This window comes from Periophthalmus magnuspinnatus, chromosome 16, assembly GCF_009829125.3.
Source record: "Periophthalmus magnuspinnatus isolate fPerMag1 chromosome 16, fPerMag1.2.pri, whole genome shotgun sequence".
NCBI lineage: Eukaryota > Metazoa > Chordata > Actinopteri > Gobiiformes > Gobiidae > Periophthalmus > Periophthalmus magnuspinnatus.
This window is the reverse complement of record NC_047141.1, coordinates 25,361,819-25,619,174: the sequence shown is the minus strand read 5'-3', so window position 1 is coordinate 25,619,174 and position 257,356 is coordinate 25,361,819. Positions and strand designations below refer to the sequence as shown.

At 39.0% G+C, this 257,356-nt stretch overlaps 14 protein-coding genes and 1 long non-coding RNA gene across 19 annotated transcripts; 5 read left to right on the top strand and 10 right to left on the bottom strand.

The window, feature by feature from the left end:
- Window positions 1-19,997: 19,997 nt before the first annotated feature.
- On the bottom strand, window positions 19,998-47,552 carry si:dkey-12j5.1 (uncharacterized). Its single transcript, XM_033981352.2, has 11 exons — window positions 47,372-47,552; window positions 47,126-47,235; window positions 46,703-46,849; window positions 46,258-46,410; window positions 45,887-45,996; window positions 45,347-45,470; window positions 44,480-44,563; window positions 43,514-43,585; window positions 36,863-36,916; window positions 28,727-28,879; window positions 19,998-20,334 (listed from the first exon to the last, which is right to left on the bottom strand). The coding sequence occupies exons 1-11, from the start codon at window positions 47,436-47,438 to the stop codon at window positions 20,173-20,175; spliced, it is 1,236 nt and encodes a 411-aa protein (XP_033837243.1). The 5' UTR covers window positions 47,439-47,552; the 3' UTR covers window positions 19,998-20,172.
- A 314-nt stretch (window positions 47,553-47,866) lies between these two features.
- Window positions 47,867-68,905, top strand: mindy3 (MINDY lysine 48 deubiquitinase 3). Its single transcript, XM_033980302.2, has 16 exons — window positions 47,867-47,986; window positions 48,404-48,722; window positions 48,917-48,996; window positions 49,075-49,135; window positions 49,215-49,427; window positions 49,512-49,563; window positions 49,960-50,074; window positions 50,161-50,234; window positions 50,333-50,412; window positions 50,629-50,699; window positions 50,996-51,076; window positions 59,383-59,455; window positions 62,429-62,501; window positions 64,766-64,853; window positions 66,197-66,268; window positions 67,544-68,905. Exons 2-16 carry the CDS (start codon window positions 48,629-48,631, stop codon window positions 67,691-67,693), a joined length of 1,377 nt encoding a protein of 458 aa, XP_033836193.1. The 5' UTR covers window positions 47,867-47,986; window positions 48,404-48,628; the 3' UTR covers window positions 67,694-68,905.
- A 2,949-nt stretch (window positions 68,906-71,854) lies between these two features.
- itga8 (integrin, alpha 8) lies at window positions 71,855-141,532 on the top strand. Its single transcript, XM_033980304.2, has 30 exons — window positions 71,855-72,459; window positions 72,821-72,951; window positions 76,152-76,252; window positions 77,480-77,603; window positions 81,661-81,722; window positions 82,737-82,782; window positions 86,879-87,004; window positions 87,896-87,940; window positions 90,413-90,456; window positions 92,538-92,594; window positions 93,007-93,059; window positions 93,582-93,787; window positions 97,867-98,061; window positions 111,758-111,803; window positions 112,023-112,130; window positions 115,595-115,650; window positions 116,356-116,513; window positions 117,135-117,266; window positions 117,906-117,973; window positions 118,874-119,021; window positions 120,990-121,082; window positions 124,268-124,347; window positions 126,521-126,601; window positions 127,893-127,998; window positions 132,465-132,623; window positions 136,504-136,620; window positions 137,142-137,255; window positions 138,354-138,455; window positions 139,415-139,537; window positions 139,616-141,532. The coding sequence occupies exons 1-30, from the start codon at window positions 72,266-72,268 to the stop codon at window positions 139,703-139,705; spliced, it is 3,165 nt and encodes a 1,054-aa protein (XP_033836195.1). The 5' UTR covers window positions 71,855-72,265; the 3' UTR covers window positions 139,706-141,532.
- A 685-nt stretch (window positions 141,533-142,217) lies between these two features.
- Window positions 142,218-151,775, bottom strand: LOC117383207 (ataxin-1-like). The gene is made up of 3 exons (XM_033980301.2): window positions 151,219-151,775; window positions 146,549-148,548; window positions 142,218-145,925 (listed from the first exon to the last, which is right to left on the bottom strand). The coding sequence occupies exons 2-3, from the start codon at window positions 148,298-148,300 to the stop codon at window positions 145,452-145,454; spliced, it is 2,226 nt and encodes a 741-aa protein (XP_033836192.1). The 5' UTR covers window positions 148,301-148,548; window positions 151,219-151,775; the 3' UTR covers window positions 142,218-145,451.
- A 3,992-nt stretch (window positions 151,776-155,767) lies between these two features.
- LOC117383209 (protein FAM8A1-like) lies at window positions 155,768-158,616 on the bottom strand. The gene is made up of 5 exons (XM_033980303.2): window positions 158,160-158,616; window positions 157,968-158,088; window positions 157,769-157,892; window positions 157,554-157,693; window positions 155,768-157,466 (listed from the first exon to the last, which is right to left on the bottom strand). The coding sequence occupies exons 1-5, from the start codon at window positions 158,608-158,610 to the stop codon at window positions 157,322-157,324; spliced, it is 981 nt and encodes a 326-aa protein (XP_033836194.2). The 5' UTR covers window positions 158,611-158,616; the 3' UTR covers window positions 155,768-157,321.
- Window positions 158,617-159,268: 652 nt separating this feature from the next.
- On the bottom strand, window positions 159,269-160,154 carry fabp4b (fatty acid binding protein 4b). The gene is made up of 4 exons (XM_033980899.2): window positions 159,986-160,154; window positions 159,712-159,884; window positions 159,541-159,642; window positions 159,269-159,383 (listed from the first exon to the last, which is right to left on the bottom strand). Exons 1-4 carry the CDS (start codon window positions 160,056-160,058, stop codon window positions 159,330-159,332), a joined length of 402 nt encoding a protein of 133 aa, XP_033836790.1. The 5' UTR covers window positions 160,059-160,154; the 3' UTR covers window positions 159,269-159,329.
- A 138-nt stretch (window positions 160,155-160,292) lies between these two features.
- LOC129456969 (uncharacterized) lies at window positions 160,293-168,840 on the top strand. Its single transcript, XR_008649014.1, has 3 exons — window positions 160,293-160,353; window positions 161,933-161,994; window positions 168,448-168,840. It is a non-coding gene; the product is annotated as an uncharacterized LOC129456969 (long non-coding RNA).
- A 773-nt stretch (window positions 168,841-169,613) lies between these two features.
- On the top strand, window positions 169,614-171,239 carry LOC117384016 (hairy/enhancer-of-split related with YRPW motif protein 1-like). Its single transcript, XM_033981275.2, has 5 exons — window positions 169,614-169,772; window positions 169,927-169,999; window positions 170,092-170,175; window positions 170,254-170,335; window positions 170,418-171,239. Exons 1-5 carry the CDS (start codon window positions 169,687-169,689, stop codon window positions 170,981-170,983), a joined length of 891 nt encoding a protein of 296 aa, XP_033837166.1. The 5' UTR covers window positions 169,614-169,686; the 3' UTR covers window positions 170,984-171,239.
- Window positions 171,240-171,943: 704 nt separating this feature from the next.
- stmn2a (stathmin 2a) lies at window positions 171,944-176,845 on the bottom strand. Its single transcript, XM_033981277.2, has 5 exons — window positions 176,639-176,845; window positions 175,252-175,347; window positions 174,974-175,146; window positions 173,546-173,737; window positions 171,944-172,984 (listed from the first exon to the last, which is right to left on the bottom strand). The coding sequence occupies exons 1-5, from the start codon at window positions 176,655-176,657 to the stop codon at window positions 172,925-172,927; spliced, it is 540 nt and encodes a 179-aa protein (XP_033837168.1). The 5' UTR covers window positions 176,658-176,845; the 3' UTR covers window positions 171,944-172,924.
- A 594-nt stretch (window positions 176,846-177,439) lies between these two features.
- Window positions 177,440-180,083, bottom strand: upp1 (uridine phosphorylase 1). Its single transcript, XM_033980955.2, has 7 exons — window positions 179,711-180,083; window positions 178,951-179,062; window positions 178,714-178,872; window positions 178,512-178,626; window positions 178,217-178,426; window positions 177,999-178,145; window positions 177,440-177,912 (listed from the first exon to the last, which is right to left on the bottom strand). Exons 1-7 carry the CDS (start codon window positions 179,749-179,751, stop codon window positions 177,764-177,766), a joined length of 933 nt encoding a protein of 310 aa, XP_033836846.1. The 5' UTR covers window positions 179,752-180,083; the 3' UTR covers window positions 177,440-177,763.
- A 515-nt stretch (window positions 180,084-180,598) lies between these two features.
- On the bottom strand, window positions 180,599-182,747 carry gra (granulito). The gene is made up of 7 exons (XM_033981673.2): window positions 182,670-182,747; window positions 181,991-182,084; window positions 181,855-181,913; window positions 181,486-181,543; window positions 181,297-181,403; window positions 181,169-181,216; window positions 180,599-181,000 (listed from the first exon to the last, which is right to left on the bottom strand). Exons 2-6 carry the CDS (start codon window positions 182,073-182,075, stop codon window positions 181,184-181,186), a joined length of 342 nt encoding a protein of 113 aa, XP_033837564.1. The 5' UTR covers window positions 182,076-182,084; window positions 182,670-182,747; the 3' UTR covers window positions 180,599-181,000; window positions 181,169-181,183.
- Window positions 182,748-183,163: 416 nt separating this feature from the next.
- On the bottom strand, window positions 183,164-187,089 carry rbm12bb (RNA binding motif protein 12Bb). Its single transcript, XM_033980333.2, has 2 exons — window positions 186,957-187,089; window positions 183,164-185,135 (listed from the first exon to the last, which is right to left on the bottom strand). Exon 2 carries the CDS (start codon window positions 185,117-185,119, stop codon window positions 183,332-183,334), a length of 1,788 nt encoding a protein of 595 aa, XP_033836224.1. The 5' UTR covers window positions 185,120-185,135; window positions 186,957-187,089; the 3' UTR covers window positions 183,164-183,331.
- Window positions 187,090-187,463: 374 nt separating this feature from the next.
- setd2 (SET domain containing 2, histone lysine methyltransferase) lies at window positions 187,464-202,663 on the top strand. The gene is made up of 21 exons (XM_055228143.1): window positions 187,464-187,622; window positions 188,704-188,825; window positions 189,743-193,275; window positions 193,358-193,489; window positions 193,595-193,723; window positions 193,802-193,925; window positions 194,007-194,084; window positions 194,157-194,254; window positions 194,348-194,480; window positions 195,437-195,571; window positions 195,649-195,777; window positions 196,074-197,612; window positions 197,689-197,731; window positions 197,800-198,016; window positions 198,097-198,802; window positions 198,884-199,000; window positions 199,110-199,246; window positions 199,348-199,459; window positions 199,598-199,672; window positions 199,765-199,866; window positions 200,600-202,663. Exons 3-21 carry the CDS (start codon window positions 189,836-189,838, stop codon window positions 200,759-200,761), a joined length of 7,608 nt encoding a protein of 2,535 aa, XP_055084118.1. The 5' UTR covers window positions 187,464-187,622; window positions 188,704-188,825; window positions 189,743-189,835; the 3' UTR covers window positions 200,762-202,663.
- A 2,191-nt stretch (window positions 202,664-204,854) lies between these two features.
- On the bottom strand, window positions 204,855-213,906 carry nradd (neurotrophin receptor associated death domain). The gene is made up of 6 exons (XM_033981084.2): window positions 213,519-213,906; window positions 209,727-209,859; window positions 208,742-209,092; window positions 206,861-207,074; window positions 206,210-206,352; window positions 204,855-205,594 (listed from the first exon to the last, which is right to left on the bottom strand). The coding sequence occupies exons 1-6, from the start codon at window positions 213,579-213,581 to the stop codon at window positions 205,284-205,286; spliced, it is 1,215 nt and encodes a 404-aa protein (XP_033836975.1). The 5' UTR covers window positions 213,582-213,906; the 3' UTR covers window positions 204,855-205,283.
- A 4,865-nt stretch (window positions 213,907-218,771) lies between these two features.
- nbeal2 (neurobeachin-like 2) lies at window positions 218,772-256,649 on the bottom strand. Of its 5 annotated transcripts, none has more exons than XM_033980444.2 (55): window positions 256,102-256,649; window positions 250,428-250,516; window positions 249,877-250,041; window positions 248,926-249,007; window positions 247,930-248,042; window positions 247,014-247,096; window positions 246,485-246,570; window positions 245,887-246,190; window positions 245,489-245,595; window positions 245,193-245,273; window positions 242,597-242,680; window positions 242,055-242,153; window positions 241,303-241,958; window positions 241,103-241,235; window positions 240,776-240,895; window positions 240,370-240,694; window positions 240,211-240,293; window positions 239,812-239,904; window positions 239,560-239,731; window positions 239,029-239,162; window positions 238,344-238,503; window positions 238,057-238,159; window positions 237,803-237,953; window positions 237,450-237,605; window positions 237,216-237,375; window positions 236,993-237,081; window positions 236,029-236,712; window positions 235,269-235,453; window positions 234,414-234,570; window positions 233,289-233,432; window positions 231,272-231,595; window positions 230,188-230,337; window positions 229,563-229,720; window positions 229,339-229,463; window positions 229,142-229,259; window positions 228,548-228,705; window positions 228,340-228,473; window positions 228,005-228,112; window positions 227,815-227,910; window positions 227,608-227,732; window positions 227,159-227,299; window positions 226,949-227,079; window positions 226,600-226,709; window positions 226,410-226,527; window positions 226,072-226,169; window positions 225,877-225,990; window positions 225,491-225,577; window positions 225,302-225,411; window positions 224,696-224,868; window positions 224,237-224,331; window positions 223,752-223,868; window positions 222,179-222,340; window positions 221,632-221,780; window positions 220,853-220,988; window positions 218,772-219,790 (listed from the first exon to the last, which is right to left on the bottom strand). In XM_033980444.2, the coding sequence occupies exons 1-55, from the start codon at window positions 256,174-256,176 to the stop codon at window positions 219,689-219,691; spliced, it is 8,412 nt and encodes a 2,803-aa protein (XP_033836335.1). In that variant the 5' UTR covers window positions 256,177-256,649; the 3' UTR covers window positions 218,772-219,688. The 5 variants fall into 5 exon arrangements, with proteins under 5 accessions (XP_033836335.1, XP_033836337.1, XP_033836338.1 ...); XM_033980446.2 differs by having other exon boundaries at window positions 235,269-235,450; XM_033980447.2 differs by lacking the exon at window positions 256,102-256,649 and adding an exon at window positions 252,419-252,562.
- Between the last annotated feature and the right edge of the window lie 707 nt (window positions 256,650-257,356).

Here is a 257,356-nt window from a genome sequence, read left to right as displayed (position 1 = left end):
CACTCACTTTTCTTTGTTCAAAGCCCTTCGGATTAGACCTTGTACAACGTTTGCACAATACTGTACCTATTGCTGTTCATAGACTAGTCACAACTGCAAATCCTTCTCACATTTTGCACGTAGAAGTGTATCACAAAACCCTAGTCACTATTTTCAAACATCAAAATTTGCTCTTCGATTTAGCCTTAGCTGCTCCGTTCCAGACACTAAGAGAAACGGACTTTGATCTATTGCTTTGTACAGTGTTCCTCATTCAGTCCAGTATAAAGGGAAGCTACACCTGCAATTCAAAGACAAGCTGAGGCCGTGTCATCCTCTGTCTCCTCCTGAACCACAAACAGAACAGGGCCTTTTGAAGTACCAGCTTTCATGGCAGGGACAGGACATGTCGTTTCTCATCTCAAATACATCTCAGCTAAGGTGTGTCAAAAACAGAAATGGTAAATACTAATAATACTTGAATATCAGTATGGCATTTGTCTAACATAATGGGCTGTCAAAAAATAGAGGCTGAGATACTTATTGACAACTAGTAACTAGGGATGATCCAGCTTTTTCAGTTCTGATACCAATGCAGATACTTTGGCTTCTGTCGATACCCAATATTATCATCAATATGGGCAGAGACTGAAAATATAATTAATTTTCTTTAAACACAAACAGTGAATAGTAAAAAATGACAAATACATTTTGTAACTATTATTTTCCATTTAAAGAACAGAACAGCTTTGTAAAAAATACATGTTTAATATTATGAGACGGTTTCTGCCAATATTGGCCAGTAACTCATCTTATTACATCGATATCGGCTGAAAAGTTTCAATGTCGGTGCTGATATCCGATACCAGTATCACATCGGTGCATCCCTACTAGTAAAAGCCTTCATGGCAGGGACAGGAGGCTCGGGAACTGCTGATCTTAAATACATAACAAAATATATAGGGTTGTCAAAAACTGATACCCAGACACTTATTGATAATAGAACTAGATCCTAATTTGATCAAGTTGATCCAGACAAAGGACATAATTGGACTGTTTTTCTTAAGTGGCCTGTGGAATCTATATCAAAACTCACTCAAGATAACATGGTAATAATAAATAAAGTATTATCATAAGTTTCTCTTGTCTAATATAAGGAGTGTTTTTTATCATTGAGGTATCAAAATCAAGTATTTCCTTTGTATTGAAATTCAGTTTGACATTTTTGTACTGTGACATTGACAATACTACTAATATACCAGTGTTCCAGACATTTATAGTCACTTTAAATTTATGCATTTTTGTCAATTTTTCACTCACTCTCTGTAGTAGGCAGGTGTGGCTTGCACTGGAAGCCCTGCCTTGGGGTAGACTGACTGTGTGTGGCGGCCAATCTGCGCTTTTCATCCCATCCATCTCACCAACAAGCACTCACACAACACATTCATATAGAAGAGGTTGGTAAAATGTCTTGCACAAGGACATAACAATAATATGCACTGGTTGTCGAAGCTGAGATGCAACTAGAAAAACCTCTGGATTTGTGGCTGAGGACTTAAACCACTGAACATTTGCCAACCCAATCACCATCTTATCGTAGTGATCAACTGTGTGCGCAATAATTTTGAACAGGCACACAAAAACAGCTCATTTCCTTTCCAGACACATGTAAGACCTCATGGGTCTTTAAAGTGTAAATATGCAGTGATTAATATGGGAAACATTAATGCAAAAGTTAGCCTTGTACGCTAGTTCCTTCTGTGGTTCTGGCTAACACACAAATGTTTCTTAAAAATAAAGGAGTAACTATAGACCTTGATGGCCTTTCTCTTCTCTCTGCTCCATGTTGTTAGAGCAGCAAATACAATATGAAGTTTTTACTGTGAGATTTTCTGGTTTGCAGTGAGAATGTCTTATTATATTGTAAAAATGTATAGCCTTGTTTATCTCAATGAAGCATTGATATGACTGAGTGCATTTATTATCAGTAGGTAATATACCGAGTAAAACTGCTGACCTAGAAACATGGAAAGGTTATTATTAATTATAACTAAAGCTCACAAATAAAGGAATAAATCATGCAAATCATTGTCTAGTGAATTTCTTATTAGCATTATCAGGGATGGTGCTTTGTGAAGAATGATTTCCACACACACTTAAACGTAACTACAATTCAAAATCAAAACAAAACACTCAAAAAATAAAATAATTCACTATGTTTTTCATGTTTTGTCCTAAAAGGGGATGAACAAAAGATAGCAACATGGGACAAAAGCGAAAAGGTTTCAGGAATGTTTCAACTTCATACATTTGAAGTACATGACTTTTTACCCATCACTGTAGATTGTAAAAACAGCAGGTTGACCATTGCCATCTGTCAGAAAAGAACACCATTGTATAGAATGTGCTTATAAAGGGGCTAACTTACAGACTGCTTAGGCATTGATACAGGAACATTTAATATATATTATATACAGGAATATGTGGAATATATTTTAATAGTGCAACTAATGCAATTTAATAATCTGATGACGAACTTTTATACTCACACCTACACCTGTTTTAATGTTTAAATGGACCCATGAAAAGTTCAGTCTGGGTGCTCTCATTGGGCTCTCCCTGTATAAATAAAGGCAAGGAAAGTTTATTTGTATAGCACAATTTGTACACAAAGTGCTTTATAGAATAAGAAAAAACATTAAAATCAAATCAAGTCAAAAGATAAATAATCACAAACAATCATCATAAAATTAACATTAAAGGAGAAAAGTGCAGCATAAAAGCCTTTCAGTCATGCAGAGCTAAAAAAAAAAATGTTTTGAGCCTGGATTTAAACATTGTCAAAGTAGAGGCCTGACTCACATCCAGGTTTTGGCTGCATAAAACTGAAACACTAATTCCCCACGTTTAGTCCTGACTCTGGACACCAGCAGGAGGCCGGTTCCTGTCCTCAGAATGTGAGATGCTTCATATGGCACTGACATATCAGAGATGTACTTTGGTGCTAGGCCATGAAGAGACTTGTTCACAAGCAGAGCTGCTTTAAAGTCTATTCTCTGAGCCACAGGAGCCAGTGAAGAGACCTGAGCACAGGTTTTATGTGCTCGTACTTCCTGGTTCTAGTCAGGACTCGAGCAGCAGTGTTCTGAATGTACTTTAGCTGTCTTAATGCTCGTTTGGAGAGGCCAGTGAACAAGCCGTTACAGTAGTCTAACTACTGGAGACAAATGCATGGATAAGTCTCTCGAAGCCTGGTTTTGACAGTATATTTTGATTTTTGCAATGTTTTTTAGATGCTAAAAAGCTGCAGATGTTATTGATTTGATGTGGCTGTTAAAGTTTAAGTCTGAGTCCATCATTACCCCTAAATTTCTAGCCTGATTTGAAGGTTTTAGAGAGAGAGACGAGGTGACTGCTGACACCTTCTCTATGTTTCTGTGGGCCAAAGATGATGACTTCAGTCTTGCCTGAGTTTAGCTGAAGAAAGTTGTTTTGCATCCAAACACTGATCTGTTGGATGCAGTGGCAGAGTGAATTCACTGCTCCATATTCACCTGCTGCCAGTGACACATAGATCTGAGTGCCATCTGCATAGTTGTGGTACACATTATTGCTGCATATTAACTGACCTAATGGCAGCATGTAGAGATTGAACAACAGGGGTTCCAGGTTTGACCCCTGGGGCACCCCACAGGTCAGGGACCTGGGTCATTTTATCTGAGACACATTTTCCAATTTCAACAGAGGACTCCCTGTCTTCTAGATAAGACTTAAATCAGTTTAGTGCCATACCAGAGATGCCCATCCAGTCTTCTAGTCTCTGTAAGAGGATCCATGATCCACAGTGTCAAGGCAGCACTCAGATCTAACAGGATCGAGACTAAGACTTTTCCTGCATCAATGTTCAGGCAGATGTCATTTGTCACTTTGATAAGAGCAGTCTCAGTGCTATGGTCTATGCCCCTTTCTGCTTATCTTTAACCATTTTTACCTTCATTGGAGAAATGGTGTCCAGAACATTGAAAACACTCGAAGTCACAGAGTTCAACAAATCATCACCATTAGAACATGAGGCATTTTCAAAGTGTATCATTTCCGTGAACAGTGCACCTGTTTTATAATTTATGTGTCTCCGTCAAACAACTGCAGGACCAGCCACTGGTTTGGGAATAACAGACAGGTCAAAGAAGACACAGAAATTATCAGACAGAGCAACATCCACCACACTGACATTTGAAATATTTACTCCTTTTGTAATGAGCAGGTCCAGAGTGTGTCCTCTGTTGTGGGTGGGCTCGCTGACATGCTGAGTCTGACCAAAGGTTTCAAGGACAGAACTTGAGCTCTGTAGCGTTTCTGTCAAGTACATTATCCACATGTACATAAAATTCACCTGAAATGACTAAACCATCAAAGTCTGTGCATACGACTGGAAGCATCACAGTAAAATCATCAATAAAACTTAGACAGCGCTGGGGAGGTTTGGATATGACTACATAGAGTATGGAGGGGGATTGTTTTAGCTCTATTTTAAAGTAAAACATACCCAAAATGAAAACACCCCAAATGACAATCTGTGAGTAACTATCTCTATAAACAAATTTACAAACACCTCCATCCTTTTTGTTTGCTCATGTTTCAGAATCTGATTTGAAGTTGGGTGGAGTTGATTTCACTAGAACTGCATTACCTGTGGTTTTGTCTAGTCATGTTTAGGGCAAAAACTTAAAGCCTAATAAACATACATAAAATAAATAAAATAAGGAAGCAAAAAAAAAATATATATGAAAACATTTGGTGTAATAATAGGGATGTAAGATTAATCGTGATATGACAGTGTCAGTATAATAGTAAATTCTACAGGAGGTGCTCGGCTGAATTCCATGTCTGTGCTGCAGATGACGACACAGATGGCACTGCTGCTTCATTCAGTGTAGCCAACAAGAACGAATTCATAATAAATACATTATACATTTTAATCCTTCATTTTAAAAGGGACTGTAGAGTGCCCAAGATTATGTGATGTAACGTAGTAAAGTAACCTTTGTCTAACTTCAGTACAGATACATTATACAAGCAGCTTTGAGGATCAAAATGGGACCACTGTGGGCTGTCTGCATCTAATTTTTTTAATTTTTTTTATTGTCCACAAACCTGGAGGTTACACTGGTGGACTGTTTTTATGCTAGTTGTTGTTAGCAGTGCAAAGACAGCAAAAATATACTTTGGCTTCTGTAACACTACAAAGGGTCTATAATATGCTATTCTGATTTATGTTATAATGTTGTTTCCTTATCAAAAACATACTTGGAGTTGTGTTTTGTTTCATTCACACATGTTTAACACACACATCCTGCACATTTAGGTTCTTCTCTCAAACAGAAAACACTTTGTTCCACCTTGTGATGTCATGGGGTAATACTGAAAGTGCTCCACTGTGTTTTTAAACTCCACACACCTTCACTAGAATCATTTAGATAATTTCAAAATGGAATTGCCAAACTCTATTGAACGAAAGATAAAACGTAGCTGTTAGCTACCAACATTTTGAGCTTTGGAGACGTAGGACTAATGTGTGAATGAAACAAAACACAACTCCAGGTATGTTTTTGAGGAGGTAACAACATTATAACATGGCTTAAATCTCACCAGAGTCAAATTTGCATGATATAGGACCATTAAAATGAACTGGCTCTGTTTTTTTTATGTTTTAAGACTGTAAAATCAGCTACAGTGCCTTTAATATGCTAGTAGTGAAAGGGCATATATGCATTTCTAGAATACCATGAGCCTATCACAATCAATAGGCTCTTTTATTTGAGTTGAATACTATGACATTATTGTACCGTGAGATTTACTTATATTGTCACATCCCTCCAAAATAAATAGCCACATTGCATTATTATAATGTGCAGCGTGCGATGACTGAGGGCACTGAACTTTTAAAACCAAAGCATTGATCACTGTAGCGGACACCTCTCAGGGAGCAGCACACAGACACAGCCAGATGGTCTGCGGACTCCCACTACCCACAATGCTTTGAGAGATTGGATTGATTTGCCCTCTATGATATCAGTGAACACAACCCAGTCACGACAGGGGGGTAGCCACGGCGACCGATACAGACAGAATCACAAAAAAGAGAAATGACGCAACCTTCCAATGCTGGGAAATATGAACCCGAAGATGCCCTATAATTAGAAGCAGTTCTCCCAGCTCGTGCTCCCCGCGACCCCTCATCTGATATGTGCGTGTATCTGTGGATATGGGAGAAAACCCGAGACACAGAATCCCTATCAGGCTCCACAGGACAGGAGATCAAACAGACTGTGTGAAATATAGAGCAGCAATAATTAGCAGCTGTTACGGCATCAAACCTCTCTATCTGGGCACACAGGCTCACGTGCACATCAATGCGCGCTCTCACCCACACCACTGCACCCCTCACCCACAATATAATTTACAGATAGGCTACTCACTTCACTGTGCTGCAACTTCTCCAGTGCAGATAATCAGAGCGCTGATGGAGAAAGAGGCCAACCCACGCTGTTTTCATGTCATTATGCACAGGCCTTGTTATACTACAAGTCTGAGGGGGGTGCGGCGGAGACCAGCCTATTATTTTATTAGGCAGTTATCGCAGTAATTGGACCAGGTGGAGCCGCAGGTAGAAAAAAAAAGAAAAAAAGAAAGGTTATGCAAATTGTATTGTTACCAGGAAATAATGAGAAAAGTACATTTGTCACCATGAAAAAATACTTTGCATACTGTGTTAGTATCAGTGTTTGGGAAAACAACTCCACTCAAAGTCAGTGGTGGAAGAACTACTAAGTTTTGTTATTTAAGTAAAAGTACAGATATCAGACCAAACTAATACTCAAGTAAAAGTATCACCTGAATAAATCTACTTAGGTAAAAGTATTAAAGTACTAGTTTAAAAATGTATTTAAAGAGTAAAAAGTAAAAGTATTCCGCGCAGATTTTGAGATCTAATAAAGCTTCAAATGTAGTGATTTTGATACAGATTTGTGCTGATGCTTGTTCAAGAGAAACAATTGAATTGATTTTTTTTTTTCTTGCTGTTTGTATTTGTTCTGGTTTTGTTTTTTGCTCAAACTACGAACTTGTTACAAGTAAACCCCTCAGCCTTTTGATCAGGTCTCAAACAATAATAAAAAATACTTTTACTTTTCAGTTCAGTTGAAAAAGTAGGTATCCACTTAAAACGTGTACTTAATTACAGTATATTTACTTTGTTAAGTATCTCCATTGCACAAAATAAAAAATGAACAAATTTGGGCATTTCAAAATAATTAACACACATTTTTTTAATAGCTGCACCACATTTTATGTATGTGTGTATATACATATATATATATATATATATATATATATATATATATATATATATATATATATATATATATATATATATATATATATATATATATATATATATATATATATATATATATATATATATATATATATATATATATATATATATATATATATATATATATATATATATAAACACATACAAGATATTGACCTTATTCCACCCCGCCCACTTTTGCCTCTGAATGATACTGAACTACACTTTCTTTGTGGTTGCAGTGGGAATCCCATTCATTTCAACTGAGAATTTGAGAAAAGTTTTGCCGATAAAATCTAATATAATGTAGGCTGATTTTTTTGTAAAATTTTATGTTCATGTGACCAACACTTCAACACTGCACCGATTCTGTGGGAGGCTTTAAGACAGCTTTACAGCCCCTATAGAACTTATTTGTGGTCAAGACCATGACAATGGAGGTGCCCACGTCCACCTCCGGAATAAGGAGCTAGTCTCTAGCTAGGAGCTTATGTAGTTCAACATTAACATTGTATATACAGTGTACAAGAGATGAAATTATTTCATCCTCTCACAAGATAAAACTTTGAAACCATCATGTTGTCTCTCTGATTTCTGACTTGTGATTGACAGGAGGGATAACAAATCAATATTCAATAATTGTTTGTGCTTTGTACGACAGAAGACCCAGCTGTATTCAGGAGGCACTGTTGAAACTGGAAAATATGTCTCAGATAAAATGTCTGTGACCTGTGGGGTGCTCCAGGGGTCAAACCGGGGACCCCTGTTGTTCAGTCTCTACATGCTGGCCACATTAGGCCAGTTAAGGCCAGTTAATATGCAGCAATAATGTGTCCTACCACAACTATGCAGATGACACACAGACCTATGTTTCACTGGCAACAGCTGAATATGGACCAGTGGATTCACTCTGCCACTGCATCCAACAGATCAGTGTGTGGATGCAAAACAACTAAGCAACTAAGTAATTATTTTTGGCCCACAGAAACATAGAGAACATGTCAGCAGTCACCTCCAGTCTCTCTCTCTAAAATCTTCAAATCAGGCTAGAAATCTAGGGGTAATAATGGGCTCAGAAATCAATAACATCTGCAGCTTTTTAGCATCTAAAAAACATTCCAAAAATCAAAGATATACTGTCAAAACCAAACTTGGCGAGACTTACCTATGCATTCATCTCCAATAGGTTAGACTACTGTAACAACCTGCTTACTGGCCTCTCCAAACGAGCGTTAAGATAACTGCAGTACATCCAGAACCCTACTGCTTGGGTCCTGCCTAGAACCAGGAAGTACGAGCACATAAATCCTGTGCTCGGGTCTCTGCACTGGCTCCTGTGGCTCAGAGAATAGACTTTAAAGGAGCTCTGCTTGTGAACAAGTCTCTCCATGGCCTAACACCAAAGTACATCTCTGACATGTTAGTGCCATATGAAGCATCTCACACTCTGAGGACTTCAGGGACCGGCCTCCTGCTGGTGTCCAGAGTCAGGACTAAACATGGGGAACCAGAGTTTAAGTTTTATGCAGCTAAAACCCGGAAGAGTCTTACTGAAGATGTGAGACAGGCCTCTACTTTGACAATGTTGAAATCCAGGCTCAAAACAGTATAGCTGTGCATATGACTGAAAGGCTTTTATGCTGCACTTTTCTCCTTTAATATTAATTTTGTAATTTTTTATGTTTTGATTTGTTGTATTGTGATTTTAATGTATTTTTTATTCTGTAAAACACTTTGAATTACCTTGTGTACAAATTGTGCTATACAAATAAACTCGCCTTGCCTTGCCTCACCACTGGCTCGTCTGGCAACTTATTCAGCCAAAAAGTTCTTAATAAATGTAACTCCTCATCTCCTCACAGCTGGACAGGCGTAACACAGCGATCGCATTACAAGTCCATTTAGTCATTCATATATAAATAGAGTCCTGAGAGCGCCCCCACTGTATAACTGCTTTGTATGTGCATCCCCAGAGCACAGTATAGTTTTGATTTATGTCTAGGAATACGCTCCTTCCTCTCGTCAATCTCTTCAGTGAATTAATGAGGTATAAAAAACCAAAGCTGGCTCCCTCTCTCTCACAAGCGCACAGATATTGGCAGTAGATTTGATTGTTCCACTGTTTGGGGGGTAGTTGAGACTGCAGCCCCTCACGGCTACTTGGAGAAAGCCATTGACCCAAATTGCTGCGCTGCGTAAATTAGACACTTGGAAGTTTTCTTTTTGGCGATGCAGTGGTCGGCTGTGTGTTTGATTCAACCAGGTCAGGGAAGTTATGTTTCTCTCCCCCGGGCACTGAATATAAAAACACTTTATACACTTAGTCCTGTGAATTCGTCTTATTGAGCGCTGCCATCATTTACACATAGACAGAGTGTATTACAGCACACTCTAGTCTCCCTACATTGTGCTTCACGGTAATGTTATTTCACACGAAACCCTCTTCGCCATACCTTTCTTTCTGGGTGACATTCATTAAAAGTTTGCTTGAGCCGTGGCAATGTGACATACAGGAGCTACCAGCCAGTTCCACTCCAATTTCCATCTTTTCACAGCGTTTTTGCAGCAGTAAGGGGAAGTAGTAACATTTACAGTCTGAGGAATACTCTTAACGGCTCTCTGAAAACCACACAGCGACAGGTAAAGCTCAAACTAGTCATATAGATCGAGATCAAAATGATGTACTGTAGTTTAATCTCTAACGTAACAATAATTCAACCTGGAGAGACTCACAGAGACACAAAGAGAAAAGTATTACTAAGCTTTATTGGATGAGTTATCTTTGCTGCTCAGACCCATAGTGGAATAAGGGAGTGTGACATGACCCATAGCGTTTGGCTCCAGTTAAATGAAGCTCATCGAGGTTAGCAGTTACAGGGCGAATTTGAAGTCGAGTTCCTTGAAATTCCAACCTCGAATATCATGTCAACCAGGCCAATCCGGAGCGAGGCTATTGAAGATAACGTCCCTCCCACCCACACCACTGGTTTGGCAGGAAGCGGGCGCAACTTGTTGCTAATGCTAGCTGGAGTGACCTGGGGAAAGAAGACGCCTGATTTGACTGTTATTAATGTTCATATCTTGATTTACTGAAAAAAATGAAATAAAAAAACAGATCATATAGAGCGGGTTAATACGAATATTTAAAGACAAAAATGACAAGCCTGACAGCAGCAGTTACAGCGAGAGGGGCGACAGTTTTTCAATAGAAAGTGAATTGGAGCCAAAGTCGATGGAGCTGGTAGTGCGCCCATGTTCATTCCAAATTCGGAATGTGGTGGATAGCAGGTTAGCATGTTCATTTATATAAACAGTCTATGCTCAGACACCGACAGAAGTCATTGCGATGAAGGACGTGGCCGTTTAGGAGATGTCTTTTTCCCCAGGCCTCGACACTGGAGGTGGTTGAGGTGAGGCTGAGGATATTTATACATGAATGACTAAATAGACTTGTAATGTGATCACTGTGTTACGCCTGTCCAGCTGTGAGAGGATTAGAAGCCAAAGAGGTGCTGGGGAGGAGGTGGGGCATGGCACAAACTGAAGCGGCCATGCATCTGCAAATAAGTATTTATATTGGGCAGACTGAGAGCTGATTGGAAGAGGAGGAGGTGCGGTGAGCAGCGGGGCGGAGTAATTGCAATAAGGTGATGAAGGCTGAGGAGCATGTAAGCTCTGGAGGCTGAATTTATGCTAGTTCCATTATGACTCGCCACCAATACTTTGCTAATCTGCCTCATCCTTGTATCCGTGGAGCCAAGTTACACAATATAGAATTAAACTTGTATGTGTTGGCTGCTAAAATAAAAACCTTGAAAATATGTACTCAAGGTTGCCTCTCGACAGATCTGACCTGTAACTTGGCCCGGTTTCCAAGGAGTGCAATGGGTTTAATGCCATACTGTGGAATATCACAGGCTAAACAATGACATCTCCATGGAGACAAGCAGATGGCAAACCCTCAGATATAAAAGCTACCCAGAAGCAAACACACACTTAAGTTGTGTTAGCCCTTATCTGATAAATACTTTTAACTGCACTCCAAAAAACACATATTGAGAGCTCTAAAAGTCATACCAGGCCAAAGTCTGCTTTAATTAAGTACTTTGCTTATTAAACCACTAAGGAGTGTTCTCATTTGCACCCACACGACTTCAAAACTGAAATTAAACTTGGACTAAACCAAAATTAGAACAGGACTAACCAAGACTACATCAAGACCACAAAGAGCTCAGGACCAAACGGGAGGAATGCATCAAAATATGTCTCTACATTGTATAAGACAGCATCAATACTCAACACTAATCAAAATTGTATGCTTAGTGCACTACCTTGAAGCTTAACCATTGCAGATGAAATAATGTTGTGTTTCCATGGGCACTTTCACTTGCATTTTATATCTTTCAATAAATATAAAAAAGAATATATCACATATTGCTTCCAGGTTTTGATGGGATTTTTTTTCATGATTAATGTGCACAGAACTTTTTAAAATATCTTGGAAAATATTAAGAGCACTATAGAACTTGTTGGGTAGGGGTTCTGTGTCATGGAGCTGTTATCACTTAACCTAGAAAGTTCCACAGTATGGCATTAAATGTATTGCATGTGTTTTCAATTACTAAAAATACCTTGAAAAACATGTATTCTTACTGTTAACAGGGTTGCCTCTCCACAGAGTTGATCCATAACTTGGCCTAGTGGCGCCACACGCTTGTCTGAAGATGAAGATATATAAGTGTAAGGCCATACTGTGGAGCATTCCAAACAAAGCAAAAACATTTCCATGGAGTGCAAATCTATCAGCCACAAAAGCTTAAAGGGCCCATATTACACTATTTTCTGATATAAATAAAATTATATATCAAAAACATACCTGGAGTTTTGTTTCATTCACAGATGTTTAACTTACAAACCCTGCGTATTTAGGCTAAGTTCTTCTCTCAAACAGAAAACAACTTGTGATGTCATTTGGTAATACAAAAGTGCTCCACTGTGTTTTCAAACTCCAAACACCTTCACTAGAATTATTTGGATGATTTCAGCCATGGAATTGCCAATCTTTACTGAACTAAAGGTAAAAGCTAGCTGAAAACTACCACTGCATGACATCATAAAGTGGAACAGAGCATTTTGAGATAAAAACAGAGTAATAATGAAGGGTTACTCAAACGTGTGAATGAAACAACACAACTCCAAGGATGTTTTTGAAAAGCTAACAACATTATAGCATGGCTTAAGGCTCAAAAGTGTCCATTTTGTGTAGTATAGACCTTTAAATAAAGAGGTGAAATGTTGATCACATGACTGCCAGTAGTCATACCGATTGCTGTATCAAGCCTGAAATAAAAACAACATTTGTGTCTGTATTGTCAGTGACTAATTTAAAGCATTGCATGTAATTTTAATGTGCTGATACATAACTTTATGAACTTTTGCAGCCTTTGAACAGAGCAGATAAAAGTGCAGTTCAAAGCATGATCTGTCACCACTGATGCAGCAGGAGAGGCAGGCACTGCGGCAGGTGGAATGTGGAGTTTGGTGGCTCGGGGCTGTTTAGAGCGATCACATCAAACACATATAACACTGGTGCATAGGACACACACCTCGAAATACATGGTTTACCACGCACTTCAAAGACTTAGGAAAATAGCATTATTCTCATTGGATTATAACAGGTAGTGGGGGCGATGATGCTTTTAAGGTGAGACACTACAGGTGGCATCAACTTAAAAGGTGACTGCGTTTTGTGGAGGAAAAACACATTTGAGGTGCAACTCTGGCACCATCTACTTAAAGCAACACCATGTAATGTTAAAACTATACTTTGGAACATTCTCCATGCAGATAAGTTTTATGCCATTCTGTGGAATATTATAGGCAAAGGAATAACATTTCCATGGAAACATGTATGAAGAGGCCCTCCACCAGGTCAAATAAGAGTCAGGTTTGTAGGGATAGGGACCCCACTCACAGATACACGTTTTTCAGTGCAATTAAAGCATCCAAAATGAAAAAAAACACACTTTAGATATGTATTTTTGGGCTTTTTTGTATTTTTTCTATTCTTCTGGTGTTCTTGTTCTTGCACAGTAACACTGGAATGTTTCCAGTGGGACAAATAAACCCTCTCTTATCTTTTTTTATATTGTTTTAATTGCCTTACTTTAGTTATCTAGTTCTTCATATTGTTAGTTTGTGCCCTAATATTTAAACAGAGTTGGAAAATTGGTGCTTGTGTAAGTGGTAAACAGCACTATGAAGCGAGCTCATTGGGTTTCAAAATGAACATAAATTTTTGTTTCACTTTTTATATTTGTAGCGCTACAATTTACACATTTTCATTATTTTAGTTCAAAAGCAATATGTGATATAACAAGAGCATATCTCATAAATGACCTCTGAATGCAGCTGTAATGTTTTTTACCCGCAGTCTCTAACCTTAGACTTTTGCCCAAGGACACGCGCTGCTAGTATCAACCCACCTGCCTGTACACTGGGGCGTAATGGGCTATAATTTAGGAGGGTTTAATGGTTAAGATGTGACGCTCGGTTGTAAGACAGCATGGCTAATGTTATCTCCGAGAGACAGATGTTCCTCCCAAAGATTACAACACACACACGCACACATACATACACACACATACACACAGACCATCATAAACCCTGTGTGCACATGTAGAGATGCCTGATCACATTCAATCCTCAGACAATAGCACCGCCGGGAGGGTCCAAAATAGCTGTATCGACTGACTATGCAGATCAATGACAAACACAACATCCCTCCGAGTTAATTATGAAAAATGATTTTGCTGCAAACACAATACAGCAAAAAACATTGTATTTTTGTCCAACAGATGTTTGATTTTTAGACCTCGTGACGGACTCCTTCTTGCTGTATTGATTGAAAGAATGCGTACATTGTTTTAAAATCATGGCCTTTAAAAACTCTATTACCTTTTAAAAATCCAATAATGTCCCGCTTTTCTTTGGCTATTAACCCTTAGCGTCATCCATCACCCATATCTTTCCCCTATATCTAACCACAGACTTTAATCCCAAGCAGTAAATGGTAGTGGGATAGCTTATAAAGGTCACTTAGTTTATGGCTTTTAACTGAAGCTGTCAGGATCAACCCTTGGGTCAGATAACATCACTCCTCTTTTGTGATCAATTCATCCGCAGCCATGCACGGACACGAGCAGACAGAATGCAGATGAGCAGATGAGAGCACGCGCCTCTTATCCGACCACGAAAGACAATCGATTCTGGGTCAATTTTCCTCACCTTCTTCAGGTAACATCAGCATTTATCCGTATGAATATCTATTGAGGCTTTAAAAGCGGTTTGAGGTGGAAATTAACTTTTTTTTAAGAGCTACACGATGTTGGAAAAAAAGATCTAATAGCCGATTTTTCTGACAAGCATTGCGATAGTGATTAGATATTCGATTCATGTTTTAATAGTATTCTGTTCAAAGTGCTCATTTTAATCTGCAGGAGCATTAACATTTCAGAGAGGACTGAAATATGAGCTACTAAACTAATACAAGCCCGAGTTTTTGAGAACATGTTTGTAGAGGTCAAAACTAGGGAGTTGGCAACTTTCACACAAAATAAGACAAGAGCATTGTTATTTGCAGAGGACGTACTTAAGCAATTGCATCTTACAGTCCTACATTTCATCTTTTTTACTTTTTAAAGGTCCTATATTACACAAACTTGACTCTTGTGAGCTTTTAGGCATGTTATAATGCTGTTACCTTATCAAAAACATACCCAGAGATGTGTTTTGCATGTTTCAGAAATCCTTTATTCCTTCTCCAATGCTCAAAATGCTCTGTTCCACCTTGTGATGTCATGAAGTGATAGTTTTCACATTAACAACTACCTTTTACCTTTAGTTCAGTAGAGATTTGCAATTCCAGGTCTGAAATTATCCAAATGATTCTAGTGAAGGTGTATGGAGTTTAAAAACACAGTGGACCACTTCCTGTATTACCACATGACGTCACAAAGTGGAACAGAGTGTTTTCTGTTTGAGAGAACAACATTATAACATAGATCAGCAAAATAGCATAATATGGGATGATTGGTTGGTTATTGGTGCAGCAAAACAACTGGGTCTATTGGAGAGGTGAGTTCTGAAAAGCCTATGTCCTTGTCTCAAAATACTCTTTACAAAATAAAAAGCAGCATCTTATTTAATTCCTATGTTTAAATCTTACAGAAAAAAACACTGATGTAAAACTGTGTGTTCATACATTGATTTCTTGTGCTTTGACCTTACAACTGATTCAAATCTCCCGCCTCTGATAGAGTCCTTTACAAAAGTCAAATGTGTGTACAGTGTAAGTGTGTGTCCAACTCTCCAGAGCCATGGCTTCCTCCTGTTTCCATTTAACAGCTTTAAACCTCCAGATCCTAATAATTTCCCTCTAATCCCTTCAGAGGGGCTCCCTGTTTAACTCTCTAATTAAGTCAACAATACACACGCTACCACACACACACAGCTCTGTTCTATCTGATGCTCGCAGTGGCGGTGACTGCAGAGATGCCGTGTCTATATATGGAGTCTATATGAGCTTTTGTGTGGGAGCATTTCAATAATTAAAGTTCCATCGGGCCGTTGTTATGACGACACATGGATTTTTCTGATGTTAATCCAGGATTATTCTCCTCTCTGCTCATCTCATTAACGACGATTATTAAAAACACATAGGAGCGCTGGTGTGCATGCACGTTCTCTTACTAATTATGGAGGCGTTTCCCTGGAGATGGACACGAGCAGCGAACAGTACAGAGATATCTTCTGACACAGGTGACGCAAATTACGAAAGTCTATTATTAAAGACACATACTTTTACACAGTGTTTGTTGAATATGAAACAACTAAGACAAACTCAAGTCTTTTTCAAAACTTACTGTGTAAAAGTAGATGAATGGAGAGGCATATTTTGCTTCTATGGGGTATTAACTGCTAACACATAATATCTTCAGGACACCATGTTATCTTTTATTGTTTTGAAAATGATATATATGATGATATTGATATATTGAAAACAAAATATCGACATGTTCGCCATAGGTTTCACTTTTGTTTTTAATGTTCTGTCTCCTTTTGCTTTCCATGCTAAGTCACTCCCACTTCAGAGCGCTATCGCATTACTACCAGCGTGCATCCCGCTAATGAAACTGCTGCATATAGTATCAGGTTTGTCAAGTTGTTGTGTACAGTTTTATGTCATTCTTTTGTATATTTATGGAGAATTGTCGTGTGGGAAAATGGATGATGTAGGTTTGTGGGCTGAGCATTGCACAGAATAGAATTATAGAATTATAGCTAACCGTAAGGAGGGATTGAATAGGGCTGAGGAAATATCGCTAAATTATGACATTTAAAATCTCTTCGGGCATGTTTTTGATGAGGAAACAATGTTATAACCTGGTAGAAAGCTAAAACTATCCATTTTGCATAATGCCCCCTCTTTAAAATCAATTGACAATATATTTTATATGAGATTCTGAGATAGAAAACTACTACTCCTTCTAAGGCTGCAAGATCAACCACAAATACACGGACATAAATAAAAAGCAAATAAACTGAACAAACAAATGATCCCACCCCAATGGGCCTTGTTATGAATAAATCCTTCTAACCCTGTAGTTTAGAGCTCTCCAAAAACCTTCTTGTATTTGTCTGGCAGTTCATAATTCTGTTGATAATTTGAGTGTGCTCTCAAGCTTGAGAGCAAAAATAAATCTAATCGCAATTAGAGATTTTTCCCAAAAGAGGCCAACAAACCATTATGTTTGCTGGCCATGGAACTTTTGTGGTGCAAAATACTTCTTTCTATTGGTCAGTGCTATTATAGCTACTTTTAAAAGTTATATATTATGCAAAATTGGCTCTTGTGAGCTTTAAGCCATATTATAATGTTGTTACCTTCTCAAAAACATACCTGGAGTTGTGTTTCGTTTCATTCACACATTAGTAATCCTTTAGTATTAGTCTGTCTACATCCCCAAAGCTCAAAATGCTCTATTCCATCTTGTGCTGTTATGAGCCAGTAGTTTTCAAGTTAACATCTACCTTTTACCTTTTGTTCAGTAGAGACTGTCAATTCTTGGGCTGAAATTATCCAAATGATTCTAATGAAGGTGTATGGGGTTTAAAAAACACAGTGGCACACTTCCTGTATTACCAAATGACATCACAAGGTGGAACAGAGTGTTCTCTGTTTGAGAGAAGAACTAAATATGCAGCGTTAGCGTGTTAAACATGTGTGAATGAAACACAACTCCAGGCAGTTTTGTGATGAGGAAACAACATTGTAACATAAGTCAGAATAGTGTAAAACTTTAAAAGTCACTTGTGACAGCATGTTTAGAAATGCATGCTGTGAAATTACATTTGGTGAAGGTTAAGGTACAATTTATTCATCCTTTGCATTTGACCCTTGTAAAAGAAAAAAAAAATTAAGTTACGTAGCTTTTAAAGAGGACTAACCATGTTATAACAGTTTCCCCTGGTCATCATGAGTAATTTTGTATTGTAATGCAATTGAAGCTTGAGTTCTCAGAAAATGAGTTTTCACCTCCCCCCTCCCACCTTTCTAGACTTACTATAACTCCGGGTCATCCATGTAGGGTTCAAAAACGTCACATAACCACACATAACTAACAATAAAAACACATGAATGAAAATCTGTTGCTTTCTGTGTAATGCCGCTATGAGGGGGCGGGGCTTCTTTGTTCTGCAGCTTTGAACAGACAGTCAATGAACCTGTTTCTATTATTAAGCCTTTTTTTGGATCAATATCATGGTTTACAATGAACTAAATGTGAAATATTGTTCACAATATGCTATAGTTAAACACTAAACACCTGACAAAATGACTCTTAATAGCCGTTCTAAGCTAATTACAGGAGTATAAAAACCTCTCAGATGGTGCGTATCCTGCTTGTACCTGAAAGTGCCCTTGTCTCCAAACTCTCGGGCAGCTCACACTCTCCCGCGGCGCTCTCTTGCTCGCCCTCTCTAACGTACGGGTGAGAGAGAGATCACCTAAGGCCCGCGTGTCCACTCTGCCCTGCGCACCGCGGGTCAGCTCAGAATAACCACTCCGCACATCCCTGCAGCCATTCATCACAAAGCACAGTGTTACAACTAAACAACACACAAACAACACAGAGAAATACACACAAAAACACGCAAACACCGCAGCCCTGTTTAATTACAAAGCCAAATGCTGCATGACAGGAGCGCCCCAGGTACGCAATCCTCAAGGTCTCCTCTCCTGCACTATTATCATACTCTTGAGCTACACAGACATGAATATTTGTGTTGGTCGGGTGGAAGCCAGGCCACAACAATACCACATTATGTTAGGTTTGAATTAAGCATCCGCATCCTCTGACAGGTTGTGGCTAGATCTCTTATCAGGACCACAAGGGTATTCGACAAGCTGTGCTGTTTTTAGCCGGTGCAGGTAAAATGAGCTGAGCGGCAGATAGGAGTGTAAATAGATCTTGATTCAATTCTGTACAAGTGAAAAACAAGATTATGACTTGTAATAACACAGCATATTTTGTGGTACTTCATGTTAGTAGAGTTCGCCCCAGTAATGCAGCTACAGAAGTTATCATAAAGTTGTATTTGAAAAGGCATTTAATGTATAATCTATACAGACAAAAGCAAAAGTACTGTGGTATTTGCTGTGATGACTGAATTAATCGCAAATGTGTTTTATTTTTATTATTTTGTGAAAGGATTTTTTACATTTTACATTCTATTCAATCGTAAAATCAAAAGTAGACTAGGTTTTGCTTTGTGAATTTCATGGACAACTGGGGGTCTTTCCTTTGTGGTCACTATCAAGGTGACCTATCTACCTGGAGTTTAGCATTAAATATGTCAGGAAATAAATACTGCATAGATAAGTGTTTTATTGCCTCGAATAACACGCATTCTTCTCTCCACAGAACGGATTTGTAACTTGGCCAAGTCTTGTCTCCGTGGAAATAGAAAGAACAATTTAATGCGATATTGTGAAAAATTGAAGAAGTGCACCTTTAAGGACTTGCCTTTTCAGCTGTGAATACTTGACTTTTTTCTGTTGACATTTAGGAATTTGTCTGTTGACCTGGCTGCTTTCAAAATACCATAGGGCTGTAAAAGCATTGGCCCATTATTGCCATGTACCATTATTCTAACATACACCATTTCTGCACCATTGACGACAGCATTTTTCTATGACTTCACTGGCCTCTTGTCCTTCTTCTTGAAAGGCTGTGAGCAACTAGCAAAAGCACAAATGTATGTTCGTTATACACCTGTCAATTCCTTGCTTTTGGCACTATTGTTGTAGCGTATAAAGACTTCAGTAGCAAAAGGCATATTTTTTTAAGTTTTAGAGCAGCACATTAAACCTGGATCTCATTCAGTTGTAATAAAAAGAATGTACTGTTGGCACAGGGGAACATTAAAAATAGGTAAGAGGTTAACGGGATTGAGAGTTTTGCTTTGGCTGGTGCGAAGAAATAAAGCTCTAAAACTAATTTCTGTCATCAACATCTGTCAGGCAGATTATAGCCAGCATTACACGAGTATGCACTTAGTTCTGCAAAAGCATTAAACAAACCACAGCTACAGAGTTGACTTGAGCTTTTAATGCCACTTCTTGCATCCAAATTTCAGCTTTGACAAATGGGTGTGAAAGGATAAATGTAGGAAAAGGCACTTGATGAGGCACATACACAGAACGATTTACACTACAAGAGGAGAAGTAATCACGGATCAAAACAGGAGGGGTGTGGTCAGTGTTCCATGGGGGCGTCTGTGTCCTCTTCATCATCGCTGCATGGATCGAAGTCTTCCTCTGGCACCTCCTCCTCCTCCATCTCTCCTCCCAGCTCTCCTAACAGTTGTTCCACATGCTCCAACATGGGCTGGTCATCACAACGCAGTTTGTTGTACAGCTGGAGGAAAAAAAATAGCAAAAAAATGGATGTAGATGTCGTAGATATATTTAAAAAATGTACTATAATGCAATTGTTTATTTGGAGATGTGCAAAATAAGCATATCAAGCAATTTGTGTTTAATTAAAAAGTACTTAAAAGGATGCAAAGAGTAGATTAAAAACTAAAAAAAAAAGAACAGAATCCTCCAGTGTGACCTTCCAAACAAAAACATAAAGTGATATTTCTGCACTTATGTTGTTGATTGTACAGTCAAATCAAGTTTTGTACAATATTTGAATCTCAACCCAACTACTAATGAAATATTGGGTTTTTTGAGTTCTGCATTGAAGATCAAAACATTGGCAACATGTCCAAAACATCCATAGAGATGCACTGGCAAAAAAGTAAATAAAAGTACTGGAGCCACCCGATGAAGCTGCTGGGTCACTGTGTAGATACATTTCCCACTATAGAATACTTCTGAATGAATGGTAAGTTTAACATTTAGGATCTTAAAATTTCTAGGCTAAGTGAAAACTCTTGGAGATGTGACGAAAATGTTCATCTCTATATAGCTACCCCTTGGTGGATAGAAAATTCACTACATTGTGCCAAACTTTTAAATCGTTTCTTTTTTATATAGCGCTTTTTCACCTTCAAGGCATTCAAAAAGCTTTACATCAAGGAACCACTCACCCATTCAAACACCAGTGTACACAGACACACAGGGCGAGGTGAGTTAAGTGTCTTGCCCAAGGACACAATGACAGTATTCATTTGTGAGAGCTGGAATTGTACCACTCTACCAATGATGTTTATGTCGAGAGCGTGATTTGAACAGTCAATCTTCAGTGGACAATACTAACTGAGCTACTGTCACCGCCGCTAAACACTTTTTTCCCAGTTGACAGAATTCAAATTTTCTTTTACTATAAATCATACCTGGAGGACTGAGGGATTACATAATATTACGTTATGTCTTTCCTCGTAAAAAGGTACATGCTTTAATAATGTTTGACACATAAGTATACCATTTATGATTCATAGCTGACTGAAAATTTTCAAAGCCTTCAATAGCCTCTTGTTCTTCCCTACAGCTGTGCACAACCAGCAGAGGCAAAAACCTGTGCTCCCGAATGCCAATGTTACAGTCAATTTCTTGCTTTGAACTTCACTAAATAGAACAGTAGAGTTTAATTTAAAAATCTGTGGAGCACATTAAGCCAGAATCTGGTTCAAATGTAATAAGAGAAAATCTATAACTGGCACTCACACACTCAAAGATTTTGGATTGACAGTAGATACAAAACAGACACGGACAATTAACAGTTGTAGAAATCCCTGGTTTTGTCGATATCTGAAAAGGTGAAAGTACTGAGATCAGTGGTGCTTTGAGATTGCGAGTCTTTTAGTGCTGGTTAGGTCCTAAAAATGGCAGCTGCGTTATGTCAGCAAGACTTGCAAAATGCTAGTAAACAGTTTTTGTCGTTCATTTAGCAAATCAGCACATTTAATACAACATTTGGCTGCACAGGAGACAGAAGAGTACTTATCTTCCTCTCCCTGCTCCCACATGCACGCGCACATGCTCATAAGGCAACATATCCTGCAGCACGCATGGCTCTGTAGCTCCATGTGCATGCACAGTGCTATAATCAGTGTTGTTATCTCAGTGAAATATGCTCTGAAAGTGTAAGATAAAAAAGTCTGTTCTCGAAGCCGCCTGCAGATTTATCTCTGTAAAATACTCTGGCTCTATGTAATTACCCAGCGCAAAGTGGAGGCGCGTGATAAAACTACTTTCACAACCACTAAGGACAGCAGCAACAACACTTTCTGCACGCACGAGTGCGCTCTAAGGAACCGATACAGCAATTTATGGCTGTTTATATTTAGTCTTTTATTTCCAGATACAAACACCAGGGGTAAAAAGAGTACGCAGGGAACATGGACAATGATCCAAGAATTCCTCTCCAAAGAGTTAAAGACTCAGCAGTCACAGAGCCCTGATACAGGCAGCTGAGAGCTATCACTCTGAGTAAAAGTGTGATGAGAATGTGCGCCTGCTGAACTCTCCGATTAGTCTGAGCCACGGCAGGAGCGGCAGAAGCAACAGAAGCGACAGGAGCGACAGGAGCCTCAGGAGTGACGTGCTCCCCAGAGAGCTCATTTGGACTGACCTCAGAGCTCTGTGGCCGGAGCTCTGTGGTCGGAGCTCTGTGGCCATAGTTCTGAGGCCAGTGCATCGCTTAAGTGAAGGCTGCTCAGAGCTGAAGAGACAGAGCACGACACAGGACCTGTCCTGTCAGAGCAGAGCTGACCCCCTCGGCAGAGTGACCGCACCATACATGCTTCAAAAACAAACACATACTTATTCTTATTCTGCCAGTGTCACAGGCAAATGCCTGCAGATGTTTATCCAGTTTTCAGAATAAAGTTTACTGTTCACAATGTTATTGGTTCAATACACAAAGTAATTGCACACCGAAGCCTAAAGGTAAAGAGTAGGAGAGTTTTATAAGAAATGCATTAGAAAAAAATCATCTGAACTTCTTCCGTTAAACTGTATCAGATTGTGCTGAAAAGATGTATTAAGGCTGTTGTATTTATTAGTGTGGTGTGGATCAATGGAGCAGGATGAGGCGTGATTATTCATAGCGATGCTTTCAGCTAAACAAATGGGAGCTATTCTTTACACATTCTACACCCAGCTGCTGATCTCAGCACAGCCATCACAAAAAACAGGCATTTCTCATTTAGTGCAGGCAGTGTTTGGCTCCTCACTTTCACGCCCCACAGAGCCACCCCCCTTCCCCCCTCCCCCCTCTCCCAAGAGGAGGGGGCAATCACACGACTTCTTCATGGTCCACTCAGCTCTGCCCCAGCTCCAGTTATGGGCTGAGGCACATGACCACTGTCACAACCACTCCATATGTTTAACACATCATACACTGCACTGGCATGTACCTCTGAGAGACATGATTTAAAGGTGAAGCGTGTAAATAAACTATAAACTTTTGACCCTTTATTTGAGATTCTGCTGCTCTAGGGACTGCCACCAACTCAACCCCGAAACTCAAAACTTCTGAGTCCAGAGTTTTCAGCGTTTAGTGGCACGGTGCCATATACATCATGACGGCATTCACTGCACAGAAACTTTTATAGAGTTAGTCTGGCTTCAAGATAATGAGAGTAGCCACTTCAGTCCTTTGTGCCAAAATTGAATAGGCTTTTAGAGTTTAATGCAAACAGGAATTTTATTTGCTTCCATTGAGTTTGAATGGGGCTCACTTTATGGTCTTCTTAGTGCAAGGATGGTAGCAATAAGCAATAAAATCAAACGGCAAAATTAGATAGGGTTTTATTTTTTTCTATATTTAGCAAGCACATTCATATAGTACAGATTATAAAGAATGATCCTTTGTCCACTATATAATAAACAGTAATGGGCTATAATGCGGCCTTCACATAAAAATTGATCCATTTCCCTGCGGAGTCTTTTCTGAGAACTCACAGAGCAGAATAAAGACAGGCTGATTATGCACTGAGGCCTAATCATTTCATCATTGTTCACCTTCTGTTCCACATCTGTGCTAAACTTCCCCTTTCATTTCAACTCTCCATCCGATTTCTTAAAGCTTCAATTTACAGGGCTCATCTCCTGCTTATTTCCCTCTCATTCACTCCATCTTTGGCTGTATTTTTCTCTTGCACTTGTACACTTGCACCAAATGACCTTGCTGTCTGAGTGATAGATACCGCTTCAAACTTTAAACCAGTACACGATTGCGACACGTAGGCAGCGTGCAGAATGGGACCAAAGTTGTGCTTCAAACTTGTGTTCACTCTTTCCTCCTCTGTGCTGTGCTCTCTGGCTCACTACAAAATACTTCTGCAGGGCATGGGGCATTTCAGAGTTGATTAAACAAGCTGCTTTCTGCCTCTTAACCCTTGTCCAACACAGTCCAACAGAGAGGCAGTCTACAGCGGCTCAAGCAGAGATTAGGGGTTTCACAGAGTGGTTATGGGATGTCAGTAAAAGCATGTAGGCTTATTCACATTTTCATTTTAGGACTGATCTTAACTGTAAATTTAATACTCTACGTGTTTATTCATTGGTAAAATCGCTGAACCTAATTTTTACTGTCTTTAAAGCGTGAAAAACAGTGGATAACTAGTTAATTTTAAACGATTTGCAGTGGTTCAGAGATATTCCTCACTTATGCATTTTGAAAATCCTAATTATACAGCGCACATTCAGTGAGTTTATAAGCTCATTTCACAGCACTCTGAGACCAGTGCAGTGTTTTGTCACGGCTGTAAAGCTACCAACAGCTAGCATGCTAATGTACACTTCCTGATTTTTGGACAATAAAACACTAAACACATTTAGATGCAGACATTACACAGTAGATTTATTTTGACCTCAAGAGCTGCTTATACAATATATCTGTACTGGAACAAGGCTCATTTTGCACAAATCTGTGGGTGTATAGTGAAGTTGATGAAAAGAGTTAGAATTTCTTGGTACATTATATTCTACTGTATATCGAAACTAAAATGTTAAAACAGAGAGGTGACTATTACAAAATATTTTCTTTATAAAAGTCAAGTAGATATAAATACAAACCATTGCAATAACATTCTGAATTAATCTGGGTCATTTTACATTCTCCTTCCTTTTCAGACATTTTTTACGCTAATTAGACCATCAGTTAAGTTGTCAGTGGCTGTATAAAGCGTGCAGACGGCGCATTGGCACCTGCACACACACTTTACCAGCCCTCCAGTTACAGCTATTAAAATTACATGACTGGCACACCTCAGACCACCTCTGTGCTTAGGTTTTGCTCATGGGACGCCCTTTAAGCCACATCAAATAGTAAAGATTTTGACCTCCGCTTGCCCTGGCTGTCCGCACACACCCTCCATGCAAACGCAGCACATCCGCTCACACTCGCCCCCTATCTGGCCCAGACTCAAATTCCATTTCACGTCCGGTTTACTATTGATTTTACCCTTGCTACTATTCACCATCTCCAGCACGCACAAACGGACACACACACACACACACGGAGCGCACATCCAATCTGCCTCCTTCCTCCTCACCTTGCTTTTCATTCTACCACTTTCGCTCGCCCTCCTGTTCCCCCTTTCTCCATTTCTCTCTCTCTTCCTCTGCACCTCTCAACCCATCCATTCCACCAGATTCCACCACTTGATACCGAGTTTGCAAATATCGACCGCAGTGCCAATGAATAATGAAGATTTCTTTCTCAGAATAATTAGATATGCAAGTTGGCACCGAAGCAGCAATTAAATATGTGTGCGTTCAACATAAGGTGCACCTACACTCGCCCGCATGTTTTCTCTCACCATCCATCGGTAGCACTAGCGCACTCTCTCGCACAGTTATTTAGCACAGTCATAAAGTATGCAGAGAAGTGGACTGGCGCCAAAACAAGCTGCTGGGGCTTTGAGGCCTCATTTCCATGTTGGAGCTCGTTTTAACTAGCAGACTGACTCATTGTTAATTATTAACACTCACAGCAAGGCTCAGAAACAAAGCCTGTGATATAAACAAGGGTAAGGCCCATCTTCAAAATGAATGCAAGTAAAGTTATTTAGCGTGGAAGAATGTTTGAATCTAAACAATAACTGCTCCTCAAGGAGATGTTTACGCTCCATGTTGTAGGCATCTTTTCAAGATCTCAGTGAATCTACCCTTTAACTTTCCTCTGTGTTTTGACTCACTCCACAAAGAAGCAGCAATGTTGTTTACTTGTCATGCCCCGAAAGCCTCTTCTAACCTTTTCAATTATTCTATACCCGTAAAAGTACTTGAACGCAACTTGTTATTTTCATTGTTGCATGCAGAGAAACTTCACTAGACAACCAAGGTGAAGTGAAACACACTGATTAGTTTAACTAGTGCTGGGATTGGCAACACTTACAGTTCTGCGTAAAGATACAGCCCCCATTTGCAGACACTGTATGCAGAGGTTCAGGAGCAGAAGTCTCTGTAGTACTTCATGGATTTCATAAGCAATACAAAGCCTCTTTGGGTGTTAAAGGTTAATGTCTCCTGTGGGTGTTAAAGTTTGTTGACCCCTGAACTAGTGTAATTTTCTTTAGTATTCCAACTTATGTAATATAGAATTCATCCTCTTCCCACAGTAACATGTGTAGTCCTGACTATAGTCCTGTTTTAAATGTGTGAAAGATCCATTGCTTTAACTGTCCTGTGTGTGTGTACCACTCATTTGTGCTGCTGAATCTCGACCAGTTCATTGTTGTAAACAGGAATGGGTTAAAAGTTACTAAAATAACACAATCTAACCAAAATGTGTCAAAGTGTAGTGCAGTTTAAGACTAAAAACCCACCTCTTCTCCCTGGCATCTGGTTCTGTCTAGGCAGGATATCATAGTGTTTTATTGTTTTATTGTTCTTTACTCATGTGTCACATTTTATGTATATCCATTTTGTTTGTTGTCATTTATGTGAGGCACTTTGAGCAGCATAAGTTGTATTTTAAATGTGCTACATAAATAAAATTGCATTTAACTGAAACTGTATATTGTAATACTAAGTTGATGTTTAAGTATCAGACAAATGTAATTGGATTGTAAAAATTATATCATTAAAACATACGTTTGTTCCATTCAAATGTTTAACTGGCTTTTACATCATTTATTTATTAATTTTGTAAGATATACCATTATTCAAACAGTGCAAATTATCGAGACGTCCATGTATTCCCCACCTCTATTTCAATTTGCCCTTTATAGTCCTTAAACTTGCCCCCTGATCAACCCTCTCTGGTTACACTATCCTGGCGCTCACTGACTGCCTACAATGAAGTACACCCATGCTGTTAGACTAATATATCATATTACTCATCTCAGTCTTAATAATCCTCTTTAACGCCTTATAAAATACTCTTTCATTTTAAAAGGAAACTGTACTGTACGAGCCTTTCACTATGAATTGAACCACTGAACTGACTTTTTCATCTTGTCATTCATTGATGTACTGCATATATATTTTCTGCTTTAATCCATTTTTCGACGTAGCCAGCATCTTACATCTCTATGCATACGGTGTCCTTAATACCCTCTTGCTTTTTTTCCCCCCTCTCTCTTTCTCTCTCTCGGCAGCTCAAAGCTCACTGTGCCCTCAGCTGTGTGGACATCCCCATTGGAGGCTGCTGCTGCTTAGACAGGCCTGTCACTACACTCGCTGGCCAGAGAGACATACATCAATACATTGGCCCTACTCATCTATGGAGGAGGCAACACAACAGGGGCGGGTGAGGAGGGGAGAGGGGTGGCTGACAAGGAGAGGGAAAGCACGAGGAAGGTACAGGCCTGGCATCGCTCAGTCTGCGGTGTCTGATTTACAAGCCTATTGGATTTTAGACCAACATGAATCACAGCTCAATAGCGGCATTTCTCTCTGACGGAGTGACGGAGCGAACGAGACGCATCACTCCTGCAGTACTGGTGCACAAGGGGGAGGAGACGGGAGGAGGAGAGGAGGGGGGGGGGGCATGTATGTAAAGCAATAGAGATTTCCTAGGCTACAATGGGACCACTTATGTTACTTTTCGATAGCTGTACAGTGCGGAGTGTGATAGGCCTCGCATAAAAGTGACAAGAAATCTGACTTAAATATATTACTCACAATATGATGAAGTTGAGATGGAGGAAAGAAAGGTTTTTGTACCCGACTCTGGTTGTACCCTATTTTTTCATGTAATAAAGTAAAATGTGTCTTGCCCCAGTACAGATTTCTTATAAAGCAGCTCTTAGGGTCAAAATGAGATCAGGGTGTGCTGGCTGCATCTAATAAAGCAATTTTTTTTTGCTTTGTTTCTTGTTTTTTAAAGCATCCATGAAACGATAATACTGGTGCACTGTTGTGAAAGTTGTGAAAAGCCCTTACGACCCATCTTAGGAAAATGACAAATTACTTTGGACCACAAAAAGCAGTTTAACTATTTCTGTTTTTAAGACAGCACGATACTTTTATTATAGTTTGCCTGTGAAAATTAGAGCATCACTTTTTCAAATTTTATTAAACAAATTTTAAAAGTCAATATTCAGTCTCACTCTGAAACTGCCCAAAAAAATCCACAAATACTAATCAAAGTGCATATGTGGATTAGCTGGTTCTGATTTTCTGATCTTCTGAATAAAAAAATAGCCAAGGCTAAAATCGGCTTTCAGTGATAAGTTTAAAGGGGTTAAGCGCTTTTCAAAAAATACCAGCTGAATTCTGTTTGAGAGACTGTTTTCCTTAGAGTTAATACTAAATTGGACATTTTTGGTTTCACTAACTTAACAGTAATGAACAATAAAAGTATTTTGTAAATGCAACATGTTTGTACTCTGTCATGTTTTCGTTACCTTCTTAGCATTGGTCAGGTACGATCGAGCGGCCTCCTCCAGTGCCTTCCCCTCCTCTCTCTCCTCTTCCGTTGCTTCTCTGGCCTCTCTTTGCAGGAGCTCTTTTGCCCTCTGCAGCTGGAGGTAGCAGACCCATCCAGACAGATACCACACCTGAGGAGGCACAGAGAAAGAGACACAGGTTTGGGAGGGGCCCAGACAGAAATAAAGTCATTCTGGGTGATTTAACACTTCTTCTGTGTAAGTATACTGTGTTTGGTTCATGTTTTAGGCTTATCTCAATATACAACATGTCACCTCATTATAATGTGATCAAGTATTTTACTGGGATAATATTACAAAGTTCCCTCTTCATGAAGAAACGTACCTATTGTTCTAGTTTTGTTTAACTCGCCCATGTTTGTATGTAATCTTTTAATCTGTGCTAAAAATACGTTGTTGTTCCTACGTCCACCTACAGTTCATCGCCTCCTACTCCAGAAAGCTAAATTCTGTTTTTCAAAAGAACCAGTGGAGGATGTTCAAAAAGATGTTTTAACAGTCAGACAATGTTACTACTGTATAACCACTTACAGGTGCAAGTTAGCATTTTCTGCTATAACCTGGTACAATGCATTTTTCCTTTTGCTCAATGTTTAGGGTACGCTGTCCCTCTATAAATACAAAACATACCATACCATACTTCTCAGATGCAACACTTAACCATAAGCAAAAAGTTAGGTTCTTTTAGCTGTTATGCATCACAAAAAAGCTTCACAAAAATGGAATACACAAGGAACAGCAAAAGTGGATACGCTGGTGACACAACTGCAATTTCATAATCTAGTAAAAAAAACTTTTATACACACACACACACACACACACACACACCCACACACACACACACACACACACCCCCACACACACACACACACACGCGCCTGCACCTTGTCTACTTGTTTGTTTTGTTTGGTTTTCTGCTGGCATTGTATTTTAAACAGGGTGCCTATGAAAAGGGTTGGGTTCCCAGGAATAAAGAAAGAAGCTCAAGTTTCAGTCATTTCTAATAATCATCAATGATCAGCTTGGGCCATTTTAATGTTTTTGTTTTTAATAAGACAAACTGAATTAAAAAAAACCTAAAAAATCAAAATGATGTCCAGTTGACATATTTTCCGTATTTTTTTCACACTTTTTTTCATAGTTTGGATGGGTGTGTGACTTATACTCAGGTGCAACTTATATGTGAAATTATTAAAATACATATTTTCACATCTTCATTATTGTCACACTGACAACTGTGCGAGGACACTCTACTGTTGTGTACAAGTATGACAGCCACACGGAAGCGGTGCTTCATCTACTTCCGGAGCAGGTGGAGCTGTTGTTCAGAAGTGACACCGAGAATGAAGAATTCAGTGGATTTAGTGATTTGGACTGAGATCAAGAGTAAACCTTTTAGCTTGTTTTTATGCTTTAATTGTCTGATCAACTGTTAATATCTTGCGTTAACAAACCAGACACGTGTTCAGTTCTGTCTATGCTTCATGTAGCTGAGTAAATATAAATGTGTTATGTTAGCGTGCTGTACTGATATTCAGCCTGTTGTTCTCTATTGTATTATTATTATTATTATTATTATTATTATTATTATTATTATTATTATAATAATTATTATATATTGCCTTTAAAGATAAAGTCTGTTCTTGGTCTCAGATTTTGTAAAATAAATTTCCAGAAAAAAATGCGACTTATACGTTTTTTCCTTCATTATTATGCATTTTTTTGGCTGGTGCGACTTAAACTCCGGAGCAGCTTATACTCCACAAAATCTCTATCCAGGTTTAGATGTGATGTTAAATTGTTAAATTGTATGAGGCATTGCTTTCATAACTAGATAAGGAGATTGGAAGGTAAACCTCCAGAGGCCACAAAAAACAGTAAAAAAAGCTCATCCCTATTACATTAAGTAAACTGTGACAAGAGGGACAGATTTATAACACTCAAAAAGTCTGTCTCCTGCAAATCCTATGACAAATGTTTTCTACACCAAGAACAGGGACGAACCCACACACGCACACAGCCCATACATCACTCATATAATGACTGTCAGCAAAAGATATAGTGGAGTCATTTTCAAATCTGTCAAGGAGATCCCATTTGTATATAGGCCCTTACAGTGAATTCAAAACAAAGACATCCACAGTACAGACGCCAATTTATTTTTATTTTAAGTGTTCATTACTTATTCAAAATTATCAGCTAAACATATGAAAAATCCCCTTTGGCAAATATGTAGTTAGTATTGTAAATTCCCTCTCCGCTGTGTTGATAAAAAGGGGGAAAGAAAAGATATATTTTATGTTTTTTGTATTTAATTTATTGATTCTTTTCCCAAGATGTCATTTCCTCATTTTACACCAGTACATATTTTTCACTACCTCCCTGCTCCAAAACAAATAGGACATAAAAATCTAAATAAATGCGTAGGTCCCATGTGAGGATTTGTGGTCTAACTCTCTCGCTCTCTTTTACTCCTCTTTCCCAATTCTTTCTCTCCCTTTACCTCATTTTTCACAGAGGTATGTCACCATGGAAACATCAAGAGCGCCAAGCCACCCCTGCTCCAAAACAAGTCATAACCAGGACATTAAAAGTTGTAGTGATGAGATGTCGACTCCCTTTTGTTTTTATGATACAGGCTAATAAAATGAACTTATAGGCGGAAATTAAAATCATTGTTAGAAGTTCTTTTAGCTGTAGGTTTGTTTATTCTACAGTGCTTCTTCACATGTTGGTGTTTAGGACTTCAAGTGTGATACAAAATGACCAAATGTGATGTTAGAGTATTATATGTTTAGTATTGCGATAACATTATTGCAATATTGGGATATACTTATCAGCACAGTAAAGCGCTCATATTACTTTATTTTCTGATCTATGTTATTATGTCGTTTCCTCATCACAAACAGACCTGGAGTTATGTTTTGTTGCATTCACACATGTTTAACACACAAACCCTGTGTATTTAGGCTGAGGTAACAACATTATAACATGGCTTCAAGCTCACAAGAGTCTATTTTGTGTAATATAGGACCTTTAAATTTGTTTATTTGCCAGTCTAAAGGTATTGTTCCCACCTGAACACACATCACATAAAGTTAGGACAATACAATCATACAAACTATGATTAAAATCTGACTATTTTTACAATTTAATTTGCCACAAAATGTTAATATCTCTCAGAGTGGTGATCTAAAGCGTTATTTCCATCTGATCTGCTTCCTGCAATGTGAGTATAGCATTTTCCTATCACAATATTGATAATTATGGAATATATTGTACAACCATTTTTACTTACATTTTTATTGATATTTTGAAAGGACCAAGAGGAATCCTTTAGTGGGGAGTGCGGATCAAGAATAGCAGCCAAATCGATAGTCTCTTGAACTACAACATTTCTGCCTGGTATGACTGGATACATCTTTATTATAAGAGTTAAATTGTTTAAAGAGGTATCATCTTGGACTCTAAAATGGCAGTGTACGTGCGGAGAGAGGATCCGATTAGCCATAGCCTCCTTTCACAATGGCTAATCTTTCTTTCTTCTTTATTTGTCAGGGACCATGTACACCTTCATTAATCTTACAAAAGAAAAGATGATTTGTACAAGATTTAGCTACTGCTACTTTCCCTCTGCAGTCCAGATGAACACACATTAAAAACACACATTTCATTACAATTACATTATAAAACGAGTTCATCAGCAACATTAGTAGTAAAATACAATAAAATATACTTGAACAAATCATGGTGGTCAAAACCATATTAATTAGATTTTCATTCCTGAAAATGATCCAAATTCAATCAGACTTTGTAACAGACTTAATCAAAGAAGTCCAGAATTACATAATACAACTTTTGGCTGGTGTTATCACTGCACTGACACTACATGTCATTTTGTGTTGTTACATGCTATAACACAATGTATTCATTCAAAGTGCATCAAGATTCTGATCATAATAATAAAATGTCTCACTTTAGCAAAGGGACTTGTTAGAATCAGCCTCAAAGGCACACAGTGATAGTCATCCCTCTTCTGTAAGTTGTTTGAAAACTAAAATACACTAGACACAAACAACACTCCACTTGTGGAATAACAAAAGAGTTGAATAGACAATAAATGGCACAAGATGAAGAATATAAGATCGGTTGTTCTTTCTTTTCAGTATTTCCACTGTAAATCTTTTTAGTGTGCTGTGATTTACATATTTACGGCTATATTTGGGCTCACAAAAGAAACAAAAAGTTGTGATTGCATTTTAGGGATGATATGGATTTTTCCAGCAAATACTGTAATCCAATATTTGTCTTTCTGCCTCAGACTTATAGCCCAGAAATTGCAGTTAAGCTGTAGGCAAGTTCAAGTTCAAATGAACTTTACACTTAACAAATTCACTACATGTAATTATCTGTAAAATAATATTGTATATTAGTTGTAGTAGTTTTATGTTGATTGTTTCAATATACAGAAACTATTTCAACTATTGCCCTACTATTTTTATTTGAACTCACACATATTGGCCTTACCATTTAATTAGCTCTGGTAAATCGACCATCGCTAGCTTATTTCAAGTTATTGGCAACAAATATCTCTCAAATTGTATAAGGCATGTTTAGCTAGTCTACCACTCCATCTTAAAAGAAGATCCAACTATAAGTGAACTTGGAGGTGTGAGACTAATCTAGGGCCAGAGATCGCCCACCCACCCACTGTTCTTCCAGCACCGAGATAGGAATATTAGCTTTATTCATTATTCATGGAGGGCAGAGGCAGTGGAGCCAGCACCTCTGCCAAATCAACCATTTAGCTAACAAACACATCAAGGCATGCCACACTGAATACTGGATTGGCGCTCAGCATGCCGAGTGGGAGGCCACCCCCTGCAGCTATACTTATCAGAACAACAGCAGCCCCGGATAAATGGAGTTTCCACATGATCGCAATACTCTTTCTATCACTTCAACGTTTCCTAGTGGAGCGAGGAGGAAATATATTCGCATACTGTATATTTAAAGATATTTCTGACACTCAAATAAAGCCAATTACATTCAAATTTTGACAGGTTGTCTCTTGAAAGCCTCCAGAACAAAGGAGAGTACTGTTTTGTAGCTGCATGTATGATTCCGCGCATATGGAACAAGCACTAAAACCTGAGGAAAGTGGTTAATTAAGAACTTCAGACAAACACTGCCCTTGGACAACCTCAGACAGGAGGAGACAATAAAACAGACTAGAGCAGTGTGTCAATCAAAACACAGCCACTCTTGTTATTTCAAAGCGAACTCACATCTTACTTCCCATATGGCACAGCTCGAGCAGGAACAAAAGCACCATGAATCAACTGAATACCTTTGAAACTAGATTTGCAGGGAAATAGCACAGTTGTTTGTGCCAAGATAACACTGTATGTGAAGGCTCCTTTAAGAGACGCTCACACGCAAAAGACAGAAGGCGGAGGTAGGAACCAACTTTTTATCTTCCAAACTTAAAACAAAAATAAAAAATAAGGTACTTGGGACAGAGTGAGGGAGAGAAAGAAATAAAAACAGTAATAAAAGTATAAAATGTCCGTTTTGGAATTGTGACAACGCTAATGTGGTATAAATGAAATATGCCCTGACCACCAGAGTTGCTGACTGTGTGCATATGTGATTGGCTGTAGGCCTGCTAAAACGAAGTGGCGCAGCTGTGTATCTCTGGAGCTAGTTTAAAAGTTCAGCCCCCCGATGACTGCTCTCAATCTGTCAGCTGAGGGGGTGAGGGGGTGAGGGGGTGAGGGGGTGGTGAGCCGAAGGGGAGTGAGGCAGAGGGGGAGAGAGACTGAGCCGGAGGGAAGTGGGATGGGGACACTGACATTCACTGCAAAGAAGGATTGTCACAAAAAAATCATAATAATAGTGTAATGATCTAATATTTTGTGTTTAGTTCAGGGGCGACACCTTTTGTTGTTCTTCAGTTACATTAACAACAAGTTGATATGAAGGTTTTATTCATCAGTTACTGGTCTGTTTTGGAGGCTGGCTCTCGTAAGTTGAGACTGATGTTGTTGTAGTTTTGTTTCAGTATGGGTTATAGCCTACAGTAGCCATTGTGTTCAGAAAAAAAAAAACAACCAGAAGAAATTTGGCGTTTTCTTACACCGGAGCACAACAATAATCAAAAATACTCATTTAAACAGGTGTCAAGGTTGCCGTTACGATATTGCTGATGATAACTACCATGTTTGTAATCGTGAAGGAAGAGATTGTAGACCAGGTAGAGAGTTGAAAGAAGTTTATCTGATCAGATGAATGAAATTACAGACAGCAGGCATCATGGTTTCAATGTTAAAAGTGCACCAAGCCTTACTTCCTGAATTGGCATGGATAAAACGCTTTATAAATAGATGCAGATAGCACACATCGGTCTGCTGCTTTTACAATATATAGCGGGGCAAAACCAATTTTACTTTAATACATGAATAAAATAGTACAGTCTCTTTAATATTACCATGTGGTTTTATGCTAGTTCTAATACAAGTCTAGAACATTCAAAACCATAAGGAAAAGACCCAGATTTGGTCTGTCAATGTGATTTTTTTCAGTATACTTCAAATGAGTATCTAATCTCGATACAAGTTTTAGTATCAGTTAGTATCTGGGTATTGTTTTCCGCATGACCAGATTTTAGAACAATGACCATTAAAAATAGGTAGTATGATCATGTTAAATTGATATAAATGTCTATTACCTTTAAAATTACATTATATTGATTGTACAAGACAGCTGCAGTACTCTCAAAACACTGCTGCTCCGGTTCTGACTAGAACCAGGACATATGAGCATATAAGTCCTGTGCTCAAGTCTCTGCACTGGCCCCTGTGGCTCAGAGAATAGACTTTAAAGCTGTTCTGTTTGTGAACGAGTCTCTACATGGCCTAGCACCACAGTACATCTCCGACATGTTAGTGCCATATGAACCATCTCACACTCTGAGGACTTCAGGGACTGGCCTCCTGCTATTGTCCAGAGTCAGGACTAAGTGTTTCAGTTTTATGCAGCCACCACCTGGAACAGTCTTCCTGAAGATGTGAGACAGGCCTCTACTTGAACAATGTTTACATCCAGGCTCAAAACAGCTCTGTTTAGCTGTGCATATGACTGAAAGGTTTTTATTCTGCACTCTTCTCTTTTAATGTTAATTTCATGATGATTATTTATGTTTTGATTTGTTTGTATTGTGAGTTCAATGTCTGCCTTCTTCTGTAAAGCACTTTGTATACCACAATTCATACACAAAGTAATTCAAATAAACGTGCCTTACTTATAAATATGGGATTATGGTGCTCACTCTGCCTGTCCCCCTTTTAGTATCCAAGTCAGGCATTAGGTAATTAGATATAGCTTTTTCTTGTATTAAAATATGTATTAAAATAGATCACTAAAAAATTAAAAGTGCTATGATGACACTACAGAACATCTCCACTACAGGATCACACAAAGACACAAAACCCCACAGTTTAAAGCCTCTGAGAAGCATCATGTTATCACTCACTGTACGTGTGAACAGTGACGGGAGGCTACAGCTCACATTCACAAATTGATGGAACAATTCTTCAGGGCACTCAATAGTGGCAACAAAGAGCACACTGCTAAATATTTAAGGGTACCATATTTGATAAAGTCAATTTTTATGAGCTTTTAATCATGTTATAAGTGTTCAGTGAACCAGTTTTTTATGGTCCTACATTTGAGGCTAAAGTGGTCTGAAAATTCCTGTTTTCACCAACCCTCCGCCCACTTCTTTGGATTTACTATAATTATATTAAAAAAAATCTGACTCCGAGTTGTACATGTAGTGTTTGAAAATGTCATATACCCATTTTTCAACATCACAAACACAAAAATGGGCATCAGCTGCTACAATCAAAAGCCATGATGATTTGCAGTCTTGAACAGTAAGTTCAACAGGATCTTTTTCTACTATTAAGCTGTTTTAGACCAGTGTTGCAGATTTACAATGAGGAAAATCTAAATAATGATCTACTTATGTTATAGCTAAATACTAAATGCAAAAAGCATCTCTTCTTCAATCAAAAATGTAATATCACTCACCTGGACAACCTCGTCGTCCTCCTCCAGAAGACCTTCTAGCACATCCACAGCCGTCTGAAAACACAATATAAGTTTATGTTATTATTGTCATTTATTTCAGTGTTGACATAGGCAGATGTGTCAGCTCAGGGGCCCGATAAGAGTCTATGAGGCTTTTGTCCAATCAACAGCACCATCGATACCAACAAGGCAGCAGACACAGGCGTCAATAAGCACACTCGCCAGCGCTTATCGCAGAGTCAATAGTCACTTGCACCGCTCGGCTCCACAGCCCTTTTAATCCATTTAGTTACATTAACACTCAATAGATTCTTAGTATCAGCAGCCATCCAAAGGCAGAGGATAAACCTAAATGTCAGACTGACCCGTTCACAACGCTCTGATTTCCTCAGAGCTGCAGCACAGAGGAGCTTTGAGTCTCAGTGGAGTTTAATGTTTGGTGACCTTTGCTTTGGCGTCACTGTCTGGGTCAGTTTCTGTGGGAAGTTTCTATTACAGAAAACAGCCCTGGACTAAAGTGGCTGTGTGTTTGTTTTGGAGCGTGTGCGTGTGGATCCTGTGGTCGTGGTGTGTGCGTTGGTGAGTCAGGCCTCAGGTGATGATATATTGATTTTTGTCAACTTCAGGTTGGAGGCGACTGTTAGCCAATCACCCGTGGAGAAGGGCAAGAATAAAAGACATGCACACGCCTGTGAGTGGACTTTAACACCAGAGCAAAGGCAGCACAGGCCAGCGAGCACAACAAGCCCCCTCTCCTCTTGTTAAAGCAGTCTTATTAGTTGGAGAGCCTCCTGTTTTTTCTCTTTGAGCTCCTCTTCTCTTTTCATTAGGCAGGTGTGGTTTTAGCAGCACAGAAGTCTGTGCAGGAAGGACTGGAGAAGCTCGGGTTAATTGAGAGCATCTTATTAATGTTTGTAGAGTCAGAGTCAGCTGACTGATCAAACCAATTATAAAGTGCAGATGCAAGCTCCTTAATGAAACAGTGAGTGACTAAAATGCACAAACAAAAACACTTGAAATCAGCCTTTGATAAATGGTTCGAGTCTGGCCTGGGTATTATCTACTTGACTTTCACTGCATCACCCCAGTGTGACGCGCACAGTAAATCGAGCTAAGCCACTCGATAGAAGAGATAAGAGCCAAGATCTGTGTGGATATTAAACAATTGATACAACGGGCACTTTCCGAGCTACAGAAATAGAACAAGAGATTTCTGGGAGCTAAGATAAGTGAACGCTGATAAGCATTATATCATCTGCAGCCGCACTTTCTCCTAACGACACTGGTCAACCTAGGGGCAAGTGATTAAAGATGCAGAGATTTCTTAAGCTGCTTCACGCTCTAAACAACAACAAGATTAATATTCTCATGTAAACGTGTAGAAAATAAGTGGTACGGCGAAGGAAAAGCTGGGTTAAAAAGTACTTGTGTAAACAATGCAAATGCAGTCCATGAACAATAATGTATATGACACTTTGCAGCCTGTCCTCTTTTTTAACCTGTTTAAGGAAAACACTGCATCCTGCAGAGGAGCTCATTTATAACCGCCATTGTCCATGTGTGTGCGTGTGTGCGCGCGCACGTGTATGTGTCTGTGCGTGTGTGTGCAGCTGCTGTGTGCGTGTGTGCGTAATCTTCAGGCAATTTTGTTTAACAGAATCATTTTGCCAGCGCGCACAGTGGAGACAGGAGAAAGACAAATCACTGTACAAGGGAGGGCAGCTCGTATCTGTAACACACAGAAGCCTGAACACGCTCACATACACAAACCAGGACATCTGCACTTAAGTAAATAAATCCAACGTGTCAGCTCCAACCGTACGTCCAAGCGGCACCAGAGAGGAGCCTTTAAGCTGAATTTAGAGACAGAAAAATGCAGTGGAGGCAAACCAGAGCGACACAGGCTCATAGATCAACTGTCCATCCAGAGGAAAAGAGAGACCAGAAATCTTAAAGTGTCAGGAGAGGTCGCCTGTCTGTCAACTCAAGCTGATGAAGGTCATGTTTACAGTAGAGCCGGGCCGTATCATATCGATAATGATATATTGATATATATGATTTGCATGTCAAATACAACTATGGCTAACAGCTAGAGCAGCTTAAACTCTGATTGTGGAGGCTCTGCAGATGCTCAAAAAACACAAATGGCAGAGAAAAGATCCTTGGAGTGGAAAGAGGACCTAAAACTACATTAAACACTCTAAAATGTTAGTACTAATAGGGTAAATGCTATGGACACTACTGTGTTTTCTGTATGTTATCTCATACATCTTGCCAAAGGACTACAGTAAAACATTTGCTTTGTACCTTATACCAATACTTTTCATTAACGTGCACTGTCCCTGTTCAAATAAACAAACACACACATAAATAAATAAGTATACATACAAAGTAATTGTCTAGGGTTCATATTAATGTCAACAGTGAAGTGTGGAAAGAGTAGGAAGAACACTTTGATGTATTTAGTAACAGAATACTGAACACCTGCATTAAATGTACTTTGTATTGTATTCTGTTACATGGTCCAATCAGACTACTGTGTTCTGAATACTTAAAAATAACTTCATCTTTGTTTGACCGTTTGTTATCCACTTCCTATCACTAATTGGAGAAGAAAAAAAAATCCCACGTGCACTCACCACAGCAGCAGAGCACCGTTTTCTATTTTTCTTAATAATACTGTGTACTTTGAAGATTAAATTGTGTGAACAAGTAATGCAATGTATTCCACTGATTTTGGGCAAGTAGCTGTATATGTGATAGTATTCTTATATGTATATATAAATAGAGAAATATATAGTAGTATATATAGTACTAGTAGAGTCCATGTGATGATCTACTAATTTGGAATCATGAGAGGAAATACTGTCCCCTCACACTCCTTGTATTGGCCTCCTCTGTCCTGCTCTAATGGAATGATAGGTGGATTCAACCAATGGCAGTGATTTGTCAACTTTAAGGAGCTTGTAATACCTCAAAAGGCAATATTAAGTTACTCCGAGTACATGAATAGTGATATAATAAAAACTGTGACTTGGGCTCAGAAAATCTTTTGTCATACCCTCCTCCCCAGCACTATATTATAAGACTGAGCATTATCCATCTCTCCAAACAAGACTACTTATGTATGATTAGTTTGTGCTTATTCTTGGTTAATCTGAAACAAAGCATAATTAAATCAAGGGTGCAGCAAAAGCAACACTTATCTATTTCTGTTTCACTGACTGTTTTAATTATCTGTTCTTTGTCAATTTCCACCACAAAGTCTGGAACATACTCAAGTGGTACTCGTTAGAACAATCAAACAAGAGGGAAAAACAATTGTGTTATTTTCCGAGAAGCGAAGCATTTGTTGAGTACGGTAATGCTGATGAGATGATTACTAAGAATAATGCATGAGTTACAGCTTTCAAAGTAAAAGCAAGTACTCAGCCCTTCACCAAGACACTGGTGCTATAATCTTAGTAGGGTCGTCAAAATAAAAAATACTAAATTAATCAATTCTAACACTAGTATTGACACTTGATTCTCATTTGAAAAAGTATCCAGACTGAAAACAAAATCACATAAAGAGGGTGAAATTGGACCTTCACCCAGGCCTTTCTGTGTGTTCTTCCCATGTCTGAGTGGGTTTCCATCGGGCACTCTGGTTTCCCCTATCAACCCTGAACACAGGTAAAAATCCTCCAGCTAAGGTAGTCCTAACCAAGCCTTGCAAAAAGTTCAGTGGGTCTGCCTCGTGGTGCTCACTGCTCCTGAGAAGATGCCCCAGCGGCATTGAAGGCTGGGTCAAATGCAGAGGACAAATTTCCCTATGGGGACGATTAAGCATATCGTAACCTTAAATCTTAATAGACTTGATGCAGATTCTGATACCAAAATAATAAAAAAACATAATTTAGACAATAGAATGTCATTTTCAACATTAGTACTTACCTGTGTAATCCCTCATTCTTCCAGGTAGGTTCTATAGTGGTCCATGAGCATATACTAGTCTATGTGGTCTTATACTTTAGAATGATCTTGAGCTGTATCAGGCTCAAGATCATTCTAAAGCAGGAAAGGTTCACTCCTGTCCTGTGAATGTGACTTTTTAGTATATTTTTAGTATGTACTTTTGACAGCCCTGCTGTGGTATCAGAGCATCTTCTGTCTTTTGTGATTGAATAAGATTTTTATTGCGCCAAATCTGGTAGCCTCAAAATGATCAAGATCTACTAAAAACAACTTGTTCTTTTATTGAGCTGTTGGGCTGAAGTATCTAAGAATGTCCTGTCCTTGGTGGAGGAAGATCATCTTTCACCAATGCCTAAGAATTTTCTCCTTAGTCAATACTAGTACTAGTCAGAGAAAAACATGACATTCTTCACAGGTATCATTATGCTTTTAAAAGAACACATTCAAAAGTTGTTTTTACTGGAAGAAAGAGCAACCATTAAATGCAATTAAAATTATCTTACTAAATCCAAGAAACATTTTGAGTGAAAAATAAGAAATCTGTGACACTTTAATCAAATAATTTAATTAATTTTCTGAACACTGCCTCTTAAACACCCTAGAAAAGTTGTTCCTAATTAAGGTTTTACTATCTTATATTAGCGCCATTGTTACAACAGATGTGCATTGTCTTCATGTTAAAAAAGGTTCTAAAATAAAAGGTACCAAGAAGAACAAAGAAAAACAGCTGCCAAAGGAACAGGTGAAAACTCAAAGAGGGAAATGTCATTAATTAAAGGTGCACTGTGTCATTTTTCTGGTGTGGGATTCACCACCTGATTGTCTCCATAGAGATGTTATTACTTTGCCTGTAATGTTCCACGTTATAGCATTAAACATACCATACATTGTTTTCAGTTCCAGAATTTTTTACTGCTAAAAAAAAATCTGCTACTTGTCACCATGGAGATAGTGAAGTTAATGTAATGTAAAAAAGTTAATAGCAATCCCAAACTGTGGAACATTCTAGGCAAAGCAATGATACCTCAAGGGAGACAAGCAGGTGGCAGACCCTCCATTAAAAAGGTTACAGGATAAACCTTTAATAGACATAATAAAATTGCATTAGAACAGAACACATTACTGTGCTATTAAATAAAACTACTTTATATGCATCTATTCATTTCTTACATTAAGGTTCCCAGGGCAATATAGCCATCCAACATGTAAAGCTCTCCTAGGATATGTGTGGTTAACGACACCAACGGCGCGATGAAGACAAACGATGTGTCAGAAAGTGTAGCCAGGGAAGTTGTCATTTTACTGCTCCACCTGACAGCACATACACACACTGCATACACAAAAACACAATGTCCACTGAGCTGTTTGCAGAGAGGCAAAAGAGGGGACACTGCTCTCATTTCCTGTCCGTAATAACCATAAAGAGCTTGACAAGACTGACTACAAATGAATCACTCAGATGTTGGCTAGCAGTAATCGCGGAAAATGACTTGGCGCATTAATGACTGTTAGGAGTTTTAGTGCCGAACAGAAGACGGCGAGACACTAAATTCAAGACCATTAATAGTGAGAAATTGATGTGCGATTTTGAAGACGAGTGAAGACAGAATAGAACGGCCATCTTTCTCTCCCTGCACCTATTTTTATTCCATTTCGTCTGCTCATCCCGCCTCCCGTCCCTAGTGTGCCCGCTTTACCCTGTCGCCTCTTTGTAAATACCACTCTTCAATTATTGACACTGGATTGTGGCAAGTATAAAGACCAGCCAGGGCCACCTCACCACCTTCAGAGCTATTCTGAAGAAAAAGGAAGAAAAGAAGGAGCCATGGACAAACACATACAAATGCCATGGCGACCTCCCACTAGGAAAGAACCAGACTGTTAAGAATGACATCATCAAAGTGGTCCATAAACACAAACAGCAGAAACACGGACTTTGAACCTCTTAATGAACTGAAGACATTGGAGGATGTACATTATCTTTCCAGTAAAATGGAATATTTTAGTAGTTTCAGTTTCAAGTCTGGATGACAATTATACAATTGCAATTATATTTTTTGTGCAATTTTAAACTTGAAAATTGATTTATACCATACACATGCGTATGTAAATCTTGCAAGATAATGACTATCACTCAAAATATAATGTATTTGAGCTGATAGAGAAAACATTGAGCTTCATTAGTTTTTATTTCATTGTAAACAGACCAAGTAATTACAGAGATATTAATAATTAGGACATCTACATTTTGACAGTTAAAAAGCATTTTCTACCTCAGTTTTAAACTTTGGGAAATTAGGAACTAGGTGATCTGCCAAAAAATGTGTCTCACGCTCTTCTTAGAGCCAAATCACAATTTTGATTATATCACGATTCATGTAGTTACTATCTATATATTGACTTTAAGAGTTAACTGAAGCTCTGTTGCTGCTGAAAGCTCACACTACACTGTGATTGGCTAAATCCACCTGTCACTAAGTCAGAGCGGGATAAAGGCTGACCAATAAGAGGAATAAATGGAGAAAAGTGTTTGTGTTTGTGCAGAGAGAGCATGGAGTGGCATTAGAATGATAATCATGCTACACTAACATGAAATAAACATATCGTCAGAGGAAATGCACTCAGTTTTCATCTCTATATGCTCAACTGTAGTGTCACGTGGACCCAACGAATATGCACACAGAAGATGTTTACCTCGTATTCTTCCGCCTCGATGAGCAGTTTGGCCGTGGTGATGCGAGACTCGTAGGGAGGGATCTCAATATTCTGCGGGGAGAGGACAACAACATTGGAGCCTGAATGTGTACACAAACATCCTCAAACAGGGTTCCTCCTTTGTCTAGTGATAACAGCATCTAATTTCAAGCTACAAAATGTGCTCTAGCGATGTGGCTGTTAATCATAGAGGAAGTGTCAGGGCCCTGGATTCAGATCAAGCTGCGCAGAAAGATAAGAGTCATACCAGCGGCAGCAGTGGGAATTCTCTGCGCTATCATCACCCATCCAAAATCTTTGTGTAATCCCAATACCATTTATTCACCGAAACCTCATCCTCACCTTGACAAAAAGCAATTTATGTCAAATTCTTTCTGTTAGCATCTTTCTTGTCCTTTAGAAACTTTGCAGGGTTTCAAAATGTACAACTCCTGTGCATGTAGATGTCAAATGCCTATCATTTAAAGGAGAAATGCTATGTAAAATTGGGTTTTATAAGGTTTAAACCATTCTGTAATGGCATTCCATCATCATAAGGTACTATTTTGTATTGTATAATGTGTGATTCATTTCTATTTGTGTAACCCTGTATTGTCCTCCATTTGAAACTTGAGTGTTCAGAAAATGTTAACTTTTTACCTCCCCTATTCCTGTCCATTGCTCTGTACTTACTTGCAATTAATCCAAAAACCTGCTTCTCTTAATAAGAAGTTTAGATCAATATATCAATAACAGATTCCAATGGACAAAATGTAAAATAATTATCTACTTATGTTATATCTCCCAAAAAGCATAATAGGCCTTCTTGAAATGTGTTCATATTTTACAATGCCTCGCTTCTTTGTGTTATATATAATGTTGTTTTACTTGTTGCAACCTACATAACAAAAATCTATCTGTCTGCATATATTTTCAAACTTTGGGAGAGAACGAGACAGAGCATACCTGTAAATCCTCTTCTAAGCCTGATGCTGCTTTCTGAGAAGGTAACCATCCAGCCACACTTTTTAACAAGTACTCTTTGCCTTCCTGAAAAAACACAATACAAACATTTAAGCAGATATATTGCATGCAGCCTTATACAACATTTGCACATTTCTCTTCCATTTTCTTTTAGTTTCTTCTGACAGCTGCAAACCTACATGCAGAATCTCCAGGCATTCAAATGTTGAGGTATTTTTGAACATGCACCAAACTGGAGTCAGGCTGCCCCCTAGAGTACTGACATTATTATTCCTTTTTTTCCTTCTGCAAAGCATTGGAAAAATGTGCTATAGGATGCAACATTACAGCCATGTCTTATGTATCCATGTAATGCAGTTTGTTACTGAATTAATGAATAACACTTACATTTTAAGAGGACTTAATGAATAATTTGAACATAGCTATAAACCACATTCCTTCAGTAAAATATAAAATTATAGCATTCAGCAGCACAGTGCAAAGAATGTGGATTCTCATGTAGATACAATTTTTGCCATAAACATGGAAATACAACATGTGGGCAAATGTATCACGGAAAAGTGACAAATTTTACAAAATAGTACATAGACAATAAATAGAAAAAACAATCAAATGCAACAATATTTCCATTATTAGTCAGTGCATCACACCATAACTGGCTGCACATGACCTTTACTACACATATGACCTAAAAGATTAACCCAGTAATTGACTTCCTTTCAGGCAATCTCTCTGTGTGTGCATGTTAATGTAAGGGCTCATCTGTTAATAAAGTTCATACAATCCAATTTGCTCAGAATAATTAAGTTGGCAGAATCCAGCGCTAATGTGGAGGAAGTGTGTCCTGACCTGGTTTCTCTCATTGCTGAACAGGTAACTCGCCATGAGCTGCAGAGCCTCTGGGTTGTCATGGTGATAGTGTAAAGCTCGCTCAATGAACTCCTTACATTTGACCGCTGCACCCTCCTCCATGCTGGAATGAATAAAACTATTTACAACTAAGCCTGTCACGATAACATATTATGAAGTGTGATATAAAGCTATAAAATTATCGCAAATAAACAACTTTATGCCACTAACACAATAACAATAACCTATAAAAGTGTAATATGAGAAATCATGGAGACAAGCAGAAGGCAGTAATTAAATGCCTCAGTGAAACACTTGAATAATTAACATAACTATAGCTAGAATAATTACTTTACTCCCTATTATTGAATGTTAACATGATGCAAAAATGTTTCCCACTTGTGCATAAAAAGGTACTTGCAATCATTTTTTAAATCTAAAAACATTTTTTCTCTCAATGAGTGAACATAAGTCAAGTCATAATAATTATTCTGATATGCAACAGATGTCATGACGTAGCAAGGAGTCAAAGTAAAGTACCAAAGGTCTGTCAGGTAAATTTCGGCGATGGAGCAGTACGCCACACTGACATCTCTCTCTGTGGGCAGGTCTGTGTCCTCCTCTGGAAAGGCTGAAGCTCCAAGGGGTCCCTAGCAACAGCAACACAAATCTGATTACATTGAATTTATTTATGGTAAAAGAGCAACAGACATATGTGAAATAAAACTACTTCTTAACTTTTCTACTTAATTCTAATGTAATATAGAACTCATAGATCAGAACAAAACTCTACTTGAACAGTTTTATATGCGTTTCAACATTGCCCCCTAGTGATGACATTGAGGTGTTACATGAGATTGTAAAAAAAAATATATTCATATTAGAGGGAAAAAATATGCATATGAACCTACTGTTGTCTGTGCTTGCTTTTCCAGTGCAGAAAGCAGAATTTGTATTCCTTTTAGATAGAAGTCCACAGCCTCTTGTCCCGTGTGTATTTGTCCCAAAGACATGTACTTCCTGTGACCAACATCAGGGCTCAACTCCACTGCTCTTTGAAAGACCTGGATGTTAGTCAAGGTTTCCAATTTCTAGATGATGAAAATTACACTGCTAATTTTAACAGTTTAATGTTTTAATGTTAGCATTATTATGCAACAATTAATTCAAGAAATCAATCAACCAACTAGAAAAGCAATTGATTTATCACAATATTTTCAAACAATATAAGGCCTTAACTTTGCATAATACATTGCAGATATGATACAGAAATTAATTGATCAATGATAAAAAATAATTAGAGCATACATTGAAGACCTATACTTGATAACATCCAACAGACACACTAAAAGATACTTCCTTAGCTTTCAGTATATCCCCCATTTCCGAGTGGATATGTCCAAGCATGTCCAGAGCTTGGAGATTGGTGGCTTCCAGGTCCAGAGCCCGTTGACAAAATAGGGAGGCCATTTCAAAGTCAAAGCTGTCCATGTATTCCTCTGTCTGAAGAAAACAAACACACATTATGGTCAACAGTTAACAACTTTAGACTAATGTGTTTAAAATGTATATAATGCAAGGGCATGGAGTTGTATTATGACACAGACATCGTCACTTTAGTTGTATTGCAATATTTAATGAAAGCTCCAATCTGTTGAGTTTAAGAAAAACTACTCTAGCATTATATCACACACTTCTGAAATTTGAGTCCATCCAATCCAGTCATTTAGGTCAAAGGGATCATTCAAACATATGACCACAACAACAAGTGTGTATTACCTTCTCCAAAAGTTGTTGCACAGAGTACTTCTCAGCTGTCTTCCTCTTGGCTTTCACATGCATCCTTACTTTCATCCTTTCTTGAGGTGACAACCCAACTATTGCTGGATCTGTGTTGACAAGGAAACATTACACATTTGACACTGTAAAATGTCTCAAACGATCAACTAATAAATTGAAACATTAGGTTATGTCTGTCACTGTTAAAACTTGAACACGGCGTTTAATGAAAATTTCAGGAATTACCCCTGTTTGGCCGATTCTCTTTCTTCTTTGGCTTGTTTTTCTTCTTGCCTTTTGCCTGCCCTCCCATAGTGATGGATGGGAATTATTTGAATACAATATTTCACTATTTACAATGTATAATTACAGTTCCAAACACCAACACGCGTGGAAATACACGATCCCAACTGCGCATGCTCAGAGACGAATGGCATAGCGGCTTCTACGGATAGCATGCACGGACATAAGGGCTGTACGGTTTTGTTTTTAAAAGCCTCAGAGTGGTTTGCTGCTCTTTATTTGTGTGAAATTAAAATATGCTTGATTATAAAATTTCAATATTACATCAGTGTCAGTGTTTTTGTGAAATACATGAATTGTACTCCAGCGCTTCTTTCTGTGGGCGGGCTCTTTGATGGACACAAGCAGCCGCCAATGAGAGGGCAGAAAAAAGAGCTACCCCCGTGACGTATCTGGAACATTCTAGATTTTAACCAATGAGCGAGTACGTCACGTTGTACGCACCGTTTTTTGTAAATCTGATGTAAATAAACGAATGACAGAGACGCTGATGATAGTGAAATTGTTACAAAATACCGATCAAATCAATAGTAATTTGAAGAAAAAAGCTCCTAGCAGGTAATTATGGTGTTCCAATTTCTAACTAGCTTACAAGATAGCATGTACGAGCGTATTAGCATCTTCCGAGGAGCGTGAATAAAAGGTAAATGAATCAAAGAATGCAATGAATCATTAGCTGCTAGTTATGCTAAAGCTAGCTAAGTGCTGGCATAGGGAACTACTGTACAACCTAAAACGTTTTTACTACGATTCTGTTGCGCCTTATAAGATTAACGCATAGACAAAGGCTAAGCCATCTTTTGTGTAGAGATCGTATCGTGCAACACACTATTCAAGGCTGTTTATGAGCTACAACAACAAATTTGAACAAATTTGTTATTAATCCTTGTCTTAAGGTTGATGTTTGGAGTATTTTATTTGATAGTGAGTTTCCGCTTGACATGACAGTTAAACTATGTTAATGTTCTGTTCTAGTTACTGGCTATATTGATGTCCAGCCTTGCCGCCAGTTTATCGCCAACTCCTACTATCAGACTGAATCGTCCCACGCTGAAAGCTCGTGGCCAATGCCGCAGGATCGGTTCGCCGAGAGAAGTGGTCGGTCCCCCCCGATAGTCCCTGCAGGTCTCCTCAGAGCTCTGCTGTCCGCACGTGGCGTTCACTCTGAATCATCTGTGGACCTGTCACTGGTGAAAGACCATGTCTGAGGTGAATAAAGAAGTGGTGGATTTGGTTTGGGGGAAACCCTCCAATGGAGTAGTGTCTGCATCCATCTTTCGGAGATGGACTCAAGGTACGTATACGTGAAACATTATTATAATTTTTTACAACTGACTGTAAGGTGGCTGAAAATGTTTGTAAATATTCAGCAGCTGTCCAATAATTGTCATTGTTAACAAATTACTAATGTTTAACATAATAAATAGGCAACATTTTTATAAATTGTTTCAGAGATATCTGTGTGTGTTTCTTATGTTGTCACCACAGGATTTGTTTTCAGTGAGCATGAGCCCACAGCGCTGGAGCAGTTTGAAGGAGGTCCATGTGCTGTTATTGCACCTGTTCAGGTCTGATATTCTATTATTTATCTACATATCATTTAAATTTGAACAATTAATTAAGTAATGCATGTGTATTTGTTGCAGGCATTCCTCCTAAAGAACATTCTATTCAACAGTGAATGTCCCAGTTGGAGACAAATGTCTGGTAAATAGTTTGAAAAGCTTCCAAAATATTAACCTGGATTTTGACAAAACTGTGTAGATTATTATTTTTCACTTTTTAGAGGAAGAACAGAAAACCGCACTGTGTTCAACGCTAACAGAGATCTTGGAATCTGCTTGCTCCAGTCCCTCCACAGGCTACTGCTTAGTGACATGGGCCAAGGGACAGAGCCCGCATGCTAGCAGCACGCACACAAACACACAAGAACAAACCCAGCCAAACTCACAGGATGTACCAGAGCCAGAGAGCAGCCAGCCAGCACAAGAACAGCCCTGTGAGTCTTACATGTGCCATATTCAAACCCCACTGTGGGTGTTACTGTCAGCGATTCTAAACTGTCTGTATTCTCTCCCCGAAGCTGGTTTGGCTGTTGAAGAATTTGGCTTTGAAAGATTTCACAGTGTGCTCCAGTAAGTTTTACCCATGTATGAGGTTTTACCATTACTGTTATGATTTACCTTTTTTCATAAAGGACAGTCTATGACAATCCTATTATAAATATATATTTGTGAGTAAGTAGATGCTGACTTTGCTCAACACAAATGTAAGTCTTAGCTTTCCAACTGTGTGTCACACAAACAAAATGAATGCAACTGCGTCTGCCAGAGGAGTATTGAACTTTCATTGCGCAGAATACTAACTGTCAGCAAAAAGCTACTGCTGACTCACAGTGAATATACACCATGGCAATAAATAAAGACAGTTTCACAACAATGGAAACAACAAGAGGAATATTTTATAGATCTTAAATCACTTCCATGTATTTAAGAAAATGTTTTGAATTCTTTTCTATTTTGGTTTTGCAGTAAACGATCTATCATGTCAGTAGCTGATCTCAGAGAGGAGGTGCTGTCTCTTTACCACACCTGGAGGGGGTGCTGTGGAGTTTTGCTTTTCCTTTACTCTGTGATTTTCACCAAGGTAGTGTCAGTTCTGTGAAGTGGTAGAAGTATACTGTATTTTGCAATGATTTTTTCTTTTTTTTTTCCTGCCATATTTTGTGGCAGGGAATAGAGAATATACGGAATGAAATCCAGGACACACTGGAGCCTCTAATAGACCCTGTGCATGGCCATGGCAGGTATACAGTATTCTTTACCTATTTATTTGAGAGACACTTGCTAGAAAAACAAAGAAGATCATAAACTTGTTGTACCTTCTCTATTTCTATTTTTGTAGCCAAAGCCTGGTTAACCTTCTAGTTACTGGCCATGCTGTTTCGAATGTGTGGGATGGAGACAGGGAATGTTCTGGCATGAGTAAGAATAAAATGACATTGCACACCACGTTTGCTTTTAAATGGTGTACAAAACAGAGACTGGATCACAAATCTCACAGATCTCCATTTTGAGGCATTAAATCTCTAATATCCACCAGATACTATAAATCCTACATGCTGCTTAGTCACACAAATCAATGCCATTTGTGTATAATTGTGCAGTGCGTGTTACTTCAAGTCCTTTTTCTCTTTGCAGAACTACATGGAATACATAAGCAGGCAATGGTTGGTTTCTTAACCCTCATGGAATCTCTTCGCTATTGCAAGGTAAAGCTTTATCTTATATTAGCTTTTTTAGTAACAGTTTGGATGTCTTTTATACATGAAAAAGTCACCCAAAATATGCAATACATGCAAAAGTGAGTTCTCATGTGAAAATGTTTGGTTCTGGGATTTACAATAAATAAAATTTCCCATTTATTCTAACGACATATTCTGACATATGCAGTCACTTGCATCCTATAAATAAAATAATAAAACATGGAATGATTAAATACATATTTTACAAGTGATTTGGTGTTGTATGAACATTCAGTCACTTTAAACCCAATTCATTATTGTAGGTTGGGGCATTCCTCAAATCGCCAAAATACCCTATTTGGATCCTTGGCAGTGAAACTCACCTCTCAGTGTTCTTCACTAAGGTAAGTGCAGCCCAGTCATCCAAAAGCATATTTCAAACATTGGGACCTTGTGTGGAACATAAGCCAGACTTCCCTGCCGGTTAGGAAAACCAAAATATGGAATGTGCTTAAAAGATTTAATATAGAGCAGGTCAGATACCAATGTGTGGGGAAAAGGGGAGGGGGGGGGGGGCGCAAGTGTTAGATAGTCATATATGGTTAGTCTGAAATCTGGCTTTAGAAATGTTCATTTATTTGCAAGAAATCACTCACTTTATACTTGTAAAAAGCTTAGCTATTGTTTTTTCTTGGTTGTTTAATCTGTAAACTTGTATAAACATTCATGTTGGCTTTAATGTAAACAGATTCAGAATGACTTCCATATATACATTATACTCATTGGCTCAAATGGATTCTATATTTGTTTCTTTTGGCTAACAAATCCCAGAAAAAGAATGAGAAACAACACAGGAAATAGAGCTAATTCTCTAACAACAAGATCATGGCAAAACGCCTGATAACATAACGTCCAATTTACTAACTATTTTCCGTCAGCAATTTGTTTTGCTATGTTATATGTGTAATATATACGGCACCAACTTAACAGGGTCAAATCAGTGTGACCCTGGATGTTTACGGTTAGTATTAGTGTCACTGAATACATTTTCCTGGTCACCAAATAATGTCTTGGTACTTGGAAAATACCCATATCTTCATTCAGCAAACCAACATGCAAATGCAATTATGCACACAGAAACATATGGGACAACCCTGAGCTAGAATGCATACCATGAGGTCAACTCCACTCCAGGAGACACTTTGAAGTATGAGTCATCAGATGGCTGTGCTTGTGTCAGTCGGTGCTTGCTCTCCAGTTTGCATTCAAACAAGCCTGTTTATCATCTCAGAAGTTTACCGTAATTTAATCCATTACTTCGGCTGATATAGTGAGAGTAAATCGATTCTCCCTGCTGTTGTTAAAATGGCACTGAAGAGGCCAAAAAATCCCCAGCAATCATCTTCATTATAAAGCAATGCCCTTAATATGCCATTGATTAAAGCTCGGTTACACGCGTAACTGTGTGCTAGGCGCGTGGATCATATGTTGACCCTCTGATGAACGTCGTCATGTGCGCTGATGACTCCCTCCTCCCCCTTCCTCTGGCAGCGGTGACATGTTCACATATACATAGATACATAGTTTAACTCTTACAAGTGCATTCCTCAGAACAGGGAACCTAATCCTGATTAGCATTAGTTTTGTATGTGTGTCTTCAGGTGGATGACTTCCTGTAGGGAATGTGAGTCCGTAGTTCCCATCTGGTTCCATTTGTGCCGCAGCAGAGTGGGAACTGTCTGTGTTACACACATCCACACATTTAGCCATGCATATGCTCCACACTATAGCCACTAATGGCCTCCACCTCTTTGAAACATGGTATATAACACGATGGCATCTACTCACAGGCTTCACTCAGCCACCTCTTGTCCTTGAAAGGAGCAGCTATTTTGAAACATACTAAGGGAAAAAAAAAAGATTTCCCATGCTCCAACACCAAAATACACATTACCTGGTTATACAGCTTTTAGGCCTGATATCGAGCCACAAAAGCAGCAAACCTGATCCCGTCCTCTGATGTATCTGGGGACTGGTGTGTGTATTCTATTCCCTCGAGTCCCCAGAGATGTGTGACCACTGCTTTTAGACCATCACTATAATAGTATTAGTGTTTTTTATCTAATCTACTCACACAGAGGCTATTCCTTTTTCTCTGACTGCCCCCAAACACACAGCAGTGATAATGTGTGTATTTGAGTGTGGAGGTTGGCGTGCAATGAATTTAAAGTTTCTGAGGAGTCAAAGAAAAGGGCAGATGTCGAATGGTTGTTTGTTGTATCTGGTGATAAGCAAAATTAAAATATAAAAAAAAACTTATTAAAAGCTGATTAAAAATAATAAATTAAACTAAGAACAAAATGAAAGTGTTCAAGACAAGTCATATTTTTGCACTTTAATGGATAGTTTTAGAGTCATTTTACAGACACGTTTTAGCACAATTGATGGTTGCTAGTATATCTGAGTATTATCATCGGGATCATCAAAAAATATACCTATATTAGAGGTGTATATAGGTATTTTCTGTCAATATTACCCACTCCTAGGTCTATCTGGGGTTTATAGACTTGGTCAAGTCAGATATTTCCAGTGCTACCCTATTCGGTGCTTATAGGCCCCCATGGGAGTGTAAAGGGGGCAGAGAAAATGAAGGATGCATTAGTGCAGTGTGGTGGTCAGTCTGGAAAAGAATCACAGAGCCTCCTCCTTTTGTAGTTCTGCTGAGTGATGAGGTTAGCAGGCTGCTTGTCAAACTCTCTGGGGATCATTGTGTGAGTTTTTTGTGTGCAAATGTCTGCTGTTGTGTGAACTGTTGTGTAGTCGTGGTGTGGGCCAGATTTAGAGAGGGGAGCACCTGTGGCACACCCAGCCCATGAAGACACCCGCTCATGTCTGGGCACTTAGAAATGGCCTTCACTGTCTGCTATAGGTCAGACACTTTCAAGCACTCTTGGCTTCAGCTGTGTTAATTATTAAGACCCAGAATTACAGTTAGACCATATGGCTGGAGTTGAATCATAAACTGTATATATAAATGGACATAGCTAACCTCCACGTGTTCATAGGCGTGCTTCTGGCTCCATCGGCTCCAATTCACTTTACACTGAATAACTGCTGCTTCTCTCTGTCACTACTGCAGTAAGCATCATCATTTTGATCTTAAAATGTTTGCATTAACCCACTCTACATGATCCTGGTATTTTTATTTTGTCTGTACAGCAAGACATGCACATTAATACCAGACAAATCACACGCCTTCTTTCCCCGAGGTTGTTCCCGCTAGCGTTAGCAACAGGCTTGATTGACAGCGTTGCTAAGCACCCACTCCCTGCTAAACCAGCGGTATGGGCAGGAAGGGGTGTTACCTTCAACAGCCTCACTCCGGATTGGCTCTTTGGTTGCGATTATACTTGAGGTCGGAATTCCAAATATGGAACTTGGCTCCAAATTCACCTCTATAGCTGCTAGCCTCGATGAGTTTCATTTTACTGGAGCCGAACCCCATGGGTGATGTCACACTCCCTTATTTCACTTCTTTATACAGTCTATGAGTTGAACTCATCATGAAAGTATGTACGATAGGGCTGTTATGGCAAATTCATTGTAACTTATTGATTGTATCCACAAAATGATTAACAATAATTATAATTTTAGTAGTAGAATAGATTTCATTAGATGATTTCAGAGTCTTTCATGAGGCAAAAGCATGACTTTTCATGAAAACATTCTTGTATTCTCAGCATATTTTACATAAACCTGTAAAAATCTCTAGGGAGCAATACAATTTGACTCATCGCAAAAAGACATTAATTGTGTATTATGTGACTAGTAAAATAATCATACATTAACTATTACAATGACAGCTATATTAAAAAGCAACATAATTGTATATATTTAGGCTTTTTATATGCTCCACATTATCTAGATTGGGGTACTGTTGCGGCAATTTAGCGTAAAATAACTGTAGTGAGCCTGTCAAGATAACAGAAAAAGTACTTTCTGCCATCTGGGTCTTGTTGATTGTGAGATTAAAGTGCCTATTTTTGCCAAAGCTAATAATCTATTTCTGCTGAGTAACTATTCAAGATAGTTCCCACAATGTAATGGTAGACTAAATGAGGCATTCAAGCAAGTGGGAGCTAATTTAACCATACTTACAGTCTAAAACTCAACTTGATGTAAATTGCTCTGTAACCACGACAAGTTTAATAATGACTAGAATAGGTTATAAAAATGTTCTCACAGTCAAAGTGTGTGTGCCGCTTACCCACACAATATTACAAAGGGTTGTACATCAAGTCATTAATAACTTTTGACAGGTAGGACTAAAGAGCATTGTAATCTTGTGAAAACCTGCCCATGTTTCTGTGTTCGTGCTACATTGTTGTGGTGGTCCCTGGTGTGTTGTTCCCCCATTAGCACACTGTACAAGTATCCTCTGGTGTCATGTCTCCCTTTTTGTAGAGACACTGCCTTTCTGATCTGTGACAGTCTCATCAATCATTACTTCGTTGTAAGTCATCCCTGGAACATATCAGATATAATGGAAAAAGCACCGATACAAGTTCAGCTATTGTTCAGTGTCGTCATAAAGGATGCAGGGTACTTTAGGTGAACCAATCAAGCAAGAATATACACGTACACATGTAAATTGATTCCTTCAAGTGCCTATTCTATGACCACCTGACTTTTGTAGTTTTTAACCATGTTATAACATTTTATTTTCAGCATGTCTGAACTGGACTTTGATCCACACACTGTTCAGTAATCCAACATATTTAATCATTCTCCATCTCTAAATTTGACGATGGCTCCCATTGTTCAAAGTGCATTATGTCACTTTTCTGGTGGAGGGTCCACCACCTGTTTCTCTGCATGGAGATGTTATTGCTTTGCCTGGAATGTTCCATAGTAGGGCATTAAGTTTGTATGTTCATCATGGTGATAAGCAGGTGACTCCACCAGGCCAAACAACAGATCAGATCTGTGGAGATCCCACTCACTGCAATAATTACGTCTTTATTAATAAAGACATTTTTGAGCAACAAAAACAGTTGTAATAATTGATTGTGGAAATTTCCAGGCAAAGCAATTGCATGTCCATAGAGACAAGGAGGTGGCTGACCCTCCAGTATGTTACATAGTGCTCCTTTATTTTAACCATTGATTTAGCTTCATTGAAATTACTCTACTTTTCAATGTGTTGCTAGATGCAGTCCATGTACTAGTCTTTTCATGACATTTTTTTTTTTTTACAACAGGAAAGGCGAGTTGTCCAAAATAGTTAAAAAGTGCATAATAGACCTTTTAAATGAAATTACTTTTGAGTGTTATGTTGTTATGTTCAAGGGATGTCATTACTTGGTAGGTACAAGACAGGACACACAGGCCCAAGACCTCTGCTTTGTCGCCCCGAAAACTGATCTCCGCATACGCACTCTATGGCCACTCTGAAGCTCTCAGCTCAAACAAAAGTCCTTTGGAACAACCAGAAAGGGTAACTCTAGTAAAGCATGTCTATCTGTCCTGTAGCTTTTCTTTGCTAATGTGGGGACTGGACCAAAAGATAAAAGAATGAATGGAGAAGCTAGTATTGACGATAAAGTTGAGGGAGGGAGCAGGGGAAGTACTCCAAAAATAAAGAAAGCATTTAGAGAAGGTTCAAAGGAAGAAGCTGGGAGGAAATCTGTGGAGCAGGAAAAGGACATTGTTGTTCTTGTACTACAATAATGATGAAGGAAAAAAAACTTGGGATACTCAATATGGTTCTATGGTGCAAGAAAAGTTTAGTTTCGTAACAAAAAAACTGCTTACTGTTTGAAACTTAAGCACTTAAAATTGTTGGCTCCTAAACTAAGACATGCTTCAATGTTTTTCAAAATGGGTGAATTCAAGATTGCGTATTTGTTTAATTTATTCGAACTGTGTGTGTCCTGGTGTGTTATTTTTACCATGTTGTTGTACTGGGAGGAAGGGAGGTGGGGGGTTCAATGATGTGTGCACAAAACTTGGACTACGGAGATTGCAATGTGCTCGTGAAGAAATAAAAACATGGCATAAATACAATCATCATTTAGTGCTGGATTTAACCAATCACAGTGAAAGGTGAACTAATATTTGCATCATGATATGATCCCTGTGACGATATGCTATTTTAGTGATTCTGATTCAGTATCTTTGGGCATAGACTTGCATTAAACAGAAAAGCAGATACTTTCCCCACCCACTCTTCCTACTGATCAGCCTCTGGTGGATTTAACCAATCAGTGACATGTGAGAAGATGCATCTAGTCATAGTTACCTCTATAATATCTGAATGTTATTTTAAAAACCTTTTGTTGTAGAATAAATTGTAGTAGCCCGATAGTTGAAAAGAAGAGGCATGATATGATGAAGTTTATTTACCATCAATACAGGACCCAGCAACCCGGAGACATGAACCTTCAAGACATTGTGATAGTGTTGTTCATTCCAGTCTAGTGCAGTCTAGTCTGACTATGTTTCCATTGTGATGACACGTTTGATGACGTAGGCCAAGATAGAAAAAAAAGGAGCTGAGCTGAAAGTGTTCCTAAAACAGTAATCACTACCTAGCCCTCTCAGAAAATCATGATATATTTTCCTTTATTTCCCACCCTTGTGCAAGTCAATGCAAAGAACCCTAAATTACACAGACATTCCCTGTTCTTGACACAAACTCACAAAAACACTTCAGGTTAAAGAGCGGACACACACACCTCCCCTGTGGAGCGGCCCGGCCCCATGACATGTTTTCCAACTCCGCAGCATCTTCCTCAGGCCTCTAATAAAACACAGATGAAAGGCAGACGGGCAGACCTGTCATCACACCCACCAACAACATGCCGGCATTATGTCAAAATCTGGATCTTCTGTGACGCACTATTCTCTCTATTCTTCGCTCTGCACTCATTAGGCCTGTATTAGAGCGCATGGGCTGCAGCTAATCATATGTTTTGTTCATGTGTGCCTGTTGAGGACCATTTACCAGTCTGCCGCTTTGTTGACATCCTGGAACCAGGTGATTTACACAGAACAAGTTCATTTTGCACATTGTAAACCACGGGGTTGCGGTCGAAGTGCACCTCTGGAATTTGAACCCATATATGCGGACTTCATCTGGCAGCTCAAGATCAATTAGCCTATCCGTCAGTGTAAGAGAAACACATTGTCTTCGCTTGGACTGAAGACAGCTCGTTTTTCAAAGTGTTTAGCTTATGTTAAATCTCAATTTCGTGTCATTTGTCAACATTGTGACTCCTATGAGACACTTTTAACACTTAACTCCTCCTGAGACAATACAGTGACCCTTGTCCACCCCTATAAGTGCAACATTGCCCTGTCAAACCACTGACAAATTTCCATGCTAATTTATGAAGCTGTAGTGTTAACATATCCAGTGATGCAGAGTGCGTTCTTTCGTCTCTGTTTTTCTTTGCATATGAAGAGGCAGCAGCTGGGAGTCATCTCTGTCTTCTCATAGTTAGCCCCCAGTACAGTAATAAGCATGAAACCCAAGCAGTCCGTGTGGATCTGCAGGCTCAAGCTTTAATAAAGTCTAGCTAAAGGAGATGAGCAGGCTTCACTGGCTCTCCAAAAACAGGCCGTGTTTGTCCAGCACTTGGTTGTCATAAATACAGGTTCCCCTCCCTCACTTTTATGGAGGAGCAGTGTGAACCTTTTGACTGGCTAAACAATTTGACCAGACAAGGCTCTGAACTCAAATTGTTAGTAATGTCTCAATTTCATTTGATAAATATACAGATGGTTACATTTTTTCTGGACCTAATATGAAGCTCTAGGCACTATATTGTTACTACCATATTGTAATCCTTTCAAACCCATATCTCTATCAGATTTTTTTTTTTTTAATAATGAGCCATGTTCTTTTATACATACCATCTATTTTTCAGCACTTTGTGTTGTGAATAAAAATGCTATTATATAAATAAAAATAAAAATATTTTGGACTGTGGACTGGACGTCATTTGACAAATTACATAGGCTCACTTTAAACAAATGTATTTTACCTATGACATATGTACCTAGTTACAGTGTGTTCCCTCAGCTGTTTTAGATGCCCCACTTTCTCATGCCTCAGAGTCTTTGAGATGTGTCTGCAATTTATTAATCTTGCTTCTATTCAAATAGTTCATGATTGTACCATTGCCATATATTAGTAATATTCCTTCTGTTTTAATTTACATTTTCACTATTCAAACCTTTTGGCTTTGCATTTCTGCAATGCTTGATTAAATTGCTTTGCCCAGCCCAGACGTTTATTATAATCTGATGAGTGATTAAATAAACATATGAAAACAGCTTTTTTGGGATTTCTGGTCAGCCTGCCTGTCGCATTGCATTTACAGTAAAGACATGGGCTCTGCAGCGGGCTATTGGTCCAGTCAGGCCTGTTTCGCTGTGTAATCAAAAAGCATCAGAAGGCATCAACATAATTTATGTACATATGTCATCATTGCTCTTTCTAAAATTTCCCCACAAACACTGTACAACTCTTTATGAGTCACACCAACTGAATTTCCTGATTGCATGTTTTGAATAAAAACAAACTGTCAACTTTATCAGCCGATCAGTTAATAACACTAAGGATTGTGGTGATTGCTATGGCCTCATGTTGCATATGCACAAAGCTATGAGCTGATAAAAACACAGCAATATCTTTTGTTTGCAGGAGATGTCCCTGGTGGGTCCTGAGTCACCTTCTGAACAAGCAAGGAGGGTCTTCCAGTCATTCGATCCTGAAGGTAATAAAAGTGTTTCATGTACTGTATTTACCGCATGGCGTAAATCCAATTATTATTACTCTTTCATTCACGCTTTTATAGGCCATTATGGTTTATTTGCCTATTAATGCAGCGGCTATACTAAACATGCTACACAGATGTGGTATAATTAATCCAAATATTTCTCTAGCACAAAATTTTAAATGGTTCTTTTCAGGAACCAAGCCCTGTTTCAGTCCACTCATCCTGACTGTTGTTGTTTTGCTTGGTGAGATCAGATCCTTAAACAGCTGAATCAACTATCCCTCTCTTTTCTCCTTTCTCCATTGTTTTCACATTTTTTCTTGTCACTTGAAGGTGACTGGGGTAAAGGTAAAGGGGAAGTGCACAAAACGTGACACAATGACAACAGGGACGAAACTGAGGGTCCGCTGTGAGGGTCAAAAGATGTTTGTGTAGTTACAGAAAGTAGGTCAATGTTTGGCTCCTGATAATACTACAGTTCCAGACAGTTTAAATGTGTTACGAATTAGAATTCTAAATTGAAAATCAAAATATGAAAACTGTCTGGTTTGTTGGCGAGATAATACTAGGTTATGTAACTCCAATACTATTTACTTAAATTTTACTGGAATTGGTAGTTTTCAGATTCTTGAATGTGATGATGTCATACTCCCAGATGGGGGGAAAGAGCCAGTTTTTACTATTGATTACATTGTCCTTTGTCATGAAATATCCAAGAACTCAATCTATTCTGACAAAAATCACAATATTAATTTTATCTACCCCACATTGTATTAAATATTATTGGCCTATTAAATGTTGTGATGTCATCTGTAACCCAGCAATACAATACAATACAGCTGTAGAGATGTCACTTTATCCAATATTAATTATAACATTTATCGTGAGAAGAAAGACTACATTTTACTGATTATTCCTGATTCTTGACACTATGACCAAACAACAGTTAAATAATTTCCCTTCATTCACATTGACTAATAGATCACCACTCTGCTTAAACAGTATTAACATAACTCTATATGTTGTATAGTCAAATAATAAAATTCAAAGAGGCTGTATACTCTTTCCCAAGGACTCTCTTTACACTGGAGTAGCCACCTTAAATCATCCTAATTGAATAATCTGATTCCCATGAACCATCTCTCCATTCAAACTACATTTCCCATTATATCTGATTGTAGAGTTATGATGATGTTAGACTGTATTAAAATGTATAAATGTCTTGTTAACCAGACTTTGTTTCTTTTTAATTATTTTATCATAGTCTTTAGTTGTATTAGGGTTTGCGTTTACAAGCCTCATGCTTGACCTGAAGTGAACATTGATTGAATTAACCCAGATTAGCTTCACTTGAACCATGACATCAAGAGTTTGAGGAGTTTGTTGGACTTGGATGATACTTGGACTCGGTTTGTCCCCACAAACAACATTATTCATTCTATGGCTCCAATACAAGAATGCATATTTGCTTACATTACAATGTGTTCAAGAAATGTCCATCTGTTATTTTTGTCAATTGGTCCAAAATAAGTTATTTTAGGTTACAACCATGACATCCCTTATGGACAGAGCAAAAATGTGTGCGTTGTTATTCACTTTTTGTCATTTGTTAGTCAACATGTTGCGAATCTGTTCCAAGCCATATGGTCCTCCTCCTCACACACGTCTGGTATTTATTGTATGCTTATTCCCGGAGCATGTATTGACACACAGTGGAGTACACTAGCTCACACTGTGTTGTCTAAAAGCATCGTAAATCTGTTGGAGTTGCACATGAACTCAGCACTAGCCACAGTGTTGTGGATTCAGGGCGCCAGACGCTCACAAGTGGATCCTCTCTCTCCTCCGTCTACACACATCTTTCATATCTGCTTACTGTCACTGTTTTGTCTGTGCTGTATTCCCTTTTCTACAGTCTCTGTCACTTGTAACTATGGATAGCCTCTGCAGTGGGGTATTTGATACTGTGAAACCAAAGTACATGTACTTTAAGTTCATTAATTCAGGGTATTCCCAAAGTCTTAGAAAAGTAGGTTAAAGTTGCCTTATCTGAAATTTCAACCGTGAAATCAGGAAGATGGTATTTAAGCTTGTCCAACTAGTTCCTAGCTCTCACAAACCCAGGGTTGATCACCAATGACCAGGCAATATTACCTATGTTTATGTTAATTATGTTGGTTCTTCAGAATTTACAGTTGATAAAATGTTTTATTATTATTAGCTGCTGTCACCACGCACTGATGTGATTTTGTCACAAATTGGAGCTTTTACACAATGAATGGCGAAGTTTGACCTAGTGAATCCTGCTGAGGCAAAACACTGAACCCACTTGAGCACATTGCCTTCATTGATGGCTACAGGAATGGCATCTGGTGTAATAGATGGAGATATTTAATGCTGCAAAAATCTGCAGAAGGAAAACACAATTTGCCAGTGCCTTCAAATTATTCAAAATGTACAAATCGAGGCTGTCAAGATTCATGATTACTGGACAGGTATTAAAAATGTTTTTTTTATTTAGGTATTTAAAAGTAGTTTCTTGTTATGTTGTTTAATTCAGTTTGGCAAGAAATTGATTGTTTGTCATTCAGAATACATTAAACATGCCCTCAGTTTTACCTGTAATTGTTGGCGGTCCATGTAACGTTAGCCTGTTGCATCATGAGCACATTTAGCCAACAGCCCACACAAAGACAAGTGCAAATGAAAGTGAAACAATATGTGCTGCAACAGACACATGGGTCCTGTTTGGTTTCCACACATTTCGGTGTTTAAAACCCCTCTCGTTCAGGTAAAGCCATCATCATGCCAAAGGAATGTAGGTCAGAAGAGACAGGACAAGGTGCATGTGTTAGTCTAGTGTCCAGATGAGCAGAGTCCCAGGACAGAGACACATTAAATCCCCCAGATGTTATGTGGATGTGGGTGAAGGCTGTGGTTTATGTTCTGTGCTCTCTCTGCCTTTTCCAGATAATGGTTTCATCCCTGAATCTCTCCTGGAGGATGTGATGAAAGCCCTCGACCTGGTCTCTGAGCCAGAGTAGTAAGTTTACTTTTTGTGTGTATTTTTAAGGGTTTGCAAAATGACAAGATAATACTGAAGTATGGAATGATCAAATATATGCTCTATAAAACTAAAGGTACACTATGAAACTTTTCTGCTTGTATCCATGGAGATATTGCTTTGTCAGAAGGTTTCACGATATGGCATTAAACATCTCTATCTTGAATTGAATTGTTGTTTGTTTAATTTTTCTACTGTGCAAAAATGGCTTGTTTCTTTGGAAATTAATAGCGGAACCAAGCTCTGCTGAGGAAAGTTACATAATGTACCTTTAAAAACATATGCAAAAAGCTCTCAACCTGCTGTGTCATCACCTAAAATATTAGTTATATGTATGCTGTTTTGTAGTTAATTTTCCAATGCATCCACATTTGTGTCCAAATTGAACCTGAACCAGGACATTTAACAGGCACATTTTAGCACATTTTGATGAATTGCCACAAATCTCATGTGATTATTGTTATCATGATCACAAAAAATAAGATATTTTTGGCAACATCATTTGCCCCTACAAACATTGTGTATTTGTATGTTTTAGAATGTGTGTGTGTGTGTGTGTGTGTGTGTGTGTGTGTGTGTGTGTGTGTGGCACCTGTAGCACGTTTCAAGTTCTAGCTCCTAAGTCACGGCCAGGCCAGGTCACCAGCCCCTTGCTCGTATTTCACTACCAAGCTGCTATAAAGTAAGACCACTATAAAAGCCCAGGAAGAAACTAAGAACCCAGAAAGCGAGTCTGAAACATGGGCTTAGGGCGAGATCATTAACAGCAGGAAGAAAGAGCGGGAGAGGGCGGAAATCTCTTTAAAGTGCCACTTCACACAGGAGCACTTTCCCATTGGAGGAACGCTGAAGCCTCCAAGTGCGAGGGACCAGACTACAGAACCCCAGATGGTCAATGCATCACAACAGAGAGGGACAGTCCCACCGCAAACAGTTTAATATAATGCCACACAACATGAACTTAACAGCTTTCAGTGTGAGAAAAAAAATGAATGGAATGGTAGGTAGGTCAAAACTGTGTTTAGGGATAGTGCATGGCAGAGCTGCAAGATAAATCACAATGAAAACCAAAAAAAAGTTGATTTATCAAATCCCCACATCTACAATTCCTTAGGCAATAGAACATTCTCTTTGAACAACAAAAAACGTGTTCCTTGGATCTTATTATTTCAGAATCCAAATAACTTGTATTAATCCCCACAGGTAAATCCTTTCAGACATACAGCCGACCAGCAGAAGAAATAAAATAAATCAAAATAAAGTTAAGATCATTTTAATGTCAGTAACGTAAAGACAATAAGTACAAGAAGTCCTTACCAACTAAACCCCCAGGAAAAACTTGTGTTCTAACTCAAGTTGCATATCAAATCACAACTGCAATATGTGTCTTAAAAATGGAAATTCTGTGTTTTTCAAAATGGAAGACTTTCTATATTCTATTTATTTTTTTATCTTTTCATAGCATTTATTATTATCAAGCCATAATGGGTTTGTGTTATAAAGGACTACAGACAAACATCAGCTGACTAAACCAGACCAAAGCTCATGTCCACTCCATTATTGAATACAGTCATATGCAGTCACATTGGGCCTGCAGCATGGACAAACCAAGATAACTCATTTCTAACTAAGGATACACATGTTTTTGCTGTGTATGCCACAAAAGCCCTGGATCTGGTTTGGTAAAGTGAATAAGCTGAGAGGTGGTCACACATTCACCTCTCGGTCTTGGCATGAACCAGACAGCTCTCCACAGCACCTTAAAAGGACAATCTGATCTGCCTATTTTTTATCAGAGAAATAATAACGAAACTGATCCAACACATAGGAATGTCTGACAGAGGTATATTTAGTTGAACCACAGTATTTTAAGATATGCACACACTGGTGATGATGATATATTGTAATCTTAAAATAGTTCTGTAAGGCCAAAACATTTTTCTGGTATTATTTATTAATTTATTTTTACACTAATGTTAAACCATAAACCAACTGTCTGGGATAGCCGTAGGCAGTTGTTTCCACATAGTTCTCATCTAACAAGGTGTCTGATTTAACAAAACAGTGTCTTTGGTAGTTTCTTTCATCTGGTTCCCTTCCAACACTTTTTGTTATAAATAATTGTTCTCTGTTCTTTTACATTAAAGTTTATGTGCACCTACCCCATTTTATGTTATGTTTATAATACAGAAGACTTGTGTGCGTCCTACTTAATGAAATTTATGCTATCTGTATCTTTTCAGCGTCAATTTGGTGAAGACGAAGTTGGATCCAGAGAGTTTGGGTGTAATTCTTCTTGGGCCATTTCTGCTGGAGTTCTTCCCTGATCAGGTCTGTGTTAAAATGACACCATCTTTGTCACACACCACAATCATAACCGACACCTGGGGTTAAATGTGCACTAACAACAGTTTTCAGAGTCTATGAGAAGCACTCTTTTTGTAAATCTTTTTTTTTTTTTTTTACACCAAAACACATTCCTGTGGTGTCTCATGTGAAATCTACGAGTGTGAGATCACTGTTTTTTATGATGATCTTTGTCAGGAAGCATAGACAGAATAGTAAGACACTTTTTATGAGACGGTGCATACATGGAGAAAAGGAGGGAGATGGTATGTATGGAAAGAGACAGAGATAGATTTTTTAAATTCTCAACAGACCTTTTACTGTGTCTGTGAAAACGTTTCGCCATTACATTTCATGTACACTTTGTGCTATTTACAGAATAAAAAAAATAAAAATAAACTGAAGTATTTGCATATATTTACACATTTTATACAAAAAGCAATGGTCAAAACATTAGCTACCCAAGCCCGTCCTAAATCCTCAGCGTTCCTCATAGCCCTGGACATCACAGTTGACAGAGAGAGACGGGAGAGATGAAAAGTGAGAGAGAGAAATATGGACATGGATATACATACACACAAAGGGGGAGAGAGAGGGGAGAGAGGGAGGGATACAGACATGGAAAGGAAGAGAGAGATAGAGAAGGGGGGGGATCTGTGTTAAAGTGATCAGGGCTTTAGGGACAATGCCTTGAGCCTCAAAGAAATTATACTACCATTAGCCCATTGGACACACACAGCACATACACACACAAAGGGAAGGGGCGAGGGCTTGGGTTTCACATAAAGGTGCATAAACTTAGACTGGCCACGCTCTCAGACAACACACTGTTAGCATTAGCACCTCGCAGCCAAACCTACGGGAAGTGTTTAAGCTCAGTGACATGTGAATAAAGAACAATTTGAACAATTTCTGATTTTCAATAGTATAGTTCATTTGTAAATATTCTCTACCTAGAAACCTTCAGCCGGTATTTTACCTTTGGGTGTATCTGTTAATCATCTGACTAGACTAATTGGAAAAAACGATCCCTGACTAGCTGACTATGAAAATAATCGTTAGCAGCCTTAAAATGTTATATTCTAACTTTGCATATCTTCAAAACTAGAATTTCAATATTATGCTGTAGATGGTATATTGCCCATGCTCACACAAATCCTGTCACATACTTTACAATTTCACAGAAGATTTAACCTGAAGCTTTGGTCATGGGCAGAGACCTCCTGCAGGTTTCCATGTTCTTTTTGTGTTGGTCTTACCTCCATCTCTGTAAGAAAAACCTGTTCCAAAGTCTTTCAACAACATGCATGTTTTTCACTCTGTTTCAGGATTCAGGAATCCCAGACTCATTTCCCGTCTACCACTACAATGGGCTCAAACAGTCCAACCACAACGAGAGGGTAAGGACCACAGATTTTCACATTTTTCACTGTAACTAATGTTGGCTTTTTGGGTTATCCCTGTGTTTGGTCCCAATATTTCCAGTCTGCTCCTGCCATCACTCATGCACAGGCGCACACATGCTCCTCCAGAATAAACAGTAGCTATTACAAGCCTAATAGCTCGTCCATCCATCCAAAAAGCCTGGCTTAGCCTCCTGTTTCTGCAGTGTTTCAGATCAGGGGCCGGTGTCAGCAGCTCCACAGTGATGAATGGCCTTGTACAGGTCATTAGGAGAGTCCAGTGTGATGGAGAAATGTCACATGGGCAGTTAAAATTCAGGCAGCACAAAGCAGAACTTAATAACTTAATTTTCAATTAAAAAGATTCTGGTAGATTCTTGAAGGTCATTAAACTCTATCCAGTGGCCCGCAGGTCCTATATGCATTCTGGGAACATTTTGACGTTTTGTAAACACAGACATGTTAGCCTGTCTGAAAATACCCTCAAGTCTTTGTTAGCATGAACTTTGTCTATACAAAATGCCAGCAGAGGGTGCTAGAACTGCATCTGCTGGTGTATTGAAAAGTTGCATTGGTTTAAGGTTAGGCTTTATTGTTCCCATGGGGAAATTTGTCTTCTGCATTAGACCCATCCTTCCTTCCTGGGGCAACCTGTCAGGAGCAGTGGGTGCTGCAGTGTAGTGCCTGGGGACCCATCTCCAGATGTTGAGTTGGACTTGGCCAGGACTACCTTAGCTGAAGGATTTTGTGCATGTTTTGGGTTGATGGGGAAACCCACCCAAACACAAGGAAAAACATGCAAACTCCACACAGAAACCCATGGGTGGCCCAGGAGTCAAATCCGAACCTTAGATTAGATGCATTCATAGTATTGTACATCAAAAATGCAAAATATAGGCTCTTCAAATAAGTTGCCACCAGCTGGAATTAGGCTTAAATTAGTTGATCATTTTAAAATAGTCATTTGATAAGTTGTTACAGGTCTGAGCGCCTCCAGGTGCCAAGTGGAAAACATGTAGAGTGCCTATAAGGTCATGATGGCATTTCCATTCTCATAGTTTGTAATGGGAAAAGCAGAAGCACACGTTTAGCTGGTATGTGTTTGTGAGCGTCCGCTCCATGCCCCCTCCAGGCCCCTCACAGGATGGGACGGAAAACATATTAATAGAGTTGAAGCCTGTCAAAGCCTGCGGAAAGTGCAGAAGTTTTTGTATTTGTTTAACATACAAACTGTGCATTAACAACCACATACTGTATACTCCTCTGGCTCAGGTGGAATACGTGGAGGGGACTGCTGTGGTGCTAGGGTTCGAGGACCCCATGGTTCGGACGGATGACACGCCGGTGAAGCGCTGCCTACAAACCAAGTGGCCCTACATCGAGCTGCTGTGGACCACCGACCGATCCCCCTCCCTCAACTGAACTGGCACTGACTCTGGGCACAGTGACTGCAAAGGTCCAGCACATGGCAAAGACTGAAGCTCACAAATGTTAATGAAGACACAACTGTACACGAGACATTCATGGACAAAGCTCCTGCACTCACACATTCCACTGAAAATCTCACTTTTGCCATTCCACTGTCACTTCATCTGTCAAAGGATGTTAATGGACCAGGCATATATTTACTGTTCATAGGTTGTATTTATGTTGCGTTCAACATGCTTAAGAGGTGATCATTTCAAACTGAGGTTGGGCAGCTAATAATTCTATGGTAACATTTTCAATTTAAGTCTCGAAATGCAAACATCTTGACATGGTTCATGGTTCAATTCTCTGTAATTACTGGATCACATGAAACAACAACTGACACTATATGTAACATCTGTGTTAAAGGGAAATATTGTTCTATTAAATAAGTCTGAATTTTGACAGAGCAAACAAATATAAGAGGTGGACCCAATAGCTTATACTCTAACTAGATTCAACATTTGCGGATATCTTTCAAAATCTGGGAATCACCCAAAAAGAAATGAGGCAACATGTGAACAACTGTGAACCCTGCCTATTTTCAAAACAGGTGCATCGTGTAACTTTTCCAGTTGGGTGCGGCCAACCTGCTCCATGGAGAAACTGTTGCTTAGATTTGCCTGGAATATTCCATAGTATGACATTACATTTATGCATCTCGCTTTTAATAAATTACAGGTGTTTTGTGGCTGGAAATACCTTGAAAAAACATGCATTCTCACTGTGAAAGGGCTCGCCTCTCCACAGATCTGACCTGTAATTTGTCCTGGTGGTGTCTTCATGGCGATAGATAAGTTTAATGTCATACTGTGGAACATTCCAGCCAAAGCATTAACAGGAAAAGTTACATAATCCACCTTTTAAGTGATGGTATTATGAAGTAAGAGGTTTGTGCATGCCATGGATTTCAGATAATACACATGACTCATTTAGCTACAGCACTGTTCAAGGGAAAACTTACCAAAGCCTTTCACATTTGGGGCCGTCATAAAGTGATGCGTTTACAGCGTTCGGGACCAGCCCACACGCACTCCGTTGGACATTCTACAGTGTTCCTCAGCCAGATGGAAAGGTGCAAGTCCATACCACCCGGATGCTGGCTGAGTAGTTATGTATTTATTATCACTGAGAAGGCTCTGTAATAAATACTTTTTGGTTTGACTGATGTGCGTTGTTGGTCGTTTTGTGCCCTAGTTTTGAGCTCCTCCCTGCCCTGTGCTTCTTAAATATCACATCTTTTGACACTTCGGGTTTCGGGAAGTCTAAGGTCTGTCTGGGGCAAGTCCATTCTAAATCACCAGTGATGGCCCAGTGTCGCCAAATTACAGATACTAAATCTTGAAGATGTATTTACTCTGGGTAACTCAAAACTACACAAATAGATGGAATGTTAAAACACAACAGTGCATACAAACAACATGAACTGAATGTGACTTGAGATTTTTGCATTAAACATTAAAGCCTATTTTAAAATATGAAAGCAGCAAATAGAAAGATAAAAGCAAAAAAGGGCTGAGTGACAATTTAGCAACATGATTAAAAGGGGCACTATGTAACTTTTACACTGGGGAGCTCGCTTTCCCCACGGAGATGGTATTGCTTGCCTGGAATGTCCCGCAATGCGATGTTAAACCTCTCTACATAGGTGGCACCACTAGGCCATGTTACAGGTCAGATCGGTGGTGAGGCAAGCCCTCTTACAGTAAGAAGGCTTGTTTTTCAAGATATTTTTAAGTAAGTATATATTTAATGCCATAATGTGGAACATTAGGCATATTGATAACATCTTCATGGAGGCAAGAATGCTACCCTCTGGTTCACTGTTATATCCTGAAAATGACTTTTGAATGGTTGACTTTGATTTAAAAGCACTCCACATTGTTTAAATATTTAGCACTGATTCCTCTGCCTTAGCCTGTCTGTATCCATACTATAGACGTATTGTAGTATTGGCAGGGGAGTGTGTGTTTAATGGATTCCTCTAATGGATCAAGGATGTGAGCCTAATCTGGCATAATAGTGCGCGGCATAGTCTCATTATGAGTTTGTAAAAGGGATGGAGGCTGCACTGTGTAAAACCAGCCCTGTGTTGTGTCTTACAGTGGTGTGTGCTTTAATCAATGCGGAAAGACCTGCTGTAAATCTGCAGATCTGAAAACACTGGATGACTTACAAGCGCGTAACCTGAACAGTATGCGACTTAATGTGTGTATTTGGAGGAAACTTGATATCTGTGTGATTTAGGACAGTGAGAAAAATGATTATGAGCAACAATTACACGCTATAATATCCATACATACCAACACAAGAACAGCCATTTAGAGATTCAGTACAGCTATGCCCAGTGCATTGTTTATAAAGCTGACAGGGTAAGAGTATGCTGTCTATTCTCAAACTTGATATTTGATCAAAATTGTATTAGGCCCAAATTGCATCTGCCAAAAGTAGGTTCCAGGTCCCAAAATGATTAGCTCAAATCACTGTATGTGACATCAGGCAGTTCAGACAGTCCAGTGGAGACTTTGGGGTCTATAATGGCTCTTGATACACCCCTGTATACTTGTGCCATCTATGTTATCATGTTTTGATTATGAATGGATCAGTTTTCTCTCTTTAAAGCTTTAGGTATGTGCTTATTTCCATTTCCACTTTTTGCTTGTGTGTTACAAAAAGGGCCCCGTACCAAAGCTTACACTGGGACCCATCACCACTGCTCTTTACTTTGGCCACTATTGGCCAAAGTTAATAGCAAATCTTTATCAACAACCCTCCTCCAGCATACCCAACTATTCTAAGGCAAACACATCCCGGCCGGGGATAGTGGAGGGGCTGTCTACTACTGCCCTTGGCCTGGACAGACTGATAGCTGTAGACAGATGACTTTTGACAATGCATGTGAGTAATATAACATTTTAATACATAATTGTCTCTGGTCCTGGACTCCTGGTTTGGTCCTGGTTTGACCTTGGTTTTGTCATTGACTATTGTGGATTTTCATCATAGACTGTATCTGTTCTTTGGATTTAGGTGAAGTTGATTGAAGAAAAACAGACCAGTTTTACTTGAACATTTTATACTGAGTTCAAGAAGCAATAAAGAATGGGATGGCATTCAAAAAGGTATTTTGTATGAATGGAAAGATGAGTGAAGGACAGAGGAGGGAAATCTTTTTTCCTTTTGGCAAGTCTGGGCTGCTTCATGACATTATTAATTCTTTTGACACAAAGCATAACCCAGATAACCAAAAGTGAAAAAAGTCTGCTGTTTTATTCGTCACAAATGAAAAACGTAAATCTTGCTGTATTAATTTACAGTGGATTTAATACAGAGTTTGACGGATCTAAGGCTTCGGTGTCCAAAAATGTCTGAAAAACAATGGTCCAAGTCCAAGTCATCCAATATGAACAGGGGTAAAATTGTTTTGCCACTGAATAATAACACATGTATTCTTGTTATTTGCAGTAAATAGCACATTCTTCTTGCATGATAATCTTTACTTGGCTAAATGTGCCAAGATAACAGAAACAACCAATCTAATATATTATGGAGCCAACCTGGAACACATCACGTGACAAATTCAGTCTCAAAACGAGGGAAACTCATCATCTACTATCAGGGAGTCGAAAACGTGCGCGCAGAGTTGCAGTTTCCCCGGGCCCGCGTTCAAAAATGTGAATTTAGTAGCCTCTCGTGACCCGCCTGTCACGCCTTCATCACGTATGAGATTATTTTCAACATAAACGACGTGTGTTACCTCTGAAGTTTCGGGGGAAATCACCTGGTGGTGAGTGAAACGCTAAACTGGGCCAAAGTGCTACTAGCTTCAGAGATGTTTTCCTCTCGGCCGACATAATAATTAGTGACAAAATTACACGCAATTATTCACGAGGGAGGGAACGAGGCAGTGGTTTAATAACAGAGGAAGGAACTGGCCAGTCGTACACCTGAAGATTTAGAGAGTGATATTGTAAATTATGCATAAGTAAATTAGTCTATTTATTAATCTAATGCCGAACCGTGCGTAAAAGTCAAATTATTGCATCTCCCCTGATTAAAATGTGTTAAACAAATGCATTGATTGTCATATTCCTGCTTAACGATGGTAATCTATTCTATTTTAATTTCATATGTTTGGGATCGTGCCAAAAAAAGTTCCAGAAACTCTGTCGTCTGTGCCATAAAAGGAGCTGTGACGCGCCAGGCTCATTGCGCGCTCAGATGTGGTTTGTGCCTGCTTGTGTGCGTGTGTGTGCGTGTGTGAGAGAGAGGGGGGTAAAGTTTTGTGTAGAGGGCGGGGGCGAGGCTGTGTAGTGTAGTCTGGCTCTGGACAGACCTGGTGCTGCGACCGGTTCAAGGAGGCTGTCAAAAGTAGCCTACGGTTCAGGGGAGAGCTCGGGGTAAGCGCACCAGTAACGCACGGCTTGGGACAGAACTACCTCACCTGCGCGGAGGAGGAGGACCCACTCTCATCCATTACTACTTCTTCTACTTCTCCCATTGGAAATAGTCTGCAGAAAGCTGGGGATGGAGTGCACGCGGGACTTTATTTCCTCCGCTAGGATGTTTATTCTCGGATTGATAGCAGTGCTTTCTCCGGCGCCAAACGCAGTGTGGAGTTTTAACCTTTACGCACAGCATCCAAGCGTTTATAAGGGACCTGATGGAAGTTATTTTGGTTATTCTGTGGACTTCTATCAAGCTACTACGGACAGCAACACGTGAGTACCAATTTATAGCTTAATATTATTACAACCCTGGCTTCCCATTCAAACTTCTACCTACCCAAAACGCATTTGAATACGCACATGCATTTCTCATGTTGTAGCCTACTTATAAGTCTCCATCATTTTCTATTAAGTTATTCCACTGCTTGGGGCATATCCTGGCATGGGGCAAAGAAAGCATGGACCACTCGGACAGCACACAGAACTAATCATTATTAAAACAGAAGGAAACTGATCTGAATGACTTAGCCACAATGTGCGCACATGTTACGGATGGCCTGTATATGAGAATGTATGGCTAGCATTGCATACTACTTCTGCATGCTCTTTTCTTTTTCTTTCCCCCCCCAATTAGGGTAAGCGTGCTGGTGGGGGCTCCCAAGGCAAACACATCCCAGCCGGGGATAGTGGAGGCAGGGGCTGTCTACTACTGCCCTTGGCCTGGACAGACTGACAGCTGCAGACAGATACCATTTGACAATGCAAGTGAGTAGTATAACATTTAATTAACTTTTTTTTTTTTTTACCACCTTTTAACTGACTCTACGGATACTTCGCTCTTGCCATTATTTAAGCCTGATTTTGTCCTATTATAGACTTGGTTTGGTTCTTTTCTAGTCCTGGTTTAGCTCCAGGTTTAGTCCCTGTTCAATCCCAATTTTGATTTGGTTTGTGTGCAAGAATGAGCAGTGATTTGCATATTCAATCGTCATGGATTATGTACCCTGGATGCCCTTCCTTGTGCATCTCTCTTCATATCTAGGCTTGGGACTAGCACAATTGGTACTCTGGTCTCTTGTCATCCCTTCTGCTTCTTATTTTGGCCAACCTTTGTTCTTTAATCACCTGGATGTAATAGATTAGCAATAAATAACAGATTTGAGAGTTATTTGAGTGCTTTATTGGAAAAACAGTCATAAAATGTTATTGGTTTACGCTCGGTTTTGGTCTATAAACTCTAAAGATGGATCATGCCCAAAATGTCTGTCTGGTATGTTCAAGTATATATGTTAATACAAGTATAATGTAAAGTTGGCAAATGCAATGATTGAGATAAAACATATGGGGCTCTTTAACTTCATCTCATAAAAAGGTGCTTAGTTGTGTTGATTACGCCTGTCTATTTATTATCATCAGTGTCTCTCACGCACTCCTTTCCATGTAAGTGTGCGCATGAGAGAGGGGAGGAGAGAGGGAAAGAGAGGGGGAGAGAGAGAGATGGGATGCAGTGAGAGTAACAAAGAGTGAGAGAGAGGGAGCAAGAGAGAGAGGACAGAAGGAGAGGGAGCAGGGAGACAATGGTGAAACCAGAAGGGGGGTAACTGTATGCACATGGGAATTTAGTCCCCTTTAGATGAAAAAAGGGGTGAGGCCTGCTTTTTATTAGATGCTGAAAAATGCATCTGTGTCTCTTGTTCTTTCTTTCTTCTCTGTCTTTCCAGTTTTTGTCATTCACTGTATGCTTTTAAGATGAAGACTTTCTCTCTACCACAGTTCATAGTGTACGTTGTCATGTTGTTTTTTGTTTGTTGCGAGTTGACAGAAGTGTCTTAGTTCTGTGAAGGGAAGTTTTCTGCCAAGGAAACATATTGGCAACATATTGTCAGTAAACATCAATAAATCATATATGTGTAGCATAGTAGCAACAGGTTTCAGATGTTGAATTTGCTTTGGGAGCAGAATCTGGTGACAACAGTAGCCAGTAAGTATTTAAAACACGTAAGTCAAGATGTTTAGTATTCCCATATTTTCTTTGGAGATGTTTCTTAAAGTTGAAGCGACAAATCATCTGCCTTCTGTGTGCAATTTGCTTATTGATTTGCTGGCTTTTTTTTTTTTTTTTTTACATCAGATTCCCTTTCAGATGATGATCTATTAAGACTTTTGTGCTGTGTTGAAATAAAAAGTTGCATTGCTTTTTGGTGGAGGTCTGCCAACTGTTTGTGTCCAAGGGGATGTTATTGTGTTGTCTTTACTTTGCACAGTATGGCATTAAACTTATCTATCTCCATAGAGACAAGCAGGTCAGATCTATGGAGAGATGAGCACAGTCAATTTAAGAACACAGGTTTTTCAAGGCATTAAAAAACACATGATTTAAAAAGGGAAATAGGTATTTTTTTATGTGCTACTGGATAACAGGTGGTGGACCCTTAACCAGAACAGTTATATAGTTTACCTTTGATATTGGATCCATAGCAACAAGGTAAAAGTAGTGTCAAAATGTATCCCTAACTTTGACCAATTTCGATTTAGATTTTTACTAATAGTCTTGATGAGAAGTGCTTGGACTAAATTGGCAGTTTTAGTGGACCAAGGACTAAACACTAAATATTGTGAATGGAATACACGGGTAGGTGCTGGATGATTGATGATAGCGGCCACACTAGTTTTGTCTACAGTTTCACAGACCCATTAAAACAGGTAGATTCATTCATTGTTGTAAAAAATGTGCAGGACTGGTGACCATCTGTGCGTACTGTATGTAGTGCCTCCGCTGCATGTGTCAGCTTCACGTGGGTCCAATTATGTGAGCTCGTGTACCTGAGGGGTCCATGGCTACAGTGACGTTACGCAGAAGCCATGCCGCTCTGAGCTGCTGGGGGTGGGGGGAGGGGTTTGAACGGTCACACCTCCAGAAAAGATAGATTTCACATGGATCATTAGGAAAAAAAATTGGGGGTTTGTGTTGAAAATACTGACTTAATGAATTTCAATAAGTAAGAGGTGCTTGTCTACCTCTAATGGGGTTACTTGCATTCACTCCCATGCAAGTATATACTTCATGCACCATTGTACTCAGATGCTGGAGTGAGGCAGGTGAAGTGTGTTGCTCAAAAAAACAACAGCAAATTTCATAGTAAGTAGAAGGGACTGAACCAGCAACTCCCAGGTTAGAGGGGAACTAATTTCTGGTTTGTTGTCTGTTGTTTTTTTTGTAATTTTATACACTGGGGAGAGTTTACACCAGACACCCTTCCTCTTACATCTGCTACATTTATCTATACATTATCCAAGAACCAAAAATACATACAGAGAACTTGAATATCTTTTGTTTTTAATGAGAGTCTGCTTCTTACTTTCGACTACTTTGGCCAGCTTCCCGACACTCCTAAATAATTATATTAGAATCCTCCATAAACATGTCCAAACTCTATAATGCAAAAGTTTATTACTACAAGTCGAACAGGAAGTGAGTGCATTTGTGCAAATTAAGTGTTTATTGGTGTAAGCTCTGTGAAGCAATAACATCGTCCGTCTAAGATTTAAAGACACTGGAAAATCTCTCCAACAGAGGGAAGACACATTGAAATGGGCCAAACGTGACACTTTATTGTGGAGTGTTTGTGAATCTGGCCGTCATGTGTGCATTAGATGCTGGAAAGGTTTAGGGCTGCAGGCTCTTTCAGGTTTAGTGTTGCTCTGTTTTATGAGAAAGTTCCAAAACTCGTATCCCCAACGAATGCCTGTCTCTGGGGGGCATATGTTGTTTTGATGTTTGTTGCACACAGACCTCTTTAAAGATGCTTTTTGCTATGCCTTATCGGGGACAAATGTTTTCCATCTAAACAGCTCTGTCTCTGCTCCAGGCCACAGTCAATATCAGCTTTTATAGGCTCTATTATGAAATGTCTTTTGCTCTGGTCTGGTTTTATTGTGTTGGTTTCCGTTCTGTGTGTCTGCAGATAACCGGATGATAAAGGTAAACGGCACTCGGGAGCCACTGGAATTCAAGTCGCATCAGTGGTTTGGAGCTTCGGTCAGAACGCACAGAGCGAAAGTAGTGGTGAGTACATCCAAGTATCACGTTACAGTTATTCCAGGTCACGAGTTTCATTTTATTACTTTTCAAATACCTTCAAGTTGTCTTCAAGACTTAACTCATTCTGAAAGTTTGCAGCATCATTGTTAAATCCACCTGTCACTCAATTGCAGCATGACAGAGGTGGGGCAAAAGGAGGACTTGCATGCCTTTGTTTGACCCGGGAGCTATCATTGTGACTGGTTGGCTATTAAAATAAATGAAATCAGATATTGATAATCACTAATCATTAACTGAACTTCAAACTGAAAATCTTTTTTTGACATATTGAGGACAAGTATTCTAACCAGTGAGCCAATGTATGTACTATCTGGCAAAACTGAAAAAAACAACTATTTATTCTGGACTGGGACTAGCAATTCTGTCCTTTTATGGCTGGGTTCTTTAGCGTATTAACAACATCAATTCAATTAATATATTGATTTGGCATAGGCTAGATCTGGTTTATTTTTATTTCTACCTTAGTCTCATGGGTTTCATGCAAATAATTGCTTCCTGTTTTTGAAGGTTTTTGTGAGGGGCTTTACCCATTCAAAAGATCATTTTGATTACCATAGCTTGAAATCCTTGAATGGCTTTGCATGTTTTCATAGATCAAAGTTGAGATAAAAAAAAGCATTGTTTTCATTCTTGCCCTTTTAAACATGCAACCAGCTATTGCCTGGCTGTTTAAAGGTTCTATATTACACAAAAATGACTCTTGTGAGCTTCAAGCCATGTTATAATATTACCTCATCAAAAACAGACCTGGAGTTGTGTTTTGTTTCATTCACACATGTTTGAGTAATACTTTATTATTAGTCTGTCCACATCGCCAAAGTTCAACATGCTCTGTTCCACCAAGTGATATCATGAAGAGTTTAGGTAGTTTTCAAGTTAACAGCTACCATTTATCTTTAGTTCAGTGGGGATTGTAAATTCCAGGGCAGAAATCAACCAAATGATTCTAGTGAAGGCGTATGAAGTTTAAAAACACAGTGGAGCACTTCCTGTATTACCACGTGTTTTCAGTTTGAGAGAAGAACTCAGCCTAAATGTGCAGGGTTTGTGCGTCGAACATGGGTGAATGAAACAAAACACAACTCCAGGTATGCATTACAACACAGATCAGAAAACAGCGTAATATGGGCCCTTTAACACTGCTCTAGTGATAAATATATACTAAATACACTGTTTGTTGTCTGTGTCTAGGCATGTGCCCCTCTGTACCACTGGCGCACGGTGAAACTGAGCGGGGAGCAGGACCCGGTGGGGACCTGTTATGTGGCGGTCCAGAACTTCAGCGCCTACGCGGAGTACTCTCCCTGCAGAACCAGTCAGTCTACGTCTGCCTCGTCTTAAATTCACTGCCCCCTTTCCTCTCTGTCCTCAGCTGCAAATACCATCTCTGAGCCTGAATTATGCAATACACCTACCTAAGCCCCAAATCCTATTTCAACTAAAGTGTAGTCATAATAAAAGTCACATGTGGTTAGAATCAATAATAACTCATAGATTTGTTAATTCTTTGATTCTACAGCTCAAAAAGAAAATGTACCTTGTTGAAAATAAAAACTATACACGTAAAATAGTGATAGAGAATAGAATAGTAATGTTCAGTGGTGGAAGAAGTACTCAGTTTTGTTATCTACGTAAAAGTACAAATACCAGAGTAAAAAAATACAAAAGTAAACGTCACATGAAAAAAATTTACTATTTCGTACAGATTTTGAGGTCATATAAGGCTTCAAATGTAGTGGTGGATAAAGATTTGTGCTGAATTTTGCTAAATTGATCATTGTTTTTTGTTTGTATGTTAAAACAGTAAAAAGAAATACAGTAACAAAAAATGCTTTTACTTTTCCGTCCTGTTCAAAAATGTAATGGATTAGAAAGTACGCATACCTGCTCTCAAATGTAGTAAAGTAAGTATCCACTTTAAAATGTACTTAGGTAAAGTACAGATATCTAAAATTAATTCTTAAGTGCAGTACTTTACTTTACTTTACTTTGTTTCTTTCCACCACTGTTATTGTTGTATATTGTAGACCCATATCTCATTTATTAAACACTAATTATTATCAGAATCAGAATCAGAATCAGAATCAGAAGACTTTTATTGCCATAGTCTGTGAACACAGTTCACAAACTAGGAACTTGATACGGTGAAAAAGTGCAACATAAACACACTGAATAAATACAAATACAAATAAGAGCATGCACAAAGTTAAAAAGATATGCTTAAAAAAATCAAATGAAATACTTAAAGGGAAAAAATATGTACAATAGCAGCATCAGAACAACAGTGCAAAGTGGCTTATTAAAGTGACCGGTGTTATAAAGTGTCCAGTTTAGTGCAGATATTATAGAGTGTTCATGAGACAAACAGCAGAGGGGAAGAAACTGTTCTTATGGCGAGAGGTTCTGGTCCCAATGGACCGTAGCCTCCTGCCAGAGGGAAGTGGCTCAAATAGTCGTAATTATTGTAAACATATTACTTTTGACATTATTTTGGGTTAGAGTTGGCTTCAAGTACATGTCTTCTGAATGTACATTATTCATTATTTCCTCATGCAGTTCCCATCTCTTCTCCTTCTGCACTTGTGACTCCAATATAGTCCACTTTGTTACCCAATTAAGTCATTTGCAACAGGGCTTGTGAATTTACATTTACACATTTACTTTTATCAACAACCAATCTGTTATCAAAACTGTAAACTGGACTTAAATTGAAAAAGTTTAATTCAAAAACACACATTAATTTCAGTTACTGTTACTACCTCTATAACTGTTTCCAAATATATTATTTCTCCACATACCGTTCAGTGCGTTTTTATTACACATAACGTCTTTTTTATTCAGAATGAGTTTGAAAGAGTCGACAAAATAATTTACCTTCCCTCCATACTGTTTATAGGGAACTAGATTTTATAAGCCAAGATCATAAACTGTTAGAATATTTTATTTTAGCTGGCGTTTGTTTTGCATTTCACTGCCCGGTGTATTCCGTTGCTATGGTGGCTGTGGGATAATTTGTCAGTCTGACACTTTATCTCTCCGCCTCTATGGTCCTCTTCATGTTGTCATCAGTTCTCTAAAGAGGACCCCTTTTCTCTCTCAGATTTGTATCTTTCTCTCACTTTTTCCTCGACCCCTCTCACCCCTTCCACTGATACGGGGATTCCTCAAAAAGTGCGATAAGTGAGTGTTATCAAGCTGCACATCATAAACGGCACTTCAAAAGACAGGGAATTATCATTTAAACTATGGTCTACTTTGTGCCAAAAATTCCCCTACTGTTCAAATACTCTCACTCCAGACATTATAAAAGTGTTTATGTCAGGGCAGACTAATCAAGACAAGAGTAATTGAGTTGTAAACGAGATTGTTCTCAAGGGGATAGGCCGGCTGCCACGGCAACACGTTTTGGACTGCAATATAAACTATATAGCTGCAGTTATTAGATTAAGTAATATCTTTATAGCTATAATGTGACAGTTTATGACACTGATAAAGCTGCACTATGTGACTTTTCTTGTGAGAGTCGCTCATCTACTTGTCTCCATGGAGATGTTTTTTGCTTTGTTTGTATGTTTCACAGCATTTATTCAATCACAGGTGTAACAAATACACTGAAAAACATTTATTCAGACTGTGAGTGGGCTTGCCTCAGCGCAGATCTGACTTAGAAGTTTGCCTATTGGTGTAACGCTTATCTTCATGGAGAGAGATTAAGCTTGATGGCATACTGTGGAACATTCTAAGCAAAGTTTAATAACATTTCAATGGAACATGGCAGATCCTCCACCAGAGAAGTTGCATAGATCACCTATAATTTTAAAAAAAACAAAAATCTGACTTGCGCAAACAGCAGCTACACAATAAATATTAATCCATCCAAATTGCACGTCTTTTATTATGAAAATCTTGGTAAAAACCTACTGAGAATACATGCTTTAGCTCCTAACTGTGTTTATCTATGCATATATAGAGTCACACATCATTAAGCCTCACCTCGGGCTGGCTCTCAGACACCAGAGACCAGTCCATTGTTTGCAAAGAGCTGTGCAGTCAGATGAAGTCACTTAAACATTTGGTGTAAAGCTTGTTTTGTTAGGTGTCAAAGACAATTTGGATATTAAACTTAATACGAAACACACTTTTAGTTTTAGAGATCATTAGGAACATTTTAATCCTACTTTTGAACTGCTTTTCATTACACGTTTATGGTTTTTACTGGAAATCACATGTTACAAATATTTAACGTCACAGTCTTGATTGGTGAATGACTCTGGTTTGTGATTGGTCAGTTACTGAGGCAGCAGTGGCATCAGTCATCAGCTATGGCACTGTTTACCCCTGCACGCTTGACACTTGCCCCAAACAGAGGCTTGCATTTTTGTGGTTACATCACAGCAAATCAATCATAGAAAACTGCTAGCGATACAGCGTTTAAGATAATGCAGTTTAAATGTATAAAAATAAAATATTTAGTTCTTAATAATCGCGTGTCTGTCCAGTCAGTCTCTCCTACATTATGTTTGAATGCAGGTGGATGTGGAACAGGCCATAGAGCATCAAACCATCGTCCTTATTTGGGACAGTCCAACCACAGCCCTTGAATATTCTCACATCATTCAAATCAAAATAAGTGACTTCTTTTACCTTAGATGAATAAGAATTTGGTGTTTCACTTATAGAAATTTGCATAATTTTTCACTCCTCTGCAATTTATTCTTTTTTTTTTTTTACTTGCAAGCTGCCTTGTTTGTTTAGACACAAACGGATCATGCTTTTCTCTGACTGGTTAATCCACCTGTCAGTCACACCCATTGGACATTAGCTAGACTAGGGGTGTCAAACACAATTTTACAGAGGGCCACAAATTGGCAATTCAGCAAATTGGCTGTCCTCAAAGAGCCAGATGTAAAATAGATGTAACTACTTTTTGAACTTGTTAATTAACTGTTTCTGTATTTATTACTTATTCAAGTTTCAACTATTGCATATTCATTTGCATAGGTGTAAAAATATGGCTGTGTAATGACATATCTCTTGATAAAATGACATGTTAAGACCATCATACCTTTTAATTTACCATGTCGAGGGCCACATAAAATGATGTGGAGGGTCACATTTGGCCCACGGGCCTTGAGTTTGACACATGTGAGCCAGAGAAATCACAGTTCCAGACCCAAACGTGTTGTAAAGTATTTTAAAAGCGAGTGGCTTTAACTGGCCAGGCAAAATAACTGCTGTACAAGACTTTATTTAAATTAAAAAAATATATATCAATAATAATAAAATGAATGATAATAGATGAGGTTTTTGTTGTACTTACTGAAATCGTTTTGTGTATCAATAAAAGCTGTGATTTTTTTGTGTTTCTACAGATGACCCAGATCCAGAGGGACAAGGCTTCTGCCAGGCCGGCTTCAGTGTGGACTTCACAAAGGTAAACATGAAACAAACTCTTTGACAAATCCCTATTCCTGCAGGACCACGGCACACATGTCCCCTCTTAAGTGCACACACAATCCTCCCTTTTGAGATTTATGGACCACCTCGAGATGACAGAGTTTGTCCCCTGAGACCCCTCCCCTTCTGACGTGAACCATCGTCTGAAAACACAATAGAGCAAAGACACATCCACGTAAACGCATTCTTTTACTGTATGCTTGCTCTCACCTTTGACCTCTGATCCCCGCATCCAACTTTACCCTCATGTGCAGGAAACACTCCCTCTCCTCAGGATGTAACAAACAAAAGTGTATACGCACTTTGAACAAGATCAGTGCATGAAATGACAAGTATTCCAACGTCAAAATGATAAGTTGTGTATCTATGTACACTTACCTCACTTTTAATTTTTGTGCTGTCTTGTTTTTTTTGAAGGAGACGTTATTTTTTCTGTTAGCTGTAAACTAGAACATACATAGATCAGTTAGTTAATTGTAAACCTCAATCTTGATCTTAATTTGACTAATAATAAAAAGATACTCATTAACCACCTGTTATAAGCTGCAAAACAGATCGCTATAGTAGTACTTCACTGAAACCAGCAGCAGATTTTCATTTACATCTGTTTATTTTTGAAAACATTTAAAACCTTATAGCGCAGAGAAGGCAGCGGAGACAGGGAGTAGGTGAAATTGGATTTTTTTTCTGGCCAATCATGCCCCAATTACATAACAAAGCAGGATTACTCAAATGCTAAAATACTATTTCTCAGATTTCCACCTGATGACATCACAGGGTGGATCAAAGTGTTTTGAATTCTGGAGAGGGAGACCGCTAAATACAGGATTTCTGAAGCATGGATGAATTTACACTGGATGTTTTGATTAGGAATAGGAGACACATAATGAGATTGGAAGAAACGTGAATTTACCATGATATAGGACCTTTAAGCATTAAGTATTAAATGTACATTAATAACTTTAACTTGTTTTTTGGGGTTTTTTTTCAGGAAGGAACGCTGGTAGTGGGAGGACCTGGGAGCTTTTACTGGCAAGGTAATGATGCTATATTAAACCCACATATTTTAAGCATGTCACTGTGATTTCACTGCTGGAAAATGTTCAAATATGAGATACATTTAGCAGCACGACTTACCAGTTCAAAGCATGATAAAGTTGTGGGAGAAGTTAAGCTTAAGAGGCCCCCAACTTTGGTCCTGACTTCATACTTTTTGCCGTGTGTAACAGTGAAGCAGGAAGCTAGTGTTTGGGCTCGGTAATGAACTGATCAGGAGGTAATGGAGTGGAGAGGAACTGCCCCTCTGCCCCTGTACGATAGAGCACAGAGGGGCATGGAAAGAAAGCACCAAACCTTCGGAAAGTTGCTGAAAAAGTGGCACTTATAAATAGGTAAAGACAACACAAAGGACAATGCAAACAGCTTGAACTGATTGAGATTTGAAAGCAGGTTAGCCAAGCCAGGGATCAAAAGTTGAAGGGGTACGTTTGAGATAAAGAGTATAAGATGGATGTGCTGCTTGATAAAACTGCACTGAGGTTGGCTGGTTTGCTGCGTGTACTGGGCCAGACTAAGCGTTTGAGTGACTTAATGAATGTATGCATAGCGAGGATTCAGCTGGTGAAGACAAGTATTTTGACTCCCCCATTTTTGGTGTGAGGGTAGACTAGTGCGGTTTAAAGCAACAATCGCTCCAACAGCTGGGTTAGCTTGGAAACAGTTTTCAATGAAGATATTTGCTCCATGTTTGAAATTTCTGTTAATCTTAGCCAGCTCATTAGTTGAAAGAGGGATTAGGAGATATGTAAGGTTGTGTGGGTGCTATTAGGGCTGCAAGTGGCTAGATAGTATGCTCTGGAGGGACACTCTGTTGTGTTTGGTCATTTGAGCTGATAATGTTTAGAAACTGTGGTCAGGAAATGGGTTTTGGTTAAGTTTATGGTTAGGAAAATGGTTAAGGTTAGGGTTGGCATCACTTCCGTCCCTACTTTTAATACTAACCCTACAGCATTTATCACAATCAAACTGAAATTACATTTGAATGGTCATTTTATTAGCAGATTCCCGATGGTGCAATTACTTGAGATAATATAAGGCCTCCTGCAAAGATCTAAATATCTCATCTCAGAGGGATCATAACTTTATAAAACTGTCTAATCTTGTATTAACTGAATTAATACAAAAGTTCATAAAATGTAATTCTTGTATTAGTTTAACAGTTTATATTTCTGTCATTTCTCCAATGTTTGAACTGGATCACAAATGTAATCGTTTATGAAATGTTGCTGGAACATCATGATTTTATTTTCCAAAATTGTTCAAACCTATTTAATCATGTCTTCATGCCTTATTTGTTTAATTACAATTTAGCCTATTGGCAGATTGTAGACTCAAAACTTCAAACCAGACCAAAGAAGATTACATTTAAAGATGGCTAAAATGATGCTGAAAATCCAAAATCCAGATGTTACTGAACCTGCTATTTCAATTCTGTCCGATGTTTGTTACAGCTCTCACAATGCCCATATTGTCCTGATGTAAAAGTAGAAGTTCAAAAACAAAGGCCCAGGACAAAGCTTATTTGACTTTGAACATAATGATGCTTGTTTGTCAGGCTGTGTTTCTTAAGGCTCTGAAGATCAAGAGCGTACGTACATCCTAAAGTAATAATAGAGATCCTGTTGCTTTTATGTCCTCATGCTGAAGTTTTGCCAAGTAACTTCACCAACCAGACTGACTAAAAGTATATATGTCTGACTGGGCTGCCAATTCCTAATTCATTCTAATCTCCCAGGGATTGGTGAAATCGCTCCTTTATTGGCCAGTTAATGGGAAGAGTATCCTTCAAACTTTTATTTAAAGTAGGCGTGCAACAATATTCAGTATAATATAGATTAATTTGATAGGACCATCACAATACGTTTTATACTTTTGCAGATATATAAGAAAACAGCAGCATATGTTTGAACAGAGGTAGTGTAACTGAATAAAAGGTATGTTGATTGATAATACCATAAGAATAATAGAGGAATCATTTGTTTTTGTTATTCTTTGTCAAATTTGTAGCGTTATCGAGGTACATATCGAACTGTGAAAAACTCTATTTTATGAGAAAGCTATGATAAAAATACAGTTGTTCAACAAATGACAATAGGCCTTCAACAAATAATTGATAATAGCTAGCCATAGGACATTTGACAGCATGCGAACCCTTTGGTTGTGATAACATTTACAGCGATGTACCATAAAGGGGCCTAATACCTCACTGGGTACTGCAATTATCCAACCCTTTCATGAAGTTGTTTTGGATCAAAATTGTGATTTAAAATGCCAAAGATACAGCATAATGATGCATGAGTGTCATAGATTACAAACATATACGTAGAAATAAAAGAAAAGTTAAAATCTGTCAACTGGACAAAAAGTTGTAGGAGTGAAGACGTTTCTCTGCTCATCCAAGCCGTTCTTCAGTTCTGGTCAGATCACTGGTGAACACTGCTTTATATTTATCTGAAGGGAGGAGCTAGATACACTGGAACTGAACCAGAATCATAGATCATACCTGGACAACTGAGGGATTACACAAACAACCATATAGAAAACAAAAGCACAATGTCCCAATTAAATGTCGCATGTTACTTATCAAGCATTTTCTTGTCCTAACCACTAAATTGAATACAGTCCTTGCGTCATGTTTTTATTTACATTTTGCACAATACCTCATCTCTTTCACATGTTTAGAAGAGTAGGGTGCCCCAGACAGTCTAATGCACACTGGGTCTCCATGCCCCCTGTTAAAACACTTCCCTGAAAGTTTTAAAGGCACTTCAGGCTGGACTTTACAAGCTCTAGTACACAAAAATTATCTGTGGGAATCTTGTTGAGAAATCCCCTATATCTTGTTATCGCGCAGTGAAAAATACATTTTAATTAGCCTCAGCTTTGAGCGATGCATCCGCGGCAACACTCTGGGACAGTGGGTCTCATTTATCAGAAACAGCCTTCGTATGGTGATCTATTATTGCAGAGATAACTCACGACTCGGAGTTGGAGACAAGAGCAGAGTTTGGGGCAGGGTTGAGGGGGGATGAGGGAGGGTTGAGGGGGGTTAAGAGGGAGCGTTTCCCTCCCTGTCAGTCCACACATGCGCTTGCACATAAAGGGGAATTTATCGAAGGTTGAGGCAGTTTGCTGATAAAATCATTTGTTTGTTTGACCCCCCGTTCAACAGCAGAGGATTACTGTTGTTTGTGTGTCAGCGTGAGGGCGCAGCTGTAATTCACAAACCTCTCCGCAAAGGACACGGATATTTTCTTTGGAGTATTTTTCCAGTTATTCCACTGGTAACGATGTGTTTTAGCTGTCCTCTGGGAGAAATTGGATGCACTGCTGGGCACTTGCGTGTTGAACCGGTCAAGATATGCCTAGGTCCTATGGTTACTGCTCGGCCTATAGGGTTCAGTACAGTTAAAAGGTACTAATGTGGTACCAAATAAAAGAAAACAAAGTTTAAGTGCTTCAGAGACATTTTTTTTGGAAAACTGGTACTGACAAACCATTTCTGTTGGCAAGCTGGCCTTTTGAATCCTAGGAGAACACCAAATAACTTGTCTATCAATGGTAAAAGCAACAGTTTTCTTCAAAGAAATCTCAAAGTATTCAACTGAATTTATAAACATATATATTATTCTGTAATTCTAGATAATACTTAGTACAGGAATACAGTAACTAACATAAAAATGTTTCATGCATGTACCCAGCCCTACATATAAGATAGGCTATCAGGAGGTTTGATTCAAGTATATTTTGTCTTATTAAATGTAAAAAAAAAAAGATTTTTGAAATTAAATTCCTGAACATAAACTTTCATTGAAAACACTTAAAAACAAAGATTGGCTGTAGACCTCTTATTCAAAAAGCCCCTGACAATTAGAGATGACTGAATCTCTATTAATTGAACAGCCCTAAGTTATATGTTAATGATAATACACAAATACACTATCTGAGGAATTATTTGGAGTTATTGCGGAGTTATTTCTTTATAATTGTCTTGGGAAACTGTGTTCAAGAAGCAGCCATTGTCCATGTCCTGATGTGTCTTGCTCATGTTGGTTTGTTTGGTCTGGTGCTCAGGTCAGGTGATGACAGCCGGGATAGCAGAGATACTGAACGGTTACTCGCTGAAGGCAGTGCTCAGACGGGTGCCAGGAGAGAAGACCACTCGAGCTGTGGAGGAAAGCCATGACGACAGCTATCTGGGTAATCTGCGTCACAAAATAAACTAGTGACTATGTGAAAAACTGTGGAAAATCAGTTAGGCCTATTTAAAAAGCAGTATTACTAACAAAGAGTGGGCATTAATGTGACCATATTTGAGTAAATACATGCAGATTTTAATGTAAAACAACTAGAAGCATAAAAACAAGTTAACAGTCCAATCTCAAAATTTAGACATAGACAGACTTATATTGAAGTAAACTCAGAGATTGAAGTACATTTTTGTCACTTCTGTGTTTACTTTTTGGTCACTTAAAATGGGACGAGCAGGTAAATTCAACTAACTTTATATACATTAAAAAGACTCAAAATATTTATTAATTAATTAAAATTGGCTGTTTCAAATTTGAGAATCTCTTTGTATCTTAAACCTATACATTTATATTGAAGACAAAACCTGTTATGTTTATGTTTGTTTATTAAATATGGGACAGAGTACATTAATCAACATCAAGTACATGTGCAGTGAATATAAAATATATTCACATTCACAGGAGTGGTTTTCTTGTTTCCAGTTGAGAACTACAGGCGTACGGTATAGTATGATGTCATCTTAAACACAATAAAATTAACGATGTTCTCTGAAATACGCTTTATGATCACCTATTTTCCACACTTAAACATACAATCAAAGTCTATTTTTATTGCAGCTTATTCTTATTTTACGCATGGCCCTATTTTACCCTATTTTTAGTATGAAATTCATTGTTTTATGTATGTGCCGTATTGCCGAAGCTAATTCCTAGTTTGTGAATTTGGAAATGGAAATACAACTGTTTCTGATTCTGATTTACTAAAGATTTTGCGCATTGTTTATGTACCATTATTACAGTTGACCCAGAGCCTTACATAACGATCTTCTTTCACCTTTAGGTTACTCTGTGGCAGTGGGAGAGTTCACAGGAGACTCGATACAAGGTGAGAAGACATAAGCACCGTTCCCCAATCTTTGAACGAGACGGGGTGAGGACAGAGGGTGCACATCTGGGGTGCCGAGTTTAGACATAGGCCTACACATCGTAATGAAAACCATCTTTGTGGGGTGGGGTCGTGACCTTAAAGGGACAGCACATCAGGAGCGACTGATAAAGGAAGTTCCTGTCCTGCTTTTTCAATGATAATGATTAGTAGCAGGCTCCTTTGGCTTCTCTAGGTCTAGTCAAGTCTGTAGACATGAAATATGAGGTGGTAAAAGCAAATCTGCAACATAAAACATCACATGCAGGTGGACAAGAGTGGTATTGAGTTTGCCTTCGATTGGAGAAACTTCCTATGATGCAAACAGGTCAAAATTACATATATAAAATACAGATTATTGCATTTGTGTCGGTTATATTTTATGTACGCTGGTGATTTTCCAGTTTAGTCTGGTGTGTTTTGATTCCAATTTCTGAGTGCTTTCGGGCTGAGCTCTGAAGTCCAATGAAAAGCATGTGTGACAAGCCATCAGTTTTCAGGACCACAAATGAAACACATAAGCACTTTTAACAAAACACTGTTCTTCTATTTAAAATACAGAATACCAAAACAAAATGTGTTCCCACCACAGTCACGCTGCCCGCACTTTCAACCAGCTTTATGACTTCCTCGTCAAGCTTAAGTCATTGTTTCTCATTTTACTCTCTTACATTTATTTAATTTGACTCAAGTCCACATCTTACAAAGGTTTTGTTAAGTTTAAGACTAGATTTGAAAGCAATTAATGGAATAATCACAACTAATTGTTTTAAATTCTAGTCAATTACTTTAGTATTTTTTTTATATATGGATACTATACAGAATCCAAAACATGCAATGCACTGAGGGAATTCATGTTTTGGAGGAAAAACCTCTGTGAGTATTGAGTTTGGGGTGACAGTGGCTCAGTGGTTAGAGTGTTGGTCCCCCAACCCGAGTCCTTCTCGGGTTGGGGGAAGTTCTGTCGTTGTGTCCTTAGGCAAGACACTTAACCCTAGTATGAAAGTGGTGTGTGCGCGAATGATAGGTGGTGGTTGGAGGGGCCAATGGTGCAGATTGGCAGCCTCACTTCCGTCAGTCTGCCCCAGGGCAGTTGTGGCTACAATAGTAGCTTACCATCACCAAGTGTGGAAATAAATGAATAATGACTATAGTGTAGCGCTTTGAGAGGCTTTTAAAAGCGCATAACAAGTGTAAGCCATTATTATTATTATTATTATTATTATTATTATTAAGTTGGAGCAGCAGTGGCTCAGTGGTTAGAGCAGTGGTCCCTTGATCCCGTTTGGACCAAGTTCTGTTATTGTGCCCTTAATTAAGACACTTCATCCACCTTTCCTAGAACGAAAGTGGTGTGAGTGTTGGTGGTGGTCGGAGGGGCCGATGGCGCAGATTGACTGTTTCGCTTGGCTCAGTTTGCTTCAGGGCAGCTGTGGCTACAGGTAACTGACCACTACCAAGGGCCTGAGAGGCTTTAACAAGCCTGTAAGTATAAGGCAGTATATTATTATTTTTATACTCTATTGCATGTCCTCCATCACTTTAGCTTTAACTGGGCCAAAACAGTAACAGGGTTGATCCCAGTCAAATGGGGAAGGAACAAATAATCACCAGATGACTTGATTAGCAGAATAATCATTAGTTGCAGCCCCACTGAAGATGTTTAGCTCTCATTCAAGAGCTTTTGACAATTCTTTGGACTGGGCGGGTCTGGGAGCTGAATTTATACAGCAAAGAAGGGAGGGGATGTTAGAACTGAAACGATCTTGTCAAGTTAATTCCCGTTTCGAGGTTTTGGGAACTACTTTATGAAACCTTTGTTATTATGGTACATACACGCTTGGATGACTGAGGGATTACACCAGCCACCTACCTCTTACTGTAACACTCACAGCTTTTCCTTGCTAATTCCTCCTTAATTGCATCTTTACGAGTTACCCTAGACCTACACTCAGACAAACCCAACAAAGGCCCTTGCCCCCAATGTCAGATAGTCTTAAACAGCAATTTAAGAGCTTACACATGCCACTTGATGAGTTGTGTTGTGGTGCGAAGCTTGTTGTGGTCTTGTTCCTCAAAGCTTGAAGAACAGGCTGTAACTGTGATTAAAGTTTGGGTTATGAGGCATTATTTGTGGTGAGAGCACTGGTTAGACTCTGTGCAGGGAGAAGAGAGGGTTGACTCTGTATTCTTCTCTCTGGGTGGGACCTTTAGATCCTCATCCTAAATGTTCTCAGCTCTGCACTCATCAATCAGTCCCATGTTGAGATGATCACTCCATGCGTTGTCACATAGCGCTGCTCGGAGCTGACAGGGTGGGCTCGGGCTCTCCAGTGGGATTCAGTTTGTTGCAATGCCCTGTTTTGGCATGTTTTATCTCAAATGTTCCCATGCATACATACGGTGTGAACTTGCTCTTTTTGGTGTTTTCAGAGTTGATTGCTGGAGTCCCAAGAGGAGCGCAGAATTTTGGATATGTGAGTATGAATAGCGTGCATTTTAATCAAACATGATTTAAATTGTAATAATAATCTGAACAAACAAACCAACAATATCACGGTGGACTAAAGAACAGCAATACATTTACGGTTTGTTTTATCAAGCTGCAGGGAGTCACACCAGTGCAATCATGTAGTTTATAGAAGTGAATGGCATCAGATGCAAAACTATGCAAAAATTACCCCTAATAACATATAAAACAACACTATACTCAGATAAGCTTTGTAAACATTAATTTGTAATCATCTGTGTGATAATATTGATATGATTATATATTAACATACAATAAATCATAAAAAAGCATGAAACATTTGACAGTTAGGTGAACTAAAATTAAATATATTAGTTGAATTATTGTCCAAAAATGCAGGTGTTTTTAGACCACTTACAGCTTTCTAAATAGATTAAAATTGCAATTTGTTTTAATTGACTTCAGGGAATTACACTATTAAAATATAGTTTTATGAGATTGTTCCATACATAAAGGTTATAAATGCACAGAGTAGAGGTTGACAATTTGTACTATCATCATTGTCAAATATAATTGAGCACTGCCAAAAAGTTAAAGTGAAAAAAACACAATTATAGCTCTGTGATATCTAAGTAGTATCCTAAGTACTGGTAGATGTTGCGGCGCTATCCTAAAAAAACATGAAGTGACCCCAAACACTTGTCCAAATACGTTGCAAAGCCTTATACCTGGAGGTGGCTACAGTTCGAGCTCCTGTGTGTGCTGTGGTTTATCTGTGCTGTTCTCTTCTTGGGAACATGTCCCCAGGGCAAGCAGTGTCAATCCACTTAACTGACACACAGCTTCCGCTGCATGTGGAGGCCACTGACCCCCCCTGACCCCCTCTACCCCTTCCCACACACAATGACCCCTAACACCCTCTCACCACTGGGTCTGCAACATCACACATATATTTCATAATGTGGACTAGCGCTGCAAGTCTCATCACAATTTAATAATAAATGTAATTTGAATGATCACAACTGGCAAAGCACAAAGGCTACAGTTATTTTGATGAATATATATTGATAAATTATATCATCTTCTCTGCAAACAAGAAGAAACCCTGTCTCCATGAGGTCTTATTATGTATGAACCTGCTAACCCGGCCGTTTATCTTAAACCTCGACTTCTGAAATTCACAGTGGTCCTCAAACTTTACACACCAAGTACCACCTTCCAATTACCACCAAATCTAATCCAGACTGTATCAGGACTAAAGTTTAACTAAACCATGGTTCTGTTTCATTAAACCTAAATGAAACAAAACCATAGGTGTATCACAATTTGTCTAACACTGGTTTAGAAGTTGATTTTAACTCTTGTTTTTATTGTCCCTCTGAACAAGTTTTGAATGTGCACAATGAACTAAATATGGACCTTAAAACATAAAATACAAATCTAATCCTATACTTTTCCAAAAAAAAAAAAATCCAAATCAGTGTTTATCTGTGATTGTTCAGCTATAATGTGGACTGCTACATATTACCATATACTGCATACATAACATACAGTTAGTCTGGACTGTCCTGCCAAGTCTGATTAGGTTTTGTCTGTGACCCACCTGATAACTCCAAGTGCAGAAAAGTTAACATTTAAGCAAGTGATTTAATATTCGTGTTTACACATCTTCAAGCATCTGTGTTCGTAAGTCTATCCCTATTTAGTACTTCTTTGAGACATCTGTGAACAGGTCAGCGTATGTGTGTGTGCGTGCGTTAGTATGTAGCCCACGGCTGTCTCCATGTGGTTGTTATTTTAGGTCTTATGAAGGAATTCTCAGCCTTCCCCCTCCCTCTCTCCATCTCCCCCCAAGACCTGGGTTAGGATGGGGGGATGAGGGGAAAACGTTAAAAGACCCACAGTGGATGCCGATGGGGGAGGCTATTGAAATATAAGGAGTTTCAGTTGGATAAAATTTTGTATGTGGTTTGGTAGATTTTTCGTGCATACTTTGGGCGTCTGTTTGTCAGATTTCTAAGTCTTGTAAATGAACTGAATCAACTTCTGCGCTGTGAACGATCTGAAGTCTGTATCTGCTTGTTGTAGGTGGCCATGATTAACTCTACCAACATGACCTTCCTCATGAACTTCTCTGGGGAACAGGTACGTAATTAAACATATTTAGACTGAAGGACTGGTAGCAGGCCAGGCTGCAGCCATGTTCTCTATGAATGACTTTGTTCTGGCGTGAGAAAAATGAGTTCAGGTGAATTTTAATAAACACATTTTAGCATCATTTAAAGCTACACTCAATAGTCTATGATTATGATGATTTTGGAAATATTTTGAGATATAATTCTTAACAGTACATTTTATTGTGTACACATTAAGTAACCTTGATTGTATTTCAATCAATCTAATCTATTCAACTTCAGCTTCATTAAAAAAAGGGTAGAATATCTAACTAAAAAGAAATAACACAAAAGAACACAGATTTCAAAGGGCACGTTTACTGGTAATGAGCTGTTTCACTGCAAGAACATCCTGTGTATGATAATGTTTTGCTTTTTTTTAGATGGCATCTTATTTTGGTTATTCGGTGGCTGTCACTGATCTCAATGCAGATGGGTGAGTCTCACACTTACCTTTTGTAAATACACTTGTTCACTTATGAAAGGGGAATGCTTTATGAATGTGAGACAGTGTGCCTGGCGGAAAAGAGCTGACAGCAAATGGACACTGATGGTATGGCATTAAAAAGCCTTTATCTAATTAAGGCTATTTCATTTTTTAAAAGCACTGCTCCTTCTGATATGATTATGAGGTTTTGTTGTTTTTTTTTTTTTATCATTTCATGGTCTATCCTTTGAAAATACCAGTTTTTGTACATTATTTACCTTTTATTTATTGTTTGTCCCTCCAATTCCAATAACTTAAAAACATAAACATTAATCCAGACTGTGTTTAGGACTTTCTCCAAATACTTTTCTCCTCTTGAGTTATTTCTTAGATCACTACTTTGTACATCTACTTGCGGAATGTAATCTTAAAGTAACAGCTTTCTTACTTGAATACACATTTTTTACTACTCTACACACCTCTGCACACGCCTAGTGTTTTATTTTGAGCGTTCTCTTTGTTTTTCCTCAGGATGGATGATGTGTTAGTGGGAGCGCCCCTGTACATGGAGAGAGAGATGGAGAGTAAGCCCAGAGAGGTGGGTCGAGTCTACCTGTATCTGCAGCTGGGCCCTCTCACATTCACCAGCCCTGTCACTCTCACCGGGACCTACACCTTTGGACGCTTCGGTACAGCCATAGCACCCATGGAAGACGTCAACCAGGATGGATACAATGGTAAGAAACAAGTTATCCAAAAGGGTTTAGTCACAGGACATATGATAAGCTGTGTGCTAGGGCTGCTTGATTATGGAAACGGTCCTAACTATAGGTGAAATCATTTGTTTACGTACTGATGAATGTTTATCTTTGGAAATATAACCTAGTAATTTATTTATATGTTTTTTTTTTTATTTCATTGTAGAAATAATTGTAATCATCATTAAAATTGAGGTAAATTGCACAGCCTTACTCTGCACTGCCCTTGACGTTGTGAGATTGATTCTTGGCTTGGTCTCTCCGTACTTTCCAGACTCATTTTACGCTGCTTAGGGTCTAAATGATGGTGAACTTTGTAACGTTTCTGGTTGATGGTCTGCCACCTGCTTCTCTCCATGGAGATGTTTTTGTTTTGCCTGGAATGTTCTAAAGTATGGCATTAAACTTATCTACATCTATAGCAACAAACAGGGGGCACCTCCAAGTCAAGTTACGGGTCAGATCTCTGGGGACCAGAGAGGTGACCTGTCTCCTAGTAAAAATCCATGTTCATCAGTGTGTTTATTTAACAATAAAAGCATTGATAGTTGATTAAATGCAAGATGGGGAAGTTTAATTGCAGGTTCATAGAGATAAGCAGGTGGTGTAACCTCCATCAGGGAAGTTACATAGTACATCTTTAAACATGCAGACAAAGAAATCCCTAATTATGATCCATTGGCAAATTAGTTAAAACGATTACAGATGAGAACTAGCTCCGTGTGAATGGCTGTGGCCACATGGTTAGTGTTTTGAGCCGACGAGAGACTAATCTTTGGTCGTGTTTCCTGCGATGTCGGCGGCTGTTTTGTCTTGGGCTGAGGAAATCCTATCAGATGCTCTGCCGCTGAAAAACGCTAACTCTCTTCAGCCAATCAGGAAGTGCTGCGATGAAAGCTCTGTCTGTGTGAACTCTTCTTTCTCTCGTGATCACCGGGTTTAAGGCCACATGTGCTCTGTGCTGTGAGTTATTTTTAACTAACCAGATGTGGGCCAAGATAAAATCATCTGGAAGCCTGTCCTGCAGCCTGACTTCATTCCACTGTTTGTATTATCCTCAATTGATTGGAAGAATGGACACGCACATATGTCGACAAACTGCATCCTGCCAGCCAAATGCTCCAGTTCAAAATAAATGACTACTTTAGGTCAGCGCACATCTGGTGATCTTTTGACCAATCGATTTATTATTTTTTAATGGACTGTGTGTGTGTTGCGTCTCACCTCGTTAAAGGCTTTAATCGTATAATCAATAACCAATGGATCAATAGGGAAGCTCTTTAAGGACAAAAGCATTAATCATCTCAATTTGAAGCTGTCAGAAAAGTGGCATGTCTCTTGGGAATGGCTAAGTATAAGCAAACCACAAAAACAAGCAAATGCAAAGGCTGAGTTTTTAAACTAAAGCTGTGATCCAAGACAGGGGTTTTTCAAATTAACTGTGCAAACATCCAGAGGCCTATATAAAAGTTAAAGAGCATTTAATAATTTAACTCTATAAAACAGTTCAAATGTATTTTAATATTATTTTTACATTAGTTTAAGTTTATTTCCCAGGTCTATGAAACAAAATCTACTGAAATAAATGTCTTAAGATATTTCAGAATACATCATGCCTCACTCTGTCCCATTATCGCAGCAATATTTTTTAGCATTCAAATAAGGGCTTGTTATTTAATAGAATTTTTATGAATCACTTTTGTAGGGTTTGGCTATGTATGTATATATATATATATATATATATATATATATATATATATATATATATATATATATATATATTTATAGCTTAAACAAATGCTTCTTTAACAGTGCATTACATCACCATTGTGCCATTTTGCTTTGACTTTTCAGCCATTTTTTTAAGTATCTCTTTGTCTGCCTGGTCTTTGAGTCCAGGAACAGTCGCTGACAGACACAGCTCTATGTGATGACACCATACTGTTCTCATCTGTGTCATCACCTCCATCTCAAAAATATCCTCAAAGCAAAAGTCCATTTCCTCTACTCCATGGTCTTATTGACGGTCAAACATCCTGTCACTCAAGATGATTTAAATTGACACGTGGCTCTTTTTGGTTTTAAATTTTAATTAGCTCCTCTAATGCGCCTTGTCTTGTGAGTGGAACAGTTGTTGTAGGTCTGCAAAATTAACTGCAAAAATTTGAATAAGCGCTGTGAAATTAATCAAGTTATAAACAAATAAAGAAATATTCCTTCTATAATATCAATTTGCTTATCGTTTCTTAATTGAGAGGTCTATAGTCAATCCAGTTGCTGTAACCACGTGTGTAGAGTTTAGACTGTGGAGAAGGCAGTTTGACATTTTTTTGTGTAAAATTGAAATCATTAAAAGTTTGTCTTGTTTCTGTTTATTAAATGAATATTAAAAGCCAAAATACTTATTTTTAATAGAACAGATTATAAGATTGATTTGATTGATACTCAGATTAATTGTTTTCGCCCAGCTCTAATTTAAATAGTTGTACTTGATAAATGCATCAAATGAGCTAACCCTGTTTAAACCAAATCTAATCACAATGGCAAGACTTGTCAGAAAAGTTACAATAAATCCACAGTGGATGAGCCCAAGTGCTGGTCCTGGTTAGTCACAGTGGGTGATCCTGTACACTTGCAATGCGTAGGTTGTTGTTCCCCATGACTTTCACATTATTTGAAGATGTTTTTTACCTCTACATCCCCACACATAAGTGGGTCTAGCTCATCGGCTCTTGTATACACTTGCAGAGACACATGGTTGCATTTATCCTCTCTCTACCCCACAATCTGCTTCATGTGGAACCAGTTGTTTGGGCCCAAAGAGACGGGGTCCCAGGACAAACAGGATGTCTAGAGGTGTTTGTAGAGATACAATCCTGAAGCACAAAAACGTGATGTAGCGCAGTGTGGTGCTTGGATATGAGATCGTAAACAGCTAAATAAATATGCTCATTGTGTGATGGGAGTGCGTCGCTTCATATAGTGACAGGTGATTATAGATGTATTTCACTGTAGTTGTGTTGTCCGTGACTCATTGTGCGTGTGGGTACTGTTTACGTGGACATTAACCAAAGGAGTTTTTCCAGAGTCAAGTGTTGAGAGCTGCTTTGGACAACTGGTCTCATTATTGCAATCATTTTGTATCAGGAAATGTGAGTGGAATAGAGAATAGTAATAGGAGGTTGTAGGTTCATTCCCGAAGAACACAAACTATTTACCTGTGATCCAAAACGTTTATGTGTTTAGATGGAGACTTGGTTAATCAAAAGTTACATGGTGGGAGGATATTAATGTGTAGCTTTGTCTTATAGTCATTGTCCAGGTGCTCATCACAGACACAAAAACATAGATTGTATAAAATTCCATATTTGGAATTATGACCCTGAGTATCCTAGCAACCAAAGAGCCAATCCAGAGTGAGGCTGTTGATGGTAACGCCCCTTTCTGACCACACCGCTGGTTTTAGCTGGGGACAGGTGCTTAGTGATCTCAGGGACAGAAGGCACCTGATTTGTCTGTTACTAATGTTCTCGATCTTGATTCACGGACATAATAGCAAAATAAAAATACCAGGATCATGTAGAGCAGGTTAATACAAACATTTTATGACCAAAATGACGAGCCACAGTTGCGGAGAAAGGGGTAACAATTTTTTAATAGAAAGTGTCGATGGCGCTGGAAGCACGCCCATGCTCACTTCCTATTTGGAATGCAGAGGTTGGTAGATTAGCTATGTCCATTTATATATACTGTCTTTTTTTTTTTTTTTTTTTTTTTAATTTTTTTTTTTTTTCAACTTGTCTGTGGTATCCAATGGTTACTTTCAATATTTAGAAGTTAAACAGCAAATGAACACATATACTGACAGCAACAAAAATGATTTACAAAACAAATGAAACAGATGACGCACCAAAACGTTGATCCCTGGAGTAGTTTTAAATAAAGGTCAAGCTCTTTCCCATCTTGTGTGACTGCTGCTGCCTGTTGCTTCCTCTGCTCCTGCCTCTACGGGACCTTAACTGTCTGATGTCCAAACAATCTTCCTCTCTTTTCTCCAGACGTGGCGGTGGGATGTCCCTTTGGCGGAGATGACCGAGGAGGACGAGTTTTTATTTTCAACGGGAACAAAGATGCCGCATCTCAAGGTCTGACGATGAGCCAAGAGCTGAAGTCCAGGGTGCACAACGGAGGCCTACCTGGGTTTGGGTTCACGCTACGAGGAGGACAGGATCTGGACAAGAATCAGTATCCTGGTAAATACAGATATAACAACTCCTGTTACTATGCTCAGTTCTATCACATATTTCACATGAGACAAATAGAGTCATCGTGCTCAAGTACAAAAACAGACAAACAATAAAACAACTAAAATGCAGAAAATTAAACCCATGTTGAGATCTCTGATACTGATACTCCTACGTATTGGTTTTCAGGAACAAACAAGGGGGGTAATACTCTGTTGAGTATGGGTTAGGCTGAACAAATTTAAACTTTTTACCGCTGTTGACAAAGAACATCTCATATAACTTTTAAGTTACAGTCTGGAATAGTCTACTAGTCTGAAATGTGATTTGCCACTGGCTTTTCATACAGATGTTGTTGCTTTTCCTAGAATATAGCACAGTATGGCATTAAACTACCATGGATTTAAAGTATAGTAGTGCTAAAACACCTGGAATAAACCTGCATTTTACAATGAACAGCATCACCTCCAGATAAAATAAATAGCGTCTTGACTAAGCATTAAAGCAAAATCCACCTTTTAGAGCTTTTAACCATGTTATAGTTGTTTCCCCTCACCATTTACTCATCCGAAGTTGTATTTGGACTGATTTGTGCACGTTCGAGCAATCTTTAATTATTTTCAAAACGCCACATTGCCGCTGAATCCCTGTTTTCACCACCACCAGCATATGTGCACTGCTTTATACTTACTTCTTTCTTCAATTTTATTTTCTTTATTGGTGATATGCACAGGATTCAGCAACACTGTGTAGTCATTTTGGTACAAATGTAAAAAATCCACTGCTTGCTAGCTTGATCTGAGGCACCTCCAATGCAGGTGCTGATTCTTGATGATGATGATGTTTACACTGACGTCAGCTTGGAATGAGCACCTCAGTTTTCTAACGTGGTACTCAGCGGACTTAATATTGGGATTTAACATGTGCAAATCATAACATAATGATCCACAGGTGTCATAGATTATAGCTATAGAGCAGACATAAGCATAATAGGATCTACATGGACACAGGCAGTTGTTGGGCCCTCCACAAGTTACATAGTGCACCTATAAGCTCAGTTTGATGTGTCGTTTGAAGGAAAGTCTCTAACTACCAATTGGCACGATGATAGTAGGCACTCAAAGCCAAAGTATCCATTTTAATGTCATCACTGAAAAAGCTGGATCGCTGCATGTCTAGTTCAAAATGCTTAAAATTTAAAGACTAATAAACAAATGTTCAAATCAGCTACTTTGCGCATTCCTGCACTCCCCCACTATACAACACATCTTATTACCGTCTCAAAACATTTCTCGAAGCCACCCTTTGTCTGTTAAAGTCATCAAGAAGAAAGCGTGTAGGAATGAGCGCCAATGTACCGACGCTTTGTCCATTCTCTTGAGATTTATATTACTCAAGAAATGGCTAAATAATAGATTATCCTTCTGTTCACAGTCTGCCAGATACCCGAGCCCAAACCATATCCTCAGACAAAGCAAACCTTCAATCTAATTACATGCAGTGAGTCTATGCGTTACACCACCTACTGACTTTTCCACGCACCTCTGACTTCTGATTTTACAAAATATTACCCCGACATGCTCTCAGCTCACCGTCCAGAAGAGATTTTTAATATGTGTGAAACAGTGTATACCCAGGAGAATTCCCATCTAAAAAGTCCATTGGAAAACTAGAAGGCATGCGAAACCACTTTTACAACCTCTTTTTTCCATAGCACGCAGTCACCATCTATTACATGGGCTTTGTTTCTGTATTGAGGAGATAAATTAGATGTTTTAACGAATTATTTCCCTTTGGCCCCACTCCCGTTGTGCAAACATGACAGAAAAACACAGGTTAACATATGGGGTTTTCGAAGAGCAGAAGTGGAAAAAGTGGTTTTATATTGAAGAAAATGATCTGCTATTTTAACTTAACATGCTTGAGAAGAATTCCAAGATTTTTCATTCAGCGTTTTTTGTCAGCGGTTGCCAAAACAAACCAGTTGCATGGTGATTAGGTAGATTAGAGAGCCAAATTACTGCGACTGGAGTGAGCAATGGGGGTTAAGTGTCTTACCCAGGGACACACAACAATGGTATGTACTTGGGTGGGAATTGAACCAGCTACTCTCTGGTTTATTGGTGAATGTTTTACCTTTTAAATGGCTGTTACCACCTCTTGAGTATAATTGGAAGTATTTCTCAACAATACTTTTATACTTTTGTACTACTTCATCTCCAAAAGAATTTTAAAAAAAGAAAAAATCTGAAGAAAAATATTGTATAACATTTCTAAACTTACTAAAATGGCATCTAGTGTTTGTGTTACTATTCATGAACTATTAATGAGAACTATTAATAATAATAATAATAATGTTACTTTTAATTAATTAAAACTGGATTACTCACTATATTTTAATGTGTATAGGAACCAGGGGGTACCTAGTTTGAACCCTGTCTGAGCACATATAATAGTTGTATTTCTGTTTCTGACACTTTACCATCATTACTCACTTCAATCACAGTAATAATAACAGACTAGTTGTGTTAGGAAGGGCATCTGATGTAAAAATGTGCCAAACGGCCATGCCACTAGTCCCTTAAAAAGTACCGTAAGTGAGAAGTTAAAAGCACAAAAAAGCTGTAACTTCAATTTAAACAACACTATTAAAACTACTTTACAAAGAAACAAAATTAGGAAGTTTGAAACATGGTCTTTTTCAATTTCCTTAGAAAGTCTTTAAAATGAATAAAAGTAGAAACAGAACCCAGTTAATTACCAAAGTAGATGTCACAACTTCCTACCACTGTCCAATGGAAATCCTTTAATAGCTTGGTCACATTATAGACTGTAGTAGTAGTAGTAGTAGTAGTAGAGGAGTGGTTACAGGTTGTTGAGAGTTATATTTGGGTTTTTGTTGAGGAAGTGAAAACTGGAGGGTGGCACAGGGGTACGCACAGTGCCTTTAAACCCACACAGCGCGCAGGTCGTCTGTCATTAAACAGCGCGGCGTGGCGGAAGTGTGACACAAGCGTCTGGTGTGTCATTACTGAGGTAGTAAAGTCACACGGTTCAAAGGGAGCAGCGCAGTTTGATCAGCCCCATGAAAGAGCTCTCGTCTGGGGTCTGCTACTGCCGCCATATGCCCCTGTCAACAGTCAATGTCATTACTGCAACACCACACACTTAAATGCCAAACCAGCTCCTGTTCTTAATGAGAGTATCACATTGGATCAGGGCTGGTAGGGTTTCCTATTGTGAGTCCTAATAGTCTAGCAAACATATTAAATGATTTATCAAGTCATACTTTTTGTTTCTTATGTGTTAGGAATATATAAGAGTAACCATTCTCTTAAAAATGTTAGTTAAGATACAAGGAATAAGTGATTGAGGCAATTTTTTGGACCAAATCTGCATTTAGAAGTCAAGTCTATCGTTTTGGTTAAATGTAAACAAGTTTATTATAGTTTCCGGTGTCACACTACTTGCGTAAAGATATAGTTAATGTGACCTTTTTTGTTGTTTACCATGAAATTCACAGTTATAACACTAATTAACACTGCAAAAACTACATTTCATATCCTGCATAGCACAACTAATGTTCAATTTGAGTGGAAAGCTGAGGTCAAATCTGAGTTGTAAGAGGTTCACGTTGCCAAAGGGTGAATTAAGGGCCCAACCAAAAGGTCAAAGGTCGAGGTGGCACTGTTTTAACCGTCAATCACATGGTCTGGCAGTGAACTTCGCAGACAGAGAGGTGCGTCCACGGCTGGGGTCAGGACGTGTGTGGTGTGTTGTTAATGTGTTCATTTGGGTTTCGAAAAAGGTGTTGCGTAGTTTTATTAGTCTCATTGAAGTATATTAATGAGAAACTTAACACTATGTAACACTATGTAATATTACAGAGTTCATCACCGGCCTGTCTCCATGGATTTTTAAGCTGAAATGTTACACAGTATGGCTTGTCTATCTACACTGTCACAAAGAGTTGATATCACCAGGATCTATGGAGAGATGCCCCCCTTGTTTTGTAATAAACACTTGTAATTCAATAAGATAAAATATGTTTAATGCCATGCTGTGAAACATTTCAGGTAATGCATGTGGCAGATCCCCCACCAGAAATGTTACACAGTGCACCTTTAAAATGGTTTCAGGTGTTGTGCCTGCTCTTGTTGTCAAAAGACGTCTCCATTGTCCAAGAAATTATAACTTTGTGGCTTAAAGTCCTGCTCATTTCAAAATACAACTTTACATACATAATTTATTCTGTCAGTTTGGCTGTTTTCTCCAAAAAGACGTTGGAAACAATATCTAAATGTTTCCCCAGCTTTGACTTAAGGCTGATATGTGGTTTGGCAATAGAAGTCAGATTTATTGCTCAGTGTAATGTTTTGTTTCAAAGTAGGACCTAAATTATGGGGCAAGACAAACTCTATTAGCTGAGCCTGTATACGGCTGCCACTTAGAGTAACGTAAACATTGTCCCAAATAGTTTACATTATAGTCTGCTTAAACCAATTTGTATAAAGACATGCCATAGTAAAGTTTGATTCATAGTACCTCTTAAAATTCTGGACAATTTTCTAAAATATATGTATGCATAATGTAGCATATTTGTAACTGCAGGGAAAACTGACAAAAAATGAACAGGCCTTGTGCTGTTTTTTTATTATTATTATTATCATTATTTCAACCTGTTAACAGTAATCTGATTATATATTCACAATTTGCTAAGACAAGTTTAAAGTACAGCACAAAAGTAAAAGGAGTGTACCATTACAAGTGCCGAAATATGACTTTATATTGTTGTTTATACATTTTTTTTATTGATCCTTTATTTAATAAAACTACATTTTTTTCTTTTAATCATTTTTTGTATTATTTCCATCATACTTAATATTCTAATTTTGCTAAACAACTATTATTCTGTAGATGAGTATATCGCCCACCTCACATTTGCAGTCTCTTCAAAACACATCAAAAGTTTAAATTAAGTTGTCTTTTCTTTCTTTTTCAAAAATCAACACTCTTTTCCATCAAGCGCCATTGAACTTTGAACTTTAGTCATTGAGGCGAGTCCCCAAACAGACAGTTGGGAGCGTGAGGCCAGTGACACTTTGACAGTCTGTCTAAACTGTGTGTAGAGTCTATGCTTTTACTGCAAACGCACACAGGTAGAGCAGATCAGTTACCAGCTTTTGTATTAACGTGACCATTTAAGGCAGTGTCATGGTTTGATATCTGTGGGTTGGGTTTAAGTGGTGTCATAACTTTCTAATGAGACCATAGTTTACAAATGAGACTGAATGCAAGTGAGGATTTTATCGAAGAATTAGCTGTTTTGAACTGGTTTACTGTTACTGTACTAGATTGATGAAGCTCAACAGCCCTCCCACTTCGAAGTCCACTCTGCAAATTTCCCACTCACTTTCCACATAGACTTTTTCAAATATTAAGACAGTTTAAAGTCGCAATGCAGGAAAACCAGCTATGCTATAACTAATATCCATAATGCTGTTGTTTTCGGTCCAAAACATATACTTAAAACTCAAAATTCTGCAAAATATATCAACAAGGTAGCGATTTATAAAGTTTAAAATTGTAGACCATTTGTTACTACATAGCTGACGAGCCCCAAGTGAGCTTTTAAACTTTTTTTTTTTTTTGGAAAGTCTATAAAAATGTATAAGCACATCGCCGTTTAGCTCCATTCACATGAAACAAAAGGAGCCACAAACTCACTATACAACGTGGTATCATTCACTTGACAGTTATCAATTGACACACAGTTAAGTTAACATTATCCAAATTAAACATTATATAAATATACATTACATGTTATATTGGCAGTCTATCTATTTTGCTACTTTACTTACTTATTTTATTTTTTCGTTCATTTTCTATTAGATTTTTCCTAGTGATTTTTAATATTTGTTCCTGTTACTATTGTCTTACATGACATCAAATTCTCCCACATAAACCGATTGAGAAGTGCCTGTCAGTCTTTTGGTTTGTGGCTCTACAGCTCAATATGTCTGAGCACATTTGTACTGACCTCAAATCAACAGTGGCAGGCGGGTTTTTCCTGTGTGTAAGGAAATCAGATTGACATAAGAGGAAAACGTAGTGAATGTTATTTGAATTAGCCTCTGCTCTCATTCACACACCCTCTCAGACCTGCCAAAATGGTACTTTAGTAAGAGAGTTATACCATAAGAATGGAAGTACTGTGAAATGTAGATGATGTTGAATAACTGTTTAGTTTAAATGCAGCATTAGTGTTAATATCATCTGACATATTTCAAAATAAATAGTAAAAACATTCAAATTACTTGGGATGAACTGATCCTGGCATCAGGTATTGGCTCCGATCCAGGAAATTTGGTGAATTTATGCACTGGTTACAGAATATCGATTCAATCCATGTTGGGCCTATGAATTGATGTAGTAAGATTATTTACTACTATTTAATGTTGTCTCCTAAAGTAAATTTGAAGTTTTATCCATTCAGAACTGTTCTGTTGTCACTTGAAATATTAATAATATTTACAAAACATCTTTGGTAAAGGTTCGTTCTGTCTTCAGTTTTAAACTCGAGTCTTTTTGTCAAACAGGAGCAGTTGTTTACCTGCTTTACATGTTTCGGTGACTTCCTGTAGGGAAGTAGGGGAAACTTACGCCCCATATTGTCTGACACCTTCTCCGGAGCTGTTAATTTCTTTATTTGTTTTTATGGATCCCCATTAGTTGCTATCGTGGCTTTTTAAAACTAGTGGGGTCATTTGTAAAAATAGAGAAAAGCAAAGGGCCAAGGCAGCTGCCCTGAGAGACTCCACACTCTAATCCTCCAGTTGTAGAAAAACTGCCTTTAAGATACACAGATTCAGATCTGTTAGTTAGGTAACTCTCCACCCATTTAATTGCACAATTTTATAAACTATATGCAGATAGCTTTTTAACAGTAAATCATGACCAATAACATCAAAAGCTGCACTGAAATCGAGAAAAACAGCACCAACATAGTTTTTAGCATCAATTTGACACAACCACTCATCCGTCATTTGTGTTACAGCAGATAAGGTAGGCATCCTAACTATCGGAATTAAGATTAATTAAGATTTGAGAAAATTATATCTTTTTTTCTATGATAAGAATAGGCAATATGCATATTCATCTACTATCAGCACCACAAAAAGCCATCTTATTATTTTTGGGTAAGAGTATTACTTTGTCTATTTTCTCAGGCTTGGAAATTAGCCTCTCTTTCAGGCTCAAATTAAAAACTTGACAGGCTCAGCAATATAGTCTGGCATAAAATAAATTAGTTTTCCATTAAGTGCAACCCAAAGTGGCTGTTGTTTTTTCTACAGAGTGTAATGACATTCATCACTTTTATTGAATTACTACACTCATTGATATCACATTTGGAATTACTGAGCTGCCCATTAATTGTATTTGTATTTGCCAAATAGTTTTTACTTTATTAATGAAAAAGGTATTAAAATAATTGGCAATTTCAACAGGTTTAGGTAAAAAATGCCCCATTGATTTCAATAATTGCAGGGTCAATATCTTGTGATGAAGAATATTATTAAATACCTGTCTTTTCCATCCTGCTTTTTCTTGTAGGTTTACATAATATACATTTTTCATCTGCTTGTTCATTTTGGTAACAGTATTTCTGAGTTTTTGGTAATTTTCACCAAGTTTAAATCACCAGCAGTTTGCTTTAATCCATTAACTTTTTTTTTAAATCTTTATCAAGCCATGGTACCACTTTCTTTTTGACAGTATTTTTCTTTTACGCTGCATGTTTATCATCCACAGTTTGAAGCATTTCAGTAAACACATTTAGTGCAGTTGGTGTATATGATCTTTACAGTAAAATTCAAGGTCCTGTCTTAGCTATTTTCACTTTTCTAGTAAAAGCAATTATATTATGGTCACTAATATCAGTTATCTCTGACAGAGCCATAACCTGGGAAAAAAAAAATGTATTAATTAAATGAGGTCTTTATTCAATGTGTCCAGCCCCAACTCCAAAATGAGCTTTACAAAACTTGAAAGTTGTCTTTATCTTGCTGCATTAGCGTATTAAACATTTTCTTTTGTTGTAACAAATGTTCACTTACTTGTGGCTATGAAACATAATCCTCATCTTGCTTTGTGTCAAATTTAGACTTACTCGGCGAGTTAAAAACAGCACTGACCACATCACACTAGAAATATTAACAGCACTGACCACATCACACTGGAGACGTATCTCGTGTGTGATAACGACACAACACACTCACCAACAGTATCTATAATGGGCAATAGAAAAAGAGGCAGAAAACAAACAAAACACATTAAAAAAGAAGAAAAAGAACACACACAATACCAAAAACCTGAGAGCCATAAGGAAACATAACATCAATTCACCGGTCAAACCACACACGAAACTCAGACAGTTATTAGTGAAACCAAAGGACAAAAGACAACCAGAACACAAATGCAACGTAATATATGAGATACCATATCACTCATACACCAAAACTTATGTATGGGAAACAGGAAGACCACAGTCCAAAGACAAACAAGAGCAATAAAAGGACAATCAAAAATCAGCCATATCTGACCACTGCAAGAGACAACACGAAGTCCAAGGAACATAAATCGTGACAAGGGAGTGTTCATCTTATCACACACGGGATGCAGTTCTGGAAAAGGCGTCAGTAGGGGCGTAAGCTTCCAGTACTGTCTGGCAAAACCAAGTAAAGCAGCCTACAATACACATCACTAGAGCATCACGTGACGTTTCTGAGGAAAGCAACAGGAAGTAGCCAAAATGTGTAAAGCAGGTGAACAAATGCTCCTGTCTGACAAAAAGAATCACAATTTAAAACATAACTTTGGTTTGACTTAATGGTAACTGTATTAAGAGAAGAAATGATTTTTTCACTCTCTGCCCTTGCATTGATTCCATGAGTCTCGCAAATATTAGAACTGAAAGAGCTGGAGCTGTAAAAACATTAGTCAGTCATTAAACAAAACAAAATACAGAGGAAAAAATGCTCCTAATACTTTGTCACTCAACATACTTTCGAAATCTATACATAGGCAATATATTATTTAGTGTAAATACTGAATTGAAGAAAAAATATTGTTACTTCAACATAATGCTACATATAACTCATTACTACCAGCCTACCATCCATTGCCAATTATATACAGTCCATGCATTTTGCTCTTAACCTCAATCTGGCCCTCCCTTTGCGAATACACATTTGGCATCTACAGCGAACCCAAGTGTGAAACGCAAACCACTGTATCGGACACACACTGAGACGCCAAAAAGTAGGTTACATTTTTGACTCCTAAACTTGGAGCGAATCAGGAATTTCAGACCAGGAGCGAGGTATTCCCACTGCGCCTGTCTCTGTGCTGCCAGAAACACACCTTGCCATTGATTATCTTTACAGACTGCAGTTTACAAGCCAAGTATACAACTCCCTCCCTCTCTTTCTCCCCAGTTTTTTCCTTTGGCCCTCCCTCCATTAACCCAATCTTCCTCACTTCTGTTTTCCCATCTTTCTTACCTCTCTAACAGCACCACAAAAGCCACATCTTTAGGGGTATTCCAGTCATATGCTGTCCTATATAGCCACATCCACTTCACAGCACTGCGACATACAGGGGACGGGGGGCTAAATGTTTAATGTTGTGGTTTGGGGGGGACTCCACGACGCTGTGGCCAAGGCAGAAACAGATGTTGTAGTCTCAGTTTCAATTAGTCTCCTTCTTTTTAAGTACGCCGAAGAGGAAAAGACGCACAAAGATTCAAATAGATTAGTCTGGCAGGTTATAGCTGCTTAAACAAGTCAGCATTTAACCACTATGTTTTAAATTGTAATCATCACATGCTATCCTAAACATAGTTAGAACTGGTTGCAAACATGAAATTCTAGACATTTGTGTTTTAATTTCAGATGGAGGGCCGTGGTCTATGCGTGGGTTTCAACTTCCTGTTTATAGGTGATATTTTGGGGACGTTTTACCATTCAAAACATAGATCATTTTATTTTGAAATGTTAATGGTGCATTCTGGAGCTTTTCTGAATGGAGGTTCCCTATCTGCCTATCTGTCTCCGTTTCTCAAAAATCTCTTGGAAAACATGTATTCTTACTGTGAGCGAGGTTGCTTCTCCACAGATCTGACCTGGATTTTGCCCTGTTGGCGTCTACACGTTTACTACTATACTGTGGAACATTCCAGGCATTGCAATTACATCTGCATGGAAACAAGTAGGTTTTCATGAAAGGTCCACCAGAAGATTTGCATAGTGCAGCTTTATTTGCCATGGCAACAGTGTGACTGATGTTGAACCTTATCATTTTTTGTTAGAGGTTGGGTTGACACACGTCCAAAATCAATAGCTCTCCAGGTGGTACGCCAAGTCCAGAGCAGGTTTGGAGTTTGTTTAATTTAGACTTTATTGTATTTACATTTCTCTGCTCCTTTTAGTTAGTCCTTGTTTACACTTTGTTCATTTTTGCTGAAGACATTGAACTTGATGCTTTCTGTTTGATGTGACTACGCCCATTCATTACACAGATATTAACCGTAAAACCAGGTCAAAACATCTGTCATTTTACTATTAAAATGCTACCCATTGCTTCAGTATTAAATGACTGTATCTTTAGAGTTTTATGATGTCACATAAATACAACCTATAGACATTAAAAGGCCTGTCGATGTAGCACAGTGTTGGAGCATCTGGTAGTGATGCCTTGTATTCATTAAGCGACTCGCTCCAGTTTCACATTGTTTTAATCAATGCCTGTGTGTTTGTCTCTGTGTCTATGCGCACACACATAGAATTGGTATGTGTCCCCCCCCAACCGCAACTATTAAATGCCCCAGCTCTATTTAAAAACTTACAGGACCAGTTAAAAGAGCACATTCATCACAAAAACAGGAAAACAAAACAAAAAAATCTCATTTAGAAGAAAAGGTCTGTTGCTGTTTACTATTAAGAGTTGTTGGGAAATGGATGTGATTGGAGTATTGAGAAATTTACTAATGGCAATGGAATGTGGCGTTCCCATCATGCGCCACACCGCATTTGCATTCAGCCGTACGGTGAATCAATACAAGGGGCGAGAAAAGTGGAAAAAGAGAAGAGGCACTGCATAACTTTTTTGGACAAGACACGCAGGAAGTTATGGAAGCCCGTTTCCGCCATGAAAAAAAAAATAAAAGCCCCACAGAAAGTCGAAATTACGAGTTTTAAACTCGTAATTATGAGTTTAAAACTCGTAATTATGAGTTTAAAACTCGTAATTATGAGTTTAAAACTCGTAATTACGAGTTTAAAACTCGTAATTTCGACTTTTAAAACTACTAATTATGAGTTTAAAACTCGTAATTATGAGTTTTAAAACTACTAATTATGAGTTTAAAACTCGTAATTAGAACTTTTAAAGTCTTAATTGAGCTTGTAGCACACTGCAACTGAGTGTACAGAGCAGAGGAGACAGGAGGAGGACTGTTATGTTTATCACCTACATACTTTTAAAAAATGAATAAATTAAGCTCCAGTAAAGTTTCTGGCGTCTTGAACAAATCAGTGGGCCCTGAGTGCTGTTCTGACCACTCATGAGCTGTGCTCTGTGTCTGTGAGCGCTCGTTTTCCTGGTCTGAGCAGAGTGCCAGCTGGTCACAACCCCGCTGGTTTATTGAGGAAATTATTAAAATACCAAATTCATTTAATCAAAATTGATAAGGTTCACTTTTTGTAAATGTTACATTCCCAAAATTACGAGTTATAAACTCATAATTCATACTTTTAAAAGTCCTAATTACGAGTTTTAAACTCATAATTAGTAGTTTTAAAAGTCCTAATTACGAGTTTTAAACTCGTAATTATGAGTTTTAAACTCATAATTACGAGTTTTAAACTCATAATTACGAGTTTTAAACTCATAATTACGAGTTTTAAACTCATAATTACGAGTTTAAAACTCGTAATTTCGACTTTCTGTGGGGCTTTTATTTTTTTTTTCATGGCGGAAACGGGCTTCCATAGGAAGTGAACCCTTTGTCAGGAAAAATTACGTAGCTCACATTTAATTAACTTCTGTAAAACTCGTGCATATGGTTTTCATGTTTTCCATTTCCTTTATATTGTACAGTTTAATGTCAGAATGAGTAACAGTTGCACACATTGGTAACACATTGGTTGGGATGTCCCAGCATTATATTTTAGTGTTATGATTATTGTGAAAAAGAACAGGACAATTTTTGGATAATTGAGACCAGGACGAAACAGCAGCGGCATCCTTCATCTTCTTTGATTCATATGCTTGTGATCAGATTTATGAAACTTTGTTAATGATACGTTAAGTTGATAAAGAACTATATAAAAAGCAGGATTAGGTCTATTTCTTTTTAGGAGTAAAATGCATTGTAGCGTTCTGATGTAACGAAACACACCAAATTTCTTCTGGTTGTTTATTTTCTGAACACAAGGGCCACTGTAGGCTGTAACTGCCAAAACAAGACCAAAATTACAGCAGTCTCAAGTCACTAGAGTCAGACCAAAACAGACCAGCAACTGATGAATAAAATCTTCACATCAACTTGTCGGCATAGCAACCAAGTGTCACATTCAAAAGCAGTCACATTAAAAACAATCATAGACAGTATATATAAATGGATATAGCTAACCTGCTAGTTCAAGTGATCATGGCGTGCGCTTCCGGCTCCATGGACTCTAGCTCCAGTTCACTTTACATTAGAAAACTGTGGTCCCTCTCTCGGTAGCTGCTTCTGTCAGGCTTGTCATTTTGGTCTGAAACTGTTCGTATTAACCCGCTCTACATGATCCTGGTATTTTTATTTCACTATTATGTCTGTAAATCAAGATATGAACACTAATAACAGACAAATCATGCACCTTAGCGTTAGTAACTGGTTTGATTGACAGTGTTGCTAAGCGCCCGCCCCCTGCTAAACCTGCAATGGCGTTAACTTCAACAGCCTCGCTCCAGATTGGCCCTTTGGTTGCTATGATACTCGCGGTCGAAATTCCAGGAACTCGGGTCCAAATTCGCCCGTATAACTCCTGGCCTTGATCAGCTTCATTTCACTGAAGCCGAACGCTATGGGTGACATCATGCTCCCATAGTCCACGTCTTTATACAGTCTATGACAACAACGCATAAACAGATACGAGAACAACAAAAGATGTCAACTCTGAGGTAAACACGAAATATCAAATCATTACAGTATTGTTTTGGAGTGACTTGGTTTGAATTTCCTCCTGGGTCAGTCAACTTTATATCCATCCATCTAGATTGCTTCAAGATATATGTTTTATTCATGTAGAATTTGCCCATAGTATGATCTGAATAATCTTGCAGGTTGGCGTTTTGGTGTTGCAAGATATACACAATCTCTTCCCGTTCCTATTAAACACACCCTGAGGTTTAATATAGTTATAATGCAGTTGGATTTATCTTAACACGTGCTATGTGTGGGAAAGGATATATTCAAGAGACCAATGAGATAACTGTGTCCCTGTGAACGTATATTAAGAAGTCTGTGTTTGATGAGGGCTGAGGCTGGAGACCTTGAAATCAGTCCCATCTGTCTCTGTCTTTGAAGCTCCAGAGAACTCACAGTCCCTTTGTCTCTCTCATTTCACACCATTTAATTTCGCCTTTTATCTCCTTCCAGATCTTATTGTGGGGGCGTTTGGTGCAGGTGAAGTGTCTGTGTACAGGTAAGAGACAGCTCAAGTACTATCAACTTCTCCAGATATAACTTGTAATCATGTTGCTCAAAAATATGCTTTTGCTTCAGTCCAAGATGTGACACTGGTGTGATCTTTATAAAACAGTTCCTTTTATACTGTCACTGTGTTTGTGTGTTTTAAAATAGGCCAAGAATTCGTAGCAAAGTTGCATTGAATTGAAAAGTTATGTTATGTATGTGTCTACAGAGCTCAAGCTGTGATCTCGGTGGAGGCTCACATGATCCTGACTCCAAGAATCCTGAACCCTGAAGACAGACAGTGTCACCTGCCTCGCACAAATGTTATGGTCACATGGTAAGACGATAATATATATATTCTAATACATTACATTCTAAATAAGACAACTTTTCAATATATCTTCACTGATATGAAGAACAACCAGCAAGAGTCTCCTCCTGTTTCATTATATCCTACATAATTGCTTTTGTCTATTAGGAACATGACACTAAAAGTAAAAGTTGACAATTCCTCCCAGCTCCAACCAGTGCAGATTGTTCTTGTGTCTATGTGCAAGACACTTCCCCCACCTTGCCTATGTATGAATGCTGTTTCTGAGTGAGTGATTAGTGGTGGTCGGAGAGTAGTGACGCAGATTGGCGACCATTTATCTGTCAGTTAGCCCCAGAGCAGATATGTTTACAAAAAGCTTACCATCATAGAGTATGGAATGAATGAATGAATATTTTTATATGACATTTTCATCAGTAAAAAGAAAGATGTCCATCATTATAAATACATCTGTGTGTATGGAAAGTAAGTGAGTAATGGCCCAGGTCATCTGAGGCACTCCATAATACACAATATAAACTCAAGTCATTATTTATGACTGAAGAGAAGAGAAATAATGATGAATATTGATATCTGAAAACAACATCGGCATCCAAAAAGTTATGTATTCCATGTTTTCTTTACTACCACAAGAAAATGGGGTAGGGGTCAATGGAACTAAAGCTATTGCCTGAGAACAAGATGTACTTTGATACATACTGTGTTTTTATTCGTACCGTGTTGGTCAATCGCAACCACTGTGCACTAGTTTTTCCCTATTTTCTTACATTCTTCGTTTTAAAGCATACTATGTATTCTCTTACACTATAAAGTGCTGTTAAACCTAGTGTTTGGCAGAACATTTGAAAAACAACATAGCTGCAGAAGTTCATGTAAGGAAACTCGTCAATTTTATGCAGATTCATAAAAAACTGCAGTAAAAGCCCCTTCAAAAATACATATTGTAAATTACACATTCCCTAAGACTTGTGACCTGTATTTTACCTTCTCTCCAGAGACTACCGTTATTCATGGTAGCAGCTCAGAGTGTAAGTTCTCTTATATCCTTCAAATCCAGATCCATTTAGATTAAATTAATTTGAAACTGCATAATGCTATTTAGATTATATTATTGTTCCAGTGGGAGGGTTTTTGGTTTTGACCGGTCTGGAGTTTGAGTCTTGTTAAGGGGGGGGAAGGCTACGGTCCCCTGTAGCTCTACCACAGATCATTCTAGCTGTTGAATTATTGGATCTGTATGTCTTTAGAGCTGCTTGGACAGGAGAAGTGTGAACGGCAAGTCGCCATCATGCCATCTGCATATGTAGTTGAGAGCGGCAGTTGGCGGTACTTCGCAATTTAATACAATTGGTTCAGATTGGTTCAGATTGACAGGCGCTGCTAAATTGTGTAAACCGCATTTGAGTTTTTTAAATAAACCCTGTACTTGACCCTATATATGAAATTGGATATTGTACCACATGCAGTTATAGGACAAGGTTGTTTAAAAAGCTTGAATGTTTTTGGAAACGTAAAGTCGCACAGTTGTTTGACAGAATGGCAAACATTTCAATGATATAATTAATTTTAAAACATCTTATTTTTGCATATTTATTAACAGTATAGTTTATAGAGCGGATATATGAGATTTGGACCTATGCAGTTGTAAGTCAAGGTTGTTTAAACGTCTTAAACTTAAAGCTGCTCTATAAAGAGGTTTGACAAGAAACTAAAACTTAAATATTAACTGTACTCCAGGGTGCAAAACTGAGACATTTGTTAAATCGTTTTTTGGAGGAAATATATGAAATGAGATATTATTACACAGCTGAAATTAAAACACATCCAAGGTTTTTTAAAGTCCAAAATCAACACTTACAGTTGCAAAGGTGTAAAAAAGTTTAATGACTAGTTTTAAATTGAATTCTATGGAGACTCCGGGGCTAAAAACTGAGACTTAGCTATACAAGTTTAATGGAACAGTTTGAGCTATTTCACACAGTTTTAATCAATTTTATCCAAGGTTAAAGTTGTGTAAATTTTAATATTTTTGGACACTGTTAAGTTGCAAAGTAGAATGACAAGAAAGTTTAAATGACATGCTGAGTCGACCCCCTGGAAACAAAAGGGAGACTTATTTATGCATGTTTGGTTTGCCAAGAGGGTAGACGGCCGTGTGTTGGGTGTTAAAACACAGATGCATTCTGGGGTAAATTACATATAGTAATCACTAGCTTGAACCAAGGCTCTTGTGAGTAAAATGGTAATTTCCGTGCTGCATACTGTTAAGTCTGACGTACAGTGCTCATTATGGACACTTATACCACACATACGTATTAAAGACACATGAAACCACCTGCATGGGTCAAAATGACTTAAGGGAATAGTTTTAAACATTTTATCACACAGACAGTTAGAAGCCCATCTGTATCGCACACTTTGTTATAACCATCTTACAATTATTTTGTCATCTAATAATTCCCTTAATTGTTAACAAACAGCCATCTACAACATCTGCGTTTGCACTTCTGGGAATTAGTCCAAGCAAACAAAAATAAAATTGAGGTCTTCCACTTTTATGGAGCACTGGGTCTGCAGGCTTCCTTAAATTAGTCGATATTGAGTGCTCAGGGTTGGATGTGTGGGAGTCACTTTCCTGTACGTGATTTTAGTTGCGATAAAGACGCACAAGTGTTCATAATGAGCACATAAGTGGAGGAAATGCGGAAAGGTTTCTCAGTCTCCCATGTCTGTGTGCATGGTCGAGCCCCAAGAGATGCTCCATTCTGGGGTAAAGAAATGGACCATGCCTCGCTAACACATACTGGTTTTAGATTTATTGTTTTTATTTGATTTGATTTGATTACAGAATACACACTCATTTAGACATCCAAACAGCTCAACGTGTTTATGTTGAGTTTTCCAGTTGTTCATGCCAATTATTCAACTATTTGTAACTTTGAAATGTCAAACCTTTTGTCTATTAAAATAGCACTATAACATTTGATAAGATGTTAAAACTAGCTTTCTAAATCTTTAAAAATGTGTAAAAATTATAACAAATTTGGTCTAGTGTATAAATTCATTCAAATACTTAAGCTGACCATTTTAATCATGGAGGACAGAAATCTCAGCCATTTAATTTTGAACATTTGCTTTACAATAAACTGCACCAAATAAATAATGATGCATTTTACCAACTATACAATTAAATCAATCATTTGACCACAATTTCAAACAGAATCTACATCCATATTGATGCCAGCTGACAATCCATGGTTTTCAAAGTGATGAAAAATCAGATTTTCCATAGCAATTAACAGTTCAAAACAACAAAGTTCTCAAAATGTTGCTTTTCACATCAAGTCGTAAGCCGTGCATTATGGCATCTCTTGCTATATTTATTTTTTCATCTCTATGGTAACACACAGTAATAATAACATGTCTTTCTCTGTTCTTTCCCCTCCTCCACGTCCGTATTTCCTTTGCAGTCTGAAGGTGGACGTGTGCGCGGCCGTGAGCGGAGTGGGCATCCCCAGATCAGTGGGTAAGCAGCTGTGAGCAGTGAGACAAACTGCAGTCAGTGGGTGGGATGGAGTCTGAGCCAGTACTAGTGTTTGGCTCATTACACAGACCTGCTGCTGAGAGACTGTAGTTCAGCCAACGCCATCAAAGAGCACCAGGAGCAACAATAAGAGGAACAATACAGACTTTAGTCATTTATTTATGTAGTAACATAGTGATACAGGTGCTAGGTGGAGTTATCCATAGTTTAAGGCAAGACTGTCAAAATAAAACCCAGAATATGTTGATAGACACAAACTGTGTTGATCTTCATTTGAACAAGTGAAAAAGGGTTCTCATTTGGACCTTTCTTGAATAGTTTTAGAATGGTCTTGGTCTTTTTCAGAGCTAGTATAAGACAAAAACTCATTACTAAAGAAGAAATTTTGATCTTGTTGTAAACATTTGATTGCTAGAAAAGGCTTTTTTTTATTATCATTGTCGAACACAACTGGAACTGAGTATCACCAGTTTCCTTAGAATTAAATTGGAGTTTGAGATATAAGGCTGGAACTACATTTCCACATAACCAATATCAAAACCAGGATTCAAAAACCCGAAGCTAAACCTGGATTCAACCATGACTGAGCCAAAACTAGAACAGGATCAAACCAAGTGTGTCTGTGTGCCGTGTCTACATAGTATTGATGCGGTACAGTTTGATTGTACAGTGTTTATTTGTGTTCAGACCTGAAGGCCGAGCTGCACCTGGATTGGCTGAAAGGCAGCAGAGGCGGAGTCAAACGAGTCCTCTTCACGGACACTCAGCAGCCACAGCGCACGGGCATCTTAACCCTGGGCCAACGCACACCACAAGCCTGCATCGCCTACACTATATATCTGAGGGTAAGTTAAGCGTACGCTGCTGTAGAGTTGGATGATATTTGAAAATATATAATTGTCTTGATTTATGTGATCCTTATTAGATTTGTGACATACTTTAAAATGAAAATTAAGATTCAGTTCATGCACCACATTTTTCACATTTAAAGGTGTGCAAGATAACTTCTCTGGTAGGAGTGGGAGTATCTGCCACCTGTTTTCTTGGAGAATATATTGCTTTTCCTTGAATTATCCATAGTAAACTTGTCTTGCATTTAGGTGTTTTTATTTTTTACTGTGAGCAGGGTTGGCTCTCTGCAGATCTGACCTGTAACTTGGTTTGGATTTATTGCAATTAACATCTTTATGGAGACGAGCAAGTGGCAGTCCCTCCACCAGAGAATTTACGCAATGCAACTTTAAATATGTTCAAAAGCACAAAACAACAATATTCACTGATAAACTGATAGAAAAATGATGCAAATTCCAAAATGCAACACAATTCTAATGTTTGTAGAGTCGTAAACAATGTAAAAAATACCCAATAGAGTCTTCATTATTTACCAATTGCTAACTTTTAAATCATTCAACAACACACATTATGATTTGCTTGATAAATAAGACTTGTTTTCAATGTTTTTACAGGAAGAGGATGAATTCAGGGACAAGCTGACCCCCATAGCTCTGGCTTTGAACTACAGTTTGGCTCCTTCTGTCCAAAGCAAAGAACTGCCCCCTGTCCTCAATCACTACAGCAGCACCTTCCTGCAAGAGCATGTATGTTAAACACATCTGGGCAATCCTCAAGTTTACTTTTTGGAGACAAATTTGTTTTACATAGGGATTTTAGCGTCTCATATGGATTTTGTCGGGTATTTGCCAAGTAAGTTTGAAAATAAACAATTGGTCAAAGCTGGAACTGTGAGCCTTACTGAAACATGGGCCCTTGAGAAAACACTAGAGCAGCTATGATCTTTTTCTACATAGAGGGGTGGGCAATGTTGACTCAAATAATCTCAATATCCTCATGATAATTATAATTAAATCATGTTTTTGCAATCCATCAGAAATGTGCCAAAAATTTGTTTACAATATACTCAACATAAAATAATAGTAGTTTCTTTAATAATAGTTCTGATAGATCAAGACTATGGAGGAAGGATCCAATAGTGTTTTATTCAAGGATTTGTGTATGTATTTTTATGGAAACCCTACTCTAACCACATGTAAACATTTGTCGACTGCTTGTAGATTCACTCCTCTATGATCAAAAAGCCATAGCAATACATGTGAATAAGACTTTATATAAAAACTTGCATATATGTCAACTATAACGGACTGTATGCATGTTGGGTACCTGTAGTCAATCTTTCCTTACAGTCTTTCCCGTATTGACCCCTCTCTTTTATCTGGCAGGCCTACATTCTCCTGGACTGTGGTGACGACAACATCTGTATCCCGGAGCTGCAGATCTCCGCGACGATGTAAGCTCTGACACAGCCACGCCCTTTGACCTCAACCTGTAAACACTCTCCGCGTCACAAACCAAAACACAACCAGAAACGCCATCTGCCATTTGTCACTCTATATACCATACGCCTGTACTGCTGCTGTGTGCGAATCCGCCTTTTCTATAATGTTCCCAGCTGTAACGTAACGCCATAGAAACATTATGTAAACATCCTGTCACCTCGAACGCAATGGTATACATCTCCAGACACAAGCACGAGAATGAGGGGTAAATAGTAGGGGTCAGGGCAAAGTCACCTCTCATAGAAGTGCAATAATGAGAAGATGTAGTGCTCAGTGTTACACTTAAGACAAATGCCTTTCTTTATTGTCTTTTAGCTCTTTATTTTGTATCTTTTTTCTCTTTATATAAACCAGATGAGCCAAATGAGAGCAATCAGATGCTCCTTTTCATAGGTGCCCTGTTGAAAAAATACAAAAAAACTAAACAAAACAACTAACTACATGAGTCCACTTAACACATTAAACATTAAACACACATTAACAGGTGCAGGTGTCACTATAATTGTCTGTTACCACATTATTTCAATATTACATTATCTTGCACTGAACTTAAACTTGAGAGACAATACTGTTTTTAGTATAAGATTTGTGATGACGCTGTAGAATATCACATACATTTAGCCTCATGTTGCACCAAGGAAACCTACGCTTCATCATCTGGTCCTAGGTTTGATTTCCAAGTAGGGCTGAGAAATATGGCTATAAAAATCTAATTTTGATATGATCCTGTCACAATATGCTGTTTTGATATGACGGTCATATTGTTTCTGTTTAGGGCAGCTCTATAATCACACTGTTTACTTCCTATATGTCACACTATTTTACACATTATTGTTTTGTCATGCTCACAGGGATCACTCAGAGTTGGTAATTGGAGATGACAACCTTCTCACGCTAATCGTAAACGCAGCTAACCTTGGGGAAGGAGCCTATGAGACCGAGCTGCATGTCCTTCTACCTCCTGAGGCAGACTACATCGGAGTGGAGCGACGTGTGGAGGTCGGTACTCACTCAAACACGCAGAGCTTCACAAGTGTCTGAAATCAATTATACATGTTAAAAGTAAAGCTCAAAAGGATGTATAGAGGAAATGGATTTACAGGCTTATCAAGAAATGATCTAATGGACTTAGGTATAATTTCACCACTTGAGTGACGCCTTCGCCTCCTCGGGATACAAAGCAGGAAGTAACCCTCAGTAATTATGATCAAAGTAAGAAGTGGGTAGTGTAGACAAAATGCATAAAAGGAAGAGTATCACTGCTGTAAAATAATATTATTCAAATGAAAATAAAAACATGGGATATGAAATGGGGACAGTGAAAAAGTATTTGCCAAAAATAGGTAGGTGAATTGAGAACCAAATTTCATGTAGAATAATGATTTGGATGTCTGACTTAACTTAATGTCATCTGAGAAAAATTCTGACATGCCTAAATGACATTGTTTTCTATAGAATATGCAATAAATATTACAACAACTAAATTAGATCTGACAGTAATACAGTCCAGTTAGATCATTCTGGTCACACTTTATAATAACTACACTTTAATTAGCGCATGAACAAAGACTTATTCACACTGAAGAAATTGTTTATTAAAGCAGGCCTATTATGCAAAATCAACTTTTTAGACCTTTTATCCATGTTATAGTTCCCCTTACCTTTTACTCACTCGAAGTTCTATTTGGAGTGATTCGTGTAAGTTAGAGCAATCTTTAATCGCTTATTTTCATGATGCCATATTAAGGTTAAGGTACACTTTATTGTCCCCGTGCAGAAATTTGTGCTCTGCATGTGACCGTACCACCAGGGCATGTCAGGAGCCATGGGCACGTAGTCCCGTGCCCTTGGACCCACCTGATGTTGTTGCTAGTCTTGGTCCAGACTTCCTTAGCTGGAGGATATGACCTATGGTTCATGTTTTGGATTGATGGGTGTGTTTCCTCCGGGCACTCCCGAGCGACCTTGAGATTGAACCCGGAACCTTCTTGCCTTCTTGCCACCATTGCCAATTAATCCCTGTTTTCACCACCAGCGGCATATGCCCACTGCTCTGTACTTACTTCACTCACCAATTTTATTTTCTTAATCAGTGATACATGCAGGATTTGGCAGCGTTGCATAGTCATTTCGCTACAGATGAAAAACATCTTCTACTTACTTGCATGATCTACAGCTATCCATTGGATGTACCAACTCTTTGTCTCTCTTTGTCTTGTTTCTTTTATTAAATAATTTTAGATGAATATTACAATAGATTATAGATTATAGCAACAGAGCAGACACAAGCACAGTAGCTTAATAACTACTTTATTAATACTCTAACCCCTGAACTAAGTAGTTACCAGGTCTGCTGTTTTATTTTTTATTAAAAGTAAAAAAAAATGTAACTGCATTCTTTTGTTCAGAATAATATTATTCTTGTAAAAGTAGAGAGTTGTATAAATACTAATCTTGAAACAACAATTTATGCCAAAAATGAAAAGAATAACTTAGAAACTGCCATTGAATTCTGACCATAGCTTCCAGTACGACATCACATCCTGTTTTGTCTTTGGAGCGTGTACATCATGAGTGATTAAGGCGATGCTATCAACAGAATATGCTCCACTGGCAACTACCCAAAAGCTCCTATTATGACTTACAAGCTGCATTAGTGACACGGGAATGGATAGGGTCAAGTGTGTGTCTGATCATGTGTGTGTGTGTCTATGTGTGTGTGTACATGCATGTTGTGTGCGCTAATGAGTGTGTAATAGGCCTGTTTGATTGATGAGGTTGTTACTGTCAGAGCATTCATCATACCCCCCTTCTCCCCCCTCTATGCCTCCCCCCTGCCTTCCCCCTTTGATGGTGGGTCCTCTCTTGTTCTTGGCTTTTCTTTCTCATCTCATGCTGCTTCCTATTTGTCACATGCCCTTTTTCATTCATTCATTTGTTCATTCAGTGTCACCCTCTCTCCTCCAGGCGCTGTCTCAGTTGAATTGTGAGTACAAGATGGTCAATGAGTCCAGAATGGTCGTGTGTGACATGGGCAACCCGATGGTGGCTGGAACACAGGTGAGATTTTAAGATAATTTATTCTGAAAAATGTCAACTTTCCCCCATCTATTCTAGATTCAATAATAATAATGCATTGGATTTATATAACACCTTTCAAGACATCCAATGCACTTTATTTTGCAGTACTCATTCATGGCATCCTTGGGGTGCACTGACAGACACAAGCCAATCTGCGCCAATCACTCACACATAAACATAGAAAAATTAAGAGGCAGAGCTTCCCAGTTCTGCAGTTTTGAGCAGGAAGTCAATGGTCCCATTTCTTTTACTAACATAGACTATATAAAGAAGTGGACTAAGGGAGTGTGACGTCAAACCATAGTGTTCAGCTCCAGCCAAATGAAGCTCGTTGAGGCTGAACAGTTATATGGGCAAATTTGGAGCTGAATTCCATATTTGGAATGCTGATCGGAAGTATCATACCAACCAAAAAGCCAATCCGGAGAGAGGCTGTTGAAGGTAACACCTCTTCCCGCCTGCACCACTGGTTCAGCACTTAGCAACGCTGTCAATCAAGCTTGTTGCTAACACTTGTGGGAGCGACCTTGGTAAAAGAAGGCGTCTCATTTGTCTGTTATTAATGTTCATATCTTGATTTACTGAGAAAATAGCTAAATAAAAACATCAGAATTATGTGGAGCGGGTTAATACAAACATTTTAAGACCAAAAACAGCACATAGCAGACAGCAGCAGTTACGTAGAGGGTGAAAGTGAACTGGAGTTGATGGAGCCGGAAGCGTGCCCATGCTCATTTCATATTTGGAACACAGTGACTTGTTAGCTATGTCCATTTATATATACAGTCTATAATTACTAAACTATTTTAAATCAAGTTTGCATTTTATAATTTGAAAAAATGTAAACTGGAAATGTACTTATGCTGCAGTTTAATACTAGTACAAGTAAAAGAAAGCTTAATACCGGTACATCTTCTTTAAGTAGGGTGGTAGGCCCAACAGATCTGAGTGTTATCACCTTGACACACAAAAACCCAAGTGTGCATTGTCATTATTAGTTCTTACCTCCCCAAACACTACGTAACAAGTGTGCCACATATGTTTTACCACAAGACAGTTTTCTGTATTTGTAGTTTAAAAGTGCCAAGGCCAAAGGAGTGGTGTTTTAGACTTGGGGGTGACACATGGCATTCTGATAAATCAATTATGTGGTCATGTTTCAGGGTTTGGGGGAGGGGGTATAAAGCGGAGAGGAGCAGGGTGCACCTCAGCCGTCCAGATGTTTCCCATATTTAACTCTCCTTTGCCCCGCTGGACGCTCAGGAATCCATGAGCTTATGCAGAACATGCCTCCTTAGACCTCATGCTGACTGTTTTATATTGAGCTGCTAAATGATTCTCATCACTGGAGTTCACGGTGGAGCCCTTTGACACAGTTCCTTAGAAAGCAGAGCGAGAGTCTATACTGTGAATGGTGAATTTTAAGTTCACTGAGGTATTTTTAGTTGGTACTTGGTAACAACAGGATAGTAATAGTAGTATTAATAGTACTAACAGTAGCAGCAGCAACAGTAAAATTGATACTCAAATACGGTAATCAGTGCTAAAATTGCTATTAAACCTAGATACTCATTTGAAGTAGTAGACATACTAAGTACTCAGTATGGACTGTTACCTTGAGATAGCAATATCAGATTATATGAACAACCCTAATGGATAGTATAGATTAAATGTAGTTACTAAATCTCTTTCTATGCATAACAAATGTTAAATGTTAAAAGTGTGTGATCTACAACCCAAATAGCTACCGGTATTCAATATAAAACGATACATAGTACAGACTGTAATCTTTTCTGAAGTCTAAATGACAAATATTTCATTTGTTGTAATAAATTGTTTTATATAATTCTAAACTATTCCACCGTGGTTACAGCTATTCTGCAAAGTCCTGCATGTAATTAATGGGTACAAAGCAAAAAGAACAGATTTTGTGGTCACTCCGCTTGACAAAGTCCATTGAAATGTGTGAAACTATTTATGAGTGTCTGTGTCCTCCTTGACAATGCCCTTTAAGGCTTGTACTATACTTAACTCAAACCATGATCTGGGGTGAGTTAAGGGTTTGTACAAGTCTTATTGCATTCCAACATTGACTGCATTTCTCTATTTGTTATTACCAACTTCATATAGCTGTAATTATGACTGGTATTTTTTATTTGGTTATGTTACGTTTGTCATATCGCCTTTATTGTTCTAGAATATCTCAAAATCACCTTGCTTGTTAGTACAAATTTATCTCTATAGTTTGTAGTGTTGTACCTAAAGACATATCTACAGCCAGATATGTGATGTACAAGACGTTTTCAAAACCACGCCTACTGGTTTTACTTTAAAAATATGAAATTTAGATAATGATAAAGGGATAAGTACCAAAAAAAAGTATTATTCTTGTATACATACTGTTAGCCAGGTATTGTTTAAGTACTGGTACAAAAACTGTAACAGTACCCAGCCCTACAGATATGTTTTAGCAAATATAGTTACCTCATGATCAGGCTGTACTGGCCACTTTAAGATGATTGAAACTTGTGTATTTGTGCATGATTTTCCTCAACCATGATGCATTACTTCCTTGGATCAGTCTTTTGAAATCCTCTGTCCAATGTCCCTATTTGACAGTGATGCGTTCCTCTCTAAATAACTTGTTTTTGATCATTCTAATGTATCCTCTTGATGACATCTACAGCCCCATCACTCTCTCTCACTCCCTCAGAGCACCCTCCTAAACTTACAACATGCTGTCATATCCTCCTTTGACCATCCGTCTGACCTATTAGCTACATATAACCACACAAGGGCATAAGCAAGCTTCATTGTTTTGCGGAAATGATGATGAAGAACCAAAAACGCCCCATGTGTTTTGGGTTATACTGGAGGACAGGGGGATTTAAACTGAAGAGAGACGAGAAACTTAACTGTAGCTTTTAAGAGTACATCTGTCTGGACTTTGTCAGGTTTGATATTGCTGTTGACCCTTCTCAAACACGGTCCTCAGCTCATAACTGAACCTGCAGTTTACGTGACGCGTTTACTGACTCATAGTGAACTCTTTTTAAGACCGCACGGCTTTGAAGAACAGATGCATCTCCTCTACCCCCTGTCATCTTTTTACCGTCACTCCTTTTGCGTTTAACCCTTTCTTCTGTCTTTCTTTTTGTGCGCAGCTTTCTGTTGGTTTGAGGTTTTCCGTCCAAAGGCTGGAAGATGCAGGACCCACAATCAGCTTTGACCTCCAGATCCACAGGTGAACTGCCAGCACATACATACATCCATGGATTAGGACCGTTGCTATGTCAATTAGTAATTTCAACCAAAATATTAGTCCTTTTAATGACCAACAGTCCTTGAAATGGCACCATATAACAGGAAGCTGAAACTCATGATAGTCATTGGACGTGTTGAGGTTCTATAATATAATGAGTCATTGTTGCACTGTCTGATGGGAAGCAAGATCGATTTTTTTCTGTACTCATGGGTTTCACATCGCTTTATCCTGTTATGGACACCAACCACTCAAAAGATAGTAATATTTTGCTTTGTTTGTTAGTGGCTATAGCAACAGTCCTAATTTTTTATCACTTGAAAGTTGAAACCCATGGATTGATTTCACGGTACTTTCAAACGGTTACGGTATATTTATTGAGCTAGAAAATGAGTCCACTGCTGTACGTGGACACATCTCCAGATCTTGAAGTATAGGCCTGGTCAGGACCTCCTTAAGCTGGAGGATTGTGCATGTTTTTGGTTGATGGGGAAACCAGAGCGCCCAGAGGAAACCCACCCAGATACAGAGAGAGACATGCAAGCTCCACACAGAAAGGCCCCAAATTACCCAAGAGTCAACTCCACGACCGTTTTGATCATCATATATATAAGAAATATCTACAAATGATTATCTTTATCATTTCTATTAAGGATTAGATCCTGGATATCACTATACACTATCAGAAAATGCACAATATCAAAATTCCTTCTCCTGTTTCTCAACTAAAAACAATGTAAGTCTACAGAATGTTGTGCTGTCATCTGAAAGTCACCAATACATTACATACAAAAATCCCCCGCATGGAGTCCCTCACAAAGAACTAGTTGTAGTCCATGTAAATATGTTCAGCATTTCCCAACGCTGTCTGTGTCTGTGATGTGATGCAGCTAACCGCGTAGACAGGACCAGGCAAATGGCCCAGGGGAAGTTCACAACCAGTACCAGCTCCGCACAACATGTCTATTGTTTTTCTGTTCTTGTATTGATCGTGGTACACAAAATCATAAGACTAAGACCCAACTGTTACCAATGCCAGGGTTTTTCTCACTAAATGCGGTGATTTACTATGGGAACAACAAGGATGGATAGCATTAGGAGTGAGTACATCAGAGGGTTATCTCAGAGTTCTTGTCAGAGGCCAGATTAATGTACTGATAACAGGATGCTGAGGTTAGAGCTGCCAGACACGAGGCCTACAGGGCGAATAAAGAAGAGATTTATGATTAGAGTGAAAGAGTGAATATATTTAGCTGGTATGCTGCTGACTATTGAAAAAGTAAAGGGAAATAAGATGAAAAGCGCCCTTAACCTTACATAACCTGGGCCTATCTGTGAGGAGTGTATCTAGAGCTGCTTCCTCCAGTTTTACCTTCATCAACCTAGAAAACACTGACAATATCCTAAAACATCCAGCCTCCACAAAAGTAGTCTTGATCAAGAACCGAATGGTCTCCGAGCACCACTGCCCCGACAGGTTTTCCCTAGTGACTTTGAAAGATGGGTCAAGTGCAGAGGACAGGCAATAAGCTTCAAACTATATTTGACAGTTGATTCATAGCTGGTAAATCTGTCTTGTTCTTAACACAGCTAGGCCCGATAAATACTATATCAACTTATCGTTCAATACAAGACAGATTAAACAAAAATTTGGTGGGTCAATATTTATCCTGGATATATTTTTCTTTGCCCTAGTGGGAAAAGTTTTGTTATTTTTCTGTTCTAAAATGAGATTTGAGCTGAAGAACATTGAATTGTGAACTTCTATTACTCCTTATAGATACAAACTAACTACTTAAGTGTTGTGTTCTGTTATTTATTTATTACAGCTCATATTTTTAACCATATAGTACATTTAAATTTGTCGAGTGATCATTTTGCTTTATGGTTTGGTTTCAACATTGTCGTTTATTGTCTATTCTTCCTTCGGTCATATATCGCACTTGAAAATTAGTTATCGTGACAGGCCTAAACACAGCAACTGAATAGATGTGTAACTCGAGGGCTCGTGTCAAGTTTGGATACATTTTTCAATCATTTTCATAGGTCCTTGCTTTACAGAATACGATTCCTAATATCACACCATAATAAATGTCTAATTGTTGTGACTATGCGACTATAAGTTGAAATTTAACCTTTTTTTTTTCCTTTGCAGCTCCAACAAAGATAACTCTGACAGTAACAGCGTGACTCTGGATCTTTCCATTGTTGCCAAAGCACAGCTGGATTTACGTGGGTAAGGCAGACTTGTTTGCATCTCAAAGTGTTGCGTCTTTTCAGTCAGACAGTGACAAATTCTCCTTTGGCGTGACAGCTTACCAACGATATGATCTGGTTTCACTCTAACGTTTTCAGGGTCCGCTGGATAGTACCGATGCTTTTATATTGTTTGAACTGGTGGATGGTGTTTATACGCAGAGGGAGAACAGCAGAGTAACATATTTTTCAGAATAAACTAATCATTTAGGATAGCTGTCAGCGTATGACATGGTCGCAGATGCGCCCACGCTCTCAGTCACTTCAAAGATACGGAGCATGTGGGCATGTTTGGGTGTGGTTAACTGAGAGTATAAACACAGCATGACCTAAGAAGAGAGAGATGAAGACCTTTGACAAAATAACTAAACCAGGTTATAGCAATATTGTGTAAAGGTGAGTTTGCATATTTTTATTCTGGCCTCTGGTTGTGAATTTTGCTAGTGCAGATTTTAATAATTTAGAGGTATATAAGTAGTAACAGTAATAGTAGAAGTGAAAGGTCTAGTCCAGAGATGATTACCTTAGCGCTGTGCAAGTAATCTAATTTTTGAAGTAGACTTGCCTTGAACCAATATTCACTCTCAAGTTAAAGGCACGCAAACCCACAGGTCATAAAGGACAGTATAGGATCACAGATATGAAGATATGTGTGAAAATGAAGGAGACATGGCCTGCCCAAACACGCCAGGACATACCACATATATGAGTTTAAGAAATACCAGTACAAAATTATGCAACAGTTATACAATCTGACTGTCAGGGATTAATGACTAGTGACTTTGAAAATCCTGCACAGATCTGAAAGAAAACATTGATAATATTGTCATCCTTCATAGCTAAGCACTGAAAACACTCGTTGCAATGTCATGTGGTTATACAAGAAGTGCTCCATTGTGTTTTTAAACTCCACACGCCTTCACTAGAATCATTTTGATCATTTCAGCTCTGAACTTGCCACTCTACTGAAGTAAAGATAAAAGGTAGCTATTAACTTGAAAACTACCGCTACATGACATCACAAGGTGGATCAACATATTTAGAGCTTTGGAGATGTAGACAGACTAATTATAAAGTGTTACTCAAATATGTGTGAATGAAACAAAACTCTACTCCAGGTATCATTTTTTGATAGTAACAACATTCTAACATGACATAAAGCTCACAAGAAGTTGTTTTTGTGTAATATACATATATAGCTTTTAACTTAAACATGTCAGAATAAATATCCCTAGACACATTTCGCTGTGACACCTCTCTCGTCTCTGCAGGGTGTCTCATCCCTCTCAAGTGGTACTGCCATTCCCCCGCTGGGAGCCCAAGAAGAAACCGGTGAAAGAAGATGACGTGGGCCCACAAGTTACACATATCTATGAGGTAAATGTTAATATCACACAGACACCTCCCTTTTTACACTGAAAAGTTTAATGAAATACCCATATGGAGTGAATTTAGACAGATTATTTAAACATATTGTCTGAAGGGAGGAAACTTACTGGTTCAAAATGATGTTGAAGGCAAGAAAGTCCAGAAGCAACTGGTTGAAAAATGACCTTTTTATGAGATATGTTTGATAGAAAGAATGTCATAATAGTAACAAATTACTACAGGTGCATTGTATAATTGGTCACCTGGAATGTTCCACCATATGGCATTAAATCTCTTCATGAAGACTTGCAGGTGAAGCCAACAAGTTAGATCTGTGGAGATCTAACTCTCACTCTCTGGGAGAATGCATGTTGTTTTTCCAATAAAACCACCTGTAATTTACTAAATGCAAGATGAGTTTAAAGCCATACTGTGGAGCATTCCAGGCAAATCAGTAACATCACTATTAAACAGTAGTCAGATGTATAGTTTCTACTTCTACTGACAAGATGAAAGAGGCCCAGAATTAGAAGTGGAAGTTGTAAATCAAAATGTTTTCTTCAGCCGTTCTTCACAGACTTGCTCCAGTAGCTCCATAAAGACGAGAGCTCTGACTGATCAAAGGTCTCCAGCTAAGGACTAATTGCTGTAGTAAAAGTAGGAACGAGAGGAGAGGAAACTGGAAGAAAAAGGTGGGAAGCCAAGAGAGGAGGGAACTTAACTGGACCCTGTGTAATGAGTTATAACTGCAGCAAGGTCAAGCAGAGGTACAGTCAAATAGATAGGACGAAGGATACAGCAGACAGGCTGGCGACAATAGGGGCTGTAAGTGTGTATGGGTAGTATGCTTAGAATTACGGTGCAGTTAGGCTTGTACTCACAAAAATGTGGGGCTTAACTGGGATTTAACTTGTAACTAAACAAAATCTGGGCTAAAACCAGGACTAAACCTGACTCAAACCAGGATCCGAACAATTTAAGTGCTTCTCAAAACTAATTTTATTGATCCACCATTCATCTATCCACATTTTTTGGACACCATAGCTCAAAAATACAATATGAAGACAGTACCTATAATTTAGAATCACTTTTGAGCTGGTGTTCCCTCATCATTAATTTACTAATGATTTATGCCTGTTTGAGCAGTCCTGTATTGCAAGGCAAGGCAAATTGATTTGTATAGCACAATTTGAACACAAAGTAATTCAAAGTGCTTTACAGAATAAGAAAGACATCAACAGAATAAAAAAGGCATTAGACATTATTGTTGCATTTGAGGCTTGAGTGCTCTGAAAATTTCTGTTTTCACCTACCCCATATCTCCACCCATTGTTTTGTACTTGCTTACTTACATACTTATTCACAAAATTCAGTCTCATACATAGGGTTCAAATATGCCATAACTTCTTTTCACAGTTATGAACAGGCAAGGCATGTCAACTCTACAGTTTTGAACAGGAAGTGAATGGATCTATTATTAAGCTGTTTTAGATCAATATGGCTACTTACAGTGAACAAAATGTAAAATAATGATCTACACATGTTGTCGATTAAGTAGTAAATGCCCCAATAACACTTAATATGTCCTCTTCAAGGTCAACGCGGGGTACAGTCAAATAGATAGGAGGGCAGACGGGTTGGCGACAGTTTACAATAGGCGTCATAAGTGTGCATGTGATTTCTTGTGCTTTTAAAGGACTACTGGCTCATTGGACCAGAGTGCAGTGGTGTCTGGCCTGTCCTCCAGCTGATAATGATTTTCATTTGCAGAACTTTTTCCAGTTGGCAGCTGCTTCTAGTTAGAGCGGACGCTGTTTTTGCACTCACAGAATTCCTGCCCCTCGGCACTTCAGTCCTGTTTTAACGCTAATGACCATGTCTATAAGTGCAGCGTGTAACAGACAGTGAGAACCCGCAAAGAGGATTTATTGAATTGATGGTTCATTTAGGCCCATCTTTCTTTTATCCCCTCTGATGAGCAGGTGAAGGAGGAGGTTTAGATCGTCTCTTGTTTCAATCCTCAGTGGAAGACGACTGCATTAGGATCAGTTTAACCCCATCGCAGGTGGGTCACTAAAAACAGCGCCAATAAAGACAAAGAGAAAATCAAAACTGACATTCTCACCATGTTTTGTCTCCATTAATTTCTTTATTGAAGTGAGGAAGTGTGTAAGATGGTGTTAGCTGGAGAGAAAATAGAAGTAATAAATATTAGTGATTAAGCTGCACTGTTCTGGTTTGTGTATAGCTGTGTTCGCATGGTATTCATCACATTATGGGGACTGAAATCTAAATACAAAGTTACTTCATAGGGACCATTTACCAGAAAATGGTAAATGGTCACATTTTTATTTAGCACATTTTCACCTTCAAGGCACTGAAATCGCTTTACATCAAGGAATCACTCACCCATTCAGACACGCACACACATTCATACAGTGTCTCTGTACACTGAGGACAGGATGGGTTTAGTGTCTTGCCCAAGGACATGACAACAGTATTCATTTGTGAGAGCTGGAATTGAACCACCAACCTGTGGGTCAGTGGATCTGACCTCTCTACCAATGTTTTTTTTTATTTATTTTTTTTTATGTTGAGAGCAGAATTTGGACCGCCACATTTCGGATCAGCGAACAAACACTACCAACCGAGCTACCGTTGCCCTCAGTTTCTCATATTATTTCAGTAATATGGTTTAGTGTTGCTGTGTTGATAGTTTAATAAAGATACTGTTTTAGGTTATAGTTAAGGTTAAGGTTAGGCAAAAAGTAATTCTGGTTAAGGTTACTGTCCATGCTTTGTAGGAAAACCTCACTGACTTGCATTCATTTCCTATAGACTGATCTCATTTTGTATGTGCAAGGAAATGCAATGCAACAACAACTGAAGGAAGAAAAGAAAAACAAATACATTAACACGCCATCACCATTTGTTTTAGTAAATTTGGCAGTTTTGTATTGTTACATATATATTTCTGTATGTTTATATTGCCAGTGGCGGAGTTAGCGATCTGGGGGCTGTAGGTGAATTCAAGTTTTTAACTTCAGTGTAGTTTTCCCCATTGTTTTGAGGTGCACACTTCTCTCTTTATCTTAACTAGTGTTGACTGAAAACTTGAATTTAGGGTCTTATTTGAAGTTTAGAGAACCAGGGCTGATTTGGTAAAATGAGTAACCTAATAATTTTTAAATGTTCAAATCAGGGTCAGGGTGTTTTTCTCTCTTTTCAGCAGACAGATCAAAATTTGAAAATCAAGTTAAATTTGGTGCACTTAATAAAGAATGTAGACGTAGAAGTAGCTCTGCAATAGAACAAGGAACACTAGGCTGTATAAGAGGGTGCTCCTCCTATATATGAAATAAGTGGTTATTATGTTTTCACCCTAAACTGGAGAAGGAGATTTTGTGCACATTTGAGCACATAAGACCTTGTTACAGATGCACATGGGTAAATTTCATAGGCATCAAATCATGGGTTTCAAGTGGTGGCAACTGTCATCTGTGGTCATAGTAACTAACCAATTCAAATCAAAATATTGTATCTTTCAAGTGGGGAAAGATCCTCATTGGGTTCTCTCAAGTCTTTATAAATCAGGAATCATGAATACACCCAAAAGCAGTTTGAACTTGCACTAAACTTTTTAAATGTGCTTTTGCATTTGTTCCTCCATTTCCTCCTTCATTTACACAGAGGAGTCTCAGTAGGACTGTGTGTGTGTGTCTGCCCTGCTCTGCTTATGCACAGAGAAAGAGAGAATATCAACGAGTACACACTGACCAAGAAATTATTTATAAGTGTCTTAAGTGATGGTTTCAGTCTAGACTTATTTTTTACATGGGACTACTTTTCTGTGTGTAAGGTTTGGCAGCTCATCCTCTCCCTGTCTCCCGATCCAGTTATTACGTAGGTTCAGACCATTAATATGCACAAACGATGATATTTTGTCTGCGCAGGTCATTTAATATACGAATACGAACATGGGTATTTATACGCATTCAATTCATTTGCTCTGCACTGCACTGCAGAGACACTTTTGCCTACCTCACCACACAGGCATCCTCATGTGTCTCCAAAGAGCAAGAAACAGTTTAGTTGGAAGAGTTATATCGTTTGATGCCTGCACATTTTGTAAACATCTTTGAAACTGCTCCAGGAGCAACAGCGCCCCCTCCCACTCAGTGTGCACCCTTGGACTAGTGCATTAATGTGAAAGGGGGGAATGCTTTGTCAGAGAAAATTGATTTGACAATTAGATACTATTTTGATGGCGTTTTCTTATTTAGAAGTAAAGTTCTTTCATTTATTGTGATACTGAGGGAATATCAAATGAGTCGGAGGCCTGGGCAAGTGGCCCTAAAGGACATTTGGTTGGTGGCCCCTTCTCATATTTAATCAGCTCATTGTGTCTGTATATTGTATGTATCAAACCAATGTGTAACTGATTTATTTTTTGTCTCTGTTTTTCTTTTGTGCAGCTGCATAACTGGGGTCCCAGCAGTATTCAGGAGGCTGAGCTGCAGGTTGGCTGGCCAGCCCGTTTCCGCGATGAGAACCTGTTATATGCTATGGAGATTCAAACTGACGGACCAATTAGCTGCCGGACAAATACCAGCCTCAACCCCCTCGGCCTCCAGGTAAAAACATATCTACCAACTCATTTGAACAGACCTGCTTTCACAACACTATCTTTAGCATTGTAAGGCTGCAGTTTAGATAATGTGACCAATCATTTTTCACATCATTAAGACATCTGACCACTAATCTAACCTTCACTCTTGCCAAAACCTCTGATTGAAAGATATTTATTACCTTACCCCTGGTTTATCCATTAGCGGCTCATTGATTGTTCCAACTGCTGCCCAGGCCTTTGCCAGTTGGTTTTAGAGTCAGAATAAGAACAAGCCTAATAGCGAACATTATATACTGTAGTTTCCAGAGAGCATTTAAGAAGAAAACATGGAAAAAAAGAGGACGCAATTATGTCCTAAGTGAGATGTAATGACTAAGGAGTAAGTTAAAGGTCAGCTTTAAATGGTTTCAATCTTTATTTAAAATTTTTACGTGTGGCGATCCTAGTTGCTCATTTACAGGGCCTTAACAGCTGAGTTACATTAATAAAGTTTAAAAATAACCAGTGTTGGGCATCTTCAAAAATGTAATTAGTTATAGTTACAAGTTACTTCTCCCAAAAAGTAACTGAGTTAGTAACTCAGTTACTTTTTGGGAGAAGTAACTAGTTACTAAGCAAAGTAACTATGCCATTACTTATTATGTTAACAGATGTGAATCTTTAACATTTATTTCACTTTAAGAGATTGCGATTATATTGCATTTGTTTACAAGTAAATTATAGAATGTATCAAAAATAAATAAATATATATATATATATATATATATATATATATATATATATATATATATATATATAACTGTATATATATATATAAAGTATTTTCTTCATTGAAATTAATTAAAAGTGCTTTCGGTATAATACTGAAAAAATTTATCGCAATGTATTGCAAAACTAAGGCATTCAAATGTAAACCAGGTAAAAAATTAAAAAACTTTAAGCCTTCTCTGGCCACACACTGTAATTCTCTGTCCAGTATTCAAATATTAATCACTCTTATTTCAACATAAACTGAACTTTATCCAACTCTTGAACATTCATTAAAAGATTCACACAATCCCTTCTAACACTTATCTATTCCTTTATTTATCGATCTATCCATCCTAACGATTGAACCAGTGGTTGTATCTTAGAAGCAGAAGTCTTTCAAACCTCTGATCTGAGACACATCCTCCCAGGCTCATTCTCCCAGGCCACGTGAAGGATAGTTCTACAGTAATAAATGAAGACTTTTACTAAACAAATGGCAAGTTTGTACGTATCTTTAGACATGAGATAAACACCCTGAGAGGCTCTAATCACTGTGTGTAAAAACAGCACATATGAAGTGACCATGAAAAGCACACGTGACAAAGTCTAAATGTGACTGTGACAAACACTACATGGTGTAAAGTTAAAGATTTCACATCCATCCACATCAGTCAGCGCCTGAGGGTTATAGACAATTTGAATGTCCATGTCTCACAGACGTCCACCATCTTGGATTAATCATGTGACAGATGTGATATGTCATGTAATCCTATGGAGACATCGAATGCTGTCACATTTTCATTTATTAAACTTTTTTTAAAAAGCACAACCTAAAATCTGGGCACAAAGAAATACAAAGGAACAGAGAGTGTGACAGGGCCCCACAGGATGAACTGTTCACACTCTACAGGCTCCAGACTCATGATCTGAGCTGGGTACACAGGTGCACTCAAGATTTTTATTTGGGTGCACCAGAACCTGCCACTTATTTAAACTGCATTACCAATAAGGGCTTAAATAAATAACATGGTTAGTTACTTTTACCCGAATATACAATTCATACTTAATACCACACACATATTAAAGAAAAAGCTGACACATATTTTCAATAGAAAATTGTTTATTAAATAAACGTAGAAAAATGTAAAAAAATATATATATATTTTAAAAATATTGACTTTTTTTCATTAAGTAAAATTAAAACAATAATTGTTGATGATTGAATGAATAGAATGATTGAATGATTAGATATTACAAAATATTAGCAAAATAAATTATAAAAAAATAATAATTTGGATTTAAATGCTTATTGTGGTGACAGCATAAAAAGCTGTCTAAAGGTCTAAACAGAATGGACCTGGTTGTTCATGGCCTGGTTATTCGGGGCCCGGTTGTACAGGACCTGGTTGCTGTGGGCCTAGTTGCTGTTGGCCTGGTTGTTGGGGGCCAGGTTGAGCAGGATCTGGTTGATGGGGGCCAGGTCGGACAGGACCTGGTTGCTGTTCGCCTGGTTGCTGTGGGCCTGGTTGTTGGGAGCCAGGTTGTACAGGACCTGGGTGTTGGGGGCCAGTTTGCTGTGGGCCTGGTTGTTGTTGGCCTGGGTGTTGGGGGCCAGGTTATACAGGACCTGGTTATTGGGGGCCCGGTTGTACAGGACCTGGTTATTGGGGGCCCGGTTGTACAGGATTATTTAGCATAGTTCAACTAACTTAAATTAAACAGCTTAATCTTAAAAGATCAATTTTAAGATTTTTTTACTTAACTTGTTTCAAGATATTCCATCGCGATCCATCTTATTTAGATATGTACTTGTTTTAAGGTATTTTATCATCAAGTCATTTAACCTGCATCTGAACATCTCAGAAAGATCACAACAACCCTATAATTGCTTATACTATTAGCATTAATTCCAAGGGACTTTTTACCTCAGTGGTTGTTCATCTGTAAATACAAAGTAGTCAACAGACCAATAGACATCTACACTCTATACACCTGGATTTATCAAATATTTATACAAACACACTTAAAAAGTAGATACAAATATCTTAAGTCTCTTTATGGCAGACCTCTTTAAACATTTTCATACAATAATACATCAGTAAGATTTCTGGAGCATACGTCTTGGTGTTGAACATCAGAGTGGTATGAGGTAAAATCACAGTTTCACAATAAAGAGGAATATTTGTAAAAATTTCAGCATCTGCCCAGAAAGCTGGTTACGTTTGTTATCACTTGAGGAGAAAGTGGTAACAGTGATGGGGCTTGTGCCTTGGATCTACAGGGGAACAAGAGAAAACTTGTGTACCTGAATTTATAGAGTCCAATTCAATATCTCCAGACAAAATAAGGTGGTTCAACACATTTAAGCTCATAGAGTGTGACACCCTCAAGCATGACGTGCATTATATCCTGCAGGGTTTGCTGTATGAGATGAGAAGCAGAAAAATGTTCAAGTTTGCTCCTTCTACTAAGTCCATTAGTAATCATGAGGACACTTTTAAGAAAATCTTTGCTGGGCTTCTCTTAACTTCAAATACCCTTGAACCACCGCGTTTAACTCGACACAGTCTTTGTGATATGACGACCTCTTTTGGAACAAGTGAATCAAAAGTTCTCTGATAGTTTGTTCTTGCATGTCGGCTGTGGACAAGGCGACAAAAGGATGTAGGAAGTCCTCAAATGCTGCAAGTGCCTCAGTCTAGAGATGCTCAATGTTGTACAATGGCTCATGTCGTTCAAAAACAGTTCTCTTCCTCTGCCGCAGGTTTTCCAGAAGGATGAACTGAAACTTTGAACTTTAGTAACAATGTTGTTCAGGTTCGCCTGTGTTAAGATACAAAAAGACATTTGTATGTAGCACAAATTTCAAAGATTCACAATAAAACAGACAGACAGGTAGAGGTTTTACCTGAGAGATGCCACATCTTTCACAGACATCAACAGTAAACCACCAGCACGTCCAGTTAAAGCCTGTAAAAACAAGAGCTGCAAGATGGTCAAGTATCCAGCCCCCCTCCCCAGTTAAACTAAAAATAGTAAATCTACAAGTATAACAAATGTAAGAATTACTCATGCATCAGTAATGATATGTGTATAATCATTTGATCCTAAAGAAATCCATATTTTGCCTCTAGATCTCCACTGCTCAGGACACACCTGAACTTCTGGGATTTCTGAGGAACACCAGCGCCCCCCACCACCGCGGCAAACGGGCCATCTCCACAACTCACAGTTACACTGGCAAAACTCTGGTATGTTTTTTATCATTTACCAGTTGTTCTCAAACTTTTCACATCAAGTAGCACCTAAGAATATGGTGGAACAGGGATGAGAAAGGAAACATTTAAGAGACCAAGCAGCAAAACACCTTCACTCTAAAACTTTGGTCCAGTTGACAGAATTGAATTTCTTTTTTGCTATCGATCATAGTTGGACAACTGAGGGATTACACAGGCAATAGGGACAATTGTCACTCCCTTTTGAGCAAGAACTAACTTAACTTAACTTAATAGTGCACATCCGTTCATAACATTGTATTCTCATAAGAAATATCTAATAGGTCAATTCACAAATGATGAACCTGATCATTTCTATTAGTGACTAGACCCAAGAACCCTCTGCATTACAACACTGAATTTTAATAGGATTCATTTTAGCTGCCCCCTGTCTGTATTGAATATTATTGGCCAGTGAATGTTGTGATGTCATCTGAAACCCTGCCAAATGCTTAAGTGTATTCTCTATATCCATTTCTGTCCCCTATTTTCTTCAGAACTGCACAAACATCTCCTGCCTGAGGATCCAGTGTGTGGTGGGGAGACTGGACAGAGGACAGAGCGCGGTGGTCAAAGTCCGCTCCCGAATGTGGGCAGACACATTTCTACAGGTCAGTGCCAGACTGTGTTTAATTACATACAAATTATTCTCTAAAAAGGAATATTAGCTAAATGACTATGAGTATTTATATTGTTTTGGGTGTTTGTACTAGTTCACAATTTACAGTTAGTCAGTTTTGTAAGTCAAAAATTGCACCTAAAACATAATGAAGATTGTATTCCATTGGTGGATAATGTGCTAAAAATGCAAACAAATCGATATTAAAATAAATCAAATTGCCATAATTTAAAAACAAAATCTTGAAATAGTAGTAGGAGGGATAAAATATTTAGGCAGTCTTTTAACTTTGAGGGTTGACAGTTCAATCCCCACTATGCATATGATTATTGATGTACTTGGGCAAGACACTTCATCCATCATCATCCGTTTGTCTGGTGGTGTGTGACTGATCGGTGGTGGTTCGGAAAAGCCACATTTTCAGTATTAAGTCCCAGTACACTAAGGGGTGAGTGAATAATGGCTCACTATAGCCATTTGGAAAGCTTATAAAGTACGATATGAATCCATCTTTCCTTTAAATGCTTGGGTGGGTTAAAATAAGACTTACTTCTTCCCACTCCATTTCAAGTATCAATCTTTCATTTGTATGAGTCAATCTTAGATTCAAATAGTACTGACTGCACTAATCCCTGTACCACTTTCTGTTTGTTCTGCTGTAACATCGAAATAAAGATTTATCACTTAAATTAAAATCGAATTATTGGTTATGGTAATGGTCCAAAAAAAACTAGCCTATTTGAAACAATTAATATTCTAAATTCAAGTAATTTTAACCATGTATCCCTGTTATGCAGTGAAATATTTTAGAACAAAATAAAGTTCTGAAATAAATCCACAGCAAAGGAAGGGGTCTGTTGTCTTAAATGACTTGGATGACAAATGTTACACAAATGTTATCTCTGGCCTTTGTCTGCTGTGTGTTTCTTTAGGGCTTCATACTTTTTACATTTGAATAGTAGATCACTCATTCACTTAACTAGTTTCCAGTCTCAAATGAAAATCTTGGCCCGTGTATGCACTCAATTACTCTTTGTAAATAACATGTGTTTTCAATGCAGCATTTAACCACCAACTGTTGTGTTTACAGCGACATAATGACCCCTACATTCTCAACTCCACCGTGTCCTTCTTGGTCACTGCTATGCCGTACCGCGTCCAGCCCACGTCTCTACCTCAGCACTCTACCTCGGTAAGATCACAGAGATAAATCAATGAATATGTGAATAAATAATCAAAAACTAGATAGGTAAAAGTGACAACAGACTGATCCAATATGGCCGCCGTCCTGTTCATCATAGGGCAGCGCTCCAATTCAACCTTAGGATCTGAATTTCATGAGCTGACTCCAGAATTAGCCTGTTGCCACTCTTAATGGGGTCCAATTTGTGGTTGCGTTGTTGAATTGGTATGCATCTGGCATTTGCTAGGGTTGTCGATCCTATACCCCCATGTGAGACTTTCCATCGATGTTCAAGGGGTCAAAAATACAGTTGTTTCTTTGGGGGGATAATAAGAAGAAGAAGAAACTGATCAGGAACAATGCCACTTAGTCTGTTACTGGCTCAGGCCAAGTCTGCCTGCCACAAGTGTAGTTTGGGTAGTGCTGTCACATTTTTATTCAATTTTGTTATACTAAACAGAAGGCCTGATATTCAGTATAAATGTTGATACCACAATGATAATCAAAAACACTGTTGTTTAGACATTTTCCACACAGAATAATTATGGTTAGAGTAAAGCTGAAGACTGTTCTAAAGCTATTCAGGAAAGATCCAATGTTGTCCTCTTAATGATTTTATTTCTGTATAAATACTTGTTCAGTTGAGTGTCTAGTTCCAATACTATTTATAGTATCAGTTAATGTCTGGGTATAGGTTGCGTTCACTTGATGTTTCAACGTTCTAATAAGCCCATGGTTTAAAACTTGAGATGGAGAACAGTAAAATTTTCTGAAATTGAGTGCAAAAGGTATACGTTTTCATAGATACCAATGGATCGTTTATCCGAATTAGACAAAAACTGATACAAAGACTATGATTTTGTCAGTTTAAAAAAAAATCTGAACCTTCTAACTTTGAACCTGAACCTAACAACTTTGAACTTTTGGCTTCATCAAACTTTGTGTTATTCTTTTTTCTTTGTGTCTAGATGGGTACTCATGTATTATGGGGCACTCCAGATGTGTCCTTTGCGGTTCCACTTTGGGTTATCATCCTTGCCATTTTGTTGGGGCTGCTAGTGTTTGCAATGCTAACGTTGGCAATGTGGAAGGTAAGACTCCTGCTGTATATAAATATCGTCCTTTTAATTCTTATACAAAACTTTTTAAACATCTTTTTACATCTGTAGTGTGGTTTCTTTGACCGAGCGCGACCACCAGCCAATGACGATGTTTCCGACCAGGAGCAGCTCACCTCTGATCACACGGGGGATGCCTAAGACTTTACTTCTCAAATACAGACAATAATTTGGGAAGAAAACGTGCACCTTCTGTGAAACTTAAATCTGTTGACGCTAATCAGCAGGTGTTTGGGTTTGCGTGAAGTCCTCTAACAATCGGAGGGCTGTTGCACCAATGAACAAAGTCTGGACATGGAGCTCCATTTGATAATCTGTCTATTCTGACGAAGCAGCCGAACTGAACCGGATACAAAGGGCTGTTGTGGGGGCAAACCATTACAGCTAAAATGGTTTTGCGTATGGAGCCGTTAGACGCAATAAAACTTCAGGTCAAGGCTAGAGGGGGGCGATATTGACAAAAATGAATATCCCAATAATTTTTGCTTTATCTATAACAATATTGAGATTATATTTGCATCAGGAATGTGTTTAATGTTAATGTTTTGGTTGAGGTTCAAGTATTGCACAAAATGGGAATGGACCCTAAAATGAAGTACTGAAATATCACAAACCCTTTTTGAAGATTATACGAGATGCTTCTCTTAATCTTTTTTTTTTTCATTGGGGCTACAACGATTTCTTGGAATATTCATTGCATTTTGATAATTGTAATTGTTATTTGAACTATACAGACTTTAAAACAAAATGCCATAAGACCTTTCATAACAAAGACAGCAGCATTATTAAGTCAAAATTTCAAATAATAAACAATTTTCCAGATTCTTTTTTGTAATAGACAAGGCAAGACAAAGCAAGTTTATTTATATAGCACAAGTCATACATAAAGTAATTCAAAGTGCTTTACAGAATAAGAACGACATTAAAATCACAATACAAATAAATCAAAACACAAATCACAAATAATCATCATAAAATTTGCATTAAAAGGGAAGAGTGCAGAATAAAAACCTTATATGGACAGCTAAACAGAACCATACACCTATTTGTAAATATTTTATATATAGAAGCATCCAGTGTTTATCTATCAACCTTTATTTGGTTAAAATGTAGTTAAAAATCTCAATGCACTATAGAAATAAACAAACTGAATCTAATCTAAAAACTTGTCGCTGACTTGTCGTCGACTACTAAAACAATTGTTAGTAGCATCCCTGTTAAAAATAGATTCTGGATATTCTAGTTTTCCATTTATCCAGAACAACACTTGCGATGTTCCATTTCGTTATATCTCCCACCTCTAATCAAGGCACATGGGACTGTAGTGAGTATGCAGGCTCTGTATATATGTATGTGTGGCTCTTGTGTTCCCTTGTATTGAATTGGGCGTCTTCTTGATCTAATTTGTCCTCATTGTCTCACCACAGCGGATCTATACACCAAACACAGAAGCAGCCACATAGTAAACATAAAGGGCACACCGCTGATGTATATTTATGAATGTATGTGCAATATTGTTGATACTGAAGCTTGTTTACACTGGCATAATTTTATTGTTGTTTTCTTTGTCTCTGTATATAAGTGGTATTTTATTAGTGTAAATGAAAAACAATGGTCTTGAATTGAGCACCACCATGTAACGTTTGAAAGCAAAAAAGTAAATTATTGTTTTAAGAGAATGAATGAGTTTTATCTGCTAAAATGTTTTGTCCAATGCAATTCCTGCCTTGCCTCTTTTACAAATGTCTATGTTTAATCGCCACGGCAGCCAGGATTCTAGACATAAATGTTTCATATCAAAAGCACAACTTAATATGAGGCGTTCTGTGGGACAATGTGGATTTTATCAGTGTGTTGGACTGATTGTAACCAGAGCTGAAATGAATTTGAAGGAAACTCTTTTATGCTTGAGTCATAGTTGTGTTTTATATCTTGTGTGAACTTTATCAGAATAAAGTGGTGTTGGAGAACTCTTGTCTAGCACACATACTTTTATTTACACTAATATTTTTTTCCCCATGTAGTTTTTTCAATCATCTACTGGGGAGATTAGCCCCCTCTTGTGGCGAAAATTATGACATACACGTGTGTTATTGAAGGAGAAACAGTGGCCTCTTGTGGCGTGTAAGTGCTACTACAACTACAGCATTTGAGTTATATTTGGTACTGAGCCTTGAAACAACAACTACAACGATGATTCGGAATAATCATGAGTAGTTGACTTAAAATAATTTTATTTTAATTTTGATAAGGGTATTTTTTATCTGAAGCAAAAAAAAAAAAAAAAAAAAAAAAAATCAAACAAAATGATAAACAACATCACTAATAAACTAATAAAAATATTCTACATCTAGAACCAAATCATCACACCACTATATATCACCTTTCATTTGGTTAAGAATGTAATTAAAAATCTTAATGTACAACAGAAATCATTGTTTTAATTAAAAAAATAATAATAATAATAATCAATCGAAAATAAATAAATACATAAATAAAAATATTGCTGACAAGTTGTTTTGTTTAGTTTTTTTGTTTTTAATTATGCTTGTTAGAGGATGGGTGAATACTACCTCTGCAACTGTAGTAAGCTTTTGTGTGTGTACTTCTAAAGATACTTTGTTGTGTGTAACAAACAACAGATAATTACAACTTTCTTTATATTCTTTATTTTAATATATTTGATCAAAACCAAACATCTGAAGTAAAGATTTAACAGTTTCTGACTAGGAAACCTCGACACCATCAACATATGTGAACATCATTGATACTTACAACATACTGTACGTTACATGGTAAAACATACATGTATGCTAAGCTTCAGATTTATCAGATAAACAGATCTCAATTACAAATCCCCTGATGGGTAGAGCTGGTGAAAGAAAACATTTGAGTGAAGCCGTAGTTTGTCAAAGAAACATTGATAACAATTCACTTTGATGATCTGTACAAACATTATAATGGAAGACTTTGGCTATTTACAATTAGTCGTGCTGTACAATAAACAATAAACTCCATTACCCACAATTCAAAGTGCAATTCCAACACTCACTTCCTTTAGAGTGGCCACCTCAGAACAACGCTTTTAAAAGTCTAGATATAACTGAATTACTTTTACAGCTTTCAACCACTGTGTTTCCAATAGTTTGTAATGAACTGCTCCTATTCTGGTGTGTGCAAAACCTTCACTTCAAACAATTTTTCCTTACCTAGGATTGGGCCATATGACAAAGAATTTAGATTTTTTTTTTTTTTTTTACATTTTTTGAAACCTATTTTTATATTGCCTTGCAAGAAAAGCGTGTTTCTTCTCCTGAAAGTTCACACTTCGTTATGATTGGTTAAATCCACCTGTCACTCAACAAATTGGTAAATGTGTCAATTTCACCAAAATAGTATATTTTTGCATCAGGTCATTATTAGATTTTTATCGTCATAGCGCCCAGCCCGGTTATGAAAAGGGATAATATGTAACTTTTCCAATGGAGTGTCAGCCACCGTCATGCCTTTATATAGATGTCCTTTGAATATCTCAAAGAATTACATTAAACTTCTCCAAGGAGATAAGCAGTGATGCCATTAGGTCAAGTTACAATCAGATCTGTGGAGAGGCAAGCCTGCTTATTGTAACAATGCATGTTTTTTATATATTAGCAATAAAAATTGTAATCGAACGACTGAAAGATAGGCAGGATCTTTAATGCCAGACTGTTGAGCATCCCAGGCAAAGCAGGTGGTGGACCCCACATCAGAAAAGTTACATAGTGCCCCTTTAACACATTTCAACTTTTCAAACAAACTTAACTACGACATAGAAAAACACGTGTTGATGAGGCATTGGTTTTACATTGTAACAACAACCTAAGAGCTAAGAGGAGAACAGTCACGGGGCAGTGTTTAGCCTGAGCAGTCCCACACAAACAGGAAACAGTCGGGTTCACAATAAAACACATTTGAGAGAAAGGGATTGTGGGTAATATCTGAGCTAATAATATCTTTACATTGTGTGGTTTTAAATGGACATTTTCCCAAGAGACATTCATGATATAGTGAGATCAATACACACAGAAGTGCAGAGTTGATTTCTGGATTGTGATGGAATGATTGAAGAAGTCACTGTCACATAAACAGTACATAGGCTACATAAAGGTTAGAATATCTATACAAAGTAATGCTATACACTTTAAACAATCAATTCACTGTACAATATCAACACACGCTGGCTAGTTAGCTCTACAAATTTCCATTTTTTCTTTCAAAACTAGCTCTAACCTTCATCAAAAATAAAAAATTGTTTGCCCAATATGTTTACATTCCCTGTCCTGGTTTATAATGCTTGTAAATGGACCCGCAGGAGGACGTAGTTAGTGGTAAAGTGAATTTAAACAGTCTTAAGAGCTGAGGAGACGGGACATCGCTGCCATTTTTATTTTGACTCTCTACCACCAACGACAAAGTGCTGCTGCTCAGAATACGCACACACAAATGCACACACAAATGCACACACTATTCCTGAGTATGAACTGTAGAAGATTTTTGGCGCTACCCTACTTGTAATTTAAAAAAAGTGAAAGAGTTAGCTGATTAAACAGGCATGAACTTGAGAAAAGCATGCCCCTGTTGAGGATATGAGTGTGGATATGAAGGTAGTTTAAAAAGTCTAAAACCCGGAGTGATTGTTATTGTAAAAAACATTATTAAGGCTATAGTCTGTAAATAAAGAAACAAAATGACAACATGATCATCTCACACACTTCAGGAATTAACAGAGACTTGCCTATGAAGCCAATCTAATGCAGTACGATCAGACCAGCTAATACAATATTTTTTTTACTCTGTCTAGTTTTGGCTACCGTGCATGCAACTGAATTACACCTGCCTGGGCCAAAAAGGGGGCGAAATAAAGTTAATTTGTCCTTGGCTAGCAAACTGAACAATTTCATAAGAACTGATCTTGCTTTTGTTTCTTACATTCATACCTCTTGATTTGTGGTATTACTTGGAGGACGCTACTAGAGGTTAACCGATATGTTGTTTTGTTTTTGGAGCCAATATTATGGCTGATTATGGTGTTTCTCCTCAAACAGTGTGAAATGATTATAATCCCAGTAATTTAAAGTGCACTAGAAAAGTAGGCCTATTAAGACAAATAAGTCACAGCATAGTAATGATTTTTAGGCATTCGCTACAGCCCTGTCTCACTACCTGTGTTGTCAAATTTAGCACAGCGCCCTCTTTTGATGGATTGAAAGAAAACACTGCCATAAAAAAAAAATCCTTCATGTATTTCTTTTAGACAGGCTGGCCAAGCAGGCAAGAGATTTTAGGTTGATAGTCGACAGAAAGGGGTAACTAACAGACCCATAATTCAAACTAAACATAATTGTAAATATCGATAAATTGGTCTATCTCTAGAAGCTACATCCTCTGATCTGTCGAACTGCGAACAACAACATATAACACTCACACGTACATTACACAGCATAGACCAGCTGCTCCCATAGAATGACAAGAAATGAAAAATTCTAAATGAGTCAGCAGTCTCCAAACTCCACTCTTCATAAGCCAAATAAACATGAACTAAGAGTATGTTTTCTGCATTGGTCAGCTGGTTTGTAAGGTTTGAACCACAACACCACTTGAATAACAATATAAAACTATTAACATAGCTTCTCCAGAGCGCAAGATCCACTCAGACATTCACTCCGCTTCCATTTCCCATTGATTGCACTGATCTCGAATATAATATTTCTCTATTAGAGTCGCACCAGTATACTTCACCACTGATATTTGATTTTTAAGAAAGAAAAATGTGTTCTGTATGTCTTTTCACATACAGTTTATATTACAGTAGTCTAAAAAGTAAATGAAAAAAGCAAAAACTTCATCAGCGTTCACTTCCCGTATTGGAGTGTCCCTCGATGCTGATTTTGACATCATGGGGAATGAAGGAGGGTTTGGGCAGAGAAGGGGGTGGTCCATCCTCCCCTTTTTCAGTCTGGTCCCGTTCAGGAGCTGACCAACGTCTTTTTCGGACAATCGGTCTCTGTGGGGTCCCATTTGTGTCATTTTGAACCACTTCCTCCCTTAGATCATGTCCAGGACTGTTCCTTGTTGTAAGGTCAGTGTTTGGGCAGGATACAGGGAGGTCCATGCTCTTGAGTTTTGCACCCAAAATGGGTCCGTCTTCTGGGAGTGTCCCGTTCCTGAGTCCGCGGAGGGTGAGAGACACACACACGTCGCCCACACACAGTTTAGCACAGGACAGTTCAAACAGCTGAGTGGTCCGGTCCGGGCAGCATGAAGACCATCCCTGTCCAAATACAAAGAAGGGGTATTCCACCAGGACCTCCACACACACCTGGAGAACAGACAGAGGGCAAAAGTCAAAATGTATACAATGGAGGTCATCAGAACAAATCATTTTCTTACAATGTAAACTCTGGAGTGGACAATGGATGGTTAGTCAAAGAGCTGACAGACAACACTAAAAATAGGCAATTTCTACAAACCTGGCAAGCAAGTTTAATTTTTGCAATTTGTGAGTTCATAAACTCTTATGCAGAACTCATTTCAGAGTGCTAGACATATCAGTCTGGCATAAACCAGGTTAAAATGCTACCACCGGGCAGACAAATGTAATAAAATAAAGATCGCAGGATATTGTTTTGCCTAGAATATTTCTGATTGTGGCAATAAAGTTATTTATTTTGTATTTATTCAGTTACTGTTGTTTTTCTTGCTAAAAAGCTACTTTGAAATCATGTAATCTTACTGTCTGACCTCTAACTTGGCCAGGTAGCAGCAAAGTTATATAGTGCACCTTTAATTAATATCTGGGTTGTTTTTATCAGCACAAAATAAAAAGTGGGACTGAGGGACCAATGGTCCTAAATGTGTGCACAGAGTGGAAAATAAATCCAGAATGGCATGGTCAGCAGAATAGTTAATCATCCTTTAAACTGGTGTAGCAAAATGAGTTACCTGTGCTTTGAGCTCGCCCACTGAAAACTGTATGACCACAGCGTTGGGCGTTTGTCCACTGTCGATGCGCTCCACAGTACTGGAGTCGATCTTGAGCTCACTACTGATCTCGGCGCTTTGAATGAAGTCTTCTGTCTTCAAGTCCTCTACTCTCTTCAGCTCCCCGTCCGCCAGCTGAATGATGGAACCCCTCATGAAGAAGGGAGGGAGGGGCACGGGTGAGGAGGGGGAGGAGATGGAGGGAGAGGCCTGGATGGACACAGGTGCAGGAGAAGGTGTGGGTGAGGGGGTGGGGTTAGCGGGTGGAGCTGGCAGCGCAGGAGCTTGGGTCACAGCGGGCCCAGCTTGGCTCCCATCTGGTGCTAGTGCTTCACACTTGGACAGCGCCGTGGCCAGATAGGCGTGGGGCATGGCGGTGGATATCTGCGGGGTAGTGGTGGCTGTCAGGGCAGTTACAGCACGACTAACCTCCATCTCTGTACTGTTATTGGAGCCACTGACTGGAATGAGGAGGGACTGCCCGCTCGGGATCACCACATGTTGGGGCAGGCCTGTGTGGTAGCTTACGGCATGCTGGTTACCACTGGTGATGTAGCCGATGATGGGCGGTTGTGTGTTGGAGTAAATGTTAGCCGGTATCTCCTCATGGGGGAGGGTAGTTTGGATAACAGCGTGCGGAGTGACAGATTTTACCACCTCTGAGGATGGGAGGGGAGTGAAAGAGGAAGTCCTGGCCACTGGTTTTCCTAAACAAATTCCACCCTTGTCAGTCTGGACTATTGAGATCTTGTTTGGTTCGTGATCAGCGGCATGGTTAGGTTGAGCGACCAGCACTAAGGAAGTCTGCAATCCTGATGAGTTTTGGCCATAATCCGTGGGCAAGAGGATGTGTCTGGCTTCATAGCTCTGAACAGGCTGGTGGTTTATTGGCTGACTAGTAGCTTTGGAGTGCTTAACCACTTCTATCTCCCCATTCAGCATCGCCTTTCCGTCTAGCTTCTTCCCATCTGTATATTGGACAACAAGCTGAGAGGGGGCAAGGGTGAGAGTTTGGGGCAGAACAGCGGTGTGCGGGTGGAGTTGGAGATGCGTTGTGGGTGAAGTGACTGTGTTGCCACTCACAGTTAGTGGGGCGCGGTTGTCCAGATGGATGTACTGACTGGGGACTTGTGGGCTACTGGACAACGTCACAGGCGTAAGCTCCGTCGGGGAGAGACCCATCTGAAATGGGTGCTCTGCTTTGGTGTTTGAAGAGATGATTGCGGTCGTGTAGCCATCCAAGTGAGGACGCTGCTGCTGTCCCACCGAGCTGTTTGGCACTGTGTTAGCATTGGTAGTGATAATATGTGAGGAGATGTAGCCAGCGTACGGCCCAGAGCTGATAAACTGGACATTGGGTGCTAGTTGGGCTAATTGGATCGCCCCAGCCTGTTGTGGGAGGGCGGCGGGGTAAACTGTAGGTAAAGAGGCTAACGGGACTGCAGCCAGAGCAGTGGTGGAGATTGAAGAGGATGGAGAGGCTGAGGAGGCAGATGACACAACACATTTGGGGCTTTCTGCGTCTCTGGATTTGCAGCGTTCACTCGCGACACTGGCCAGCCATGCTAGGTTCTCGGTGTGCAAACTCTCGGCGACCACTGTGGCTGCTGGGGGTGCCGTTGTAGCCATGACAACGGGACGCTGCTCCAGGGCCAGGATCTCACGCTTCTTTGGTGGCAGGCATCCATTACTCCGCTCCTGGTTGGATTTCATTTTTGCCAAAGAAGTTGAAGAAGTTTAAGGTGAGCTCTTTTGACAATATAGCGTTCTCTTCACTCACTTGTTTTATGCACAGGCCAGTTTCTTTGTAGAAGAGAGTAAGTTTAGTGTGCACACTGATGGACAGGCACAGCTCTACAACTCAAAACAATGTAGGGACTCCAGCTCACAAGATGAGCTCTGGTCTCTTCATGGGGAATCATCTCTGGACAAAGTGTCTCCTTCACAAAGACAACCAGAATCTGAAACACAGCAAACAGAATTGTTGTTGTAACAACTGTATTAAATAAATAATTTGACATAGTTCTACCAAAAGGAGGAAACATTTCATTTATAAAACTATTCCAAACATTTATTATAAAAGTCAAAGTAATTCATTGTTTATCCACTAGATGGTATCCTGTGTCACTTTTGTCACATCACTCAAGTGCTACCTATTTTTTGCCAAAAATATACAGCCAGAAGAGAGGGCCATACAAACTTTTAAATTAAGTATAACTAAATGTTTAACAGAGGTTACAGACCACCCCGGTCTATTAGAAAAACTAAATAAACAGCTAACACACACATTTTGTTGTTGTAATTTTTGCTCTAATGACAGAGGTGGTAAAAAACTACTATTACTATTATTTTATGACCATATATATTCAACTGTGTCTTAAAAAGATGATGTAATTAAAGATACATCTGCATACACTTAACTCTACATATATCTTAAAGAAATTATGAAATGTGTTGAATAACATCTTGACAGTGTTGCTGTAAGTGTCTGAGTGATACATGCTTATCTCCAGGTCACTGGGTCTTGTAGCTCATTAGCCAAAAGCACCACACATCTCACATGCATTCATTCTTCTCCATCTACAATTTATTCAATGCAACAATCATTTTGGACAAGTCTAAATTAACATAATTTGGTGGAGGTTCCCTGTGGCTGCAGTTACAGACATAAAGGTCCATAAAGGTCCATGAGGAAAACACAACGGTCGATATTTGGTCAGTTCATCAAATGCCTCGTAAGAGATCGTTTAGTCAAGGTCACTGTATTAACTTAACACGGGTCTATTTTTGCTCTCATTTAATTAAAACAAAAACAATGAGCTGGGCACTGAACAGGTGCACGGAAATAATAACCACGGTTGATTTATGATTTAAGGTCTTTTTTGTATCAGATTTATCTTGCACATTTTTGATTCTACTGCTGTTGTACTCTGCTATTGCATAACTGAAATTTCCTCATAGTGGGACAAATGAAGATTCTCTTATTATGTTATCCTGTTCCCTATAAACTGAAACATAAGGCAGTATATAAGGAGGTGGCTGTAGGACTGAATGCGAAATGACAGATGGAGGATTTGAGGAAAAAGAGGAATGAGAATTGATCAACAACAATAGAGAACTGCTTCTCCTGACCCACATATAGCAGAGCCTGCAGCATCGGAGCGCCATAGCCCCCTCCACACAGCACCGAGAGATCCCCCGTTCAGCAACACAGCCCTGGCTACGCTGTGCACCAACCCCACCTCAACCATATATTGTGTCTACACTGTAATGACATCACTTCTTACAACCTGGGTGCGCAGTTCAAGTGATTCTAGTAGCAGCAGCAAGCGTTCAAATGCTACATAACAAATGCTCTAGAGCTGTCTTTTCCTCATTTGACCTGGACAAACCCACTGACATAATGTACAATGACCTCATAATCATGCCTTAGCCCTTTAAAACTAACATAATATTAGATAGAAGCAACTAGAGCACTATGTTGATGAAGGAAGGGTAATGATAAGATTTAGAGGCATGCCACAACCCCCCATGCATCCGCTCACTGGCTGTATATTGTCACCTCTGAGACCCATCATGCAGTGGAGGAGACAGGCTACTCTCTGTTCACAACGATGCTTTTCAACAGCCAATGATAGAGCCAGGCTCACATGTGTTCCTCTTTCATACTCCCACACACACAAAAAATGCACAGAAATAGGTCTATGTCTACAGCTAATGTGTATCTCGGACGATGGTGTCATTCAGGTGCGGTAACCCCAGTTATAAGCAGCCTGTTCTATTAGCTCATCATATTAACTAATTTATTTCATTACTAGTAGTCGGCCATGGCAATAACTCCACTGCAGCTATAAAACATTACCTAAGCAACCAAATGATTACTGGTTAAGCCACATAGTCTTGTGGTTAGGTTACTATGCAAACACTTTATACAAACAGTCTACTTCAGGCTGTTGTCATTGGTGTTAAAACAATCTGCTCCAGTCAAGGCGATATTCTAGATACAGTGCACAGCATATGGCTAAATTTAGAAAACAAAAACTTCATTATCAATCTGAGGCACTGAACAGTAGGGGAGGTAGGGTGAAATAGTCTATGCATGCGTACATTTATTCTACCCTGCATATGGGCATAGTCTAACCTCAATCCTATGACAAACATCGCAGCGTAACGCACACAGCAAATCAATACAGTACATGGCTGTTTCTATCACCCTTGAGAGCCGTTTCACTGGCCTTTCCTCAGTACAACATTGGTGCGTGTCCCTTTAAGAGGCGGACCAACCGTGTAGCAGACCCAAGCAGACAGTAAGAGCAGGCAGCGGGTTAAAGCTGTTCTTTACAATGACTCCTGAGTTCTGCATCATGTATCAATCCCAAAGTACGTCTTCAAATGTGCCTCTGGTTCAAACACCTCACGCACAAAGCTTGAGTGTTGCAGTTAAATTCCTTGCACCTACGTCTCTCCTGAAAGATGCTGTGACTATTGCCTCCGGGGGCTACGGAATGACACTAAGAGAGTGGAGAGAGAGTGTAGTAGCGGGGCAGAAAATACTACTATGCCACAAATCAAGCACAAAAGATAGGACCCCTTCCTCCCCTCCTCCAGTAGCAGAACTAAGAATAGCTCACCAGTTTCTCCACAGCCACTGCTTGTAGTGCATGTCCAAGGATTCTTCTTGCCTCCCGGAGCGTGCATGAGTGCGTAATGTGTATGTGTTGAACGTGTCTCCTCTCACTCTCTTCCTGGATCTGTCTCCTCTTTGTGCTGCTGCTTTACAGTCCAGTCCTCTTCTGGTTGTTGTTGCCAATGCACCTTAGCCTTCTTGTTGTAGGTTTTCTGCTTTTCTGCAATGGGTATGCAATGGTGAAGAAGGTCCCCCACTTGCTGTAGCTCCAAGTCCTGCGAGAAAGAGAGAGAGAGACTGCTCCAATGTGTGTTATGCAAGGCCACCAGACCGCCAGCTTCTTCTCTGCCTGGCTACTTTGCTTCGCTCTGCCTCTCTCCCTCCCTCCCCTCTCCTTTCTCTCTCTGTACTCCACTGACAGCTCCTCCCCCAGCCAGCCTCATCAGCCGCATCAGGTATTCATTCAAAAAAACACACTCCACTTGGCTCAGTGCCCAGACTACGCTCACACAGAGAAAGAGAGAGCGAGAGAGAAAGAGAGAGGAAAAGAGGGGGAGGGCGCAACAGACGAAGGAGGGAGAGCAGCCAAATCTGTAGAGGGTTTGCTCGGAAAGGCTGCATGTTGTGGATATCTGAATAGGTTATTTACGCTTTAAGCATTATATACAGAAACACTTAAATCACATACCATGGATTATATCATAACATCAAAGCTGTTCTAATGTACATTCATTTTCATACAGTTTACCACAAGAGGCAGATCTCCTCCTAATCTGCCCATACAAGCTGCTGGCTGCTCCACTATTACCAGCATAGCCTCTCAAATAGTGTGTGTGGGGTTTTTTTTCCTTTTTAACTAACTGGAATTTTTCTGATAAGCATCGCTGAAATGTGACCTGAGGAACTAATACAAGAATTCCCTGAATTTCAGAGCATGTTTGTAGAGGTCTTAAGTTCAGGTACAACAGGAATGACAATAAAAAGATCTTTTGTTCTTTGCTGACGACATTCTATTAACTAAATAATTGCAGCCTTGCCACTTTGATTATTGTACCAACTCAAATTGCGATTTCAAGGTCTTAAGGCCTCACATCGCTCCTTTAGAGATACCTCAATAATTAATGATAAACAACTCCGCCCTCACTCTAGGCACTTATGATGGCACAGTACTTATGACCAAGCAAGTGTCACATTTTAGCTGGCTTGCATTTCTGATGGAAAGCTATTTTCAAATGATAAAACATAATTTCGTAGTCACTGTCATTTTATTCTATTAAACCAGTTTTATGGATTAAGTTTATAGTATTAGATTATCCTCCACAATTAGATTATCCTCCAGCAAAGTACTCCCGATCAGCTCAAGTTCTGGAAAAGGGTCTCCGTGTGCTGAACTGTGGTCACCCAATGTTCTTGACAGGTTGACCCACATGTAGCAAAGTCAAATGTAGAGAAGACATTATTACAGGGACAATAAAATAGGCTTTACTGTACCCTTACGTAGTCCTATGGATGATGTTTCTCGTATCCTTTTCTCAAATAAAGCTATCTCATACTTCATGGAGTTGTTGCAAGCAGCAGAAATGAAAAATGTCTGAAAAAACAGCAGAATGTGGGTGTCAACACAGAAGAAAATGAGGTTTCTCAAACCTGAATGGGCTCACTGTAATATTGAGATGTGTAATAATGCTACCTCAGAACATAATAATAAAATAAAGTGTGTGAACAACATTGAAATAGAAACAGTGATTGTTAGATATCTCTATTTCTGTCAATACCAAATGTGACTAAATGTGTCTGAATGTGTTATCATGTGCTGGCTTATACTTTTTGACGTGAACAAACTGAACTTTACTACGTGGTATTGTGGTGAATTGTGACTGAAACTGTAATTTTAGGTTAGCAGACATATGGAAATAGGTTTATTGATTCAGAATATGGCTTTGCATGGTTATTGTTTTATTTTCTTCATCAAGCACAACCCAAATGTAACTGTCAATTCTTCTCTGATTCACGAATAGCCTATAAAATGTTCTATTTACCTTATTGCAGAAAAGTCCCTCTGTGGAAGGTGTAGTTGTGCGCTTTGCAGTTCTGAGTAACAGAGAGCTATGTCCAGACATGTTATAAACACATGGTCCATGGAGGCATAGGCGGGACCAGGAGAAACGAGGAAGACAGCCGCTACTACATGCAATAACTACAACTATTACTCAGAAGAACACGTGACCTTCTTCTTTTGACTCACAGGGTTATTATGTTCACTGGCTGCATGGATTGCTACAAACGAGCTTAGGCTATAATTTAAAAAAGCTAAACTAAATGTGAACTCCTTACATTGGTTACGCATTACATGGCAGAACATTTGAGGCAAGTTTAACTCTGGAGAACGCAGCAAACTTTCTCTTATGCAGCTATGCACGTTCGCGTTCACGTGGAGGCTACAGCGACGTGCGCGCTCCAGACGCTGCGTGGGGAGAATGGGAAAGCGCTTGCTGCCATGGCAACAGGGCAGCTCCACAGTCTCTGGTCCCCATTAAGAAAGATGGTTGGCAACATCATGGGTCTCCAAACTGTGGAGGAGCATCACATTAAAAGGACCTATTGAAAGCCATTGAATCCAGCAGCTAATTAAATTGAGCTAATCTCTCAGACAGGTGAGACACTCCTGTTTGGCCTTTGTTTCGATATGATTTACATGCTCTCAGCTGCACTGATCACAACAGGCAGCACACAATGGACACTAACAGATACAAAACCACTGATTTGTCATTTGATTTTAATAGTCAATGTTGGTCATTATAGTTGAAAGACCCATTGACTAGGCCTATAGGTGAAATGAACATGCTACTGACTTGTTTTGAAGATGTTAAGATGTAAGCAGGCAGCAGTGTTTATTCTCTGAGGAACTGAGTCTATAACATGCAAATGAGAATGCATCTATTAAGATATTTTTAGACATATGTAGTTCAGGATTACATTTAATGATCATTTTGAAAAAAATAAAATAAAACTTTTATTTTGAAATGTTTATGTTGTTTACTGTGAATACCAGCTAGACCTTGAAAACTGTGACCAAAAAATCACAGCAGAGCAAAACTGATTTCAGCTGTAGAGCCAATAGCCTGTTCATTCATCTGAAAATAGCAGACTCCTGCTTACGCACATCACCAGAACAGAGTTTAGGCAACCAAAGGATTGGTGGGAGTGATTTGTGGAGGAGGGATGCAGCCACCAAAGAAAGTACAAGGGAAAACACAAAAAACAAATGAAGATGATGATGTCACAATTGAATGAAGCATAGGCCTAATAACAGAAATAACAGACAGCCATGGTTGTAGCCTTAATATTTATTTCACAGCTCAAAAGTAACTGTCCCACTGCCTAACTTAATGGAGTGGGTCAAATTATTTACAATCAGTGTTAAATTATTTTAAAATGACCTCAGTGACCTCTGCTCAACTATCAACTGCAGTGCAATTTTCATGAAAGACATTGGGGGGCAGTATTCAGGCTTTTTAGTTATGTCACTTTAAATAGGCCGTATAATAACTTTTGCTCTTATATATTTAAATGTTGTTCTGGCCCACGTAGATAATTATACCTTAAGTCATGCAGTTTCTTTTTATAGAAACGGTTACAGCTGATTTTGCTCAAAAGTTTGCACACTGTGTCTTCACCAACGGAGTTCTTCATTCAGGCAGAGCCCAGCAGCCTGTAATTACTTGAGAGGAATATCAACAGGCAAAGTCACACTGGGAGGTGAAGGGCAAGCACAGAGCTCTGCACTTATAAACACTGTCTGCAGCTGATGCTAAGGACTTAATAATTTACACAGATCTTGGTGTCCAGACAGGTTCTGCTCAGACTGTCAATAGAAGTGTGTCTTTAATTGTGCTTTTTACAAGGTTAGAATTATGGCAGTGGTGGATGAAGTACTCAAGTAAGTAAAAGTATAGATACAGAGGTAAAATGTTAACTAAGTAAAAGTATCACATGAAAAAAATCTACTTAAGTGAAAGTATTTAAGTACCAATTAAAAAATGTTGTTTATTTGTTAAAGTGTTAATTCAAGTGATGTTGATTACAAAATTATACATATTTTTGGGCAACAGTAGAAATACGAATCAATGTCTTAATTTTTCTCATGGATTTTGTTTTTTGTGGATTTTTTTTCATGGATTTATTTTTGTTTGCTCAAAGCTGAAACTTCAACTTTAGTCGGGATGTTACCACAAACATGGTAAAAATAACCTCTCAAATCATATGAAAAATAATTTTTACTTTTCAGTCCAGTTCAAAAATGTAGTGGAGTAGAAAGTACAGATACCTGTTCTCAATATAGTGAAGTAAAAGTAAAAAGTATCCACTGTAAAATCTGCATAAGTAAAGTACAGATACCTAAAAAGTCTATTTAAGTACAGTACTTTACTACCTGTACTTTATTACTGAAATAAAGTCTAGAATATGTTTGTTCCTAGGCCACTGTGGTTTTACTCTCTGGCAAAAGTTACTTGCCAGGGAGGATTCATTTTATTTGTTTGTTTTTGTTTTTTCAAAATTAGGTTAGTAGCAAATACATTATATTACAAATACAAATATATTTTCATAACATACATTTAATCGGGGATCAAATCTATAATGTGACTTGCACTGTTAAATAAATCTTTTGACCATTCATATTTCTTATCTTTATTACTATGCACTCAAGGCTAAGCAAAAAATAAACTGACCAAAGTGGATAAAAAGCATTATAAATTTAAATCTACCACCATTTGGCTATATAAGAGTCAACATGAATGTATTCCTCATCACAACAGTCAAGTAGCTCCATCAGACTTCAAATATGACTACATGGTGCATTAGTTCAGTGATGGAGGGGTATACAGCAGCAGAGGGGTCCTGGCTCTATAATCTGAAGCACCATCTGTGATTGTCAGCTGAAACTGCCATTTAGTGGACCAGCCTCAGCCACTCTTGTCAACACTTGCCAGATATTGGACACAGTCAACTGCAGGTGTGAAAATCTCGGCATCTCATAAATATAGTCAAGTTTTCCAGGCACCAAATCACCAAACAGCACTAAACAGCACAGAGCCCCCAGATTGAACACAAACACAGAATTGAATATGAAATGATGTGAGCTGATTTCAAAGGCCACCCCGGTACAAAACTAATGCTGGTGTAGTAAAATTAGACCTAGGTATGACATGCATGAGGCTGTTAACTGATGAAAATTTGTGTACTTCCAGGTCCAATGGAATTCCAGTCTTTAATGCAATTTTGACAGAATTTGATCAGGTACAATGTTGTTTATCTGTGTTCTTTGGTTTTCCTCTAGAGGTGAACTTCATATGTAATTTATTTAACTACTTTTACGGTTATTAATCTAAGACTGAACTATCAATTTTGTCGGAAAGCTAGAAACACCCAACTGATAATGATAAATTGTGCCTTATTCATGTATTTTACTATCCCAATTTATGTCTATGGAAATCAGAACATTTGGACTCAAAAGAATAAAGACATGCTTTGTATAAAGAAAAACTGCAGCTTACACCACCAGTAGGTTCAAAATAAAATGTGCCACGATTTTCCACAGAAATAAAAACCCCTGCAAAGGACAAAAATTAAATTATGAAATTATATTAGTTATTTTAATTAAACTTTGGATGTGAGTATTCAAAGTATCATTGATGTTACATTTAGAAAATGAATACTGATCACAGGAATACACTTGAGTAACAACGTTTTAGTGAAATAGTCCGTTTCCAGCATAGTCTGTTAACAGAAATTTAGTCACTTTTAATACAGACAAATTATATCATAGTGAAACTGAATGCAATTAGAAACACTGATACATTCATCTTTAGTGGTAAATAAATTAATAGGTTTTAACAACGCATACTGTACACTGTAATTTGAAAGTATCATCCATGCACAAACACCGTCCAAGTTCAATCAAGTCAAAGTTTTAAAAATGCAAAGAACTTTTACCAAACTTTAAATAAACCCTGTTTTATATAACAAAGTACTGTTTGTAAAGCACTTTTAAATAATAACACTTATTGCCTGCACAGCTGTCGCAGAAACATCTTTGGTTAGTGCCGTCATCTTACTCTGGAGCGCTTAACAACAATCGTACCAGCAACCATGTCATAGACTGTCCTGTTGTGCTGAAAGAACAGTAGAGTTATGAAGGCTGGGAAAAAGAAGGCAATCGAAAAGTTTTTGTTCAAAGCTCGAACTGTTGATCTGAAAAACAAAGCCAAAGCAAACAGACTTAAGAATGATCATTCAAATGTACAAAACTGAATGCAATAAAGAGATAAATGAACTCACGCTGAAAAGGACACATTGGTCGCAGGTACAACAAACACTCTGTTGGGTTGAACCAGGACTGAAGAGTCACATGTTACAACCCTGAGTCCAACAAGAAACTTCCCTGGAGTGGCTCCCCCGGCTCCCCATATGCACACAATCTGTGGAGACAATGAATAAATGAAACAAATGAACATGTCTATTATTTGTTCAGTTGCCTTCACAGTGGAACCTACCTCATAAAAGCAAACTAATATACGGTAAACAAGTGCAACCAGCATCATTTTCTGTAGCTCCTCCATGGATGTGTCTTCATCTATTTCTTCTACTATAAAATGCATGGCAAACTTGGACACATCCCTGAAACCGTAATAAATGTTTGAGATTAAATTGGTATAGACTTGGACGGTATGGTCCAATAAGTCAAATACTCACTTTATTCCACTTAAGTGCATAATACTAATAATTATTGTAGCTTTGATGAAAAACAAAATGAAGAAATCCACCATTTCAGCAAATAGTCTTTGCAAAGGTGATGGAATACTGTATTCTCGGCCTGTAAGGAGAAATAACGCCTCATTTTAGACTCATGCTATTGGTGTGAGACTATGTGAGCGTGTGATCTACCTGGTCTCTGCACGTTCGCCTCCTCATGCGGCCGCTGCGTCGGCGCTGCAGCCCCGGGAGCAGCTTCACCTGCGCGGCTGGTGGAGGACGGGGCCCCCGGGCTGTAAGGTGACAGAGCTAGTCCAGGCCCGGTGTGCCAGGTGTGGGTGTTCAGATCCATGTGTGGCATGGACATACTGTTGGGTAATTGCATAGAGTAAGGATACATGGCTGTCGCTGCCAGCCAGCTCTGCCAGTGCACATATCCGGAGTAGTACTGCCACATCCACGCCTGAAGTCTCTCGCAGTATTCCGTGGTAGAGCAGCTGTCAGCGGGATCACTCTTGTTTTCCGCATTGCTTTGGCCGCCTATTCTCCTCAAAACTTCATCTATGAGAGGCTTAACAGTTTTAGAGAAGGGCTCGTCTTTTCCCTTGTCGACACCCATGTTTGTGTTTTCCTCATCCGCCATATTGGATGATGGCGGCAGTCCCTCTGTCATGTACGTATGACGTCATTACGGTGCAGCCACAGTTCATTGATCAGATTAAACCGATTCAAGATCACTGCAACTTTGGCACAGAGTTCATGTGTGCAAGTTATGCATTTAAATATTCCTACAAATTACTTTATGACGACGCTTGCAACATTCATCCACTAGAGGGAGGCAAAGCTACAGTAAAGCCTATAGTGGCAAGTCTTTTAGCATCATGGATTAGTACACCTGCCAAACATGAACTTTTCTACCGAGGCTGCATTTTATTGAAGCAATGAATCTTGGCAACACTGTAGAAGAACTCGTGTTAGCTCATACACCTGTTTAACTGGCGTACGGATATAATGGCACCATGCTGTGATCCTCTCATTAAGTCCTACTCAACCCAATTAAATGAAATTATGTTCACTTGCTTCACCTCCATGTCCGAAACAAAGGGTCTGGCACAAATGGGGTCACTGGCCTAACCCCTTGCAGGGATTTGCCCTAATGCACTCAGCCACCCCTCGTCATAAGGCTACCACTATACCAGTTAGAACAAAGGAGCTTTGAGCCACCATCTGTAATCTTTAACAAAGTCGTTCAAAGTTCCAGACTGATACTTTACCCCAGCATTAAAAGACGGCCACTCCAATTATACAAGATTTAGTTTTATTGAAGACAAGCATTCTGTAGCAAGACATCTGGAGTTCAATTTATGCCTCCTTTTCATATGTTCTTACTGCAACAATGTCGTCCATGGTGCATTTCTGCAGAGGAAAAAAAAAAGGAATCAGACGTGCAAAGCAAAACTGGGTCCAACGTTAAACATTCAAAGCAATGATGGATGCAACTGCTGCAACAGGTGAAATAACTTGGCCCCAACATTAACACAACTATAACGAAGTTTGTCCAATTAAAACTTACAGCCACTAGTTTTCCATCTTGAATCTCACGTTCAAGTATTGTAGTTTTTCCGTCCCATGTCTGTTTTTGCACGAGTTTGCCGTTCTCAAAGGTGAAGGTGGTCTACAGAGTAAAACAGATTATTGCATTCATATTCAGCACATAAGGTGGATTAAGAGTCTTAAAACTCGCCTTTGTCTTTCGGTCGTCTGCTGTGGTTTCATCAAACTCCTCATTGAGTTTGAAGGAGATTTCCGTGGTTTTGAAAGTACTTTGTGCCTTCATAGAGATGACCCCATCAGTCACACTAAACACAAGGTTAGGCTTGGCCATGTTACCCATTTGACGAGTTGCAAAGCCCACACCTGCACAGTTACAGCACAAATGAACAGACTCAAGTGTATCTTTTAGCAATCATACATCATTTAGCATATTTAAAATAAAATAAAAATTATAAGGAACCTACCGATTGCCTTCATGTATTCATCAAAGTTGTCGCTGGCAGTGAGCTTCCAGGTTCCAACAAACTGTTCAACCATGGTGGGGAGTTTTATGAGTTTGCAGTAGGCCTACAAAGAAACAAGATGGTATCCTCACTCGGCAACAAGACAGGGAACAGAATGCAGCAAAAGTCCTTATTTGAGGCCAGTTTAAACACGTGTTTAATTCTGACCGACCAATCAAGAGCGAGATTCCGGCGTTTCAATGGAGATCAGACAATGAGTGGGCGTCTCCTTCAATTAGGCGTCTATGGATGTCACGGATGATGGATGTGTGTGTCAGTGGAGGCGATGGAGCAGAGAACCAGCATGAATAGACCCCGAATCAAATTAGGTATGTGCACTAAAACCAACAGAAAGTGAAAATAAAGTATATTGGTTAGGACTGGCTCGGTAGAATTGCACACAAACACTATGCTGCAATAGGCTTATGTGTGCATGTGGAAATGTTTCACCACAATGCAGAAAAACACGTAACGTAACATTCTTAGACGTGCATAGTATTTAGGTCAGTAAGACAAAACAAAACAGGTCTACAACTGTAATGCTTGTGTGCACCGTAAGATGGCGCTATAAAATTACCAATAAGATGCATGAATCCTGCAATTTACTACTGCTACGAAGCCATTGATTCTAGGAATAACCTAATTTTTCTTCATAAAACCACATCGTTTCAAATCGAGTGTGGTTTGATAAAATGAGTGCTAAGAGTTAGTAGTAAAATTATGTGAGTGGTCAAGGAGTTTGCACACATTTTGGCCAATAGGATGACTACCACATGTGGTTGCACTGCCATTTAGGCCTTGCAGTTGTTCAATGTGTTTCTAAGGAAATGTGGGTATAATTTTTCCCTATTTTTTGGAAGCAGTCAGCCCAGGTACAGCCAGCTGACAAATGTGTGTTATTCAGTTATTTAGTGTAATTAACAGTGATGGAATAGGCCTCCTACATTATAACTGTGTCAACTCACTAACCTTTACTCCCAGCTAGGAATTTATATCCTTGGACTGTTTTAAGGGCTTTGAATAGACTTCTTACAAACTCTGTATTTCTTTCTAGACTTACCCAACTGCTGAACATCACTGACAAAACTGGCAATTAGGGTAAGTTCTGGTGATATATATTTCAAAAAGCTGTCCTAGTATTAGTATAGTAAGTGTTTCAAGTGTCCCTCTACTTTGACCCATAATCAAGTTATAGCCCTATGTGAAAGCAGTTGGACGCATATATCATGAAATGCTCCTATCCCAACCCACTAAGCCGATTAGTTGTTGTTCTGTCGCCCGGTGCTGCTCTGCCCACATGCAGATGCCATGGGACGGGCCTCAGAGCCCCTCTAATGAACATGAACTCTCCGTGGCAGCTCCAGAGAAGACTTTTCCTCATGGTTTTCATCAACACTTCAGCCTCCATTGATGGGAGAATAGTGGCCATGCACAAAAGCTGTATATACTGTACAAACACGGGGCCGAGCGGCTGCACACTGACTCATTCTTCGGTGTGTGTGAGAACGGAGGGGGACCTCTTTCAGCTCCTTTGTGCCGGTGTCTGTCAACAGTGTAGTTGGAGGCAGATCCCATTGTAGCGGCCAGTGTTTCGTATTGACACAGGGCCCCGCTCAGCTTGTTCCCAGGGTCCAACCTGAGCACTCATGAATAATGGAGAGAGGATGCTCAGGCCAAGAGGGAGTTTGCAAGTTTTTGGCTCCTTAAAATGCATACTGTTTGTAAACCAGCAGGTAGAAAATGGAGGCTGTTAAGTGAGATCACTGCTGCATCGCTTATATCTTGACATTGCAATATCACTGTTTAAACCTGAGCACTTATTACTTAATGTTGTTGAATTACTGGAAGTATAGCAAACTTGTTGCAATAGATATTATGAAAACGCTTTCTTTTCGCTTTCTTCATCAGGTACCTTTAATTTGTTCAAGATTGGAACTGACACAAGGACTACTTCCTCATACCTAGATTAGGTAAATAACTTAATGCATCAACTTCAAATACCTAAAAAACATAGAAAATGCATTTATTGAACGTTTATTGACACTGATCGAATTGACTGACATATTGACCTCTTTCAAGGCTTTCTGGATGCTTCCACTGTATTTATTTATTTTTGTCAAGCAAGATTATCTGCAGTTTGCGCTTAATATGTAATAAATCTTTAACAGGAAATGTGGGTGGTTTGTGTTAATAAGAAAGAAATCTGTTGAAACCAGTACGATTATTTAAAAAGATAGTCTTTCAATTTAGATAAACCAAAACATGCCAAAATATTCAAAACAAGATAACTAATTCTGCAGTGTGGAGTCACACTATCTGTGGGTTCACACACCACATCAACTAAACTAGAATCTTAACTAAAACCAGGGCTAGGCCAGTACTAACTAGAGCACTGGCCTGGTGGAAACATCTACAAGATATCATTCTTCCCCACTGCAATAACTGTCCTTAATACCAACAAGCAGCACTGTTTTGTTTAGAGCGTCTGGTTTTATATCGTTTGTTTTATTGCATGTGATTGCCTGGAGGGATGGGGTTGTTTGCCTGAATAAGTCTTGTTGAAGACAAATTTACCTTTTATCCTGAATAAGACAAATAAAAGTCGATTCTGCTCTATTAAACCAGGACTAGAACAGGACCAAACCAGATCTATATGAGGACTGAATTGAACTCAAACCAGCACAAGTATAAACGCACCCTTTCTCAAAAAGCATTTACTATAAACTATATGAAAACGCTAGTTCAAACCAACAGGGGGCAACATTAAGATTATTCCTCTGAATAGATTTCAAACATCTGCTGTACGGCTCTGCTCACATGCCCTAAGTGCCCTGCCCTCTCTGATGCTGCATGGTGGGACGCTCTGGAGGCTTGTTCTCCTCTGCTACCCCTGCTCTGTGTGTGTGGCAGGGGTCAGAGAGGTGCCTCCCGCTTGTGTGTGTTGAGCTTTTTCATGCTTTCTGCTTTGATGTTCTCTCTTATCCCTTCATCCCACATGCTCCCTGAGCCCAAGGCGCCTGGTCTGCAGCAGCACCCCGATGGCAGTACAAGAGGGGCCCGCACAGAGACTCATTCAGTCCACATACAGAGGGGAGAGGTAGAGGCAGTGCCCGTGGGCTAGAACTACCACCAGACGGGGGTGCTATACTGTATACCATCCTCCGCGTGGCTTTTATGCTTTCTCTGATCCTGAACAGTGGGCTGGATCTTGTGTGAAAAACAACTGCCTCTGTGCTTTGAGTGTGGCCTCTGTCTCGACCCCTTACAACATGGGAAAGTGCCCCTCTCAGCTGGTAGTTATATAAAGCTCTCCGAAGTCATGAGAATCTGCAATAATTTGTTTGACTTAAGTTCTCCAAAGTCTTTATCCATGTATTCTCTATGGGCCAAAATCATCATGTCTTTGTTATAGAGACAATTAGGGTGTGTGCTTGTTCTTTGTGGCAGGAGGTGACTGTCATGCTACATTAGTCTTTAAGTGAAAACATGTAAGAAAACATATGTATTTGTGAAGGTTTAATCTCTAACACACTTTCTAACCATACCACACTGCACCTGCTGAGCCCAGACAAGGCAGCAGTCACAGAGGCACAGATGAGGAGTGCTTTATACATGACAACACACCATCTGATCACATGACCTCCCTTTAATATTTAATGACATAAACTAATGGACAAGGTCACAAGGACTATATCTGAGCCATACTGTCCAATTATTAAAGGAGCTCTGTAGGATTCTGGAGGGGATTCGGCCACACGTCTGTCTCCATAGAGGTAGATATTTTTTTGCCATACTAAGGAAAATTCTAGGCAAAGCCATAACATCTCTTTGGAAACAAGCAGGTGACAGATCTTATACTAGAAAAGTTACATATCACACGTTTAATGACCTGTAGCTTCTTTACATATGCATATAATATGAAATATAAATATTTTGTATAAATGAACAGCTCGAACTGTGTTTGTGAGGTAGTTGTGTGGGGTAGTATAAAGGGCCAGTGCTAAGCGGCCTCTGCAGATCACTGGCAGTTTGACTGCACTGGAGAGTAATGGGGCTGGCAGGGCGGAATCAATTACTGGCCACAACAGATTTTCCCACAGGTCGGAGCTTGGGAACGCAGTACTTTACTTTAGCGCAGACAGCTGGCACAGAGCAGCCCCTGAGAGGAGCTGGGAGAGCTCAAAGTTTTTGATAAACTTATAAAACAACATCCAACAGTCTGGCTGAAATTATCACTGTGTGCTGCATTATCTCCCCTACAATGTGAGCAGGTGCTCGGAGACACTGCTGAACTATTACCTATATTTGCATTCAACTTCTAGTGAAAATGGATGACTTATTAGAAAAAGCCATATAATTTACCACTTGAATATACAAATGATGTGGTTTCCTGTAGCAACACAATGTGTGGCATTACCAGTGCCTCTCGCTGTGGTCCTTGTGGACATTACGTGCTGCAGTCTCCTGTGGAGCTATTTAGGAGCTGGTCTTGTGATCTGCCTTCCTTCCATTGTGGCCCTGTACAAGTTAACTGGTAATGGGCTGTGTGGTGGTAAACCATTCGAACAATACTATTGTTTGTGCTGTGGGTAAAAAGAGCTCGCCCTGTTGTTGCACTGTTGTGTTTACTTAAAGGGGTGCAAGTCATTGTCATCTCTTCTGTGCAGTTTGCTCCATCAAAGTCTTTCATCATCCACAATCAAGACCCATAAATACTACCTGCTCGGTGCAAAGAACTGTGGCTCAAAGATTTGCTGTTCTTTATCAATTTCCAGAATGAAACAGGGAAGTAAACATATCCTCCTGGCTATACCTATCCGAGAGCTCACATGAATGCCAACAAAGACAGGAAAGTACTGAATGAGCGGGTGTATTATGGTCAGACAGTGTGAATGAGACACTGGTCTGGTCCCTACCCAATATAGCGCCTGGGTGCTGACTGAGGCTGCAAGGAACAAGCAGGAAGCTGTGGTCCATAGGATAACATTGTTGTATGGAAGCCGCCAGGGAGACATTTCCTTACGGCTATTTGAGACCAGCTTAATGGGTGGCCCTCTTTTGTTGCATAATGTCATTTGGTGTTGTGTTTGTGTAAACCATTTTTTTAAGAATGCTTGAAGTGGACCGCATATTGAACACATCTATTACTTTACTTTGGTGCACTGAAAGATAACATGGTATAACATATCAGCATGGGGTGCACACAGGATGCAAGAACGGCTGTGAGCATTGCTACTGCAGACAGCCCCAACGGTTGACATAGTAAATCAATCCTGATGGGAGGGGGGCTGCACAGAGGAGGTGGAGGGCAAGGAGGGGGTCTGATGGGCTCTAGTGGGACTGTCAGACACACTCATGTACTCAGGCGGCCGCAGAGAGACGGTGCACGGGCGGGAGAACACTGGACGGGCAGCGCTCACACGGAGATTGAGTTACCACAGAATTAGATCGAGGCTGTGGGAAACGGCACCTCCGACACACTCTGCAGCGCGCGCACACACACACGCACACACATGCACACAGCCCAATGCACACTCCACTGAGAACACAAAGAGTCACCAGGGGAAACCTCAGGGAAGATTGAGGAAGGCAGCTGGGCACACGCCAGGTTCAAACAAATACTTGCTTATACCTCTCAGCTTTCTGCACTACAGACTGGTGCCGGGTGAGCCTCCTGGTCAACAAGCACTCTACAACAACTGAATTCAATGGGAAGAGGCTTAAGTGAAGAAGGTTTGTGGAAAAACAGTTCTTTGTAATTTTGTGGAAAAAGAAAACATACAAATTATTATAATATCAGAACATTTTGGAATACTGCATTCATTTTTGGCAGTATAACATTATTAGTTTTTAGGTGCACAGGCTCAGTTGGTGGTTCAGATCTAGTTCCACCCAATCATCATTACATCCTTGGGTCAGACACTGCACCTTGCTCATAGGCATGTGGTGTGTGAGTGTGTTCAATGGTGATTTAAGACGCCATTAGCACAGACGGGCAGCCATGTCTCGTGCGATCAGTCCTGGGGCAGCTGTCCACCCAGCACCACAGTTTGAGACCCACCATACAAATGTGTGTACTGCATACCATAGTCTTTTTTGCCCTGTCATAATAAATAATGGAAAGTCACTCCTGATACGGTTATGAAAATATGTACTAAAAGTGCACTATGTAACTTTTTAGTGATGGAGATGTTATTTCTTTGCCTGGTATGTTTCACAGTATGGCATCATACTTATGTAAGTTTTTTTTGTTATTGCTAAAAACATGCATGCATGGAAATAGATAAATTAATGCAAATTATATTCTAGGCAGAAGAAATAACATCTCCATGGTAACAAACCTCCAAAGAAGTCACATAGTGCTCCGTTAATAATGTGCAGGAACAATATGGCAGATTTCCAAATTACTTGAGTGCCAGATTATCACTTTAATCCAGTAATCTGTATCTCAAACTTTCACGGTTCCAGCCTGAGAAGAAGTACCCATCCCAAAGACTTGTCTTGATTATGAACAGCCTGTGTCTCATCACTGGGGTTTGGAACTGTGGAAAGCCTAGAATGTGTGGCGGAAATGCATGAAATCGCTAAAGATGGTCGTGATTTTGAGTGAGAGCGTGTGTTGACAGGGCCAAAGGGAGGTTATGTATGTGTCAGGGATGGTGTCAAAGTTCATAGTGCCTGTATCCACTCCACCACAGACTGGGGCTTGCATGTTGTATCTGTCACCAGTGCTACTTTGACATTCTGGGAACAGCGTTTTGGCCTGCAGTTGCTCTCTCTCCCAGTGCATCACATTAACAGCTGACCTCAGGGACAGAGGACACAGACAGCTGCGCATAGACAGGGCACTGGTATGGGCAACACTCTCACTGACGGCCTAAGGAGACATGCAACAGGAAGTAACAAGAGGGGTCCTGTTCCCAAGTGGTTTGTGCCAGAAAACGAGAGACCACCCTCTAAAACTGTATCAATTCAGAAGGGAAATTACTTGGTCACAGTTGCTCAAAAGTACAATAATTGCAATATTAATAGTACAGTTAAAGGGAAAGGGAATAATAAAATATAAAATAGGCTGATTGAATAGAGCTGAATGGACACATATACAAGATTTATGGCTATATGCATCTAAATGAGGTTGCACTGTATTGTTTATATTTCCAAACAATACACAGTCGCATGTGGTCAGTTTTCCTATTAAGTTCACATATGTTCACCAAAATTAGTTCCCTTTGCTATGATTATTATGAAATTGTAAACAGGAAAACTGCTTTCTGTACCTATTGTGAATAGAAATTGCATTGCATTGTACGTACTTTTGAATTTGGACATAATCCTGCATTGTGGGGCATATGGTTTTAGCATCTGTTGTATCTTCTTTGCAAAAATACCAGTATGTAATACAAGTAAATAGTAAATATAGTAACTGGGTCAGTGACATTGGCATTTTAATGTGCAGAAACCACAACATTCCTATTTATTAATATAGAAACCTTTATATTGTTTAAATGTATTTGTTTAAATCACTTTTACTGTACCAATATGCATTTGGAAAAAATAAAACAAATTAGAAATATTATATGTTTAAAGTATTGAAATTTGGTGAGAATACATGAAAAATGTCGCTTGGTAAAACAAAATGTGTCACTTGGTAAAACAGACATGTGCATTTTGTATGTAACTTTACGCATTTAACTCTAACCAAATATCTGCATTTATTTGACAATTTCATTTATATTATTTAACTAACTATATATGGTACTATATTAAAATAAAACATTAAAAAAGCATTTTAAATGTAATATAATCACATAAATAAAGGTGAAACACTGATATTTGTGTGAAATGTATCAGAAAAAGTTTTTTTTGCATAAAAAAAATAGAAGAACTTTTAACTTTTAAATTTTTTATGGAAAAAAATGATATCAGAGTTGAGTTATTGCTGTATCAGGGCAAAATATGAAATTCTTCAAAGCTTAAAGAAAAATTGTAAGCTTTGTAATGGCCTCGTGTTTACTTGTAGATCTCAGTTTATGTTTTGCATCATTTTCAATAATATATCTTGTTTTAAATTTTATTTTAAAAATTTAAATATGTCAGTTTCACCAAATTACATTTTAAGATGTCCCTGGCATTAAATGCAGAAAAAAAATTATTATTATTTTTTTCATCAAAGTTGTTTATAAGGGGCATATACTAAATAATAAAATATACACTGAAATATATCAGAAAACCGACACATTTTGAGCATTTGAAAATTGCTTAATGTCACTGACCCAAATACACACATTGATAACTCCTGCTTGACTGTATAATCTAGGCTGTTTTTTGAACTTTACAAGGCCACTTTGTCTTGTCTGTGTTTATAAGTTATTCAACTGGGTTTGTAAGTAAAACATTTCTACTCTTCTCTCCCATCTCCCCAGGATGAATGGATCCATGGGAAGCGGCCCTGGTGCCAGTCAGTTGACCGGTTTGTCCCGTGCAAAAAGGGGGTTTCCAAGGAGCACCTGGCAACTCTGAGCGCTGCGTGTTGGGCCTCCCGGCTGATCCGTGCTGTTGTGGAGTCTCACAGCTGACAGCCACAACGAACAACGCACTCTGCTAATAGGCCATGTGTCCCTGAGAGCTGAGCACCAGGGGAGAGCTAGAGCCACAATGGGACCTGCTGCACATGAACTGGGCTCACAGCAGGACATGGGGAGAGGGGCCTGGAGAGTACCAGTCTGACACAAACCAGAAGAAAGTTATATATACTCGAGACAGTGTGGGTACTGATACTGCTATAATTATAATGCCTTTTATTGTGCCTTTTACTATTTCCAAAGGAGATTAGTCATTCAGTCCTCAGTGATGGTAAACTGTATTATAACCACAGCTGCCCTAAACTGACAAAAGTGAGGCTGCCAATCATCAGCCCGTCCGACTACCACCAGTCACTCACTCACACACCACATTCATACAAAGGCAAGGCGGGTGAAGTGTCTTGCCCAAGGACACAATAACATATGCACTGGTCCGTACTGAGATTAAGCTGCAGACTCTTAGGTTCCAAGATCAGACAAGATAATGTATTCTCAATGTGTTTATTTATGCATTTATTTAGGCCTACATACTGGTAATTCATTCAAAATACACAAAATGCATACACTGTGTTTGCCTTTCCCCACTTTTCCATCTTGTCAGGGATTATTGTAAAGTTTACTGAGTTGGTTAAAAAATAAAGGTCTAAAATGAATGGTTGTGTGTCTTTGTAACCCTTCTACTACTGCTTTTCTGTACTAATACACAACTCATTTTGCCACAGAGCTTACCTACTAAGCCATCAGTATCACTAGTGCCCTACTCACTACATATTATCTAATTTGTAGCACACATTTTTCACATTTCCATGTCACTTTTTTCTTTACACTGAGCCATTAACCGCTCTATCTCTCACCAGTTTTAACACAGACGTCACTCATTTGCCCCCTTGATTGGAGCAGGCCTAAACCATGGTCCAAACCTCCCGGATCCCCGCCCCCGCCACGCCCCCTCGCGCACAGAGGAGTGAAGTGAAACAAATCTGGGTTTAAACTGATGCTTCGAGACCCTGCGCTCTCACTGCGCTCCGGGACGCACGCACTTCTCCAAGACGCTCTTTTTACGCGGGTTTGGAAAGCAACATGAAGCGAAGCCACAATTACAGCTCCTCGGACAGTGACCTGGATGATAATGTGGAGGTGGAGAAGGACAGTGGCGATGACATTTGGTGGGTACTTTTTAAAGTGTATTTTTTTTAATTATTATTATTATTTTCTACCTTTAGGCTCTTTTTGCTCTTCGTAAACCTATTTTAGACTTCTTTTTTTGTGAATGTCTCAAATAAAAAACTAAGCTAATTGCATTTCATTTTATGGCTTTAGTCACTTGGATTCGCATGACTCCGTGTCACCAACCACCACCACGCAGGTTCAGGCCAGAAAAAGACGCAGAGGGGTAAGGCAACCTGTCTTTGTCTGTGAAGTTTCCATGTACTGTAAATGTGTTAATTATATGTTTAAAATAAAAGGGTGTCTTTCTCTTTTCAGATTATTGAGAAAAGACGACGTGACCGAATCAATAACAGCCTGTCAGAACTGAGAAGACTGGTGCCAAGTGCCTTTGAGAAACAGGTAAATGAAACATGGCCTAATGTACAATAGAGAAATTGTGCATAGAAAAGGTGACCAAAACTGGGTCCTTTATTTTAGGGTTCTGCTAAACTGGAAAAAGCTGAAATCCTGCAGATGACTGTTGACCATCTGAAGATGCTTCATGCCTCTGGTGGCAAAGGTAATTACTGATGTATAAACTGAATATGATAATATTATATCTTAAGATCAGTGTTTGTCACTAAAGACTGTTTCTGTGGCAGGTTACTTTGAGGCGTACACTCTGGCTAAAGACTACCACAGTCTGGGCTTCAGGGAGTGCTTGGCAGAGACAGCACGTTACCTGAGCATCATGGAGGGACGGGACAGCGCAGACCCTCTGAGAATACGGCTGGTGTCCCACCTCAGTAACTACGTCTCACAGAGAGAGGTGCACTCTGGACTTGAACACTTGGCCTGGGGCCCTTACGGCTCAGCCCATTCACATCAGCTCCTGCTGCAGGGCAGGACTCTGGCCCCCAGGAGCAACAGCAGCTCGCCTTCCTCCACCGCTTCCTCGCCTTCTTCATCCTCTGAAGCATCCCCAGTGTCCAGTCTGACAGTCCTGTCCCACACAGACTCTCTGAGGGTACCTCCAAATGGGGTCCTGCCACTTGCCCTCACTGTCCCGGGTTCCAAGCTCACTCCACCTCTGCTGTCATCGCTTTCCTCCCTCACGTTCCCTCTGTCCATTGGGGCTTTGCCTTTGGTGGCTCCGGCCTCTCTGAGCTCCAGCTCCACTCTGTCTAAGCCGTACCGGCCGTGGGGCACGGAGATTGGGGCCTTCTGAATTGATCCATGGACTGAAGGTACCAGAGCCACAACCACACACAAGAAAACACAGGATCTATGAACTGTTCTTTTGTGACGTGTGAATGGTTGATAAAAGATAAAAGTGTATTTTATTTTGTGTTGTGACAGAATGAAGAAGTAAACATGCCCATAATAAGTAGAAGTGCTGATGAGATTTGTGTAGATCAAGTAGTTTTGCCTTCTACATTTGTCGTGCATACTTGCAAACTTGTTTCAATGAACATCTAGTTTGAAAGAAATGCTCTGACAGGGTGATGCCAATAATTCAAATGTATTTTTGTACCAATAAACACAAAACTGCTCAATGTAAATGTGGGATACTGTGTGTGCGTTTACCTACAACACTAGATATCAGGTCTTGTGACGGTGCTCTCTGATAGGACTTCATATTCACATGAAGGCTGAACAAAGGGTAATAAGAACCTGTCGAAATGTAGAATTTATGGGCTCGAATGCCACCCCCTGACGATGTGCCAGGTAGGTAACTGAATCGGACTACATTGTTGCCCTTTTGAATACTCAGGAAATCATTAAGAGCTAGAGGAAATCCTTTACAATGTTGGCCTGACCTCAGCAGATTGGGTTGTTCTGAAATAAAGACAATAGTGTGAACAGGATGGAGACACAGGACTAAAAAAACAAAAACAAAAAAAAGCCTCAACTCAATGTGTGAGTTTTTTTTTTGCTGTTTTGTTTTGTTTGTTTTTTTAATCTAATGTTATTCCAATGGTATTATACAAGAAGGACAACAGATGTGTTTTGTGTCTTATTTAAATTAATGATTGTGTTTGTGGTCAATGTTATGAATGCGAAGCAATGTTATTAGTTGACAAATAGCGCCATCTGCTGGATAAAGAATGGTCTTGCTCATTTGTTCAGACTGACATGAACCCACGTCATTGATCACAATAGAAGAATGAAAATCAGGAGACCTTGCTTGTCAAGATGTTTACATAACTTGTCGTTTTATTAGCTGTTACATTTTCCCTTTAAGCACAGAAAGTAACCCAAATTTGCATGCCAGATTTACAGAACCAATTGCTTTTTTCCATCAAAGCTTTAACAGAGCCAGTTTATGAAGGGGGAAATACAAGCAGCAGTGTGTTCATACCAGTGAATTTAAAAAGAGACTAGTTCAGAATGCCTCTATCCCTTTGTAAGCCCCTGACTGGAGCAGACACAAATACAGGTGCGCCATGGATAATTAACATTCAGAAAGCCAGACCAGACATAATTATTTTCACTAATACCAATACCAAGGTTGGAGCAAAAAGCACATTCCATTGTCCAAGACTATTCAGAGTACTTTAGTGTGGCATAACAATCCATCAATGACCTCTCAAATACAGTGTAGCCTATTTTACAAAATTATTGAGCAAAATGACAAAGGACGGTGAAAAAAAAACAGGTGTACAAAGAGCTGCTCCCTTTGGGCAGAAACATTCTTGATTCTACTAAAGCACCTCAAGGTCTATCTATAGAGAAAGTGGACACGTTTAAATGTGTTTGGCATTTTTGTTTCCATGTAAGTGTGGGGATATGGATGAGACAGTGAGAAAAGTCTGTTATCTACAGTTCACCAACCATCGTTTTTCACAAAAAACACATGATCATACATAATCATGACATAACACAGTCAGTCTAGCGCCAATGCACCCATCAAAGGCCTTTCAATAAATGAAATAAATATCCACAAAGTAAAAAATACTGTGTTGTACATTTAATGCACTTCACTCAGATATGAATAAATCAGTCAAGATAAATACTCAATAATACTCTCTACTCTAATTGGTTGTATTTATTGTTACTGTAGTTGTATCCATAAATAAGACTGAAAGTGTTTGTACTAGTGATGCTGTGTGGAGGAGGTGATGTTCAGGACTCAGGGAGATGGAGTTTCACTGTAGAAGCACTGGGCTCATGCTGTCAGCTCCTCCCGAATCTCTTTGTTCCTGCGCACCTCCGCGGCATGTCTTTCCTACAAAAAACAAGTCAAGAACGTGAATGTAGGGCTGCAGCTAACAAATGTTTAGTAGTCCATTAATAGCAAGTCTTGATTTTTTTTATTTTATTTTATGATTTTTTTATGATCGTTGATGATTTATTGATGATTCAGTTGTACATTAAAACTTTAAATTAAAAACATTATCAAACAAATAAAGGTTGAAACAAGGCAACTGAAGGCATCTAGATATAAAATATTTAGAAGTATGCTGAGAGAAATTTATAATGATTTTTTGACATTTTGATTTGATGAATGCCACTGTCTTTGTTTTAAAAAGATCTTTATGTTTCAGATTCTGTATAGTGCAGATAGCAATTACAATTATTGACTAGTCACAAAGAGGTCATTAATCGTTGCAGCCCTAGGTGAACATGAAGACGTTTAAATGAGTGTCTGGCATTTTTATTTCTATGTAAGTTGACCATTCACCAAAAATATGATTATTATTTTTCCATCAACTGCTGTTCCACAACGTGAATGTATTGTGATTGTGTTCCTCTTATTATCTATCCAAGATCAGCACTTTGTCTGTACCTTCTCCTGTAGACGCTCCATCATGGCGGCCAGGTGGGCTTCGCGGTTCTCCCTGATCTGGTCCATCTTCATCATTAGCTTCTCCTCGGCCATCCGGCTGAAGTTACTGTTCTCCTCCATGGCCTTGAGCAGCACGTCCCGCTCGTGCTCCCTCTTCTCAGCCAAGACCCTCAGCACGTGAGCCTCCTGGGACTAGAAGGCAAGGCAAATAAATAATGATATTTCATCATCAGTCAATTCAATTCAATTCATTTTATTTTTGTAACGCCCAAAATTACAACAACAGTTGTCTCGAAGGGCGTTCATGTTTTGGTTGATGGGGGAAACCGGAGTACCCGGAGGAAACCCATCCAGACACGGGGAGAAACATGCAAAAAAACATGCAAAACTCCACACAGAAAGGCCTGGGCGACCTGGGGATCGAACCAAACCTTCTTGCTGTGAGGCATGAGTGTTTCCACTCAGCCACCGTGCTGCCTACACACAAAAACAAACAGGAAAATCAAACAACAGGAAAAATCAGACAAAACAAGAAAAATAGTCAGTGGGACATTTGGTTCTGGAAGTAGAAATGCCATTTTCCCCATAGACTTCATGAAAAAGATAAAGGCTAATCACCTATTAATATTTATTTTAGAATTATTAGTATCTTAAGCTTCAATTAATATGCTGTAAATGAAATGGACTGCTTTATGAAGTTAAAACAGATTTAGCTGCCAACAAGCTTTCAAACTCATAATATCTAATTAATTTACTTAAAAGTTTATAGGAGAAAAGATTGAAAATGTTATTTCTGCTGCTCTATTCCAGCAGTTGTTTGTTTGCTAAATAAGCTGTAAACTGGTTTGATCAGCACTGTGAGACACTTTCATATTTCCTATGATTTTAAGTCTGTATTTGTTATTTTGTGACTTGTATGTATGTTTGCATGGAAGCCAACTCTAGCTGCAAAGCATTTCTACCTGCGGGTAAAAATAAAGTTATCTACCTACCTGCCAACCAGAAGTTACGTCCACTGATAAGCCTCACTGACATACAAAACTTTCTTTATTAAGGAAAAAGACCACTCCAAAACTACTAAATTACACTATGGTGTTGAAAATATTGTCTCTGTGGAAAAATCTATTTTTAGCATTTGACCCATCCTTCAATGTCAGGAGCAGTGGGCCACTGCAGTGCAGCTTCTGTTTTTTAATTCAAAAGGGTGAAGACTCCCTTGAAACACTCTTGAATCTTAACAAGGAGTAGGAGCCATTAAAATACAGTCTCTGAGACATTTATAACACTGCAAAGTCCTTATAACCAAAATAAAAATAGTAATTCTAAATGTATTAAAGGACTAGCTAACAGCGGCTCTTTTCTCACACCTGCCTGGAACTTTTGCACTGTTTTGTACCTCGTTAACTTGTACTATTTGGAGCATCTCACCTTCCTCCGCTCCTCTGCTGCCTCGAGCTTCTTCTCGATGTCCTCCAGTGAGATGTCCCGCTTGGGTGGAGAGGGCAGACCGGGGGACACCTCTGACACCGGAGATAAGGGCTTAAGAATCACCTCAAAAGCCTGTCCAGATGCTCGCTTGTCTATGGGTTTCACCTCCATGTCTGTAAATGACACAGTGACACCACCCCAAAAATCAATGTCCAATCAATTAAATCAATTGATAATTTGTAAAAAAAAAGGAACAGGCAAACATTATGGATCAATACCTTCAAATTCGCAAATGAGGTTCTTGCGAGATTCTGGGTAAAAACAGGAGCAGATGAGGGAGAAGACAGACAACTCCTTCATCTTTTCTTTGTAGGCTGCAAAGAAAACAACACAACATCACATATGGAAGAGTTTTTGAAAATGTGACACGTGGGCTGATGAATACGGCTTTACTCTCACAATAATCTCTGCGTTTAAGTCAAGGAAATTAAGTCAATAAACCAATTAACATCAGCTATCCGTCAATATTCTTTAGGAACCGAAGGAAACTGTTGCTGAATAATTAATATGGTGAATAAAACAGGTTTCATCAAGCTAAAAGAGCTTGCAGTTCTTGAATGACTGAGAAATTGCTCCTTATTCATGCTTAGGTAGCAGGTGGGTGGGGTGTTCTAGAAACTTGCCCAAAGTACTTTTTAAACAAGGCACTACCCATTTGGAGTCAAAGAATATAATCCAACGTAATCATTTTTATTTGTGTTATAGGATACATGTATTTATCTTTCGACATGTTTCCCAATTGTGCATATGCTAATAAATATTTTGAGTTCTCAGCACTATTGTTGCAGAAAGCCCCTTGCAGTGATACCTCCCACCTTGTCATGCACCTGTTTCTTTTGCAATTGCCCATCCAAAGCTGCATTTAAATACAACGCAGGAAAACTTTATTATTTTTATTATTATGACCACTCATTAAAAGGTATCATTTGCTTGGATTGCAAACTGACCCTCCATCCACAATGATACAGGACGCTCATCCCAAGGCCTAAAATAGCCTGTTGTAAATCATGACAGACAGTCTATAAACAATAAGATTATTTCGTATTTAAAAGCATCCAGGTTTGTGAGAAATCTGTTAAGACTGTAGCAGTTTTATGGCAGGGTGGATGATAAAACGCCCCTCGCCAGCATAAGGGCTAAACGCTCTCATCCTCGCGTCTTGGGTGGGGTCCGTCTGCATTATGCTGCATGTCAGACCGCTGTAGCATCAACTGCAGGTGTAAATAAAGAAACCTCCACCAAAACCAACAGCGTACCCAAACTAAAACACGTAATAAGAGTAAAACAAACTATAGATGACCCAAATTATTCAATGAAAGAAATAAAAGAAAGCACACATGGGTTGGTAACGCACTGGCTAATTATATAGACTGAGACTTCATTCCAAAGCGCATAAAGACGCACCAAAAACGTGATTTCAATTGACTAAAGGTGATGACAGGAATTTCAACTGTAGATGTTTTAGAATAAGGAATAAAGCTACACTTTTGGACATGGCACACCACAGACATCAGGCCGAAAAGATGAAATAATAACCTATGTTCCCGTGCGCAATGCTACGCCTACGCACTGGTAAATAATTGGATTAAAATAATGAAGGTTTACCTGCTGCTGTTTTGGCCATGCTGGATGGTATTTCTCCGCAGAGGATTGTGGAGCTGTATTCGGGTGAACAGGGATGTTGCTTAAGGCACTGAGTCAGCGAACACAGCGAGTCCAGATCAGATGGATGGTAGGAGGTAAGAGCGCGTGCACACGGACACTCCTCTTACGCGCAGGCGCAGTTCAGCTCTATGCGACCAGCAGTGGGCCAGTGTACGGCGATATTCTCATCCCACAGTTAGATTATTTCTGGGAACAGACTGCAGAGTTTCAATAAATCAGCACCATTACTTCAGGACCGGTCAAGAGGCACTTTAGCGTCATCAATGACTCATGGAGAATGAGTTAGGCTTTAACTCATACAGTAAATACACACAGCAAATACTAGACTATTACTGTAGGTATGTTGCAAAACTGATTTCTGGTGTTATCAAATTATTACAATTTCATGTTAGTAATCTGTGATGTGAGTACCGGTAATCTGATTTCTTTTTGATAGCTCATAACTGTGCAAGTTTTGACAAGGGAGTTTATAATGAAAATGCATTGATCAGCTGATTTATTTTGTGCACATAAACACACATACAAATCTGATCTGATTATAGGGTTGTCTGACTATTCTAGTTGTCTGATTTTTCCTGACCATGTGTGTACCTACTGTGGCATTAGGCTGTTATAGTCAGGCAAATTATATTAACGGGCAGAGACACTTAACATTTGTGTTAAGTGTGTCTGTGTCTAAAATTTGTGTTTTGTCTCATAACATTTTACAATACATTTATAGAAGCAAAAGTGACAAAATGACAATGTTTACAGTCCTTTATTTTTGTTTTATATTTTATGGTTAACTAATTGTCTGTGACAGGACAAGTCTTATATAACAACCTGAGAGTTTAATAAATGAATAATAATGTATTATAATAATGCATCATCATCATGCAAGCAGAAATATAATTATATATTACATATTTTATTTTGAGGAGCAATAATAATTATATTAAAAACCTCTGTAATATAGCCATAGGATTAAGACCACAGTGTGAAAGGAAAGGCAGAAGAAAAACATATTTAAACACCACAGTTCTTTTTATCTATAATATATTTGAATATACTATTTGCACTTTGCTGTTAACTGTCCTTCTTGTGGGTGAGGTGTTTCTTGATGTAGTGGCCGACCAGGATCTGCGGCCGCTGTTGGTAATTGTTAAGGATGTCATGAGAGCTCGTGAGTTGATCTCCTTTGAGACGGTCCAGGAATGTGACACACACCACAGCAGCTAGACAGCACAAATATATTAATATAAATAACACTGCAACAACATTTGATGTTATGTAGGAATGAATGGAGGACTTGATTTCTTACCACGCAGGCCACTCATCTTGCACATAGCAGCAAAAACAGATGACTCCATTTCAATGTTGCACACTCCAGCTTTTTGGGCGTTATGGAGATATTCTTGTTTATCTTCCTCAGTGTACGAGCAGAAAGCACCATCCAGACGGGCTTGACCTAAGCAAAGCCAATGTTTTCTGTAAATAACACAATAGCTTCTCATATGGCATCACAATGAGTGAATTTACCTTCATAAAAGTCCATGGTACACATGGTGTTTCCCAACTGTGTGTCAAACTGGTTTAACTCTTTGCTGCACTCCAGCAACTCCTGGGCCAGCCCTGGATCAAGATCTGTGTTACGCATTACAGTCTTACCAAGTATCACCTGCTCAAACTTTGGCAGAAAATTTGCATCAACCGACTGTTTGGTGACAACAACAGTGCCTGGTTCAAGGCCTAAAAAACAGACAACAAAAGAGGAGCAAATATAGAATGGCAGAATTTGTATTTTTGCTTATATTGTGCTTATAAATGTACCTACCTATTCCACCTGAGGTCCCAATGCGGAAAATTGTAACATCAGTGCAGCGTGCATGATGGAGTAGCTTTATTAGCTCATGTAACATTATGGAGATGGAGGGAATCCCCATCCCATGCTGGAAAACAAACAGGTTACCCTTTTTGGTGTGTGTTGTAAAAATAGAACAGATAATAACAAACATATTTTCGAATTATTAGCTTACACTAACTGAAAGTACAGGCCCAATCTTGTACATAGCATAACGGTCAGTTCCAGCACAGATATTTGGATATTCTGCTTTGGGGTCCTCCATCCCAAGTACACTGGCAATGTATTCAATGAAAGATTTCATTCTCCATGGGCTGCCACCGACACAAACAAACTTAAATGCACACAAAATATTAATGTATATACATTTACAGTAAATTGGAGAAAACACAAGGCAAAAACACGCTCTTACTTTAACATCGCCAAACATAGCAGGGAGGTCATGGGTTTCAGTTCCAAGACTGAAGTGATAGAGAACATCATCTTTCAATCCATCCAGGTGAGGATTGTGCACAAGTATGGGCCTATGAAAAGAAAGAAATGTACAAGTTAACCTCTGGACATAATAACACTGTAAAACACCTGCTGCCGGCTTTATATTGTTTTATTATGTTACAAAATGTATAATTTTATTGCAATATTATATGGAAATAAAACTGTAGGAGTAAGTGGAGGGTGGTCTGCACAAATGCTTAACAAAAATCTATATATTGAATTTGGGGTTGGTCAATAGACATAGGAACAGGAACAGTACATGCCTTTAGTAATTATGAATTCTTAGGACCATTGCCATAGTGATTTAAAGCTAAATGTTATCCTATACCTGTATCTTTTGAATGGGAAAATTTACTTAAAATGTACAGGAAATAAAAATAGGAAGCTATGAATTCATGAATATGCTAATAAAAGATATTATACCTCCACAATATAAGCCCTAAGGTATCATATTCAATAATATCATAACTACTTCACAGAGAGTACAATACATTTAGTTATTAATTATAATGTCTTAGCGGCGTTTTCATATGGCAAAGTCTTAAATCAGACACTGTTTATAAAGGGTGAATAAAAAGTAACTGAAATCTATCCACTGACAAGCCTATAAATAAACATATATCCTAAATATAAAGAAGAAAAAAACGAGAATTCGGTACGTGACCGGAAATTCTTACGTAGTAAATGACGCTGGTCGCTGTCCGTCTCTTGAATCCATCTTCTTGAAAATAATCAACAAATTAAACAGATAAAAATTATCTCAGAGATATAAAATCAATCAATGACGGTTAGTCGACGGTGGAACCACTAGGTTATCCTGAATGAATAGACGAGGAAGTGGATAGGTGGATATTGTTCCACAAATTTCCTGGATCAAACAGAGCAAGTTGTCTTTACGGAGCTACAGCCCACCCCAAAACACTTAGACTGACTAAAGTAAATAAAACAAAATGTCTCTGCGAAGAATGACCTCTATTGCCTTCGCTACTGCAATTAATTTCGCCTAGTGAGCACGAAGCACCTCCCACTACCGTGACGTCAGCACCCCTCGGGCATGCGGTTCCCTGCAATCCCACCTTTGCCCCGCCCCCTCCCAGTGCAGAACTGATACAAACCATTATAAAATCCACTGTGCAGTAGTGGTAGTATTAACTAGTATTAAGGTATGGGCAAAATATTTGTTTTTATTCAGTATGTTTGATTTTTATTTGGATGTAGGCTAACTCAGACCATCAATATATATAATATAAAACTAAATCGCCTCTTCCAGTCACACTATGAGGCAAGAGAGTTTTTGCAACCAGATGACTGTGGCAAACCTAAATGACTGTTTTACTTCTAATAGAATTACAATTACTTAGCCAGGCAGTTTTAGCAGATAAGGGGCATATTATGTTAAATTGAATGTATTGATAGATAAGCCCTTGACTTTTTCATTCCTCACAGTCCTCATTTTAGATGATGGTGATAAAGCCATGAGAAAGCAGCAGAATTTGCTGTACATATAAAACAATGGTGAATTTAAAAACATGTGAGAATGAAGACCAAACAAAATGTGAGCACTTGTTTGTGAGCACTTTGTTTATCTTGCAACTTTGCAGATAATCACATCATTACCTTTTCTTCAAACTTAAGTTCTTCCCAGTAATTACAGAGGTCTTCTCAGCGATGTGTTATCCTCATTCTTTGGAATATAAGCTGCATGGTACATCCTTGTTGATTGTAGAAACACACAGCACACACATCAAAAAAATAAACAAAAGGTTCAACACAGTTTTTTTATATAAAACAAAACAAAAAAACTCGTGACTCTTGCTTTTGTACTTCTTCAAACGTGCTTTAGATAAATAAAAACAAACATGCACATTTTACATAAAGAGACATTAGAATAGGGTGGGGGAGGAAGGAAGGCAAAAAGGGTGATCCACAGGGTCACATCTTTGATATGGGTGAAGTATTTTCAGTTCCTGAAAAACAACAAGTTCAATATAATTTTGTAGTACACAAAATCACATTAAATGTGTTTCTCAAATCAAGCTTAATTCATCGAAATTAAAATCATCTGATTGTCAGGCCTAGAAATACAAAAAATAAAAATAAAATAAATTTAAATCAGAAAATCAAACAACTCACACCTGTTCAAAATTCAATCACATTTTTCTCCACAGGTGCTCCGGGTCTCTCTGGTAAAACAATATACAGACAGTATATATTGCATAAACATACACCTTATAAAGCTTTGTTTACCATGTTGAAAACTTACTGCATTTGACAAGACAATAGGGTGCTTGGGTAAGAACTCTGGTCTCTTTCTAGACTCAGGACAACTTGCCAGACTGATTAAAAAGTCCCTTGAGTAAGTAATCCGTTCTGGTATAAGAAGAACACAACCAGATGAGAAAAAGATTCCTTATCAAAGGATACACATTGCTTTTATAACTTCCTTCCATACCTTCTTTCTTTTCATGAAGGCTAAGAATCTTTTTGAACTGCTCAATGCCAATGTAGGGCTGTAAATAGCATTACTTTTAGGTTAGATGATCAACAGAGCTCGGGACTGTGTCATAAAATTGTCAGTTAGCATAATGTTAAACATATTCAGATTTATAGATAATTACTAAACTTAGCATTCATCCAAAACTGTTTTGACATTGTACTAAATTTATTTACCATCAGTGACCCAGTAGCTAATGTATCTCAATGGACATTTTTCACTATGGCTTCAAAGGTTTTTGTCATTAAGTTGTTTTTAGACAGTCATTTCACAGCTCTATTGGCATTCTTATCAATGGGTATACATTGTGTTGTTGAAGATTTTTACCTCTTGACTTGCCACCTCAATCATTGCTTGTGCAAAAGGGACAGAGTTGATTGTAGGCTCTGCAAAGATGATGAACAAACATTAGGTAGGTAGGTTTATATTCTGGTGTTGTCCTAATACTAATACTAATACTCACCAATATTAACATGAAAGCACTGGCGACGGGGCCTTGCAGGTTCTAGATGCTTTTTCCAAATTCTTCTTCTTATTGAAATCTCCATTCTGTAGGTCTACATTTTGTACATTCAATAAACTGAGCATTTAAAAGATGCATGAATCCATGGAAATTACAGTTAAAACCAAAGTTCAGAGCACACTCCAAATAGATGGAACAGTGGAACGTTATAGCCAAAGCAACAACATTTCCATGGAAACAAGCAGGAGACCCTCCACAAGACGAAAAGTATGGTTTGTTGCAATGCAAGCACGCCCACAGTAAGTTTCTTCAGTGCAATAAACTTAAATCAAATTTCAAAAATGGTCCTGAACGATTCTCATCTCGTCAAGTTTTTGGCTAAAAAGTTACGTACTGTGGCTTTAACTAGCTAGTAAAACCGTGAAGCATCAGTAAACCCAGATTTTCAGGTAACTAGAGAGGTGTGTGTACGTTATTTTCCTTTTATTGTACAATCGATATGCTTTTAGTGTTGATATAAACTAAAATCTCAGTGCTCCAGCATTTAACAGTAATGTTATGTTTCAAATTCCAGCAAAGTTACGCACAACTCATATTTTAGCTTTACATTCACTCTTAAGATGGAAAACGTCCAAATAAAATTGTTTTAAGTAAGTTAGAAATCTGTAGGTAATTTCACCTGTTGTACAAACTTTGTCGGCGTGGTTTTCAGTGAAGCCTGCCCTCTGTTGTAATGTCAGCGGAAAAATCAAACTACTTCCGGTTGGTAACTCAAATAAAACGTAGGGAAAAACGTTATTGGAAGTGACGTTCAAATCCCAACAAAATGCAGAACCGAAAAGATCCATAATTGTACGAAAATATTAATGTATTTTTATCACAATAAACTCTATTAACATTAACTTTTACTCTGTATTTCCTTTTATTTTAATTTAATCATCTTTATTTGTACTAAGGATATTCTTTCATTGATAATCTATAATGTATCTCGGTTTGAGAAGTTGAATATTTTAAATAAAAAAACATAAAACCTTGTTCGTCTTGTAAACTGAAATTTTCTTTTACATTTTTTCTTTAAAAAAAATACTGTAATAATTGTAGCAAATAAGTTGCTTCATATCTACTGTTTCTTTATGTAGCCTAATGAAGTAAAAAATAAATAAAAAAGACATTACTTTCAGAAGATTTAATTTTTTCCTTCCTTATTTCAAGACAATTTCACAAAATCACCTATTTTACAAAAGAAAAGCATCTTCCATAAGTACATTTATGGCACACAGATTTACATATGCAAAGAGCAACACTTTTTGTGTTTTCCAGATGACAAAAATACATGTGTTTTTATAGAAATACAAGTTGAATTTTTCTTTGGCCAATTGGTCTACCAGTAAGATCATCAATGGCTGTCAGAGCCTCCTGCCGGGACTCAAACACCACAGTTGCAGTGCCTTTTGAAGCCCCATTCTTCTCATACTGCAGTGAAACAGACCCAGGGATTATTTTATAGCCATAGCAAAAGTCATAAACATCTTCTACTTTTATGTTAAATGGTAGGTTGATAAGCTTTATACAGGTAGGACCATCATGACCGGAGAGCCTGGCCCCACCACGTGTACTCTCTCTGCCTTCACTATGTGAGCCTCGTGTTAAGTCCCTAGAGACACGAGGTCGCTCCTCTCTAAGTGGTCTTTTTGGAAGAAACTCCATGTCTGGAACAAAGGAACCTTCAAAGTTCCTCTCCGGATAGCGATCTTCTCTGAAAGACTTTGGGTTAATCAAGTCCTGCATTTCAGACTGTGAAACTCCCCGTAAGCGTACCTCCGACCCCAGAAACCTTCGTCCATTGAGTGAGAGGGCCTCCATAGCCTCCTCTTCTGTCTTAAATGAAACTATAGCCTCACCAAGGCCATTTCCTTTATGATCTCGCCGGAGGATAACATCTTCTTCAGCCACATCAAATCCAATAAAGAAATCCATAACCTCAACTTTCCTCACATCAAATGGTAGGGACCTTATATGGATGCTGTTTTTGTCACTGGTAGGATTGAGCTTCTGATCTTCCAGAAGCCTGATCATTTTTTCTCTTGAGATTGGACGAATACTAATATTTCGATTCGCCATTGTTCGGTTGTCTCGATCCAAAGCATCACGGTAATCCTGTAGACTTTTAAAAAGCACAAATGCACGTCTTGTTCTTGATCCACTGCCATTCAGTAAGTAGAGAATCTGATCACTTCCAAGTCTGATTCTAGAGAAAAACTTCATGATGTCATGTTTTTCTGCTGAAAAGGACAGATTGTCCAAAAGAACACAGTATTCACCACTTGAAGGTGAAGAGCCACGGACTAAAGGGGACCTTGATCTTCCATGGTATTGTGAATCCTCCTGACTGCGAGGTGGCGGTTGCTGCTGCCTCTGAGACATACCAGACAGAGATGCACCCAGTGGTATTTCCCCAGAAACCTGTTGCCATTCTTTTAGTGTATAGATCTCAACAAATCTTGTACCAATGTATTGCTTGTGTCTCTTTAGCCCATGGTTTGCATCTTCCTTTGATGCAAATGCTACAAGGCCATTCCCATTGTTTTGTCCACGATTGTTCTGCATAAGAACCACTTTTTCTACAGCCAAACCCTCAAAGAACTTTAACACATCTTTCTCAGTGACAGAGAAGGGCATCCCGCGCAGCATCAGTTGTCTTTCCTTTTCAAAGCCCGAAGCCCTTCTGTGCTGTATCGGTGGAGAATAGCCCAATCTGCCTGAAGGCCTTCCATGATCTGCTGAACGCCTGGGGCCCCTCATTTCTTCCATCTTCATATGTCTTGGTTTGTCATTTAGCATTTTTCTTTGGTCCATGCCCAAATTCATAGAACTTCTTTCCAGTACATTTTGCATTTCTGTTTTACTGCTCAGCAGCAATTTAACAGGTGAGCCTTTGATATAATTACCGGATTTAGTCATGGCAATTCTTGCATCCTCGTCGGAACCAAAAATGATGAATGCTTCATCTAACTCGCCTCCAACTATATGCACTCCCCCATCTGGAATTCTAAGGCCACTGAAGAACTTGCGAATGTCCTGAGAACCAGCTGCTATTGACAGTCCCTGTAAACGGATGACGACTGCCATGCTGACCAAGAAACACCTGTAGACAAAAGGGTACAGAAAACCATTAATGCCAACAATTCTTCTCCAACACTAAGTGAAGAATAAAGTTCCAAATATCGATGATCCATTGGTTTTCAAATTCTAGAATGTGATTAGTCATTCTCCCAAATGCACAACAGCCATTTTTTCCATCATTTTCCATTTCTATACATCAAGAAACATCCAATAGGGCAGCCTGAGCATTATTAGTGACCAGGCCCTTGAACTCACCATATTGAAGCAAAAATCTGCACAACATTAACAATTTTTCCTTTCTCATTTCCATTCAATGTTTAAGGCCCATCAAAATGTATGCTGATGCAGTATAATTTAACAACTTCAAAAAGGTTCACTCTAAAAGAAAAAAAATCCATTCCAAATGCTCATATGACAAGTATAAATTCAGACCACCAAACATTTGCAGTTAGGGTTTTCTATACAAGACCTTCAATTCTCTGAAGTAAAATTTCAAGCATCAGAGTTTATAAACCAATTTCAACACAAGGCCTTCCCGGTCTCCCAAATAACATACACTAAATAACTTAAATTACAGGTTTGATGGCCACAAGACAGACAATCTAAAACAACACGCTCATCTCCACTAATGTCTGTTGCACAATAATATGAACTCTGGTCAGCGCGCATTATAAAACCTTGTTTAGGACAAATGAATTCTTCCCATGTAGTAAGGATGAAATAAGTTTCCATCAGTATTTATTATGATGATCCCCATCTGTTCCAAGAACATCATCCCAAGTCCAAAAACATAAATGATGAGGTAGTCTTGACCAAGCCTAGCTCGAGATCTGGGAAAAGCTTTCCATGAGCTGCACTGTGGAGACTGCTCCAAAGAGGTTGCCTCAGTGGCACTGATGATGATGGTTTGTTTATTTTAAGCCTTGGTCTAAGAAAATTGTATATACTTGTCCAAGAAAGGGGAAAAATGCATGCGTACACTTAAAATGTATCACATGTACAAAATGACTCAAGTCTCTTTGCTTGAAAGGGAGTGGGATGAAGTAAGCGTTGGTCAAGGGCAGAGGACAAATCCCCCCACGGACACAATAAATAGCACCTTATTCTCAATAACAATAACAATAACCATATAGTGTGACAAATACTACAATCATGTGCAAGAATTGCTTACAGGGGCTTCTCAAAATTTAATTTCCACTACCAACAAATTCCAAATATTCCCACCCATTCCATGTGCGTGCGGCTCTGCAGTATAGATCCTCACAAATGTGTTACTTAAAAACATATGAAAAGCTCTATAACAGAATATTATTATTTCTAGAATTGACAGAGAGCAGATCAATGAAGGTTCTATTCAAAGAAATACAACTCAAATAGGGCTTTATTTTTGGAATGAGGGTAGTGTCTCCATTAAGTAATTTGTTTAAAATGGTATTTTTCCGATTTCTTGCAGAAGTTGTCTTGTAGAAAAGTATGTTTGGCATACGTCCTCTTGAAGTGTAGACGTTTTCCAAAAAAATAAAAACAAAATGACACCCGCTCAAAAATAACTTCCATTGTTCGAAGATTCGTTTACCAAAGATCGATCCAAACAGACCACATGGCGTTGAAAAGGCGCCAGTGTCTTACCACCCAGAACCGCGAACACAGCCTAATCCGAACATAGCCGATAAATACGATCTTAAATTCTCAAACGAGTAGAACAAACTGACGCGTCATTGTTGGCACACAGGCCTCAAAGCAGCTAACACTGGCTAGCGACATGATAGTAGGTCTACATGAAAAAGAGGAACACATTTAAACTTGCTAAATGAAAATCTTCTTCTCAGACAACTCCACTTACTAGAAGCCCAACACACGAGTCCAACCAACGTATGTGCGAGTACAAATAAGTTAAAAAAAAAACAACCTAAAAATCGCTTGAGAATCAGGAGGAATGGAAAATGGCAAAAGCAGAGACAGTGCTTCTTCTGCGCGGGGACGTGGTGTGTGCGCTTTCGCCCCCTTGAGGTGTAGAGTATGAATCACAACTGAGAAAAGCTTTTCAAGGAAACAAGTACGGTTTTGTGCGCAGTTTTTAACTCAGCGCATGCCAACAGATAAATTGGTGGTCAATATTATTTTAATGCAGAGAAATAATATCTAAAACAAACTATATAGAGCGTCACGTGATTATTGGCATGGTGCTTTCAGGTACCAACATAAACCTTGTATTGAACGCACTCGTTGGTTGTTATGCTGTAAACACCTACTCTGTAAATTAAAACAGCGTTTTACATAAATCATAATTAAGAAAATAACAAACTGTTAGATTTCTATGGTTGAGCTATGTTGCCCACGGTGGCTCCACACTGATCCGCGCTGGAGCTGGGGCGCAGCGGAGAGCCGAGCACCATTTCCTACTGCACGGATGGATTTGACGTCCGCTTACATCGTTGCCTGATGTTTTCACTTGGTTATCGCTGAACTCGAGGATGGAAAGATCCAGAAAGCACGAGTATTTGATGAAGTAAGTAGTCGTTTGTGTCATGTCATTGTCCAATAGTCTGTTACTCAAATATATGACAGGACAAATGCTGAACCATAAGGTTTGTGAAGCCGGGTGCTGAGAATCGGCTAGCCTGGCCACATGAATAATGTTAGCTCTAAAAATAGACAGTTGAGTGCATACATATCATAGGACAGGCTTTAGCAATCTTTTGGGTCTAGGATATGCATTTATTTTATGTGGATAACTAAGCAGAATCTAGCAATGCTAAGCTAGCTGCTGCTGTGCAGTGAGTGGGAAAGCAATGCTGGGTTAGCCATCCGGGCTAATGCTAATCCAGCCTCTCGGTTCGCTGCACTCATGATAAAAACATCAAATCCAATGTACATCTGTTGTGTACACGAGCAAAATTTTCGTAGGAGTCAGAATTTGACATTATTTGTTTCACTGCAGTATATTAACCAGACATGTATACAGCTCGTAGCTTTGAGCTAAGGCCTTTAAAGATGGCACTCCAGTGCTTTTGTAAACGATCAAAGCTTGTGTGCAGCGTAGTTATCTAACATTATGTTTGTTCACTGTATTGTCAATCCTAATGATAATAAGTAATTACTTGCAGGTATGCGTTATGACCACAGCACGTACGAATCCAAAATAATTTAAAGACCTTAGCCAATTTACCAAAACAACGAGTTTTGAGGCCATGTTTTGGCTGCATTCACACACTGGCCATTTTGGTCACCCTCACGAAGACTGGATTGCAGACAAATAATGGTAAAGTTTATTGGATTATTTTATGTGTGTACAAGTCATGTAATGCGTGACATGCGCCTGTCACATCCAGAATTCCAGAGCAAGTGTTATTATAAGCCTGAGTAAAAGTGATATTTTGTATTGCTACTGGTGCAACACATCTAACGTAACCACTACCACACGCCTGATAACACTGAGCGGGAAAGGCGGTTCCAGAGAACGGACCTAAATCTGCTAATATATTGTATTGTGTCTGTTCATTTTGCACACATTATGTAATTATACCGTTTGATGGTGGATGATTGATGATTCTAGCCCTGGTTCATGAGCCTGTCCTCTTTCTGATCAGGTGTGGCGTCACTTCGGAGGCCCAGTTTCTCTGAGTTGCACTATTCATGGCCTCCAGACCCTCCAGGGCTTCCAATCCTTGACTTGTTTCTCCATGGACACACTGCTCAAGTCAGAAATCAGGTATTTGTTCTCAAATCATTTTGAGGATGAACATTTTTGTTTTCCAATATTGCTATCTTTCATATATTTGATAGTTATGCACCATAATTCTATATGCCAAATTTAAATGTGCCCAAACTTCAGAGTGAATTTTGACAAAGTGCTCAATATTTAAAGCTGATAAAGCATGTGTTTCAACACATGAATTTACTCCATGTTCTAAACTTGGCTTCTATTTGTTAAATTTAGTTTCTGCTTTTACTGCTTCTAGTTTGGGTGTCCTTGAGGAGATGGGGAACTGAAATAAGTTGTGCTGCAGATGGACAATGTTTCGTCATTATTTGTGTGAATTATTTTCCTCTCTAACAAAAAATATTCATGCCGCATTTGTTTGTTTGGCTTGTTTTCAGTTCAAACTTTTGAATATCATTTGCATGTTATGCTAAAATGCACATAATGCTGTCGTAATTCTGTTACTTTTACTTTAAGTCCGCCTATTTACCCTTTTTACGGTACTTTTGTTTGCATAGTTTCTTAATGGTATGGCATCTGCACTGCAATACTTTTCTGTTTAATTCAACAGGAAATACATTATATTTAAAATTGATGAACTAGTTGGGGTTGTGGAATGTAATTATAATTAACTGGATATTCAGTATATAATTTGACAAAATGCCAATTGTCAAATCTTACATTAGTGTAGCACATGTTAGATTGATTGATTTATTTTTTTTTCTTTTCCCTTTCCTTCTCTTCTTATGGTTCTTTGATGTTCTATAATGAAAACACAGAGAAGAGGGAAGTGGTGCCCCAGTAAGTCAAATAAACATAGTGTACGTACGTTTGTTGTTTTTGCGTTTTTTAAGTCAGTGGGTGTAACTCTTATGTTAGTTTTCTGAAGTGCAACTGTATTAGAGCTGTTTTTTGTCCCATTCTAGGTTAAGGTGGAGGGTCTCTCCAAGGCAGCCTTAATCAAAAGCCTGTCTCCTAGAGTCCTGTTGTCCAACCGTCTGTTGCCTAAAGGAACCAAGATGAAGGTCAACCTGGAAGATCAGAGTCGTCAGAAAGTGTCCTTCAGTTTCTCGCAGACCAAGAAGCCCCTGCAGAGTCTTTTCTTCATTTCATCCAGCCCTGAAAAGTCTGGAGCGGACCCTGCTGCTCCATCACACTCAGGTTCAGGGAAAGGACATCATGCAGAGTCTAAAACTGAGCACAGGTCTCCTTCAACTGTGCAAAAAACAAGAACAAATGCCTTGAGTCAACCTGCAATTTCCCCAACTAAACTTAAAACAGACTTGTCAAAGACTCATTTTAAGAAGCATATCCTTAATGCCTCTGTGACTGATGAACTACCATCATCTGTAGAAGGTGACTCACAAAGTAATGTCAGACCTTCATCTCCTCAGACTGCAGAGACTCACAATGTAGCACCAGAGTCAAGAATTACCGCTATCCTCCAGACACTTGCTGCCGCCTCAGGAAAAGATGGCGTTAGTCATACTCGCACAGAGTCAAACAGTAAGGGACATAAAAGCACATCTAGGACTCATTCAGACTGTGCCCCTCCTGGATTTGATTCGGATGGAGAATCAGGCCAGTCTTCCACTCGTAAATCATCTGACTCCAAAAGCCAATCAAGCTCAAGCAGTAGGCGAAAAGATGAAAAGAAGCATTCTTCTAGTTCCCACTCCGAGGAGAAAGAAAAAAGTTCCTCTAAGCGCTCAGAGACATACGAACGATCTTCTAGTCACTCTAAATCTGACCGGGACTCAAGATACACCTCGTCGCGTTCATCTCGATCAGATCGCAAGAGGTCAAGGTCGCGGTCACGCTCTCGATCTCGCGGGTCTCGCACAAGTTCCTCTCACTCCAGGCTCGACAGGTCCCGAGGTGAGAGAAGCTCACGCTCTGACAGGTCACATTATCATGAGTCTGATAGGAGGTCTTACAGGAGTTCTCCACGCAGAGAAAGGAGGCGCTCTCGCTCCCGTACTGACAGAAATCGGGATAGTTCGGAGTCTGAGGAGGATCGCAGGAAAGCTAGAACACGAACAGGTGAATCCAGTCGGTCGTCAGCCTATTCAAGTTCTCACAAAGAGTCTAGATCTTCGTCTCATGTGAAGTCCACCTCTAAATCAGCAGATTCTTCTGAGTTTGATAAATCTTATCAGTCATCAAAATCGGAAAGATCATCAAGACGCCTGTCAGACACAGATTCTCAGCACAGGGGCTCTTCTGTTACTGACCATCATAAATCTAACACTGGTCACAAGTCAGAGACCAGTAGTAAATTGAGTTCACCCAGAGCATACACACATTCTCATTCATCAGAGAAACATCAGAAAAGTGACTCTGAAAGAGAGAAATCGCACACATCTGACAAGCGCTCGCGGTCAGATGAATACTCCAAAAATTCACATAAAACAAATAAGACAGACTCCAGACATTCAAACTCTTCTGTATCTTCTCATCATGAAGACACCTATAGGACACAGGATAGAAAATCAAATGACACATTTCACACCCCACAAAAAGCACTATTTGTCTCCACTGTAGAATCAGGTCCAGAAAATGAAGAAAGATATGAGCAAATGAGCCACAAAATCAAAAAGACAAGTTCAAGGGAAACAAATGACTCCAAATTGACAGAGCATGAAAAGGGAGAAGAAATAAGAAATGCATCATTAGATGTAAATGATAACTTGAATAAAGCTGATACTTTTGTGGAAACAAATAAGAAAGCCCAAAGTGGTCAGACAGCAATGCCAAACCAAATACTCGCATCATGTGAAAGTAATGATGTGATGTACAATAGAGATTCAGTTGACCATTCACCAGAATCATTATTCAAATCATCCAGTGTCCCACGTGAGGTCCAAAACTCAATAAATGAGGAAACCCAGAAAGCAGAAATGGTTGACCCAAGTAGAACTTCATTGACAAGTAACTACCCTGACAATGTGTCTCAAAACCCTAACTTAATGTTTTTAGACTCTCAAAACCACATAGATAAAGATCTTGGGGATGCTGGTAAAAAGAGCAGCATTGCTTACAGAAAGTCTCGGTGGGATATTGTTGGGCAGAATGCAGAAGATCATTCCAACACAATTCACATTTCAGAGACAAAACCAGACAAAGCTGATGTGAAAATGGACACTTCAAAATATGGTGGCAAACCAGACACTGAAATAAAAGAAAACATGCATGCAGGAACACATTTTATAACAAAGGACTGGGTGCTTGAATCGGACAGAGCCTGCATGTCTGATAGCTGTAAACACCAAAGTGCATTGACTGAGGCCAGTTTTGACACAAACGCAAGTGAACAAGCAACAAAGAAGCCTTTTTCAAATGATGAAAACACAATAGTGAATGCCAGCAAGAGCAGACATCCACAGTTGAATTTACTGATGGGACAGAGTGGGGCCAGTGACAGTGATAACTCTGAGTATGACTCTGATTGTGGCGAGGCGATTAAGCGCCTTCACTCTGTGGTAGTGGTGATGCCAAAACATTCCCTTCCCACAACTGAAGACAACACAGGGCAAAATAGTGCAGGGCAAAATAGTGATAGTTCTGAAAAAATGATCAATTCCCATCAAATTCAGGGGCATGATCCAGCCCATAATGCAGTGTGCCAGTCCCAAAGTAATATGATTGATAGCACCAGTCACTCTGAGAGCTCTCAGTTGAATATAAGTGTACACATGCCAGCAATAGAAAATAGCAGTCTTGTCAGTTGTTTGGGTCAGCAAGTACACCAACAGTATATTAGTAGTGGAAATGAAATTCCCTTTTCACAATACAAACAAGATAATTTATCCAGCGTAAATAGATTTAGTGATAAGAATGGATACAATCTTCTTTGGACCTACACTCAAGCTGAGCAACCCAGTAGTTCTTGTCCACAGCCTGACAGCAGCCATGGGACACAGTTGATTGATGGGAGATTGACAGAAACTCTGTCCTATTCACAAATGCAAAGCAATGACCCGGTTACTGATCCTTCCACTGTACAAATTCGTCAGGACTCAAATGAAATTCACCCGGACTCTCTCACTAATGACCACGGTGTCTACAGTGGAGAAAAGACAGCAGCTGAATCCAGTGGGTCTATTCTTTGTCAAGGTTTTGTACAAGGTCATGAAATAAGCAGTAACAGCAAAGGTCCAGCAGCAACAGAGCCCACCAAAGAAGATACTTTTAAGTCACTTAGATCCAGGGGTCCACCAAAGAAAAGGCGTCCTGAGTTGGAGTCAGACTCAGACAATGAGGCTGAAGCGGGACCCACAAGTAAAAAGGAGCGTCGTGGAGACACTTTAAAGGATATACCAGTCAAAACTGAGGTGCAGCTTCCAATGCTCAAGTTACGGGTCTTTCAAGATGCTGCAAAGTGGAAAGACCTGGCAAAGTCTAAGAAGATGCCACCATATTTCGACTTGATAGAAGAAAACCTCTATCTTACTGAGAGGTCAGTCAATATTCAATAAGTTCATCATCTTGGGTAATCTGTACAAAAAATTACATAAAAATGTCTTTTAATATATTTGCAGAAAGAAAAGCAAGTCCCATAGAGATATCAAACGGATGCAGTGTGAGTGTCCGATGTTGTCCAGAGAGGAGCGGTCAAAGGGGGTGATGGCGTGTGGAGAGGACTGCTTAAATCGTCTTCTCATGATTGAATGGTATTTTAACTTCTATGTTAGACTGAATACATGCCTAGTTCATGCAAATGGTGATATATTTTAAATTTTATATTAATATTCTCAAAATTTCAAATTTCTTTTCAGTTCGTCTCGGTGCCTAAATGGAGCCTACTGCTCTAATCGTCGTTTTCAGATGAAACAACATGCAGATTTTGAGGTCATTCTTACTGAGGACAAAGGCTGGGGTCTAAGAGCTGCTAGAGACATGCCGGCGTAAGTTTTTGATTAAAATGTTTAATTATTAAATAAATCATGCACCATAAGTTAAATAAATTGTGTTAATTGTTCCAGAAATACCTTTGTCTTGGAGTACTGTGGGGAGGTGTTGGACCATAAGGAGTTTAAGGCCAGAGTGAAGGAGTATGCCCGCATGAAGAACATCCACTACTACTTTATGTCTTTGAAGAATAATGAGGTTGGCCTGGACATAATATGTATTTATAAAGGTTTTATAATCTGTTTAAACCTTTAATATAATTTAATATGGTGTTTCTAGATTATTGATGCTACACTGAAGGGTAATTGTTCCCGCTTCATGAATCACAGCTGCGAACCTAACTGCGAAACACAAAAGGTACAGTGTTAAAAATATTAAAATAATTATAATATCCCATTTCTTTAAAAAAATGTTTTATTATAAATACAGTGGACAGTGAACGGACAGCTTCGTGTTGGTTTCTTCACCACTAAAGCAGTTACAGAAGGCACAGAGCTGACCTTTGATTATCAGTTCCAGAGATATGGGTACACACAAAATATTTTATACCATGCTGAAATTAATAAATAAGGAAATGTCTGTTAATTTAGGAATTTGTCTGGGTTTTTGTTTTTTTTCAGCAAAGAAGCACAGAAATGCTACTGTGGAGCCCCCAGCTGCAGAGGTTTCCTCGGAGGGGAAAACCGTGTGAGTGTTCGAGCTGCTGGAGGCAGGATGAAGAAAGATCGCAACCGGAAAAGTGCTCTCACTACGGTCAGTTATGCAATTACTTACTTTGGTTTTCAAACTCATTGCTTGGAATTGGAATGGCAAGAATTTGACAAGCAATAAAGATAATGGGCACATTTCACATGTCACATCTTCTTATACTGGTTTAATAACTATACAATAACAACGTAACATGGGAGTTCACTATGCTATTTTATACTGAGGATGCATCATGTAGCATTCTATTGTGTCAACTGGTTAAAGTTTTAGAGTGAAGACGTTTCGATCGCTGGTGGACACTGCCTTACATCTATTTGAAGGGAGGAGCTAATTACACTGAACTGTGTGTCGTTCCAAAAGGGTCGTTCTCCTCCGTATACAGTCGTCAAGGTGTATTTTGCCACAGTTGAAAGAAAAGACCACCGTATATAAGCAAAGCGAGCATGTGCGTGCATATTCATGGGGCTCTTTCCACTTGAAGAGCGTTGACATAGAAAGAAATTTGGCGATCAGCTGATGGACTCTCACATGGCTCATGGTGCATCTTTGGGGTGAATGATGCGTGGTGTATGTGAACAAGGCTGACACAAATGTAAAGTAAACACTCTAGTGCAGACTGGGGTTGGTTCACAGAGTGCACTAATGTGTAAAAAGCAGAAACTTTCAACAAACAGGTGCGCTAGGTGGTTTTCAACTAGGTCAGTTGAAGTACATGAAGTGTGAACTGTCTCTGAGTCATATTTGGCCTAATCATTCAATCATTTGTTTACCTTTTGTTGATGTAGGTCTGAGGATGGGGTTATAAATAGGTGATAAATAATGTCTAAGCCCCCCCATTCCTGTTGAAAGATGGATTGACTTTCTTCCAAAACTTGCCCTTTAACTTCCCTCTCAAACCACATCTTTAATTCTGAAAAAATAAGAAAAATCATACACATATTTTAAAATGAGAATCACCCTTTTCTATATATAGTAAAGATCTGGTTTCCTGTATATTCCAGGTTGATGAGGAGTTGGAAGCATTACTGGACAATGGAGAAGGCCTGTATGATGAAAAGCAGGTGGTGGCTCTGTGCAGGCTGATGGTCCGAGTGGAAACTATGGAGCAGAAACTCCTCTGTCTGAAACTGATCCAGGTACTGTGCAGTCTGACAGCAACAGTGACTAAAGACTGGTTTATCTCAGTCTAATGCAGTAGATGCTTGTTTTACAGGACACACAGAACCCATCGTGCCTCAAACAGTTCCTGGATCACCATGGCCTGTCTCTGCTCTGGATCTTTATGGTGGAACTGTCTGAAGCAAAGGGCAACAGTGCCAACAACATCAAACTGCAGTTGGAGGTAAGTCATTTGTGTTAACTTTACCTCAAGACAATTAAAAATAAAAAATGACAGCACAATATACAATATAAATTATTACTTAAAAATGTTTTTTGTTGTATGACATCTAATATGTTTATTCACCTGTATTTACTTACTGTTTTATGTAAAATACCCAGTAAAGTTTGATAGGTTTGGTTTATTAATGATTATGAATCATTTGATGTTCAGTTTTAAAATGTATAGAAAATGTGTATTTATTTACAAACTTTCTTAAACAGCGTTTGATTTTATAACATTATTTTATATTTTTGCAGATTTTGAAGACTTTGGCTGTGCTGCCAATTTCAACTAAGAACATGTTGGAGGAGAGTAAAGTGTTGACCCTGATTCAGCGCTGGGCACAGACCTGCCCTCAGCCCGCAGAGAACGACGGCTACTCCAGCGAGAACACGTCCCGAGCTCAAACTCCACTCAACACTCCGGACTGCTCCAACTCAAGAGCAGGGCCCGAAATGGACCATGATTCTGCCAAACCATCTGTGTTTCGTCGCCTTAAAATCATCAGCGAAAATAGTTTAGATAGTGCCATGTCTGATGCCAGTAAAGCATCGGATGGGAAAGAGGATGATGAGGATGATGAAGATGATGATGATGAATCTTCACGCGCAGGACTGCCCGTGGTACAAGAGACCAAACGTGAACCAGAGGCAGAAACTGAGGACCCAGTGAAAGAACCTGAGAACTCCATCAAAAAGGAGGAGGAGGAAGAGTCAAATGAGAAGAGCCTAGATATTCAAGATGAGTCCAAATCCAGTAATGACCAAGACGACACTGAAATGATGGTGGAGACAGAGGAGGTCAAAGAGGACACAAGTGAGACTCTGATGGAGGAAAGTGGTGACGTAAAAGAGCCACAGGAAAAGGAAGAGGGTGAAAATGAACTAATAGCTCAAGTTTTTAAAGAGGAGCCTGAGCAGGTGACAGGGCAAGACACTGTCAGTGGTGAAGAAATCAAGAATCAGGTGTCGGAGGGAGATGAACCTGCCCCAGCTGCACCTGCCCCGCCTGAAGCTGTCCTAGCTGCACCTGTGCTAGCTGATGCTGTCCCAGTTGATTCTGATTCGGCCCTAACCGATTCAGCCCCAACTGATTCCGCCTCAACTGATTCCGCCTCAACTGATTCGGCCCCAACCGATTCCGCCTCAATTGATTCCGCCCCAACCGATTCCGCCCCAACCGATTCCGCCCCAACCGATTCCGCCTCAACTGATTTGGCCCCAACCGATTCTGCCTCAATTGATTCGGCCCCAATTGAGCCTGTCCTAGGTGATTATTTCCCGACTGAATCTACCCAAACTGATTCTGCCTTTTCTCAACCTGCTCAAGCTGAATCTACCCCCAATGCACCTGTTCTCACTCCATCTACCCCTACTGAACCTGCCCCACTTTCACCTCCCCCGAATGAGCCTGCCCAAACTGATTCTACTCCAACTGAGCCTATCCCAGCGATATCTGAACCTGCAACCTCCGAGCCTGCTTCAGAACCAATGGAGGTTCAGGTGGAGACACAGGTGGAGGTAGAAGATTCTGAGAAGGCAAATACTGATCAAACTAGTGGTCAGCAAAATGACTGTTCTGCTGCTGCTGATGTGGTGGTGAGCTCTGAAGTTCCTGAGGTGAGCGTCCCTTCAGCGGCTGCCTCAGTGGAGCCCTCTGTTGTTGGGACCCCCTCACAGGATGATGATGAGGGTCTCTCTGATGTAGAGAGTGAGAGGAGCCAGGAGCCTCAACTCAGCTCAATGGATATCAGCGGCATGGCGGCCCGACTTCTGGAGAGCTGGAAAGATCTGAAGGTTTGTTCAAATGGGTCAGGCCACAAAAATATCTACATAATATTTTTTTTTTTTCTTAAAATGTTATTGTTTACAGGAGGTTTACAGAATACCTAAAAAGAGCCAAGTGGAAAAAGAAGGTAAGACAAATGTATGTACATAATTTTAGAATATTAATTTCAGGCATTAAACAGTATTTTCTTAACAGATCGCAGTCGGGATCGAGACACTGCTCGTCCGGCTTCAGGGAGCAGAGAGAGGGAGAGAGAGAGGGAGCGAGACAAGGAGCGTGACAGGGAAAGAGAGTATGAGCGGGACCGTGAAAGAGAGAGAGACAGAACGCCCCGCAGCAGTGAAAGACGCAGGCGGCGCTCTCTCTCTCCTCCCTCGTCCTATGAACGCACCAGCCGCCGCACTGACGAGAGGTGAGGAATAATGTCCACTCAGCACTGGCCACATTCAGCACAGCAGCTCGTGCTATTGTATAATTTTCATATCTTTTCAGGTTCGACAATGTCAACAGCAAGACTCCAAGGAGCGTTGGAGGAAAGGAGAGAAACAAGCTGTCGACGGAGGAGCGCAGGAAACTCTTTGAGCAGGAAGTGGCTCAGCGTGAGGCTCAGAAGCAACAGCAGCTTCAGCAGCAACAACAGCAGCAGTTGCAGAGTCTGGGCTATGACCCGGCCCTGGCTTATGCCTCCACCTCCGGCTTTATCACATATCCCTCTGGATATCCTGTCCAGGCCTTTGTAGATCCAACCAATCCCAATGCAGGCAAAGTTCTGCTCCCCACCCCTCCAGTGGATGGAGCTCTAACCTATGAACAGACCCCTCCTCTGGGACTGTCCTCTCCGTCCTCCACTCCTCAGGCTGCTCCAGTGTCTAATATTCCACAGCAGATCAGCACAGAGCCCCTCCCCCCTGGGACCTCTCAACCATATACCCAGCCCACCGTAGCTCCTCCAGACATTGGGGTGGCTGTGCTCTCTGTGCCGGCCCCGGCGGCCCCTCCAGTGCAGGGCCAGAGCTACACCACTCTCTGGGACCCCACGACACAGCAGACAGTCACAGTGCAAACTGCAGCTCAACAGTACACCACTGCACCAGCTCAGCCTCAGCCACAAACCGCTATATACTACCAGGGCCAGCCCTGTCCTACCATCTACAGCATCCCCACTGCCTACCCACAAGGCAGTGCTCCCGTCATACAGGTGTGGTCCTTTGACATATTACATTTAGCCTTTAAGTGATGTACCAGTCATCAATATTAAAAATCATTTACTTTTATAAAGGCTTATGCTGATCCTGCCGGCAACTATCTGCACAGTCAGCCTGTCTATCCCGGCCAGCAGGGGGTGGTAGTGCAGCAAGGAGGCACTGTTACTACTATTGTTACCTCTCAAACTCAGGTAATGCACATGACTTTATGTCTGTCATAAGTCTGTATTATTCATTCAAAGTTTGAAAAGTGTATACCTCAGCACTGTCTATGTTTAACCCTTCCTTTTTGCTCATCAGGAGCTGATTGTACCAAACAACATCGTAGACCTGCCTCCACCCTCTCCCCCCAAACCCAAAACTATTGTTCTACCTCCAAACTGGAAAGTAGCTCGGGATCCAGAGGGCAAAATATACTACTACCATATTGTCACAAGGTTCGCTAGTTTTTATAGAATTAAACCTTATTTTTATCAAATCTTAAATCTTGCCTAATTAATGCAAATAACATTAACTGACCTTTTGTTTTTCATTTTAGGCAAACACAGTGGGATCCTCCAACCTGGGATGGGACTACTGATGCCACTACCATGGAGCACGAGTCTGAAATGGACTTGGGGACTCCCACCTATGATGAAAATCCCTCCAAGGTCTGCTGTTACTAGTTACTAATTATAAATTAAACATTTTACCTTTTTTTTTTTTCTTTAAGGATATATTCCCTCTAAATGTCACCAGCTGCATTTTCTTATTTTACTTTCAGTTTACATATGTTCTTCCTTTTCCAGTTTTCAACAAAGACAGCTGAAGCCGACACATCCAGTGAATTGGCGAAAAAGAGTAAAGAGTCATTCCGTAAAGAGGTGAGCTGTGCTTTTTTTGTTATAAAATGTTTACAAGAGTCTCAAGTGCATCCTGCTTTTGTGTAATACACTGTGTGTATTGTGCTCATTAGATGTCCCAGTTCATTGTACACTGTCTAAATCCTTATCGGAAGCCTGACTGCAAACTGGGACGCATAATCAACACTGAAGACTTCAAACACCTGGCGAGAAAAGTGAGTGTTCTCTGTATGAAGGATTGGATGAGGCAAACACACTCATGTCCTTTTAATAGACATGTCCTTGGGCAAAGATGGTGTGTGGGAAGAGTGACATACCAGAACAGTGAAGACATGCTCCCAATTAACTGACCTTGTGAGCTTAATGTATACACTTTATTGGATAAATGATAGGACACAAGTTGCTAAAAGGAAATGAGCCAAACTGTAACTACATAGGGCTGGGCCGTATGGTGAAAAAAAATCTAATTGGGATCTGATCCATGCAAGAATTTGCTACTTTGATATCATAACATCACCTTCTTCGTTATGGGACAATAATATTTATTAAGGTATAGCAGAAGATTGAGTCATTAATATATTGTTTTTAGTCATCATATCTATCATGCCTATCATGCCGCAAATAATGACAAGGCTAAATTCTATTCTATTTCAATCCATGTACCTGTAGACCTACTTAATGTAGGCTACTTTTGCCCTCATAGTTGCTGTGTTTCCCTAAATCTAAATCTGCACAGCAATGTAGGGCATAGCCAAGGACAATAGATCTCATACTCATTGTGGAAATTTCCCATCCCTACTGTGAATTAGGCAAAAAAAATGGTACTATGATAATTCTGCCTTGTTGCTCACTCCTACCGTTATGTCTGTGCAATGTCCTGGGGTTGATGGCTGATGCGGTAATGCCATAAAACACTTGATGTAATTGTGTTCTTTTATCTCTTTATAGCTAACTCACGGGGTAATGAACAAGGAGCTAAAAGCATGCAAGAATCCTGAGGACCTCGAGTGTAACGAGAATGTGAAGCACAAGACCAAGGAGTATATAAAGAAGTATATGCAGAGATTTGGCTCTGTCTATCGGCCCAAGGAGGACACAGAGGTGTACTAGTGAGAAGAGCCTCAAACTCCAAACTATATGAGCCAGAACCCGCTAACTATTTTATTGTCACCGAGTATTGCACTGCTGCTGTCAAGCTCTTTGGGTTTTCAAAGACTGAACAGGACTCTTAGGTGGAGGAGCAGCAAATGCAATGGGTGACACTGACAGGTGCTACATAGACTTTCAAAGACTGTTTTAACTTTTGTTTTCATTTATGGCTCTTAAAATGGAGGATCATCTCTATTCCATTTTAACCCTATTGAGCCCAAAATGAGGATGACTCCGACCCATGTGTTTTGGGCTTTAGTCCTATAGGTTAACCCAGGGGTGTTGGAATGTGGGAGGTAAAGGGTACTTCTTTACCCAGGCTCCAGTGCACGAAGGGGCCATCAAAAGCATGTAATGTGCATTTAACTATTGCTATAACACCAGTATATTTTATACTAAAGGCCCAGACTTTGTGCTACACCCCTCGGTTAATCCTTTTCCATTGGAGCAATCTTAGATCTCCTGGCTCTTTCTCTGGTGCTGCTTTTATCTGGGCCTTGGAGGTCCAGACTTCCACAGGTGAACCCCTGCCTTCTTATCCACTCCTGTGGTGGAGTAATCCTTGTTTTATGAATGCATTATGTACTAGGAAAAAAATATATATTTTACAGAAGTTAAAATTAATTAAATTGATTTTTTTTATTTGAGTTGGGTAGATTTTGATAAGCCACCTGCCAATAGCATAAGTAATGTTTTATTTTTTTTATTTTAAATTCAGAGATATTTGTTCTTATCTTAAAGGTACACTATGCAACTTTTCTGGTGGGAGTTCGCCACCTGCTTATCTCCATGGAGATATTATTGAATTGCCTATTGTACGGCATTAAACATAAATCTATCTTGCATTTATTCAATTACAGGTACATTTATTGCTAAAAAGAAGGCAGTCAAAAACATTCTTACTGTGATTTGCTTGTCATACAATTTTAATGCCATTCTTTGAAACATTACAGGCAATGCGATGACATCTCTATGGAGACACTCTAAGGTTACATACTGCACCTTTTAAGCAGAATATGACTTGCTCCATTGGCATTTTCTTTTCATACCCTGTCAAAATGCACTCCATTCAAGATGGATTGGATGGTCATTGGTCATTTGTTCAGGTGGAGTTTTCCAGGCGTCTCACTCCAAATATCTTCATGGGGTCAAATTTTACGTGTGTAGGGATCAGTTGTCCACCAGTGTGTCTTTTATCTGTTTGTAAAATAACAGTTACTTTACGTGCCGTCACATCATTTGACACATTTTCTTTCTTCCAATTACTACGTAGATTCCTCTTGTAACATAGACAGGTTTAGGGTGTGATCTAAGCAATGCAGTTTTAACAATTTGTGAACATCCTGTGTATTCTGTATACTTTCAGTTTTTATAAGAACTAGGTTGAGGTTAAAGACTGGTTATCAACATAAATTATACTTAGATCAATTCAAACTTTATTGTTCTCAGTTCAACACCATTAAGTCACTGCAGTTAATGAAAAAATGCATTAATGTTTTTCCAACATGTACATTTGTTATGTGAATATATTGAAAAATAAGTTTTGGAAATGATAAAAAGTAGCAGTCACTTTGTAAGGACTATCATTCATGGTTAATATTGTAAATAGTGATCATGTAAAGTTACCAAAGCTGTACACGAGAGGGCGCTCTTCTCACCAGCTCAGCTCCTGATGCAGTCCACTCACTGAACCCCACAGGCTCACAGCTCTTTGTTTTATTTCAGCTACAATGGGGGAAATTTTTTATGTTGTTTTGTTAATTTCTTTTGTACAAAATGTTTCATCTGATTCTACTGTAATTATTGCGTAAGCACATTGTCATACTGCGTGTACAAACATTTTAAAGATAATAAACCTTTTGTAAACATATTCTTTGATAAATTATTGTGAACATGTGTAACTGTATAAGTGTAATATGATTAACGAAATGTACCCACCCAACCCCGTTATAGAACATTTCTTTCCTGTAAGCATTAAGCAGATGTTTGTAGTTATCAGTTGCATTTTACCTGAGTAGCTTCCATTACTCAAGCTGTACTTGAGTAATGGAATATTGGTTTGACACAGTAGGTCATGTGATTTGTGAAAAATAGTAAAACAAAAATTCAAATCTGTCAACTGGACCAAAAGTTGGAGTGAAGACGTTTGGCTGCTCATCCAAGCCGCTTCTTCAGTTCTGGTCAGATCGCTGGTAGACACTGCCTTATATCTATATCTATTTGAGCTTTATGTTGATAATATTACGCTAAAAGATTTGAACAAATTCTTCCACCTTGCATAATAGGCAAAATTAACATTTTTTTTCTGATTTCAAAAATATTTATTATTTGGAATTGGTCTACACTCATTTGCACATTTACTTTTGTCCCCTGAATCAAACTGACTTGATCCAAACAATCATAATCTATTATAGGTGTTTGGCCAATAGATCTACAGTGCTAATAAAACTTTTGCCTACTCTTGAGTATTAATTTGGTCGACATGTATGTAAAGTATACTTCTAGGGTACTTAGGCCCTTTTGAATAGTGGCTGGCTCCTCTTACCTAAGTGGCCTACATTTTTGTCTAGATGTATTTTACCATCTCTGCTAATGACTGCGCACATGGCACAGTCCACACAGCACATATGGAGTGCTGAACCAGATGTTCCCAAATCAAAGTGATGTACTGCGTTCATTAGGGCTGTTGTGTGAAGAGGCGCTGCTCTTCCTCCTCCCCCCTCCTCTGTACCCCTCCCCCCTCTGCGCGCGCATTCCTCAGCCCCATGCTCTGTGCGATCCAAACCGCAATTTAAGCAGTCCCGTCTGGAGAGTGTGACTGCATCCAGCGCTCCTTGCCCCGGGCTGTGCAAAGCGCCTGCTCCCACTTAAAATCCACAGGCACAAAGATCATCAACAGATCCGAGACGATGGGCAATAGTCCCCAAAAGTAGGACTACATAATGTGACCCAAGATTGGAATACAATATTGAAAGTACCTTACTAAACGGACAGCAACACAACTTTATTCTTAAATTCTGATGCCGTTTTCTATCAAGTTTAGCTTTTATGTTTTCCTTATTAGACTCTTGACAGAATCAACTTGCACACCCTTTTTGCAGTAAATGTGGGATTACATTTACTGTATGAGGATTCTATATAAAGATTATTACTATTTAAGACACAGTAAATCTTTAAAAAACAAACAGCTTTCGAAACAACAAAATGGTACATATACTGGATCATCTTTTGCTTTTGTTGTATTTATTAGATACAAAAATAGGTGTAAATACATGAGCTGTGTGTTAAATGTGACAGACAAATAGTGTTTACTTATTTGTGCACGCACACATCAGGGACAAAACAAGTCACATTCATATTTAATACTTTTTTTTTTTTTACAAAGAGCTATTCATATGTTTATCAGGCACCAATGTGGATGATTTGAATGACTGAAATCTATAGAAAACATGCAAAAGGTGCACTATGTAACTTTTCAATGCTGAGATGTTATTGCTTTGTCTGGAATGTTGTGGCATTAAACATATCTATCTACATTTATACAAACAGATGACTGTAGAAGCGAGTCCATTTACCGTACATCCTTTTCTGAGCATTTTGAGCAATTTAAAAACATTATTAAATAAATACTAGATACATGTTTAATGTCATGTGGAACAGTCCAAGAAAAGCAATAACATCTCCATGGAGACACGCAGGTGTCGTCGTCCCCCAACCATAAAAGTTACACTGTGAACTTTTAAAATCTTTGCTTGACTGTGTTTCACTCAAATAGTTTGGCAGTTTGTTCAAAAGCAAAGACAGTAACGTTGAACAAAGTTAAAGAGGGTTTGGAAAATAAAACTGTTCCATAGTGGTTTGGGTTGTGGCTCATTAAAGAAGGCACACGACAGGCATGGACTGAAACCGATCACTGTTAAAATCACATATAAACTAATGAATTCGAATCACACTCAAATTGTCTCTGTTCCTTCAGTGTTATTGGCACAGAGCATGCTCCACTGCTGACTTGTACACGATCCTCAGAGCTGTTTTTAAACGAGACCAGTGAATGTTGTATAGTTCAGGCAGTGTTTCTTTAAACTGTATTTCCTTTACAGTTTGTCTAAAGATGTTGTCTTTTAGCGACAGGTATAGTGCCTCCTGTCAGTGCAGTTCAGTCTCTTCTCGCTCTCTTTCTGTGAGATTAGACCAGTGTTTCTCAAACTGTGGCACATGTACAACTGGTCGTACACGTGGGCTTCCTCTGGTGGCACGCGGGTCCTCTGCAGTTTGAGTATTGATTTCATTTAGAAACTAATCTATTAAAGCTTTTCTCCTCCTTTGGGTTAATCATTTAGAACTACTATATCCACAGCCTAGTCTTTTGGTTTAGCCCTAATTCAGACCTGACAAAGTCCAGGTTTAGATCTGGTGGTACTTGGAGGGCCAAATATGATCTTAGGTGGTACTTGGTGTGAAAAGTTTGAGGACCACCACCACGTTAGACCACTGACACTCCCTGCGAAGGCGTCATCAGTGCAGTCACCACATCCGCTCTTTCAATTCGGGCCAAAGCCGAGCTCAGGAGACCCAGGGTGGAGCCCTCCTTCTGGGACCAGTTGGAGAGGAGCGTGTGGGCGGGGGCTTCTCCTCGTCCAAACAGCTCCAGTTGGTCACTCTCGTACCCCAGGGCCACCCCCAGCTCCCTCCAGCCTGGCCCTCCCTCCTGCAGCAGGCTCTCTAGCTCCTCCTGTCTGTGCGGAGGTAGGTTCACGTACAGCCGGTTGTCCAGTTTGCTGTCCCTCTTTGTGCCTATTTGAAAAAAGAAAATGTTAAGAAATTGCCATTTTATAAAACAAAAGCCATGGGTTTCAAAGTAATGAAAAATAAGCACTACTGCTATTAGTGATTCAAAACAACTTCTTTTGAATGGTCAAAAATCCTCAAAATGGCACCAACAACAGGAAGCTGAAGTTATTTTCTATCTGTATTTTAATATAACTTTTGTTTTGTCTCTCTTGTCTGTGAAAGCGGAAAATAACGTTTGCTTGCTTGAACCCTTAAAGGTACAGTAAGTAACTTTTCTATGGGATGGTTTGACAGCTGCTTGTCTCCAAAGAGATGTTTTGTTTTAAACTTATCTGGCTCATGGGGCCAAGCAGGTCACATCACCAGGCCAAGTTACTGATCTGTGGAGAGGCAAGCCCGCTAGTTTGAATGCTTGTTTTTCAAGGTAGCTCTTACCCATTAAAATTGAATAAGTGCAAGCTAGATCTGTTTAATGCAATATTTTAAAACATTCCAGGCAAGGCATTAATGTCTCAATGACGACAGGTAGCTGCACCCCACCAGAAAAGTTACAAAGTGCACCTTTAGCACATAACCCGCTTGTGTCCTATACCGTTCCATTCATTTACTTTGTCTCACCTTTGCTGGGCAGGTTGTCCATGATGCTGTGTGAATCCAGAAACACTCCACTGTCACTCTGGAGCTTCTCTGCCTCGGTGGATGTCCCCATTTCTGCAGCACGGGCTTTGGTCAGCGCCTTCTTCTGCTTACATGTCCTCCAGCTATGCACACAGAAAGAGAGTTAGAAAGAGGTAATTACTTGGATGCAAGAGCTCTAAAGATGCAAAACATGATAACAAAAAAGAGCAATAATTAATACCTAGACTAGATTAATACCTAAACTGGACCAGAACTAAACCAGGACAAGCCCAGGACCAAAACAAATCTCTATTAGGACTCAAACAACACATCTTAAGAGTATGTACTTTATATGTGATAAATAAGGATTCAAAAAGAGGCATTAAAATAAGTATATAAGTATAATAATTAAAATGATACTTTGAATAAACATAAAATTATCAATAGAGTGAAATAAGACTGAAGAAATAAAATACAATACAATTTACATATAGCAAAAATTAAAGAGCTACAAAAGTATTATGTGTGGTAAGTGACTGTGGATAAGTACAGTACAGCATATGGACAACAGCAGTGTTCATTGGAAACAGAAAGAGAAAAAGAGAAGAGAAGAAGACTAATGAACTACTAAGGAATGCACTGATAACTCACCATTTATAAGCCACGTAGACCAGCAGACCCAACACCACGGCAGCCAGGACGGACACATACACCAGAATGTTGTAGCTGCTGTTGCTCTCTTCTTGTGGGGTGAACTTAGGCGACCCAGGGGCTTGGCTGACATCCTCCTCATCGATTACTTCATTCAAACTCGGTCTGCGAGGTGCGTCTGACTCAGGGCGGGATAAAATGTGCAACTTTCTGTCTGTAAAAATAAAACAAAGGATATTTTAGAGTTAAATAAATGCAGTAATTGTAATCACACTGAAGGAGCATAAGCTGGAAGTCCTTACAAATGTATACAGCCAGAAAAAGTCTCTATTATTTCTTAATCATTTATTTTATTTAACCAATTAATATTTTAATGGCTACTTACTATGTTTAATGGAAATGCATTTTGAAAGTAGGTCTGTCACAATAATAACTATATGAAACATTTTTAGGCTCCATATTTGTCATCTGAACATTTTATTTGCATCATATGCTTTTTTCTTGTGTGAGTGTTGGAAAAAGTGATCAACATATCACTTGTTTTTGATGCTAACCATCTAAAAAGGTTACAAGAAAGGTGTTTTTAAATCGTGCTGTAGTGCTATCGGGTCAGTGGGGAAAAGTAGTATCAATGTTACTGTTTATCATATTTATATGATATATTGATATATCAAACTTCAAAAAGTGGTTCTAACACACCTAATTGAAAACAAGAACACTAAAAAAAATGAACTAATGAATCGAAATCTAGAAACTAAGTGAACAGACAAGTCCATATCACTCAAATTAAGATACATGTGATACTTTTAAGTAATTTTAACACCTATAAACATGGATATTTGCTGTGTAGCCCCGACCATGCAGCTCCCCTGTAGATTTCAAACAGTCAGTTCTACACGGACTCCTGCCTCCTGTGGTCAGCCCATTTTAGGATCAAACACTATGAGGTGCTCCAATGACCTCCAGGGGTCAATGAATCATGACCTTTGAACCCAAAGTGTGTGTACACAGATGACTCAAGCAAGTGTAGCCATTTGGGATCAAACAAAACCATCTCTGGACTTTACTTCTTAGTTTGTGTCACTTAACTATTTTCTTTGTTCTTCTCAAGTTTCACAGGTGGGATGGTCAGTGGATGTGTGAGTGCAGGTGCTGGCCATATGTTGTTTCAGTTATTTGCAACGAGGGCCGCACGAAATTCAAGACTTAAGTTTGTTTGACAGTAATTTCAGTTAAATGATACAAAAACGTAAATGCGTTAATTTGCTGGTCAAACTATTTCACAAGAAGAATTTAACAGCAACTAAAATGAGACAAAACAAGACTGCATTAAGATGATGTAAATCAAGTGAGACTTTTTGTAATGTTATTGCAAAACGTAATATATATGGACACTGCAATGCAAATTCTGATCACAATATCCAGTTTTAGCCTCTTGATTATTCACAATAATTAACACCTTGACCAAACAACAGTGAAGACCTTAATTCACACTGTCTACTAGGTTTCTTGTATGTGACCAGCTTTGTGAAATCAAACTATCTGAACTACAAAGTAAAGTTAATGTGACACAGACAGATAAAGTACATAACATTTAAGTTTAAATTGAATAGAAATTACTTATTTTAATTTTTTTTATTCATGTGATTAGATTGTGGCCCGAATAATAATGACATCCCTATTAAACCTATTGTACCTTAGTGTTATTGGAACATGTTACATTAGTTGATATATGGATAATGCAGATGTGAATTCTTTATTTTTATGTATCTTTATTTATACAGGGAGAGCCCAATGATTAATAATTTGTAATAGTAATTGTGATATGTTGTGTTTTTTTATTATTTTTATTTATTTATTTTTGTATTTTTATTTTCTTACCCATGCACAGAGTGTCCGAAACAGGCAAGCAGGCCCGGATCTGCACCTCGTTCTCAGAGCATGTGGTACAGTTTTGACATGGCTTGGTTCCCGTGCTGTCCTCTATAAAGGTCCCCGGGCTGCACGTCTTGCATTCGGTGTCACCCTGGGGTCCACACTCCCGAACGACACCCTCCCCACGGGAACATTTGGAGCAAGGCGCGCACAGACCGTAGCTCCGTAACAGGAAGTAGCCGCTGTCGCAGTCGCACTGAGTGTCTTGAGTGGCGGAGCAGACCACAGTCGGGATGCTGGAGGGACATTTGGTGCACGGGAGACAAGGTTCGAGATTATCGGATGAAGAAAACGTACCTGAAAATAAAAATACAGTTAAAAAATGTTCAATTGTAAAAGACATACATGATACGTGATAATATATAAAACGTAAATTAGTTAAAGTGTGAATTATTTGTGAATTGGAACTAAAATTACAATATCAAATTTTAATTGTAAGAAGAAAGATCACAATATAGCAATTATTCCCCTTTTATTGGAAAATTATGAACATAACAACAGTGAAACCTAAAATGTTCTTTTATAATGCACAACTATTCCTCAAGTATGTTTATATACACTTTCTGAATGACAATCTGACAGTTAAACAGCCAAATTAAAAACACTTTAAAAACACTTTACATTAAGGTTTTCTTTTTGTGAGTTTAGACTGAATTTAAATTCATGTAAAGTACATTTTGCATTTAAAATTGTGATTTTTAAAAATTATTTCAATGCCATTTTGCCTTGAATAACCCCAATGATTTATGAGCCTTAGCCTTGATCATTTGGAAGATTACACTGCAAATGTCTGTTCTTGTTTTTGCAGCTTTGAAAGTTTTCCTGTTCAAAATGATATGATATTGTTCACAACATATTACGCACCTCTAGTCACAAATCAAGTAAAACACGTTTGGGATAGGTTCAGTGAGGTTATATTATAATTGCTTACCCTCTGGACATGGTTGGCACTTTGTATCTTCTTTCCCGCATTTCACTGAGACTCCGTATCCAGCCGGGCACAGACTGCAACACTGACCCGAGTCAGTAAGCTCACCACTGGCACAGGCATCTCCAAGAGCAACCTACAGTAAAAACATTGTGCAGTTAGATAAACAGGCACGCTTAAGCATAGCCGTTACAGGACATTTCATTTAGCCGCTCAAATAGACCAGAAACAAGGCTACTTTGGGGAGGAGCAGTGATCGGAAGGAAATTACATATAACCGGAGAACAGGGCCAAACCAAACCCCTGTTATCAGTGTATCTGCTTGGTTGCTCACCCCTAAAAAGTCTTGGGTTTTACTATCTGCGAGTAAGTACTGGAGAGTTATAAGGGATATACGAGACATTCCTACAGGCTTGTGCAGTCGGGCTGGGGTCGGACAGGAGTGGCTGGCTTTAATCAGCTGGGTTTGGCCAAATGGAAAGTATCAAGACAGAATTCAAGGGGGCAAACGAAAACACAGGAAGAGGATAGAGCTGAAAAAAATATAATCAAATCACCATTATTTGGGTTACAATTTAAGTAATACTTATTTTAAAAAAAAATATATATATACACACTCAATTTTGAAATAAGCAGAAGACTTGATTGTTTTTGATACCACAATGATGATGAAATGTAATGTAGTTTAAACACAAAAAAATATAGTTTATGAAATATTACTGTATGGTATTTAACTATTTAATTAAATGATTACAGTATTATTAGTATCAATACTGGGGGAAAATGCATTTATGGGACCAAATAGGACCTTTCCTTCCTAGTTTTATAATGGACTGGACTTCTGTATTAGAACTACAGAATAAAACCACATAATATAAAAGAAACTACTATAAATTGTGGAGCAGCAAGCCTTTTCCTTCGTAGCAAAATCAAGTGTAGAATTTCAGTACGGTGATAACACTACTGCGAATAGGCTTGAATGACAATAAGAGTGTGAATGAAGCAAGTGTGTGTAAAACAAGAGGGAGAGAGGGGAGGGGCATACAGGACGTAAATGCAGCCCGGGGCGAGGGTGTCAGTTAGCCAAGGCTGCCCAGCGTGAGAGTGTGTGTTTGGGTGAGAGGGCCCTTTGAAGTCCCCTTAACCCTGCAGGTGTGTCTGCGGAGGTCACTATTTCACTAACTCACCTCTTTCTGTCTCCAGAGCACGAATTAACGGTATTTTAACCATGCACACGTTTACAAGGCACTGGCCCGCTTTGCCCGGGGCCTGACAAGAGCAAACAGATGTCTAACATCTCACCTACAGCAAAGGGCGAAAGTAACAGCTCAAACACCTCTGTGATGTTGTTCTCTTGCCTGCCTTCTTAGGGAGGGGTTTAATCAGCCAATACCGATAACTGATATTTGTCTTTCTGTTGTGGTTCAATATTTGTCTATAAATATTCTAAAACTGATGACAAAATACACATAAACAAATAAAGTTGTAGTTCATTTCCTAAATTAACTTTCCCTTCTGTCAAAATTTAAACAAATTAGTTTTCTTTGATATAATGTAATGTGTTGTTTGAAGTCACCTATTTAGCATTGTTGGTCTTTCCATTTTCATTAAAAAAAGAATATTAACCCAATGCAATAATATTTACATTTTACCCATACCTCCTCTCAGTCATCTCTTTGTCTCTCTGACTTCTGGGTAACATGTGGGGGCCTGTGGTATAGGGGCATTCACACATGTCTTGGTTTGGTCCTGTTCTAATCCCGGTTTAGTCCTGGTCTAGTCCAGGTTTAAGTCCGAGTCCCATGTTGATGTGTGGTGTGTGGATGCAGGTTTAAAGAATGAAAATGTTCCACCTTTAAAACTGGACGAGCTCGATTCCAAAAACAACACGAGCTTTTATTGCCCTGAGCTGAGACTGGTGGTATCTCAACATCAAAGAGATAGGGCAACAGGGTTTAAACTACCCCCATTATATCTTTCCTCATCACATAGTGTATAAACCTACTCCATTTAACATACCACTACTTACATGCTCATTTAATAGCCTGTAATCTGTGTGGTTATGGACTGTGGGGTTAACTTGGACCAGAGTATCAACTGATTCCACCACTAGATTTTAACCACATATCTTAAAGGGGCTGTTTGTAACTTTAATGGTGGAGGCTTCACTACCTGCTTGTCTCCATGGAGATTGTGTGCATATATTCCAGAGTATTTATATCTCCTTTGCTCTTTTCATATAATTCGATGTTTTATTGCACAAAAATACCAAAGCAATGAGGATCCCTGTGAGTGATGTTGCTTCTCTAGTGTCCACAGATCTGACCTGCTGTCTCCAAAGAAATAGAAAAGTGTAATGACATACTCTGGAACATTAATGGTAAAATAATAAGTTGAGACAGTTACAAGTTACATAGTGCAAGTTCATAGTGCATAGTTCAATGGAAACTTGGCAGCACAGAGATATAAGTGGGAAAAATATGCGCCCTTGAATTTGGCTTTTTGACTGTTTGATCATCTAAAACTTCAGCTTTACGCATTGCATCATACTGTTCACAACCCAGGGGCAAAAGCCTCAGGAAGGTCGGGCTGCAGTTGCTTTTTTCAATTAAGGTAAGAAGCTGCTGTTGCCCATGAAACGATTCCCCAATGAGAACAGAGGGACCACCGAGGAGCGCGGCTTTCAATGCGGCTCTCAGCTCCACGGCTGTCGGGGCCACTCAGTCAACACGGCTCTTTACGCACACACGCAAACACACACACACAAGTCACTGGATGCCTGAGACATTTCCAGATCTTTTGAAGTGGCCACATTTGAAGCATATCGACTGGGATTTCCACAGTTAATCTAATCTGCGTGGAAATACTCACACAAAAGGATGCTCTCTAAACTTGGTGACCTATAAGCCGTCACAGTGCGCCAGCCAATGGACGTTTTACCAGGAAAAGCTGTCTACAAGAACGTCCCAACTCCTCTGATTACAGTCTTTAAAATACAAGAGGCATGAGGAACTAATTAAAGAAGATGGTCCTGTACACTCAACTTTCCACGGAAAATGCTCAAACAACATTGTTAACAGGGAAATATCTCAATGAGCAGTCATAAAGGTAAACACTTTGGAAGGTTTACTATTATCTACTAAAGTTGATTGTTAAGTAGTCTACTGGAAAGTCACATGACACACACCACAAAGTAGGAGAAAATTGTGATAATTGGTGGGCTCCGGATATCCAGGCTCCACTAAAACACTGAATGCTGCTAATCCACATAATCTCCAGGAATTGCCATAGCCATCCATGTGTACAGTAAAAAAAAATCCTTCTAAAGAGAAAAAAAAGGCATTAAACATATTGTTATCAAAATACATTAACCAAATAGAAGTTCTGTGACTCCCACCAGCGTGTTGGGGCAAGACCACAAAGCCCAAAGGCGAGATGAGTGTCAAATTATTGTCTGCGCCTGTGCCTCTTCTGTTCACGCTGATATCCTTTAAATACCATGTTACCACAAGTCACTGAAGTTATAATTGACTGTATAGATTCATGTCTGTAATCCCAGTCTAATGCGTAGAAAAGCCCCACACATTCCCCATGAAAGAAAAATGTGGAAGGAATGGCTGGATTTGGAAGGAATGATCTTTTAAGTTCAGACAAAGTTAAACACACAAACTTTACGCACAAGTAGAAAGCAGAAAGTACTGGCACAAATGCTTCTTAAACTTCTTAAACAAAGTAGCGGTGTCAGATTCTGTTATAAACACGTATGGGTAAACTTACTGCAATGAAATCACTTACTTTTATAAGTAGCAGCGCGCAGACAACCAACGCATTCATGTCTGAAGTTTTCCAGGTCGTCATCGCAAGAGTATTTGTTGCTTTGTTCCGTGGTTTTACGAAAAAACACGTAAAAGAGTTCCCACTGTACACTGAAACGTGTAAAAAAAAACGTCATAAAAAGTCCCACGCTCCCAATAGAAAGCTCATAGTTGAAGTGTCGTCTTTACGCACGGGGAAAACTTGCATTAAATCCTGAAGGAAATAAAGAGATCGTTGTTTCTTTCTTGTTGTTTAAAGTGTTTTGAGTCGCTCGAGGTGTCTTCTCTCCTGTGGTTTAGCGACACATGAAGAAGAAGTCCCAAAATCCCCAAAAGAAAAGTCTTCAGAGCCGATTCTCCTCCCATCGCTGCGCTTTCAAAAGACGCGCTCTGATTGGCTGCATCTCTGAGACGTGCTGCTGGGGCAATAAAAGTCAAATAGCGATACTTAACTCAATGCTCTGAATCACATACTCTGACACTAGCGGCACAATAGATACAGGATGTACCCAGATAACTGACAGGATATACCATATTTGTGGAGATGACTGAAAGTTCAAGAGAAGAGGTTCAATTCACAGTTACCTCATCTTTCTCTTAATAACTACGCAGACTCTGCAAAAAGTACAAAAGTGCTTTCAAATATTTATATATAGGGACCCTTTTTTGTCTATTTGCACTAAAAGTCAAATAGATCAGTTGCTGTAAAAGTTTTGTTTTTTTTACTAATTCTTAAATGCTGTTGAAATTGCATTCTTTGAAATATAATCCTGCTAAATCCTATTTAAAATATGTGTAGATATAATTTTCTTTACTTACTTTTACATTAGAATATATTAATTTTACATATGAATGAGAGATCTTTTTAGTTTAGATTTATTTATTTATTTAATCATTTTTATTTTATCTTTTTAGTTTAGATTTTATTTATTTATTTGTCTATGTTTTTATTTATGTATGTTTTTATTGTATTTATTTATCTATGTTTTTATTTTATTTTATTTTTTATTTATTTATTTTTTAAGAGCACTGTTTAACTTATGTGGAGAAGGGAGGGTACACCACCTGCTTGTATCCATGTTGATAATATTGCTTTGCATAGAATGTTCCACAGTAAGATATTAAATCAAGCAATCGTTCAATTACAGACAAAAATTTGCTTGTCTCCATGCAAATAGAGATGTAATACCTGAAGTTTAATGCTGTGGTACGTTCCTGGCAAAGATATAACATCTCCATGGAGCCAAGCAGGTGGTGTACTCTCTCCCAGTAAAGTTACAGAGTGTACCTTTATTTGAACTAGCACTGTAGTGATGTGGCGTTAGTTAGACTGATTATCAGCTCATCTGTGGAGTAGGTGTCCTAAACGCACTGTATAGGGGCCGTAAATGTGACCAAAGACATGAAAGTCACACTTTTATGTAGCTGCTCAGGTTGTTATCAGTCACAAAGGAGGCACAACAGAATCAAACAAGGAGCTCGTAAAACTACATGTTTGATCTCAGCAATTCAAAAGATTAGAAAACCAACGCAGGCTAAATGACATTGCTTGTAAATTCTGCTGAATGCATGGCAGGGGGCCTCAGGACTTCAGAGGCAAACAAATGGGGAGATGCTTCAGACTTGGAGCTACTTGCACTTCAAAGGCCCAAAGGGAGGAGAGCAGACAGGAGAGGATGTGCCGTCTCTGCTAAATCACACATGCACGTCTCCAGGCAGGGCATCAGGGCTATTTATGTGCACTGAAACCAGCATGTAGGGCTCACATGTGACTACAAGTATGACATATGCACAGTTCCATCAGTTCCATCACAATGTTTACAGGTTTGTTTCTTGTGTTTTAAATTATTTGCAATGCTTTTAACCAGTTAAACAGCTTGGGACATTTTTCAAACTCAAGATATTTGAGTGTGGGAGGTAGGAAAAACTGACACTTTTACTACAGGGATCATTGAGGAAATATCAAAACAAAAACATTCTTAAAGTGTTTTATTTTAGTGGGAAAAAGTAGTAAAATGTTTTATAGAAGCATTGGAAGTACATAAGTCATTTCTGAAAGGCTATTTTCAGGACCATGCAAAGTGAATGTAACTGAGAAGTTGGCACACAATGTGCAATATACTTTTTACAGTTATAGAAGACATTGAGATTAGCCTATAATTAGATATAATATATTAAGTATTATAGTAACTAAATGTAATAGTAGTAACAAGATGTGTGGATTTTTAATTATATGTTTCTTTCTGACAAATATCAAGACGTTTTCTAGTAATTTAAAGTCTCATACTTTTATATTATGAAGAGATAAGTACTATATAAGTATTATTTTATTACACAACAAATTGTCAAAATATTAGCTGAGCAACTAATGTTGTTTGCATCAGGTAATTATATAGGAGTTATTTTAACTTTATGAACAAACACATATTGCATAAGTTTCTATTCCCTCTAGACTGACCATCATAGAGAAAATCTTGATCAATTCCTCCACATTATCAGAGTGGGCTGTAGTCGTTGACAGAGGCTTGTTAGAGGGCGTGGATTTGCCTGAAATGACCCCAGCGAGCCCCCATAGGCTCCCCTCAGGTCACACAGAGTCGAGCTGGAACTGAAAGAAAAGGTGTGGTTCTCTTGTTGTGAGTTCACCAGAGGCACTGTGCTACACTTCCCCTCTGCTCTGCGACTAGTTTCTGATTGGCTTGTGTTGGGAAAATTTCATATTCATAAAACAAAAAGTAAAACAAATAGGAACCACTTCAAAATTGAACTTAATGTAATTGTTGTTGTATGGCAGTGGTCCTGATTTCTCATCATCGTGAAACTCACGTCATGTCAACTATGACATTTTATCCTATTGTCTGTGTATAATTGCAAATGACCTTGTACACATCCTACTTATGTGTTTTACATTTACTGTGTGTTTTACGTTTACTGTGTCACATGACTTCTTGTGTTAAAACATGTCATCTCTAATCTCTCTGTATATTTTATGTTTCCACTCTAAATTAGTATTCTGTATGACCCTTTGTGATGGAAAGTAAATACTCATTTGAGCAAGATCAAGAGCGAGTAAAGAAAATCACATAAACAGGACACAATTTATCTTTCCTGGACACATTTAGAATGATCTTGAGCTTTAAAGACCTAGTTTATGACCACATGATAACATAGAAAGTAGTATTATTTAGTGTGATCTGTTGTTAAAATAGTATAGAGTATTGAGCCTATTCCTTATTATTGAAATCAAGTTTAAAATCGTAGCATTGTGACAGCACTAGAGTTGAAGAAGGCTTTAAAAAAAAGGTTCCTGTTTGGTTGGTCCCTTCTTCAGTCTGTTTTATGGCCCCTCCTCCTCTGGATTGTGCCTGGAGGTGTTTATGAGCGGCCAACAGGATGTTCTGCCCACCAGGACATCAAAGTCTCCTCTCTTCCTCACTCGTGACCTTTTCAACCTCAATAGAGTTAACATCACAGACACATGCAACAGCGGATTACAGTAGAGCTGCAGAGGGCGACAGCCTGGGATCGTTTTCTTTACATATGTGAAACCCACCGCCCACAGCACAGCGTCTCTGCAGTATTAGACACACATAAAACTGTATATTTGACCGTTACCATAGCGATGAACAATTTTCAACAAAATATATCTTTTAAATGGGAAAAAGTCCTTGAAATGTTGCATATAACAGGAAGCTATAACCCATGGTATACAAAATACATAACAGTCAGTGCATTTCAGGTGCCTAAAATAATGAAATAAAATAATGCCTCTTAACGAAAGCGCATTATGTTTGCACCACTTTGATTTAAATGCACCATCAGTCAGTTTGGTCTGCACCCGGGCCTGTACAAATGTTAATATATTCAACTTGCCTGACAAATCCAAAATGATATCGCTCTGTATTTTATTATAGTAGTGAAGAAGTGTGTATTCTGTGTATTCAACTGAACTAAATGTTGGTTTTATGGGAGGGATGTTGGTGTGGATGTTATATGTGTGTGTATTTTTTGTTTTATTTTACAAATTCAGGCCTTGAGGATTTTTCACAGTAATGCACAGTAAATTGTATATATTTATTCCGCTTGTGCGTGTACATGCATGAGTCAAACAGTATACAAAACAGCTATGAAGAGGTTGAGTTATTGTGATACTGGTAAAATGTCCTGTAAACATTCGCATTTTTGGTCATGCCAGCTACAAATTGTGGTCAGATTTTATTCTATGCTCCCTGAAACACAACCAGCTCATTTGTCAAAACTGTATTCCCGAAACAACCAGGAATGACTTTGTAACAAACCTTTATGAAATATAGTTTTATTGTGTTTACATTTGAGGCAAACCCATGACGTTGGTGTGCGTGGATGTTATGGCTATGGCACACTCTTAAATGGCAGCTATTGTTTCTGTGTCGTGGTGACGCTGCAAAACAACCACTTTGTTCCAACCACAGTAAAAGCAGTGAACAGGAAATGAATTCCACTGAGAGTCTTCACCACTCACATGTCTCCAGTCATCAAGACTTCAGATGTTTTCAGCACTCTGTAAACCACTAGTACACCAGAATAACTGCACCACTGTTGAAGATGTGTTCCCGGCTTTTTACTATTTAAACAAGACTTGTGCTTTATTTGGTGGGTATTTACTATTAACCTACATCGATCACAATTTTACATTTTGTTCACTGTAAACTGCAATATTGACCCCACTTCTTCAAATTGTAATTTCACTGTAGCAAGCAGCAGATTTCCATTTACACGTTTTTATTATTGCAAAATGTCTATGTGGCATTTTAATCCTACATGACCCAAACCCAGATTTAGTTTTTAATAATCATAGACCTAGAAAGTCGAAAGGCGTTACTAAGGTCAATATTTCAGTTGAAGCATATTGAAGCATTTGAAGTTGAAGCACCTATGTAACTTTATGGGAAATTCACTGTTGATGTTGAACTTTATCATTCTTGTTTGAGATTAGGTCGATACATTTGGCATTTGTGGTAAACATCAAGTAACATATTGCACCTGTGTGTTTGAATAATGCCATCATTTGTTAACCCTAGTGAAAAAATATCATTTGAGCTGACAGAGAAGACATTGAATTCTCTCTGCAAGTTTTTGTTTCATGTGGATATAAACTTAACAATTTACACCTTTGTCTATTTCAATGCAAATTCTACCATTGATTCTGACCTACCCTCTGCCTATTATCAGTGTATGGAGAGTATCAGCAAAGTGAAGTCGGACACTTAGTGATTTATTGTATTCAGTGTTTTTACATGGCTCAAACTTGACAGAAGAAAGGCACTTACCGAATAAGTAAAAGTTTCAAAAGAGTAAAACAGTAGCAACATTACACAAGGGCTTATGTAAGTAAGGCAACATAAGGTCTCCACAATTATGATTCAAAAGTGAATATAAACACTTACATTCACATATTTGAGCATTAAAGGCACACTATGTAACTTTTCTGGTGGAGGTCTGCTCCCTACTTGTGTCCATGGAGATGTTATTGGTCCACATTGAACCTTGCATAATAAGGTACTGAATGTATCTATATAGTATTTATTCAATTATGTGAGTTTTTATTGTATTCTCACTGAATGCACATTTTAGTCTGCTTGTCTCCATGGAGGCAGACAAATTAATGCCATACTGTGGAACATTCTAGGCAAAGCAATAACTTCTCTATGCATACAAGTGTGTAGTTGGTGAACCCTCCACCACAAAAGTTACACAGAGCAGCTTTACAGCATGTTCTGCTTTTATTGTAACAGTTCAACAGTTCTCTTAACAGCATAATTGGAAAAATAGACACTATAGTACTGCGGCACACTTTTCTTCAAGTTTCCAGGAGAGTAATATGTTCAAAAAGCTGTCATTTGCAGACAATCGGAGCATACAATGAAGGCCAGAAGTGTGCAGTTCCTCGTTGTGTTGAATGCATGAGTCAATGGTTGATATACAACCCTCTGTAAATAAGTCCATCTTCTTTCATAACAGTCTCTCTTTGGAATGACGCTGGTTAAAAACAGGATAATTCATAGTAAAAGTGCTCAGTGTTTAGGTGCTCTGATTCCTCGGCTTGTCCAGTCCACGAGAGAAATCACTATTTAACATTTTTTACCCTTTTGTAAACCCTTTTTGTTTGTCTCATTTGCTGTCGGAGGGATTGTATTCGGTCTCTCCTGCAGAAACTTGAGAGATGCGGCGAGTGGAGCCCCAGAGGCGACGTGAGAACTGTCCCGAGCGAACCTGAGAGGAAAACCAAAACACTTGTAAATCCTGACTGCAGGGCCAATACAGACATAGTTAGACCAAAGAAAAGCTATTCATGGGTTTCAGTTGCAGTTATGGGCGCCATTTTGATACTTGGTGCTAGTAGGGCTACATGATTTTGGAAAAATTATTTTGCATGTCTGGCAATTGTGTGTTTTAAAAGTAGACTTCTGTTCATGGTGCAAATTGTAAACAACTCCAGTAGGATTCATATTTGAGAGAAGACTGGAATATGAACTGATAAAAAAAACTAATACAAAATTCCTATGCATTTCCGAACATGTTCGTAGAGGGCTAAACTACAGGTACAACAAGATTTTTCTATAAAAAAAGACATGATATCTTGTTTCTTGGAGCAGGCTTTCAATTATCTGAATAACTGCAGCTTTGCTAGTTGATAACTGCCAACTCAACATTCCTAATGGGTTATTACAATCTCGTGTGAAAATTGAGATACTGTAAAAAATACTGGGGTATTAATTTTTGTCGGTATGGCCCACCCTCCCCTCTGCCTCAATAATAAAGAATGAGCAGACCCAGTATCACCTTCCTATTTGAATGTTAAAAAGCAGGTTTCTCTGAGTAGTTAGCATACAACTACCCCTCCTCCACCCACAAATACACAATTTTAGCTCATTCCCGCATAGCCCCATTTCTCGCCTCCTCTGGCAGAATAATTACAACTCTGACTTAATACAAACATAGACCATGATTTTTCATGAACTCAATAAGCTGTGTATTAAGTTCATACGCATTGGTCTACTATAAATTGTTGTTTCATCAAATATCGTGGTATTTCCAGGAGCTTTAAATTGTCTTATCTGAATCAACATACCACTCACTCACAAACACACAGTACAAAGTTATCACATCTACTCCTCTGGCTTATTCCAACACTGACTACTACAATATTATTAAAAAACCTGACAATCAATATATCCAGGAGCAATACATCATCTTTCAGTTGTCTTTTTCCTAGTTAGCATACAGATACCCCTCTAAGCAGTGTCCTGTTCCCGCACTGCCCCCCTTTCTCACCTCTTCGGGCTTCCCCGCCCCCACCACGATCAGCTTGCCGTCCTCCAGCCCTACCAGGATGTGACTGCACTCTTTGGTGACAGACACACTTCTCACAGGGACCTTCAAGGCCATGGGGGCGACTGCTGCCTCCAAACTGGAAGACATAGACAAAGGGGAGAGGTTTAACATACAGTTTTGAATTCATCTTATAGGTAGAGAACCAGGTGCATATGTTAAGGCTACATTTTTCATATATATAGTTTTATAGGTACACTATGTAACTTCACTGCTTGTCTCCATTATGTTATTGCTTTTTCTGGAATATCTCCCAGTATAGCATTAAACATAACCATGAAGACAGGCAGGTAACAGGTCAGATCTGTGGAGAGACGACTCCTCTCATGGTAGTAATGCATGGTTATCAAGGTCTTTCGTTACAGTAAAACACGTATAAAAGATGATAGCTTATATACTGGTAAATTATATATTTCCAGATGCCTTTGTCATATGAAGTGTAATATTCTATTGTAGTATATCTTGGCTCTGTTATGACATATAGGTGACTACTTTCTCACCTCTATGAATTTGTTAACCACAGCAAGTCAAGTCAAACCTTGATGGTGGTCAAAATTACACACTGGTTCACCACTCGTTACTTCACTGATCAGTCATAACAAATAACAATTTCATCCTTGTCAAATTTACCTTGCTCCATTTTCTTTTGCCTCTACGATTTGCTGCCTAAAATCTCTTGTCTCCACTTAGACCCAAACTCAGAGCTAACATACTGTCCGTACCTGTGCAGATGTCTGATATGGAGGGTTCCCTTGACAGTGCCCATTATAACGTATTCATTCATCAGGTGCAGAGCAGTGACTTGTTCGTCTACAAGCAGTGTGGCCAGCAAACAACCATTGACCGAATAAACATGGACCAAGTATCTACCCTGTAGGAACAGAGGAACAGAAATGTAGTTATGTTTTGTTTTGTTTTTTTTTATTTAAAAGAAATTTAAGGGGGAAAAAAGTATGTTATTGTTCAGTAAGTGAAAAATTATAATATGTTAATTTAAATAATTTTCTTGCTACATAAAACTTCTTTAAAACCATCTTTAAAAGTGTATGTTCTAAAATTAGTGCTATGGCTAAGAAACAATGACTGGTTATTGCCATGTTCGCCTCAAACAAATAAAAAATACATAAACATTTGATCCTAGGGCTGGGTGATATGGCAAAAAAAATCACTTTTTTCCATCATATCAGTAAATATGAATTTTATGAACATTAACAAGATAGATGTTTTATCATTGGCATTTAACACAAAAAGTAGTTTGTGGTGTTGTACCTTTCTATAGGAACACTCCTCTACTGATGTCTGCACTACGATGTGGCCCTCCATCCCGACTTGCAACTCTGAGATGTGGGTAGGAACGTGGCTGTCGCTGGGTGGTTGGAGGGTTCGTAGGAATTGGCCCCTCCGGACACTGTGTACAATCACTGTCCCATCCTGAAAAATATAGATTATGGGCTACTGTTTCAAGAATAACACTTAACCGGAGCGACAGTAGCTCAGTGTTTATCCACTGATAAACATCATTGGTTGAGCAGTAAAATCCACTGATCCACAGGTTGGTGGTACGAATCCTACAGATGAATACTGTCATTGTGTCCTTGGGCAAGACATTTAACCAACCTTGTCCCCAGTGTCTGCGAACACTGGTGTATGAGTGGGTTAGTGGTTTCTTACTATAATTTATGAAATAAAAATGTTACCATGACCATGTGACCTGATGTAAGAGAGTACCAGTGTGAAAAACATTTCAAGGGCATTTGAGACTAGTGGTTAACTCCAAATTCAAGTAAGTAGTGCATGCTTAGCTAACTTGCTTACATACTATAGCTATCAATCAATCAATCAATCAATCAATCAATCAATCAATCAGTATTACTGTATTTACCCAGAGGGGGCAATTTAAGCAGATTGAGCAGTTTTTTGTTCATTTTTCCCATAGGCTTTTTAAAAATTATGAGTTTAAATGCTTGGTTCTATGGATGAGCTCCTATTGGGTTACTCATGAACATTAATAGTGTTGTGTTTTTAGTCATTAGTTGCCTGATAAGCTTTTTATTACTCTGCCTTCTGTAGATCTTTATAATCACAGCAGAAGTATTGGAAGTAAAAGCAATAGAAAGTAGTACTTTGTAGTAATAGTTTCAACAGGAGGTAACAGACTTAGGTAATTTCCTCTTTCACTATCAGTGGGTTCGAAAAGCTTTCTTTGTTGAACTAGATCATAGTAATGAATGTGTTCAGATAAAGTTTAAAAGTCTAAGGGCAGTAACTCTTCTTAACTTCATAGTTTCTTCTTTTTTATTGGAAACTTGTGTCGGACATTTTTCCTGAGAAGTCTCTGGTATTTGCATGAACCACATCTGTTTCATACTTATTAGGAGTTTCCTGTGGCTGCTCCTTATTAAACATTCAAGTCTATTATTATTATTATTATTATTATTATTATTATTATTATTATTATTATTATTATTATTATTATTATTATTATTATTATTATTATACAAACACAGTTTAGTGCCAATATTCAGACGACACATGTTTACAGAACAATACGGCTGCTTGAATATGGAACAAATAAAAAACACAATTATTTAGGTAACTCTGATTCTGATTTTGAAATCCTGTTTATTTTCCTGAAGAACTTATCATTTGTTTAGTAATGTTCATATTTTAAAAGCCAGAGTAGACTTAACATGTGGTATCATTCAAACTTTTTCTGCACCTAATTTAAAAAAATTTTTTGGTAATTGAAACACTAAATGCAATTACAATTAAAATGTTAGCAAGAATATAAACATCCCCATGCTAATACCACATACAATATTATTTAGTAACAGTGTCTGACCTTTGACCCGGAGACAGCCATGTCCAACTCAGTGCTGATGGCCACGCAAGTAACTTCCTGGTCGTGCCCACAGAGCACCTGCACGGGACGAGGGGAGAGGCCGGAGGAAAACCCACCCTGAGAGATGAAAATAACAAAAGATGTTTCAACTAGCTGCTTTTGACCATTGTATGCAAATTATTTAAGTACATTGCTGTGTTAAAGTACGTCTTATTGCAGTTAGAAAATGTATTTTTTTCATGCACACGGGTATACTAAAGTAAATATTATTGACTATCGAGATTTTTACAGGATTAATAATAAGTATAGCGTAGTCCATTATTGTTTACTTCTGCACCTTCAGATTTCACCAATCACAAAATGGGTGACTAGCCCAAAGATACAACAACAGTATGCAGTGCTATTGGCGAGGATCAGACGCCCAAACTGCTCCCTTGTTCTAATGTTGTAGTGTATAAATGTGGAGATACTTGAGTGGCGCTGACCTGCTGTTGGACCTGCCACACGATACAGGAAGTGTCCCTCGAGCCGGAGATGAGGTAGATACCACAGAGATCCAGAGCCAGACAGGTCACCACATCTGAATGAAAAAATAAATACAAATGAAATAATTATCATAAGAAGAATGATAAAAGGAAATAAATAAACAAGGAAGTGGCAAAATAAAAGTGCAGTATATAACTTTTCTGGTGGATGTGTGTGTGTGTGTGTGTATATATATATATATATATATATATATATATATATATATATTTTTTTTTTTTTTTTTTTTTTTTTACACCATGCCTTTAAAATAATTAAAATTCAGAATATTATTATTTAAAAAATGTATTGAAAAGTCAATATAATTAACATACTAACAAACCAATTAAGTCAAAACTACTGAGAACAAGATAACAATTTTGAATTTATGTTAATCTCGTATAGTGTCTTAGTCTCCTCACCAATGTGGCGGCAGATGCGTCCCACCAGCTTGCCCTTCCCGAGCTGCGTGACTCGGAGGCTGCCGTCCCAGTGTCCTCCACTGAACAGCAGACGCCCGTCATTAGAAACCACCAGCACCTGTGAGTTTATGTCCACCCCGGGAGCAAAGGGTCCGGTCAAGAAGCGCTGCATCCTGTACAACAAAGTATGGTTTAACATGAGGGTCTGAACTAAGACGATGTGATTCATGTTAATGCACCTTTGTGCATTTTCACATTATGGTATAGTACTATTCCTGCCTCATCTACTATATATGTTGTGTTTTTCTTTATTTTGTATATGAGTGAGTGCATATTTTGCCATATTACAATTTTAATGCTATCCTGTTTGTTTTTTAACAGTATTTTAAGCTCGATTAAGCTAATCTGTTTTACACATCTTTCTGAGAGTAAAGCAATTGCCTGCGGGTTGGAACTTCCTTGTAGAATATTCTCATAACAGTCTTTTTCATTCAAGATATGTAACTATACTTTTTAAAAAATAATCATGATTTCAGTTGTTAGTATTATTATTAACTGAGCAACTCTATAACACAATTCAGGTCGAAGTTCAGATAGAAGACTCACTTGGGATTACTGATGGTCGGGTCCTTGGTAAATGTAAAGTAGTTGGCGATGTTTTTGTCAAATGGGAGCCAGCTATGTGTCCCGATCAAACCATTGGAGCTTACAGTCACCTAAAAGAAAAGATCAAGACATTACTTTAAATGTAGGAGCTTAAAGTGTTATAGAAAATGTATTTTGTTTTGTACTCACCAGTGTGTCTGAACCCTGGATGATGAATGAGTGATTTTGATTCTTTGGTACAACAGCATAGACCAAGCCATGGCCATCACTCACAACCTAAAAAACACAGGAAACAGGTTAAAGGTGCACTATGTAACCTTTCTGGTGGAGTGTCTGCTGCCTACTTCTCTCCACAGAGATGTTATTGCATGTTTATAGAATATATCTCCATAGAGACAAACAGCATATTGGGACACATCAAAAACAATTTATGACTCTGCTCTAAAGCCAACGGGAAGTCGGCTATATTGGTTCATAGTTGTAAGAGTCAAGATCTACTTATATATTTGACTTGTAGAGTTAACATTAACACATTATGCATCAACTGTAATAGTGTAAATATTATGTCGCTTTACCTCAACAAAAGGCCTGAGTTTATCGAGCTGCTCAAAGATGTTTGGGGGCAGAGTGTCCAGACGGACCTGCCGCCGGGCTGCGTTCTCTGCTGACATTCGGGGAGGGTGTGGCTCCTATAAACACAATATTTTAGGAAACTATTTTAAAAACATTCAAGATAAAAAGATCAATTTTAATAGTTTGAGATACTGTACTTTGAGAAGCTGACAGGGGGTTTGTCCAAAGTTGCTGATTATTCCCTCTAATGCCTTGCGCTCTGTTTCATTGGCAATAGCATCCAAATCAACTGCACCTGTAAATAAAAGCAACATCGAAAATTATTTGAGGTCTGATGAGATCTTGTTTTGAGTAGTTTGACAGGGTTAAATTTTAGGCAGGTTTCAAGATAATTCAACCTAAAATAAGAAATATAAATAAATCTGTCCATGTCAGTGCAATTTTCCCACCATACAAATAAGTCAAATCTGAATAAGAAGCATTGATTTTTAAATGAATAGTATGTATTTTTTGCAGTGTTCCACAGGTTGCGTACCCTCATATGTGCAGTAGTAGAAAACATTGAGTGCGTCCACCGCCTCTTGTCCTCTCTGCTTATAACCAAAGATGAGGTCAATCCACTCGTGCAGATGACTGGACACATACTCAGACTCCTGCAGTGTTAAACATGTGTTAGGTACAACATTATGTCTATGGTGATAAAGCAGTATCTGGCTGTTACTGACCAGAGCTTTCCTGTGTTTCCTGATGAAGTCTTCCCGGGATGAGGCCCAGCGAGGCAGCAGCACATCGTTCACTGGCTCCTGGGAAATCTGCAAATTTCCCAAGTCAAAACCTACAACACATTTTGTCAATTTAGTCAATTTAATTTTAAATATAAATCAGGTGTGAACAATATGACAATATATTTTCATATTCTTTCAGACCCTGGACAATCAGAGAGTTTGGAGAAAATTTTATATCAGGCTGGTCTAATAACAGAAATGTGATTGACTGTGCCACACCATCCACCCCTGATCTGAACTGTTAAGGTTCAATGAAAAAAAAAGATCAAAAGAGGATCAGCTTTCTGACCATTCACATTTTGCAGAAACTCTGGGAAGTAAAAGAACTCTGGGATGAGCTCTTTGACATCAACTGGACTTTCCATTCGGGTCTGCCACGCCGCTGCCACTGAGTGAAACTGTCGGTCTGCGCAGTCAAACCTGGCACAAAGCAGATATTGAGCACAATAAAGAGAATGCATTATCATAAAGCATTAAACTCGGTATAAGCAGCTCTTACTTGCCACTCTGCAGCTGGATATGCAGTGTGGTGAAGGGCTCCATACGGATCATGTAGTGCATGACTCCAGCAGCGTTAGAATAGTGTGTGCCATAGTGGAACTTGTCAACAGTGCCAGTGGGGTCTTCAAAGCTCTCATACCTATTAGAATAATGAGAGGACACAAGTTTACATTTAAAGGAATTTTACAAAATATAGTGTAGGTGTAGTGCTTTTTCAGAAGCTCAAAATTGCTCTGTAGCTCTGGTAAAGGACAAACGGGATTGGCTTATTTAAGAGATTGGCCAGTTGAGAGAAGCCATAGACCCTACCTAAACAACTGAGGGATTACACATGTATATATATTGTTGTTTACATAAGTAATACAAATCCTAAAGAATAGTGATACACTGTCTTTCAAGGGTAGTGATGTGTACCTTGCAAAGGCAGATATTGAAAGCTGCACTTACTTTTCTCTAACATCTTGTGCATGGCGCGGGTTGACGACACCGATGGGTTTGGACAAGTCTCTGAAAACCGCAGGGTCGTCAAGATCCAGGATCGGAGAGGTATAATCGCACAGGATCCAAGGAAACTAAAAACAAGAAGAAAGTGTGTTTATTTATTAATGCAACTTGTGAATGTATCAGAAAAGATGAACAGGAAGGAATACATACAACTGGATACTGTGACAGATCGTTGTATGTCCGCCCTGCTATTGTGTTCAACTGCATCAGGTATTCAAAATTGGAGATTTCTCTGTACACCCATTTCTGGATACATAAATATTTGATTATTCTTCATATGCACAATATAAATAAAACAAATAAAATGAATAAACATGTAATACATTAAATAAACAACTACCTGTGTAAGACCAGACGCCTTCAGTAGCTCCTGTGGTGAACGAGAGCCAAAATAAAACAGGTTTGGAGGCCTCAAACCCAAAATCCTTGAGTAGACTTTGTTTCGAACCTAAAAGATAATGGAAAAATAAAGTTAGGAATCCAATGTCTCAGTGTTATTAAATTATGTAGCAAATTATGTAACTTAGTTAGTCATGCCCTTATTTGTATTTGTATTTATTCAGTGTGTTTATGTTGCACTTTTTCACCGAAGCAAGTTCCTAGTTTGTGAACTGTGTTCACAGACTATGGCAATAAAAGTCTTCTGATTCTGATTGTGATTCTGATTAGCTTTACCTTTTTTCTGAAGTTGATAAAATAGTGAGATTGATCAATAAAAAACAGCTCTAGTGCAGATCTTCTCAAGTTGTAACGCCTCAAATGAACTTCTCTCAGTTGCGTCAGTGACCTCTTGAAATCAAAGCCAATTCCTATAAAACAGTTGTTTTGTCAGTGTGTTCAAATATAACATTCATCAAAATCTGAGGTTTTAATGTGTTCCTACCCTCCTCGGTCTCTTCTTTGTCAACATTGCCATCATAAAAATAAATGTGGTGCGTTGTGACCACCAGACGACCTGGGACCACGGCCACGATGGTGATGAGTTCACAGTCTTCAGATAAAACAAGTTTCTCTTTCTGGCTCTCATCTTCCCCTTCACCCCTACAAATACAAGATGATATTTATAATTACGCACATATTAAACTAGATCAACATAAACATAATGTAGTTTTATTATGCATATATTGTTTAAAGGTGCACTATGTAACTTTTCTGATGGAGGGTCCGCCACCTGCTTGCCTCTACAGAGATGTTATTGCTTTGGAGCCTGGAATATCCCACCACATGGCATTAAATTTAGCTCTCTCCATGCAGAAAGTAGGTAGCACCACCAGGTCAAGTTACAGGTAAGATTTGTGGAAAGGCGAAACTACTTACAGTAAGAATGCACTGCTTCTCAATATATTTTTAGCAATAGATATCGATAAGTAAATAGATTTCAAATCATACAACATTTGAAGCAGGCTGTGGTGGACCCCTCCAACAGAAAGGTTATATATTGGAGCTTTACCTTTAATATTTTCAGTTTATTACTCACTTCTTATCCAAATACAGAAGGTCCTCCTCTCCCAGCTGGTCATCCTCCATATAACTCACTTTTGCTGCTTTTGCAACAGCCAATGGGAGCGGCTCAGAGCTACGAGGACTTTCCACTCCTAAATTGCATAAAAATGATATTTATACATAGATTTTTAAGCTTGTCTAGTCCAAAATAACAGTTAACAGCTTACTGACCCATATTGTCTCTGAGTGCACTGGCTTCGCTGTGACTGTCATAGTTATAATTGGGCACTAGTTTAAGTCGCATCTTTGAGTATGTTTCTGCATTAGACAGCTTCCATTTTACTGGAGGTTGAATTCTGGAGATAAACAAATACATGGCAGTTAATTCACAATATGTATTATTAATATGCACAGCAGTGAATGAATATGGATATGATATGATGAATGATATTTACTTGTTAGCCCATGCTCCTCTTTCACTGGTGAGTAGTCTGCGCAGGGCCCTCCAGTGCTGCCACACTACCCCCTGCTGGCTGGAGTGCTGCTTCTGACAGCTGTGGTATCGCATGTTCTCACTCTTCACCCGCTTAACAAAAGGCTCCACAATGGCTTCCTGATTTTACAAAATAGACAGAAAGATAAAATATTAGAAAGATTTGTTTACATCATGTTATTAAAAGGAAGGAAGGAAGGAATTTAAATCTGGGATAAATATATTTTTTTTATTCATTCCATTTTAATCTATTATATTATGCTCTATGCTTAGTTCTGCATTAGACCAAATTAATATTTCACTATACTTGGCTAAGTTTTGCCTTCATAGTTTATCATTTAAATCTCTATCTTGTATTATTATATTTTTTTGTATGGCAGCCTGTGTTTAGACCTTAAAAATCATAGTCTTGAATGAGTTCCAGTCTTAAAGGAGCATTATGTAATATTTCTGGTGAGAGGTCTACAACATGCTTCTCCATAGACCTGGGTAGGTAGATTACCCTCCATATGACAAGTTACACAGTGTACCTTTAATTGAAAAGACAATTATGAGTTGGTGTGAAAAGTTTGACAAGAATGTTTTACATGAAACTTGGCCTTGCTGTCCGATCGGTCCTTCTCCCGTCTGAAGGCGGTGCTCATAAGGTCGTCGAAGCAGGAGTTCCAGAAGTTGGACATGATGTCATGGCAACGGCCGAAAGTGTCCAGCTCGTACTGCTCTTTGGTCGGCTGCACCTGGAGAAATAGAGGAAAATAGGATTCAATATTCAGTTTACAGAGCACATTTTAACACTGCTCCAGTCCACATTACTGAAGCTAAAGAATGTAGCTTAAAGACATATGTTCAAAATAGAATATAAATATATACATGGTCTGCATGCTTTCAGCATAACCATCACCTGCTATGTGTTTTTACAGCTCTGTGGAAGCCAAAGTTATGCTAATGTATTTGAAATGCGTATATAAAATTAGCCTAAACAAATGTGATTCATTGCACTGAACTGTCACACAGGGAAATGATAAAGGGTTTTCAGGCTCAAGTGGAGGGAGTCTGTTAAAGTCTGTTATACATGTCATGGCACTAAAGTATACAATGTGCAGTTTTGGAAAGTTTTATATCATTGTGCAGTTTTGGAAAGTTTTATATCATTGTTATGTAATGTCATGATAATATACTTTACACATGATTTATATTGTGCTGTTCAGCTGTTTTACAGTTTTGGGTATTATTCACTCACGCCACGTACTCTATGGAAAAACCACAGCTGCCCTGGGGTAAACGGACGAAAGTGAGGCTACCAATCTGTGCCATTAGCCCCTCCAACCACCACCAGTCACTCACACACCCAATTCATATATAGGAAAGGTGGGTGCTGAAGAAGAACAATTTATTAATTTACAGTAGTTACATGGTCGACAATCAAGTACATAAACCCCACTGGTAGAACTAGTAGAACGCCACTCTCCCCATCAGCTGCAGCTAGACCCTTCTCGCTCAAGGTCACAACAAAAGTATGCACAGGTCAGAGCAATGATCAAACCACCGACCTTCTGATTGGCTGGCAGATGCTCTGACCACTGAGCCTCTGCCACCCCTGATTTATATTTAACCAGATGCCAAAATAGAAAAAAGTTATCACACGTATCATGCAAATATCATTGTACCAACCTGTTGCTGGTAGAACCCCTGCCACTCCAGCGTGTGGCAGTAAGCCTTGAGGTCCTGGGCAAAAGTGGTGCTTCCGTTGGTAACAGGCAGGTTTGGGAGCAGCCTCTGTATGGTGACTGGGTCTGCATGTTGGTCCAACAGTGTACGAACAATAGGCACCAACTGAGAGAAAATATCACCACAGCCTCCATTGTTGCCATCCATTGACCCGCCTGGCCACAAGGGGGCGCCCAGCTGCCCCAGTAGAAAGCAGACCTCCTCCCAGCTCAGACACATGACAGTTTGAAGCAGGCTGTGCAGTTTCACATAGGCCATCACACACACCTACATGGGACAAAAGGAGAGATTAATAAGGAGGAATGTTTAACTGTGGAGATGTGAGATTATTAAATGGTCATATGTAATGTTCTGTGTTTGTTTTGCCTTGTGTTCAGGTGTTTTATTATAGTCTCTTCCCTGTACAGCATCATTGTCAATGTCATAAAAATAAATTAAATGCATAGTTATAATTATTTAGCATAATGCTAACATTCTTGAATGGCAAACATGTAATTAGTCAAGCAAATCACGTAAACCACAAATTGCTGTATAATTGTCTTTAATTTGATCAGTTGATACCCTGATCTAGGCACAGTTTATTACTTAAAACATGGTTTAAAGCTGGTGAATATGGTATCATTATTTATCTTACATTTAGACAATTGCAGATTTTGTTCTTCAAAAATATCTTGAAGCACATCTTAAAAAGCACATTCTTACTGTGAGCAAGGCTGTCTCTCCACAGATCTGGCTGCCCTGGCGGTGTCACCTGCTTGTGTCCATGGAGATATACAAGTTAAATGCTATGCTCTGGAACAAGCCAGGCATTCCAATGAAACCTCCATGGAGACAAGTATTTGACAGACCCTTGTTCAGAAATGTTAGTTAGATACATAGATTTATAGGTTTGTCACTATTGTTTTACATATGGTTTAAAACACAGGTATATTCTGTTTTATACTCTTTTTTAGTATTTAGAGAGCATACATTTTAGAAGTTTTACAAAAAATAGGGCACTAAAATACAAAACATTTGTGTATCACGATGTTTTACGTGCTTCAAAACAACACTCATTTTCTGCTTAGTTGCTGAGAGCACAACTGTGACTGTATGATTAGTGGTTAGTTTTTTATGAGCGTCAATCCCAGAATCCTCCAGTGAGAACAGCCGCCGCCTGGGCCAGTGAGGAGTTGTCCTTCATTCTGAACACTCCCTCAAAGGAATGACTGCAATGCCTTTGAACAGAAATCCATAGAAGGCCTGGTATTTCTGGGGCAGTTTTATCTTAATGCCTTTATCAAGTTTAATAAATATGTACAGCTCTCCTGCTGCAGATTGTGGGTGCAGCACGAGGGAGGTACAATACAAAATAGGGTTTGTGCTTTGATTGTGTATAATTCAAGATGTCCCGGATGAGGACTAAGAAATACTTAGATAATATCAAATTTCAGATGCAGCTTTTGACCAGAATTGAGGTGTCAATGGGTCTTATATTTGGGATGTGATTAGGATGAATATGGCAAAAGGATACTGTAGGAAAAAGTACAATTAATACAAAAGTAATATGTTTTATTTCATTCCAAGTCACAAAAATTAAAACAAATAAATTATAAAAAGTACGGGTTGTCATCAAAGTAGTTGTCTTTTATGGGGTCAGTATTTAATACTATTGGTCTTTATGGTTCTAGATGCAGCATAGGTACAGGAAAAATGTAGAGTTCAGGTACTGGTAGGGCCAGGTGATATAGCCAAAAAATGTAGGAAGATTTTTTTCATATTGATTGCTCACAATCAAATTTTTAATGTTTATTAAAAATGTGATTATACATAAGTAAACCAACTTATAAACAAATACTAGTATAAAAATGTAAAGGCAAAAAGTCCTAGATGTTGGATTGCCTCTCTTTTTAGGGTTTCTGGGCAAGACACATTCCCTCAGGACAAGCTTTCATTCATTCCTTAAACTGGCGCTTCTGACCTGTGTGTTCTGCTGTTGGATGTATCCCGTAATGATGCGGAGACCGATTTGGGCCATTTCTTTGAGCTCCGTGTTACCTGGACTGCCAGGTGTACTGTGCCAAGCCTGCAACCTGTCCAGCAGGTTCACCACCCCTTCAAAAATCTGCAACAACAGCCAATGCAAATGTCAACAAAGAAGCCAATAAGCCTGTTTCCACACCTCATAGTATTAACAAGAACCTACCGCACTTAGTGTGATCACCTGCATTTAAACAGTGACTTGTGCTACATTCACTCAGAGCTCTCCACCCTGAGCCAACATACAACAATGAAAGTCCCTCGTCAAAGAGCAACTGACACAAGCCACACCCAGTGGCTTTATATATCAGGGATAATTGTATATTGTAAGTGCCTTTGTCAAATGAATGCTGACAGAAAGCTAAGTGAATAAAATATTATTAATAAGTAACAGGGAGAACCTTTAACATAATTGTGAAAGGTGGTTGGAGGACAAGAATTAGCAATTATTGCAATATATTGAACATCAAATTTTAAAATAGTGACAATTGCCATAATCACCTGATAAACAATTAGCCAACAAAACCTAAAGAATACAGTACCTTTAAGCTGTACAGTAGATACTTCTTCTATATTTTATCAATAAACTATGCAATATGGTGAGAAAAGAATGAGCTTTTACTGACATTTATAACCAATAGTTTAAACATGTGTTTCAATATTAAATTTCAATTTAATATTCAAAAATGAATGATGTGCCACTGCAATCTAGGTACAAACACAATAATAGTAATTTGGCTGCCTATGATCTTGGTGACCTATGTCAGTTTCCTAATGAAGTGTCCGCTATCTGCGCATCCCAATCAAAATTTTAATGCTTTGCCTGGAATGTTCCATATTATTGCATCGAATTTGTCTATTTCCATAGAGACAAGCAGTCATTTTTTGCAATTAAATATAATGAATAAATGTAAGGTAGATAAGCTTAATGCCATAGAATATTCCAGACCTAGAAACAGAATCTCCAGGAATGCAAGCATGTGGCATACCCTCCATCCCTGAAAAGTTACATAGCGCACCTTTAATTAAAACCATGAGCCAAGCATGTGATGTCATGTGAAAATACCTTTTCACTCCAGAGCGTGCAGTTGTCAGTGCCCTCAGAGAACAGGAAGTCCTGCAGCAGCCGGAGCAGTCGCAGCAGACTGGGACAGAAAGGTAGAGACACCCCCTGAGCCTCCCTCAGGTCAGACAGAGACGACTCCAGCATCATCTCCAAAAGACTAATGTAAGAAGGAGAAACATAAATAACTTATCAAAACGTATTTATCACAAAGCAGAAACGGCACACACATTTATATAGCACCTCTCCAAGGACTTCAAATCAAGAAAGCACTCTCCAGTCATACTCCTGTGTATGCAGACAGTGTTGTCATGATACTAATGTTTTAAACTCGATTTTTACACTATGGCTTTTTAGAAAGTAGAAAGCTATTTTCAACACAAAGTAATTGTAATTTCTTAGTAGTTATAATATTTATAAAGACATTCAAGAAAGCCCTGTTTCCATTGTAATTTTTTTCCTAGTATTGATATTTGAAAAGTGATTTTACTATTGATATTTTTGACAACACTAGGAGACCATAAAGATAAAATGAGTTAATCAAGTGTTTTGCTCAAGGACACAACAGCAGTATGCACTCTAGATGGAGCTTGAACCATCAGCCCTTGGGTGAGTGTGTATCCCAACTAAGCTACTGCAAAGTTATAATTTCTATCAATGCCAATGGTTGCTATGGTAAAAATATTTCAAAATTAGTGAACTAGACTGCATTTTGAGAGTTCAAACCATTTTTGAGAACTGCTAAATACCAGTGGTTCAATAAATAGGATAAAAGTTAGCATGGAGAAAATCCAAAACACTAGCAAGAAAGGCAAACACAACAGTGAAGGTGTGGTATCATTGGCTGTCGTCACTCACCTGCGTTTGATGTCATCAGGTGGACGGACCAGTTGGCAGGAGGAGCCCAGTTTAGTGAGAACAGAGAAGACCTGTCCTCTCTCTCTCCAAACCACGTCCTCATTCACCTCTGCTCCCCTACCGCTCCACAGCACCGAAAATACAATGTTCGTCAAAAGATTACACAGCTCCTCTTCAGGTGTCTGCTGTAAATACAAAAGAGAAAGAAATAAGAAATCCATACTATTAAAAATACATAATTGACAAATATGAGACATTAAACATGCATTTTTATTATTTGATAATTAGATGTACCAAACACACTATCCCAATTTTGAACTTCCCTCTGTTAAATGGCGCACTATGTAACTTTTCTGGTGTTTGTCTCCACAGTATAGCATTAGGTGTATCTATCTCATATTTCTTCAACAGCAGTGTCTTAATTGCCATACAAAATGCTCAAAAACATTTTGACCACAGATCCGACCAGACTGTCTCCATAGGCAGATTTACTGCCATAGTGTGGAATATTCCAGGCTAAGCAATAGCATTTCAATGGAGACAAACAGGTGGCAGTCTCTCCACCAGAAATGTTGCACACTAGTGCACCTTTACACATATATATTTACGTTAATAATTTAAGGTAAACTGGATTTGGAATGACAAAAAACATATGTCTATCTCATCTTCCACATATTGTTACAGACAAATGGCTCAGGACCTCCATGAACTACTGCATAAATAGTCTCCACTTTATCAGGGTGCTACCAGGGCTCTTTACCTGTGGGTTGGAGGTATTGGAGATGGTGTCTCCCGTGGGCTGGTCGATGCTGTAGCTGGTGTCGTCCAGGACATTGGAGAGACTGGAGCTCTTCCTGGGTCTGCTAGGGGGAAAGGGCTTGTTCTGATCCAGGGGGGAGGGGGTACCAGTGGGTGTACCCGGGTCCCCCACGCTCCCCAGGTACAGGTCAAACGGACTACCAAAGGGAGAGACGGGCTGATAGTCTCGCCCCTCTTCATCGGGACGAGGAGATGTTATGTCCACTGCGCTTGAGACAGTGGAGGAGTGACTTTCCTGATCCACTGAGTCAAAGGATTTAAAATGGAGAGATCCTCTGAAGTTTTTAAGAGTTTCTCCTCCACCACTAGGAGGCGACTGGGACAAATCAGAAAATCCTTCAGAAATGTCCGGATGTCCTCCTTCTTCTTCTTCCTCATCCTCTATGTCCTGAGATGTGCGATAGCTCAAAAACAGGTCTGTGTCCTCTATGACAAGTGCCTGGTCTTTGCGTAGAGGGGCACGGTATGTAGGTTCAAAGGAGCTGTGAGAGCTGGAGTTAGCGATGCTAGCAGCGCGGGACTCGTACGACTCTTTTACGTAAAGTTTAGTTAAAACGTCCTGCCAGCCCGGCTGTTTGGCAAGCTGCTTCACATAATCCACATTGGAGTAAATCAGATGGAAAAGCTGTAATAAAAAAAAAAACATTATTGATAAGACACAGTCAGATTCAGATCAGATTCTACAGATCAAGGGGTTTTAGTCAGGTTTGTGGAGATGCAAACCCACAGACAGTAGTAAGGATGCATGTTTTTAAAGTTTTTTTTTTGTGCAATTAAAACATCTACAATGAAAATACATTTTGTTTTTGTCTATTTTTTGGCTAAAAAGTAACATAGTAGAGCTTTAAGTTAAATATTATTGATAATATTCTTAATTTATGTAAAATGTGAGTTAAGAGACTTACCTTTCTACAAACATCTAACCTCACAGTTAGCTCGGCACGATGTGAAAGGCAGATCACAGCCAGGAGATCTCTGAAGTTAGGAGTGGCATCTGTGGCAAAATAAATAGATTTTTTAAAAAAATAAAAAAAATAATAACATTATAAGATCATAATCATTATAATATTGCTAATGCTAAAATCCTGTATAGGATAGTCTGTGGAAAGTGTGACAATAGACAATTACCTGTAGCAAGGACCTGCTCGTACAGACATCTCACTGAAGTCATGGTTACAGGAGAATCTTCAAGGCAATAAATCAGACCCAGATAGCCAAAATCCCTCAGTTTAATTTTCTGCTTGTTGCGCTCAGAAATCCGTTCACTTTTAAGAATTTTATATAAAACCTACAAAAGGTAATGAAATAAGTAATTGTGTTTTTGTTGATGTTTAAACTTTACCAGTTGGCAAATATTGGTACCCTGAACACTCGTTCTTTTGCCTCGTCTCCAAAATTGGGTGTGAGGAGTAGACAGTACAGCTGCTCTACTCCCCATTCCAGCAGAAAGCTCTGGACCTGCTCACGAGGAGGAGTGCTTCTCAACAGATCATACAACACATCCAGGGCCTGAACCACCTGATCGAAAGCAAAATAAGACATGAATTGTAGGCATCTGCAAAATTTTCAGTGTTTATTGGATGTACAACTTTGAGAGGAATAGGTCTTTTAAGGTGAGCTACTTAGTTTGAAATATTGTGTGAAAAGGTCAAATGATAAGACAATTTATTAATCAAAGCTTATCTACAAACATAGATTAAAAATAAGTGTCAAACCTGGCGTTCCTCTCCGACAGTCAGAATGAAAGCGAGGAAGCTCTGGAGCTCCTCTTGTGTTGGAGCCTTAAGGAAATCTTTAAGCAGCACAAACAGAGATGTCTGTATGGTTTGTTTCTCATCCAACAAAGGGCTGCCATCTTTCTCCACACTACAAAAGATACACATGTTCACTGTGGTGTGCCAGTTCTGTGTATATTCAAAACGTTTAAGCTTAAGGCCTTTTAAAATTTGGGGGTTTTTTGGGTTCTGACTTGTAGTGGGTCCGAATGGTGTCCAGGATGTACTGTACTCCATACTTCCTCTTCAACCGCTGCTTGCTTTTATTTATCACAGATGACAAATACTGGACATGAGCTGCAGAAAAACAGAGTATATTTAATAACTCCTTTCAGCGTGACATTTACCAATGCCAAACCAGGTCAAAGTCACCACAATATAATAGCAAGAATTAAGGTGCAGCTTCACACTTAAATACACTTTGACTATCATTGTAGTATCTACAATGCTTTTTGTTTGTTCAAATGCCACAGAGCCTTACCGAGACTGACAGCAAAGTGGCTTTTGGTCCAGATACGGAAGTCAAAGAGCAGGTGATGGTAGAGCTGCTGCAGCAGTGGACTGTTGCCCTCAGAGAAGACCTGCTCCAGCAGAAGCTGAGACGCCATTAACACATTCATGTCCATCATGTTTCCTGGGACCTGAGAGAAACAAATGGGCCGTGAGGGGGCGGAGAGACTGTAATGTGGATTTATATGTGGACAAGGCTCTGCAAAGCCTCTATTATTAGAAACACTTAGATGATGATGAAGTGGTGCACTCAGTTCAGGGAACAACATATGTTGCTATGGACTGTGTGTTTTCAAGACCTGTGTTTAGAAGGCCACATTTGCTTTGCAAAAAGGCTCAAAGCGCTCTCTTATGTCAATAAAAAAGTCCCAAGAAAAGTGCAGGTTTTAACTAGTCTTCCTTCATCTCCTCACCATCTGATGCAAAATTGTTTGGCAGTAAAATGATTATAAAGTCTAAGGTAAATAAGGATAAAAAGCTGGTGCAGTCATATACCCCCCATATGACTCTCATCTTGTAAGGACTACTGCTGTTTGAATGAAACCATATCTCATTACACAGTGATTATACAGAAACGCAGAAGAGGAAAGGTCAAATGTTCACAGTTAAATGATAATTATTAAAGCTCCCGCTGCTCTGGACAGTGTCACACTCACTTTGCTCAGCATGGCTCCAATGATGCTGGGCCCATGACACTGCAGCAAACACTCTTGATTGACTGGGTGATGACGAATCAGGTTTTTCACCATCAACAAGAACGCAGCAATGCTGTTTCTCTCAAGACGTCCCTCTGAAAAATGGAGCAAAACAACCCTAGAACTTCCTGAGTCAACCACAAACCAATTTATATATTACAAGCCACAATTTTGCATCTCAGAATGAGTCACTGTAACATATCACACACATATTGTTTTTGTTATTTGTCTGTATATACGTTTTGTATGTGGTTTTACCAAAGACTTAACTTATGTAACACTAGTTAACCATTTTGGAACCTTTAAAATACATTAGATATTGCATCTAAATCATGTAGTTTTTTTTTTTAATATAGTACTGGTACTCTGCTTGTGTGATAGTTATTCATGTAATGTTATATCTCATCTTACTGGAAAAAGTACAAATAACCTCTTTACATTACTTTTCTGAAATTCTAAAATATAAAACTAAAGAAATAAACGTGAACATACCAGAGGACTTCTTGAGTGGCAGCAGCATTCCAGTGGGACCCCTGGAGGAGGTCAGTTCTGGTCCGAGTAGGTCCGAAATTTCCTGTCCTCCATTGTAAACCTGCTCAGCCTCACACACCTGTTCTAACAGAGGCAGCACCACACCAATGCCCCCCACCACATTTACAACATCCTACCAAGGAACAGGAAATACAACAGGTGTTATCTGATGTAGAAATGAAACTGAATTACTAAAGCAAAAGCAAAAATAACCTTGATGTCCCAGTTGACTACTTGATGACCTGTCAGCCTACCATCGTACTGGTGATTAGGCGCCAGATCTAGACATATTTGGCCTTTGAATGCCTGTAGGAAAGAGATAGCGGTTTTAGTTTTGGAAAAAATAACTAACTTAAATAACTACAATTATTATTCTATGGTAGAATTTGATGTTGGTTTACAGCACATGCTAGTATACAGTTAATATCTCTGTAATTAATGGGATTAATCACATTAAGCAAAACTAGCATGGACACAAACTCAGACGTAAAAATGTTATGGTTCAACATATGTAGATATGAATAACTAATGGAATTACATAGGTCCTGGAATTCTTGATTGTCCTGAATGCAACCTATCTCATTCATATTTTCTATAGTATACATTCTTCACCTGGGGAGTGTAGTAGAGCAGAAGCTTGCTGTTGATCTCAGATAACTCTCCCTCTGTTTTGAAAAGGGACACGTGATTTGGCCCTTTGACATAAAGCAAACAAAGAGGTTAGTCATGTAAAATGCAACATGTAACTCAAATCTCTGGCACCATGCCCACCTGCGGAGTGTAGTGCCCGGGTCTGAGCTGGCTGCAGGGCTTCATGACAGATAAATGCTGTGCCCAAAAGTCCGTCCAGTGAAGTAGGTGTCCCCCATTCTGTGTCCTGGAGCCCTGCGGGGATAGTGTGGACAGCAGACTCCCCCACTGCCCCCCAGCGTCCACCAGCAAAGGAAGCAGGGAAAGACTGAGACCTGATGAGAACCGGGCCGTGTGAGGGGAAGGCAAACTCTGCGGGAGGGGTGGAGGACTGGGACAGCGAGGAAGAGGTGGTGGTGGTAGTGGTCCGGTGGCCTGCTGACCCAATGCAGCATGATGTAAAGGGCTGCAAGAAGATACATGTATATATATTTGAAAAGAATATATAATTCAGGAGAAAAAATTAAACAACAACTCATGTAATTACCTCACTAAAAGATGGAAATCTGAGCTGTGCTGTTTTACGCTGCTCCCCATCAATGTAAATTGTGACCAAGTTCTGGCCAAATGGGCGACGACCAGAAATATGGACAATGGCCACTGAATGCTGTTATTTAAAAGAACACATAATCAAATAGTGGTTATTTTTTACAGCTTGTTTATAACATTTCAAATACATTGACAGTACACTACAGAGATGCACACTGCCTTCAAAAGTCTCATGATTGGCTTCACCTGATTGATTAAAGCAATTTAGTTTAAACTCAAATCAAGCTGTGTTGAAATTAAGGCAGTACACTTCATTCTGACTCACCCAGCATGAGTCTGTCAGAGGGTACTCTGGCAAAGCAACAGCCATGTACTCTTTCTTAGTGCATACAGCCACCACCAGCACTCCCTCCAGGGTGAAGAAAGCCTCCAGTCCAGTGCCATTTGCTGTGAAAAAACTATAGGAAAACATTTTAAGCAATCCAAAATTGTCACACACACAAAAGTATATATTTGTTGTCATACCTGTAGAGCTGTTTCCTGCGAGGTCCTTTCCCAATTTCAGGTTGCGTTTGAGTGCCAGAGGTAGGGTAGGAGTTACGATAGTTTGACTGCTCAAAGGAACTGCGCTGAAGCTCCATATTGAGACAAAGCCAAGCATGAAAAGCAAAGCCACTTCCTGGCCAGCGCTGGACAGTGGGCACCATGATGCCTGCCATTGGAGGCGTAAGGTCAAAGTACTGCAGGGCATGGTTCTGTCCCTCCCTGGCCGCCATTGCTGACAGCACCCTGATGATGCGAGCGCAGTATGGATGAGCCCGCCCACCCACTGTCCCATTGTCCTGGTCCGCTCGGAGCAGCCTGAGCAGCCCCTTCAGCTCCTCTGGCCTTAAGCACAGGGAGCCCAGGTCCTGTAGCAGACCTAGCAGGGCATCGGCACACTGTCTGTCCAGGGTCTGAGGCTGAGATAGGACCTGCAGCAAAGCCCCCACCATACCTGCCTCCACAGCCACAGTCCGACAGGGTAGTGAGCCCCCACACACAGTGGCCAGCCACTGGGCCACGAGAAGCTGGAGGTCCCTCTGCCCCGACAGCTCTGGGAGCCACTGCAGGAGCAGCAGCAGAGGCTGGTCATTACTGATGCCCAAGTGGCTTGCATTAGCATGCTCTCCCTCCACAGCCTGAGGAACACAGTCAGGACATTTTAGAACAAGTCATATGAGTCCAAATGAGTTCCACTGTTTCCCTCTAGGCTCTAGGGTCAATGAGCACTGTACCATGTTCATGAGCTCTTGCAGCAGGCGCTTGGTGGGTAGACCTTGACTTTTCAGCACGTCAAACAGCTGGGAGTAACCAATTCTCTCCTTGAACACCTCCTGTGGGGAATAGGACAGAAATAGACTTTAGAAAGCAGTACCACAGGGATATAGAGTTGGCACACTTTCATCATCTGGAAGCTGACACAATATGATTTCCGATCTACAAGGAAACTGCCTTTCTGATCAGGCAGTGAAAATGGTGTTGCATGCATCAACATGCAATCAAATGGTTTGTTTTCAGACTAGTTATATATATATATAACTATATATATATATATATATATATAACTATATATATATAACTATATATATATATATATATATATATATAACTATATATATATATATATATATATATATATATATATATATATATATAACTATATATATATATATATATATATATATATATATATATATATATATACACACATATATATATACACACACACATATATATATATACACACACATATATATATATACACACACATTCTTACCTTAGCAGAGGGAGAATCGCTCATTATTGCTGTGAGGACTTCTAAGGCATGTACGGTAATACTGTCTGATGCTTTTTCCAGAACCTACAGTCAAATAAGAAGGCAAATATAACTATGAGGTTGCATCATTACACTGTGGGTTTGTTTTTGTGCAGAAAAGTGAACTACACAACAAAGTCATAAATTAAAGTGTAGTGCCTTTTCCCATTTCACACCAGAACAGTGAATTTAAGCAAAACAAAACTAAAAGATTGTCACACACATCAATTTTGTTTTTGTTTGTTGATTACAGATAGAGGCAAGCATGCAAAAACCTAAAACTTTAACCAAAAAGAGAAATAACAAGAAACGAGAAGACAGGTTGATCACCAAATGAGAAAACATCAAATGCACGATAAGGTCTCCCCCTGAGCAGCACCAGTCACATGACAGCCAGAATCAGAAATGTGAACAAGCTTTGCTAAACACCATCTCATGCACAGCAAAAACATTAACCTAGAGCTGTCAACAGGGAATTCAACCAGAGAAAGTAGGCTTTGAAACTTTAACACAAAATACAGAGCTATACTTTTCAGTCTAGCCCATAGTTGTCTCTTCATGGACCATAGATATGATTTGAGTAGTTAAAGTGTTTATGCTACATTCTCATTGTCCTTTGATCCTCTGTCTGAGAACTTCAGTCTTTTTGATTTTTATGCCTATTTAAAAGAAAGTAGGACAATGAATGTCACTGCTTTAAGATAATTTGACTGGGACTCTAGTAATTAACACAGCTCATTCGTCAGAACTGCTGTTGGTCTACCCACATCTAAAGGGTGATCATTTCCATTACAAAGATGATTGAACATCAACATTATTGAGAATAGTTCCACATTCCACAGTACCTGTGGAATGGCAGACCGGGGTGGTGGTCCCTCTGTATAAGAAGGGGGACCGGAGGGTGTGTTCCAATTACAGGGGAATCACACTCCTCAGCCTTCCCGGTAAGGTCTATTCCAGGGTGCTGGAGAGGAGAATCCGGCCGATAGTCGAACCTCGGATTCAGGAGGAGCAGTGTGGTTTTCGTCCTGGTCGTGGAACACTGGACCAGCTCTATACTCTTCATCGGGTCCTCGAGGGCTCATGGGAGTTTGCCCAACCAGTCCACATGTGTTTTGTGGATCTGGAGAAGGCATTCGACCGTGTCCCTCGTGGTGTCCTTTGGGGGGGTGCTCTGGGAGTATGGGGTCCGGGGCTCTTTGCTAAGGGCTGTCCGGTCCCTGTATGACCAGAGCAGGAGCTGTGTTCGCATTGCCGGCAGTAAGTCAGACCTGTTCCCAGTGCATGTTGGACTCCGCCAGGGCTGCCCTTTGTCACCGGTTCTGTTCATTATATTTATGGACAGAATTTCTAGGCGCAGCCAGGGGCCGGAGGGGGCCTGGTTTGGGAACCACAGGATTTCATCTCTGCTGTTTGCAGATGATGTTGTCCTGATGGCTTCTTCGAGCCAGGACCTGCAGCAGGCACTGGGGCGGTTTGCAGCCGAGTGTGAAGCGGCTGGGATGAGAATCAGCTCCTCCAAATCCGAGGCCATGGTTCTCGACCGGAAAAAGGTGGTTTGCTCTCTCCGGGTGGGTGGTGAGTCTCTGCCCCAAGTGGAGGAGTTCAAGTATCTCGGGGTCTTGTTCACGAGTGAGGGAAGGATGGAGCGGGAGATTGACAGGCGGATCGGTGCAGCGTCTGCAGTGATGCGGTCGCTGTATCGGTCCGTTGTGGTGAAGAAGGAGCTGAGCCGGAAGGCGAAGCTCTCGATTTACCGGTCAATCTACGTTCCTACCCTCACCTATGGTCATGAGCTCTGGGTAATGACCGAAAGGACAAGATCGCGGATACAAGCGGCTGAAATGGGCTTCCTCCGCAGAGTGGCCGGGCGCACCCTTAGGGATAGGGTGAGGAGCTCGGTCACACGGGAGGAGCTCGGAGTAGAGCCGCTGCTCCTACACGTTGAGAGGAACCAGCTGAGGTGGCTCGGGCATCTGCTCAGGATGCCTCCTGGACGCCTCCCTAGGGAGGTGTTCTGGGCATGTCCCACCGGGAGGAGGCCCCGGGGAAGACCCAGGACACGCTGGAGGGACTATGTCTCTCGGCTGGCCTGGGAACGCCTTGGGGTCCCACCGGAGGAGCTGGAGGACGTGTCCGGGGTGAGGGAAGTCTGGGAGTCCCTGCTTAGACTGCTGCCCCCGCGACCCGGCCCCGGATAAGCGGAAGAAAATGGATGGATGGATGGATTATTGAGAATATTTTAAACTAAATTAATATATTTTGGTATATTAAAAGTGGTTTTGAGAGTTATATCAAGAGCAGATATAGATACACATGTTTCCAACAGAGAAAACATTTACTTATGATTGCAGTATTAAACTACGCTAATCCCTTAAGACCAATACTTGACTTTAACTACTCGTGACTAGCTGAAAGGAGATAAAGGGCCTTTCAAAGTGTGATGCAGTGGGCTACTGCCTTTAGGGTAGACTTCCTGCTTAAAGTTTCCTGTTACCAAAAGAAGAAGAGGCTGAATTTCCTGCTGACAGACTTGTTTGACACCGTCTTGGAGTACCTGGTCCACTTCAACCTCTGTGAGCAAGTGCGTGGTGAGGTCACAGTCAACCTTATGCTCCAACCTGCTGCTTTGAAATAACTGCAGGCCACATGTACACGTTCACCAGCAGCAAGCACAAACACAGACACTCAATTAGACATGAGACATGAGACATGAGAGGCAGCTGGCTTCAAATTTATCAACAAGGCTCTAAGAAAATTGTTTAATATGTCAAAAACTGGTGAGACGTGGTTGATTGTCAGGAAAAGCAGCATACAGGGCAAAAGAGGACATAAGATGGACAGGGTTCTGACCTTGCTGTTTTGAATGAGCCTGAGGATATGTTCAAAGCAATTGTTGTTTAAAAACACAGCCTGCAGAACGGGTCTGTCAGAGCATTGCAGGATCTCAGGGATAGCAGCTAAAAGACACAAGTGACAAGGGTTAAACAGTGGCAGACTGACAAAAAAAACTCATTAGATATGAGTAATGATGTTTACTGTGTTCTATATATCTATATATATATATATACAATGGAAGACTTTTGTTGCCCACAGCCTAAAAACAAACTGGGCAGTAAACACATATTGCTGGGTTTTGATTTTTGTTGGAATAGTTCATGGGGCAAATATATTATTAAGTAGGAGCTTTATCTTTATTCTGTAATCATTTTTCAAAGTGCTTAAAACAGTGGATCTGTTTTAAAACATACTGAGCATTTGGCTCTGCAGTGACACCAGGTTCTCTTCCCAGCTCTGGCGGTCCTTCTCATCACTGCACAGGGGGCGGTTCCAGTTGAGCAGGTGGAAGTAGCTGTGGAGTACACTCTTGATGTCGACAAGGCGCTCGGAGGGGCTGCTCGCGTGCAGCAGATGGATCATGGAGGTCAACGTCTGCAGTGTCACCCGCGGTAATGCTGCGTCTCTGCCCTCACTTGGAGTTCGGCAGCACCAGTCTCTTAGAACAGAGAACAGGTCCTCCACAGCCTGATCAGTGATGGTCAGGAGGCCATTTTTCTGAAATGTACAAACATGTCATGCTATTTAAATATTCACAATTCTGAAAAAGCAGAGTACAGCTTGTGTCGTTATGTATGTATGATGGCATTTTGTAGCAAATGTAACAAGCCAGAAAAGTTACATAAAAAGTTAACTCATACATATTTTTTAATGGTAACTGAAAAAGCCTGATAATAAATGATACTGTTTGTTGCATGTATGATGCTACCTTGTTGCCATGTTATATACTTGCAAAGTGGTCTTTCAGCTATATAATTATAAAGCCAGTTACAAAGGGAAAAATGATGGTACCTTCCCTCCGCTGATTACAGCTCCCTGGAGATGAACCAATCGCAGAGTAAGGAGCTGTGGGATATCCTGACTGTTCTGCAGACTCTCTGTGCACATACATTCAAGACATCAGGTTTAAATCTCTCTATTGCCCCATTGAGACCAAAGCAATGGAAAATGTGCACAATCAACACAATTCCCCTGCTGCTGTTCACATCTACGTCACATACAATCCTAAGTCTTTGCAATTGGACAGGCATTACACAATTAGTCTTTTGCATGTTCCAGTTAACACATTCTATTAAGCATTAAAGCATTAATCTCTCTGAAATTTTAGGCAAACACAGACTTGCTCATTCTGGGGTTTACCTTAGGGCTTACAGATTAGCGCTTACTTATCAAATGTGCTCATGTAATTAGAAATACTTGGACTCATGAACCTGATAATTAGTTGATATTAGGATGTAGTTTGCAGTTGGCATATTTAGGATTAGAATTAAAAGAAGAAGGGAAATGTGGTAAGCAGAGACCAGAAAGACACTGGCTTTACCATGGAACAGTGCAGGCAGCTCTTCTGGTAAAGGCAATGGGGAGAACTTGTATTTGTTCCTCTCAAGTGCGCTCACCTCCTCCCTGTAACACACTTGTGTCAGTACAGTCAACATATTTAACCTGTAGGCTGTAAATATGTGGTAAAGTGCAAAGTTGAGTTTATGTTTATGGCAAAAAATCGTACACATTGACCCAACTTAAGTAGTCAAACAAGTTACGTACTACAGCAATAAACTGTATATTGACAAAAAGTAAATATTGATGCAAATGAGCTGCAACTTAGCAGTATGTAAAAAGTAACTTTATTTTTGTAAGTAAGGCTACTGCCACATTGTTGACAGTGTTGTTGCTGAAAATACAAGCATTGTCTTCAAAGTAATAGTGAATACCAAGAATGTAGTACAGTTTCTGGGGAATAATTATGTTATTTGACTTTAAGTAGTTTAAGCATTTGTTTATTTATGTACCTAGTAGTAGATACAGTTATCAGTTTAATTGTGTCCTGTGAATGTTGGTTAATCTGTTTATCTGTTATTGGCCAATGGCTGTTTCACTGTTTACTTTACGAACAAGACTTTTGTTAAGCCCTATCAGGTGAATGCTGTTGTAATTTTGGCCTCTACAAAAATACAAATTGAACTGAATAGTTTTTCTTCACTTCAATATAATATGCAATAATTATGATACAATTGTTTTAACATCTTTTAACAGTATTGCTTCTTTCAACCCTGACAGTGGCTTGTGTCAACCACACTGTCTGCAAACTCAACTGACACTGAGCAGGCCCCTCTAAAAATATTCACTACCCCTTTGAGATTTGGAGACATCCCCAGCTCATGACAAAATGTTGATGTTTTGGTCTGTGTGGAACTAAATGGTTATCTTTGCTGCCCCGCAGTAAAAGCAGGACTCACCCTGACAAGCGCCTCCTCCAGGTCTGATAAGGGTCAAACAGGCTCTCGCACAGCACCAGCCCATACTGCACCACCAACTGCAGAGAGTCCAGCTCCCCTTGGCCTTTCTTTATCTGATCATGGGAAAAGTCATACTTTACAGTTTAAACTGGAGAAGGTTTAAGCTTTTCATTGCATTTTAAAAGTAATCTTGGTAACCTCACTAGGACATCAAGTGGAACATAATATTAAAAGTTTTGTGTTACTAAGCTCTGTACATTACCGGTAATTTAATAATATAGTCCAGTGTTCCTAGTTCCTAGTTCCTTTTTGGCAATTTCAGTACAAACTAGGTATATCTACAGCTTTCTGGTCAAAAGCCTCCAGTGGCCTCAGCAAGGTCAAGTACTATGTAACATCACATGACTGTCCTCATTACAGACAGGTGTTTTAGATTACTAACACCTGGCTGCAGGGGCGGAATTAGACCAATCACACTGTTCTTATATCCCTAGCCATCCCTGCCACTACTTTCCCCCCACTCTCTCAGCTCTATCTGAAATGTGGTTGGAGGAGTTTAAGTGTTTAGTCCAAAGTTTAATTAAATATTATGTACATTGATAATCAGCAATATAAAAACTTATTTTGTAACTCTGACACTACAAAGGTATAGAAATCCTATCAATATAGCTTTGCATGTGTCAAATTTGAGAAATTCTGAGAAAACTGTATTGTTAGTCTCCTTATGTTTAAATGATTCTTAAGCATACAACAACTACAAATACATTCCTTCTCATTGAATAGAGGTTCAGCCACTTCAGCCAATTCTGCACATATGTAGATAATACACAATATATTATAAACAGGTTAAATTCTCTGATATTTCTTGTGCTGCCCATGACACTAAATCTGGCCTGTCGAGATGATGGAGTGGACGAGCAGTGCAGCCAAGTCCAACCATAAATAAAGAGAGAGCTCTGTTTGAATAACACTTAAACCTCACTAGCTGTACAGTACCTGTTGCAAACAGAAATCCAAAAGCTTGATGGTTTCAAAAACAAAACCGGGGGTCTTCTCAAGGTCAATGTTCTCCATATTTCTGTAGGCAGAAAGAAAGAAATAATTTTCAAGGTTTAACACGGACAACATGGGTATGTGTTTATTTCAGTCAACAAATAGCAAATGTGTCCAGTTCAGACATATTATAATCCTATTTTAAACCTGCCTGAGTGAACATTTTACTTACAACTGTCTGGATCATTGACAATTACTAACTGAAAATTTAATTAATGGCACTGCAACACTAAGTACATTGAGGTTACCCAAGTGGTCAGTGGTACTCACTAATTGTTTCAACATTACCAACTCAGAATACATATAACTCCTAAAAAAACATCAAGACTAAGTTTGACTTAATAGCGATCACAACAACTAGGTCTGAATAAGGAATGAGCTAGGACTACATCAGAACTTGCCTTAACTGTAAAGCAGAACTACAAAAACAGGATTACTCATATACTGATTGTGTAGTATTCATATCACCATTTAAGAGCCATTGATGTAATTGATTACATGGATTGGGTGGACTGGGATTGGAGAAGGGTTGGGCGATATACCAAAAAAAAAAAAAAAATCACAATTAAAATATTTTCACTGTTCATGTAAACTTAGTATCCTTATATTGCTTTGAAAGTTCACACACCATTGCACCTGTCACTCACTCAGGGAACTGCTGAACCTGACCAATAGTAGATGTAGGTGGTGATCTATGCTCAAACAAACTTTTGTGTTTTTGTTTGAGCATGGAGGTGATTTCAAAGAGAAAATGAATGACTCATGACATGACAATTTTAACGATATATCATATTGTCACAGGAATAAGATCAGGATTCACTTTTTATCTCCATATTGCCTAGCCTTAGATTGGAGTATGACATGTTATTGATCAAACAGGAGGTTGGGCATCACCTGCACACAATGATGAAGAACTTGATAAGGAGCAGCGGGTGTGGGGCACTGCTGTTTTGGTCGGATGTGTGCGAGAGATGCAACGCGCTGTGCCACAACTGGGTGCTGAGGAAGACCAGGACCTCTCGGGGGAGAAGGGGCACCTCAGAGCTGCTCTCCTCCAGCCTGCAGTAAGAGGAGCATGGGAGGTAAAGGGAGGCACTACCAGAGTACAGAGTGCTGAAGTCTGTATTTGGCATTATTACAAAATAATGTACTTAGAGTAACTATCCTGAACTATGCTATTGGTAATCCAATACAGAAATGTGCTAAAACATGTTTTTAAATGTATTTGTTCATGTTTAAGTATCAGACAAATGTGAAATTACTGTAAACCTAAAAGTGTAGAAACATTACTCTATACTTTAGATCTATTAAAAAAATTACTAACTATAGATATTCAAATTTTGTATACATATCTTCAAAACAACATTCAAGATATTATCCAAATTTGAATAATCTGCTCACCTCTAAATGTACTGTGACTGGATTTCTGTGTAAAACTGACTCACCGCCGAGGCTCCAGAGACGCCACATCAATGAGCCGTTCAAAAGATGCCACGAACGCTTCAAGCCACTGCTGCAGATAGCTTACATCTTTCTGTGTAGAACAAGAAGGATACATATGGGTAAAGAAAATATGTTTTAATAAAACACAAATAATACATTTTTTTTAAACCACTGTTCAAAACTGCATACCTGATTCTTCTTTTTTTGACAAATGACTAATTAAATAATTTTCTTTTATCTGTATAATTCAGAGTCAAAATTTGCAAACAATTTGAAGCATCGCAGGCCGGAATAGGTGATAAATGCAAACTGGTATTTTCTGAGCACTCAAGCCTCAAACGCAAGAAATGACAACTCAAACATATTTGTCACAGTTTTATACATAGACTATGTTGGTATAGGTAATCTTTATTTTAATAATTCTGTTGAATACATTTATTTTAGTAAATATGTCACTTCTACTGTCTACTGACTAAGGATTAAATCAAAAACAACGAATACCATTATGGTATTATGGGGAATAAATTTGACTATGGGGGCCATCATAGTCTCCTCTATTAATGGGAAGCCCCGCAAACGTGGACGAATTAGTGCAACTGAGTAAGCGCACGACCATGATGAAAAAAAACAAACAAAGAAAACACAAAAGACCTTTTGCATATGACCTCACTTGTATCAATACATGAATGATGTGTCTATTTGAGATGCACTATCATTTCAGCATCACTGGCTAGAGGTAGCATTGACTAAACATTTGACCTGTTTTTGAAACAGGATGTTGCACATCTCGCAGCAAAAAAACACATTAGTCAATTATTTCCTTGTTCAAAACACAAAGGTACAAAGTAAATGAGCATTTTACCTTAATTATAACTGGTCATCATAATAACACAAACATCTATAATTATAAGCATCACAAGATTTCCAATTTGAGAACAGACTTAATTCATATTTTGTTTATAAACCGCAGTGGTTATCTGACCTTAAATCAGCACAGCACATCCTGTCTATGTGATCTAACATCAAACTGAGAAGTACAACCTAAACAACAACAACATAGTTCAGAGCATGTGAAAAGTCCACTACTGCCACATATAACGGACATGAGGTTGTGACATATCCATGAAGAGACACAACTGAGATGTGTCAAAATGCATATTACAAAACTGGCACAAAGAAATGTTCCAGTGCAGCATTGGCCCATCATCAGGTGGGAATGATTGTTTCTGTGCTTCTCCAAAATGAGCTGTTTTAAGTCCACTGTACACAACTGTATCAGACACTTCCCCTTGTAGCTTTAGCAAAATTACCCATGTACAGAATGTACGCGTACAGAATATTGCTTACACTACGGGCGGCAAATGGAGTAGAAAATAGTAGAGGTGTACCATTTTACTTACCGCAGACACTTTTTCCACAGTATAGCATTAAACTTATCCACTTGGTATTTATTCAAATGCTGGTGTTTTTATTGGACAAACAATACCTCAAAACAAGCTATCTTACTTTCTTAAGATAAGTTTAATGCCATACTGTGGAATATTCCAGGCACAGCGATAACATCTCCATGGAGACAAGCAGGTAATGGCTCAACCACCAGAGAAACTACACAGTGTACCTTTAAGTAGCCTAGATAAAAACAGCAAATCATTAAGTTGAGTGCCAAATTAGAGTATAGAGTGAATCATCTATATAAAAACTGCAAAGAGCTACCAAAGACCAGATTAAAAGAGAATACATTTGCAGTGTTTTTCAAAGATTGTAAAGTGATGTTCATGCATTTTCTTGATTCATTTTATTATCCATTCTCAACATTATAATTAATTTCCAATTAAGTGCAAAAATGTATTTTGTATATTATTATCAGGAGAATCTGAAAGGATATATATTTTGTCATGACCAACCCCCCTAATATCAACAACGCCAACAAGGAAAACAGCAACCACTTGTGCACTCTAGCATTATATTGATTGCTAAGAATCTTGTCACATACCCAGTGGCATTGGTCTATGAGCCAGTCCATCTCTCATGTTATTAGCGTGAGCAGGGCCCAGGTCCGTTCACAATGAGCCCTCATCAGCTGCACATTTGCCCTGTTCTCTCTACCAGCAGCAGCAGCAGCATTGTCTGACACTGTGCTCTAAAGACGCACAGAGGAACCAGGAAATGACATTTCACTTTAACCAAAGCCTATTTCCTCCAAACACGTCAAAGGCCTTCCTCTTCAGACTCTGCTCCAGTTGTCTTCAATAGTGCAATAGTGGGGAGATGTTGGCTATTGTAATATGATTTTAGCTGTACAAGGTTAAATAAGTAATTTCTATGCCAATTTGCTCACTCTGCTATTTATTTGAAGTAGATCATTCATTGTAATGATACTATACATTTAAAACAAGGTTTACTGGAGTTATCCTGCTTGATCGTTATAATATAGTCAGTGGCATAAAGTTGTTTCAATATTATAATTTATCATACTATATTTCTGTAGCTATATATTGTGCTTCAAAGTGTGTTATTGTGACAGGCCGTTATCATGCAGATAGATACTATATGTAAGACATTTGGGGCCATAAAAACAAAAGCATTTATCCTAGAATTATTATAATGTATGAGAAGCAGTCTAAAAAACATCACCAAATATAGTCACATAATCGGTGACATTCCCAAAAGGGCAATTTTTAAGATAAATGTAGAACACTGATCTTTATGGTTAAATAATATTTTGGTATTTTTTGTATCTATTTAGTTTGCTGCAACATATTCAGTTCTTAAACTTCACATTTACCAAAAATAGGAAATGAGATTTGATAGTGAGAAGTAATGCACACAGCAGGTTCCCAATAAAAGTGTTGTTAAAGACACCTGTGGAGCCTGGATTTCATGGAAGTATTCATAATGAATAAGCTGCATAATGGTAATCAAAATTACAGCTCAAGTATACACTACACTTCACCAGATAATCATACAGTAGAAAGTGAATAGTGTGCTTGTAATGATCCCAGCAGCTGTGCGGCTCTGTACTGATCAGCATTCAACTCTGCCTCCTGCACAAGTGAAAGAGTCTGTGACTGCTCCTGCACACTCGTGTGTTGGTAAACACACTGCTGCTTCACAAGGGGATTGAGTCATCTGCTCCAAACCTCCAAGGACCTCGTAGTCAGAGGAATAGTGTGATTGCACTGGTCTCCAACATTAGAAAGTATTATAACGAATGAACCAAAATGATGGAGTCCAGCTGGTTTCAAAAGCTAAAGATGACACTATTCCCCTTAAACACACAGGAGTTTCACATCTGTGTGAAAGTGGATGGGTGACAGTTGGTTGTTACTGTGGACTGTTGCCATTGACACAAGCACTAATTAATCCCAACAGTGTCTCCACATAATGACTATTATTTTTTATTCTGTGTGTCATGCACACGAACACTGCACTTTGGCAGATGAATCATTTCTTCTTTGATTGTATCTTCAGAGAATTAACTAATAATGCACAATAAACAACTAAGAGCTTTACACATTTTGTTTTCAATTATGTTGACACCATAATAAAATAAAACTATGTTAAAACTTGTTACAGTTGAGCAAGTGTCAAGTTGCATTAAAAACTTCCTAGAGTTTTCAAAATTCTTCATTCCAGTAATGACAAAACACACCTTTATAAAGTCAGGCGTGTAATCAGGCTTTTCTGCCATGTCCTGGGGATATCAGGAGTAACAATGGCATTGAAGCTGCTCTGAGGCATGGGCCGTCACACGTTGGGAGCCTTCACTCAGATTACATCACACATAGGTCTGTGCCTGTCAGGCATTAGCATTTTACATTGCCCTGAGAGGCATCTTGTGATAAGATATGAGTCTCAAACACTGCCAGTGACGCTGGTTTGAGCCTAAGCAGATGAAAGACAAGGCGTCTGCTCACTATTGTGTCAGGGTCTTAAATATGCTTAACTCAGCCCATTGTCAAAACAGGCATTAAGAGTCGACAAGGACAAAAAGATGTGCAAACAGAAGGCCAACAATTAATTGTCAGTAAATAAAACCACAGACAGTTTTATTGTTAATCCTCTCTACATAGACCTCTGCTAAATAACACATGATATAAATGCATGTTCTCTAGAGTCGCAGGCCTGAGCTGGTGGGGCTCAGCTGATCTACAAGTCTTTGCAGCAGTGATGTGATTTCTTGCACAATCAGAGGAAGCAGAATGTCTTTATCACAAACATGCCTGAGCAAGTTTTGCCTCTTATTGTTAATTACAGCTGAAAGATCACGATTCAATCTTAAAACATCTTAATGATTTAAAAAAAGTTTTAACGAGCAAATTAGCAAGAGGATTTTCTGTACAATTTATTAGAACATTTAAGGCTGATAGTAAAATCTTGGGCGTAACTGCTGTGACTCAAAGACAGGTTTTACATCACCAATAATGAAAATAAATGCTCTTGCTTTTCAGAACATCATTTGCAGTTTTCAAAGCTTTGTGGGAGGGGTGACATGAGATTAGCGGCGTGAAAATGTCACATATAAAAGGTAGATTGGACTTGACAAACAGGTGGACAACAAAAACAGAGCATCTACATTGGTTGTTTGAAAGGTAGGAGAGGCGGGGTATTGTTCTCTAAAGTGGTTCTGCTGCCTGTCTGCAACCTATTGTGTCTCTCTGAGTCACACAGGCGGTGACGTTTAAAGAACGCTTAAGTATTCAGACAAATTCGTTTTGAATATATGTTACTATTATAACTCTTAGCAGAACTGTAGAACGATGTGTGCTGCTTCTTTAGCTTGGTAAAAAAGTGTGGCATGACCGGGAGCCACAGCGTGATCACCATGATTGGCAAAACCCCAAAGGTGAAGCCAAAGGGTGGATTAAAAGTACACTTCCTCTGAGTGCAGCCCTCACTGACCACAATGATCACTTTGATATTAAAAGCTGCAGGAACTGCTCAGGAGTCCGAAGAAGTTATTAAATAAGAGAACAAACAAACAAGCACATGCAACAGAAACCTACAGAGCCAGAAAGAGCCCCATTGTCTCCAGGCAAAAAAAACAAATGACTAAAACTGGATTTAAATTAAAGAAAGCATGCATGATGTCCCCTCTCTCTCTCTTGGCTTATTATTTGTTAATTACTGACTACAAGTGCTGTGAGGACCACACTCAGACCTACAGGAACGACAATTATGAATCAAATGTCACAAAGTACAACTGTGTGAGTCCTGATGGAAATAAAATGACAAACTGAACAGCCTGTGTGAGGATAAAGTGTATGCTAACAGGAAGGGAAGTAGCCTAGCTAAACTTCAGTACACCTGCATCACAGGTAGCCTTTGATAAATACTGTAAAACTACCAACACAACAGAATTAAATGAACGAGCTGCTATCCAAAAACTGCTATAAACACGTTTTACAGCATTTTATATTGCGCCCATATATTTTATAGCACTTTATTTGCGGCCACTATGTAAACAAAACAACAAAAACAGTCCACTTCCTCATATTACCCAGCGCTATCACCCGCATATGACACTATTGTAACCAAAAGAACGGAAAAAGAAAGACTTAATAGCTCGGATATGTGGTCATTGTCAATAATATCATAGTAAACGAGTAAAACCGGTGTCAAATGACAAGCTCCAACGACAACAGGTGTCAGCGGCAGGTCCAGCTCCGCGCTTACCTTTGTGTAGTACAACATCCACAGCTCGTACAGTCGCTCCTTCGATGCCATCCCGCTGCCCTTGTGATTGCTCATTAATGTCCCTCTGTTTAAAATGATTACACGGTTTGTTATAACCAATTTAGTGTCTGGTTTGTTTGAAGTTGTTTCCCAAAGACAGGAGAATCATCCGCGCTCTTTTGAACCATCGCTGCAAAAAAGGTGCACACACAAACGCGTAAAAGTGCTATTAGATCTTCTAGTGCAAAGTTAGCAAAGTGGCATTAAAATATAAAACGTAGTGTCCAGGCAGAAAATGTCTAGATATCCTACAAGAAAGCGTGGAAATACGTTTGTGGAGGAACACTCATGTCCGTAACGAAGGCGAGGTTTGTAGCTGTATGATTCCTTTTGGAGAGGTTTCCCACGGAAGCGACACATGCCAAACGCCGCACGGAGAAAATGACAGCGCCGCACGCACCGACCCACTGCGCGCTCTGCAAGTGTCACATTCTCCAACAAGCAGTGAAAAAATGGGTTCAGAATAAAGTGTCATCCACCCAGGTACACTGCTACTCTTAAAGACACACGCACACACGATGACAAGCCTGAGCATAATAAGGAAACAAGGAAGTGCTGGACTCAGGCAGGTAGGGCTTTAGGGCTGGAGTGGAAAATGTGCCTACAGTATATGAAAGAGCAAGATAATGCCACAGTTAATATGACAGTTTAGTGGCGCATGGCTGGAGTGGTGCTTGGTGGTTTGAATCCTTGGGCAAAACACCTAAACTATTACTATTACTACTAGACAAATATAGAAAAGGAGCCACTGGCAATTGAACATGCAAACACTAACACCAACTCACCAACACCAGTTCTTGTTATTAACAGTAAGAATAGATTTTTCATGTGCAATAATTGAATGTAATAGATCAGCAATATCTAACGATGAAGAACAATTTCCACTTAGCAAATTAGTTGGCACACAGTGTAAATATCACACTCCTTTTTATATCAATGTAGAAGTGAATCACTCTGCCCTCTTCCCTATTTTACTATTTACCCATTAGTTTGCATGGGTGGGGCAGGTTGGATGTGAGCATAAATATCAGTCACTTACAGCTATAGAGAAGGGTACCTTTTGATTTTAAATGGTGCTACCAAACTATCCCGATTATTAAAAAAAAAAAAAAAATGGGTACCCATTCCTGTAATAACTATGTAAACCTCTAAACAGAATAATAGCTTTCATGAATTACTTAGAGGAAGTCAACTA

Bases quoted from the DNA above. Each gene is read 5' to 3' on its own strand.
- si:dkey-12j5.1 (XM_033981352.2), bottom strand. From the start codon at position 47,438: ATGGGAGGGCAGGCAAAAGGCAAGAAGAAAAACAAGCCAAAGAAGAAA. The intron at 46,850-47,125 runs GTAATACACACT...TGTTTTCTTCAG, and splicing joins TGCAACAACTTTTGGAGAAG to ACAGAGGAATACATGGACAG. The intron at 46,411-46,702 runs GTATCTTTTAGT...ACTAACATCCAG, and splicing joins ATATACTGAAAGCTAAGGAA to GTCTTTCAAAGAGCAGTGGA.
- mindy3 (XM_033980302.2), top strand. From the start codon at position 48,629: ATGTCTGAGGTGAATAAAGAAGTGGTGGATTTGGTTTGGGGGAAACCC. The intron at 50,413-50,628 runs GTAAGAATAAAA...TTCTCTTTGCAG, and splicing joins CAGGGAATGTTCTGGCATGA to AACTACATGGAATACATAAG. The intron at 64,854-66,196 runs GTCTGTGTTAAA...ACTCTGTTTCAG, and splicing joins TGGAGTTCTTCCCTGATCAG to GATTCAGGAATCCCAGACTC.
- itga8 (XM_033980304.2), top strand. From the start codon at position 72,266: ATGGAGTGCACGCGGGACTTTATTTCCTCCGCTAGGATGTTTATTCTC. The intron at 72,952-76,151 runs GTGAGTAGTATA...GTGTGTCTGCAG, and splicing joins GATACCATTTGACAATGCAA to ATAACCGGATGATAAAGGTA. The intron at 92,595-93,006 runs GTACGTAATTAA...GCTTTTTTTTAG, and splicing joins TGAACTTCTCTGGGGAACAG to ATGGCATCTTATTTTGGTTA.
- LOC117383207 (XM_033980301.2), bottom strand. From the start codon at position 148,300: ATGAAATCCAACCAGGAGCGGAGTAATGGATGCCTGCCACCAAAGAAG. The intron at 145,926-146,548 runs GTAACTCATTTT...TCTGTTCTCCAG, and splicing joins TGGGCGAGCTCAAAGCACAG to GTGTGTGTGGAGGTCCTGGT.
- LOC117383209 (XM_033980303.2), bottom strand. From the start codon at position 158,610: ATGGCGGATGAGGAAAACACAAACATGGGTGTCGACAAGGGAAAAGAC. The intron at 157,893-157,967 runs GTGAGTATTTGA...TTACGGTTTCAG, and splicing joins ATGCACTTAAGTGGAATAAA to GGATGTGTCCAAGTTTGCCA. The intron at 157,694-157,768 runs GTAGGTTCCACT...TTGTCTCCACAG, and splicing joins TATTAGTTTGCTTTTATGAG to ATTGTGTGCATATGGGGAGC.
- fabp4b (XM_033980899.2), bottom strand. From the start codon at position 160,058: ATGGTTGAACAGTTTGTTGGAACCTGGAAGCTCACTGCCAGCGACAAC. The intron at 159,885-159,985 runs GTAGGTTCCTTA...GTAACTGTGCAG, and splicing joins TGAATACATGAAGGCAATCG to GTGTGGGCTTTGCAACTCGT. The intron at 159,643-159,711 runs GCGAGTTTTAAG...TTTACTCTGTAG, and splicing joins CAGACGACCGAAAGACAAAG to ACCACCTTCACCTTTGAGAA.
- LOC117384016 (XM_033981275.2), top strand. From the start codon at position 169,687: ATGAAGCGAAGCCACAATTACAGCTCCTCGGACAGTGACCTGGATGAT. The intron at 170,176-170,253 runs GTAAATGAAACA...CCTTTATTTTAG, and splicing joins CAAGTGCCTTTGAGAAACAG to GGTTCTGCTAAACTGGAAAA. The intron at 170,336-170,417 runs GTAATTACTGAT...TTTCTGTGGCAG, and splicing joins TCATGCCTCTGGTGGCAAAG to GTTACTTTGAGGCGTACACT.
- stmn2a (XM_033981277.2), bottom strand. The intron at 175,147-175,251 runs GTATTGATCCAT...TGTCATTTACAG, and splicing joins CCTCATTTGCGAATTTGAAG to ACATGGAGGTGAAACCCATA. The intron at 173,738-174,973 runs GTGAGATGCTCC...CTTGCCTTCTAG, and splicing joins CAGCAGAGGAGCGGAGGAAG to TCCCAGGAGGCTCACGTGCT.
- upp1 (XM_033980955.2), bottom strand. From the start codon at position 179,751: ATGGATTCAAGAGACGGACAGCGACCAGCGTCATTTACTAC. The intron at 178,146-178,216 runs GTAAATTCACTC...GGCTTTGCTTAG, and splicing joins TACCATGGACTTTTATGAAG to GTCAAGCCCGTCTGGATGGT. The intron at 177,913-177,998 runs GTAAGAAATCAA...TGTGCTGTCTAG, and splicing joins CAAGATGAGTGGCCTGCGTG to CTGCTGTGGTGTGTGTCACA.
- gra (XM_033981673.2), bottom strand. From the start codon at position 182,075: ATGGAGATTTCAATAAGAAGAAGAATTTGGAAAAAGCATCTAGAACCT. The intron at 181,544-181,854 runs GTAAAAATCTTC...TGCTATTTACAG, and splicing joins TTGAGGTGGCAAGTCAAGAG to CCCTACATTGGCATTGAGCA. The intron at 181,217-181,296 runs GTAAGTTTTCAA...TTGTTTTACCAG, and splicing joins CTATTGTCTTGTCAAATGCA to AGAGACCCGGAGCACCTGTG.
- rbm12bb (XM_033980333.2), bottom strand. From the start codon at position 185,119: ATGGCAGTCGTCATCCGTTTACAGGGACTGTCAATAGCAGCTGGTTCT.
- setd2 (XM_055228143.1), top strand. From the start codon at position 189,836: ATGAAGGTCAACCTGGAAGATCAGAGTCGTCAGAAAGTGTCCTTCAGT. The intron at 193,490-193,594 runs GTATTTTAACTT...ATTTCTTTTCAG, and splicing joins CGTCTTCTCATGATTGAATG to TTCGTCTCGGTGCCTAAATG. The intron at 195,778-196,073 runs GTAAGTCATTTG...ATATTTTTGCAG, and splicing joins ACATCAAACTGCAGTTGGAG to ATTTTGAAGACTTTGGCTGT.
- nradd (XM_033981084.2), bottom strand. From the start codon at position 213,581: ATGACGACCTGGAAAACTTCAGACATGAATGCGTTGGTTGTCTGCGCG. The intron at 207,075-208,741 runs GTAAGAAAATAA...TTATTTTTACAG, and splicing joins TTCGGACACTCTGTGCATGG to ACAGAAAGTTGCACATTTTA. The intron at 205,595-206,209 runs GTGAGACAAAGT...TTTTTCAAATAG, and splicing joins GGACAACCTGCCCAGCAAAG to GCACAAAGAGGGACAGCAAA.
- nbeal2 (XM_033980444.2), bottom strand. From the start codon at position 256,176: ATGAGCAATCACAAGGGCAGCGGGATGGCATCGAAGGAGCGACTGTAC. The intron at 241,236-241,302 runs GTATGACAACAA...GTTTTCCTATAG, and splicing joins CGCAGGAAACAGCTCTACAG to TTTTTTCACAGCAAATGGCA. The intron at 238,160-238,343 runs GTAAGGCTCTGT...GTTTTTCTGCAG, and splicing joins CCACTTTGCTGTCAGTCTCG to CTCATGTCCAGTATTTGTCA.